At 39.5% G+C, this 262,022-nt stretch overlaps 6 protein-coding genes and 1 long non-coding RNA gene across 29 annotated transcripts; 5 read left to right on the plus strand and 2 right to left on the minus strand.

Moving 5' to 3' along the window:
* Nucleotides 1–1,366: 1,366 nt before the first annotated feature.
* Nucleotides 1,367–3,357, plus strand: LOC109638552 (green-sensitive opsin). Its single transcript, XM_020101577.2, has 5 exons — nt 1,367–1,883; nt 1,983–2,151; nt 2,291–2,456; nt 2,571–2,810; nt 2,905–3,357. The coding sequence occupies exons 1-5, from the start codon at nt 1,499–1,501 to the stop codon at nt 3,001–3,003; spliced, it is 1,059 nt and encodes a 352-aa protein (XP_019957136.1). The 5' UTR covers nt 1,367–1,498; the 3' UTR covers nt 3,004–3,357.
* Nucleotides 3,358–6,970: 3,613 nt separating this feature from the next.
* Nucleotides 6,971–11,075, minus strand: synprb (synaptoporin b). Its single transcript, XM_020101564.2, has 5 exons — nt 10,682–11,075; nt 9,975–10,099; nt 8,634–8,832; nt 8,350–8,541; nt 6,971–8,261 (listed from the first exon to the last, which is right to left on the minus strand). The coding sequence occupies exons 1-5, from the start codon at nt 10,703–10,705 to the stop codon at nt 7,881–7,883; spliced, it is 921 nt and encodes a 306-aa protein (XP_019957123.1). The 5' UTR covers nt 10,706–11,075; the 3' UTR covers nt 6,971–7,880.
* Nucleotides 11,076–19,445: 8,370 nt separating this feature from the next.
* On the plus strand, nt 19,446–79,953 carry cadpsb (Ca2+-dependent activator protein for secretion b). Of its 18 annotated transcripts, none has more exons than XM_069536535.1 (32): nt 19,450–20,112; nt 33,924–34,037; nt 36,030–36,362; nt 44,449–44,529; nt 44,779–45,012; nt 46,240–46,361; nt 49,657–49,768; nt 50,721–50,860; nt 51,239–51,305; nt 51,936–52,044; nt 52,138–52,350; nt 55,301–55,312; nt 58,213–58,349; nt 58,454–58,641; nt 59,543–59,701; nt 59,856–59,957; nt 60,057–60,120; nt 60,200–60,323; nt 61,663–61,731; nt 65,188–65,294; nt 66,558–66,587; nt 69,670–69,826; nt 69,949–70,090; nt 70,870–71,031; nt 72,373–72,528; nt 72,657–72,804; nt 72,933–73,007; nt 73,117–73,200; nt 73,625–73,657; nt 73,797–73,904; nt 78,488–78,592; nt 78,684–79,953. In XM_069536535.1, exons 1-32 carry the CDS (start codon nt 19,777–19,779, stop codon nt 78,858–78,860), a joined length of 4,200 nt encoding a protein of 1,399 aa, XP_069392636.1. In that variant the 5' UTR covers nt 19,450–19,776; the 3' UTR covers nt 78,861–79,953. The 18 variants fall into 18 exon arrangements, with proteins under 18 accessions (XP_069392644.1, XP_069392646.1, XP_069392636.1 ...); XM_069536538.1 differs by lacking the exon at nt 61,663–61,731 and adding an exon at nt 62,612–62,644 and having other exon boundaries at nt 19,451–20,112; XM_069536543.1 differs by lacking the exon at nt 70,870–71,031 and having other exon boundaries at nt 19,446–20,112.
* Nucleotides 79,954–80,268: 315 nt separating this feature from the next.
* On the minus strand, nt 80,269–173,563 carry ca16b (carbonic anhydrase XVI b). Of its 3 annotated transcripts, XM_069536550.1 has the most exons (31): nt 172,770–173,563; nt 153,853–153,957; nt 125,794–125,973; nt 119,055–119,203; nt 112,492–112,587; nt 109,240–109,306; nt 106,103–106,260; nt 104,881–105,073; nt 100,695–100,879; nt 98,370–98,478; nt 98,226–98,275; nt 97,411–98,131; nt 96,771–96,909; nt 95,675; nt 94,782–94,819; nt 93,692–93,783; nt 91,910–92,001; nt 90,339–90,435; nt 90,140–90,222; nt 89,627–89,761; nt 89,394–89,528; nt 88,339–88,511; nt 88,069–88,204; nt 87,206–87,352; nt 86,640–86,733; nt 86,071–86,147; nt 85,811–85,939; nt 85,515–85,661; nt 85,258–85,400; nt 83,923–84,058; nt 80,269–83,447 (listed from the first exon to the last, which is right to left on the minus strand). In XM_069536550.1, exons 1-31 carry the CDS (start codon nt 172,852–172,854, stop codon nt 83,301–83,303), a joined length of 4,239 nt encoding a protein of 1,412 aa, XP_069392651.1. In that variant the 5' UTR covers nt 172,855–173,563; the 3' UTR covers nt 80,269–83,300. The 3 variants fall into 3 exon arrangements, with proteins under 3 accessions (XP_069392651.1, XP_019957170.2, XP_069392650.1); XM_020101611.2 differs by lacking the exons at nt 94,782–94,819; nt 95,675; XM_069536549.1 differs by lacking the exons at nt 94,782–94,819; nt 95,675; nt 112,492–112,587; ... (2 more) ...; nt 153,853–153,957; nt 172,770–173,563 and adding an exon at nt 110,324–110,398.
* On the plus strand, nt 110,442–113,145 carry LOC138412938 (uncharacterized). Its single transcript, XR_011245277.1, has 3 exons — nt 110,442–110,590; nt 110,684–110,750; nt 112,460–113,145. It is a non-coding gene; the product is annotated as an uncharacterized lncRNA (long non-coding RNA).
* A 49,887-nt stretch (nt 173,564–223,450) lies between the features above and the next one.
* cfap20dc (CFAP20 domain containing) lies at nt 223,451–250,191 on the plus strand. 4 transcript variants are annotated; one of them, XM_069536553.1, is made up of 18 exons: nt 223,451–223,675; nt 223,766–223,855; nt 224,576–224,669; nt 224,766–224,838; nt 225,770–225,884; nt 226,051–226,198; nt 227,029–227,175; nt 229,275–229,447; nt 229,578–229,683; nt 230,286–230,339; nt 231,534–231,668; nt 233,011–233,333; nt 238,287–238,323; nt 238,426–238,664; nt 240,496–240,738; nt 244,893–244,954; nt 248,530–248,624; nt 249,486–250,191. In XM_069536553.1, the coding sequence occupies exons 1-18, from the start codon at nt 223,655–223,657 to the stop codon at nt 249,590–249,592; spliced, it is 2,262 nt and encodes a 753-aa protein (XP_069392654.1). In that variant the 5' UTR covers nt 223,451–223,654; the 3' UTR covers nt 249,593–250,191. The 4 variants fall into 4 exon arrangements, with proteins under 4 accessions (XP_069392654.1, XP_069392652.1, XP_069392655.1 ...); XM_069536552.1 differs by having other exon boundaries at nt 223,512–223,675; nt 233,011–233,114; nt 233,196–233,333; nt 238,287–238,664; XM_069536551.1 differs by having other exon boundaries at nt 238,287–238,664.
* A 7,166-nt stretch (nt 250,192–257,357) lies between these two features.
* Nucleotides 257,358–260,192, plus strand: LOC109638519 (protein FAM3C). The gene is made up of 9 exons (XM_020101535.2): nt 257,358–257,503; nt 257,634–257,726; nt 257,816–257,857; nt 258,411–258,534; nt 258,624–258,682; nt 259,141–259,182; nt 259,300–259,381; nt 259,467–259,593; nt 259,713–260,192. The coding sequence occupies exons 1-9, from the start codon at nt 257,491–257,493 to the stop codon at nt 259,821–259,823; spliced, it is 693 nt and encodes a 230-aa protein (XP_019957094.1). The 5' UTR covers nt 257,358–257,490; the 3' UTR covers nt 259,824–260,192.
* The last annotated feature ends 1,830 nt before the right edge of the window (nt 260,193–262,022 follow it).

The following is a 262,022-nucleotide window of genomic DNA, read 5'->3' on the forward strand; positions in this document are numbered from 1 at the left end:
TCCAGTTTGAAATGGATCATATGAGCGACTGACATGGAAATCGAAGGGCAGGCAGGCAGACAGAGATTTCTGGAAACAATGACATGATAATATTTGATGTATTAATATATCGCAAGAAACTTTATTTTAAATCAGAACCTATAATAAAAACTCCTTATTTTAGATAATATTTTGTTTTTTCAATGTCTCTAATGTGACCAAAATAATGGTGGAGTAAAAAGAAGCTAACAGTATTTTTCTCTAATGTTATAATGTAACAGGTACCACAAGTATCTCAAAACTCAGTCTACAGTCCATACGGTCTACTTGACTTGTTACTTTCCACCACTGCATTTAACACATGAATGTACCAGACCACTAAAGGACTATTTAAAATGGCTTTTATTTTGATATTTTAAAAGCATTTAGCTGTTGAGACTTACTGTGTGCTCCTGAGTGGTAGAAGTGTATTTAACGTCTTGTGATTGGCCATGATGAGCAGCAGAGACATGAGGCGAACATCACAGACTGAGACCAGAGTCTGAGAAGCTGTACAGCGCGGTTTGTTGATCTACAATCGAGTGAAGTCTTCCTCGATTCAATCATCTTGACCTGGATCTCGATATAAAACTGCTACGTTGGAAATCCTCCAACCTTCAAAATAAAGCTCATTTTAAAACAAAGTTGACCGACATGGTTGAAACTCCACAAAGTTGTCACCTCCACAGCTGCAGAAAAACACACAGGCTTCTTTCTCCATCATTTGATGTTTAGGTCTGGAGGAAGCTTTCCCTAGCAGGTGGTCCTGATCTCCAGTCTAGTCTCAACATGCATTTCAAAAAACATCAGAGATCAGAATTGTCTGCAGCAAGTGGTCACTGTTGGGGGTCAGTGAGAGGCCTCTCAGCAGGGTGCGAGTCTGTGTCAGCTGAGCAAAGCCTCTACTCTACGCACTGCACGCTAGTCAACAACATTCTATCCACATATTAGATATTATCATTCATCATAACTTTACATAACTTCAAATAATTTTCAATTTCCAATTAATTACTGTCATAACTAGTACTTTGATTATTTAAAAAGTAGTTGTAGTTTCTGACTTAAATAACTAAAATGTATTCTTCTATTAAAAATAAATGCAGGCTGCAATGAACAGATAAAGTCATCCTTTTATTAGAACTGGCAGTACTGTTAATATCCATAAATGCTGATACTTTGCTGTTTCACATGTATTTCACAACAGCGAGCGCAAACAAATGTGTTCTTTAAGTTTCCATCCCTCCCCTTACTGCATTTCTTAAAGTCAATTATAAATCAGACATGAGCTCTCCTCTTCCTCACAATCCTCCTCTAATCTAATTTTGCCGATTTGAGGATAACATCAGGAAGGTATAAAACAACACCCAGGGATGCATAAGCTGCCTGTGAGGGGTTGGCTTAAACCACTGGTGACTGCTGCACGACCTCGCACACCGTCGGCACTCTCCATCCATCGAAGCTCCAGCGAAGGTGAACGGACATGACTTGGGACGGAGGAATCGAGCCAAATGGCACAGAGGGCAAGAACTTCTACATCCCCATGTCCAACAGGAGTGGAGTCGTCAGAAGTCCCTTTGAATACCCTCAGTATTATTTGGCGGATCACATCATGTACAAGATTCTTGCCGTCTACATGTTCTTCCTGATCTGCACTGGAACCCCCATCAACGGTCTGACGCTGCTGGTCACGGCTCAGAACAAGAAACTCAGGCAACCTCTCAACTACATCCTGGTCAACCTGGCCGTGGCCGGACTCATCATGTGCTGCTTCGGATTCACCATCACCTTCACCTCTGCTTTTAACGGCTACTTTGTCCTCGGAACCACTGCCTGTGCCTTGGAGGGATTCCTGGCCACAGTTGGTGGTAAGAATGAAGAAGCAGAGGACATTTTCAGGGATTATAGAATAAATTATGCTCCTTATTAACTTCTCCTTAACGTCTCTTACCCTCTTGTCTCTACAGGTCAAGTGTCTCTCTGGTCTCTGGTCGTCCTGGCTGTTGAGAGATACATCGTAGTCTGCAAACCCATGGGAAGCTTCAAGTTCACTGGTACTCACGCAGCAGCTGGAGTCATCTTTACCTGGATCATGGCTTCTGCATGTGCTACTCCTCCTCTTTTTGGCTGGTCCAGGTAAAATTTACTTTTAAAAAAATCTTCATTGCACTTTTGAAAGCCAGTAAATTGACGTTCACACACACAGCATAGACACAGAGGACCACAGGCTGTTTTAACTGAATGTCCTCATGATCTTCTTCCCTTGTGTACACAGGTACATCCCTGAGGGCATGCAGTGCTCCTGCGGACCCGACTACTACACTCTGGCCCCCGGCTTCAACAATGAATCATACGTCATTTACCTGTTTGTCGTCCATTTCTTGGTTCCTGTCTTCATCATTTTCTTTACTTATGGAAGCCTTGTCCTGACAGTCAAGGCCGTGAGTAAACTTTTGAATCTTCTGACGTTATTGAGATGTAACATGTACATCGTAGAATTTATTTCATGAACTTCCCGAATGTTGGGTATCCTTGTAATTGATCAAACTCTTTAGGCTGCAGCCCAGCAGCAGGACTCGGCCTCTACTCAGAAAGCTGAGAGGGAAGTGACACGCATGTGTGTCCTGATGGTCATTGGCTTCCTGGTAGCTTGGGTACCATATGCCACTTTCGCCGCCTGGATCTTCATGAACAAGGGAGCTGCCTTCACCGCTCTGACTGCAGCCATCCCTGCCTTCTTCGCTAAGAGCTCGGCCTTGTACAACCCTGTTATCTACGTGCTGATGAACAAACAGGTTGGCCTAGTACATCTCCTCTTTCCCCATTAGTCAATACTACATTCTGCATAAGCTTCGTTTCTGAATATTCTCTCTTTATGCTCCTCTTCAGTTCCGTAACTGCATGCTGAGCAGTATTGGAATGGGCGGCAAGGTGGAGGATGAGGCCTCGGTGTCTGCCAGCAAGACAGAGGTGTCCTCTGTGTCTTAATCATGATGACACCCTCTCATCTGTGGACGTTGTCCTTACTGATTGGCATCCAGATTTGAAAAGATCCTACTTTTGCCAAATGGACTTCTGGATTTGGTGAACAGAAACACGGGAATGCCACCTCATCTGTTAATATGTAAAAGTAAACATCTGTGAAGGGCTATCTTGTACAGCATTTCCTTGAGTATGTGTGTGTGAGAGTGGGGGAACTTTGTTTCATTGTGGTGACACTCAACACAACTAAACTCTCAAATTGAACTGTGAACAAGCTGAGATGTGACAACACTTTCTTTTGTGATGAATTTGTAATCGCTAGTGGTTTATTTTCATTGTGGGGGGGGGGCATATGTTTAAAATTATTTTTATGTATTTCATGAAATCGAAAAAAATCTGTAAGTAGAGTAGATAATAAATGCATGCATAAAAAGAAATGTGCTTTTGTGTTTGTTTACGTCTGAACTATTCAAGCTTGTTTGTCATCATGAAGTGTTTAAAACCAAAGTGGGAAATCATATATTTAAGATTGAGAGCATTTCAATACATTTTGACACAATATTATAATTTGATTACAAACCATTGATGTTCAATGTAAAGGTCCAGTGTGTAAGATTTAGGTGAAAGGGATCAATTGGCAGAAATAGAATGTAAAATAATTCCTGTTTTGAGTCGGGTTCTCCTTCATGTTTGGAGGGGGAGGGTGAGGTGAGGGGTATTCAGCCTGCAGCTGAATACCCCTCACCTGCAATTTCACCACTAGATATCACTAAATTCTACAAACTGAACCTTTCCCTTGTAGGTTGAGTAAAAAACTGACTGTCTTATGAACAAGTCTAAGACACTGATGGTTCTCCTCTTTAAGACATGCTCATTATGTCCATCCTAAGTGTCAGAGAAAGGCCCTTGTCTTGATACTCAAAGCGTTACAGAGAGAGATGTCAATGATCCGCTCAAGAGCAGAAGTGGAGATGTTAACTTATCATAATCCCTGGTTGGAAGTCTGTGTGAATCCTCTGAGAGAAGAAGGCTTTCTAAGAACTGTGATTCCTGTTAAACTCACTGCACCTGTTCTACAGTAAAGGTATAATTTTTCTTATTTCTGGTGACATGGACGATAAAAGTTTAAAATGGTATTTGACAAACCTAAAGTTGAATGGTATGATATAGCTACTGTTTGCATCTGAGCACTTTATTTGATACACATTTTTGTCTCAATTTCTTTTTGCCAATAAAACAAATAAATGAAAAGTAAATAAAAAATCTATTGTAAATATATCGACAAGTAATGAACTAAGTAAATTTAATCATGGACACTGGATTATCTGTGTGGTTGAATTCACTGTAACTTAATTAATCTCTGGGTTAATGTATGATCAATATTTTCAGGTTCAGTTTCCTCGGAGTAAGCACCTACAGTAAAAAGAAAATATATTTAGGTGAACTTGAAACTGAAATCAATGGAGTTTTAAATAGCAGCCTAACTGCAGTAATAGTTAGTTTAACGATGGGCGTAAGACCATTATTTTCTAGCTGCAAATGCAAAGCAGCACCTTTTTAATCCTTTAAAGCTAAAAAAATGTTGACTTGACATTATTTGAAGTTGTCCACATTATAGATTAGCACAACAATCAGCTATTTCATATGACCTGGTAAAAAAAACCACACACCTCCAAAGATGGCATAATTCCCAGAGTTAAGTGCATTATTAAATTGTGAAATAAAAAACATCCATTGGTTAAATTATTGTTCAAAAATGCACTTTGTGGTTTTTAAAGTTTTTTCTCATCTCACAATTTAAGAGAAGTAGTAAAGAACTGATGCTCATGTGTAGTTCCTGTAGATAGACACTGTAAAGTACATGTCACATATGCTTTAGGACTCATGAGCACAGACAACTCATGCAACCCAAAGCTTTACTCGGTGTATTATACCGCCCCCTTCAGGCCATAGTCAATATAGATCCTGTCATTATCACGTCTGCAGTGCAACATGGTCACAGATAATGTACAAATGTAGGCAAAATATTTGAAAGTGGAAAGTCACACATGATTCCTGATCAGGCTGTGTAAACTGTGACATGTGTGAAACAAGTAAAAGCCCTAAAACCAAATGAAATGAGAGGTTTCACACGTTTACAGCAGCAGGATCCCCTGCTGTGAAGCTGTCAGTGAAGAAGACAGGTGGATGATGCCCCCTGCAGTTGTTTAGAAGAAGTGAAAGATATTTGCAGTATGTTCCATTTGAAAGTAGCAGCCTTTCACTGCTCTGCAGATAATCCCGATGTTACCAAAGATAAACGTTGCACACCAGCCTAACATGTTGCAACTCAGAGGGGATTAATTACATTTAAATACAGGCTTCGTCCTCACCCAATAGGCCATCTCTCTCGTGATGTAGCCCTTTATTTCATGCTGATTGACCCTAATTGTTATATTCTGGGCACACACACTGTAATTTTCTTCAAAGAGCCAGCTCTGGACACCTGCCTGCACTTAGTGTTTCTGTCAGGGGGCCGGCAGGGAAGAGGGTCGTCTCCATTTGTTTTAATTGCTTGGTTCAGATTGGAGGAGTTGCACACAAAGGTCGTAATAACAAACTTGGTATGCACTGAATACATTTGCAGTTCAGTGTGAGGGAGCTGCAGTAAGTGCTAATAAGCTGCTTTGATAAGATTTACTAAGATACTGTTGATAGTTTCAGTGTGATTGTCAGTATTGTTGTGGTATGACAAGAGTGTTGCCAGATGCCACAATAAAAATAGATTTTTATTTTCCTTATCTGACTGATTAAAATATCTCATGTCAACCTCACACAGAATGAAAACATCTTGCATAACAAGTGGTGCACCATTGAGTCTTGAAAATAAATAGGTAGTAAACATCATGATTTGTAATCTGAGCGCCATGAGTAAAATTTGTGGAATATTCCTTTATATGTGAAAAGTTAGTTATCTGTACTAAGGATCATTAAGAGATATTTTGTCCTGTGGTAGCTGAAACTACTACTAACTTTTTAACAGTAATATGTTTCCAAAGTTAATTAACGTTTAGTTAAAGTTGCATTTCCAATTAATTCAAAGTCTAAATTATCAACATCTTTAATTGACATATTATAAATTATTGATTTAATGTCAATCACATATAGTGAAGCCTGATTAATCCATGTAACCAACTCATTGTCATGAATAGATTTCAGACTCTTCAGGTTAATTAGAGCGCTAAGAGGTTTGAGGTATTAGTGTTGTGTTAAATGTCTTAGACAGGATGAAACTGACACCCGGACAGATTATCCCTTTGCCCTTTGCAGTGGAGATAATCCTGATACACAGTGTGAAACATGCTTTAATGTCGGCGCTGGTATCTATACAAAAGTCAATATTCATTAGTGATTCCCTGTTCAGAGTCCCCACATGTTTTTCTCCAGTATTTTCTCACATTCAGTCTCCTCTGCTCTGTTCCTCCTCCCATGAATGAAGAGACTCTCACAGCTCTCACCATGGTAACAGCGGCTCCACAGTGAATATGCTCGCTTTGATATCTGTTGCTGAAAGACCAGAGAATCACTGAAAAAGTTGAAGGAGAAACACTTGAAACAATGAACTTATTCATCAGCATCCTCATCAACTGGTCGCACACGCCCTCAAGTTACAGCACTCATTCTGAAATGCATTTTCATGAATTGTGCAGAAGCTATTTTTCCTTTGTGAAATTACAGCTTTAATCAATACAGTGTGAAAAACCGTGACAGTGACGGTGTCAGAGTGAGATTATGCATCAGCAACAAGAGCATTTCAACAGTTTCCACATCCAAATGATGCATCTTAGCTCGTATAAGTGTAATAAAGTGTGATGTTGCACCTGAACACCATCCATTACCACCACCATCTTAAAAGGGAAAGGCATGCAGAGACACTGAAGAGCTGCATCAGTTCTAACAGGAAATCCATCAATAATGACAAAGCAATAAAAGATACAATCAAACATTAAATATTTATAGAGAAAGCTCCAGCACATTCATTGGGTAGATTCCTGTTCTTACACTGCACATTGTTTACCATCAATCACAGAGTATAGACCAAGATATGTTCTAATTCTTCATAAAAAACCTTTTGACACAGGGAAAAAAAGAATTGGATGAAAGACTAAAGTTAAAGTTAAAGTGAAATTAGATCAATATCTCCAGGCCTGAGACCTAAAATCATGTTACAGCAAATAGGTCACTGGTTTTGAGTCTTTCTAGTTTAATGATATCCTGGGGTTAAATAAAGAAAAATATTAATCAATAAATAAAAGCCATCCAAGCACAACCTGCAAGTACTACCACAGCACTGTGACATCACTGACTCTGTATTGTACATTATAATATACTTTAACATATTTTTATGTTCTTAAAATATCTAGAACATGTAATGCAATAATATACTTTCACAGCTTCAGTTAGTAATTGAATATAAATATGATAAATATTCTGCTGCTTACGTCAAAGTAAATCTTCTCATATTAGTATAAACTGACCTGTAATGATTTTCATCCTTGGAATCAATGTCCTTATTGGCTGACTCATCCTGCCTGCTGATTGCAAACCCATGGTGGAATAACACCGAGCACGCAGGGTGCTAACTAACTAATATAATATCAACTTATCAGACAGACTTGTACAGTTATTACTGTTTTTCTGAATCCATAAAATTGTCTCACAGCCTCAAGTAATGATCATCTCACACTGTCACACAACTGGAGCTAAACTCCATCCATTTATCCAGATGGAGTCACTATGTATGTCATAAGAAGGACTCTCTGTGGTTTCATTCTTCATTCCGTTGATCATCTGATTGAGAATAATACTTTTTACAGCATGCAGCACTATCAAACAGAGTAGAATCATATCTCATTGACATATATCATGGGCCCTTGAGAAGCCACTTTATTCTCCCTGTCATAAATCACAGGTTTACCAAGATACGTCTGTGGTAAGCTGAGTGTAACTTGTGACTGGTTGAAGCTGACTTGTCTTTGGACCTGCGGACCGAAATCTCCCTTTGACTGATTCACACTGTCTTGTCTGGAGAACTGGGACTGACCAAAACTCTCCTCCGGTTGGTCGAAGCTGCTCTCGCTGTAAAGTCGCTGTCGCATTTCGCTGGAGCGTTTCCCAGAAGCACTCCTGGTCGGGTATCTCTGACCGGTCTTATACCAGCCTGTCTCTTTGAAGACAAACCAAATATTTCCCACCCAGAGGACCACGTTAACGAAACCAAATACCTGGAGGCAGAAATAGGACAGAGGTGTGAATGGCTTGTTTTTATTCAGTTTTCTGTTTCATTGCTTCATTTGTTGAATGGATACCAACCGCAGATGTGTTCAGACGTGACCAAAGAGGCTCCTGGGTAACTGTGCATTTGTTTTCCTGAGCTCTGCAGGCTGAGATGAGCAGAAGCACCTGCGTTGGGTTTGTGGCCGTTTTGATATCAGACAGAGCTTTGGCCCAACAACAGCTGCTGACCAGCCACATGAGGGAGAAGATGACTGTGACAACAAAATCCTAAAGTATTAGAGATAAAGGAAGAAAGTCACAAGGTCAGTCTTTATTCTACCTAATTCAAACTAGGATATCAGAGGAGGAGGACCACTGACCACAAGTGGGCCTCTGTTGTTCCTCAGGTACTTGTTCTGGTAGAACACGTAGACGATGGTCGCCAGCAGTGAGTAGAGGAACGCAAAGACGCCCACCGTCACGAAAAACTGAGCAGCTGAAGAAAAGTCGCCATCCAGGAACACAACCTCGTTTCTTCTCGCCTCGCACAGAGAAGCTTTGAAATGCACTTGTTGTAATCTACGTGACGGAAAGGATGAGATTTACAGTGAATCTCAGAAGAAAACAACAAACTGTATTGAAAATGACACAAGATTCAGTTGGAGTAAATATATAACTTTCCCATGAGACGTTGCGACAAGACAAGAGGATCAAGGTCAAATCTACTATGGTGAACATTAGCCCTTTTCATCAGACCTTTCTTGGACAGACATTGAGAATTTATCAAAATAAAGAATTTCAGATTTTTCATCACGCTTTATTATGAGCTGTTAGAATTTGAATGTTTTGTTCCGGTGTTAAATTATATCTTTATTGACCAGTTTATTATTTTAGCAGCAGTAGATGAAGGAAAGCACAGGAAATGCTACAAAGTAAAGCTACCAGATATCCAGTTAAAATGTTCCAGATAACAGTCATTCCCTCATTTTGTCATTTGTCTGTGGATCTAAGCCGACGTATAATTAATAACATGGTGAATTTACAATGTCAGTGACATTTGCACCTGTATAGAGTGGTTTCCTTCAAACTAAGAAGCATGTAAAACCAGTTGAACGGTTGATTAAACACTTGGCCATCACTCTGAGGTTGGGAGCATGAGGAGGTGGTTGATCTCCCCACAACACCAGCTGGTTAACATCCGTGTGCTTTAGTGCAGTCCTTTAATCCACTGAAGCCATTATAATCAAATATGTGAATTTTTAAATGATTCTGGAACAATAACAGTAAAATTACTTTGTTCTTCATGCTTTTCTGTATTTTACTGATAGAACTCATGGACATGTTTCTTTTTCCCAAGCTTCCTTTGTGTGTTTGTCGTGAAAAGTCCAACTTGATTATCATTTGATCCATACACGACAGCATTCTGTGTTTCTACCCAAAATTCAAAAATTTGGTTTTAAAGGTTTCAAACTGAAATTGAGCCAGTTTCATTTACTCAGCTTTCTGAGCCTGACAACAGGATGGAGATGAAGTGTGCAGCTTCACTTCACTTTACTGAAATTTGTACACATAACTAACAGGAACATCGAAACACGTATACAAGCTGCTCACTAGTATTTATATTTATTTGATTCATTAATCACCTGATGGGATGAAAGCTCAAAATTCATTTTGTAGTTTTGAGCATTTGAAACAAGAGATAAACACTTTGTTTACTTTACCGGAAAGGATAACCAAAATCAATGTTGATGCTGTGGTTGCTCTGCCGCCTGTCTGCACAGTCCACTTTAACCTGGAGATGACCATGGTTTCCTCCACATGTTGCAAAAGCACAGATGGCAAAAATCTGTGAAAACAAAGAAATAAGCAGGAGAAAGATCAACAACAGCTGCTAATTTATTCATTTTTGTTAAATCCCCATGTCAGTTTTGTGAGTGACCTGATGCATAATTTAAACACACTGGGAAATTACAGGGCATTATATTAAAATTTATAATTGGTTTGAAAACAAAAACTGAATAATTTAAAGGTCGGAAGACAACTGACAGAGCAGCTCACTGTGCACTGGAGGGAGGCCACAGCAGCCCAGCGAGGTTCAATACACAACTCGGAAGTCACCAAATCTTTTTGTCTTACATACTTAACGAACATTTACTCTCTGTTGATCACTGCGAATAGTTTGTCTTTACTTTTAAACATGTGCCACATGTTGCATTTTAAAAACTGAACCGAAGGATAGATCACACATTTCAAGTATTTTTCAAATTAGCAAATAAAAACAAAATGAAAAATATATTAAAGACACCGTTGAGATCACACTTGATATTATTATTCATGCAATGAAATATTCATTACAAGGGGAATCAAACAAGATCCATTAAAGCCAAAACAACAATATAATGAAATAAATTATAAAAAACAAACTTACCGGAGCAAATATAACCATACACATTTAAAAAGCGCAGAGCTCAAATCCAACGCCACTGTGTCGAAGGCTTTTGTCACCAGGCTGAGATGCCGCTGATGACAGGAAAAAGAAGAGAGCGACTCTTTGAACGGAGGGGTGGGATGACAGGAGGAGTCTGAGATCTTCTCTAGCTCTGCAATTATCTGTTAACATTACAAAAAAACTGTTCAAATCTAACTCAAGTTAAATGTTCAGCACTATATACAGTGTATTTGTATAACACTGAATATATGATTCTTTTACTCTGTGTCCAAACACTTTTTGTTCATTCGAGACAACATTTCTCTGAAGGCTAAAAGTAGTTTTCTAAAAACGGCTACGTGACGAACAAGTCATTTTATTTTGGGCTAAATTATGCACAGAAGTGACCCAAATACCACAGAGAGTTGAAGTTGAGTTGCATGTGTCATATTTAACTATTTTAGCATTTAGATTGTTTGCATTTATATACAGTTTTTTAAAGGTACTTGTTATCACAGTCATTGAAGTAAAGTAAACTAATCATGGTAGTTTTTTTTACCTTTGATTTGTTTTGCAGTGGGATTAAAATACAGAAAAGTCAGTGGTTATTTGGCCCAAATAAATAATTTAAATGAATGAGCCTCCTTCTCTCTCCCTCTTTCTGAATATATAATGGTTTTGTGGGTGTGTAATAAAACAAGGTAATTAATAGAGCGTATTTAATAATACATCTATGTGAGTCCTCGTCAAAACCTGTGTTGCCATGGTGATTAAAATGTATTCCAAAATGTTCTTATGTTTCAGTATAAAAAGGTCTTTCTTGGACAGTAATCTTGCTGAGTCCCTTTAAGTTAATACACGTGAGTTCTTATCGTTACAATGTTGTAGATGAGATGAGTTCTCTATCTATCTATCTATCTATCTATCTATCTATCTATCTATCTATCTATCTATCTATCTATCTATCTATCTATCTATCTATCTATCTATCTATCTATCTATCTATCTATCTATCTATCTATCTAATCACTGACAGATACGTAAACATTTTATTTCCTAACATCCATCCATGATTAGGCCATTTGAACTGTTAAAAGTATTCTACTGACCTCTTTTGGTAACAAATCAGTATTACAGATTTTTCCTCAAACATGGATGAACTTAGGGTCGTATTAAAATAAATTATTTTGTGCGCTTCAACTTGACTTTTATTTTTAGCTATAAAATACAGCAAATAATCCAGAGACTGAAAGGAACGTGACAGTGATGTAAAAACAGTGGTTGTGGCAGAGAGGAGATGAGGACGTGACCCTCCCTCTCCAGTTTGGTCAAAGACAAGAAGACTGTTATTCCCAGCTGAACAAAACACACAGTACCAATAATAAAACCTAAAGTGAAATATTACTCCAGTTTCTGTCTTTGAATGAGGCTGAGGAATGAAAAACAACTGATTTAAATAGAACACTTCTCAACATCCAGCTCTGTCTCTGGTGTGTCTCACAACTATTTGATATTCTGTCTACTGTAGTTTTGAGAAGCGTATAACTGAATACCCACAGTGTAACAGTGAACTGAGGTTTTATGTTTACACTGAGTGAACAAGAGTGTGGAGAAATAAGGTTTTACCCTACAGCTGATTCCTCTGAGCTACAGAGAATATTCTGTTGATTTACCTCAGTGTTGTATCAGAGCTTATTCAACTTGTTGGTTTTCGTTTTGTTCCAATATGAAAACAATGCTCACATAATGATAATCACAAATGTTTTAAATGAAAAATATTTAAGAAATTTGAATATGAACCATAGCTGTAGTTGTATTCCTCTATTTATTGTTGTGGTGCAGGAATATAAACTTGTATAAAATTGCTATGTGCCGACTTAAACATATGACTAGATGCAAATCTCAAAACTTGAACCCATAGTTACTATCTACGACTGCTCCTCACTGCAAACACACATATACAGTGGTGGAAAATCAATATCATGAAGTAAATAGGGAAGTAGTTTTAAACACAGCCCTATATGAATTCTCCAATCACACAATGCAACATGCTGAGTTTCATAGATATGAAAATTAGTGATAATGTCTGGAATCTCATGTTATTGCTCATGTTTTGTGAGAAACATTGTTACTATTACATAGGAAAGAGTGAGTCACATCCACAGTAGTGCAAGGTTGGATTTAGAGAGGCCGTCGATCAAAATCCAGGAAGGAAGCTGGTTCCTCTGGACTTAAATAAAGATTAAAAAGATTTATACCAATTTCCTGTCACATTACATCAACCAATACTGATAAATGTATGTACACATCCATGTATGGAGTGCGTCGATCCAGGATCAGTAGGGTTTAGCCATCAGTTCCCATTATGATGCGTTTGTGCTCATTATTGTACTGTGTTGTAAGTTAATAAATGACAGTTTTTAGTGTGTGATTATATTTTGCATTCTTTTCTTTCTTATAGAATAATAATTATGGTTGTGTTTACTCTTAAAGACAAGTGTTTGCTGTGTAGTTTTTTGATCTGCCTCCAGTTGAAACTTTAATCTTGTTTGTGATGAATCAAAACATCCATTTATTTTGCCCTGGTTATTTTAACCCGTCCGAGGAATAAACCTACTTTCACTGCATTTTAAATGCTTCAGTCAACAGAGGGCAGTACTCAGCCATGCTGATTAAGAAGAAAATCTGTGACGCTGCAGTGATGAGCTCTTTGTTACTTTCTCACAGCTTTTGATCTCTCTTCGCTCAGCAGATGATTGTGTCTGCTACGTGTACAATGAGCTAAACACGCAGCAACTTATCGACTGCGCCCACTGAACGGATAAATCGCACACTCCAGCTGAAGAGAGGACTGTGCTGGTCTAACAGCTGTAGGGTTTTTCATCATGTTAAAGTGGTGAGGCTCCATCCTCCCGCTGCATTATTGATGACTCTTTTTCTGGCATCATCTCCCCTCTACACTGAAAACTGTGGGAGGAAGAGATGAGCATAAATCTGGTGGTTTTCATGGGGCCTCCACCTGTCATGTAAGAAAAAACAACACATGCTAAACCCACTGTCCACCAATGGTCGACATAGGTTTCTCAATCATGATGACTACAGCTTTGTAATATGAACCATGCAGAGAGATGATGCTCTGTCTGTTCAAGAAGAAAAAGAAAATTAACTTGTGCAAATAATCTATAAAGCCAAACAGCTTTTATAATGATAAGTAATATTCAGTAAGAAACAATGCATTTCTATGTGTTGACATATCAAGGGGAATTTGACTTTGATGAATGTGATCCTACAAACCTGCGTGGACGCAACCTCAATAAGATTAATGTCAAAGATGTTTCATGGAAAATACTCTAATCATGTTTTTACCAGCATGGAGAAAAAGAAAATGAAGAGAGATGTCTTATGTAAACAGATTTGTAGAGATCGGTGATTAAAAACTGAATTCTCCTTAATACTAAAAACCAATTACAACCACCTTCATTTTCATGGAACACATCCAGTTGATTTAATACGAAAAACAATTGTTGCGGCACATGACTTGAAAAGCCAGTCACCTGGGATGTAAACAGAATCCTGGTGAAATGTTGAGTGTCATCATAGAGTATTTACTTGGTGCAAAGCTCTCCCTGAAACGACTGTGGAAACAGCAGCGCTGATACTGACCCTATTCCATCAATCCCACATTAAAAACGCTCCAAGCATTTAAATATTTCAAAGAGCTCCTCAGCTAACTCCAGAGAAGCTCGGAGTCTCTCTCAGCGTGCACGTGAGTGTGTGTCTGCAGTGTGTGTGTGCGTGCATCACTTCTCCTCTTCCTCTTTAAACTGTTTTTTAAAATGCAGTTGAATTTAAAGCTAATGGCCGGTGACTAAACCCCAGGCTAATGTCTAAAAAGAGGAACACGGATCTGAATCAACTGAGAGTGGACAAGTTAAATCTGTCTCCAGCATCTTACTCACACTCAGTCAATACGTCAAGAACATACACTGAATGAAATAAACATGCTCCATATATATATATATATATATATATATATATTTATACAGAGGGAGAGAAGATTTATAAAATGAAAAGAGGTGAGGGAGGGTAGTCATGAATATGTAATCATGCAGTTATTCTGTGATGTTTCACTGTGTGCTTTACGTCTGCTGCTTGTGTCGGCTCTCCGAGGGCAGCACCATTATTTATAGTTTTTAATTGCACTGTGATGTGAGTGTCTTAAACATTTCAATCTAAAAACCACTTTGACTGAATGAATGAAAAACCTGAGCGTTAGGAAGAAGACTTTCAGAGTGCCATGAGGTGTGATGATAAAGTCGGGCCCGTCCCCACAGAGCATGGCTGCTATTAATAATGAATACAGGGTACAGGTCGGCGGAAGTTCAAATGATTCATCTCATCTCTGATGATGATGAAAGTCGAATATCAGCAACCAGATTAATTCATACTTGAACAGTTTTTTCCCATTAATTTGACAGGTATGTAAGTGGCTTAAGTGCTCATGTGACTAGACATCACATGGTATCTTATTAAAGGGACATGGCCTCATTACATGAACACTGAGGCTCAACGTTCATTCATGACCTTGGAGACGGCAGTTGAGTAAATACCATCACCATGAATCCACTCTGGTGCTTCATCATGTAGTCTTCATCAGCTGATGGAGTTCATTAAGATAAATATCTAAATAGCACTGTATTATTATATAATCAACATCTTTGTACTAACAATTGATCACATGGTTACTTGTATGTAAACATGGTCAATCATATTGATATTCAGATATGGGTTCTATCATCTTGTGCTTTTGACGTAATTTGGAGCCAGTGCCTATGCAGTGGATAATCAAGGTCCGCTAATGCATGCACCCGACCAATTGTGAGTCAGATTCAGCTGTCAATCATCACGCTTCACCTCGTTTGTATAGCTTCAGATTAAAACCAGAAAATGTAACACTTAAACACACATAAGATAAGAACTACTTTAAATGACTGAAAAACATCTTTAATAAAAGTTTGTTTAGCGTGCACTTTGTTTTTTTGTGTTTGGTCAATGTCCCACCTGCAAACAAGGAGGGGGCAGGGTCAACTTTATGCACAGTCTATAATATATATATATATAATATAAAAATAATACAACCCTTTTGTTAACTCAAATTCTACTGTTTTACTGTTTTACTCCCAGCAGCATTATTCCAAGCTGCAGCAGGTCACCAGTGTTTTGTAAGCTTGACCTATAACACATGGCAATAATTAAGAATAATTTAATCTCAAACCACAATTTTACTTCACCCAAATTGCTTATTTCAAAACAAGACCTTCCCCACAAACAATCCATTCATTTCATTGTTTAATTTAGCAGAGACACAATTAGTGACTAGCTGGTGAAAATAGTTGAACATTTAGCAGCTAAAGAGGCAAATATTTCCCTCATGAGAAGCACAGAAGTAAGAGAACAATTAGTATTCGTCTTATATTTGTCTGGGGAACACCAACCAGACTCTGTATTAATGCTGATAGTGCTTTATATTCAATGTAGGTAAATACAATGTTGTTAACTAACAAGTTTTCAAAATCCTCTTGATAGGTGAGAGCATGTCAGTAATAAGCCAACTTTTTATGTATATATATATATATATATATATATATATATATATATATTTCATTAGTAGGTAGGTAGTCTGTTTCAAAGTTCAAGAATAGAGTGTGTAACATGATTAAAAAATTCTGGAACAGCTAAATCAACATTGTACTTGGACATTGAAGTTTGGATTCCTAAACTTCTTGAATAATATTCTAAAAATAAGAATTCTAAATTTCCAAAAGCACAAACAAACAAAATTCCAACTGGTTCATACAGTGCATGGTCTTTGTGTTGTAGTGCCCTGAAGAACATCAACATTTAATGTGTCCACCCTCTAGTTGAAGTAGAGGAGCGCTGCACAGAACCAGTCAATTATTAATGTTTAAAAGGTTCTGTTGCTGAGGTTAGTGCAAGACTTTTCTAAGGGATATCAGGAGTGTGCAGTCACAGAGAACCAAAGGGGAACTGAGAGCGTCACCAGCTGAGGACACAAGGAAGTCTCATAGCCTTAAAACCAAAAGACTATCAAACACCAGGTCAGGGCAACAGGGGAGCCCCAGAGCAAAATCAGAGCCGAGGAGTCCTTGAAAGCATGGCGACCTGCAGGGAATTTACTGGTCAGGAGCACAAGCAGCATCTGGAGTAGCAGTTAGTCAGTCCAGCTGTCAGATTGAATTTAATCTCAGAGGTGAAATGTGCAGGCGCTGAGCTCACACTGTAAAGACTGTGGTGGTAGTTGATACAGTAAGACGTGTGAGGGTGGGGGAGGTGAGCCAAGTGCAGGGTCAGAATAAGTCGTAACAAGAAAAAGACTTTAACTTAAAGTAAAAGTGTGGCGAAGGTTTCCTTCAGAATAGGTCACATTTTAAATCAGAGCATTTCATGCCCAAAAAACAATAACAGGCAGTCAGACTCTAAACACACGTTCGCCAATAATTTACTTCCTGAAATGGAGGTAACTAAATGGAATTCGACCGTCATTAACTGTAATATTTTATCCTGTGATATATCAAAATGTCCTCTGTGAAAAAAAGGCTTGTATGGCCGAGCAAACACAGGCTGTGGATTATATAAAAATTTTGAGATGGACTAGAGCCAAACATTGATTAATTGATCTCACCCCTATCTATGATTACAGACAGGTCACTAGGTTAAGTGGCAACAGTGAAAGGTTCCAAATCTAAGGGTGCACTCACACACACACACTCTCTCTCTCTCTCTCTCTCACACACACACACACACAAAGGAGAGTAAAAAATAAGAAAAGAAATAGAAGGGTTACTGTATAATTATCAACAAATCTGTGCCTATCTTGTCTTAATATTCTTTGGAATTAGGTTTTATAGGTAACTAGAATAGCATTTAGAAGAGCTGGCACCTCAGCCAAGGCCCAACAGTCCCCTTACATTCAATCAAGCTGCACCAAAGAAAGAAATCGGTCCCCTCTATTATTATATTATAATATATTATCTAATATTAAGATCTATGAATTATTCCTGAGGAAATTGGTGAAAACATAAAAAATATATTGCAATGCTGAAGTATAAGTGAAAAAGTCAATATCAGTTAAAAATAATGTTGTGTCAAATTGGTGTATATCCGAGTTCATTCTGAAGCATCAGTAATGTGATTTTAAACTTATTTTAGAGTTGAAATATTTCACATGGCTTCATGGCTTGCCTAAATCCAAAATGCATTGCTCCACCATCCATGTCAATAGCTGTTTTAATGTGTGGCAGATTGGCACGTTTTTCTCAGCCGTGTTCCTGAATCAGTGAAAGTATTTGGCAGTGTATCCCTATCGTCTTAATTCTTTCAGGCCAATAGTGATTTGCCTGTGAGTTTAATACAGGAAAAGCAATCAGGCAACTCTGGTGAGGGGTCAGAGGGTGAGATACTGTATATGTGACAGGTCTACTGCTATTATTTTCAAGCTGCTGTATCAACACATAAGAATAGGTGCAGTTTTTTTTATTTCTCATGTGGTCATATTTGTATTTTAAAGTTGTTTCTGCACTTTAAGAACAAACAAATATCCAAAGACTGAGATTTATTTTAGATCTTGTTACGGCTAAAAAATGTAGCACCCTTAGAGCTTATCTTAATGCTGCAAAACATCTGAGAGGATTGTATCATTTGGTAAAATGACAATGCTCCTTTGTTTGCACAGATACACAAAATGTATTTAAAAATGAGATTATTAAAGCAAACCATGAGTCCTGTGAACACTGGTCTGTTCTTATGTGTTCTTCTGTCATTAGATTATGAGGAACCCATTTTTTTTAGCAGGCTGTATTGGAATGGTGGAAAGGTCACATGACCACTTTAGTAAATAGCAAATCACAGCATGCAATGCACCATACATACTGCAAAAACCCACTGGCCATTGTTCTAGACATCCATACTGGTACACACGGTGCAATAACTATATACATGTGCAATAACAATTCACATTCCATACTGTTAAAGTTAAAACAAATCACCTTTGAATGTATATAGTTTGTAATGTATTTGACTTTTTTATAGTAAGCTCTTTTAACCTTGGTTTTATTTTTGAATTTAACTATTGCACTGCTGAGCTGACCGGTTTCTTCTAGTCCAACACTGTATTTGAACGCAAGCTGAAAATGTAAGATTTCCATATGTAGCATGAATAATACATCTCCATTGAGTAAATATGGAGTTTCTTTGACTGCTGTGTGAGTCAATATTCTGGCTGGAGATGCCAACACATGCTGCAACAACCAGCGGCTCCAGCGCCACAGCGAGCAGCTGAGTGTTAGTATGGCCGTGCACCCCACCCTTCAGCACACAGCACGGGGCGGCTGCATGCAGGAGCTATTGGGGAAATCTTTTTACACCTCCTAATCTGCATCCGCGTGCTCTGCCCACAGACTGAATAATGTTCCCCATTTCAGTGACAATATCACAGGGAACCCGTGGCAGCCATCTTAGGTGTACCACTGCAGGACGGGACGATTCAGTGAAGCGACGATCTCAAGGACGAGCCGCCGCGCATCCGTCACTGCCCCGGTTCATGCGCTCAGCACCGCGGACAGCTCCCCGGCAGAAGGAGGAGGAGGAGGAGGAGGAGGAGGAGGAGGAGGCCATCACCCGCTCCCACCAGAAAAAAATAATCTCTCTCCTTCTCCTCATCCGTACACTACTCCCTCCCCCCCATCCTCCTATCCCCCTCTCACCTCCCCCCTCTCACATCCGCAGCAGTGACTGGCCAATAAAACACAGAAGATACGTAAGCAGCGACGAGTGCTCGGCGCAGGCGGAGAAAGCTCAGTGTGAAGCGGACTCAACCTCCTCCAGCTCCACTCGTACTGCTGACATCCCTCAGCACAACCAGGGCCTCCCCCTGCCTTCACTCCGGGTATATTCCACCATCTACAAGCAAAAGGATTAAAGACAGCGGCACCGACCACCACCGGGGCACTGACAACCCCTTCCTCCACATTGAGAAGGTTAGGCTTTCTGTAGGGACGTGTCACCTCTAGTGCAAGATGTTAGACCCGTCGTCCAGCGAGGAGGAATCTGATGGGATAGTGGAGGAGGAATGCAAGGAGGCGATGGCACCCCAGGCCGGGTCCCGCATCTCCCCGAGTCGGACCAGCGAGAGCTCAGGCGGACTCGCTCCCAGCAGCAGCAGCCGCAGCAGCGCCCGTCCGACGAGCCCGAGCCCGTCCGCCGTCAGCGAGGAGAAGGAGGACCTGGAGAAGCTGCAGAGGGAGGAAGAGGAGCGCAAGAAGAAGCTGCAGCTGTATGTGTTTGTGATGCGATGCGTTGCTTATCCCTTCAACGCCAAACAGCCCACAGACATGGCAAGGCGACAGCAGAAGGTAAGGGCCCTCGGTGCAAAGGCAGAATTAATAACCACATGCTGACGAATTGCCTGCTTTCATATCTCGGATGCTGTCACTGATGACCTACATAAGCTCGAGCACACAGGGGTCTATGGGCCTGTAACACAGCGCGTGGATTCAGCATCGTCCCAGTGAAACCACCTTTTGTTTGTTTGGTTTTGACGCAAAATGTTGAAATCCTCGGAGCATGACAGGAGCACATAAAGGCGCTTCGAGCTCCTGATAGTGAAAGGACACATGGCAGCAGGCTGTGTGCTGCAGAGCTGCAGCCTGAGTGCAGTCTCCACTACACACAGGCTTACTAGTGAGATCAGTCCCAGAGTGCCTGCGAGCCCATTAACTGAAAGGGCGTGCAGGAGATGGTGGATGGCGTTTTGAAACGGGACGGTGTCATTGTCCTTGTTGGCCCACATGTCACCAAAGACCTGCTGTCCAGTTGTTCTGCAGCTGTTCTGTGGCTCCACGTCCAGCCCTCCTGGCGGATACCCAATTCCAACCCGCTTGCGCCATCACTTATCCCGTCAAATTGGCCTCCCAAGGTGACTTCTGGGCACAGACCTCTTGAGGAGGGTTGCTTAATAGCCTTCCTTCTCTGCAGATGAGCCAGGGTCCTCTCGATGGGTTACAGTCAATTAACTGCATTAACGTTGACTGACATTTTAATTTTAATTCAATTTTAGAGAACACTTAAATACAGGAGGTCCATCTTTAGAGATTTGTGAGTTCTTGTAAGAGACAAGGCCCACCTCCTGGTTTCACTGCTGCTGTGTGGCTCCACTGGTGTTGGAGCCAGTTTTGGGTCATGATGTCCTTACTGTCAAAGTCACAAACACCCAACTACGGGGACCTTGATCAGGCCAATGGTCCCAGTTTCTTGTCTTTGGTTTGTGTATTTGAAAGCACATCCAGTGTTTGTTCTCCCAGACTGCCACAACAGTTAATTATAAATGAATGGGATTATGCAACGATGAGCATGTTCCATGGAGGGCTACCTTCAAACACTGATCTCTCAGAGAAACAGTCGCACAGGTTTCCTGTGGCTCTCCTCACAATGCACGAGTTGTGTTCAGTGTGGCCTCTGTGGACCTGCAGAAGATTCATTTAGCTCAGTTAATCTCAGGCTGATCGTGTGTCACTCACTGTGAGGGAACACTGTTAACAATACTCTGGAAATCACTTTTGGGACTGTTGTTTTCGTGTAACCACACAGACAGTTTGTCTTCCCGTAGTTTAAAGCCATATGGTCAGAATTTTTCTGCTGACTCATGCACAAGAGCATGTGGGAGGCATAAGTAACATTTCCATCTATTTGTTTATTTGTAGTCCCGCTCAGCGTAGGTTAGTGATAGTCTAATGCATGCTTAGTAATGCACTTTCATATCTGGTTGTGCAGACAGCCTCTGCTGTGGGTGAGTGAATATCTGGATAAACAATCCAGTGCTTGATGTCAGACCAATCAAAGCGCGTCTGCCTCCAGTCTGCCTCTACACTGTGATTCTGTGTCTAATCTCTTCAGGACAAAAAACATATTGGGCTGCATTAAGTCACAACAAATAAGTAAGATGATTAATTACACAGAAACATTAAACAACAGTGATCTTGAATATACGTTTATTACTTTCTGGCAGTTCTGTGCTTTTATAATGTCATGACATTTTACAGTAGTCGTCATTTAACTACATTTTAGCCCTGTGTGGTAATGAGGAAATAATTTATCACATAATAATAAAAGAATATAATAAAGAATATTCAACATTGCCCCAATAGATTCCTCTATTAACCTTCAGTGAATGCTCCTCAGACGTCCATAAACAATAATCTATTAAGGAAAATCCTCAAAGCATTGGCTACACAATCTAATATGTTGCCTGTTACAGTTTTTGCTATTATAGATTAGTCACAGAAATATGACGAAGCAATTTCTGTAATTAAAAGAATTAAAAGCCTTGGAAAAAAACAAAACATGTGGAGCAGCTCCATGATAATCCGTTATTAGAAGCTCTGGCACACAAACAGCAGTGATGGGCTATCACAGAGAAACAGACCAGGCTGCAGAGGATGCGAGCTCCACTGATGCTTCTTGAAATGTATTGCTGTAACCTTGTGAAAGGGTAACACAATAGGACAGAAGCAGGCCCACGCTTCCTTTTGAGGGGCGAGGAAAACATTTTCTCACTCGGGCTGAAAGAAGGCCACTGCTGTTGAACGTGTTGGTTGAGTGTATATGTGCATATTTTACTGGTGGCACATGATTATTTTTAATCTCTCTCCCTCCTTTAGAATATGTAAATTATTCAGGTTGTTGACAGATACAGACTTTGTTCCTTCATTTGATGTCAATGAGCTGGACGTGTATGTACACAGGTATAACACAAAGTATGACTCAGAATGGGAAGAACATGGTGGAAATAATTGTCTATGGATGGCAATATCAGTGTTAATATTTGAGTCTGTTGGTAGGCCTACTTGTGCCCAGACAAAATATCTCAACGACTGTCAAGTGCAATTTTGTACAGACATTCATGGTTCCCAGTTGGTGTATCCTAATGACTTGGTCCCCCTGACTGTTCCTCTAGCACCACAAGCTTCTCATTTGTGGCTCTGTGTCAAACATGGCAGCTCCTGCATGGAGTGTTATCAAAATTGGTTCTCATATCTGACTTCCATCCAGGAACCTTGAACACTGTAAAAATGCACCAGCCTCTTTAAATTAAATAAAGCTGCACCAATTTGCACACACTCATAGATATCAGTTCCCTAAGTATCACCCTGATTCTCTTTTATCAAGGTCCACGTGACATTCCCTGGAAAATCAGCGATTCTAAGAAATGCAATGTTAAGAAAGTGCAAAAAAAGTTTGACCCCTTTGTCCTGATATGCACCAAAAGGTAATGGGTTCTTTCTTGTACTGCGTCTCATCCTGACACCAGGTTTTGTGGAAATCCTGCTGACAAACACAAACCAACCCACCACAAAAAAAGAACCCCCCCCCCCCCGATCGACACCAAAATTTCAAGCGTTCCTCTCTGACCCATTCCTGTCCCTCCACCAAGTTTCATGGATGTGCTGTAGTTTTTGTAAAATGCTGCTAAATAACAGCCAAACAAACAAATGCATGTCCTTGGCAGAGGTAATTAGAAGGGCACCCAGGGAGTGCATACCTCTGCCAAAGCTAATGGCCAAGGTCACCCAAAAGAATTCCTGGGTCCGCCTGTTTATCCTGTCTGCTATAAAATTGTATAGGTTCTTCCATGGGTCATGTCCCACCCCTCCACAAAATTTCATTGAAATCGGTACATTTTTCTTTTATTTTTAGTAACTAACAGACAAACAAACAGATGAAGAATAACCTCCTTGGCAGGATAAAAATATAAAACATATCTAATATTCTCAGTTATGTCATTAAGTCGAGAAGAATAAAATATTATTGGTCAAACTGCTGAAAACAACATCTGATGAATCCAAATCTTCTTTGAGATCACAGTGTGGGTATTTTTCAGAAGTGATTACTCTCTCAGTTTGAGGATTTTTCTTCGAGAGGGACATGTGATGCCCCAAAGATAATCAGACCCAATCAACTCATCTGCCAGCGTGTTTGTTTAATAGAGTGCTTCTTGGCTCAGCTTTTTAACACCATACATTATGCCACCGACACTCCGAGGGAGAGGAGCTGTGAACTGTGCAGCCGGACGTGAATGTTACTGAAATGGATGAATTTGACATCTTTGGTCTTGAGATGTGGGCCTTAGTGCTGAGACGGACTCCGGGGGTCTATATGGACTCAGATTGATTTCACTTTATTTTGATGTAAACCAGAACAATAGAATTAAATGCGAAAACTCTTGATGACACAGTGTATTTGGAACAGATCTGTAAATAAGGATCATGATTGTGGTGGCATGGGTGTTATCTCCCCCAATTTGCCATATGTGTTGGTAAATTAGAGAAATTGTTGGTTAAACAATATTCATTAAACTTTGATTAAAAGTTAATGGTGACGTTATCAGTAGATTAATCATCATCTAATACACCAGAATAAAACATTAAATCCTATGGAAGAGCTGGGCAAGTTGTCATACAGACGAAGTCATGCATAGACATGATTATCAAATCTTTGCTGCTGATGAATGTCAATGCATTTGTTCAGTGGATGTAGATAATAGGATGATGCCTATGAGCAAGGAAATGAAGAGAGAGGGAACTGACATCACTGGAAGAGGCATCAATAAATAAGTAACATTAAAAATAATAGGAATTCACTCCAGTGTGTGCAGCGAGGGTTCTCAGAAACATGTTGTAGACTGCATGATTTAAAAAATCATAATGTGTTTTGACAATATCTTTTTGGCACCGAACTGTGTATTGTGTCCTCTTTCACGTCTATTCATCGAAAGACATTGAGGTCATTTTCCAGGACTACTGTCAATCTGACTGATGAACATGTAGATACAGACGACTGAGACTGAACAGCCGGAGCTCATTAAGTTCATGAAGAGAGGGGCAGTGGAGAGCTCAAGTATGACACTCAATCATTTACATTATTATTTAAAACCTTTCACCAACCTAAAAAAGCCATTCAGTGAAAGAAGCTTCGCCTTTTGAGTGAAAGTCGAGTTTTGATTTCAGCGTTTTAAAGTTGGTTTTGAAACTGTTTGTCTCTGTTGTCACAGATGTGTCGCGCGGTTTAGCGCCACTTACATAAAGAATAAAGGTGTTAGTCGACAGTATGGATATAGAAGTTGATTCCAAAGGGATGACAGCTGAAAAGCAGCAGGCGAAATACCCCCTCACCCACGGTCTGTGCAGCAGAGTGTAACGTATCACAGACTCACGATTGAAACGTCTCCTCTGCTTATAAACCAACAGGGAAAGCTAAGATTAATTTTATTATTTGTTCTAATGTGACTAATTTGACTAGTTCGAGACTGACAATCACAGTCAGGATAAAATTGAGTGATGATGTTTACGTGTTTAAATAATTCAGTGGTGTGACCTGATATGTGGTTCACATAAACAGCGACAGAGATGCAAATCTTACAGTGCAGAGTCTCTGTCTGTCGTCATTCAGGAGTGAATGTTTGAAGGAAGTGTTGTTTATTCCTCGTAAGGTGCAGAGATGTATCTGATCTAGTTTGGAAGAAAACCTTGTACCCAGAGTTGTTTCTCTCCAGCACAGTATGTACTTGTTAATTGCAGTCGAACCTACATCGTCTATGTAATCTTGTCTGTCGCACAAAGCGGCAACATAATTTGAGTATAGACAAATGTGAAATGTCCACAGTTCTTTATCCTGGTGGCACAACACAAAACCATCCCTGTTTTCTCTGAGGGACATATTCCTTGGGCATGAAGCAGAATTGTCTGGTTAAGGACAGTTAGTGTGTCCTCAGAATGTATGCATAGATTGAGACGGATTAATCTGCAGAGCTCTTGTCATTTTCTTTTCATTGCTGTATAGGATATAATCCCTGCCCCCAATGCTGGTATTTGGTTAAACTCTGAAAAAAAGGGTGAAAATGGACATAACGCATCTGCAGCTCTGGTTGGCAAAGTGGAAAGTACAAATACGTCATCACTTTTATCGTGATGATTCGGATTAACCTTTACAAAAAAATCAGACGGATACAAATTAAAACTGGATGTAGAGAATTTAAATGTGGTTTCAGAGGGGGACAGTTTGGACATTTTATTGAAAACAAACAAAGCTTGCAAAAAATCATCTTCAAACTGCTTTGTTTTGTCTGATGCACTGTATGAATCAAAAATATTGAATGTACCTCTATACAGGGTTAGTAAAACCAAGCATTAACATTTTTGGAAAAGTCAGTATGGTAAAGTGTGTGGTTGCTGAAACTGGTGGACGGCGGGAGCAACCTCACATTGACCAGCGACTGCTCGTACCTGTGCTGACAAATGAATCAAGCAAACTTCTGTAAGTATCTTCTCACAATGTGAGGCAGCACATCGTCTGTGTCTTGTGAGAAGGTGGGCGGTTGGTGTTGGTGAACGTCAAGGACACATGAATGTGTTTGTGCCGCTGCATTGAACCATATGAGAGGTTGCTTCAAAGGGAAAATCACTCCAGTCTGAATGGGAAAAGAGATTAGCAGCACTGGCTTTCCATATTAAAGAAAGAGACAGAGGTAAGAGCTGTAGCCGGATCATTACCGCTCGCCTCTGTTCAACCTCTTTCCCTCTTTGGCTGATGACTCTCACTGAGTGATAAAGAACACAAACAGCAGCCTGGTGCAGCCATGAGGAGCTTTGCCTCACAGACACTCAAAGTTTCCTTCTTTATTATGACTGTTACCTGTTTCTGAGCCACTCCCCTCCTGTGAAACACAGAAAACAAATCTGTTTAATTGATTTAATTTCTTTAATCACAGTCACAGATGAAAAATCACAGAAGCATTATCCACATTGTCAATATAAATGATCTTACTAGGGCATCATGAAGCAGGAGGATCAGAGATAAAGAAATACATAAATTCACTTTTATTCTAACTATTTCCTGTTTAGCTTTCACATTTAATAGACTTCTTCTATTATTACTTTCACAAAAACATGTTTTTCTTAAGACACGTTTGGGCCTTTATTAATGGGACAGATTTTAAGTATGGAAGGGGGGAAGCAGGTGACAACTCTCATCTTGAAGGAACAGTGTAAGTTAGTGGGGATCTACTGGCAGAAATGAAGTATAGAATTCATAATTATGTTAAATTTCATGTAAAATCATCTGAAACTAAAAATGGTTGTGTTTACACAGGGAGTCTCTTGCATGGAGTCTGCCATATTTCTACTATAACCTACCATAGACAAACCAAACAGCAGCTCTAGAGGTGCCAGGGGCCTTTTGTGTTTCTACTTTACCTGAAGGCCATTGGAGGTTCATCTACTTGCTTGGTAAGGGAGTTTTGAGGGGAGGAGTATTTCATTAGACCTGCAACCCCACAACTAGACGCCACAAAATACTACACACTGGTACTTCAAAACGTCTCTCCTCTCCTTCTCCTCTTTTATTTTCAAGTCTTACTAAACAATGTCATAAAACCAAGTCTGATGAATGTAATATGTTTGATCGACAGTCACTACATCTTTATCCAAGATACAAACCTTACTGAGTGTCCACCAAGACGAACAGACCAGCACACAGGAAAAGATAGAGTGAGTGAAAAATATTGACTGGAGAGGCAAAGAAGTGATTTGGGATGGAAGGTTAGCAGGACGGGATTTATGTCTTAAGAGTCTTGATGAGGGTAATGCACCAGTAAAGGACAGATACAAACCCACAGTCCGCTTCTATCCTCCACAGTTGCAGCAGTGCGGTATGGGGTACTTTTTATTCTGAGCCTGAGCTGACTAACACTATTTTCTAATACATTTTGAGACATTTTTCTTTTTCATACATACTTTCAAGCTTTGCCTTTTTTAAGTTGTTATTTTAAATGTTGGAGCTTCAACATTCACACAGCAACATTTAACTCAGAACACTCAGTGATCTGTTGGGCTTTCATGTGAATGGACTGTGCTGTAATGATTTTTGCCACACCCAGCTCTGAGGAAGTACAGGGCATTAAAGTTTCCTTTTAAATTTAAGAGAAATGCTATTTAATGGCTACACATAAAAGCTGTGACCAACAATTATTTTCATGATTAAAAAAGCTGTTGAGCTTTTCTTTTCAATGGCTTAATCATTAAATATGACTCAAGCTAAAACGCCTTGTCTGTCCAAGAGTTCAACAACAATTCTCATCAAGTCTTACATCAAATAAAGAGAAGCTTAGAAATCTCATATTTAAAGAGCTGCAAACAGTGACATTTGGAAAGTTTTGTTAATTTAAACAATGCATGAATGATTTATTTGGTTATCTTTATTTTAAGTACTTAGCATGAACCTAAAGAATTTGCAATGCACGTCGCTGGATGGGATTTCCAACAAAAACACAATGATCAAGTATAAAATACTAATAAATCGGCACAAAACAAACACAATGACACGAGAAAAAGACCACAAAGGTAACACATGCACACTACGTCAAATATTTATTAAAATGTAGGAATCTTAATCAGAAACAGATTAAGGAATCTCAATTTGTCAGTGTCAAACATGCAAAGCATTGTAATGGACAGGATTGATTTTATTATTTTGGACCAAATTAATGCAAATTGTCTCATTGATTTCATCCTCTCAGTGTCGGTACCGTTTACGTAACGTAGGCATTTCTCCCCAGTAACTGAATGAGCATAGCTAGGAACCAGTTGAGCTGTGTGGCAGCTGCCAGTGAGTTGGTGGTGTGATAATGGATGACTGTAACAAGAAGGGGCTTAGCTGGTTGTGAACACTGTGTTCTCCTGTATGTATCAGCAGTGCCACAGCTCCTGAATATGACAACAGTGTGGAGACTGGTTATACAGAGTGAGAGCTCCCGGTTTGTGAGTCAGGCTAAATCTGCACACCTGGCTGTTTACTACCCCGGTCGAGTGGTGTTTACTGACACAATGCCGTGTGTGTGTGTGTGTGTGTGTGTGTGTGTGTCTTCGGGACAAAGCTGTGTGAGCGTGTATGGTTGGGGGATAATAGCTTGTGCATCTGTCTTTGTATAATTGTATTTTTATGACCACAGTCACCGCATGATGCTGGCGTTTGGTGTTTGATGACCCTTGTTGCCGGTGGATTTTGTGCAGCTGTCGTGCAGCGCTCTCTGCCGCGCTCGTGTTTGCTGTTTGTTCAGATGTGGGCCGGTGGTGTCATCTGCAACATGATAAAGTGTGCTTTGTCTAGAGGGGGGGGGGGGGTCCAACCATTCTGTGTTTGCTGAAAACCAACATCAGCATTGGAAACAACTCTTTCCTGAGCAAACAGATTTAAACACAATAAAAGCGTTCAGTTTATCTCTTTCACTGCATGAAAGTTTACCCTCCGCATAAATCTTAACAGGACATTACACTCGTCCTCCCTTTTATATAGAACTGCACGTTTTGGCAGCATTGAGATGTTGCCTCAGTGCTTTTTTTGATGAAGTGCATTTACCACTGCCCACCACTGAAAACTGCACATTTAATTTGGGGCCATTTAATTTTGGAAAACACCTTAATTCAACTTGCCTTTTTGACGTTATGTAACTTCCAGGGAAAGCTTAACAGTGAGTCAGCAGAGCAGCGGCCTCACTGCGCTGAATTGCATAGTAGCCTCAGTATATACTGCATTCAATTAACTAATTACTGCATTCATCTTAGCTCTGCAGCCAACACGTTGAATACTCACAAGCCCTGCTGATGAAACATTTCCGAGATATAAGAGTGAAAATAAGATGAAGAGAATCATTATATATATTTATGTTTATTTTATTTGACCTTGTACTGGTTTATTTTTCCTTACTATTCACACACCCACACACACACACAAATGTCTTCAACTTGAGATGTTATTCAAATGTACATTATGGGCTTTTTGTCCCCATAATGTGACTGTATAAACAGATAAAGGTCTCCACAAAATGACCACAATTTATTTGTGGACTCTGTATTATTAAAATAAAAAGCTTTAACCCTGAATATTCTTTACAATACCTCAAATGTAACCATCCCCCATTGCATTATAGGTAGTGACACAAGTAATTTCCTCACATTTGATGGAGCATATGTCACGTTGTAGATGACAGACTGGATTATCATTTTTGTACTGAATACAAGGACGTCTTTCTGTACTCCAGACAAAAAATAGTGGCAAATTAGGCAATATGAAGAAATCTTCCATGGGTTCACTGAAGAATCACTAAAGGCAGCTCACGTTTTACAAGATATGTGCCTGAGGGGGCTTAATACCATGGACCCGGGTTAAAGGCTCAGTGGGTTTTAAGATGCAGCACAGATACTTTGAAATTATATTTGAAGCTGAAGGACTTTTACTACATGTCTGTTTATCTACAATATGTTATGTTTATCAAAGGGTATTACATAGAAAATTACAATTTTATGTGATTATTGGAAAAATAAGGGACCTTGAATCTACCTCTGTGTATGGAACGTGCTTTGTATTAAAATTGCCTTGCCTGGCCCAAACAACAAAAATGCTTCTAATTTATTACAAGGCCAGTTTTTAGATGAAAGATTCTTGATCATAAATATTTCACAGTGACTCCAGTATTGTTTCAGCCACATGGTCGAACTATAAACTCTAATCCATAATCATTTTGAGCTGTAATGAAGTTACTGTACATCAAGCCAATGCAGTGAGCACATCTCTTCTATTGATATGTGAAGGGTGATTAATGTCACTGCCTACTTCATTGCAAGCCAATGAATCACAGTGTAACAGTGCAATCTTGATAAGAGCCACAGAGAGATAATCAATAGCAGCAAAGCAGGAAAGTACATCTTGGGAGTTTGGTAATACTGATGAAAATGGAGGCATTTCCTGTCATCCATCAACTTGGTTACCAATCAGCACAGTTCTCTAATCAGCAAAGAAATAAAAATGCATGCAGCGTTGAAGTCTTAAATACTTAATGTGGTTGTGGTTTGGTTAAGAAGTGGACATGTTTCACCTGGTTAACTGCTTCAGCGTCAGCTCACACACTCAATGATTAATCAATAGGTTTAAAAGAAAAAAAAAGTAGAGTAAAATGACCACTGTCTCCCAGATCACAAAAGGATGCCGTCTTGTTTTATTCAACAAACACGTGAAGCTATAGGTTAACATTATAAATGGTACTGTTTGAAAATGTATATTAAAAATGAATAGTTCATTAAAATAATTTTCTGTCAATTAATTCATTAAGCTTTAGTCTGGTTTACACAGCATACATCAGTTCATTGATTCCACTTAATTAATTTAACAGCTGCCATGAGCTTAATGAGAAACTACTTTTAAAGTTATTTTTTAAGCCAAAATACCAAACACGACTGAATTCAGCTCTTCAGTTCTTCTGCTATGGTAAACCAGAAATATTTGTTTTTGTTTTTCTGATGCATTCAATCAATTTAAAGACTAAATCTGTCAGTAAAATGAAAACAAAGTCAAGCTTATCAAGGTCCATTAATCCAGGTTTATGATGTCAGAGCTCTATAGTGAGAGCTCTATGTGTTTCACCTTAATGTAAAAACAAATAATGATGAGTAAATGACTCAACATATAAATGAATACATTAATAAATCTGCTCTATTGCATATTTACTGAACAAAAACAATGAAAATAACATAACCTTACCTGTGAACAAGTAAAACTAGTAAATAAAGGAAGTAAATAAACGTAGGCACACACACACACGCTTGCACATGATTAATCTGTAAAAGCAAACAATACGCTGTAGACGCACTCATAAAACAACACAACACACCACACACAGTTTGATGAACATCACATGAAGACATTCATTCATTTTTAAATCTTTGAATAAAGATCTGAACCTGTCATGAGGGGGTTAATGAAACGAATCTTGTAATGTAATATTTTACAAGGACGTGTCAGGACTCAATACAAAGATTCACTGAAAATGATTGCATTGTTTAACCTTTGGTGTCATGCATCACATTTCTATAATGGCTTGTTGTATTTAGTTGTTTTCAGGAAACTCTACAGTAGCACAGGCTTCATATTCTACCTTTATACATTAAATATTGTTCAAAGGTTCTGGTTCTTCTGTCCTACTTTTCGAAATTATTTGTTCATGAAATGAATTCACACTTTGTTGTTTTTTTATTATGATGTTTTTGCAACACAAGAGTACTTAGAATTATTGTTACTTCAGAATTTAATAATGTATTCTCCAGGGAAAAATGAAGCACGGTCTCATTAATTAACACAAGTCTCTTACAAATGTATCACAGCGAACCATTGCATCATGTGCATTGCGACAGAAGATAATGCAAAGCAAGTTTATTGGGTAAAATAAAACTCAACATTTCAAACTTAATGAAGATACGATTTATTGCAGGACTACAATAAATCATATCTTGATTTTTCCTCGCTCTATCAGAAATTGAGAGGCAAATGGACAGGAACGAGTAGGTTGACTTCAGCCTCCGAGTGTTTCAGTAGACTAGACTGATTTGCTGTTGTGAATATTAACATTTCTTGCCTCAGGGTGGTCCTAGAACACCATGGTCGATTAAAACATAGCAGAGACGTTTCTCGCTTTCCATTTAATCTTACATCTTGCTGTTGCCAAGGTGAATAGATTAAAAGCCTTGAAGGAGAAGCACAAGTATTGATGTCGATGTTCTGATATGTGTTGTATATGGATCTTTCATGTTTGGACACTGAGTGGTTTATCATGCAGAAATCTGCTGTACAAGAAGAATCATCAATCGGCTGAAAAAGCAGTGAAATCACTTGTGATGCTTTAAATTTGTATCCGTCTTGCTTTTATTGACAACAATGGGGAGCTCATCTGATTGTCAACCTCCAAAGAGTCTATCGGTATCTAATATGTGTGTTTTGTATACACCTTCACAAAGCTTTCAAAAGACCGAAGTCAGGCACTTTTGCTTTGGAACTGCCATTTTATGTTAGATGAACCTCATTTTCTGAACATTACTGGTAAAGGGTTGGGGTAATATGATGGACACGCAGATGGTGTTGAGATTGCCTCACAGGCACATGATATGTGGTACTTTTCCATCACACTCCTACACTAAAGGCTGTCACTTGCAAAGCAAGGCTGGATGCTCGCAGACACACGCAGGTCCTTCAGCATGATGGATATCCACAACAGCCTGAACTGTACAATTTAAAGGTAGTTGTCAAAGGGAGATCATCTATTGACTGTTGGGTAACTGGCACAAGAACCATAAATGTAAGGAGCTATAGGCCAGAGTAAGGATTGAAACAAAGGGAGAAAAAATATCCGACATGTGCAACACTATATATCTATATATAGATATATAGTTGTTGAGATACTTGAACCCAAGCCATTTATTATGTCCAGATCATTTTTCTCTGTACACTCAAGTTCAGTTGCAGCATTCTGAAAAAAACACCTCTCCTGTGATATTCATGAACAGGATATCAAAGCACAGCTGAGGCCTGGAAAATGTCCTTTTGGGTGATATTACGGTGGCATCGCTTCTGTTTGCAGATGATGTTGTTCTTTTGGCTCCATTGGACCGTGACCTACAAAGTCCACCGAGCCATTTGTAGTTGAGAAGGTTGTGGTCAGGATGGTGGATTGCTCAGATCATATTAGGTTAGGGAGGGGTGTCCTCTGAACAGAAGAATCCAGCTACCTTGGGGTTTTATGATGGTAAACAGGATAGTAAGATTGACCAGCCGTTTGGGGCACTGGTTGCCATCATGCAGGCTTTGTATCGACAGTACAGACAGAGCTGAGCTACAAAGCAGAGCTCTCAGTCAATCTTAGCACTGCTCTCACCTGCAGTCAGAATCTCTGACTCAAACAGATGCAGTCAGCAGAGATGTTTGACCTGTTTCCACATGAAAGCATGAAGAGCTTGGAGATTAAGGGAGGACCTTGTTATTGAGATGCCGCTCCTTCACATGGAGAACAGCCAGTTTGTGTGATTTGGATCACTTGGTGAGGATGACCTGTGGCCTACCTTCAGAGGTGTTGTGAGCAGAGATAGACATTGGGAACCCTGGAGGGATTACATCCCCCAGCTGGTCTCAGAGTACTTAGTGTTTCCCCTGAGGAGCAGGTCGAAGTTTCTGTGGGAAACTGATTTTTGGGCTGCTCTGATAATTTACGGATGGATGTTATATTTCTATATTTAAACTAACATGTGTATCTTTTGACACTCTCCTGTCCTGTTTGCTCTTGCTCCCGCAGATAACCAAGCAGCAGCTTCAGCAGACCAAGGATCGTTTCCAGGCCTTCCTCAACGGCGATACACAAATTGTGGCTGATGAAGCATTCATTAACGCCGTGCAGAGCTATTATGAGGTACCAACTCGTCCTAACAATAACAGCACAATCACAGTCAACCATTTTGTTGTCTGGGGACGTGACGCTTTCAAATTAGTCACCAATGCCTCGTGCTTTTGCGTCATTCATACGTGTGCATGCCTGTCTTTTCCTCTACAAAAATGCTGCTAGATATTCATCAGCAATTCACACCTATAGAAAATGTATGAAATATGTTATAAACAGCATTATTATGCATCATATCCTCTGCATAACATTTTAAAAACAGGAAATGGACAGCTTTCAGTCTGAAAAGAACTAGAGTCTCTTGCTATTCCATGACTATTCAGACGACAGAGTGGTAAAATGGTGGCTGAAGCTTTTCACTGCACAAATTATGAGTCAGACCGTGTGGCTGACACAGCCATCTTTTCCAACCTCACTATTCAATCTGCAGATGAAAAAGTCATTATTACGATGCATACAGGACAAAAGGCACGACAGATAGTGGGGTACGTTAAAGGCCAAATCCCTGATGGAAAAACAAGCGAAGCCATTATGAAAAACTGAAGTCTGAGATTGGAACCATCAGGAAACACATAGAGACTGCAGTGCAAGTTAATTACAGCATGACCTCTGTGTAGTTTATAATATTTATGTTAATCTGAAATATACTAGCATTTAAATATGGGAGTGTAATGAGAATATGATAAGAACCAAAAGTATGGGTTTTAAATATTAACCTGACGAAGGCTTTAACATATCCAAACTTATATGATGCTCACATGGTGCAAAAGAGGCTCATCGACCATAATGATTCACCAAATTCTACATAAACCCTGTCTTATAAAGTGGATAGCAGCGTGAAGATGCATATATATGAAACATGGAATATGACGTAACCACTATTCACATTCTAGCTAGCCAGTTTCCTGTTTTTACTATAACGTTATAAATGCCAGTGGAAATGTGTCACTGTTAAAAGCTCTCCCTTTGAGATGAGCTGTATAATTTAATTTTTTTAATTAAATTTCTTTTTTAATGTCATCTAAGACTTGTGACTGTGGCTGTTGAAACAATTATGTTTTGAAGTACTTTCCATTAAATGCACAGCTATAATGATATTTATTATTGCACTTGTGTGACAGAGGCTGTGTAAAACATCCTGGAAAATGTGGTGAAGCTATCATTACTGTCAACACTAGAAATCAATGTGGCCCACTTCTTGCTTGAAGAAGTGTCTTTGCTCGACTTTAATACCACACTGACGATTGTGGAATAACAAATACAACCTTTTCTTTTGCCACATTATCACTTTGACAAACTGCAATTAAGTAATAGGAATGTTTACTTTTTCTTCTCTTAAGTAAATTAGCCCCTAGTCCACAGTGTGGAGATCTCAATTTCATTTATTTCAAAATATAATTAATATCATTTTTTTATTTAAATATACTAATTTTCTCATCCACTTAAAGTGGCCTCTTTATTGAAACAGTGACAGCCACAATAATTGGTGACATTATGTATGAACCAAAACTTTCCTGAACGTCTGACACCAAATGACTAACTTGAGATGATTTTGTTTTCCACTGAGACATACACCGAATGACAAGGATAATGTACCATTGAACCGTAATGTTTCAGTACAGTAGATGTTTAATTTTAGCCATAATGGATGCTGAGAACAAAATGTGACTGTCAGAGTGGCAAAACCGTCAGCTCTGATGGTTACTTCACTTGATGCTGTGACAATATGGCCTCGTCCATCTCTGTCAGTCTGTCATTAGCAGGGGACAGAAAGCAGCCTCGGCCATGTTGAGTCACAGCCTTGCCTACTGTATATGCCTCTAATGTTTTTATTCAACTCAAAGAAAGACAGTTTAACCGTTTCCTTTTGCTGACGAAGACATTTACTGTGCAAATGAGTCTAACCAGAAGTCTCATTCTCATCATTGCTCATTTAAAAGAAGTGTTTCTTTTCTATGCATGTTGCTAAACTACAGCTATTGACGTTGGTCTCTCACAATATAGGTGTTCCTGAAGAGCGACCGTGTGGCTAAAATGGTCCAGAGTGGTGGCTTCTCGGCCAACGATTTCAGGGAAGTGTTCAAGAGGCACATTGAGAAGCGCGTACGCAGCCTTCCAGAGATCGACGGTCTGAGCAAGGAGACGGTCCTCAGCTCCTGGATGGCCAAGTTTGACACCATCTACCGCGGAGACGAAGATCCACGCAAGGCACAGCAGCGCATGACTGCGAGTGCGGCTTCCGAGCTAATCCTCAGCAAGGACCAGCTGTACGAGATGTTCCAAAATATCCTCGGCATCAAAAAGTTTGAGCATCAGCTGCTTTACCAGGCCTGCCAGGTGAGTTCCTCAAGTCTACAGGGCATTTTCTGTATATATACCATGTACTCTTAAGTGAATATTTCCAACAGAAACCACAACGTCCAGCTTCCAGCCTGCGTTTTGCCTGAAGTTGACCCATGACTAGCCATTAAGCTTGACCCTTAGATGCACTGATCTTTTGTATCGGATCAGTATCAGCACTCAGACTGGACTTATTGAGTGAATGGGGTATCGCCATGACATAATCAATTAATCAGCTGATTTGACCCTGAATGAAAAAACATTCCTAATAGTCTCTCGCAGTAAGAGATAAAAGGATACATTTGGGAAAAGGGAGAATCTAGAGATCTAGAGTTAAGATAAGGTATTGGAGTCAGTTTCATTTGGATCATTGCATCCTCACCTTTCTCTCACCATCTCCACACTTAACCAACAACCAAATTCTTGAAAAAACTGTCCAGTTGAGTTAATTGCCATCAAACTTACATTCATCAGGTACATAATCTAAAAATGTGAAAATAAACAGTTAAATGTGTTGTTAGCTATAATTCTATAAACTTATAACACTAAGTCTGTGCAATTAGTATTAAACTCATAATTGTTATCTATGGTATCTGTCTGAGTTAAAAGATATATCTTCTGATAACATGCCAGCAATACTTCATTGTATATATATTAGTGGACACTGGGGTGCTTCTGTCAGACATAACTCTCCTTCCCTTTCTGTCTTCACTGCCTTACTGCTCTCTACGGGAATGCTGAAAGCAGCACTAATCTATTCTTCCTTCAGGAGCTTGATTAAAAGTCTTATCATGGAAGGATTTGGAGGAAGCCTCCACATTTGCATCTGCTCATCATTTAATGTATAAACCTCTTCATTACCTTTAAATCTAGTGAACACCCCTTTTGGAACTCAGTGACTTTAAAATGCTGAGTTTCTTTGGAACCAATGTCATCCCTCTTTCACCAGTTGCTAATGTGTGCATATGGCACAAGGTGCTGTTCAACAAATTAGATTGTTCAGTATTGTTCAAATGTCTCTGTTGGCAAAGATCGATACAGGATCTGTTCTTTGCAGTGTTCATTACTCTGATGCTTCTAATGCTGCGGTGCAATACATCGCCACAGCCTCCAAATCCAGTAGGCATTACCAAGTCTTTGAAGATACTTAACCTAGTTTTTTATCTATGTGCTGGCAGCAGAGCTCTTTGTGTAGGGTCAGAAATCTGCATGCAGGAGGTTATACCACGTCCCTGAACAGAAACCACACTGAGCAATACAGAGCTGCTGAAAGACATTGAACAATACAGCATCATAACAACACTGATGTTGCAGATGTGTGTGTGAGTGTCTAAAGATTAATACTGTGAAATAATATTGATTTGACAAAACAGGTAATGCTGGCATCCAGTGGCACCTTTTGGGACAGAGAATTAAAATTTACATTTTCATCCAGTTGCTTTCTCGGCTGTTCATGGAGTCGTCCCTCTCTTTTCAGTTGCTGTTATCAGAGTACTAGTGGTGACTTTGAGCATCTCCCCGTAAGTGATCAAATCCACACTTAAAGGGAGGCACAGGGCTGCTGGGAATTGATGAAAGGCTTTAATTGGCTGGCCGAAATTCAGAGGCCACGTTTTTTCTATTTTCATTTTGCTTTTACTGTTGGCGATTTCCATTTTTTGTAGTTACATCTAAACAGTAAAAAGCGAGCGCTGGTCTGCTTCCGCCTGATGCTGAAGTAACAGCAGCTCCTGGAAATGACTAAGACTGATTGGTGCGGCCAGCAGCTGTGCCAGCCAGACTCTGAACACACTCGGCTCCCTAATGGCCGCAGAGTGTTCGGGCTGTGGAGACACCAAGCATGACAAAACAACCGTAAGAAAACGTTAGTTGTCTACTTTGCAAAACCATCATGTGTTGCAGGCAGTAACAAAAGAAATAAAAAGGTTTGTGATTGCGAATCTGACCATGGTATGGTTCACAGTTTGTTTATTTAGTTACAGGAACGTGCCATGATTCAGTCATATAACTGCAGACTGTCAAGGGAAAAAGGAGACAAATGAGATATTCTGCTTCTTCAATATCCTTTAATAAAAAAGCTTGCGCACATTATTTATTCTAGCAGAACTTTGTAAATCATTTATGATGCTTACAGTGACACTCGTTTCTAAACTGGTTTGTATTCTGTGAGCAACTAAAGATAAATCTCAAACAGGAACTTTAATATTTCAGTTCTCACAAAATGATCTTGTTGACACTTTATAGGGAAAAAAGCAACATATCAATAAGATATGTAATGTGTATTGACCTGTATTAGCATATTTTATACAGTTTGTGCTTTAGGTTGTATTGTATGTGATAAGGAGACACTATAAAGCCCCTATATTTCCTTCAATTTAATTTCCCACAGTTTCACATCTTAAGTATATTAAGTTTCATTAGTTGAATTTTATCACAGTGAGCTTTACAAAAACACAACCATTTACAAACATGTTTTTATGTGTACACTTGTAGAGTGCTTCCATTAGCACTGCATTAACACAGGTTTGGCCACTAGGGGGCCAAAAAAGTCGGAAACAAGCTGAGAGATGTCGTAACCGCCATGTTACCTGTTAGTTAGGCCTGTCATTAGCAAACTGCAATCAATAGTGTTGGGACAGTTAAGAACACATTATTATCATCATTCTCAAAATGCAAACAAACCCACAAAGCGTAAGTAATATATCGCTCACCCATAACAAGTTATGATATATTTAGTTTTTTGGTACATACATTTAATTTATACTACCCAGGTTGTTGGAGTAAATTAATGCTTCTGTGGCCATTCTTGAGGATCTAGCAACCTAATGTTATCAGGCTGTAGGGGCAGTCCTTTAGTCCACGAACTACCAGCAAAATGTGTCTATATAATACTAGAGCACTTGTCTGGAGCAGATCAAACTAATCACATGACATGTTGACATGTACCAAAAAATAAATTATTGTCAAATCAATTTGCTGTCAGACAAATGTAGAAACATTTAATCAATCATCAGAATCAAAATGATCTATTTTCTGTCCATCAACGTATCACTTAATTGACAAATCTTTTCAGCTCCATTAATGTTAACCCTTGCTACAGTTTATAATGCTGAGGGTTTAAATCACTGATATTTAGCCACTAAAATGATTCCTTAATCTCAAGTGGTAAGTAAATTACCCAACACCTGATTCGTCAAACTAAGGCAGAGGCTCATTGGAATGAGACTTTACCCCCACAGTCATAAATCATGGCCTGTGGGTCTCCCAGACTGACAGACCATATTCAAATCCGCTTTCCCTCCTTCAGGCTTTGAAGCAACTCCCTCTTTTTCCTCTTTAATTTGTCTTGTCAGCCAACATTAGTGTGGAAATGAGGCCTGAGCTCTTCCTGGTTTAGCCTGTATCTGATATAATTTTGTAATGGAGCCTCTTCACTGCACACAGGATTGGGAGAGGATGAAAGCATTTGCTATGCCCAGCTACCTCTAGGCTGAAAAAGCAGTGGTGCTGAAATGCAGGGTGAAGCTTGATGGAACCAGCTTGGTTTTAAATTTAGACGTGTTTATGATGAGGAGAAAAAGACTCAGTGTCCATGAGATCTCTTCACCAATAGCAGAGGATTTGGACCTGTGACATTACAAATCAAATAGTTGCAACAATTTTTTCAATATGTGCAAGGTAAACTTGAATGTGTTAGTTTTTCCTTTTCTCCAGCTCAGTGGGTCTCTCCCTACCTGCCCACTTCCTGCTGAAACATTCAATCACATTTCACTGTTCCTAAAGTTTAAAAGAGATCTGTAGCAGATAATTTTTAGACCAAAATGAGGATACAGGAAGAGGTTGGCGGGAAGGGAGACCCAATGAGAGATGCAAACTCTGAAGATGAGAGGACACGTACGACAGAGAGAGACCAACTGAGCCAGTGAAGAAGAAAAATGTCTACTTTCAACCATATTGGCTAATTCACTGTGGGTTTTGTAAAAGGAGAATTCCATTCAGTGTGTGTATGTGTATTGTAGGCAATGTGGTTTGACCATTGCACTCAACTCTAAACTTTAAAGTTGTAGAACGTCAGAAACACAAAACCTGCAGAGACTGATGCTGCATCTATAACACTGAGTGCCTCCCCACTTTTGTTCAGCCGTTGGATGAGAGTAATCGTTCAGTGGAGAAAAATGAAATGGTGATTAAGTTTAACACTCACTGTAACATAGTGAAAGAGGAATTTTCTACACCGTACACACAAGCACGTTTTATAATTAGCATGAAGAGAAGCAATTTCTCTTTTCTAACACACACGCACACACACACACACACAGCAGATCTAAATATAGATCAGCTGCTTCGACTCCTCCAGGTCCCATGCAGCTCCAATCTAGTTCTGTCCGCCCAGTCTTTGTTCTCGACAAGAATCCACCCCTGTCCTGTGTGTTGTCTGTTGCTTAGGTCCCAGCATCCACCTGGGAATCTGTCATCAGCTGGGTGGTTAACTACCCACCTGCTTCTCCTCTGTCACCTTTAACCTGCTGTCAGCTTGGCCAGCTCTGTGGCACTGTCACTTTTATTAAGCTGCGGTGCTGCTGTCAGCTCCAGTAACATAGGGGGGGAACTTACCTTTTAGCCAGTCTTATTTCATATGGGATTGCCTGTCCACCTATATCAGCCTGTGGGCTGCTGACAGCAGTGACCTTTCAGCAGCAGTGGTGGGCCTGTGAAGATTGGGGTGCTGTGGGGCTCAGTAGGAGGTGGCTATTAGTTCACATGTTCACTGACCTCCAGCTCTACTTCCTCCCACACACAGAACTGTCTTTGCATTTCTCTCCTGTCAAGGCAGAGTCAGAAGTAATAGCAGATACCGGCCCCATCCCCCTTCAGATTACATGCGTCAGAGTCACTCTTCACACGTTAGACATTTTGTAGATGAGCTGTCTCAGTATTAAATTTAAGTTCTGACTTATCGCTGAGGATTTTGCAGTTTTGAAAATGTACCTGGACGTATGGATTTACATCTGTTGTGTTTGTTGAGATGGGGTGGGGGGGCACATGGATGAGAGTAGAAGTGCAGCGTCAGTCACTGACAGTTAAGCGGCTGGATTTCCAGGCATGGAACTGACAGTTGTTTTGGGATTGCTGGCACTGCAGTCCAATGGTGCCCAGAGCTCGGAGTGTTTTGACAGGCAGCACAGATCGCCAGCAGCAGGGGGAAAGGAGCTGCTCAAGCACAGCTCAGTCAGAAATGCAATCAGTATCTGTCACAGTTATGGTTGTGGTTAGATATATTTTTCCACTACTGGACACGACAAGGAAAAAAACCTCCTGCTTGTGAGACTTCCCACCACTGGATGATCAGCACTGTTTCAGCGTCACTGCGTGGCAGCACAGCACTGAGTACGACTGTGCTGCATTTCTTCTGCAGCTGGTGGCAAAGTCTGATTATGTGCTCTACTAAACAGGAACTCTGGGTTATGTAGCAGGGTGGCTGCTCAGTGGCCAGCAATGGTAATACACTAAACTTGACGGGAAGAGGCCATCTGGTTGACATCACTTCATAATGTCCAGGATGATGGACAGATCCATTTCCAGAAATTGGTAAAGCGGGAAGAATTAATACCAGAAAAACATCTGGATTCAAGACAATGATTTTCACAAAAATGATCTGTATGAGCAAGATCACTATTTCTAAAAGACTGCTGTTTTTATGTCAATCAATAAACAGATCACCTGACACGTGTTATTGTTTTGCTCCTCCATGTCCTGTATGGTACTTGATCTCAGCCTTAGATTGTGCTCTTAACGGCTGCACCGCTACTTCAGCTTCTCTCTTTAAAAGGATTGTCGGAAAGGCAGAGAATCAATGTAGCTAAACCTAAAAGACAAGGCCTTTTAATGTAATAGGATCGTGAAATACCATAAGGCACAGAGAGGTCAGCTCTGGCATGAGGCCCAACAGCAGGAGACCGGCACTGTGAATCATCAGTTAGAAAGATTTTCAGAGTTAAAGAAAGTACGTGTTTGTCCACGCATTTTATTCTTCCACACTTTTGTCTTAATTCAGGCTAACTAGACTTGCAAAAACGTAGAAATGTACACATTCTCTGTACCTTTATTAGATTATTTTTATTCTATAGTCTTTCTTTATGCTCTTGTCTACCTCATTCTGACTATCTGCTGTTTTATCTTATCTTATCTTAAATTGTTGTATCTTTCCCAAACGAGCCAGGAAAAAAAAAATATTAAATCATAATTGCCTTTCAGGGCATCAAGCATTTAAAAGCAACATCAAAACAAAACGTACAATATTACAAATGACATTTGCTGCTGCTTTGCATAAAAACCCACTAAGACCCACTAATGTGAAAATCTGTAAAAGTATGTTTGTGTTCCTTCATATTAAGGTTTTAAACTTTGTCTACTCTCTCAAAGAAATAAAATCGAAACAAAAAACTTGTATCTTGTAACTGACGACCTTCTATATCATTATTTTCTTCACATTTTCTTCCCCCAAAACTTTATGCAACCCCAACAAACTGCTTTTAAATTATTTGTAAATCTCAAGGATTTTGAAATGTATCTACACCGGGGGTGACTGTATTTGTCAGTAAAGACTCCACAGGTTTGCGACTCCCCAGGTACGACTGCACGCAGATATGTCTCAATGAGTCTGCTGTCATCACAGAGGATGTGGTGTTGACTGGTGAGTCACAGCATCGAGCCCGACAAGAAATGGGCATTTATCTGAGAGAATAACTTAGGGAGTGAAGCACCGCAGACACAGAGAGCCAGAGAGAGACATCAGCCCTCTCTTCTATTTCCTTGTGTCAGCTAATATAAAACTCATTCATTATTGATGTGAGAGAACACTGAATTTCTCTGCTTTTCATTACTCCAGGGCAAAAACCAGGCTAACAGATGTCAGGCATCCTTGCCCAGAGCTGAAATTGTCCAGTGCTATCAGTTTTAAATCATTTAAAAGAAATTCAATTTTCACAGTTTTCCCCCCTAAATTATGCAAAAACTTTAAATGTGTTTCACTGTCTTAATTTACAGATAATGTCTTTATATTTCTTCTCTCTCTTCCATTCACGGTCACTATGGTGATGGCAGCGTGGTTCTTATGAGGCAGGGATGAAGTTTCTTTTGATTTTAATTTTGATCTGTTAATGTGCCACACCATGCTGATTTGATTGTAGCCTGTTAGAACAAACTGGAGCTCTGATTAGCCTTTTTATGCTCTGCTGTTCCATTCACATCAGTACCAGTCGGAACACCTTTTTGATTTGCATTGTCACGTTTTCTTCTCCCTGCAGCTGCTGCTTATTCATTTCTGTGAAGACAAATTCAATTTCCCTTTGCGGAAATTTTATTCAACATAAAAACTCTGAGTTGTTATTCTCCCATCCATTAACATGGAGAAGGCAGGGTTTATGACTTATACTGCAGCCAACCTCCAAATGGCCATCGAGATGCTTTGGCTTCGTTTTCAGGGAGATGTCGTGTCGTCCATCTTTATAAACAGTTTAGGTGTGAAACCAATGTCAGGGTGTACATTACACCACCTGGGACCCAATCTTAAATCTTAAAAACATTGCCAAGAAGTTGACAGGGTGCCTGTGAATTACCTTCAATGTACGAAATTGTTGCCCATGCTTCCATTACTCACCTTGTTAACATTTTGCCATTGTAGCAGAGATCTGGGATTCTCTTCTGTCCCTTCAATGCAACAACAACTGCTTCATAGCAACAGTGTATTCAATACATTTCTTATAACTGAAGTAAATAAACTGGATTTCATAGATTATTTAGTAGTATAACTAGTAAGGATAAAAATATAAACATCCTTATTTTATACAAGCTCATTCTGTGAAGGTCACAAGGGACTAGACTCTATCTCTGGGTGCACATGTATCATAATATTAATTATATGTTACCAACAATACATACAGGCTAATTAAGATTCTTGTATTGTAGGCATAAGGTGGAGAGATAAATGACATGGAGAGATGAAGGTGACCTTAGACCCTGGCCCCTGGCTGTATTCAAGCATTGCGACCTCATTGACCCCCTCCTCTGTGTTTATCAATAGCTGGACAACCTGGATGAGCAGGCTGCACAGATCAGGAGGGAGTTGGATGGTCGTCTTCAGATGGCGGACCAGATTGCCAGGGTGAGTCAGAGTCTGCAGGGGACTCAGGATTGTTTCTAATATGCTTTGTTGTATACTTAATATGTCACTAATATGGTGTAGCATCCTAGTGTGAGCTGCCACCCACAGAGGACTGTTTTGCGTAGAATGCATATTTGCCAACATTTATTTTATGCTAAATTAGGTATCCGTAATCTATTAATAACTTGGATTTTAGAAGCTGAATCATTTACTTCTAGGCTTTGGTTCATTACTGAATCTTTTCAACAGGGTGGTAAATTCCCCAAATTCGTGTCTAAAGAGATGGAAGCCATGTACATCGAGGAGCTCAAGTCCTCAGTGAATCAGCTGATGGCCAATCTGGAGAGCATGCCCGTGTCCAAGGGTGGCGAGTTCAAACTCCAGAAGCTGAAACGGGGACACAACACCTCCATCATTGACATGGGCCAGGAGGACGAGAACACACTGTCCAAGTCTGATGTGGTTCTGTCCTTCACTCTGGAGGTACCCTGCATGAGGAGTCAGGATATAGAGTAGTCACGTGAATGTAGAAACCTAATTGCAGTACAAGGTTTTAACCATTCTGACAAATTTATCAGGATATTTATCTTTAGCCACATGGAGCGAACATTATCCCATTAGAAAATCTAAACTCAAGTAACTCATAAATCAGAGCTGTCGTCAACTCCTCGTCTGCTCCAGACTAAGTATAGAAACAGATCACAGACCTGTTCCAGGGGCCTGAACAGATGTGCGAAGAACAGACTGACAGACTCACACACACACGCACAGACACACAAACACCTATTCACCTGCTCTTTAATGGGGAACGTGAGTCATCTTGTTATCAGCATGTCTGCGATGAGCTATCACCACCGAACAGGGAGTCATTACACCTCATTCCTTATGATGCAGTGCTATTTCAGATTCAGGAGGTACACAGTGTGCACGGAATATGACTGTTTTTTCTGTTCCTTAACACAGATGTGGGCAAACAACATGGATATTAAATGCTGCGATCATTTGCACAATAGTGGCAATTAGGTATTTGTGTGAGGTGGTAAGTCCGTGGTGTTCTGGTGAAGCCTAATTTTCAAGTCTGTTTACTTTCCAACTGATTGGCTGCAGCAGCTGCCAGAAATCCCTCAGGGACAGACCTGGGAAACCTTCAGAGAGTCGAGCTGGAATCAGCTGCAAGTTAGAACAGAAATCCTTTAGCGTTTTGGATCCCGGTTTATGACTGTGTATAGAAATACTGTTGTCATGATGATGCTCAGAGAAAATCACGTGGGACTATCGTGGTTGTTTAAATCATTTTCAGCAATATTTTAAATTAGAAGCTGTAAATGAATTCTAGCAGTTGTAGATGTTTCAAAACTCATCTAACACATTTTTACAATAATTCTTCACATACAGTAAAAGTTCACATTTATCTGTCTTAATGTTTTTGTTTACTGATGCTAATTAATCATGCATCTGCAAGATGACAGGACTGATAAACCATATGCAAACTACGACAGTCAAACTATAAATTGGCACCATGAAGACATCAGTGGATCCTACTGAGAATTTACAGTTTCAACATAACCACTGCCCCTGGTGATTAAAGATTATGTATTAGATTTGATGTGGTAGAATAAACCCCATAAGCAGCTTTCCTCTATAACCTGTTTCTCAAGAGATGAATCACTCCTCATCTACAACCTTCACTGAGGCATCTGTGCTTCCCAGGTGGTGATCATGGAAGTGCAGGGGCTGAAGTCTCTGGCTCCGAACAGGATCGTCTACTGCACCATGGAGGTGGAGGGAGGCGAGAAACTCCAAACCGACCAGGCAGAAGCATCCAAGCCAACGTAAGGACCTAAGCATAATATCAGAATTAATGAGATGCCTGTTTACCTGTTATTTAGACTTGATGTCATTGATCAGACCTTTAAGACATGAATGAGCCAGTATTAACACAGTCATCACCATCACCCACATCCCACTCATTATCAAACATCAATGTTTAATTATATCAACTATGGCAGGTCCCAGTAATTTGCATGTAAAATACATTGTTCCCTCACTTCTTCATACCAGAATGAAAGCAAAGTCCTGGTGAAAGAAAACACACATCTTCCACTAAACACATCTACCTTCAGTCAGTACTGGACGGCACAAGATGGAAGAGAAAACGTCCATGAAACATTCATGCAAATAGGAGCTATTTTAAGGTCCAGATACCTTCCTCTGATCTCCCTAATTCAAGAGCCATTTTATGAAGAGAGTATGAGAGAGATGGAAGAACATGAATGAGAGAAGGGATTAGAGGAGAACATGTCGAGGGTTGCATGTGTGTGTGTGTGTGTGTACAGTAAAAACACAAACATGTTTGAGATAAAGGTATTAATGTGCATACTACTGCAGGTAATTTGCATACGATAATTGCTTGGATTTGGTGAATGTGCTTAGACTGACATTCTTCCTATTGTATATTTACACTTTCCCCTTAGTGAATTATTGATTAAAGGGTTCATAGTGTTCTAATGTTTCCATTAGAATGATTTTTTTTTGTAATTGTGTAGTAATTCTTCAGTTCTCTTTTTGTTTTTTGCCACACAGGCTTTCATATGCTTTGCAGAAAGAACCATAGGAGCGCAGCACTGACACGTCCATTTATAGACCTTAGATTGATCCACAAGGTCACCTTCATGGCAGCACAATGCCTCCATCTGAAATCAACACAGCTCAACACCAGCTCCACACCATCACTCTCCACATGTTGGAACGGTCTTTGTGTACATTAAATCACAATTAATAATGAATGTTAGAGGTGGTTACAAGAAAAACAGCTTTCCATGGTTTGAAATTGACACTTTGTCCAAAATACCTCACAGCAGAGAGGGAGGGAGGGAGGGAGTGAGACAGTGAGAGAGAGAGAGAGACAGAGAGAGGGAGAGAAAGAGAGAGACAGGGAGAGAGAGGGGGGATTCAGCTTGCATTTATATTGTATCTCTGAGGCGGCACATGGCAGCGTGACATGTTGGCAGACGTCTTTAGTAGCAAGAGGTAACGAAAGCCCATATACTGTATGTTGTGTAACGTGATTAGAGGAAAACGTGTTCCTGCAGTGTTTTTGTCTCTTATTCCTTTGGGCTTATGAAGATGAAGCTGGTTTATGAGGTTTGGTCATTATTAGTGATTGACTCACAGTTTTTCCCGTTCACATCCCCAACATTTACATTGAAAACAGTGTTGGTCACTTCTATCTCTCCTCATGTCCAACAAAGCGTATTTGTGTTCTTATCCAGGAGTTTAATGATCAGTAACACTTTCAATTCCATTAGATGAATATGTAGCTGGAGCCTGGAGCTGATTAACTAAGATTAGAATATAGAGATGGAAACAAGAGGAAACTCTGTCAAAAGTCAGGGAATACAAGTATGTAATTCTCTGAATATCACACAAAGCTGTTGTGTTTAATCTGTACAAATACTTAAGTATACAACTGACGGTTACCTGTTTTACGAAGACTTGGCTCTTGGCAAGAGGAAGTTAATATACAGTCAAAATTAAAATCATATTTCAGTAAAAGTAAGGTAAAAAGTCAAGTAGGTATTTTATTCATCGTTTTGGTTCCAAATTTCCTCTTCGTGTTTCTGGCCCTCCGACATGGAACAGCAAGCAAACACTGTGTTAACACCAAGAGACGTGTGAACCAGAAATTCATACTCAGGCTCGTGTTAGTGTCTGTTGGACTGAGCATGTTAGTTTTATCCATTGGCCAAATTTGAGCCTAGTCTTTTCTTTTTTTAGTCTGTGTTGCACCATGTTTTTGTGGGTTTACTCCAAGTATAACTTCATTAAGGTCAGCAGCACTACAGATGCTTAACTGCCTCCTGGTGTGAGCTTCAACATGCTCCATGTAGTGAGGTGTACGATGTATATGATGTGGTGTGATACATGAAATAATAATCTGCTTTGCATGTGAAAATCCTTTGGAACAAAAGTCAAACCTTTATTTATTCGTTCATTAGCTCTTCAATTGTTATGTTCTATTACTTGAGCTTTAATGGAATAGATAGAGCATCTTTCCCCTCTTGTTTTCTTTATTGCGATTTTAAAGCATTTTTATCATTATGCCATTTACACAGCATTTAGAATCACCTTTTGCATTTGAAAGCTGCCTTGCAAATTAATAACCTTGCATTTGCGACATGCCTGTGATAAGGGTTAAATTAGTACAATACTCTTGACAGCAGAAGATAATTTTAGCCATTCTGTGGCATCGCTCTCTGTGTTGCAGACCCACAGAATAATTTTGGCTGATTGGCTGCCGGGTGTTTTTGTTGAATAATAATCTTGCCACGTGCAGGCTTAAAGTTCCCGGGTATATAGATAGCAGGAATGCATTTAGAACAAGCGACAGTGAGGCAGAGGAATAAAGTCTGTGTGGTTTTGTCCTACTTTGACATGTTGTAGATCTGTCTGACTCTGCAGTATTTCCTCTTTTATAAATGACTTTAAGCCTGTCCCCCATCGTATTTCCTCTGGGATAAAAATATATACTGCTGTGCCTGTGTGTGTGAGTGGGAGTCCATAAACAATTAATTCTCTCCCCTCCCCTCCGCTGCAATCCAGTTGCAATCCAAAAACAGTCAGTTGTCAAGTCAAGACTATATGTTCAAATACAGTATCTAAAAACAGGGATTTGGTCTCTTAGATTACTGTTTTACGTGTTAATTTGAAGTTAAAGTTTATTTATATAGTACATGAATATATATAAAGAAAAGAATAAATAGAAAATACAAAAAGCAATCAATGTTAACATGATATTTGAGAGTAAATATATTGCACAGTTGCAGATGAAAGGTCTCAAACTTGAATTGTAAGCCAATGAGGAGAGGTGGGTATTTTCTCGGGTCTGAGCAGTTTTGATATGAAAAGGTAAACTGTTCCAGAGATAAGAGCTGAGATTTGGTTTACTGATATTTTCTATGTGATTTAAGTTGGAAACTGTTAAGATGAAGGTGCAATCACTCCTGAAAGCTTAAGATTTAACTTAAAAGAAATGTTTTTGGTGTTGTTGTGATGAATTCACGGTGTGGGAACACGCATGCTGTCATGGAAGCTAACCTCTGGAGTGTTTGGTTGTGTGTCTTTCAGCTGGGGCACCCAGGGGGACTTCACCACCACACACCCTCTGCCTGCTGTCAAGGTGAAGCTGTTTACAGAGAGCACAGGGGTGCTGGCACTGGAGGACAAAGAGCTGGGCAGGGTAAACCTACTGTTGAAATATTTACTGTTATCACCAACACAGAAATACGCTGATCAGAACACAAGGAAATCATTTTCTTTAGATGATAAATAAACATAGAAATACATACATGCAGGTGTGTAAGCAGCGTGTAGTGGGTCTATGTGTCTATCCTTTAGGTTCAGTTGAATATGTTGTCAAAGGCTCTGGTGTATTATTCCCAGAATGTGAATCAAAAATAACCTTGTTTCCTAACATGAAGTGATTTGCTAAAAATCTGCTCTCATCCCACTGAATTTAGATTTTTTCATCTGAGCGTTTTTGTGTAGCTCCCAGCATGCACTTCACATTCACACGGACACAAATCAAATATGCTGTTATTCTCTAGTAAGACAGAAGTAGGATGATGAAGAAAAGCTTCTTTTCCAATATCTATGCACTCATTTTTTTCCAAATTTTTAAGCACTATGTCAATCTTAGGTGTCACTGACTCAAATGTGAAGAGCAGAGACTTCTCTCGGTTTTCAAACCTGCACTGTCCTGGGGTGTAAATGTGTAAGGATGCTGTGATGGATGGTTAAAGGAAGGTGGTGTTTCTGGTTTGCGTTGGGGCGCTGCACCTCAGACGTCCCTGTCATGGCAGTGACCTTGGCTGTGACAAGGCTCTTTGATCTCCCACTGCAGCAGCAGCGTTGGCAGGAAGGCAAGCTTCTTTAAAGCTCTTTAACTCCGCAAAGAGAGATTAGGCCTCCTCTTCGGGGAGGCAGAGTAAAGCGCTGCTCTGTTTCTCGACACTGACTCACGTTATTCTTTCACTTTGCAACACAAACACACATAATCACCAGTCCTGGCAAACACATGCATCGCTGTTGCTGAATGTCACACAGGAAGAGATTAAAGATTTACCCCCTGGATATCCGTATTAATAATCATGAATTCTGACTTTGCTGTCTTTTTTTTCATTTGAGTGCAGGTTGTCCTCCACCCAACTCCGAACAGTCCCAAGCAGTCAGAGCTCCACAAGATGACTGTGACCAAGGCTTGTCCCGACCAAGATCTCAGGATCAAACTGGCCATACGTATGGACAAGCCACAGAACATGAAACACTGCGGGTGAGGCCCATGCTGCCGCGTTAACTGTGTTGTGACGTTCCCATGTGCTTTTCATTTTCCATGTCTTTCTTATAGAACTCCAGCCCTCTCGACTCCTTGGCCTCATTTCTAGTCACGTAGCACGGAAAAATACTGTGAAGAGCTCTACTCCCCCTAGTGGGCACCAGTGTGTCATTCAGATTTTTTGCCTTTTGAAGTTGGGGAAAAAAGCTCTAAATATTGAGGGCAGCATTTGTCAAATTCCACTTATGTAACCTCTGTGCTGTTTGTATAATGACTTGGAGCAAATTACCTTATTTCTGAAGCAAACGCATTTTAATGAACTGTTATGCGACCTTCGCTCTGGGTTTTATCTGTGTGTGAACCATGTTTTGACAGGTATCTGTGGGCCTTTGGGAAGAATGTGTGGAAGCGCTGGAAGAAGCGATTCTTTGTTCTAGTGCAGGTGAGTTATCTTTGAAATAAAAAATGTTTTTAGCCGAAGTGAAGTAGCGGTGACCTTTTAAGTTTAGATCATTATCTTTTCTTAGGCTGTGACATATTTAAAGATTCAATGAAACTGACTGAGTCATAATATTAAGTGCATTTTGTGAATAAAAGGGAAATTTGCCTAATCTGAATATGTACTTTTTTTGTAAATTTTTTTCTGGATTAACAGATTTCCATGAAATTTCTTAGAGGGGCGAGGAAAAAAAAACATTCACTTTGGATGCAGATTTGTATCAGGGGGCGGATCCACAACTTCTTTTTTTCACTTTCTTGAACATAGTGTGACAGGGCATTTTTGACTTTTTTCACCAATCTCCCAATAAGAAATTGAAGAATCTAGATGAAAGAAATCTGGTATATTTAGAGAACAGATTTCTGTGAGTATACAATTTGGTGCAGCTTGATTGAATTTAAGGGGACTGTCGGGCCTTGGTGAAGGTATGCACTCTTCTGAGAGCTATTATTTCTCCGATATGTGAAGAAATACGTAGATTGCTCTTATTGGGTTTAAAATGACTTTCAGGAAGAATGACTTCAGCTTTTGTCTTCAGCCGGTTGAATCCATGGTTCATATTGTGTTTTACAGGTGAGCCAGTATACATTCGCCATGTGCAGCTACAGAGAGAAAAAGTCAGAGCCACAGGAACTTCTCCAGCTGGACGGGTATACAGTGGACTACAGTGACCCCCAGCCAGGTGGGACATCACACCTACACATCATACAACTTCAGGTGCATGTACATTATTAAAAAAGTAATCTCATTGTACTTGGTTATGTCTCTGTCTCAGGCTTGGATGGTGGCCGGGCTTTCTTCAATGCAGTAAAGGAGGGTGATACTGTGATGTTTGCCAGCGATGATGAGCAGGACCGCATCCTGTGGGTCCAGGCCATGTATCGCGCCACTGGCCAATCCCACAAGCCCGTCCCACCCACTCAGGTCCAGAAACTCAACTCCAAAGGGGGCGCCTCAGCCCAAATGGATGCTCCCATTTCTCAGTTCTGTAAGTAGCCTGGAACACAACATGGCCACCTAAGCAGAAAGCAGTTTCCATCCACCAAGCAGTGAAAGCTCTAACCCATAAATGTCTCACGCCATGCGCTCCACACTGCAGTCACAAAATGTGCTGGTAGAACTAACACACAAGCACGCACACACATGCCTTGATCTCTCACAGATCCCTCCAGCATCTGATGGACTCCCACTCATTGTCACCACTCCCACAGTGTTTAAAGGTGCAACTCCATGCTCTTCCATCAGTGTGCTCACAAGGAGCAACCTACCCGAAGTAGAGCTTATTGTACAGCAGCAGCATATGGCGTGAAAACTTTGCATAAAATCTAAATAGGTCACCAAACCTAAGATTTGAACATTCAAGCCTGCTGGGGTTGAATTCAGACCGACAGTGCCAGGGTGTGCTGCCCTCGTCCCGACCGTAGGCCTGTTCCTAATTTAACTCGTGGCGTCAGAGGGCAGCTCTGAAGGCAGCCGTGTTTCTGAGACACTTCTCTCAGATTGTTCCGTGTTAACTGAATGACGGCTATAAGCCAGACGTGTTAACCAATCTGTCACTGTACTTGCACCTCTAAGCAGCCAACAGATCAATTAGCAAAGTGAAGGTAAGACTGTCTTCAGTAGTGTGGCATCTGTACCAACTTCTCTTGTAACTGTCTCCTGTGTCCCCCCTCATTAAGGAAGGGAATACAATATGTTTTTTTTTGTTAGAATAGCTACAAATTCTGCCAGCAATGCTTTCCTTTCATAGTCCGTTTATATTCTAGTTGGTTTATGGCGTATTCTGTCAATCATTCCCTTCTTACTTTATAACGAAAGTTCAAAACGAACGCGTTTGTGTTCATAACAACACTAACATAGATGTTCTGACCGACTGAAGTTAAGGTCACATACCTCCTAACAATCCACAATAATAGATCCTGCTATTCAGAACAAAACATATTTTTTGTGTGCATTTTTTGGACTCAGATTCAGAATGATTTCTTTAGCAACAATTTTTACTTTTTTCTTAGGGTGGTAGAAAAAAATAATTGGCATTCAATAGAAATACTAAATAACTAACATCCTAGGTTTAATAATAATCATAGTTATAATGATAAGTTAATTCTAAAAAGCCCCAAGTTTATGTCACTCTTTGTTAATCATGTCATTGTAGTTGAACTATATGAATTGGACCAGTTATTCAGAATCCTATTACATAAATTCTATGTTGTTTCTCCATTGGTTTCTTTGTCCAGTATGTGATCGTTCTTGTGGTTAGTTGACGCCTCTGATGCCAGCTGTTGCCATTCAAAGCCTCCTCACAGTGGCACAGACCTCCTACCCCCTCCCTGAAACATTGTGGCACACCACGCGTACATGTTTCACCCCCTGGTGGTCTTGAATGGCACTGGGACCATAACATACACAGCCCTCCTGACTCTGCTGCAGTGAACCGATCGAAAACAAGAGATCTATGAAGGTTCTGGGCTCATTTCAAGTATTTTTTTTGTTGTGTAAATCACATGCTGTAAGGGTTCCATTAAATGTGGACAAACCCCAGGAAATACAACATATTATAACAGTGAGGATAACGTACTGATCAATGTCTCTAAAAATGACTTTAAGGGGTACTCCAGTGATTTTCATAAATGTGGAAGTCAGTCTCTCTCAAACACTCAAAATCCTAAACACGTAACTTTTGCTCAGTACAAAACAGACACCAGACATTCAGATTGTTACAACAGACTCTGTTATAAGTTTTGGATTTTCAATTCCAACCAGTTAGCTGTGATGACATCACTATGGTTATATTTTAAGGCTTGACAAAGCCCCTTCAGACACAGAAGATATTATACAGTGGATTTCTCAAGGTGCATTTCATCAGTTCATAAAAAACCCATCTGAAAAAACTTTTTGTTATCTGCCCAAAGTGAAAAATGTTCTTTTAACGATAAAATCAAAATGCAACAAAGTGCAATGGAAAAAGACTTAGCTAATAAACATTAACATACAAACATATGAAGCATTTGATTTCATCATCCACTGAAGAAACAAAAAACAGTGACAGATGAAAAGATCAAATCTGTTGGAAGAGGAGACAACTGTTAAATACAGACACGGAACAAACATCTATGTTTTCCACCATTTAAAGTTTGACTCAGGCTTTTTTAATTTGCCCTCTTCTTCTGCAATATTTTATCAGCACCCTTCTGGTAAGATTACCAACTTCACATATAAATAGTGGATCAAAACGCAGTTTAATTCTTTAATTCTTTAATTTAAACTTTTACGCTACATGTGGATAAAAAACCCACTGACAAGTGGAATGATCTTTGTATAAAATAAGTGGAGTGCTCCTTTAAAGTCAGATTTATTGCTACTGATTTATTTATTTGAACTCGACCAGGACCTTCATATTCTCTCTCCTTTTAAAAAAGACAGGCATCTTTTACACATGAAAGCGACTGTTGGGGTTTGACTTCATCATGTAGGTGTATGTGTTTGCCAATGTCCCTTTTAAAAGTAAGACTTGTGTTTGATCTGCAGTCAGAAAGAGGGACAGTACTTAACGTGTAGCTCTCAGACTCCTTAAGTACTTGTCCAGAATCCAGAATAAAAAAACTGCAGTGGAGTGATGAGGATCGTAAATTCTCTATTCCTCCCTCTGTCTGTCTCTCTATCTCTGTCTCTGTCTCTCTCTCTCTCTTTCTAATATGCCTCAACATTTGTTGTCAAGTTCACATATCCTCACATGTGCTCACACACCACCGCCCACAAACTCTCATGTTGGTATAGGTTGTTGTTTTTCAGTTGTGTTTTCTTCTTCATGCTTTGCCTGTACCCTTCTTGAGTAATGCAGCTGCTAGGTCAGGGTCTTTCGTGATTGCTCTCCTCCAGCCTTGTTGCTAGTCTTTATGTTATTCTGGTTTGTCCCTTCTTACCCTGCTGTCTTCTAGCTGGACTCAAGGGTAAGTGCTTCCCTGTAGCCGGCACAGCTCAGATAATCCCCGCTGATTATCTGACAAATGCAACGTTCTCTCTCTCTCTCTCTCTCTTCTCTCACTCTTATCCTTTTTCACGTCTCACTTCATGTCTTAGATATTAGTTGATAACTTTTTTTTGTTTTTGACGACCTCTACTTGATGATCAAAGTATAAGCATCCATTCGTGCCAGCATAGGATGCATGTATTTTTTTCTAAGAACTTATTATTTGACTCAGCAATGGTTAAAGTTGAAAATTAGAGCTGTTACTGCATAATTGCCTTCTCTCTTTTTTTCACATTGGTGATGGGATCCCTCAGAGTAAAGCAACGTGATGATAAAGTGTGACCCCATTAGAAACACAAGTAAACATATCTTATGATTATTAATAATTGAAATTTCATGAGCTGAAAACAAACTGGTGACTCTTATATTGCAGATGAGATCTAGAAAGAAAATCAGATTAGAACGATAGAAATGAGGATAACGTGTGAATGATGATGGTTGTGATGTTAGAATATCTATTGGATGCACGATTGAAATTTGTCCGGAGGGTTGATCGTGCTTTACTGCAGAGGGCTCAATTGCTTTTAGTTCTTTTTCTTTGAACGTTTTCGATGAGAGTTGGCAAATATGTATGCGGAGTATTCTGAATGCCAAAAGACAAGGAGTAGCACATGCCGCCCCTTCTTACAATAAAATACTCCAGCCCCCCTCTCCCCCTCTCCTCCTCCTCCTCCTCTTACAGTAGATGGGCTTGTAGATAGAGGCTAGACCGGTGTTACACCTCCAGAAAAGGAGAGATCTCATTTTGATTTCTTTTGACTGCCCTTTGTTTGCCTGAATAGGAGAACACCTGTGTCATGTGTCCATATACTTTTGTACAAATTACAGGAGTTTTCATTCATCCCCCCCCCCATCTCCCAGAGAATGATACAGTTTTGCCTCTGTCAGCTTCATGCTATTTACCCATGTACTTGCACCAAATTGTATTGCTACCCTATTAGAGTTCTCCAGTAGTGATATGCCTGTTAGTGTGCTCTGTAGAGATCATGAATACACTGCAACATATTCAAGTATTGTCAACTTGCAAATGCGTAGAGAAAAAAAAAAAGGAATGCCAAAAAAAAAAAAAAAGGAAAAGAAAATGCACATTTGAAAATGGGTCTGCAGATGTGCATGACGTTTAAAAGCTCAATGAAAAGTCACAATGTTCTCCAGCATGTGATCATTTATAAATGTATGCAAAACTACTCGTCTATTCACGTTGGTAATCTGGTCATTTTACTCATGGTTGAAGTAAAAGTTATTGTAAGTTATGATAATGTTACTGTAGCCCTGAGATTCTCTGGACTTCAACTCCATTTCCTCATTTAATCCAGGAGATAGAACCCACTCACTGTGTGTCATAGCCCAACACCAGGCACCTTCTGTTCACTCTTTGGATGTTTTCTCACTATCTTTACACTCCTCCACAATTTCACTTCCTTTCAAACTTGCCCCTGAGCGTCTTCCTCTTGTGGTCATCACTCTCCAACACTTGTCGGACCACTTGTCTTTGTCCCATGAAGGGGTCGTCTTACCCACTGAATCTTCTTTCATCCTGTCTCACATCCAGCACTGGCCCCACCTCTACTGCCCTTCTTCATCTGTTAGCTGTCCTACTCTTTTCACATTATGACTTTTACTGTACCTGTCTTGTCCTACTCCTTTGAACAATCTCTACTTCCATCGTCCACATTTGACATGTTGTCTCACAGGTTTTCCATCTCAGATTGGAGTTAAAAAACATAAGCTAATTTCCTGAAGTGTGTAGGTTCAAATCAATGTGAATGTTTAGTGTCAGTATTAACACCCTTTCCCTATATTCCCTCGAACCTGGAGGTTGACAGATGTCAGTTGTGCTCTATTTGGTACTCCGGCCCCGCCCCAGACAAGATCAGGCCTCTACCCCCCCCTCCCCCCAATCGTCATCATCACTCATGTCAGTGTCTCGTGGACATGACACCTGTCACTCACACACAGGACATGACAGCATCTCTTATCTATTTTGAATCATCCTTGTTGCCATCATGTTTGTCTCTGAAAGCTTTATTGTTTACAGAGCAAGAAATCAAGGTCAGTTTAGATGTCTTCCATTTTTGTTCAGAGAAACAAAAAAAAACAGGATTATTCCACCAATGTTTTCATCAACCATATTTAAAGTTTCTTTTTTACACAATTTGATGCTTCCCATGTTCTTTCTTAACTGAGTTTCACAGAAAATCTCTTCTTGATACAGAGAAAGTCAGAAACCAGTGAGATTTGGATTAACAAGCATCTGTAACTGGAGAGAATGTCTGATTCTCCAGTCGATAACTTTTTTACAACCTAGTTTTTTTAGACTGTAGCTATACAGTGTGTTCAAATGAATTACTCTTTTACCATATTTGTGTCTTTTTTACTAGCACACCTCTCTTAAATTTACCAGGACCTGAGTGACATTCAACAATAGCGAATGGCAGAATCTATTGAACACATTAAGTAGAATGCATTTAATTTCATCCAGCAGCACTTCTTCAAACACGTTTGGCACATGTAAAAATGAACCCTGTAAAACATCAGTGAATGGGACATATTAGGATTTATGCGTGAACATACAGAAGCAACTGAGATTAGCTTCAGATCGATAGACTATCATCCACCAATACATCAAATCTCTTTACGCTGTCTGACACAATGCAAGTTGACAATGTAAGCTGTAAGTGTTTATAATTTGCCCTTAGAAGTAGCCGACAAACAACCCTGGTGTTTCTGTGTTGTGAGAAAGATTTGCTGTTTTCCCGGGTCTCACTGATGTCCTCTCCTCTGAATCATGTGCTTTTCCCTGTGCTGTTGGCTGGATAGACGCTGACAGAGCTCAGAAACATGGCATGGATGAGTTTATCTCCGCTAACCCCTGTAGCTTTGACCACGCCTCGCTTTTTGAGATGGTGCAGCGGCTCACATTGGACCACAGGCTCAACGACACCTTCTGCTGCCTGGTGAGTGTCTCTCTGCCCGTTATAACACACAATAGATTTAGAGCTGTGGGCTGCTTTTGCTTGGTGCATCAACGTAATCCCCCATCTGTGTTTGTGTGGCGCAGGGATGGTTCAGCCCAGGCCAGGTGTTTGTCTTGGATGAGTACTGTGCCAGGAATGGAGTTCGAGGTTGTCACAGACATCTGTGTTACCTGCGTGATCTGCTGGAAAGAGCAGAAAGTGGGGCGATCATTGACCCCACTCTTCTTCACTACAGCTTCGCTTTTTGTGCCTCCCATGTCCATGGGAACAGGTGTGTCCTAATCCCTTCTTTTGAAGTGTCTGTGCTTTGTCAGTGACGTCTCTGAACAGGATCTCAAAACACATCAAAGGAGACATATCAGAAAGCACTCATATTCTCTATTGCAGCTGCATTTCTTTTAGCCTCTTTCAGAAAGATGTTGCTCCTGTCTCTGTCAGCTTTGTTAGGGGGCCTGCACTATGCCAATGTTCAGCATAGTCATGTCACGCTACATCTTATCTCTATAAACAGACTGTGTGTGTCAATGTTATTTATCTGCATTCAAATGCAGGGAAGCTGTTAATAGAGATCCGAAAGTTTCATCTGCACTGAAAACACCTACCAAAAGTATCCCTGTTTGTGTTTTCACAATATCAAGTGACATCACGATGATGCAGAAGTATCGGCCAAACTACTGACATGGAGTTTCAGGAGCATCAGGAGCTTTAGGAGCGGCGTTTTCTTTCTTATAGACACGGAAGAGGAAAAAGAAAAATATATCTCCATTAAGATCACACAACCTGAAATACCAGCACATTCCATGATATTAAGAGGACTGATATCTTTTATACATTATATTGTACTGAGGAGGGCGATGCACTTAATCTCTATAAACAATGGGCGAGAACAGAACAGAGTCGGACTCATCAGAAGCATCCTACACCTTTTTTTACGTCCTTCATCTTTGTAATTTTGCCATATTTATGTTATGATTTATGTTCTGTTGCCTTTATGTTGTTGTTTATTATTGCTTTGTTTTGTGTTTCCCATGTTACTTTGTTAATCACTTGTGTATCTCTACATATTTTCTTGTTTTCTACCATTTTTCTTTGTTTTTTTCCTCTCTGTCCCTTGTTGCCATAGTCTCTTACTGTCCATATTATTCATCCTCCCATGCGTCCGTTAAAGTCAGAGAGGGCAGCAATTACTGGGGGCCGCTGGGCTATGAGACCCTCGTTTCCCCAAAGAGCTCCCAAAGCCCAGATCCTCGCACGGCCTCTAAACGAGTACGCATATTCAAGTTTAGAAAAACAAAGGATTCCAAAATACCACTCGTTCAAGGTCGAAACAGGTGAGAAGCTGTCATTTATTTGTACATGTAACACAAATGGAACTCAAAAGACAAATCTCAGTTCCCGGTGGAGCTAATAATCCGTTTCTTCTTTTGATAAGTTGAACGTCTGTCAGGTTTCAGTGCTTAAAGTTTGTGGTTGTGATCCTGGCAGGCCAGACGGGCTGAGCACAGTGAAAGTGGATGAGAAGGAACGTTTTGAAGACATCAAGGAGCGGTTGCGTGTGATTTTGGAAAACCAGATTGTACATTTCAGGTAACTAACAAACTGGACATTACCTCAAGTCACGAAACATGATGCCTACTGGTGTTTTCTCACTGTTCTTTCATTGTCTCTCTGCATTTTCTCGTTTAGATATTTTTTCCCCTTCGGTCGTCCAGAGGGGGCACTGAAGGCCACTTTATCTTTGCTGGAGAGGGTTTGTAAATTAAAACAAAGAAACATTTTATGCACAGTGAAAGAATGAGAGTGATGTAATAAACATATTCCCTATTTAGGTCCTGATGAAGGACATCGTGACCCCAGTCCCACCAGAGGAAGTTAAAGGAGTTATCCGCAAATGTTTGGAGCAGGCCGCTCAGCTCAACTACGAGCGGATTAAAGAATATGCTAAAATTGAAGGTAAACAAAATATACAACCAAACATCACATAATCAGTGAAGGAATGAGTGTCCTAATGATGTAATGATTAAAACAGTGGTCATTAAAGTATGCTCTCATTCTGTTTGGTTTCAGATTGAAGTGTTCAGTCACTGGTTGTGTGTGGAATAAAACAGGAGAAGACACGTTTTAATAATTTAAACACATGTCCCTTTTCCTACTGCAGTATTATATAACGATTGTTCTTTTCACTTTGACTTTTTTATATATATCTTGACACATGGTGAATTAGGTATAATGGTATAGTTGTGTCCATTTCCCAGATGATTTGTGACATCCCGAATTATTTGTTACCGTGTCAGACACTTTTTGTCTCAGTCCAATAACTCTCTCCTTTGTTTCAGGCCTGCTTTAGCTCTGTGCTGTTCTGTAGGTCAAGTTGGCTTTTGTGTAGAGGTGTGTGAGTAAAAATGCATTCAAATCCAAAGCCCTGAATCTGTTGATGTGCTGATCTCTCATTGTGCCTATTCAAACTGTGTGGTATCCTGGCCCTCAGTCGCCTGATGATTGGACTGTGAGTTCAGCTTAACTGAGCGTCCTGACATCCAGATTCCAGTCGATGCACATGCCCCCTCCCCCATTATCTTACTGTAGCTGTTACCTCTCTGATTCCTCCAGCTGCCCGTGCCCCTTAACACCCCCTCCCCACTGCCTCGAAATACCTGCAGCTCTCCTGTCACCTCTGTCTTCTGTTCTTGGTGAAGACCACTACCTTCCGCTCCCTGTCCCTCCCTGTCTGCTCTGCTTTTCTCTCCTCGCTCGCAGTCGTTGGCTTTGCCACAGTTATCACCTTATTTGAATACGTGATAAGTGGCTTTGAACCAAAGGAATGCTGGGATTGAACACCGACAAACCAGCATCAGACATCTGCATGTGCTTTGAGACATAACAACATGGCCTTTCTTTATTGGCATGGATTTCATATCTAAAATTACATACGTGACAAGACATTATATAATGTCTTATTCTCACCTGCTGTTTTCTTCCTATATATTCATTAACTGCATCAACATGCATATAGAAAACTCTGATGTTGTTTATGCCTTGAAAGAAATCCCCCAGGGTGCTAAAGATACTAAGGAATTAAACCTTACTATCTTGCCATGCCATGTGAATTTACTTCCCACTGTCCTCGTGAGACACCTGGTTCTAAACAAACCGAACATGTGACTTCACCGCAGGGCCTCTTGTCCGGCACAATATCGGTTTCACCTGGACAGCCCTCTTCCCATCAGCCTCTGACCTCTCTCCTACCCACCTCTGACCCCAGCCTCTTGCATGCCCCAATCCTTTTTTATAGGGAAAAAGAGGGAAATGTATGAGCACCCTGTCTTCTGCTTGGCGTCTCAAGTGATGGATTTAACCATCCGTGAGTACCTTCATCATCCTCTCCCCAGCCTCTCTCCTCCTCCTCTTTCTTGTAAGTGCTCTTTCACCTCATCCCCCCCCAACCCTCTGCCTATCCTCTCTCCTCAGAGATGTTGCTCCTGCCATGCTTTTTTTATCTGTGCCTTTTGTCTGTGAGAGTGAGTGGGGAGCGCACCAGTCGAGAGATCTGAGCAGTACCACACTGAATCAGTCGGGGTCCTTCTTTTAGCACCATCTGTTTTTGTGATGGACATGAATGAGCAGTCTGGTCTGTTAGCTTCTTTCTTTTGGTTGGATGCCCGTTCCTTTGACTTGAATGCATTTTTACATTGCTTACATTGTTATCTCCTCCAGTCATTTGGTCTGATCATGTCTCAGTGGTGTGCTGTGCTGAACAGGTAGGCTTTTTTTCACACTGTGACACGGGAGATAGTGAAGGAGATATTGTATGAGGAGGCCAGGCTAGCATATCTGAATTCAACAGCTCCTGTTTGTGTCTTTCTCCTTGATTCAAATCAACTCCAGTCACCCAGTGTGTCCTGTCTATGCTCCTGACAGTCGTTGTGCGTCCTATCTGTTTACAATAGTCTGAGCTTCTGTCTGTTTGTTAACAAACATCTTATCACAATTTTAATTTCCAATTTTCCACAGGGTGACGTCTCAGTGTTTCTGTTTTTTATTATGTGTTTGTGACGTTGTGTCTGTTGCCTAGAAACCTCAGTCCCTGGAGCTGAAAACGTCCCAGCAGATTCTTTGTGAGGGTCACATGGCGATGAATAACAACTCTGAGCTTTCCCCCTGTAACATGACAACAATCCCAGAACCCTGCTAATTCTAAACATCTCCTTTCTATCTTTTCTCTCCCTTTTCTCTGGCTGAAGTTGAGAAAGGGCAAAAGGATCAAAAGGATCCAGGTGAACTCATGTTTAGCTTGTGGTTTAGCCACAGTGCACACATACATGCAAATACACACAGACCCTAACCCCTCACCCCCTCACACACACACACACACACCAGTAGATTTACAACATATGCACAGACTTGAGCTGTAGCATATTCTTCCATACAGTATGTTATACACACTGGTTATACACTTATTAATATAAGTACTCAAATGTCTTGCTCTGTTTTAAATACCTAAATACAGTGGAGATTGTATTACTATATATTGGTTGAGTTTTTTCTGGAAGTTACTGTCCATCGACAGTGGTTCAGATTTAATCCAGTAATCACTTTACAGAATAATAATGTGGTAAAGTTTCTAAAAAATACATCAAACTGCATTTTTGCATGAAAAATTATAGAGTTATACAATCTCTTACAAAAATAGATGTTATGATTCCTTAAATGTTAAATCAAATAAGAAAACGACATAAGCAACCTCCAATATAAACCTCATGTACAGTTAAGGATTGTACTTTCATATACGTACATGCATTTTCGATATTTAAAGGGTCAGTTCCACCATAATCCACCATAAACAAACAAAAAAATCATTCTCTTGTGGTACAGTCATGTAGATAGTTTTGGTTTGACTGTGACTTTCACCTCATCTAAAATTTTATTTAATTGACCCTGAGGTGCAATTGGTCTTACAGGTAGTTGAAACACGTAACATACATAATCAAATGCAAAAAAAACCCTAATAAAAATGTATAATTAGATAAGCTTAAACAAATAAACAAGCCTGAATATTTTAGATCAGGTGAATTTAAACATGAAAAGCATATCCAGATTAACACAGATAAACTGAAACTATTCACGTGGCTCACGTTTCCACCGGGGAAAAGTGAAACAGTTTGTTTAGTTTGTGTTGTGTTTCTTGTAATTTTGGTGAACTGGCCCTTTAATATTCCAAAGTAGACACATTAGATATTGTTTTATTCTTTTTATGTTTGAATAGTTTTAAACGTCTTAATGGATTGACTACAAACTGTTTCTAATAATTATTTCTTCTTTGCGCTGATGAAGCTGAGCTGTGTTGCCCCTTCTAGACCAAACCCTGATCCATGTGTTTTCAGATCTGCTCTCAGAGCCGTCCCTTACAGGACATTATGACCACAGGATACATAGTTACTGTAACACAAATCCATGTGATCCATTAGTGTCGATTTAATGTCCCCAAAGACAATGGCTGAAGTATAAGCTTTAGATATCTCATATTTCAATCCCAATGATAAACCCTGCATGAGAACTAAAGGTGTAACCTGAAGTGGCACATCAGGGTTTTTTTTTATCAGTTACACCCAAAAATAGAATTAAATATTGATTTGGCCTGAGTATAAATATCCAAGGAAACTTTTCTAATAATAGTAGGAACAATAAAAGACCCCCAGCCGGACCTGCAGTCTTAAGTGAGAGCACTAATGTTTTATGTTAAGTTATGTATTTATGTCCTTTTGATTTCAGATTTGTGTAGCCATTCGGTCGTGCACTTTGAATATTTCCATTTCATCGACATGTAACTGTCTTATCTGATCATTCTGTCAGCAGAGGTACAACCAAGTGATCTGGAGCTTTTGCAAGTTATAGAGAAAAAATCAGCAAGGAAGGAAAATAGGACAAAATCTTAGTCGATGACAGATACAACACCACCACACTGTAAAAAGTATTCATTAACACACAAGTAGGTCATTTAATCAATTGGTTGGTAACAGATTTATAAACTTCAGGATATGTTGAATAGATATTTTTTGGGAAGAACAATTGTAAGCATCTAGTGAACCAACCACCGCAGGCAGTTTGCTGAAATGAGTAAGACTTGTTTTGATGACTCAAGAAAACATGTCGGTGTTGTGTTTATATAACAAGATGAAATTAATCATAATTAGGAAATGGGAATGTTTACAAAATTTCTGTAAAAGTATTACAATTTCTTGGAAAATGGCTGTAAATGTCATTTTGTATTTTCATACAAATATCTGCACACATTTAATCAGTTTTACTCTATAGCAGCACAAGTATTTGATACATGTAGACAGTATGAGACTTATATTTGGATAAAGTTAAACAGAAGTGATGAATTATTTTTACAGTGTGTGTTCAGTGAGAGGTTTTGGACCACAGCATGCGGCAGCTCCTTATACAGATGGCTTATTCAGTACCGCTTCACTATTATGCATGCTTTCTGATGCTACATTGCCCTTCCATCCCAGTGCCACTGTTCCTGTGCCCGATACTCCTCCGACATAAACCTGATTATCCTACAAACACATCAGTTCTGTTGCTTTATGTCACGCAGCCAAAAAATGCATGTAAATGACAACACGCTTGACTTATTGAGGGGGTTCGGTTTGTGAACATCACAGTGTAAGTGCTGTGTTTGTACTTTTAATAAACGGTCAAATACATAGACAGGAAAACTCTTCAGAATAGTCGTAAAAAATAAAAATCCCCCTGGAATCCTTCTCTGTGCTTGACTAACCACTCATCCCTCACCCTCATCCTTTTGTCTCAGAGAACGTAGGCCGCTTAGTCACGCCTGCCAAAAAGCTGGAGGAAACAATTCGCCTGGCGGAGTTAGTCATAGAGGTCCTCCAGCAGAACCAGGAACACCATGCGGAGGTGAGTGAGAACCCTCTCCTCCTCTCCTCCTCAAAACACTCTCCCTCTTTACTCTCACTCTTATCTCACTCCGCCCCACAGCAGCGAGTTAGTCTTATCATCAGTGTTCTATAAATAAAGCTGCTTTCATCTATGGGTAACAAAAAAAAAAACCCTTTCAAAGATTAATTTAATTTAAGGAAGCTCTAATTGGTGTTCAACAGACCATGGCTACATGGAATCAGAGCGCTATGTTTGAGCAGAGTTTGTAAATTAGACAGGAAATTATATAATGTTTGCAGTTCTTTCCTCTGATCACGGTTCAGAGTTTAATAAGGCGGCAAATGGTAAAATTTTATTTAAGGTAGTCCAGTAAAAACAGTAAGAAACAGTAAAACAGGCCAGTGCATGTTACTCAAGGCTTCTGTTTGCTCTTAATGATGTATTAAGTTTCCCTTTGGCCACAATTAGTAAATATTAATATGAATATACACGACTAAAATGGCTCTCAGTAGAGCGCATACCTCCGCCAAGGCCCAACAGTCCCCTAAAATTCAATCAAGCTGCACCCAATTTCACAGTCTTATTGAAATCAGTTCCCTCAACATGAACTGTTACTTTAAATCATTTTCATTGAAAAACACTTTGATCCAGATTCGCATCAAAAGTTCTTCTCTGACCCGTCCTTCCACCAGGTTTCATGGAAATCCGTTCAGATGTTTAATCTTGCTTACGAACAAACGTAACCTCCTTGGCGGAGGTAGTTACAAGTCAAAGTCCTGCATTCAAAATCCCACTTAAGAAGAAGTACACAACTACTATCATCTAAATACACTTGAAAGTATCAAAAGAGAATTAGTGCTTGTGAGTGATACAGTGATGTTTTGATATAGTTCTGCAAAGACTTTAACAACATTATTTAAAACATGCTTCATTGAGATGGGAAAGAATGAGTTTAGTCTGTTTGGATGTATGTCCTAAATGTATACATCTTTACGTAAATCTGAAAAGTAACCTAGTAGTAATAGTTCCCTACTGAACTAGTAGAGTAGTAGCAGTGTAAATACAAAAACAAAGTACAGATACCTCAAAGTTGTAATGAAGTATTCCACTTGAGTAAATGTAATTAGTTCCTTTCCACCTCCTTTTTTGCATCCTATCTGCTGCTATAAACACTGAGCTGATGATGAACATGTAGTTGTGTAGATCTGAAGGTGATCCAGTGTGATCGTAGAACATGCAGATAAAGCAGATTTATTGTATCTCTCTGAATATGCTTGACAGGCGGCAGTCACAAGTTCTGGAGATCAATCGGTACAGTATTTTTATTTCTTTTTTCCTCTTCAGTCCCCCATCACGACCCCCCCTGTTTGGCATGTGCGCCACTATGGCACGACGCACCTTTTCTAGGCTCAGGATGAACTCATAGATAATGTTGCAGTGGGTGGGGCTTTCTAGGCGTAGAGGTGAGAAGACTTTTACAGAAAGAAAAAAATGAAAAGGCACCGTAGCTTGCAAAACATAACTGTGATCATGAAGCATGTTCATCGGGCCATAAAGAGGTTTCCTTTCTCTCCAAGCATGCTGAACCAGTAAATTCCCCAAAGTATGCTCCATGTGAACCTTTGAAGTCTGATCCACCATAAACATTTGTCCCCCCCCCCCCCCCCCCCCCCCCCCCCCCCTCCATCCAACAGTTAATTTCACAGTCCGCACTTGTTCAAGCATTACTTCCCCGGCTTCTCCTCTTCCATCCCTCTCTGCTGTCTATTGTTAGTTTACCAACCCTATGACGAAATGCCTCAAAAAAACATTACTGTTCTGTACATCTCCCTGTGTTCTCACTGTCATATGATTGGTGACTGTCCCAGCAGGGAAAAGAGGTATGTAGTCAAGTTGAATGAGAAACTTCCCACAATGCACCGTGCATGTCCAGTAGATGATGCCACGTCTACTTACTCCCCTCCACCCTCAGCATCAGTACACCCCCTCTAGGGATTGGTCCCCTGACACAGTTGCATTGTTACAGCACTATAGTCTGGCTGGCTGAACAGTGGCTCTGCCGCACAGCTCTCAGGGTCCTGAATGTGTTTCGTTACCACTGTCAAAGGTTGGAGGCTGCTCCACTTGGCGACCTTTGAGCGCCCCCCTCCCCCACCTGTCAGAAACGATGACGTTCCTCCTCTTTGGTCACTCCTGTCCATATTAAGAGTGTCTCTGCTCTCCTTGAATGTGATGGAGAAGATCTCTGTTTGCTGCCTGTTTGTCTAAAACTAGAACTTACAAGCTGTTTTGGTTTTTATAATATTTGGGAGTGGGCAGGTAAGTAGACAGGTGAGTAAGGGTTTGGCTGCCATTGTGGTGGTAAAGCCAGATGAGAAAATACATGAAAAAAAACTGTAAAAGAAAAGAAAGCATGCAGCTGAAATGATTAAAGGGATAGTTCACCGGAAAATAAAAATTCACTCATTATCTACTCACCACTATGCTGATGTTGGGGAGGGTCAAGTGTTTGAGTCCATAAAACACTTCTGGAGTCTCAGAGGCTGCAGCCAAAGCAACCTCTTCTTCAGACGTAATTAAACAACATTAAAAAACCACAACATGCATCTATACTGCTCGTGTGACGTCATCCAAGTGACTGCAAGCCCCAACATTCCGATTTTAAGTGTGTGCATTGTACCAGTGTGCCCGATTGTACGTGAACACACCTCCAAGGAGGACATTAGAGGACATTAGAGGACATTTGGCTAAAACCACGGTGTAAATGATTCTGTTTCCAGACAAATATGAATGTCGGGGCTTGCAGACACTTGGATGACAACATACGAGCAGTGTGGAGGCATGTTATGTTTTTTTGTTGTTTTCTGAAGAAGAGGTCACAACTGACTTCAATTTGATCAGATTTGAATGCTGTGAATCCAGAAGTGTTTTGTGGACTCAAACACTCCACCCACCCCTCCATCCATCGGCACAGTGGTGAGTAGATAATGAGTGAATTTTCATTTTTCGGTGAACTATCCCTTTAAGCTTCATTTGTTGAACTTGGCAACGTGTTAGTCTGAATGATAAGCAAATAAGCCAAGACTGCCAGCAAAGCAACTACTGTACTTCTGCTGTCAAAGGGCGAGGAAGTCCTGACGGTGCTGGAAAACGTGCAGCCGAACCTCAGAGACTCACTTAACTAATTGGAATAGACGCTCTTCCAACACAAGAGATGCTGTGTGCTGCAGTCTTCGGTGCGCCTATAGGCGAAGACGTGCATGAGTCACATTCACATCTAGTGGGCCGTGGGTTTGTCAGCGATGTGAATGGTGGACGCCCCCTCATCTCTTACCCTGAGAGACGAGCATGCAGGGAGCTCCGCATCTGCATGAGAAAAGCACCTTCTCCCTTTAAACTGATAGATTCTGTCATGGATATAACAAGGCACGGACATGCAACCCTGCTGTGTGATTCTCCTGATACACGTATTAACATGGATTTACGACTAATACCCACTTTAAGTCCTAATCAATATAAGCTGTGGATTCAGTGTCAGAGTATGTGATGGGAAACACAGATACGCACACACACACTCAAACACCCACGACTCACGCAAACAGGTATGATGGTGTTTCCTTTCCTCTCTGTGAAACTATGTTTGAAAGGAAATACCCAACAAAAGACCCACGTGCAGCATGAAACCATCACTATTCAACAATCCAAATTAATATTTCCTAAAGCTACACAACAGATTTGGAATGATGAATATTTAAAGGAACAGTTTAACATTTGTAGGTAATAGGCTTATTGTCTTTTCTCTCTTTCTTGCAGAGAGTTAGATGAGGATCATGTCTATTTTAAGACTTAGTAGTGTTTCCCCTAAGTAAAATTAAAGGTCCAGTGGTATTCACTTGAAAAAAATAACACAATAAAATGAAAACCACTACAGGCATTCAGAAATGCAAAACCAGTGAGTAAAAAAATGTCACTCTCGTTAAATATGATCACAGAAATTATTTTAAATGATAATATGCAGTCTTATCTCCATTTTGAAAAATGGCACATCATGATCACATGATCATGATTTCCAGTGCTAAGCTTCAAGCACCTGGCTCTCAGTTTGAGCTTCATTTTAACAGATTGACATTAGAATCATTTAAATCCTCCAGTCGATCTAGTTTTGAGACCTAACTCTCTGTGAGGAAGCGAATGAGCCCATTTCCCATTATTTTGAACTCTTCCACAAACGTACGCAAAGCCGACATGAATCCAGTGGTATTTCCTTTTAAGACCAATAAGCTCCAGTTGTGTCTGTTAGTTCCTCCTTCCTTCCTTCCTTCCTCCTTGTGTCTCCTTATCTCCAAGCATCTCCTCGTTCACCTGCTTCCTCTCCCTCCTGCTGTGTCTCTAGGCGTTTGCGTGGTGGACAGACCTCATGGTGGAGCATGCAGAAAACTTCCTGGCCCTCTACGCCATCGACATGGACGCCGCTCTTGAGATTCAATCACCCGAGAGCTGGGACAGCTTCCCTCTCTTCCAGCTGCTCAACGACTTCCTCCGGGCAGACTGTAAGCTCCTGCACCTGCCTCGCATATATGTTATTACTCCCCTCAGGTGTTTATGTGCTTAAACGTAAGCTCTCACATATATTTTTATCACTTCTTCTTTTCCTTTTTTTTCTTTTGCACAGATCATCTGTGCAATGGAAAGTTCCACAAGCACCTTCAGGATCTGTATGCTCCTCTGGTGGTTAGATATGTGGATCTGATGGAGTCCTCCATCGCACAATCAATTCACAAGGGCTTTGAGCGAGAGTCCTGGGAGCCTGTAAAGTAAGGAGCCTCCGCCTTCATAGCCGGGCTGTAGGATGCTTGGAGATGCAGGTCTTTTATATTTAGATGACAGACTGACGACGTGGAGGCTGAGAAATCTGTGCGAGAAGCTGTAATGATCGCCCGGGCTTCCTGTAGGTTCACTGCTAAAGAATGAGCCAAGAGTGGGCTGAATAACCTATTTTTTCTGCCAGAGAAATGGGTTATTTATTCTCTAAATAGTCTTTGACTAATGTGTGTGTCTCACCAATCGCTCTCCGACACATTGGGGTCAGGGCAACATCTAATATTTCTGTTGTTCGTTTTGTGAACTAACCTTCATAATGTGTGCTTTGACTTGTTGCCAGAAACTAAAGGCCTCCAGTCTGTTCTGTTGCTGTTATTTATTTCTTGTGGCTTCCACACTTTTGCTTTTATAGCATTTTTAAGTAAATATATAAAAAAATATACAATTTATGAATGTAAACAATAATGACATTTGTTTTGATTTGTGTTTATTCTCATCAGTATTACATCGCTTCTTCCTTTCACTGCAGTTAATACAGTATATGTGTGCATCCTGAGTCCAGCCCTCTTTACTCTGCAGGTCTTTTCTTATAACATGTGTCTTTGATAAGTACTGTTTGGTCTCGTTTTTTACATGTGCTACTGTTCGTTACTGTCTTCACCTGATTTTCAAGTTTTACGTTACTTTTATGATGAGTGTTACATGGCTTCTCTGCAGCTCCCACTCCACTGTTATGGAAACTTTTTTTTCTTTTTGTCTGTCTCTTCTGCAGGAGTTTAACAAGTAATCTGCCCAATGTGAATCTACCAAATGTGAACCTCCAAATTCCCAAAGTACCAAATCTGCCCGTGCCAGTAGCAGGACTATCAGTTAACCTTCCACAAATGCCTAGCTTTTCTACCCCGTCATGGATGGCTGCTATATATGACTCTGAGTGTGTATTCAACTAGTTCACTTTAGAAATGATTAAGTAAGCAGAGACAGCCTTGGTATGAAGATGCCTGCAGAAAGAATTTCATAAAGATTTGAAGAACATGCAGCACGTTTTATTCCGTGTGGCTACGTCTGAAAAAGAAAATATTACAAACAACAAAAAAGCAAAACAATGAATAATATTTAACACAATTTGTCTCATGAGAGAATTCTGTTCATGTTCATGCCGAGGGCGCTCTGAGAGGTGTTAGAGTAGATGGGGTTCTGCTTTCTGAAATGAGAGGCTGAAACACTCTCATTTGTTTTAGCGTGCATGCTGTTGAGCTGAGGTGTGGAGATACAGGCCAAAACGCAAATCTGAATATTTTACTCCGAGGCTATTTCGGGATTTACTGCACAGAGAGAGAAAAACCGACCAAACGAACTAAAAAAAATAAAAAACCAGACAGTGTGTCCTCATTTGAAAATTTGCAAATCAAGATCCCCGTTCTCAAATGTGTGTATCTCCTCTGAGTTGTTGTCCACATTTGCTTTAGTGATTTTTAACGTATTGTAGATTGCACATGGCTGTAGGCTCATTCCTGACCTTGACCACCTGCTTGTAGTGTGATTGGGGGGGGGGCAGAGCGTGAGCTGGACTGAAGGCGATACCACGAAGAGGCTCGGCCGGCAGCATTCAGACCCTGCGCCTCTCCGTTTTATCGCCCTCCCTCCCCAGTTCCATGTCTCTCCTGCGGCACTTTCCCAATCACATCTACGCAGGATGCCCCAAAAGAAAGGTCTGCATGATTTGTTTGGTAAATCTTCCAGGAGCCCCACCAGCCTGGGGACATGGACGTTGAGAGAGGGCCTGTGATGAGGGAACAGAAATTTGGAGATTTGTTTAATTTTGTGGATCCAGACATGGACCATTAAAAGATCTTTTTTTTTTACACACGCCCTCCCTCACGTCTCCATTCCCTTCTCCTTTGTCTTGACACAGTGTGATTAGCTGCTATTTCTGCAGTGACTTTACCTGCATGTGGCCACTTCACATCCCAGTCAATAATCATACTATGCAGCATGGTTATTGATTTGTTACAGTAAACCCTGTCCGCTCCCTTTCACCCATACACTGTCCAGAAACGCCCGAACAGACGTTTGAACGGACCTGGCAGCGTATGGTCGGAGCGGACCTGAACTGTGTTTAGGTGCAGAGGAATAGCATCCTCCTTTGCACCTGCCACAACATACCTCCACCCTCTTTCCCACCTTCTGACCCCCCCCCTCTCTCCACAGCAGCGTGACCTTTTTCATGTGACCTGTGTGTGTGTGTGTGTGTTTGCCTGTGTGTGTCTGGCAGTAATGGCTCTGGGACGTCGGAGGATCTCTTCTGGAAGCTGGACGCCCTCCAGACTTTCATCAGGGACCTGCACTGGCCCGAGGAGGAGTTTGCGAAGCACCTCGAGAGTCGCATCCAGCTCATGTCAAGCAACATGATCGAGAACTGCGTCAAGCGGTGCGTTGTTGTGTGCATGAGCGGAGAAATGACTGACACAAGCAGAAATACTTTGAGGCAGCAAATGTGGAGAATGGACACTTAACTGCATTTTTTATATTACTATAAATATTTCACTTGCATTGCAGCACCCGGATGGCTTTTGAGTCCAAGCTGGCAAAGAGCAGCAAGTCCACAGATTTCCGCATCTCTCCGACATTATGCACCATGTTCAACGTGATGGTGGACGCCAAGGACCAATCAGCTAAATTGTGCGCTATGGAGATGGGCCAAGAGGTAAAAGCTTCCCCTGGGACAGTGAACACATGTTAAATAACTATATTTTATTTGTTTCATATCCACTAACACAAATTATCTTATTGAATAGTGCTTTTTATTTCTTTTTTTTAATACATTTTCTTCAGAAACAGTTCCACTCCCAAATAGATGATCTGATTGAGGAAAGTGTGAAGGACATGATCCAGTTCCTGGTGGCAAAGGTACATGAGCTGTGGACAAAGTTTTTTACTTTCTCAGAGGATCAGAAGAAATTTAGAAATGAAGATTTTGTAACTGTGTATGATTCCACTTCTTTGCCTTGTTTCTCAGTTTGTTGCCATTCTGGAGGGTGTGCTGGCTAAGATTTCCAGATACGATGAAGGCACTCTCTTCTCCTCATTCCTCTCTTTCACGGTGAGATGGAGCTTCTGTTCCTTCAATCCCTCAGTACCTAAATGTATTTGAACCATTTGCTTATTGAGAATACTTCAGGAAATACATAACTTGATTACTTATTGGATACTTGTTGGATCTTGATCAAAATGTTTGCTAAAAAATCTCTGGCTGCTGTTAGATTATTCCCCTGATTCATATTGCTGTGCTTAATTAGAGTGTCTCTGTTTTAATTTTGTCAATTTTAGATTGTATGTTATTTAGAACATGTTTTTGTATTTTAGGAGATTATCTTTATTCTTTATTCTTGATTAAATGGAAAACGTTTTGGCATTTGTTAGAAGTTCTATATCAAACCTTGTGGGCATCATATCAGCATTAGTATAACCATATTCAAAAAGACCCAAATCATATGAAATAAAAATATATTTTCTTGTGATTTCAGGTGAAAGCTGCCTCTAAATATGTGGATGTACCCGTAAGTCTCACAACATCCTCTCTCTTCTGTTTGATTATGAGCGTGTGTGTGTGTGTGTGTGTGTGTATTTAATACTTGTAATAACAGAAGTCTGTGAACTTAAATGAACCTTTCTGTGTCTCTCGTCTTTGTTGTACAGAAACCTGGCATGGACGTGGCCGACGGCTATGTGACCTTTGTGCGCCACTCTCAGGATATGCTCCGTGATAAGGTCAATGAGGAGGTGTATATAGAAAGGTTATTTGATGTAAGTAAGATGCCGTCTCCTCCTCACAAGAAGGGAGGGGCCTTACAAAATGTGTCAAAACAACAGGGCAGATGGGGGATAAGTTCCATTATGAGACCAGGAAATGTGTTTCAGCTTTTTCTGACCCCTCTACTCCTCTCGACTTCTCTCTTTCTCGCTGTCTCTCTTTTCTCTGTACCTCAGCGGCTGCCCTCTGCATTCTGGTGTGCATTGCCACAGTGCTTTTGGGCCTTTGTGTATTAAACAAAAGGAAACTTTTATTTACAAAGAGTCCATAAAAGCATCCTCAAAAAAGGATTATCTGAAGCAGTGCTCTCTGGAAATAACGTGTCAGCACACTGACTTGTATCTGTAGCTAACCACTGTGCTGTATGCTGTCAGATACTTTCCACATGAAGCATGTCAGCCTCCTGAAGACTTGACACTCAGCGCTCCTGGTCCAGTCCACAGCACCCATGCAGTTTTTTTTTACGTGAAGTGAAAGCGGGTGTAGGACACACTGCTGGATGGACCGGAGGGACATCATGATGTCAAACTCAGAGGCTGACATGTCTGTTAGAGCTGTGGTTCCCAACCTGGAGGTCAAGACCCCACTGGAATAAATCTGAGAGGCTTTCCTGAGCCAGTTTGAGTTCAGCTAAATCTAACACGTTGTAGTTTCATCTTAAACTTTGTGTCGCTGCAAGATCTGAACTTACGCGACAACTTAACAAGAGCGAAATGTTCACAACAGACAGAGAGAAGAAAGTAAACGAGCTCACGTACAATGCATCAGTTTTGTCCATACGTCATTAATCAACTTGTTTTTCCACCAGCAGTTATTTTCATTATTGATTAATAAGACAGTTATATTCTCCAATGTTAATCATTGTTCTATTTAACGTTGCAAAACTAAATTCATTATGTTTTGTTCCACCAATAGTTGTCCAGGGGGACCTTTGGGGACAGATGTTGTGTTTACTCTAATATCAGACAAAGCCGACAAAGACTGGCAATTATTTTCTTTTATTCTTAAAAACTACTCATTAGAGTTATTATGGACTAATAGGCTCATCACTGTCATTATGGTGTCTTCTATTCTCTAACATAAACATGCCCCTAAATAATCACTGCACCAATAAACCCTCTAACATCGTAGTTTTTGACTTTTTTTCTAGTAAACATTTACAAAAAGAAATTGGTGGAACTTTCCTCCTCTCAGGTGAAAGCAACATAAAACTTTAACAGTCAGAGTAACAAACAATACCGATGATAAAATGTACCTACGACCAATGTACATTTTAACTGCAATCTCAACTTAACACTGTAATTTAACTACCATGTAAATCCTAATAACTATGATCATACTTATCTTCATATGCACATAAACATAGCTGGTGCAAAACAGTTGTCAGATGAACAACCTGCGTAGACGGATCACGTCGACAGAAGGTCAGAAACCAAAAAGGTTGGGAACCAGCGTGTCGGAGGGCGGAGAGAGCACTGACTTACAAAAACATAATCCTCCAGGGATACATTGACAGTGATGTGTCCTCCATGTGTGATTTGAACGACACATATGCTGTGATGTGTGTGCTTCATGTCATTTAGAGACTATTTGTACGGACCTGTGTCTGTGCGGGTGTGTTGCGGCTTTGTGTGTTGGACAGATTCTCGGTTCTGTGCGACAGTGGCGTTAACTCTTTGTGTCTGAGACGCTCACACGTCTCCCTTTGGTTCTTTCTGTTCGTGTCGCTGTAGAAGAGTCTTCTGCCGGATAAATGTGATTTTTGTTGTTGTTGTTTGGGAGTGAGGAGTGATGCTGTTGTGAAGTGGGTCTGCTTCTGTCTTTGAGGTCCACACCGGCTCCCCCGTGTCGTCACTTTTTCTATAGTGTGGAGTTGTTCCCCTCCCGTGTCCTCTGTGTGGCCCCAAAGTTCACAGAAACCCTGCTCAGCAAATGTTAAATTGAACAAATCCTGCAGCTGTGAATGTTTCGGTTTTGGCATTTTAAATGATCCTTTAGTTCGACGATGTCAATGTTTTTCTCTTCCATTTGCATGCTCATCCATCCATCCGGCCATTTGCTCGCATGTGGAAAAGTTCCTCGATGTTGCACAGGCTCTACTTTATCTCTCTTTCTTTCACTAATTGATTTCAATCCTTTTTGATCTCCTCTTTTCTGATTAACACCATTCCTGCTGCCTCCTCTCTTCAAAACAAAAAGTGGCACTTATCTCTAGTGTTGCGTTGCGTTGTTTTATCACATTATGTTGGTTGGCATGATTTGAGAGTCAAATAATCTTCCTGTGTACATCTTCTAGCATGACCCTCCTCCTCAGAGCTCTGCCTCATTTGCACATAGCGCAGTCTTCCTCTAGCACGTACTCTGACACCCACCCACCCACCTGCGAGGTCTGCATGCACTGCACGCTCAACTCGACTGTGAAGTGGACAGGCATCTGCATATCCAGGCCTCACGTTCAAACCTCTCAACCATTCACCCGATCAGTCGTGGTCCAAATAAAGTGAAAAAACAAACCACAACGATGACAAAACTAATGAAACCCTCACACTTCCAATCCGGGCCTCATTAACCTTCCTGCATTCCTGCCTACTCACATGTTTAAAGTTGAATTCTTCTCTTGGTACTGGAGGTATGACGACAGTTTTCTATCAGACCTGGGTGCTCTTCTCTTGTAACTTTAAAACTCACCAAGTCTGAAACCGCCCAAAGCAAAGAAGAGAAAAGGTACAAGATAATAGCACCTCCGCTCCCCGCCTGCTGACCATTTACTCACTTTCATTCTATTTTTCTTTTTTCCAATGAACTTGTCTCTGAACTATGATTTCAATGCCTCCATAATAGTTTTTTAATCTCCAGTGTAGTTTTTCTTTTCAAATGCAAATCGGAATGTCGACTAAAAAAGTAGAAATAAAGGCTAAATAATTGGCTCCAGTAACTGATGGGCTGTGCAGCTTTTACAAAGTATTAAAAACATTTTTTAAAGTGATTCAAGGGGTGATTACAGTTCAAGACAGATCAATGCGTTACAGCTTTTATTTATTTTAATCATTCATCGGTGCTCCGAGTGAAATTCTCAACTCTTTAGAGATCTGTGTGTGTGTGTGTGTGTGTTACTGGCATAAACCACAAGATCCAAATTGAACATTTATGACCTATTTTATAATTTAGAAGATATTTTACATGTAATTGAATTGAAGTTGAATTCACAAACTTCTCAGTGAGTCGATTATTAGTACATAAGCCAAACAACTTGATCAAAAGTAATAATATACATTATTCAAAAGGTCCCTGTGTAGCCTATTTTATATAACTGTATTTGTGTGGTTATTGTATGAACATATAATGATGTTCAACTGCTGGGTAGTTTAAACATTCATCATATATGTTATATAGTTATATAACATATATTTTAAGATGATCACATGTATGAAAGAAGTTTCTGTCTGAAATAATGTTGGGTAAAAAGCACAAAGTAATACATTCAAACAATTAAATTAAATACAAGTACATCAAAATTCTAAATCAAAGTTCTTATTCGTGTTCTCTACTTGATTCGAGTCACTCAGTCAGAAATGTATTTAGTTAGTTAGTTAGTTAGTTAGTTAGTTAGTTAGACAGCATCAGGTGAACCAGACTGAGCTAACCAGCTGTTTACTCAAGCTTTAATTAACCATGAAGACGAGAGTTTTCCGAAAGATAAACTTTTACACACAAAAGTAAATAAAACAATTTATTTTAAAAAATGTAAATGTGACTTAGTATCTCATATAGTTTATAAAGCAACACTGAAAATAGCAGCTAATGATAATGTTTCCTCTTTCAACCCCACCCCTCACCCTGAACATTTAAATCAGGTGCAGTACGTTCAAGAGTAATGCTCAACTGTACATCAGTAAAACAAAAGTCATTAAAACCAACGTTTCTCTCCGACATTCAGCAACAGAGTTTGGTGTATGCTCTTTTGGTTCAAGAAGCCGGTGATTATGGGTAATATCCGCTCCTCTGTTGTGTTTCAGTCCAGTGAGTGGGACGACAGTCATAGCACAACACACGTGAAACCATTTCACTGAGTCGAACAGAATGAATCATCTGGTGAGGCTGCAGGGGGCGCTGTTGCTCAGTAAAAGTTACACAGCGTTGCTTTAAAGTTTAAGACGTTTTCAGGGGATTTACAATGATTTCGTTTATTAAGGTGATGAAAATGTTTTGATAGAAGCAAACTTTTCTTCAACTTACAATTGTTTTGTAGCTGATAAGATTTATTTTGAATATGACTCCATCCTCACTTCACTACAGGCTGTTTACCTGGAGCTGATTGTGACTCATGAAGTGTGATCGAGACATTAATCCTCATTGACTGTGCACATGGGTGAAAGGAATGTAAAACCCTTTACAGAGGTTTTTATTGAGGTGATGTTTGAATACACACACGGGTGCTCAAATATTATTGTCACATCCTGTGTGTGTTCAGTCTCAGTTCTCGGTGTGTGTCTTTCAGGGTAGTTTGATGTCAACAGGTCTTGAGTATGTGTGCGAGTGTGTGTTTTGCTGGAGAGCGTATGCTTTTGTGTTTCAGCAATGGTACACTGCCACCATGAACCTGCTGGGGACCTGGCTCACTGAACGGATGGATCAGCAGCTCCACGTCTACCAGCTCAAGATCCTCATCAGGATCACAAAGGTGACGCAGGGAACCCCCGGCAGGTCGACAAAAATTACCCACAAGTCACTGTGTCCACGCTGTCCTGACCTGTCTCTCTGTCACACTGTAGAAAAAGTACAGGGACTTCCGCCTGCAGGGCGTCCTCGACTCCACCCTGAACAGTAAGATGTATGACACCGTGCGCAACCGGCTGACCCTGGAGGAGGCCACTGCCTCAGTGAGGGAAGGAGGCATGCAGGGCATCTCCATGAAGGACAGCGACGAGGAGGATGAAGAGGACGACTAGAGCCTGTGCACTGACACCCCCCCCCCTCCCTTTAACACTTTTGACTTTAGCCTGGTTACCGATGCATGTACCAACTCAGATAGCCACTCTAGGACCTCTTTGTCAGCTCGAAATGCCTATGAAGGAACTATTAACTATAAAAATAGTACTTATACTGAGGAAAATCAAAATAAAAATGTTAAAAAATAACCATGATTGGCAGTTTAGCTGTGTCATGATAAAGATAGCACCTATCTTTGTTTCATTCATTTCTAAATTCATTTCTATGTGTTACTAAGCAATATGGAGAACCATTTGTTTGAACAATGTTGAGTGAGATTAATAGGTGTGTCCCTGTCCAATGCAAACCTATATGGCGCTTCTTTGTCGTATTCTACATTCATTAATGGTACATTGTCGTGATGATGAGTGTGTGGACCCTTTTCTTTGTCTTGTCTGTTTTTAAGTGAATGCCAACTGCTTCAAATGGAAAATAAACCTCTGTATTTGTTTACGGCTGTTAACAGATGAACTGTCGTCTACTCACTGTTATTAACATCAGCAGAAAGTCGAGACCTGCGTTTTTACCATGTGTCAGTGCTATGTGATCTCATCTCAGTAACCAATTAGACACGGTTCAACAGGAATCTTGAACTTCAACAAGTGGGTATTCTAGAGATGCAATATTCTCATAGCTCCATTTTGATAACTTGGGAGATTCTATTTTTATTTCAACATTAAAAGGCCTTGAAACAGGTTCTATTTTAATTGAGTTGCACTTTTACAGAGAAAAGAGCAAAAATAATTTTTTTTATTGAAAAAAAAAAAGGTTGGTCTGTCTTTGTTCTGTAATTGTGTAGAATGAGATGTCTGGCATTTGTTTGGGTCTCAATGTTGTTTTGTATATATTATATAAATATATATATAAATATAAAAATGCTGTACATTGCATTCTGAGCCATCGCTGCATGCCTGTGGGTTCCCACCCTCCCCAAACGCTTTCTGTTTTCTGTGTGAATTAGCTGGTGGATTCATTCTTGCTTTTGCCTTATGAAAGCCAACAGTTGTAATATGCAAGAGCTGTGGCCTCGAAATAAAAATTACTGTACATGTGCATCCTCTGTCATGTTTACACTGAAATCTACATACAAGTGATATATACAGTCTGTGTGGCAGAGGGAGAAGATCACCAATTATTTAAGCATTGTACTTCAACTAGATCCTCTCAGTCAAATTTGCAAACAGACATGATTCTATTAGACCCAGTGGATTTATAAACACCTAATTATCCTCTTTAAAAATCTGAGAGTGAAATGCTCCAGGACTTGCCTGGGAATCACAAAGTTTTTAAGTTTGCACCAGCACCAAAATGATCCAGTGATATTTGTCGCTTTATACATGGACACGTTGCCAATATGAATGCATAAGAGATAATTCGGCATAGGTTTTAATGGTGTCAGCTTTCTGAAAATATAAACATATACAGGCTCAAGTTGTGTCCCACAGCTACACAGTACATTTGAATCGTTACGTTCACGTTAATGCATCAATATCAATAATGAGCCATTCTGCATAAAAAAGCAAAAAAGTACTTTCATACTTGAAACACATTTTGTTGCCGATACTTATATACAGGACTTTGAAGTATTTTTTCATGTGATACTGCTAATTTCACTGAAGGAGGTGAATATTTGTTTGGTGACAGACTGACAGCAGGGAGTGACCAGCATGAACCGTTTGTTTCGAGAAACCCATCCGTCAGTGGTTACATGTGATATTAGGATGCTGTGCACCCAAACCCAGACTTTATTTCATGTATAGCAATACAGTTGAGCTATTAAATAACATTATGACACCATAACATGATATATAACAGTATCATAGGGATATACGGCCATGATACTGTTATATAAACAAGATAATAGGACAAAAACCAGTTGATCATTTATTTAAGACAAGTCAGACTTCACCACCCTGGTTGAAACCCACTGAGGAAATATCATGAAACTGTGGCCTCAGCACCAACATGGACGTCTCAGAGGAGCAGGTTTGTTCTAATGGAGATTTAGTTAAAGTACAATCTGTCACAGGGGCCACGACTCAAATCAAATCTTTGTATGAAAATACATGTCTGTCTATGATCACAAAAGTTAGATATAAGTCAGTCATTTGCTCTCAAAGCAATAAAGCGCTTGTGTTTTCAACGTGTAAAAATATCAGAAAGGACGCTGGCGTTCGTACAAGAAAAAGTTGCTGAAAAGAAGTCGTGTTGCAGAGCTGAGCGATCAGAAATCTGGACTTTTCTCCAAATGTTGGAGAGTCTTCCCTGGACTTACTAATCTCCCCTTTTACAGAGAAGTGTATGTTATCAGCAAGAAACAGGAAAAAAATAAATATTTTAATTGTAAATCAGGGTTAAAACAGGGCTTAAAATTAAAAACCACAATGTAGTTTTAAAACAGAAAATCAGGCCAAAATAAACCACATTCTTTAATCTGGATTTTAAATCTTCTAGTCTGATGTGAGGAGTGAGGAAAGCATCGTGTTCTCTGAAGAAGTGAGTCCCAGAGGCTCAAACAGAAACATGTTTAAATTCACATCGCTGATACTTCTGGATTTTAAATTCTACCGATGAATTAAATCTCAGGACAAAACCACTTGCATGTTGCAAACTGGAACCACGTCTTTGGTTACAAATAAAGCATCAAGCCACCAAAACAGAAGCTACACTACCTCAAAAAAGCAAAGTCCAGAACATTTGGACTTCTTTCATGTTTTCTTTATTTGCAAGTCACAGTGGATGTAATTAGGTGTTTTTTGTGTTTTTTTTTTGGGGTGGGGGGGGGTGGGGATCAAAAAGAAAAAAATAGATTTGAAGCCCAGAAGCCATTCAGTCAATTTCCTGGCAAAAATGACAATGTGTTAAATATTACTATAATAAAAATTCAACACAACAAGTTACTAAAGAGCATCAATAAACTGAAATGATTTCCAAGGCACAGACATTCCCTATATCCATCGAAGAGAGTGTAGCACAGCTCGAAATGTGCAGAGTGGGACATCCTCAAAATCCAAAGGTTTCTGAAGGTAGAGAGTGAAACAGAAATCCTGCTGTAATGTCTGAGCAGCAGGTTGGAAAAACTACACAGGAGTGTTTTAAAAACAAGAGTTTTAACGTCCTGAGGTCCATCCATCATCTACACCCCTTGTCCTTTAAGGGTCACAGGAGCCAACCCCAGCTGACATTGGCCGAGAAGCGGGGTACACCCTGGACAGGTCGGCGAATCACAGGGTCAACACCCATAACACTCACATTTACAGCTATGGTCAATTTAGTATTTTCAATCTAATTCCAACCTAATGTCTTTAGACAGTGGAAGGACGCCAGAGTATCTGGAGAAAACCCACACAGATACAGGGAGAACACATTACTACAAAGGGGTTGAACACTCAACTTCACACTTGTAGTTCATTTTGATGCATTTGTGGACTTTTGTCTTCACTTTGAGTGACATTTCCTTTGCTGTTAAAAAAAGTCCCAGTCACATCCACTATGATTTAATGTCAGAAAACAAAACATGAAAAACTGTGTGGGGTGTATACTTTCCACAGGCGTTGCATTGTGTTACACAGAAAACTATTCCACGTGTTATAACTGTTGAGCTTTGACGGTCGAGGTTAGAGAAGCTTAAAAATGCTGGAAAATCAAAAATAGGTGGAGTTGTGTAGGTCGTTCATGATCAGCTACAGAATCTCCAAAAAATAGGAATCTACACAAACGATCAGTGGACAAATAGTGAAAGAAAAACATTGGCTGGCTATTAAGGATATAATATATATGTATATATATTACAAAACAATATGACAATATAAATCCCTCTAAAAAGCAATAAATGTTCACATTACATGTTGTAACACACTGGAACAAAATAAGCCATAGTACATTACACAAAACAGCAGTGAGATATTTGGACAATTTGTGAACATTAGGCAGGTCAGAGTCTCTTCACGCGTGTGGAGTCTCAAAACAGTTTGATCGAGGTGACAAAGTGACAATGCATTCTGGGCTACGTCGTTATGCCATGTTTCGTTTTGAGACATTATCGGAAGTGGATCGCCTTTAACTCATCCCGGTCTCTACGCTTCAGGTTCGTCTGTGGCGGTCCGAAGATCCCAGTTTAGTCGTGTAGCCAGAATTGAAGTCGCTGGATTTAGGCAGTAACACTGATAGTTTAGTGCAAACCGGACAGAGCTGCTTATTCCTCACGTCAACTTAAAACAGGTGCAAACGCTCAGCAGGATAACATTTAAAGACAAGAAATAAAGGACAAAAACATAAATATCAAAAAACCTTTATCAGTATAAAAAGTAATAAGGTTATTCATTTAATCAATAGTCTGGCAAAAAAGGCCTCAGAAAAGTTCGCAGATTTTTACAAATTAAGTGCCCATGAGAAAGTCCTCAGACGAGCGACTCCATGCTCTCCGCGGGGTCCGACTCGTCCGCAATCACCACCAATCCATTAGTGTCCATGTGCAGGGGGCTCAGGTCACACTCTCTGTTCCCTATCAGGCTGAGCATGGCTTTGTAAAGGTACTGGTACTGCTCCTGTGCACACAAACACACAACAGACATCAACACATCACCTCCAGTGTCAAACTGGGAAACTGTCCATTCCTGCATTAATCAATGTTTTTTAAAATCACTGAATCTGATGTATAAAGAGACATTTGTGATACAAAACCCAAAAGTGGAAAAAACAAGCTTTTGCTTGTTGTATTGGTCTTTTGGTGACACACACAATTATATAACTAGAACATTAAGTGAATGCTGTTTATTTAAATCACTAAAATTGTTCATGTTAGCTTGTTTTCATTAGAGCTGCTTTCTAGTGGCTAATAGTTCAGTAATGCCACTGTATTTCTTTTCAGATTGAATTCATTTTTTGGCCACTGGGGGCAGCAGAACAAGCTTCAAACATGGTAAACACACAGATTAGAGTGGAACTGTAGATTCTTTATTATCTGCGAGCAACACCTTTAACAGTATTCAATGTTTGTGTTTTCCCTAAACTCAGACTTACTATATCAGTGAAGACTCCCGGCCTCATGAGATTGATCATCTTCGCCACCTGATAGATATCGACCACGCCCTCGTTCTCCAGCTGCTGGGACAGCGTGGTGAGGGCGCAGAGCATCCCTGCCGACACTGCTCCACACCTGAACGGAAATATTCTTAAAATAAGTTCTTGAGGATGAATATGTTGTAAAGTGTGTTCCTGTTAATGTGTATAACACCTCCTAAATCCTGAGTTTAACGCCATCACTTCAGATAAGTAGAGCTATTTCCATGTGTGCAGTTTCCATCATCACCTAAACTAAATACAGACTGAAGATATTAACACATACACAGTCTTTTACCAGCAAGTAAAATAAAATACACTGCAATAAATGAAAAGATAAAACGTGTGATGTGATGTTAGCATCTGGTGTAAACTGGTGAGGAGACACCAGACGCCTGTTAGCTATTCTGTTACAACTTTATATGGAGTCCTTACAGTCTGAGAGAGAAGTACGTTCAAATGTTGGGACCTTCAGTGAAGTCAGTATTCAACTCAGTGATGTTTTCACTAAGAGCAGCTGAGGTCTGAGGGAGAGACGTCAGCTGGGAACGTTGTTATGGTTGCCTGGTTACTGAGACTTTAACGTGGTGGCTTTGTTTATCCTGGTAGCTTGTCTGCAGGTTCTAAGAACTGGCATGGAGCACTCTCAGCCTTTAGTTGCTTATTTAACATCCTACATCCTTCAAATGGGACAAATTAATTATAATAAAACAATGTGACTCTTTCACCATGTCTGAACCCTTAACATCCAGATCCTGGAGGAGCACTTGGACTTTGAGCAGCACATAACACAAAGAGAAGTTTTCTCAGAGAGTGCAGACCTCTGCCAGCTAAAGCTCTATTATCACCATATGAAAGAAAGTGAAAAAAACTATCCTGGATTTGTCCATTTATCAGCTCCAGAATTGAATGGGTTCTTCCTTGGGTCATTCTCCACCACTCCACAAGACTTCATACTAATTGATTCAGTAGTTTTTGCACAATCCTGCTAACTAACAAATACAGATGAAAAGATAGCAGCACTGTGTGACCTGGACTAGATAAGTTCTCAATGATGTTTTTCATTGGTTTGAGTTTGGCCTTACAAGTTGACTTTTGTGAATGTGTATATTGGCTGTGTGAGAGCAACATGGAGTAAAAGTAAGTAAGTACTTTTATTTATATAGCACCTTTCGAGAGCAGAGACGTCACACAGTGCTACAGGGTAAAATAAGCATATACATTCATACAAATAAGAAATACACAATACAAACAAATAGACAATTACACAAAGGCTAATCTAAAACCCAAACATACTCATCGTGCACGATGGTGGGACCGTCTCGAGTCATGGCCTCTTCCTTGATGACACCGATCAGCTCGAAGGTGCTGCTGAGAGGGGCATCAGGGTTCGGCCATTTAGGGCACTGGAAATGTCTCACTTCTAGAACGTAGTCGTCCTGTCACACAGAGCAGAGGAGCATACACACGTCATACGTAATGTAATGGCTGACCACACTACAGTGATCAAACGCTACGTATGGAGCATGTGACGAGGCAGAGGAGCAGGTTACCTGTGTGGCCTCTAAGATGAAGTCGTGAATGATGATCTGCTCCTCGTTGGAGAGGCACAGTCTGTCCTTACTGATGAGTGTGACAGTGAAGGCGATGCAGTTCATTGCCTCTTCCCGACTTGGCCAGTAAACAAATTCATCCTCAGCCTGTAGAGAAACAGGGGAACCTCATTTATCAAACTGTTTCACTAATGTCAATGTTCATTGTTTCCACGTGATGGTTGTCAGGCACTGCAGAACCACATTAGAAATAAAACAACTCAAAGAATAGATTATTATGTTTCTTCGTTACATACCAGGCCTTGGTTGTCAGGCAACATGACAATAATTTGAGCATTATGGTCCCAAATCATCCTCCAGAAGTCTGTGGTGGTGTGGGGCAAAGGATGCTGGGTAACGATGAACTCATTACTCCTGTAGTAACCCTGAGGTGACAGAGGTGAGCTGTAAGTCTTTGTGAAGCTTACATTTTTAGTTCTCTCAAAAAAAATGATCATAGAGAACTGTCAGAAAAAAGAAGTGAGGAAGGATAAAGCCTCAAACAACGAGACTGTACCATTATGTAGGACGCATTAATGTAATCTGTTCCTTTCATTCCAGGCAGAGTGGTGAGTCCGACCCTTGCTCGCTCCGCTGTAAAGAGGCAGAGAGATGGAAAAAAACACACTTTAAATCACAAACCGGGGCTCTATAATATGGCACTGGCTGATAATGCACACATTCATCACCAGTGCTCACTGTTGCTATAGCAACAAGCACCTCTGTTTCCTCTGTCAGGGAGCTAGGAAGGCATAGAAAGATTAACTTATAGGATTATGGAAATAGATTCTAATTTTAGAATACGAACTGTCGTTAATAATTTACTGACTGAAAAATAGGGACACGCAGAAAACTACATTTTAAATGTCCTGTTTCTAATTCAGATTGAATTGAATTTAAAAATAGGGAAAAATAATCGACACAGGAAAGATTTTATTTGTTAGAAATGCTTTTGAGGGAGTTCTTTTGAAATTTAAAAAAATCTTGCTGTGTAAATGGCAGCTTTACATGTTCAGCATGACCTTGCATCTCCAAAACCACAGCTCAGTTACGAGCACGCTGTGTTGAAACAGATAAGATACTCACAGGGAACCACTGAGGAATTGCGGTTCTTCTCCTTGTTGCAGTCTTTGTGGGCACTGAAGCACTCCACAAAGCGTGTGTTGCACTGAGTTAGCAGCTGGTGAGAGAGAAGGCAAATGGCAGAAGATCAGAAAGTCTGGTTTTGTGTCTGAGGGTCGTCTGGGAATTAAAATCCCACATGAAGATCCAGATATAATATTGTTTAGCAGCAGAGAATGATAGTAAGTCTTCCACTGTTAATAAAGAGCAAGTGAAGCTCGGGAGGAAATGACATTATGTGGAACAAATTAGTTTGTCTCTCCTGGTGTTGAAAGAGCAGGAGCTTGATGAGACGCTCATCAAGCTGCGGCACGAGGCTGCGGCTCTGACAGACACGACTTAATTATGGGCAACATCACAGTAGCTCTCAGTCCCTGTTCCTGTCCGGAAGAGGGAAACCACAGCGTTTGCTGTTAACAGGCTACAGATCCAACATTCACCTTCAGCCGACGCTGTCAATGCAGATGGTGACAGCTCGTCTAACCAGACACGTCAGAGCCTTAGAGGGTTTTTTTTTTTTTATGACTCACCCTGAACTGCTTCTCCAGCCGTGTATGGCCTGTTGAGTTGGGTGTGAGGATGCTGTTGACATAACCGTGGAGCTGCCAGGCAGGCACCTCAGTCTCTTTGCACAGGATGCCCTCCATCAGAGCATCGTGGATGAAAACATACTGCTCCTGTTGAAAGAAAAAGGGTTTAAAGACCCAGAGTGTCAGAATTTAAACATCATAAGTAGAGCTGGTTTAAATTCATCACATATATCAATATTTACTGTGAGGAACAAGGTTAATACTGCACTCAATGATACGTTTACACATGTAAACATAACTTAAATCTTTCCCTGTATAGTTAACGCTTCACCCTGTTGTTGTGACTGGTAAGGACGGGGCTCTATGTAACTATTTCACATACTTTAGTGTGATCTATAATTTATTATAATTTATTATTCATTAAATTTTGCATGACTAATTTAAATCTGGGATGTGACGAGAAATGAAAACTTTAAGATAAATGCAGTGAAGTCAAATGTACAATATTTGCTTCCAAAATATAGTGGGAAAGTGAAAGTAGAAAGTGAAATACTATTTTATACTTTTACTGTTCATATATGAACATAGACTGAGGACAAACCTGATAGTGAGAGTCGAAGATATTTATCTAGATATACACATATCACTACTGTGGGTGATATACATTCATCTATATTGTGGTGAGTATGTAACAGTTTGTACTGTGCTGCAGTAAATTTGTATAAGCGTTGACCTTTACTCGAGCCAAGAGTATCGAACTGAACAGCCTCTATGACTCCCTATTCATCTTTAATCCTGACCTTTCTTAATGTGGGGGAAGTTTTCCCGTTTCCCAGCACAAGTGATGATTTAGGGTTTCTTACCTCCGTCTGCACTAGGTAGTTGCGTTGTGTGCGGATGTGTTTGAGAAAATCCAGGACACTGACTGTGCTTTTGTCCTTGATCTGTTGCAGCATGCTGTCAATGACAATGTATGTTCCTGTGCGACCAACCCCTGCACTAAAAAAGCACAGAACAAAAAGCAGCACGAGCGTAAGAGTGGGCCCATAGATGGAGCTGTTAACCAAGTACGCAAATATGTGAGTCACTCAGAAGTAACACTTATTTAGCAGCTCAGGAATAATGAAACATACCTGCAGTGCACCAGGACTGGGCCCATGTCTGCAGAGTGAGCCGCTGATGAGCGGTTGATGAATGTGAGCACAGGGAGGGTGTACTCTGGTACACCCATGTCAGGCCACTGAGTGTAGTGATACTGGACCACGATGCGTTCATTCAGCTTCCCTTTCGGATTCCCCTTCTGACTCTGAAACATAAGAGAAGACGAGGCTCTGGTGAGAATAACATCAGAGACATGACACTGATCAGAACGAAACAGTTCTTACACTGAAAAAAGAAAATGGCTGGAGAAACTGAAAATGATTAGTTGAATTGCTAACACACAAAAAAATTAAGATTGATCATCTTACAATCAACAAGTTCTATTAACACAGTTGACAGCTTTAATTTCAAAGTATTTCGTTTTCTTTTTTAGTGTGTGTAGAGATGAGTTTTTCAGCTGCCAGCAGTAAGTGTCAGACATGTCAATATATCACATTAAGTTCAAGAGTCTAAGAGAAAACTAAATATACAGTATTATCAAATATACCTCAAGTTTAAAAAAAGACAAACTTTTACAAAGTTAGTCTGAGCAGAGACTTCTTCTTTTTTATTCCACTCATTCTTCTTACTTGCCAAATCCTAGCACTGACATTACCCACAATGCAACATAGCTTAGTGGGAGAGTTGGGTGTGGTGAGCTTGTAGCAGCTAATGTAGCCTTAAATCTGCACAGCCTAGATGTTTTTCATGTCAAACTTTGAGACTCAACCTGCACTGACTCAAGTGAAATCACCTTAATAGACTTCACACTATGGCAACTACTTCTGGAATCACAAAATATGTCAAACAATTTTTTTTTCACATATACATTAGTAAAGCTTTGCTATTTATATCGGTGAAGTCATCCTTTGAGTTTTACTGGTGAAAAAAGATTGAGTAAATCACTCATCTGAAACAGTCTGAAAGTAGCTAGTGAATACTTTGCACTACAGAAAGAGTTTACGTTTGAATTAAGAGCTGGTGCCACCAGATCGATCAAAATCTCATTCAAAGAAAAGCTTTGAGGTTTTTTCTGCCTTTTATTTACCTTTTTAACTTTCGTGTTCCTTATGTGGAAACGCCTCAGTGTGTAGCAGGCGTGCACTTTGGTGCATTTCAGCGTCACCACAATGTTCCCATACTGCTCGCTGTTCTCTGTCGGCCAGTACTGGTCACATTTCCTCTGAAATGACAGCGCACACATTTTAACACATTGAAACTCAGTCATAGAGTCACGTGTGTTTTCAATTTGCAGTCTGTGAGCAATGGAAGTGAACTTACTCTTCCTTTCTCGACCAGGTTTGTGATCATGACAATGATTCCAGTGTTCTGCTCCCACACCATCCTCCAGAAGTCCTCAAACGTAGACTTGAGAGGACCCTGAGCAGCTATATAAGCTCTGGGACGGTTGTAGCCCTGGACAGGAGAATCGTGGAGTGTTGTAATCAATAATATGCAATCAATGTTTGTATCATTTACCCACAACCCGATAGAGCTGACATGACTGGTTTACTCATACAAGACATTAGCAGGGCATGAAATCCACTTCTTCATCTGGCAAAATTGTTAACATTTATACATTAATCAATATTTTTTTAAAGAGGAATCAACATTTGATTGCACATTGTTATTTTTAAGGATTTTGAAATGTCGATTCATATTCAAAATAAAGCAGTCAGCACAACATTTAGCCCCATGAGTTATTCTTACACAAACCATTTCCCACTAAAAAAAGAAATAAAACGGGATAAGATAAATATATAGAAATAAAAACTGTGTTCAAACAAAACTCACATCCACATAGTTGGCGTTGATGTAATCTGAATGTTTGGCATCTTTCCCTGCCAGAGCTCGTAATTTCACCCTGCTGTGGTCATCTGGGAAGAGCATTACCACATTTGTGTGAATTATTAAAAGGATGAAAACATGTTGTTAAAACATTATTGGATTGCGCAGCAGTCAACATCATAATCAGATTTTACAGCTGACTCACAGGCCACGATGTTGATGTATCTGTTTTTGTGCTTGTTGTCAGGATGATTGGAATGTTCTGATGTGATTTTCAGGTCCGCCGTCGAGCGTTGAACCTCCTGCAGAAAGAAAAAGAGAGATTTTATTCCATGAGAGCAGGAGATTTACTTGAGTTAACATCTGTAAAGTTATTTTCACTATGTTGTTAACACATTTTGAAGTGCTCATTACATTACTGCCACCTAGGAGGTTATGTTTTCGTCCATGTTTGTTTGTTGGTTTGCAGGATTACGCAAAAATTACAAATTACCATGAAACTTGTTGAGGTTGTGCATCAGAGAAGAACCCATCAGATTTTGGTGCTGGATCAGAGGGAAGATCCAGGAATTTTCTTTCACTTTCTTTAACATTGCAAATAGGGCTTTTCAACATTTCTGTTGATTTGAGAATTATTCATGGTTCTTGATTTAAAAAATGATATTTATGAGCGTGTGCAGTTTGGTGTAGATCCAAATAATAATCTGGATGTGGTAAATTTAGTTAACTGTTGGGCCTTGGAGGAGGTATGTGCTGCTCTTTCAGTTGTTTTGTGATACATATGGTCTTTAAAGGAAGTTTAAAGAATTTTCCTTTTAATTCAAGGACTGGTCCCCTGCATAAGGAGCTCAGTGCTCAGGATGAACTCTAAAGTTGCACCTCTGGCAGGGGTTCAGAGCCTCGGTCAAGGGCACATCAGCAGAGCAGATGCTTACTGCCACTGGGGTTTTAACTCAAGCCTCCAGGAGGATGGCTGCCTTCTCTTCTCATTCACCACACCACAGTGCACCCAGCCACTCCTAAAGTAAAACAATCTTTTCTAACACATTTTCACCGTAGTGCTTTTGAGAATGATGCACACAAGCATCACATCAGATGACCCCAATTAAAAGAAATCCTCTCAGGGTGGAAGCTTTTGCGTCGTTCCTTAACCTGGCTACACGGAGAGTGTGTGTTCCCAGCCAGTCAACCAGCAGAAAGACCATCTCTAATTACCACCGTCTACCTCCATCATTCTCTCAACCATCTGTTCAAAATCACTCACCCTGCACACAAACACATGCAGAAAATAATCTCTACCCAATGTTCAGATGCAAACAACATTTAAACTAGAGAAGGACATGAAATGTGCAGGGAGGTCTGTCATAACTAACTAACATTTAGAAAAGAAACTGTCATGCCAGCAGCTCTGTGAGGCAGAATTTAGTCAGAGCTGTGCTTAAAATACCATGTTAACATACGGATGCTATGCAGATAAAACGTTTATCATGTTCACCATCTTAGTGTGGAGTGTTAGAGTGCTGAGGCTGATAGGAACGTCAGCAGTTAGTTAAAGTTAAATTTGTCCTGAAAAGTCAGGAGTTATTACAATTCATCCTCAGGCAGATGTGAGTGTGAACCACATTTTACAGCAGTGTCTTCAAACATTCGACTAAACACCACAAACGTCACGACTAAAGAAGACACATGTTTTTATTTGTTTTGCTGTTTAATATTGTAGCAAAGGTTGAAAATGCTCCAGAGCTGATCACCCCTGAAGTGGTGTTTGAATCATACCTCAAACTCCTCAGCGAAACCTTGCAGGTTGTTTTTATAGAGCTCCATGATGTGTTTCACAAAGTGCTTCACAGGGATGGCATCCATGTCATCTGCACAGAACAGTGAGAGAAGTCCTGGTTACATGTGTGGAGGTGAAATCCTGCATTATCAGTTTTTAGATACTGCATAGAATGTGTGTGTTTGTGAGCTTATACTGCACTGTGCATATGCACAGAGTAGGTTGGCAATACACACAAGAAAAGCAATGTCATTTATACAAATTCATTTTAATAATTTTGATTACACCAGGGACATGTGTGAGTTACCGAGAGTCTCTTTGGTAGTGACAACAAAGTACAAATAGAGGAGAGGAGAAAAGAAAAGACAGAAAAAGCTTCATATTGCACACAATCCTCAAACGTTTGTATTTTGAACATTTACAGGAGGGAGCATCTGTCTCATCTGAGCCAAATCAGCCTCAAATCACACACGGGGGATGTGTGATGAGACTGGTCACCATCACACAGGGACAATAGAGCAGGGGACCCAGCTGTCATCAGTGATGACGCCGGCCACTGCTTTAACCGATACAGAGCTGCAGCTGGGGCCTTCAGCTCACTTACTTGCCTCAGCAGTTACAGCATTAAAGGTGAATTGTGGTTTGTTAATCTACTCATTTATCTACATTTCTCTCCTCCGCTGCGTTTGAGTCCAGAGACGTATCAGTCTAATCACCTCAGAAGTCTTCTGGGTGGAATGTGCCTTTAGGTGCGAGAGTTTGAAATGAACTGAGGCTGATTAGGCACATTTGTGTCTTGGCAGGAAATAAAACTGCAGGTATGTGTGTTCACACATGAGGTGGACTAAATGCCCCACAGCACTAAATGTAATTTCAATTCATTTAATAGCGTTATTGTTTTCTCCATTTCCATTTAAAAAGCAAATGGTGACAATATCATTGAAGACAAGTCCTTAAAGTCACAGCTCTATAATTGAATTTATTGCACATTTCAATCCAAATTAATAACATGGTCAGTCATTCAGATTATAGTGTGTGTGCTGAGAAAAGTGCCTTCTCTTTGTCAAATTTAGGACAAAGAGAAGGCACAGAATAAATAAACAGAGAAAAGCAAGCAATACTGGCAGAATAACTGCAGAGTTAATACTGGCATCAGCTGTTTATCACCTATTATATCACAGGATATAAATGTCCCTGAGCTTTAAGCAACTGTGAAAGGAAAGTCAGATATCAACGACAGCCGAGAACATTGGAGCCTGAGAAAAGCCAGTCACACAACTCTCTCAGAGCTGCTCCCACAGTCGTTCCTTATGTTAATGAACTGAAACTGTGCAAATGTAGACATCAAGCTCATGACAGAGAAAACCATCTGAGTTAGTGGTGACTTATGGGTGTGTGCTGTATCATAAATCACTTTCTATGTCGATTCCTTTGTTTCCCATTTTTCTCAGTTTCAGTCCTAAAGACACACTTTATGAGGATAAATGAATTTTAATCTCAGATTTAATAAAAGCAGTGGTTCTTGTAGATTTTTGCCACAGTACTGTGAGAGGAGGACCAGAATTTATTCATTACTTTCAGGTATTTCACCATAAATTACTCACTTTCATCTGATTACAGTGATATTACAGTTTTTACGTATACTGCTGTATTTACTGTGAGCACGCGCACACACACACACACACACAGTGAATTTAACTTTTTACTTCAGATACAATAGTATAGATATGTACATGCAACATGTATGAATTTTCTAATATAACGATTTAAACATGGCTCACCTGGTATAGGGATGACTGGGATACTTTCATTGGCCACCACTCGTGGCGAGCTGCTCTCCTCCACATAGAAGTGAGCTGTCTGGAAGAATCTCCTACAGGAACACAGAGAGCAGCACTGTGAAACCACACACTATCAGCACAGATAAAGCCACAGTAAAGAGCATTAGGGAGTCGTTATCCCATTGTCCTCAGATCCGGTCTGTCAACATCAGCATCTAAATGTTGAATAGAATGACACAAGAAGGCAGAAAACTGCTAATGAAAACCCCAGAGTGGTCAGGACACAGCTGATCGCACACAGATAGAGCGAGCAGCTCCTGGAAACAGTCTGAGACGACTTCAGGGAACAGGTAAACAACTTTCAGCGACACGGCACAGCACCGGATTTAGCTCTTTACTCGAACTGAAGACAACTAATACAAACTCATACCATCCCCCTAAGATTCCCTCTCTGGGGGGAACACACACACAACACTATCATGGATTCACATTTTGAGGACAATGAAAACATCTTAAAGGTGCATTTTTCTGGAGAAAAAGACAGTTACCTGCAGCTGCTGCAAAAGTAAAAGTTTGATCTATTTGTATTTGATGAAAGTTTTGAAATCCAACATTGATTCATAGATAAATCCTGTTGTTTTAAAAGCAAACACACATCCTGTTTGGATAATTCCTCCTAAATTGTAAACAGTTGCAAAACTAACAGAGGGAAAAATCTGGTCAAATGACAGCTGAGGTCCGGCCTGAAGCCAGCAAAGGTTTTTTTATCAGTGTTTAACAGATTTGTAAAAAGATATACAAATATATATATGTATATATATATATATATATAGGATGTATGACGTTTTTTTAAGTTGTATTCTAGTTTTAAGGCATCATTTCCTGCTTATAAAAACAATTTTAACATGGTAAATAATTAATTAATTAACCCAAAAAATTCAGATCCTTAATTTTAGCAGGCCAGTAAAAAACAGAAGTCATTGCTTATCCTCTCCAGCTCCACCACCTCCTCCTCACAAACACACAATGTAGACTAATGAATACAAACAAAAATACCCATTTTTCATCCCACAACAAGGTTTAATCCTACCTGTACTTGAAGCAGAGGAGGGAGCAGGTGCTAGTCATCTTTAAGACAGATGGAACAAAATAAAAAAGGCTGCACTGCATTTAAAAAGAGAAAGAGAGATTGAGAGAGAGAGAGAGAGAGAGAGAGAGAGAGAGAGAGAAAGAGGGAGAGGGAAGAGTGAAAAAGAAACGGGGGAGGAGATATCCCCCTGGCTCGCATCACTGACTCCCCGTCTAATGGCTCCCTGTGGGCGTGGATGTGGTGTAGGTAACAAACCAACATCTCCCTGACTCTGTCCCTGGGCCTCAGAAGAATAGTTTGCGTTGAGGGAATGTAAACTGGGGAGAAATGAGCTCATCTCTGAATGAATGTCAAGTGTAAAGGAAGTATTGACAGCATCCCATTTAACACAAACACCACCGAGTGAATAACACAGGACAGGATTTTTTCTCAGCTCAACATATGTGGGTTTTCAACAAACACATCGAGCCTCAGAGGTTTCCAGATGTGCTGCAATTAATTCCACTGTAGAAAGACTCATGAACCCAGATTCACCACACAAGCAAAAATGCACAAAGTAAATACAAGCAAACTTCAGTAGATGGTCCATTGATTACATATTGTTGAATAAACATTCATACAGCAAATGGATTATATTAATTAAGTTGCCTATGAAGAAAACATCTGTGAGCAGAGACACTCACTTGGTTTAATAGCAGCGCTGTCACTGAGCAACGCTATGCAGAGCATGAAGAGTAAAGACTGTGTGAATGGGTTGATTTCATCTTTTATCACGGTCTTTCCCCGGGTGAAGCAGACGTTGTCTGTGAACTGTCTGAGTTGTCACAACAACATCTGTGATGGCCATTTCCAATCGGAGAGCTGCCCCTGCTCTGCTCCCACAATACCACAACTCTCCGTCATTCATCCAGCCACTGAATCCACTGCAGTCATCTCTGTTTTTAAAACCTATATGCAGCTGATAGTAAAGCATAGTATTCCACAGTGAGATTATATTGGTCCATGAACATTACCTGCAAAATCTCATATTCAAGAAAAAACACATTTCAAGTATTGACCAAAAACAAACAAGAATTTCAGAATATAAACAAACCAAGGATTACACGACAAGGAGCTGAACCTTTACAGGCAGTAAACAGGCCTGCAGCTAACTGAGGAAATGGTCCGCAGTGCTATTTGTAACTCATTAGCCATCCCACATGTGCCAGTGGCTTGGTTTATGTAATTACTGGAGTTCCAATAGCGTAGCTGGAAATCAGCCCGGCAGATAAAGACCCAGCTGGGACCCCTGCTGGCTCTGCACGGCCCTCAGGTCACCAGCCCCCCACTCGAGTAAGTGATGGGTCTGATGTCAACGTGCAGGCACAAGAGCAGTCTAACTGCCAGACGGGTTGGGACTAATTCGCACAAACTGATACACATGCTCAAAACAGACACATCCAAAACTAGAATGGCACTCAGTAGAGTGTAGAGCTCCCTCAAGGCCAAACAGTCCCCTTCAATTCAAACGAGCTTCACCAAATTTCACACACTCACAGATGTCTGTCCCCTACATGTGCTGGATTTTTTTCCATCAAGACCCATGAAGTTTTCCTTGGAAAATAGTGAAAATGTTGTTAAATCCTTGATCTGCATCAAAGTTGAATAGGTTCTTCCCTGTCCCACATCACATCCTTCCAACAAGTTCATGGTAATCTGTTTAGTTTTATTGTGCAAAATTGCAAACAAACACTCATACAAACTCACCAACAATCAGAAAGACACGGGTGAATAGAAATCCTCTTTGGTGGAAGAAACCAGACAGACGGTAATATCCAGACACAGAGTGTGAAAAAATGTATGCATGAGGTCAGTGTGGGTGAGGGGCAGCTTGGTTATATATCATGAATGATGCCTTATCAAGATGAGCCCCCTCTGTATGTAATACCACTTGGTATAATGACATTCCTCTCTGAAATGAAGATTCATTTCATTGAACTTTCTCCTCACCTCCAGTAGACCATCACAATGAGCAGCATTATGAGGCAGAGCAGAGTTAGAGCAGACACCACCACTAAGGGGACGATCCACACCATCCTGCCCATCCCTGGATTAGGGCTTCTGGTAACATTGGACAACGTGGTTTTGTCTGGAACATAACACATGCACATATTACATGGATAAATATTCCACTGAGTAAACACCTTGTTTGCAAAGCTTACTGTACATTGGTGTAGGATGTTTATGAAAGTCATTTTTTAAAAGTATTCTGACAGATCTATTTGCTGATTTTCATCATTTAAGATTTTAAATAATCTGAAAAAACGCTCCACTCTATGAAGCTAGTTCTGCCCCGAGGATTTCCTTGGGGCAGAACCCTCCGGCAGACAGCTCACTTGTGCCTTCAGGGCTCAGTGTAGTACTGACACAAAAGCCTGGAGCTTTGTCATTGAATGAGATGATAACCAGTGTAAAATACCAACTTTAAAATCAAGTTATTTGTTATGGTAAACTGGGCTCCATATCTGTTGGTACTGTTCGCAGAGGTCTAGTCTTGGATGATAGCTGGCAACAAGAGAGCATGGCTTATGGAGAGGTTTTTTCTGTTTGGAAGGGATGTGAATGAACTGAAAGAAAGATGTCTTCTCACCAGTGTGGACAGAGAACGGCCAGAGATTCTTGCCGTCACTGCTGATCTTTGGAGACAGTGTGGAGCTCTGAGGAATCTGCATCTCTGCGCTGTCATTACGAGGCTCCTGAGTGGAGACCACTTTTACATCTGTGGGATTCTCCTCCATGTTAACCTGCTCCTCGTCAACAGTACTCGCAGGTATCGTCCTGTCTCCTTTCTCTTTGGCTGTGGATGCAGGGGTGGGGATTAAAGGCTCTTTGGCCACGCTGCTGTTCGCTTGCTTTTCCTCATTATCAGGTACAGTCTTGTTCTTTTTCTTCTTCTCATCCTCTCCCTCCTTCTGCTCTTCCTCTCTCTCCCCCTCGCCCTCGCCCTCCCCGTCCCCTGCACCCTGATTCTCCTCAGACAGGGTGTCCGTCTCTGAGCCTTGGGGAGCCACCTGGTCAGTGCTGGACTTCGCAGGGGGGGTGGATGGACGGTTGGTGTTCTGGGTGGCTTGTGGCGCATGTGTGGGCCAGACAGAACTGGGCAGAGAGGAGATGACCCCTCCACCAACGCCGAGGCCTGCCAGCAAAGAGCTTGTCACCACCGATGCAACCGTGGCCTGGCTGCCACTGGAAGAGGGGCCCATCCCTGTTGCCATAGAGACAATGGAAAAGTGAATGCCAGACGACGTCCAAGTGGATGAACCAGAACTTATTGGAGCCATGTCTGCCGAGGATGCTGGAGAAATAGTGGGCTGAGAGAGACAGGCAGAGGATAAGTAGTTGGCCAACAGTGCCACATGAACACAAACATGAAAAAAATACACTACCAACTTTAAGTCAACTCACCATCCCAGTCTTCACAATACGAGACCCTTCAAATATTCTTGTTGTATTTGCTAGAAAACAAAACAGAAAGCAATCATTTCAAAAACCTATTTCCTGTCTTTGATTTGTAGAAATTACCTCAAAATAAAAATGACGAGCAGCTACCTCTGAGGAGCAGTGTTTGGCTGAAATCACTGCGCAGATCATGCTGACACACCGCCTGCACTCTGAACAGGTACAGGACGTCTGGGGACACATTTGTGATGACTGCCTTCTGCAAGAGAAACAAAAACCCCATATACATTTATGAAAACACTGTTTAAATTTGTGGTGACAATACATGTGGATGCTGTTGCTTAAAATGAAACTACACCACACTAAGCTGCTCCTCTGTTAACTCTCTTAACAGAGGAGCAAGTTCAATGCAGTTTAAAAAGTTAATTTCCAGCCTAATTTAGTTGTGTTATTCAGTTTGCAGAAGACTCCACTTATATTAAAAATAACTGATGGGTGATTGCCTCTGGTGTTGCAGAGCTCGTATTTCTCTCAAATAATTCAGATAATGGTGTCCACAGATCCAAATTGAAAATTGAAATGAAGTGGACAAAAAAAAAAAGAGTGACTGACAGCAGAGAGATGAGCAGAGAGAAAACTGTCAGTAAACAGAATGATCGACTGTATTGATGAAGGGAAACTACAAAGTATCTCAAGGACACTTTAATCATTCTTTCAGTCGACAGATGATAAAAGTACACACGCAGTATAAATGTAAAAAGTCCTTAAAGGACACAGAGATACTACTGATAAAAACAAAAAAATATTCAAATCAATCATTCAATGTTCAAATTTAAAATGTAGAAATGAGTCTGAAGACAGGGCTGCAGATATACGACGGCTCTGTCAGAGGACCTCAGGGTGCAGTGAGGCCGATGGGCAGTAAAAACTTCGGTAAACGTAATGGAAGGATGCTAGTAACATAAAGTTACTAGCACACAGGGACTTAAGTAGTTTCAATATTTAACATCAGACATAACTTCTGTGGCAGTTGTCTAGACAAACAGCTGGTGGATGTGGGGGTGAGAGGAGTTAAATGAACAAAAATAAGTTAAAGGAGAAGAAATAAATGCTGATTTGAACAGCGTTATTTTAAATTACGAGACATTTCTTAAAGGACCACTGTGTAGGATTTAGCGGCACCTGGTGGTGGAGGTGCAGATTTCATAAGAGTGGAGTCAGATCAAATAAAAATCTAACATTTCTAAAGCCAAGGTTTAGTCATTCTAAACTCCAGAAAAACAATGATTCTCAGTTCCAAGTGATTAAACACCAATGGAAACACAACATTAATATTACAGTCAATTTCTGTAGTAGATCCCCTAAATGCCACACTGGTACTTTAACTGTAAGAAAAATCATTGAGTATAATTTAAACCTGTTTGCCTAGACATTAACTGCAATCAAGGAACAAATGGAGTCCCACAGCTTCAGTAACTTGTTTTTAATGTCAATATTAGTTAATGCATTTGCTTGTTTCTAACTATTGGACGGAAGGAAGGATCCTATCTGGCTGTTGTTACATATGATACGCATGGGTGAAGCCTGGGTAGTGTTTGCAGGAGACCAGAGAAAAGTCATCTGCCTGGCATGAATTCCTCAGACAGTGACCTGCTCACACATTTTTTTTACGAGGGGCTTGAATTTTGATCCAGGAGATTTGGACATTTGTGTTCACACATGCAGCTCCTCTGGGTTACGTCTAAAAAATGTCAGGTTCTCAACACGTGTGAAAGCAGCTGCAGACTGCCAAGACAATGGGGGGGGGGGGGGGGGGGGGGGGGGGTCGGTGGGCTTTATAAGAGATGCACAGCTGGATGTTGGATTACCACGGATTATGTACTGTGAAAAAAAGAAGCCTTTTAAGTGTAAACTCCTGCAGCAGGTGGATGTATTACAGAGACGGTGAAGGGATACAGTAAAAACCTTAGACAGATGAGCGGAGTTATATTCTTTCATAGTTGCGTGCATTTATTTTTAAAAGAAGGCAGTTTGTGTTCAAACAGCTGCCTCTACTGTTTGAAACCAGACCAGAATGTATTAATTGATTAACGGTTTTCATATTGCTAAATTAAAAGGGTTTACATTAATGTGTTTATACAGCTTTTATTTTAATTAGCTTTCATTAAACCTTTAATACACAACTTCAGAGATTGATAAGAATTCCCATAAATGCTAGAAAATAAAATGTAAATAAATGGCTGACAAAAACTGACAAAAGGCTGCAGGTGTGTTTCTCATCAGACTGCACATATGTCAGAGGTGTGTGTGTGTGTGTGTGTTTGACAGGCCTGTGAGTCTATTCTTAGACAGGTAAGTCACATGGAAAGTTCATCACAACTTGTCATCTCCTATACACACAATCACTGGTCCACCAGCCGCCCTGTGATCCTGCCAGATACATCTGTGGCTCTACGAACCAATAATGATACTCACCATGCTCTGGTCCCCGGTCTTGGTGAAGGTATTTTCATCTGCAACATCACGCTTCACCCAGCTGTAGGAGACGGTGTAGCTGGTGATGGGTGGGTGGTAGACAGTCAGGGGGCGTTCCCAGCTCACCATCAGTGCCGTCTGGTTCAGCGGCTTGATCTTCATGCTCACTGGGGCACTGCTGCACACTGAAAGAACAGAGAGAAAAGGAGAGCATGAAGAAGAATCAGAATAAAAAAGAAATGTCTGATTTAAAAAATAAAATAAAAAAACATATTCACTGTCTGAATGCAGCTGGGTCAAGCTGTGGTTGGGAGGACAGTGATTCATGTGTGTGGGCAGTATGCAGGCTTTCATCAAGCTGGTATTACTGTCTGCTGCTGATGTGACTCGGAGACATTTTCACATGAGAAACCACTAAAAGGTCAAGACAAGACAGTGACTCAACAGTGAAAACACGAACTGGTGTCTGGACTGGGGTCAGGCACAACCTCAGGTGTCAGGATAGATCATGAGTCTGGACCTGGTCTGGACACTTGTCTTTGTTATGTCACAACGCTGAGAGGGATTCCCGGTAGAATATTAACCACCAGAGGGTAGCGACACACACGTGGTACAGATAACACTGCAACTTCCTGTCCGCACCCAATTTGCAAGATCCTGTCTGTGCAACATTAAACAGGATGCAGGAAGAGGGGGATGAAAGAAAACCTTTGAGTCGCCCTCAAGGTGGCAGTGTAGGCTGCAGCATGGATATTTACAGAGGGATATGTCAGTATGAGTAAGGGACAAACTGGACAGGCTTCTTAGCACATTGGGGCAGCAGCAATCAGGATCCTGTGTCAACTGACTATTTGCTCACAGGTTTTCTGCCAAATTGAAATTGTCACCACAGTTTTCTCCATTTGCACAGTGAAGCTATGGTGCAAATTATGGACCACGATATGTGGTAGGGAGACAGGGCGGAAGGAAATCAGTCAGAGGGTCACGGGGGAAAAACACAATGGTGAGAATCCTGGGGTGTTGATGAGGTGTGACAGGTGTGAAACGCATTATAACCCATCGGATGTTTGTTGTCAAATCCACTGACTCAACAGTCATTTAATAACAGCTGAAGATGCCGTGGTGGTTTCACTGTCTGCATCATTACAGTTATCATCCCTGTCACCATCTGCAGCGGTGAACTGGCAACACTAAAATCAACAGCTGCTGAAGACCTCTTGGTACAATTTGTAATTCTGCCAAAAACATAAACATTTGTTCAGAATAACCGGGACAACTATTCTCACATCCGATCTACTGAGGAGCGAACACAATGCCTCTATGTTAATTGGAAATGCCATTGATCTGAGGCAATTGTTGGGTTCAGAAAACATTTTAAATACAATGACAGTTTGGCAGCAAAACTAATTAGCTCTCAACTCAAACTGTTCAAAATGTGAATGCAAATGGATTTTGTCACATCATCTCAGGTTCAACTGAAAACATGAACTTCAGTATGAATAAAACAGTGAATAGTACATAATCATCATCAGTGGCATCGGTGTACAACACGGTAGTGGCACTTGAGATACTTCTATTATTCATCTGTGAATACATCAAGTGTAACCTAAGAGAAGCCTAATTATACTTTAACCTCAGCCTGATGCAACTCATATATGAGCTTGATTATTTCTTCCCGGCAGCTTCTAACATGAAGGGTATAAATTGACTGTCAGCAATTAGCAGATATGGTGCTTCTCACCTCTCAAGGATATAAAACTTGTTTTAAAGAAGCTGTGTGCACACTCTAATAATGATGGGAAAACAAGAATTTCACTGAGAACACAAGTGAAGAAATTAAGCAGATTTTAACATGAATGTCTGGTATTTTGTGAGCTTTGCAGGGAAGTCAAGTTCAATATGTGAGGGCTAAATATCAACACAGCAACTACAACAGTTATTTCTACAGCACTTATTTTGTTCGTGTAATTGTTGCTAGAACTACAAGCACAGATTTAACACTAATGAACAGAATTACAATGTTAGACTGTGTTAATAATGCTGCGTTAATTATTGGCTAAGTGAAAGAAAATGAACTGACAAGTGCTTAGATAATTGTTCAAGCTTGTTCAATCATATATTCCAAACTTTTCTTGGCACCAGAGAGAAATGGCTGCTTTTATCTCTTTTATATCACTGTAATTCAGTATATTTTAGCTTTCTACAATAGGTTGAACAAAAGATTTTTTCTGTCATTTCATAGAAAAAGAATATTGATGATGCGATTAACTATTATCTACCTGTAACTGAGAAAAAACCCAGAGTAAATGATGAGGAAAAAAAAAGTACACCATGAACCAATTTCTAAACATACCTCGTCAGAAAAAGGCTTGAATTGTTGTTTGAAGGATTGCAGAGCTTGTTTCTGCACATGCAGAACAATGTACAGCCTCAGAGAACACACAAACGCAAGTATAATATTGACCTATGTATCTTGGAATTATCGCTAAACAAAAAGAATGCCCCATGCAAACAAAACCTGCAACCTATACTCTGCCTCAGAAAGGTTAGCTATGCATCTGTAATGTCCAAACAACCCACATGGCAATAAAAGCCACAGTGATGGAACATTCAGTCAAGGTGGGGCCCTGGCTCTCAAAGTATTTACAACCAAAAGCCATCATTTACTGCACGCAGATAAATCTCACCCCCCCCACCCCCCACCCTGAAGATGAGATTGACACTGTTTACTACCAGCGTCCCCCATCTACGATGAATTCTTACATTTTGAGAGACAAATAGAAATGTGTGAGGCACAAAGAGAAAATGAGCTGGAACAAGGAGGTGTGGGGGGAAGGGAAAAAGAGGAGAGATACTGGTCCACATTCATTCTGCCCACTGACATAATGCCACAAAAGCAATTTCACAACTTAATTTGCATGGGTCTATTTTAGCTGTGCCACATATTAATGATGATTGCTGATCGGCCCCGGTTAGGGTGCTCCAACTTCATCACAGGCATTACCAATCAATTCTCTGCACTAGACACCAACAACACCACTTTAAGGAGCAGCAGCCTACCTCATTAGTCTCCATAGTTTCTGCACTGCTCTGTTCAAGCAAGTGCTGCAAGATGCACGCATAGAAAAGCGAGACGAACAAAAATGCTCTAATAATAAAGCCCTGTGTGAGATCTGTGCTTGGTGAACTTTGATATATGACTGAGTTGAAACAAAGAGAGAATGATAGGCACCCTTCTGACTGGACTGGCTTTACACAGAAATAGCTAGAAATTTTAATGATTTTAATCACACCATAATGTACATATGATGCTTTTTACACTACCAGCAAGGAAAAAAGGAATTAACTTATTCAGTCCAATTATGTTAATTGCCCACTGATTTCAGCATAAATAAACAAATGGTTCTCCATTGAGCAGCAAGATGAGAATATATTGCTAAAAAGACAAATATGTTTTCTGAAAAACAAAATGGTGCGAAAGATAATATGGGGTCAAATCTTACCTTATAAAGCTTTAATAAATCTAACCAATTAGAGAGAGACAATAGCCATTAGCAACTAGGGTTTATTAAGACATTCAAGAAAAACTATGAAATAATAATCATGGATCATGGTTAGGATGCAGATGTGGAGCTGTTAGCATGTAGCTTTAACCTCAGACATTTAGAGTAATATTATTATGTAGCCATCAAATATCCTTCCATCTTGTTTTAGACCCCTTGAATTAGCTAGTTCACAATAACTACTATTTGAAATCAAGGACTCTAGGTTACTTAGATGTCATCTGACAAATATGTCAGTTATCATGGTAAACTGTATACGTGCTGGGTGAGAATAGAAAACTTGAAAGTCATGGGAACAGTAACTAAGGGGTAGGTGCTTAGAAAACAGGAGGTTTAGACAAATCTTGAAAACATAGTTGGGCTTGGCAATGACTTTGGGAAGCTTTGGGATTTGCTGATGTCTGACGTAACCTTGGCCTACAGACAGTGTACATTACGTAATACTTATCCATAATACTTGCGACCTCACTTTACTGCAAACTGTCACTACTCTAAGGCTGAATTCCAAAAGAACTGATAAAATAGTAGGCAGCTCCTTGGATTAAATACCCTATATTCCCTGTGCAATAGTGCAAACCACAGGGAGAATCTCAAACATTGTATATGTATAAAATGTAAGTTACCTCTTGAAGCCTCAGTGCTGTGAGGGCTCCTCAGGGTATCAGTCAAGTCTTTCAGCCATGCATCTTTCACTGCTGACTTAAAGACTTTCCTGTTGTCCAGTTCCTGCAGAGGCCGGAAGTTGTTCCTTAGATACTCAACAGACTTAACATGGTCCTGTTGCTCTGTTGTAAAGATGGAGTAAAAGGCCTCCAGCTGGATGGAAAAAAAAGAAACAGAGAAAAGCTATTTGAAGCAAATTTAAGCACTTTTATTACAATATGTGTGTGTGCAGAATATAATATATCATCCAGAACTGCATTTGTAACCACTTGCACACTACAGGCACTAGCAGGCATGGACCTCAATCATCATCCTGGCTACCTACCGGCCTGTAACTTCTCAATGGTGCAAAATTTGTGGCCATTGATTGCCATGAATGATCTCCTGCCGCGTGCTGTAATGACTACACATTACAGCCACTGTGGAATCAATGTGTCCTATGCGTGCTTGGAGAAATGAATTACGGGTTCATAAAGACTATCTGCGAGCGTCACAAACATTGTAGCGGTGGTCAATATTCTTGCAGCACGAGTCATTTCGGAACAAAAGATTTGTCCTCCTGCAAGCTGATAGAATTCCACTGAGCCCTGCAAATTTCTACGACAGGGGAGGATATGCAGCTGGCGAAACCCGAGAATTGTATGTATAAAAGATGCAGCAAAGGACTGTATATGGGATCAGCAAAAAGCGTGGGGCATGATTTGGCATACATTATCTCTCAAAATCACAATGGCTAAACCAGTCGGCGGTAAGCTTTTGTACAGCACATAGGTGGCTGCAGTAAGAACGCAGCATTTTTATTAAACATATGTTAAACTGGAATATTTAACTCAATGTGCAGCAGTATTCTATCGAAGAGTGACGGTCTCAGTCCCACAGCATGATATATGTATGTGCCGTCTCACTCTTACTATCATTCAAATACAACTAATTGGCTCCCCCTCCCCATTTGATCATCCCCTATATTGGCAGTTATGGTATCATATGCAGAGTAGTTGGAGAGGAACAAGGGTAATGAGAAGAAAGAGGAGAGGTAGATGAAGGGAAAAATTGCTTGTGCACCAGCACTGTAGGACAGCACATGATCCACTGACTATGTGCAAATGGGATCTGACTGTGCGTGGATAATGTACCTGTCTGGGCATGTGTGTGTGAGAGTGTGTGTGTTGGAACTGAACGCACCTGTGAGTGGGACAGATACACAGGCCTGGAAAAGATGATCCACTCCACTACCTTGCTGCAGGGAGGCATGGTCAGAGATCCGGTGTATCGGTAATAGCTGTCTACTGATGATGGCAGCAGATCCCTCAGGACGAAAGATCTAAGGTTGGTCTCCTTTTCTGGGGAGAGCACGACACCAAAAAACATGTCAATACACAGGGATGAAAATCACAGACTTCTTTCTGTACAGACACAAAAATAGCACATCATTCACCCTTTAATGCTCTGCTAAAAACCCTGCATATCTTGAGTTACATTTACACCAACATTTACAAGGTCGTTTCATTTCACTCTCCCCGTGGCAATTTTACTGCTTTCCTGAAGCCTCCACTAGTGGAACGACGGTGGAAGCAGTTAAAAGCCTCAGCACTTGTTATCACTCTGGCCAGATCTCTGTACTCAGATGGGCTGAGAGAGGAGCAAACAGAGGGTAGGCTGATAAAATGGCCCTGCCCTGACAGCTGATCTGTGGCTTGGTGTTAGCGTGCTCTTCTCTGTGTTAACAATCACAGCGTGGGCCACAGGGATTAAGACAGATCTGAATGATTACCGGATCTGTTCTATCCGTTGTGATCAGAACCAGGCGAGGTCATGTAAAACATAATAACAACAAGCAGCAGTTTGTGATGCAGACGAATATCCCCTTATCTCCTGCAAATAAGCCATGTGGCCCGTGCAAGTGAGCTTGTTTTTTTTACTTCAAATATGATGTGAAAAACCCACATAAAGCTGAATTTACGTCAAGTCCAATCTCTCACAGCTCATGATCTTATCTAAAGAGAAACAGAGGTCTGGGGTGTGGTTTGCATTTGATAGCATTACTGAGGCACTGGAGGGCTCGCCCCAGTGCCTCATCTGTACTCAGAGTCAAATTCAGTATTCACAGCCTTTCTTCTCTCCGTCTTCAGGCGGTGTACGTGCCCTATCGCTTGTGGGCCGCTGAGATGCTGATGGATGGATGACTGTGGGATAACGAGCTAGTGGAAAACCAACCACCCAAACGGGGGAGGAGACGAGGAGCATTTAGCAGCCAGCAGGAAGAGAGTTCAAAAAACCACCACCACACCCACACTGAGCTCACTCTCAGCTGGGAGATGAGAGATACTGTGGAGTTAGCACAAACATCTGTGCATCTGCACAGCACAGAGTTCAGCCACTTTCAGAGACTGATGGAGATTCATGAAATAAACTAGCATAACCCACGTTTTGGCAAGATGCCTTTGTAAAGGTTTTATATAAGAAGAAAAGTGGAGCTTAAATAGCTCTGTGAGATGAAAACCACAGGTGAAAAGCCCCTCCAGCTGAAACCAGGCCAATCAGAAAACAGGCTATTTTCTTTATTGCAATTACTTCAGTGAGATTTGGATTATAAACATTTCAGTGCTCCAGAGGCAGTGACACATCACTTCATGTCACTTCATGGGGAAGCAGATGTAAACAAAATGGAGAGTAGAGTGGGGCGACAACTTGCTACACCACAATAAATACAATCAGACGGCTAAACGATTGCAGATAAACACGGTTATCTAATCTTCTGATGTGATTTTAAATTTCAGTTATAGCAAGATAGGGCGTCAGCCTCAGAATCTTCATCGTTGCTTAGCAGCACCCTCAGATGCTCCAGTCTCTGGCTATAACCCTAAATATGTTTGATAATAACCAGGGCGGCCTCAATGATTCTGCGGGCAGTTCGGGAGGTTTCGGAATGCCTAAAACCACAAGATAATCTGGGCCGAACATCGGCACTGACCAAGGTTCCTGACCAGATTTGTCAAATCAGGGTTAAATCAACCTGAAAGTCCAGCTTTAGTGAGGTTTCACACTTTGATTCACTCAGTCCAGTTGTTGTGCACATGTCACTTCAGACCCGGCCACTCCCACCTGCCGGCCCTACCATCACCTGACCTGCTCCTCCTCCACACTCACCTGCTCACATGTTCCCCAATCCCTCATTAGTTCCCTTCTATATGTACTGGTCCGTGTCCACTTGCTCTCTGCCAGATTGTCTTTGTGCCATGCGCCTCCGCTCTTCAGCGCTCTCTCTTCTTCGCCTGCCTCTTTTGATCCTGAACATGTTTATGGATTTTGCCTCAGCTCAACCCTTTATACTTTTTTTTGCCTGTAAGGATTTTTTTTTAATCTTTCTTTTTTCACAAGAAAAGACTAAACTTTTACGTTTGCCTCCTGAGACATTGCCTCTTTTCCGAGGAACTGTGACACTATGCTTCTCCATATCCTCATTCACATTTCCTCGTCAGCAAATGATTATGTTCACATAAAGGCCGTCAGCGGCGGGTTGTAAAACAAGCCATATGTGTCCGTGTAAACAGAGCTGCTGCGTCCCAAGCAGCGGTAAAGGATTACACATGTTAAAACATCTGCTTATGTTGTGCATAAGTCATGCATGCAGCGGAGCCAGCAAAGCAGCAGTAATTTAAAACAATATACCACGAAGAACAGTGACATGACATGCAGCACAAGACATTAATAGTTTAAATGTGAATATGAGCCTCTACAGGAGCCACGGTCCATCACAGTGAACATGTACATCTGAGTGTTGTCTAATAGAGGCTCTGATGTAATTAATAGTACTGTCTCTGTGATTGAAGCTGTGGTCTCCCACTGTGGAGCTACACTAGAGAGCGAGAGGCAGAATCCTGCTAATTTTATCTCATTTTTCAGTTAAACTCTGCTCGTATCTTGTGTTTACACTAATTTGATATTTAAAAAACACAGTGTGCTTGAATAAAAGAAAGCATCAGTGTTTGGACCACAGAGGCAGGAAGGACTGTCATGAGGAATTTACCTAGAGGATCAACCAAAGCATGAAAAACAGCAATATCGGAGTGATTTTGTACCGGAGGATTATTTCTTTTTTGAGTATTCCACATGAATTTAATCCCCAGAGCAATGTTTCATGCAGAGGAGATTTTAGTTTCGATTAAAAAAATACATCTGTGGAAAATATATAAAGAAATACAAAACACTTCAGATAAACAGAGCAGAACAAAAACATACATTTATGGAGATTATATGTAAATGCACAGGCCAAATAAATAAATAGAATTTGTAAGGATCTTACTTTTCCCATTACTTACCATGATGCACGACTCCTTTCAGCCCCTGGATGATAGGGTCCACAGCTGGATTGTCCTTTTGTCCCAGCTGCAGGAAATGTCCAGAGACAACAGATTACAAAAGGGATTACAAGACTGGAATAATAAAGACATAATAACTAAAGACAATCAATACGAACAAAATACAGGGGTTGGATGAAGCAAGGGCAAAGTCTCTACAATTTAATATAATCTAGTAGCATAGACCATCTGTTCTTTTGAAGTTCTTTATGTTATATTATTAGGTAGGTATTTTGTATAAAAAAGTCACAAATGTGTATTACATGATCTATATGTTAAAAATAAGATTTACAAATGCACACAATGATTTGTGCATAACTTTGCTCACAAATGCATATTTTGCTTTTAAAGAGCTTCCTGTGTGTACAAATGTCATAAAATAATTTGTATTTATTCACAGATTGTTGTTATTCACAGAACAAGTGTGCACAGATCGCCTGATATGCACTGATCAGCTTACACATGCGTGTGGACTTGTGAGAGTCTTTTTATGCTCTCTGCTCCACACAGATTCACAAATGCATGCTAGGTTAAGTGCAGATGGAAACTGGGATTTCGGTGAATTTGTACCTAATTTCAATGTGGGAAAGACCTTTTTGTAAATGGAGAGAAAAGCTTGCCATTGAATTAGAACACATTCAATATAAATAAATGTAACCATAAATGTATGATAAATAAATGATATCCCCTAAATGACTGCATACGGCTTAAATAAGATAGTGCTGGCTTGTGCAATTCTGCTGGGAAAAGGCAGATGCCGGTGGCTCATCCTCTGAAGACAAACGTGTACACTTTGCAATATGATTATAGTTTACATTAAAAGCTCGATATTTCAGCTAACAGGTAATTTTGAGTCCTTATTTCAAAGCATGTTAGTAATGTTGTACTACAGGGCTAAAATGTAAACTGTGTATGTGTCCCAACAAATTATACAAGACAAAAAAAAGTCCATGACACCTACTGAGCAGTATTTAACACGTTAAAATAAATCATTATCATGAGTCTGTAGTTATCATCTTGACTGCAGCATGTTTCACGAAATTACCTTGACTACAGTATCCTTGTGTGAACACAGCAGCATTAATAAAGCGATTCATTTGATCACTGCTCTGCTTTCAGCCCTTTCACTCTAATTGTGCTTTTGATGCTTTGATTTATACGAGACATTGACTCTGACGACTTCAAAGGCTTCATGTACTTCTGTAGCTCTTAGCTCTTGCTAACCAGTGTGACCTCCGCAACTCGCCAAGGCCTTCTGGCTGCCAGCTACACTGTCTGCAGGGGACTAACAGTGCTGATTCACTCCTTATCGGTGCGGCCCACTCTTAATTATTTGCAATGACTGAACACTAACAAATATTGCCCAGTCTGACATGTTTGCAATATTCCCAATGTCCTATTTAAGAGACCAGGCTGGACAAAACAGTGGTGGGACGCGGGGACCAATCTTCCCTTGCTCAACATTAATTCAGGTCAGTCAGAGGAGAATAATCGTGTGGAAGTGAATGCTGAATGTGGATAATATGCACACCTTAGAGCCCATTAATAGGCCTTTGGGGAGCATAGGAAGAACTCTTCTCATTGATTAGAAATGGTAAATCTGAGCCAATGTGTGTGTGTCCGCTTAAAAACTCCTCACACTGTAAACTGCTATTCAGCGGATTGTGTATGGTGGTACTAATTGCAGTAAGCAATAGGGTTGTCAGGACCCAGCGGAGGCATTTAGGTCCTCGTACGCACACGGTACATCACTGTCTGAGAGTAGACCTACATTGCAAACACCTGTGTCCCCATTCCAGCCTCCCCTCAGCGAGATCCGACCCTTGTCTATATACCATTAGGCTGAATGTTAGCGAGCATTGATCACCTGACATCAATCGCAAAGATAGCACTAATAGAAATAAAGAGAGTAACATGGAGAGGGACCCTGAAAATGTCATTGCTGCTTTTTTTAACGTTTCATAAATCTCTGAGGTGTTATTACAGTTAACAGAAATTAGGACCATTCTTGTCCATTAAGTGCTTATGTGCACAGACCTTCAGGGGGCCATTTGTAGTATCTCGGAAAGCAATCTGCAATGTGCCACAGAACAAAAAAACTAATCAGCAACCAGGTGAAAAGAACATTTCCTATCACAATACAGGTGTGAGGGATCATTGCTAATAAATATTTATCATTTACTGACCTAAAAAGCGTATTAATATTGTATCTTTTTCATAATTGGACAAATACATTTCCAACTATTCCCATCAAGTCATAATTGCCTCGCTGTTTTACAAATCACCCTGTGTGATTTATAGTTTATTTTCATGGTACACTTTACTTTTTCCTCAGTTTCTTTCAATCCACTATTGATTTACTAATTTCCCTGACATTCTAGCATTTGGAGGGTGGTTCATGTTTAGAAAAAAATAATTTATAAGCCTATTAAAAAGGATACTTCCCTTTTGGGTAATACTACAAACAACTAAATGAAAAACAATTACACAGAGCTTTTCCTCAGATCAGTGCATCTCATCTGAGAAAACGAATCACTTAAGGATTTTTTTTCTGATGATAGATTCTGTATGTAAAGTCAGGAGCTCACATAAGTGATAAGAATTCAGTTTGAGGTGAACACACAGCATCTCATGGCATTCCATACAACAGTTGGGGATATTTTAACACACAGATGTTGCAATCACCTGAGCCATGCTGTCCATCTATGCCTTAGAGTGTATCAAAAGATGAACGACATGACCGCCCCCCAAAAGTGAAGCCAGATCATCTTTATCGCCCCCTGGGGGCTGGCTGCAGTATAGGCCAATAATCCTGCCTCCACCATATTAGTTGATGGGACATGGACTGAACTAAGTAAGCTTAAAATTAAATGTCAAAGAAGGTTTCTGTCATTTCACTTAGTTCATCTCAAACTGATGTTTGTTCAAGTGTTAATTTTTTCTGGTAATTTGGTTTTAATTAGTTATTATAAAAAAAAACATAATGATTGACAGGTAAGGCTGACTCAGTTTTGTTGAGCATGTGTATTGGCTGGACCTTGATACTGTGCTGACTCAAACTGTTTCTTTAGTTTAATTTTGTACGACGGGGGAAAGTGGATATGCGTCTTCCATCTTTATATACAGTCTGTGGTCTATGTTCTGTGGGTGTTTTTATGTAATCATGATTTTCTTTTTATAGTTGTCTTGACCTCCATTCTTGATGGTACTTACCTCGAAGAAGACGGCCATGGCAGCAATGATGCGTCTTTCCTTGATGGCAGCGCTAAGACTGTCAAAGTCATCTGAATTGTAAAGGTAGATCTGCATCTGTGATGGGAAACAGAGCATAAACAGCTTGAGAAGTGGACAAGGAGAATGAACGGTCCTGTCATCAATCACTTGGACACACCGCTGAGGAGCTCATGAAAAGCTGTTTTGAGGGGCATAAAAGAGGGAGTATTTATCACTCTCATCAATCTCCCATAATCTGTGTCATTCCTTTTTGTGTGCTGCCACTCCTGGAGGATGCTGAAGAAATACAGGAGCCCATTCCTCAGGGCGACTGTCCTCACTGAGGTAGTCATGAGCTGAGGGGTGGAGAGATGTGCTCTTGTTCTGTGGTGAGATCTAAGAGAATGGTGTTCTTTTAATCACTGCACCCAATTACCTTAAATCATCCACAACATTGCTTCAGGTTTCTCAACAAAGCTCAGGTTGTTTGGGTATAATCCACAAACCATTAGAATGCACCATTTACCTGCAATTGCTCTTGTTTTATATATATATATATATATATATATATATATATATATATATGGTTTTCGTTTGTTCTTTCATTTCATAGCAGACAGTGCTGATCAAAATCAGTAAATGATTCTAAAAGTAGCAATTGGATTTGTCCTTCATCACACTGTCTCGCGCCTCTTTAAATTGAAAAAACCTTTTATGTCACTGAAACAGGTTAATTGGCAATAAGAAAAAAGGTCCTAGATGTTGATTTAATTAAAAGCCTATGCTTCCCCTTTTTTCCGTTTCAAAGGCAAATTACGAGACCCCCCCCCCCGTCAGAGCCGGCTGTGCTGACAACACATGCAAATAGTCAAAGTAAATAAACACATAAATAAGGATGGATCCATTAACGTGTACCACAGGCTTGAACCAGGTACAGAGTGACTCAATCCAGATCATTTGAGTTAATCAGTTTCCTTCAGAGTTCCTTTAACTGCAGACTTTAATGAAGCTAATTTGTTGTCTGAGAACTCAGCAAGAAAGAGCACTGGCCATTCATCACCCTTCAGATGTTATTAACTACGCTACCCAATTAAGCTGCCCCCCCAAGGCTTCATTTACTCACTGGAATTAGGTCATGTGACCCACTCTTGTTAACACCACACCACAAACGTGATTATCAAACAAATGATCAATTATTACTTAACACACTCAAAGCAGCCAATAAAAAATAAATGTTGCCAAAAGCGATTTGAATCACTGGGTTGCAAGCTTCATTTCACAGGATGTTATTGAGATGTGATGCAGAACCACTCGTTTTGAGTAAACTTCATCCACATATGAGGCTGGAAGCTGTCGATTTTAATCAGGTTTTTGAGTTGATTTTTAAAACAATTCACAGTTCTGTTCTACAGAAAATTTATAAAGATAAATACTCATAATCAACGGCAGCTTGCCAAAGACCAGAGTGAGAAGGTGGAAGCTAAAAGACAACAAAACATTATTTGAGCTTTATAATTTACCTCTAGTTTTCTCCACAGAGCATAAAGCCCATGAAATCCACATCTAGCGAGCCATTGTTTTGTCTAAATTCAGTTCATAGCACTCTTTTTCTCAGTTTCAGGCACAGAGCGACTGCAAACACGAGTGCAGGAAACTGCTCTGCATTCCCAAGTTCCATTTAAGCACAAACAGGTGAAAAAACAAAGTCATGTTTGGCATGATTTCCCCAGACAGCAAGATACTGAAGCGAGACAAGAAGACTACACGAAATAAGTTTGTGTGTGGAGAGGTCTTAGATTTGTATCCCAGCAGCACAAATTTACACCTATTTCCTTTCTTTATTCTTTACCACTGCTTCCACAGTGCCTGGTGTTTAACAGCTAGACCCTTCTACAGCATATTATGATTATCTCACTCACATCACCATCCACCTTATTTCTTTCACTTGAACACTCTACAAAAATTAATTTCAAGAAGAATTGAGTGTCACAAAATTACTACAGTGGGTGTCACATGACACTTGGTGTTTCACATGACATATTACTGGAATATGTTTTCATCAGTGTTTGCTTGTCTGTTAGTTAGCGGCATTACACGAACACTACTGAACAGATTTCCATGAATCTTGGTGGAAGGATGCAGGAGGGGTGATGGAAGAAGTTTAGTGCGGATCCAGATCAAGGGGCATTTGCAGGTTGTTTTTTTCCCACTTTCTTTAACATCGTGAGAGGAGTTTTTCCAACATTGTAGCTGATTTTGTTGAATAATTTGATGGAAGAAAAAATCTGGCATATTTACAGGACTGATATTTCTGAGTGTTTGCAATTTGGTGCAGATCAAAATAAAAATCTGGATCCAGTGAATTTAAATAAGGGGACTGTTGGGCCTTGGCGGAGGAATACACTCCACTAAGTGCCACTCTAGTTTTCAGTTGCATTTGTTTATCTGTTTGATTATACAGAAAATGATTTCCAAGAAATTCTGTGGAGGGGTGGAGCATCATCCAAGGAAGAGCTCATTAAATCCAAAATACAGGAACTTGTTAGTCTTGGCAGCGGTATTCAAACTCTAAGTGCCCTTCAAGTTGACCATGTATTTACAATGACAGCAACGCAGCCCAATGTCTGGATCTGAATTTGCTCAACATTTCCTTTTCATATTGACCTAATTCTAGTAACATCTCTGACATTATAATCATCAACAGCTAAGTGGAACTAAACAAATAGCCGGTAAATATACATGTTGCTATGACGGCTGTTGTGAGTTACACATAATAAACACACATCATTCTTCAGATATTATTGCATATAGCCTTTCCCATCCCTGACTTCAGTAATTCCATGCTCCACCGACCACGACTCACTCAGTCAGCGGTGTTCATTAATTTCCATGTTTTTTTTTCTGTTTTCAGATGTGTTCGTCTATACCCTCAGTGTATTTGGGTGGTATTTTCAGGATTGGGTTGTATTTACTATGTGTGACTGTATGTCTCGTATCACCAGCAAATTTTTTTATGCTGGTGATACGATGTGTTATGTGTTGCACAGCTGACCTGCTGTGTATTTCAGTTTACAGTGCATGTGTTGTTAAACTAATTCATATGTTTTCCTTATTTTCTGGTCGTTTGTGTGTCTGCAAGGTTTTTTTTTTGTTTTTTTTGACAGTTCAGTGTAATGGGCTTTCAGCACCGCATCATCTCCATGTCTTGACCCTCGCTGTAAACTTAACTCTCAAATGCAAATATACTTTCAGTGCTTCTGGAGCTTTTCTGAAATGTACTGCACTCTCAGTACACTCACTCCATCACTTCATACATCCGCAGTACTGTGTGCAAAGGCGTACCCTTCCAAGGTATGATTTGTAATTCATGTATAATTAATCTAACCTTGGTGACACCCTAATATATTATTAGAAAGATCTCCCTATGGTGCCCCGAGGCAGGAAAAATTCACAGCTTCATTTTTCATTGTGCTGTTTGAGCAAACAGGTGGTCCATCTATTGATTTCCCCTCTTTACTCCCATGAAAAAGACTGTTGTTAGATTAATGTCATGTCAGGAGCTACAGGCCGAGCATGCCACTGGTATTTTTTTTTTCCTTTTACATTACCATGTTACACATTCAGAGCGGTTCCATAGTACAGCAAAGTGAATTTGTCTTTCCACCACCTGTACCCATGTGTGAACTATAGTGTACATGTATTTGTTTGTTTTCTCTTTCAGCGCAGGTGGGATCAACGCTTTGAAGCTAATTGCTTTATGCAGTGTGGTGTATGCGACTCAGGGCTGACTGTGACTCATTTGCAGAGGAGACCATTAGACAACAGATTGGGAAAAAAACTGTCTCTGTTTAAGAGACAAATAAGCCCTGGAGCTCGACATTCAAGGTCACGCTGGTTAACTCTCTAAGAACAAAATATATACACAACAAAACAAAAGCTGTAAAAGATCAGCGGGTGCGTGGTGGACAAATATTTAGAATCATGCAGAGGTTTGCTGCACGCCGTTGTCGGATGTAATATAATCTCGAATACATCAAATCCTGTCAAGGCATAAATATGAAAAATTAAAATGCCACATCTTACAGCACGGAGCAGTTAAATGGCCGAAGGCTGGAGCCAACATAACCATGTTCCCCTTAACATCATTCATCATTTCATTTCACAGTTTCACCTTCTAGTCTACAGTGTGAAATAATGCACCATGTTTGATACATGCAGGCTCGTTTATTGATAAAAGAGGATTATTAAAAAAAAAAGGCAGACCTCCCACTCTTTTCTGTTGATTTTGTGCAGAAAGTGCAGCCAGGTTTTTGTGAGTTAAGGTGTTTTTAACATTTTTGTTGATTTCTCAGAGAATAATTTATGGATCATGATAAAAAAAATATGACATGTTTAAGGGTTTGTTTAGTTTGGGTTTCATGTACACACAGGCAGGAATGTTTTGTATCACGGTGTTCTTTTTTATGTATTAAAAAAGAGTGATCCTTTGATATTTCAAGCACATTACCTTCAAATCATAGAAAGGTCAAAGCAAAAACCTGATTCTATACACAAAGACATGCTGCTGCAAATCTACGTATACATCTCATCTATAAATGATGCTTCTGGAGGGCACACTTTACTTGTTCTTGCTCAGCTTTTTTCTAACAGCTGCTCAAATTGGTCATTAAAGTAAATTCCATCGTCTTATTTAGAAGCGCACCATCAATGGAGCCATATGCACAACAGCTTTATAATGGCTGTATATAATCCGGTGCCCTTTAACACTACGCTGAACACAAAATGATGTGGCAAAAAATAAATCTAATTACTCAGCCATTCAGCATCAAAAGCCGTGCCTGCAGTGAGGGCTCCAAAGAACAGGGCCAAGAAACAAACAACGAGGACTCGAGCTGTGTGCTTGGAGATAGGACAGAGACACACATTAACAACCATTTCCTGTTTTCATACACTGTGTTTAAGCTAATTACATGACAATAGAGAGGGTGAAAACGTTTTTGTAGAAAGCCTCAAAAGTATGTAATAATATAACACGTTCACATATTCATTTTAGATAGTTCGTGGAAATTGTAATGTAAATGATAAAAAAATTGAAAGGCACTAATAACTTCCTCTGCACCACATACAAAGAGTGGGATTTCTGCTTTAATCCACAAGACAGAATGAATAATACCAAAAGGTTTCAGTCAGACTTAATACCCTATCTTTGCCCCAAGAGTCAGTGACGTCCGACATTTTTACCAGCTTTTCTTTCATAACTTGCAGTCTGTTCTCCTTTTGTTTTTTCTGCCTGGTCTTTGTCTTTTGTCAATAATGACATTGGTGAATCCGATGTGATTTTAAGCCCCAAAAAATTATTATTCAAGGGCGAGACAAGTAAAAACTTCAGCTTCACTGTTCAATTCATTTAAATTCTATAACAAAACTTTATTTCCCCCCCAGCTTTTCAGTCCACTTTCATTGATATGATATCCTCGCTATAGAATCCAAATAAATGAAATATGTATATTCATTTTCTATTTCATATTTAGGTTCTTGAAAACTCTCCAGTCAGTAGGTTTTAATGGGGCATGCTGGGAATATAGTATAAAACTTTCATAAAGGCACTCACAGGATTGTGTTAAAACACTGGTGCCTACACTTCCCACTCTTTTTGTTCTGCATTATCTGTAGTCTCTAAGCATCATCATTCAGTATCCTTTGAAAACTGGAGTTTACCTAAAAATAGCTAATGACCAAAGTAAATTTTGTTTTCTCTGACAATCCTCAGCTCTCAGCTTCCCTGAGAGGAGCTGGAACTGGATTTCAGAAGCATTAATGGGCTGCCTCAGTTCTGCATCAACTCTCTGACATTACGAAACCTGTGAAGACTAAAATACCCACAGTATATTTTAAGCACTATTGAGTCTGTGCCATAATTCAGACAATTCTACAAAAGGACAGAATCAAACTAAGGATAAATGTATGTCTACGAGGGGTCTCTCTATCAAAACATCTTGGGATCGTGGGAGTTGTTGTCTTCACCACCATTGCTGATTAAAATCTACCTGATGCGCCTCAGGGGCAAATTAGACAGATGAGGTAATTTAGTAATGTTTGATTCCTGAAAATCCTAATGAATGATCGTGACCAACACAAACAGTGGAAGCAAAAACAAAAGGCAGACTAGCCAACTGACTAGCAGTGTGTTTTTCCCTTGCCATCGTTTGCCCCTGAAGTTGGAGCAGAGATGGGCAAATGAAGTGTCCCTTTACCTGGAATACATTTCTCTGGCTTTTAACATTGTTGGAAACATTTTGGAAACTGTAAGTACACAGGTAACAGGTTTTTAGACATTTAAATGAAGAATTGTTGCATATTGCATCTTCAAAAGCCTCACTCAAATGTACATTTTTATTTACATATCTATTCACCTCATATTTCCCAGAGATATCAATTTGTCTATAAAAACTCATCTGTCTACTCACCACAGGGACTTGACAATTCGTCTTTATTCAGCATTGACCCTCAAGAACCCACAATGCACATTTGTCAAAATGTAGTGTAGCAACAGGATGTTTTACCTCTACAGGGAACCTTCTGCCACTGAGGCTGTGTTCAGAGCCTGCTGATCCATTACTCTGACCCCAGTGAAACTCCATCTTCTCAGCCTTAAAGCGGCCTGGCAGTCCAGCACCTCTTACGAAGTAGTCATCCTTCAGGAGAATAGCAACTGGAGACAAAGTAGGAATTTAAAAAAAGAGAAAGATGTACTCAGAAAAAGATGGAATTAAGTATATTCATGCAACTGCAGCAAAATGGAGATGAGTTGTCAGAGAACTGACTCTACAGAAACTCAGAGCAGTGATGGCTCATTGTTTTCTTCTACGCCCATTATCTCGAGATCAGAACTTAATTCTCATTATCTAAATTCTCATCTAATTTTGCAATGACAGCTCAATTATCTCAAAAAAACACATTTGAATTTTGTGACGTTCCCATTTATCCAGATCCTGAGAATTGTTTGTTATCTTAAACATCATCTAAATAAGGTCTACAATAAAATGTCATTACAATTTCTACCTTCTTCATACATGGTTTAATCTGTTTATTAGTTGCTGTTGCTCCCTGTGAAATTTGTCACTCTGAGCTTATTAGAAACATCAATGAGGGAATCCAAACTTGACATAAAAGACACAGTAGCTCTGGTCTTTTTAAATACATGATGTATGTGTGAACCGTGTAAACTCCACATTTCCTTTTCTGTTGTTGACAAAATTGGATTTTAATTAAGCTGCCTTACGGACTGATCAATGTGCTTTTATCCTTCCATTGGAGGCGATTTTAAAAAGGAGCCAAGAAGCTGTAAAATCTCAAATGATCAGGACTTTGGGAGGGAGTGAACATTGCAGACGGGTGTTTTGCTACCTGGCGACCCACAGTCTGACACGGTTTGCTTCTTTAACATCCTCTATGCGGGGGAATCGTTTGATCGCTGGATACAAAGTCAGTGGTGGGCACAATCACAATGATGCAACTGATGTCCCCTTCAGAGACAGCACCTGCCAGCCTCCTCCTGTGGCCTTCACGTTCCATCAGTTGACTGTGGGAAGCTGTAGTGAACAGCTTTAGACAAAGCCATTCTCTCTTTAACTTGTTGCACGGTTCACTAGGAAGATATAATGGCATTCACCTACTTTGTCATCTTCTTCCACCTGCTAGCTTTTTGCGGGGCTGTAATGACATCGCTTCTGGCTGCATAATAGAAGGCATTTTAAAATGTTCTCTTATGCAGGAGTATAACCAGTTTCCACCCTGCTGAAAATTTATAAATGACATTCTGGGGCAGAAAAAGATGATATTTGGTTGCATTTTTACATCTTGTCACTACCATTTATTAATATATGATGAAAGTATTGTAATATTAACTTGAACTGAGTTGTATTAATATGTACAGATAGACTTTATAGATACATTTAAAAACATGTGCAAATATAATTCATGTTTTTATGCAAGTAATAATATTGTATCGCATTATCAGGCCCTTCTTCAGTGCTGACATAAATATAACAGACTTCCAAATGATATGTCACCTCGAAATCACTTGTTGCTTATATAGCCTCAGGTCTCCATCATTAAACATTTGCTGTGGAAATATTTTATTTTTGTGAGAACCTTCTCTGAATAGCGAAGCCCACAGTTCTGCTTTCAAAAGTAAACCTGAATATTAAGAATTGCAAAATGATTTCACCCATGCCACTTTACTTGATATTTCTGTCAGGTTCTTCACGTACAGTTGATAGTTAGTATTCAATCTGTGTTTTTTTTCTAATATTCCTTGCCTATAAGAAGCCAGAGATTTAGAACATTAAGTTTTATAAACGCGTCCCCACCGTGTGAGAAAATGTAAGAAATGTGCATCTGCAAAACTGAACTCTGACAAAAAATGTTAGAAGCACAAACACTAAATACTGTAAGCTTATTTGTCTTTGTGAGGATACGTCAACTTTGTACTTAACACTTGAGGCTCGTGATCATTTCAGAATCAGCTATTTAGTCTGAACATTAGGTTGATTTATTTTACATGCTGCAAATACTAGCTTTTATTATTCATAGTCTATTAAGGCTACTCAGTGCACTGTGGCCCAATCAGTTCATCAAGAGATGATCTGCAGATTTTTTGTTTTGTTGCTTTGGTTGAGCTATACTAATTTTTTGCCATGCACTAATGACATTATGCAACGGCCTCTGAGAGTAATTAAAAGACTCTGACTTTTAATATGTCATAGCAGATCATGTGACTTTTCTGTTTTTCGTGTGCCAACAGCAATTGGATTAACTTTAAAACTTCGGATTGTCTTTTAGAAATGAAGTTCTCACAATGTCATGTTAGTTTTCCATGACATCTAAAAAAAATCATTATAATATCATCATCCTTCTGATACCCTGGCTGAGGTTAGATGTTAATGTGTCTGTAGCCCTCTTCCATGTGTACGTTGACATGACATCATTAGCCAGATTAGACCCGGTGCTTTGTCGGCTGATCCCGCCCGTTATAGGGAGATTTAGTCGGCGTCTCTGGAGAAGGACAGCCTACTTTTAATCATATCACAAAGCGAGAGGATGAGACTGTACAAGCAAACACAGACTGTCAGTAAACACGGGCGACATGATGAACAAGCAGAGAAAATGGATGAAATCAAGGCAAGGGAAACCAGAGCCCCTCTTGATGGATAGCAGAGAACAGTGCAGCAAAAAAAAAACAAGTGTGAGATCCAGGGAAAACCGAGGGAAGAGTTGAGGAGATCTGAAGAGAGGAGAACCTCGTGTGATGAGGGATGAGCTGAGCCCCTGTCGTGAGGCAAGAAAGAATCTGCCAGCAGTATTAACGTGCTAGTGCTGCTTAAGCTGATGTCCCACAGCATGAAGGAAAAGGTCTTAGATGCAGGAGATTTCCAAGACTGAGAGCATCAGGTCAAAGTGAAAATCAGTCAACATAGGAAAGACCTAGTCCTCACATGAGGCTAATTGTGGAACTCGTTTGCAAACATGCAAAAACATTTACTGAGATGGTAATGAGCCTCAAACATTGCTGTTATTGATGTAGTGTAATCCTGTGTTAAGCACAAGGAAAGTCAAGGATAGAGGATGCTGGCTGGCCCTGAGAGTCTCATTAGAAATGCAGCCCTGGGTGTGTTTGAACCCTCCAACAGCAGAGCAGGAATTAGAAGCTTAGCCAAAAAGACCTTGAATCACAGCCTGTGAAAGAAGGGGAGTATGTGTGAAAGTAAATCCTTGATCAATGCAAATGTCTCTTGGGGTCCTCTGATTCCTCATGAATTTGAGTTGTTTGAAATTTTATGAGAAATGTTTTACCAAGGAATGCAGCCTGAATGGCGGCCAATCAGCTCGATCTCAAAGCGGGTTAAGTCGCACGGGACCATTGAAAAATCAATCACAATGAACTTTTAAGATCTGTTCACTCAGTTCTTAATTACAACATTGACTTTCAAATAGTGTGACGTTAAAGCTCGTCTGAGCAGGGTTTGAGTGCCTTGACTCCAGCACCCCCTAGTGGCAGCCTCAATAAAGATACTGTGGGACACATCAAGCACGGTTAACTTCAGTAAATTAAATTTGCAATTTTCTTGCATTCTTTCAACAGACTAGATTGTATTCTTGTAAATTGGATTTTATTTGTGGAAACATCCCATTCAGAACATGAAACACAACCTATTTTCTCCTAAAAATCCAAGTTGCGAATCCAAATTCCCACAATGAGGTCCAAGTACAGTCAAATTCCAATGATTGAAGTGAGCGCCTATTCATTCAAAAATAATTCAATTCATTCAGCATAATAATTGACGGTTAGAAGAATGAGGTCAGAATTTCGTTGTATCATCTTGTACAATGAGAATAAAGGCTTTCATATCATTTTGAGATCTTCCAGACAGAAAAGGTATAGGAGCAAGAGCCCCCTATCTTCCAAGGCGGTACTGCAAGGTGTGGGACAAAAGATACTAACTTTGATGATTTTTAACTGTAAGCACAAGCAACGCTACCGACGGGCAGGAGAGATGTAGTTGGGCAACTACATTTGAACAAACCCAATCCGTGGGACTTTCACATACAAGGTGAAAAAGATATGATTTTTAAAAATGAAAATTTAGGTTCCAAAACAACAACAAAATATTCCAACTTTGATATCTTCTACAACTACCTCTAATAAGGTTTTGGTGAGAACTAGAGTAATAGTGATCAATCTCCCTCACATTTAGCCTAAAGGTCCAGATCACCTACAGGGTGGATGCCACATGCTGAACAGCTTCCACGATCGAAGTTTTATCTTCAAGACTCACATTGTAATCCCTTTGCTCTTCATTTGTGATTTTAAAAAATCCACTCTTCCACACAGCCAGAGCAGTAAAAAGTGTTTCCTGTTCATAGTTAAGTAATAAAATCATAGCGCACCACAGGGCGTCTCTCCTGCATGGCCACTGCTCTCAGACATAATAGAGGAGGTTGTACCAGTGTCTGGCTGAGATGTAGTTTAGACGATTTTGCTTACAGTCAGCAGCAAAGCTGAGAGCACTGAAGCAGTGAATAAAATAGACCTTCACTCCATTTCCATCACTGTTTTTTTTTACTAGTTTGGTAATTTCCAGCCAAGGTTTGTGAAAGTTCACAGTGTAGCATGTTGTTGTCTTGCATTGAATTGTGTACAATGATGAAGTGTAAAAAGTGAAATGTTTCAACTGACATAATGGGACTCCTCTTGAGGATCAGGCATCCAGCTTATAGGTTGAAAACCCATTTAAAAAGCCCATTAAATCCTGGAGATGGGCAAATAAGAATATAATGTGTGAAGTTTTTCAGCCAAAATATGAAGAGGTATTTCATGGTTGAGTTTCTTTATGCTAAATAAAAAAAAAACCCTGATAGTTGGCAGCAGTCAGGTGTTAAATGAATCAAGTGTCACTCAGCTCCTAAGGGCCGCAGTGCATTGACGACCGCACAATAACAACAAAAGGCTCGCATAAAATTAGTCATGTTTGACGTCATGTATGCAGACGTAACAACAATTCAAAAACAAAAGGCTGCCAACGAGGGGGCATGAAAGGGGGAGTGTGACCTTGCTGAAACACAAAAAATATCAAGGATGTAACAAATCGTGATCTGGAAAACAGAAGACGATTTCAAAGACTCATTTGTAGAAGAGCGGCTTGCATTCAAAACTTTGAAATTCTTTTTCCAAGAACATGAAGGACGAATTCCTGTTAGAATCAATAACTAACACTGTCTTAAGAGAAGCATCCACAGACAGGTTTGCCCACATTTTTAAGAGTGAAGTGAATCAAATGCAACATTAGAAATAAAGGTTAAGTAAAAGTTTGTTCACTGCTTTTGACCTTGTTCTCAACTTTGGTTGCTGCTCTACCATATAAAGAGCATCAGCATCAATCAATCAATCAAATTTAAAGCGGATTGATCGATCGATCGATTGATGGATCAATCAATCAAACCATCCATCTGCTTTAAATTTGATTACATGTGAGGAACACACATTATATTCATATAGTGTATCTCTGTAATGTAGTATTACTCAATCTTCAATGAAAACTATACATTTCAATGAAAAAAATATTCCACTGGTCATCTCATTTAAATTCCAAAAGGAAACAGGAGAAGTAATAAACTGTTACTTCTTCTACAATAAAAATGTTCCTCGCTTTTGACAAACTGATATTGAATGAATTTCTCAAAATCATGAAGTAATTTTAGCAAAATATTTTTCTTGGCCTCTTCTAAAGAACCTTTGCATGATAATATTTTTGTAGCAATGTGGTTCCACTTTCCTGATTTTCACAGTGTTAACAATCTGAAATTTCCTCTGTACTGCATGTGCCCAAAATGACAGCCAGCCGTGTTGCTTCCATCTTTGTAAATAAGCAGACTGAAGCGTTGCACAGTTGTCCCAGTGGCCTTGGTTGTCATGGAGGCTAACAACTCTCATTATGATTATATGCAAAAGATGACACTACTCTGAGGGAAACTGCACCAAAAGCAGGGGAGATCAACTGAGGTCAGGCTTTCATACCAATAGTCCATGGATTTGCTGATTGAAAAACAATGTGGAAAAATAGTTGGAAGTATCAGTTAATCAAGTAAGCTTCACAGGCATACAGGCTGTGTACAAAGAGCCAGAGAGACAGAGAGCAGGGCAAAATGAAGGCAAATAATAGAGGAAGTAATAAAACCACTAGTTTGATTTAAACTAGGGGGGGTTGAATAACCCTTTTTGATTTATCATTAAGTGAGGATATATTGCAGAGTGGTAAACGTTCTGGATATTTAAATTTGTTAATGGATTCGATGACTACATGTTTTATAAAAAATATGTGAGTTTAATACCTGAAAAACAAAAGGGACTTCAACGCAGTGATACACAAATCCAGTAAAATCCTTTTTTTTGCAAAACTGACTGTAATGGTGACAAACAACCTGAGGTAATATGTGTTAAAGGGATCGACCTTGAGCTTAACAGTCATGTTGCCTCCTTCACATCCCGGTGTCATTCGGAAAAAACAACAAATCATTACCCGACAAAGAAATTAGAAGTTGAGATTTTGGTGACCTGTGATTAATTGCTGTCAATTAAATTGAATCTAGAGACCCATATATTTCCTCTTTAAATTTCTACAGTCACATTGTATAATCATCTTATTTTGCAGCTGTAAAGTACTTTAAACTGCACTACCCTGTGTGAAAGATGCTAAACAATACTACTACTACTACTAATAATAATAATAATATGATGCACACCTGTCTTTCCAGTGTTTTTCATGGTGGTCTGGTTGGAGGAGTCAGCACTGAATTTGTCAAGCACCAGCTCCTGGTACTCCTCTGAAACCAGAGCTTGTTCATCTGCAATGTCCACAGGTGATTGTTTTTTCGCAGCACATTCTGGATATGAGGCTACCCAGCCTTGAGGTCCATGGCTTCCTGCAGAAACAGAAGACACAAGAGCCTTTAAAAAATGTAGACCAAGAACCTACAATTACCTATAGTGGCTGTTACACACAGTGAACTGGAAACACTGACAACATGAGTGCTACGGCAGCAGGGAGGTTTCTATATGCCTATAATTGTAATGAGAAAATGAGTACAATGACTCTTTCATATTCATTCGGCCGCAGTGCCCTCTAAGCACCAAAGCACCTGGAAAGCATGTAGACAAAATGAAAATCCATCATTCAGTGTTAATGGTCCATATATATGATTTAAATATCCAAATGAGGTATATTCCTGCAATGCAATACATTAAGAATGGGTACAGAATTAATACATCAGTGTTTAAATGAAAAAAAAATACACAGACTACACAGTTCAATAGAAAATACTCCACTTTAAACAATTCATGTGCAGTGTGTGCTGCAAACCAACTTCCTGTAGAATCCCCATCCACTGTCTGCTCTTTTAATCCTCTATCCCCTACAGTAGCGCTTCTACAAAGGAATAATTCACAACCGACAGGGGTCCCCTTGATCTCTTCTCGGGTACAATGGGCCAATGCAACAACAAAAGCTGAGGGATCAGGGGAACAAGGAAGCATGCATGGAATTTAACTTTTCTGGGTTAACACAATATTTATGATCCAATTCCCTGCAGATATAGGGCAACTTTGCTACTGGCTCATGAAAAAGATATGTGAACTCCTCTTCACGACAACACCCAGGGATCAACGGTGGCTTTATGTCTCGCTATGTATAAACACCTTGCAGCCAAAGACACTGTGCGCCCTCGTGCCTTGAAAAAGACAGCGTGATTCAGGATTATTTTGAAATGTTTTTCTGCGTCAACCAGAGCACAATCATAAACATGGCTGTGGGGTACGCAGACATATAAAGAGTATTTGTTTCATCCATCTCTCCACTGAATATGCCACTAAAACAGGAAATTGCACTAGGAAATTTCTCCATTTTGTAAAGGGACTTAAATTAACATCAATTGTCTTCTAAACACCACCTGAAAGATTATGGATTAATCAGGTCTGGACGGAAGGCAAATGTTGGAATGGCTATGAACTGCATTTCTGACTAATGACTGCAAGCAGGATTAAATTAGTCAGTCACGGCTTTAGACTTACCAATATGTCTGTACCAGAACAACTCCAATATTTCAAACCCTGGAACAGAATGACTGCAATACTAATACTATAAGGCAAGAGAAAGCTGCTTGCACATAAGGGATTTCTATAAAGTGCAGCGTGTGTTTACCATACTCAAATAGAAAGAGCTTTGTGTACAAAATTATCAGTTAAGCCTTTATGTAAAAGGAAAAATCTATTCACTGCTCTTCCATTTGATTTGTGGTTATTGGAATTGACAATACTTTTATTAAAAGGTTAGAGCTAAAATTATATTTTTGATTCCAACACTGCAGCCAATGCACTCCCTGTCTTATAAACACCCTGTTTCCAAGGTGAACCCTGCAGAGAACTAACACCTCAATCAATTTGTGAAAACCAAATATTTAAGTTGAATACATAGCAACCCTAAGAGATAACTACAGTAGCTTTGAGATTTGATAGACATCGGCTACATTGACAAAAGCCCAAAGCAGGGGTTCAGGGAAAGGACGGCAGTTTTGCATAGTTCAGTTGAATGTATGTTTAGCTAAAGTCACAAGCTTGTGAAATCTTTATATTATTAATATTTTCAATATTTGAAATGTGTATGAACCAACCTCATGATGTGAACTAATATCACCTCGAAGGCTGTATTAGTTCACATGTAATCCCTAGAGTTGTATAAACTTTCAGTGAATTGCTCTCAATGTTTCACATTGAAGCTCAAACTGAAAGTAAAACTCAGGTTCGATGTACATTTAGACACTTCTGGGAAATATTGTTGAAATATATAGTACAAACTTGAAGCAACTGTACACTTTACTGTACTCATGCCTTACTCCCATTCCATTGGGCAGACAGAAAATATATATTCTTAGGTAGAGCTGTCTGAAGTAAAATGTCTGCAGTTGCTTCAAACATTTGACAGTTCCCTAACCAATAAAGTAAGTGTGCTATGTGAGCTTCTCCAGTGGGTACTTACTTGATGTACTTGTAGTCCATAAAAAAAGAAACAATCAAAAAATGTAAATTAAATGAGCAAGTTACGATTCTTAACTCTTATTCACCCTATATTAGCCCCTCCCTGTACACACTGAGTGGAGCAGAGGTCGGGCAAATGAGCATCTTATTACGTTAAGTGCAATAAAAGCTTTTCAATAAATACTTCCAAAACCAGAGATAAACAGACATCGACCCCAAACAATCTGAAAATCAGGACTAAATATCAACAACTTCTTTAAGCGCAAGCAATCTGGCGACAGCGACAAGGATCCCAGTCTCTGCTGCTGATGGCGGGGAAGCCAGGGCACTAGCAGCTCTCCTGCTGTTTTCTGCTCTATCCCACCGACAAGCACAGGAGCAGAGACTTTGACTCATCCAGTGTAAGGGAAGAAATACTCCTTGCAATACAACACTGATATGGGTAAGGTTATGAAAAGCAAATAAAAGGCTGTGCACTCAGGCTGGGATCAAACAGGCCAATTTTCATCTTCACACAACAGCAAAATGAAAAGAGAGAAGCCTCCAAAACCTGAGTGACATATCTCAGAACAACAGCAAACTCAGTATTTCAGCCATGTGCAGAAAGATCAGATGTTCAACCCGAGCATGAAAGGAAGTTACAAAATAAACGGCTCCAGATAACTGGCTGGACTATGCAAACTGAGAGTGAATGTCATTCTGTCACTTCAGAAACACATGACATAATGAGCTGAAGCCACGCACGAGCTACACAGGTCACTTCTATTCAGGGTAACTACGGAAGAGGGTTATCTTTTGGCTAATTTTCCATTCAAACACACATTACATCTCATTTACTGCTGGAGAGATAATTCTGCCTTTTAAGAAGAGAAAGGGAGGAGCAGCAGCAGTAAAATCAGATAAGTGAGGGTTTCACAGCAGCCGATTAATCTGTCCCATTGCCATCCATCAGAATCACTATAATCCTTGTGGTTATGCCTTTCCCACTGCAGCCCTGCCGCGCTATAAGGACGAGGTGAACAAATTTAAAAGAAGTCTGGGTTTTTTACAACATTACATGCCACATTTACAGCTACATTCTGCATATGGCTGTGAAAGAACGGCTCACACACTGGGCAGCATGTCACATTTATTCTAGTGAAACTCTTTAAAGGAGCAATGAGGCCATTCATGCAGGACAATGATGGTTTTACAAACTTGTGATGGATAAAGATGAAGGAAGTACAGGGATGACACAGCTCATCCTTACAGTAGGGATGCCACTGTGTGGAGGGGTTCCCTCCGGGTCATACATTTGTGATACCACTGGTGCTATACTGATTACACCAGACATTTTACAGGAAAAGACTTGTTTAGGCTCAATATCTGTGATTACTATGATTTTTTACTTTCAGTTTATTTTTGTAGCATTCGACTAAAGTGACACTAGTATTTTACAAACTGGAGGTTGTTTTTTTTATTTTTTATTTGATGAACATGGGCACTACTGCTAAAACACAAAAATGTTTTATCTGTGAACTAGAATCGCACTCCGAAGAGCTCTGCCAAGGCCCAGCAGACACATTCAATTCAATCAAGCTGCATCAAATTGCACACACTAATAAATATAACCACAACTATCAGTTAAATGTAGTAATGTAGCGTAGTAGAAGTAGCCTAAAGTGACATAAATCGTTGGTTTTTTCCATCAAGATCCAAAAATTATTATCTGAGAAATCAACAAAAACATACAAAAACACTCAATCTCACAGTGTTAAAAACTGCTAAAAACAAAATCCTGGATCAACCCCCTGACCCAGATCTATATTAAAATCTAAGAGGTTCCTCACTGACCCATGCCTCATCTTCCGCCAAGTTTTGTGGTAATCCGTCCTGTATTTATTTTGGAATGCTGCTATACGCAGATAAAACCTCCTTGGCAGGATTCAAAATTTAAAGACAGTGAAGGCCAATAAGCGAGTTATATAATCAGTGTGCACCTGAAGAATGTGAAATACCGGTAACACCAAGTACTGCGGAACCCTGCCTTTCAGGAATATATATATATACATTTTTGGGAGCATTTATTAGAATTTATCTACAAACATTGTTGCAGAGGAAATTAATTTCCAAAGCAGTTAAAGGACTGAATAATGTACAGAAGCTTCCTGTAGTGGTCACTAATATGCTTATTTGAATTTTGGGACCAATTGTGGGTAAGAAAAATAAACTCTAACTAAGACACCGAGCTGTCCTAAAATATTCTATATTTGTTTAGACTGTGAAAGAGAAGTATGATTACTTTCTTTTACTGGTCATGTTTTCAGTGGGCTGCATCATAAACTGTTGCTGTGACTTATTGTTTGTTATTTTGTTGTGACCCTGTACAGCTACAATTATTCTGGAATTTTTTTTACCTCCCTCATGATAGGACACAGATGGAAAAATCATAGGACTTTGATGGAAGAAAGTTATACACTGATTCATCCGGTCAACGGTAAGAGGGGACGAATTCAAATTGAGGGAGTTGAGTGAAAAGTGACTCATTTGTGTAGTGTGGTGTCCTTGAACGTTTCACACAATGTTACATTTGCATGTGCATAAACAATGTGTTTACACATTAATATTAATACTGTAGGCGTCAGGTCAACTCTGAGCGATTCAGCAGCAAAACAAGCACACAGCCACACATCAGAACAAAATATACAGAGATAGATTCAAGCAGGTTTGATGCTGCAATGTCCATACGCCACTCATCCCCTGACTTGAGTTCTCAGACTGTGTTTTTCAGTTTTAGAAACATTTATATTTTTGAATTGCTAGACAATAAGTTTATCAGAAAATAAACTACCACAACTGGCATTTTCAACATCCTCAAACCCTTTATGGTGTTTTTATCACAGGCAGCAGAGTCTGATGAGGCATTATGGCAGACGATAGGCAGACATCATATCTACTTTGCAAAAATTAAATCATTCCTTCAGTGACCGATTTATCTTCTGTGCCAGAGTGACTGATGTCTGTGACGTCCTTTAGGTCTGTTAATCCGACCCGCTCTGGGCCGACTTCTGTGTGACATGACACCACTCTCTTTTATCTACTTGTTTTAAGTAAAACAGGCACATGTTTCTCTCAATATGGTACTTTGAGTTCCAGGTGTCATCCCATTAACCTTGGGAAAAACAGCCGTGTCTCTGCTACCATAGCAACACTGAGAGAATGGTGATTGCCTTGTCATTTCTGTTTTGTCCCTCTGAGAGAAAGCATCCACGCTACATGCCGCCGGGTAGGCCTCCCACAATTGGCTCCATGTGTATCAGCACTGACAAGGTTAAAATGTCATTGTTGTGATTTTATAATTTTTTCTTTCAATTATTTGTTGATACAAGGTTATCACTTTTATCAAGATGAGAACCAACTTTATCAGCAATAGTTGCTTAAGGTTTGCTGAAGCAGAATATTTTGAAATGCATAATAACTTTATTTCTGTTTTGACAAATTGACACTGACAAACTCCCCTGTTAAAAAACTTGCAGTAAAGAGACAATGACTCAACATGCTAGGAGAGAGAGTGGTGCAGAACCAGTGTATTGACCCTCTTCAACAATGGATTTAAATTAACCTTATATGAAACAATCCTGCATGATTGAATTTTTTGAAACCAAAAGTTGACAAAAAGGAGGAGGAGTGTTCACACATGGAAGTGGTAATACAATTGTCAGGTTGCTAACATGCTCACAGTGGCAAAGCTGGCATGATGGTGTCTGGCAGGTATAACAATGTTTTCATTACATGTATTTTGCAGGTGTTAAATTAAATCAAATTACATAACTTTCCACTGCACTTTTATTTGAACAAGTGGAAACACCCAGCCAAGTTGAGAAGGAGAAAGAGGTAGAACAGAGAATGAAAGAGTGGGGACGCAAAGGTAGATGTCACTATGTAACATTGATTTAACATTCAAACCAGCTTTTTTGGTTTTTGCTCCTCAGATAAGCAAGATATTGATAAGCATTGTAGCGCTATAGTCAACAAAAGAAAATCAACTGAAATCACACCTACTTTTGTGGCTGTGGGGTAAAAATGCCTGTTATCTCTAGATTGTAATAATACAGCCACAGTGCAGTGCACCTGTCTTGTTAGCCTAAGTCAGTCATAAATATAAGTAAAAGGTTTGTATTTGTAGCATAAAGATTATTCTAACATAATAATGAGACCAAGCACACATCGATTCTGATATGTAACACTCAAAGCCAAATAAATCATGTATTAAGGCTACTGGTGTAGCACGTTTCTCCTTATGAATGTAACAGTAGCGACCAAAGAGAACAAAATTACTGCCATTTCTGTATTGCAAATAAAAGTTTTAATGTTTTAATACCGAAAAGGTCTTTCTGAGACAAACTTTCAGGTAAACTGAATGTTTTTGAAAGTGAATTATCAGTTGCAACAGGTGATCGTCCATCTCTTTTCTCTGTTGCTCTGTGTACTTTGAGGAGTTTCTTGTCAGATTCCTTTACTGACACATCTGCATAAGACAACTCAGTTATCAGTGAACCATGAAGGTCAAAACCATAATGGCCTCAGTGGTCGTCAGTTGGTTTTAAAGAACAGTCAGAAAATATATGCAATGTTAGACAGTGCGTCATTGCAACCCAGGATTTATAAATCTAGGAAATTCAGTGCTTTTAATAGCTTTTTCTCAACATTGTCTTACATCCACTTCTCAGCAGAGATCTAAAGGAACAGGTACTCAATATATATTAATGCAGTTTACAAGAATGGAGAGAGGCACCAGGGGTCACTGCGGGGGACACAGAGGGTGATGCATGAGTGAGTCTTCAGTTACACTTCACTAAATTAAAGGTGCATTTATTTGACCTTGTCAGTTCTGTGGTTTTCAAAGACGCAAGCAGCACGGAAAAGAACTGGTGTTTGTATTTCATCACACTGTTATAGAGACAGTGGCACAACAATAAGAAGTATAAGCCTAAGAACATTATGCATGGTATGAAACAGGATTTGTTAAGCTGAGAACAGAAGTAGAAAATTCAACCCCAGCAAAGTGTTATCTAAAATAAATTAATGTCATTAGCGATTTCTTTTACTTTCTGTCTTCCTATTTCCCATGAATCCTAGAAAAGGTCAGCTGTGGGTCAGAACATGTTGTTAATGTAGCTGCTCCAACATCTGTAATGCAATGTTATTGATCAAGGAGTAGCATTTAAATGAATCTTAGTTCATTATTACAATTCTGCCAGTTATTAAGACGTGACCCAAGATGTTCGTATGGAAAATTGTTTTTTTTATCTATTAAACAAACTCTTTGTTTATACAGCTATTGTGGATTTATCACCTTTGATAGAATAAAAACCATTACACATAATCCAAAACTACAGTATCAGCTTCCTTGGAGTTGCTGCAGACAGCAAATGTGACAGGTGATTAAAGGTCTTGCTGCTCAGGGAGATAGCTGACAGGGGGGGGTTGGATAAGATAACTGCTTTCACCCCGAGTGATATGCCAAAGCCCAGGTGACATAAAAAGCACACACATTCCAATGAATCATCAGAGCCAATGGATCATCAATAATCCTCTTCTATCTCAACCCGCAAAATGAAACTCTGCTGGAGTCTTTCTTAAGTTGCTCTCCCTTTTGCTGATTCTGTGGGTCACTAACTGCTCCCTTTTACATAAGTTCAAATAGGGTTTTATATAACATGGAGCCAGTGAGTTAAGTTTTTGGAGATGACTGCTTTGATAAGACACAAGTTTGTTAACTTATTCTGTCCTTTAAATCTAAATTACGAGCCAGCTCTCCAGGCCTGCTTCTTGGGGTGGTCAGATGTGGTACTTCACTTCAGATATTAATCTGCTTTATTAGTCTGGAAGATCTGTACTCATCGATCATCTCCTACAGCTATAGCCCGAGTCACCACAGTGTCACTAGCACACTACAAAAAGCTGTACTGTGCTTCTGTCTGCTCGCCATGGAGACTTTAGGCCAAATTAATATATCATAAAGTAACAATCTTCAATCATTAACAAGCTTTCTGCCACTTGACTCAACTTTTCTTCTCTCTTTGCTCAATTGAAAACTGTCTTTCCAGATAATGGTACAAATTCCCATGACTTGACCAAAAAGAGCCAGACAGGGTGATCCTCTCAGAGGCAATAACAAACCAATATCAAGAAAAAGGTTTTTTCTTCTTCTGGCAGTCTCTGTCAAGCATTTCATGACAATCTAATGACCAATTATCAAACTGATGCCTAGTGTCCAGAGACAAGTGGAGGTTAAATGTTTTATTTCCTGAGAAGTTAATAATCACAACCTATAATGGGATGAGGCCATAACATTGAGTAATTATGGGAAGACATTCCGATAAAACCAATTCTCCTTGGACTGGAAAGAAGCTGAAAGGTTACGTGGTGTGCCAATTTGCATACTTGTGATGTCATCAAATAACTAATCAGGTTGGAAAGGAAAGTCCATACTACTCATATTACTCATGTAACAGGTTGTTCAGTGATTGGTCGTCAGGTGAGCACATTCCCAGGTTATTCACATTTGCTGTTTCGCGGTAAAATGCATGTGGTGCTCCTCTACTGAACAGAGTTAATCTGAACAGAAATGTCCATAGGAGCACACATATATTAAATATTAGAACAATAAACAAAATTGTTACAATCCTTCCAAAAACATGGGAATATAAAGGCTAATGCATACTTTTGTGCTGGATGTATACAATAGGTGCATACCCTAAACCTGAGCCAACAACTACATGTTGTGCCGATATAAAATGCAAGAACTGCAATCAGTCAGCTTGGTAGCATCTCTATGTCTCTCTGTGAGCAGACAAGCAAACATCCTCCTTTGGTCTCTATCACTTCAATGTTCTTACACATCATCTCTTCCTCTGTCTTCTATTGTTTCTGCATTGCAGTAATTTCTTCAAGATTTATCAGCTCCAACTCCAACATGATCCTCTCAATTTTAATCACCATTGTTTGAAGTACAAACAGTTCCATAAAAACTTGCAGAGTCACACAGACACATGAGTTCACAAGTATAAATGCTCACTATGGCATAAGTCACACAGGCTACAGTGTCAATCCTACACAGAGATATAAACCATGTTTAAACCTGACATACTGTACACTGTACAATGTTTACTCCAGAACGTTGCAACAAACTTGACATGCCATAGATATCACCATGACTACAAGAGGAAAAATGATGACACAAGTAAAACCTAGATACAACCCAGCAGGATGAGTACTTTGTATTCTGCTCCCTTATAGGAAACCAGTATCTCTCTGTGATATATTCGACAAACTGACATTACCTGGCATCTGCAAGCACACAATGATGTCCTAACACTGGAATTGTTTTACCTTGAAGAGAGCAGCATTTACAGTGCCAGTTTGTGAACATGCAGTGTGGTGTGTGACTCTAGTTAAACAATCTAATCGGGAGTCTGTCTTTCAAGAGAAAACCACTATTAATGTTGATTTTTGAAATTACTGTGGTTTCCCTGAAAAGAAATACAATAAAATTGGAGCACGTCTGGAAATTGTCACTACTTGAATTAAGTCAATGAACCAGCATCTTTTGTGGCAATAAAACAGTTCCAGTATATTACAGTCCAAATATTGTCAAGATAAAATCTGTCAGTATTTGCAATCATGTCATGATGAATGTCACATTATTATTTCTGTTAAGTTTAAAGATCGATTTTTGCTTCCGTGGTTTTAAACTCATCTTTATGAGCAGATAATGACAAACACTTTGTTTTACAGCAAAACACTAAATCTGAGTTGAGTCAATTATGTGCTACACCTCATCACTGTACTTCCACAATGCATAAACAATATGTTGATATATATTGAATATTTGATTTATTGCTTTTGATGAAAATTATATTGCAAAAAGTTATTGATCTTGCATTATTGCCAAGCCCTTTTTCTCCTGTAATTAATGTCTCCTGGAAATCTGTGAACAGTAGACAATCAGCCGGCGTTTGATATCCTCCCTGGCGACGCTTTGCCATGCAGCTGAGTAAAAGCCATTTTTCGCTTCTTACTGGTTTCAGTGGCTGTCTGCGTTCAGTCTGGTCATCAACAACTGCCTGCTCATTTGATGATTCAGCCAGTCAAACACACTCAACTCTTTGCCTCTCTTTCCTTAATTGGATGTATTATTCACACTCAGAGCTACCAAGTCCTAAACTTTTCACCCAACACATCCCCAAACTTCCTGAAAGAAGAAAGAGCAACACTTAAAGCTGATAGCAACTGTAAAAGATCAACTCAGTGTACTTTAACATGAAGCCAAAAACAATGGTGACTCATCATGACTGTCTGAATGAACTGCACGTCCTAATCAAATTTAGGTTGCTTCTGATTTTTAGGTTACATAACAGTTCCTTTGAGGCGTTATCTTAAACGAAACACGTTTCATTATGCAATTAACAGTGAGACCTCATAGCCCGCTCTCCACCATTCAAGATCTGGGCTTCACTTCCAGCCTATGTCTGCAGGACAGGGTGGAGGAAAAGACAAACAATCCATCCAGTCTCTGTGCGTGTACAGTACAATGTGTCTCAGGAAATCTACTAGCAACATATAGCAACGGAATAGCAATATGCATCCAACACAGTAAAGAGATTAAATATTGTGTTACTTATAGTTATACATATGTAGCCTATGACAAAATGAGATCAAAAACAAAATCCAGCCAAATTAAATCATACCTGTTCCTCAACCAGACGATTGGTTATAGTTTTTTGTCAAACTAACTAGACTTTGACCGTTCCAATGAGCCCGAGTAAGCTGCATTCAAATTTTGAAATATTTAAAATAAATTCTAAACAAACTGTCTCTGATTGGGTCCGAGTTGCAGACTATACAGCCATTGATTTCAGGTGGTCTTGCTGAGTTCTGAGAAGTAGGCATCTGATAAGAATGGCGCCATGGACGTCTCAGAGCCTAAGCTCAATCTTTAATCAGTGGTCATTGTGTTCCACACAGCAGCCCCAAACACATAAAAGCAGGTAGAGGAAGTGGTAAATCATACAGGCATTGGGGTCTAATTGGCCACCAGAATGAGCTCCAGCCAAAATATTGTTTTCCCTTGGCGCTATCTGCTTCCATCTCGTGGACTTTCATAGAAACTGTGGCTTCCTGTTCTTGGGTGTTGGCTTCTGCATAAGTACAACATCCCCTAGTCTGTAAAAATAATCTCCAGGACCTTGTGTAAAGAAAAAGAGGGACAGAAATACATTCTGTCCCATGAGGAAGAGCTTCCTCTACAATTCAAAAACTTTTAACAGCTTCCTCTTGATCATGGCAGGAGGCCAAACATGGTAACAAACACTTCAGAACCTTCACTTTACTAAAACTCTACATGTATTCTCATTAACTTGCATTACCCAAATACTTAGTGTCTTACTTTAGGTTTATGCTAAAACTTCTTCACCGACTTCAATCATTGCCACATATATTTGATGCCCAATCCGGACTGGGTGCTGCAGTATTTATAAGTAGATGAAGAAGAAGAAAGCCAGAATAAGTCAATACCCTACACTACCCTCAGGCCCCTTTAGAATCATTCTGAGTTGCACAACTTCTATTCTTAAATACAATTGCTGTTACACAACCGACTTCTGTAGCATGCTGGAGAAAGACAAGATGGGTGCAGTTTGTGCGCCATCACTCTCTACGTGTCCCTTTCCATCTGATCTGCCTCAGAGCACAGCTGTTGTTCCACGACGGGCGATGCAGGTGATTGGAGAAGCAGCAGCAGGTGGACAGCTCTCTCTGTCAGATCAAACAGCTGTAGACTGTAGTGTGTGTCTGCACTTATGTCCACAAAATAATTAGCTCAACTCTGATATGAACTTTTCAAAGCAGAGAAACAGGTGTGACCCGAGTGTGATCCGACTCCGCTGCACAAGTCTGAGCGCGAGACAGCCCAGTGTAAACATCTTTATTTTTGTTAACTATACTTTTGACATTATGATTTGTGGGGATAAGATACAAAGTGGCATCTCTGCTGAAAATTATAACTCACTAATTTAACACTAGCTGAAAGCTAAGAAAGTGAAAGGCATAAATAAATCAATAAAAGGAGGAGAAGCATTCTCCCTTGGCAAGCAGATTTTGCATGCCTGCCTACATGATGCTAAGAAAAGCAAAAACCATAGCAATACTAAATGAGTTAGTTTTTCTGACAGAGAAATTAAATTTTGTTCCTGAGGGAGGTTGGTGGATTTAAACTCTTCTTTATGGTCATAGAATGAAAAACACGAGATGCGCTGCAAATATATAAAGATTGCATGGATATATATTAAATCTTTATGAAAAATTGTATTGTGATAATAATTGATATTGTTTTACTGCACAGCCCTAGTCTATACGCAATCTATAATGTGAATTTGGTCGCATTGTGTAAAAAAATTTTTTGAAAATGGCCTTTGTTAAACATTAACTAAAAATTGCGAGGCCACACTAACTGATCATTCAGTCTTTGCTGGCACTCTAGTTACTTGAGCTGAGCTCAGTGTGTCAGGACCCTTAGTTAAGGATTCAATCTGATTTAACTTGAAACCACTCCACAATTTGAGTGATTGTGGTGTTTAAGTCACCAAATTTGTTCATTATTTTTGTGCATTCACCGTGTCAAGAGATAAGCCCCTCGCAAACATGCTCTACATCTCTGTAAGCATACAAAGCATAAAACAAAGAGTCATTTACCTAATCAAATTATCAAACTGTAGTAGTAAATAACTGACCAGTAATTGCATTTTGGACAAAAATAAACTGACTAAATGGTGCACGCCTTGTGGACAGCTACACTAAAATGATATATTTAAAAATCTAGTAAGGCAATCGAAGCATGCAGGGTGGAGTTGTTATCATCGTGTAATGACATGGAGTTCAATAATGTGAATATGCAATTGATGTATGCAAGTGATCGCTTAGTAGCCGCTCGTGTAAAATAATTAATCAAATCTTAGGGCGTTAGGTCAGCATAAACCATATATTAATTGGAAATTACTATAAGGTTATGGCTATAACTTAAACGTTGACCAATTTATTGGTTGGCCAATAAAATCAGCCTAACACAGAAATGTCAATATTGGTGTTTGTTAATATGCGTCAATAGGAAAATTCTTTACAGAATTAAGAAAGCAAAACATATGTTCAGGATACGTTCCCAGTAACATTAGTGTGAATATCTCTGAGGCAAACTATAGTTTTATAGTTTCTCCTCCACAGGGATATGTTTATTTAAATCCAGCTCCAATCAGTTGATTCCCTGAAACACAAAATGACTACATCTGACATAAAATATGTCTTATAAGACACTTCCAGCTGATTTACATCATTTAGTTCAGGATTGCAAACCTTATGTTGGTCTGAAGAGAGGAAGTCAATAAAAGTCCTTTCTGAAAATAAGTTCATTCAGAGTTCATTGCTTTTCCACACAATAAAAGAGAAGTTTTTCCATGCAGCAGGAAAGAATGTGTTCTCTCTGGGTTTTGCCCACTGTGTATCTGTAAACGCTGACAACAATCCAACACTGCATCAGTGAAAGAAAACCTCTTGCTAATTGAAAGGAAGAGAAGAGGTGAGCACTCACACATCTCCTCTATAGAGCTGCGGTGAAGCACTGATTAGTGACGCTACATTACTCCGCTTTGTCCAAGGGCAACTGTTTCATATCAGCTAACTGTCGGAAACACAGAGGCTAACCTCAGCACTCATGAATGTCATGCAGCTGCCTGTGATGGACGCTTTATTATCACAAAATAATGATTGTGCACAAATCAGTCAATTATATGAAATGATTACTGGGTATTTCTGTTATTATTTAAGGTAGAGGACCTTTAACATGTAACCACAATATGAAAGGACTTTGAACCATGGTCAAGTGTACTTGAGACTGTAAAATAAAACTATAAACTACTAAATAACAAATATGATAGAATCCATCCATATCTATCGTTGCTTCGTTTCGTTTCAGAGAATATATTATCTTCATCTCTTAATGTTAAGTTCCCACACTTTACAGTTATGCAGCTTCATCCATCAGTTTAAAAACCTCTTTTTTGGTTTGAGGAAGCTTCAGTGAGTTATATGACTTCAGCACCTGACCTTTTGAGAGTATGATCACAGTCCCGACCCACTGTAGTGAGAATGAAGAACTTAAATGACTTGAATATCACACGTCAGTTTCAATTATACATGTGATCACGATAGATCAGACAAAAACAGAGGTAAATATTTGAGAATGTGAACAGTGTTCATTTTGTTTTGTTTTTATTTATCCTCTAATTGTGAAAATCTGTTTTGTTCATATTTGTTTGTGAACAGTGACAGTATGTGTGACTATTCCTACTTTCTTCACCTTTCTTAATGGTTAAAGGTGCAAGAGAACTGCTGCTTTTTGGAAAAGGCCTCAGAGTCTGCAAGGATGGTAGCAGCTCGCTGAAACTGCACTTAAGCACAATAGTGCTTTGAGCAAAAGATTGATGTCAGCATGCCAAAATGCTCAAAGGCGATACACTACCAAGCTGTCTAGCTAGTACAATGTTTAACATGCTCACCACCTAATTTTAGAACGCTAGCATGCTAACATTTGCTAAATAGTGTTAATATAGAGCAGAGCTGAAGCTGATGGGAATGCAATTAGTCTTGCAGGCATTTAGTCACAAACCAAGTAGGTGGCACGCTTTCATGGGTTAATGAGAGGGAGGGCTGGTTCCTGTCTGCCTCTCAAGGATGGTAAAAACTCAATAGGTGTTTTGACGGTCAACCGGGCCACCAACATGGCAGGATTTCTGCTGGTGCTGTCAATGGCCAGTCCCATTGATGGGTAAAAATAGAGATATTTTATGTTACTATGAGGAGAGCAAAAAAAAATTCTAATCATTATGAAACTATGGCGAGACAAATTAGCAAATGGCAAGCAGCCACAGTCTCGGTAGGTAATGGGAAACACTGCACCACAAAAGGGATCGAAAGCAAGCATTAATGGTCAGATAAGAGCTCTACAGATATTGAGCAGACGCACATCTTTTCTTGGAAAATGTCAAGTGTAATAGCTAACTCGTGTATTTTCATAAGTTTACTACCCACTGGGAAAATGTCCACACCATGGCAACCCTAAAACCAAAGTATTGGAGAATACTAAAATTTACATAATAATGGTTCTAGATGAAACATAAAAAAACACAAATTTATTACAATTCATCCAAAGGGAACATGAATGTGGTGACTACAGACTAAAAAGACTCACCTGTACAACATTTCATGGCAATCCATCCAAAAGTCAGACTGCACCACAGTGGTGGACCGATAGTCAGCCTGACAATGCCTAGAGCAATGCAACTAATAGCTAAAACTGCAAAACCCATCGTAATGATAACACAACCAATCGTTCCATCATTCTCACCTTAAGCAACTGGCCATCAGAAATGGACGGCAGAAGGAGCAGCAGTAGATGCCTGCCAGAAGGCCCTTGTCACGGAGACTGAGGGGCACGACGGCAGGGGGACGAGTTGACTGTGGGTCACTGCAGAGTGATAAACCAGGGCAGGCATAAGGAGACAGGCAGGCAGCTGTCTCCCAGGGGACAGAGGTTGTAAGACACATAGAAGCCTCTCGTTTACCATCCTGTCGTAGCATCAGGATAACCCCACAGCACGAGGTCACCACTAAGCACACCATTAGCCACAGTCAGCAGGTGGAGGTGAAAGATCTCCAGCCACACAGTGAACCCTCATAAAAGTTCTTTAACAAGAGCTGTAAGTGTTCGTCCTACAGTGCCATATTTATACTGCAAAAACCAGACAAATGTCTGGATAATTCTTGCTAAATTGCCCAAAATACAAAAGCTAATCTCTCCCAACAGCGTAACAAGGCAGTTTAAATTGACTGTGTGTGGAGGGCACAACTTGTTCTACAGTTTGTCAGTTTTCAATATCAGATAAAGGCTGTGGATGAAATTGTGGACATTGTGCACAATCTGATTTTCATCCTTACTCACAAAGCGGTGATTAGCTCTGCAAATAAGATGTACACAAGCTGTCTGGAGCTGATACAGAGATTCATGCACTGACCCTGACCTTGTAATTATCTGCTAAAGGCTTACAACAGAAATAAACAAATGTGCAGAAAAACACTGACACAAAGAAAGATAAAATAACAATTAAATGACACAGAGCCAACAGTGACATGACAACAAGTCACTATGACTTTTCCTAGAGATACTACTACACTAATGGTTGCACTAATAGCAATTAGTTATAGTAGTAGTAAGGGGTAGTGTCACGTAGTTAAGAATGCTCTTTATTAATTATTACATCCAATTTGTATTTGTGTATTTTGTCTCAATGAGTTATGCAGACGACATTTCCAGGGTGTACCTTGCCTCTCGCCCAATGTCAGCTGGGAATGGAGCCAGCTCCCCCAGCGAGCCTCAAAGGATAAGCTGTATGATAGATGGACAGTAGTACTGAGGCAGAGCAAAAACATAAAACCATTTAACTGTGTGAAAACTTAATTATCTAGTCCTGATTACATATATGGTTGGTTTTAATGTACTGTTACTTATAAATAAAAACCATTTACTTAATTTCATGGAGTTCAAAAACAGAAAAAAATGAATCAATCAATAATCAATCAATAACCATGGCATGTGAAGAAGTTTGGGCACCTGACTAAGTCAGTGCAATATAACAAGCTCTTTAAAAAGATATCACAGCTTTTAGAAGTTTGTTATCAGCTAATTTTCTATTCTTGATTTAATATTTTTTTCAATGGTATTGAAGTCAGGGGACAGTGAGATTCATTCCGAAGCTTCAGCTTGTTACTTGAAGTGTTGTGTGGTCAAAGCATGCAGCACCAAAGCATTTCCTCCTCTTTGCCCAAATGTTTGCAACATGCCACAACTTCTTTTTAATTCTTTTCTATCTTTTAAGTGATGAAATAAACAGCAACAGCTAGAGAAATAGGTTTATTTTTAATAGCTGTTTACTGCAGCGGTTGTACTTACCCCTGCCCACATTTAATAAGTGCCTTCCTCTTTGTTGCATGAACTCTGAGGAGATCACAGCTGCACACAACAAAGTCTAATCATTAGTGTGAGATGTCGGTAACAGACCAACACAGAAGACTACAGGTCATCTTAACACAGCCTTCTCCGTGAAGGTAAGCATCGGCCCGAGCCAAATAACCTACCCGATTTGCTCCTGTGCACTTTGACCTGAACTAACAGACGTGTATGTATGTACTCAAGCAGAGGAAGATAAACAGGCTGTACAGAGAACCTTTCAACCAAACCCTTTTATCTGTGAATTGCTCATATGCTTTAAAAGTCATCCTTTGGTTATATCTTTACAGCTTATGATTTCAGAGAGAGGGTGCTTGTGTGAGAATGTGTCAGTCAATAGGCAGGGAGAGAGACGGGAGTGGAGTAAGTCAAAACCAAGAGAGAGGAAAGGCGCAGGTTCTTTAGCCCTGTGTCGGCCAAATCCCGCTAATTAGGCCAAAAATCACACGAAAGCACATGACCACATCCCCAGATGAACGTTGAGCTAAGCAAGACGAGCAGCCATTTTAAATCCAGCCTTAATCCAGTGTGTATCTCACCCTCCTTGCTGCAGCATCCACATGCAAACCCCTGCTCAGAATTGAGATGTGGTCAGCGTTAGGAAAGATGGATGAGGATGAAAATCAAAGAATAGAGGGGAAGGAGGGGGCTCACACAGAGGAAAAGTAAATCTGTTCCAGAGGAGCAGTGAATGCTGATGAAGAGAGGTCATTTCATAATGAGTTACTCTCGGTAGGTCTTAAACGGGTGCAAACAAAAAAACACCAATTAAAAGTAAATGTGACAAATCCAAATTCTCAACTTCATTTCTTTGACTCTGTCCGTCCCCAAATTACACACAGGGCGTGTTCACCTGAAAGTCTGGACCATGGTCCAAACCAAGATTCATGACATTGTTCATATTTGATCCAGTTAGTTTTAGTTTCACATTATAATTAAGGTTGTGAAGTAATAACTTGTGACGTAATGACATTTACTTTTCTCAAGTATAGTCTAAAGCCAAAAACTACAAATAATTCTGTGAGCTACTTTCACATCTTTTTCTTCTACTATGGTGTAAAGCTGTCTCAACGTCCTGCAATCGGTCCAAAAATCCATTGTGTCCAAAAAAAATATATGTATTCACAAGGCAAACTTTCAACCAGGCACATTTCATACCTGTTATTTCAGTTTGGAATTAACTGAAAAATCAGAAGGTCCGGACTGGATTGTGTGAAAGCCCCTTAAAATAAACACTAAGATCAAAAATACAGAGTCTGAGATATTATCAAAGCAGCTAATGCCTCAAAATATGAAAACAGTTATGGGCCAGAAGTTGAAAGACAAATTGTACCCCCTGGCCGCAAACCTTCCTTCTGCTGCTTATTGCAAAAAAAGAAAAAAAGATGAAAAAAAAAAGGCATTGCTCCATTTATATTTCAGAAAACTAGACACATTAGCACAATAAATATTTTCCAGCAGGAGGATTATTTCTGAAAAATAAAAATGTTAGGCTTTAGCAATAAAAAAAATTAAATAATATCCAGATATCAGTAAGGGCTTTTGCATGTTACACTGAAGGTTTAGAATATCACACTTCTCAGAATGCACAAAACAGCTTCTACCACAATAATTTCACTTACATTATTTATTACCTCTTGCTGGTATGAGTTCACACTTAAATGAGTCATGAGACGCTACACGACAAACGATGACAGGCCTGAGTGATCCTCCTTCTACCTGCTGCAGTATGAATATGTGGCTGAATCCCCCAAAACAACAGTTTACAGAAAGATAATGTCGTTTTGACTAGACTTAAAAAAATATGTATTCTAAAACTAATTGTGCCTGACAAACCCAATTTTTTTTTTATCCAAATCAAATAATTCACTCCACAGGCACCATTAGCCCATAACACTGCATAAAAAGGCCTGAACCACTTGAAGATATTGCCCCCTCTAAGCTCAGCTCTCCCCCTCAGCAGCCATTATTCTTCTCTGCTGCAGTTGTTCTGCAAGCGGAGCCGGGACAATAGGCACATGTTTACGCAGCAAGTGTCCTTATAATTTGGAAAACAGACAGAAATCAATACTTATAGCAGTGCAATTTGGTGAACTACAAATAGGAGCACAGGATAAACAATCTAACAACCCTGCGAATGGCAGTGATGTAGAAGCGATGCAGAACTAAATACCAGCAGTTGCTTCCATACAGTTACAACTTAGTGGCTTAAAAGTGTATGCTAACAAACAGTGGGGTCCATTTATGTGATAGGAAAGTGATCTCAGTCTTTTGGACCCAACTTTACCTTCCATCATTTCAACACATCATCATCAATCAAACATTGTTTTAAAATTCAAGTGAAGCATCACACAACCCCCACCATTGGGCCATTATGCCAGTATTACTGTGCCCCCTACAGTTACCTCCTCACCTCAAGGGGTGCATGTACTCATTACAAAGTCAGTCATCATGATTATGAGTTTAAAAATTTGCTGAGCTGCTAGCTAGCTCATTCCAGCTCATCAGCATAACCACATTAGGGAGGAAACCTGTGGGCTGGCAATCTCATACTTCCTCAATATAGCAGTCCCAGCAGGCCGAGCATGACCACATCTATTACATTGGACAAGAGCCACCAACTAGGCCTAATATGCTGCCACAAGGCACACCGACACCATGTGACACCTGAAATTTAATTAATTATGTTTACACAGCAAACCTGTCGGTCCAGCACATCAATCTGCCCTAAACAGGAAAACCAGAATATTTGGCTGTTTCATAGTGTTAGTGCTGAGCATTGGGGGCCTGGCTTTATGTGTCCTGGTGGCGCAGGCCCAGGATACTGTGCCAATGTGAAAATACAAAACAATCAACTCCAACGAAAACTCACTGATACAGTATTAGCTCAGGGTACGGGAATCCCTAATTTATTTCCATCTTTAATATATTTACCTCATCTAGAGAGCGGAAACAGATTGTGGGAGGCAGTGGGAAGTAAGATGATTTGGAGCTCAATTCTGCTAAATTGGTTGCTGCCAGCATGATACATCATGGAGAATTAAGATGCCTCTCCCCCAGCACAGAACTTCGGCAGCCATATTGGCACATCTGTCAAGGGCCCACCCCTGACAGAGACAAATGGACCAATTCTGGCACACGATGGCTGATCCAAACTGTTAGCAATAACCAAGATGAATAATGAGACGGCTCGGGCCCCAGGAAAATTCATTTTTTAATAATTAGTGCTCCTGCACCTCTCATTTTCTCTGGGAAATTAGTGCAGGTCCAACTATAGGTTGATATAACACATTAGTAAGACTGGAGGAATATAGATGATGTTGTGCTGCTAGACTTCCATCATCACAGAGAATGGCTGGGACTACAAACACATGGTGTAAGACAGATGAATCTCCCTCTGTTCTCCTAGGAACAGGAAATTAATCAAGTCCAGAGAGCACCATGGATACAGGAGGCAGTAGTGGAATGTTACAGGAGGAACATAAGTTCAGAAGGTCTTTAACACAAGTCACATGACTGTAGTTGACACAGTCAAAATAAAAAAAACACAAATGAACCACACACTGGTTGTGTCATGTAGTACAGCGTCACCAGATGCCAGTGGAACCAATGCCCTGTGTGTCAATTTGAGGACAGAAAATGATAAAACTGCAGATTTTCTGAACAGCTGACACATGTCAGCTGGCAATGGCATTTGTCATGATGCCGCCGTTGTGAAGGCTTACACAGAAATCAATGGATGCATGTGTTTGGATGGGTGTCATACTCATACTGGCAGAGGGGGGTTGCCCCCAAGCCCTGGGAAGAGACACTCTAGTTGGTTGATAGAGTGAACATCATTTGTAAAATAGTAATTCACAATGTTACTATTGTGTTAAAGGTATAGTGTGTAGAATTTTGTGATATGTAGTGTTGAAATTACATGTTGCTGCTGAACACCCCTCACCTCACCCTCTCCTTCCAAACATGAAAAAGAACCTGTGGTAGCCTTTAATTGTCATAAAAACTCAAAAGGTTTTAGTTTGTTCAGTCTGGATAATGTAAAAAACATGGCGGCCTCCGTAGTGAGGACCCCCTTGATGTAAATATAAAGTTGTTAAATATAAAGAGTCTTTTCTGGGGTAAAGAAAACTATAATTCATACAATTCAGATGAAACCAACTAGTGAAAACATCATGAGGATATTCTACATTAAATTTCTGCCAATAGTTCCCTTTCACCTAAATCTTACACACTTATGCTTTAAGGAGGAAATCCTAAAACACAATATTTAATGGGCAATTAAAATTCAACAGTGATTCTGAAATCTGATTTGACAGTTTTGCTGCTGAGATAATTGGGAAATGAATGTGTGTATAATAATTCATAAAACAAAATACATTCCAAAGTGGCTATAATATGCATTATATGATTTCCAGAACAATCAGGTTGAAATAACAAAATAAATAATTGCATAACTGGCAGCATGGTGAGATCTCTGGAGCACTTGTAAAAATTACCTCTCTTCCACTCTATCCATTTTTTTTGTTTTGTTTTTTAATCGACTCTGAGCACTATGTCCCTGATTCCCTGTGTGTAATGGCCCATGCGTTACCCTCTGTACAGTTGTATAGTGCAAGAGCTTTGCTTTAAAGTCAAGAGCTTCTCGTACACGGAGGTCCACCGGGAGCAATCTTCCTCTCGATTCATTACCTCCAGGAGACAGAGCTCCTTCTATTGGGCACCATGACAACTTGGCTTTGCTCTTTTCCCACCAGCCTTTGTAAGGGTGTGTCAGGCCACAGGAAACAAAGCACACTGCCTTCACAGGCACCCAGCTAATTTAAGGATATATAAATCATAGGGTTTAACATGTCGAAGCAAACTAACTGATCTTAGAAGCATTTTCAAATTGACCTGAAAACTCTGCTCTCAATTTCTCTGTATTTGCTCATATAACTGTCCTTAAAAAGATTTGTATAAATGAGATCATTAGTGGCCCTGCAGAATAATTAATTATTGACCAGTTTGTCTTGCACTTCTTAATCTCTGTCTTTTTAGCTCCATATTTTTTACCAAAATTTGGAGAAGAATGGGACAGATGTGGAATATTCAAGGAACATTCAGAAGTTAAAAAAGCAGCATGCGGCAGAAGAAGTGTGGGGTAATTCAAAGCCAAATACAAACAGCCCTGGCATTCAAGCACAGTGAGTTACCTAATCTTGTTTTGTATCCTCTGAAGTACTAATTAAGTTGGCTCAACACAGCCATTGATTGAAAATAACTTCATTCACTTCATTATGTAAGACATGGCTGTAAAGATTGCTAATGATCATGGACAACATCACTGAAGTGGAATCAAACAGAGGAGAAATATAACTCACTCGTATCAGGCAATCTCAGACTGTTTCAGTGCAGCTACAACCTCTCGTCTAGCTTCCATCTAAACACCAATGACTGCTGGGTGAGAAACTGACAGTAGTAGTTCTGAAAATGTGGCGCACTAAGCTTAGTTATAAATGTAGTTAAATACAGTACTTTGATGGTTTTAATACTCATGGTGTTTTCACACTTCAAAGTCTGGACCATGGTCTAAACAAAGGCTCATGTCTTTGTAACATTGCAATTTATGGAGCGGACTTAAGGAATTTGAGTGACACATGTAAGCCCTGATTAGGCTGCATGGGCAGCTTCTACCTTTGGTTGACATAGATTGGTTTGTAGATGGACGTGCATTCACGGGTTGTCAATTTGGCTGTTGAATTATCTTCGCTCTTTTGTAGTCTTTCCATTTGAAATGAGAAAATGAATAAACCAGTTCTATTCATTAAATTTGTTAATAGCAGCAAAATGAATGTCCTGGTCGTTCAAACATTATCTCGAGGAGAAGACTCTGACCATTTTTAATTATTTTGATTGGTGCTGTCTCAACTCCCTGCAATTGGTATGGAAGTCTGAAATACACCAAAACGTTTTTCCAAACTACAAACAAATTAAACAATAGTTCAATATGATCCGGACCTAGACCACCTCTATTGTTCAGACAAAAATTGGTAGGGATGAAAACCTAGATATATTACAATACCATCTGAAGGAGTTGGGCTGTAGTAGCATGTGCTCCTCACTGGGTTTTTTAATTTTCTTAAATGCACACATATTTATTTTTTAATACAAAAGCATGTGTTCTCAGTGAGCACAGCAAGTACATGCATCTTTTTGTGAAAATCCCATAATGCAGCAAAAACAAAAATTGTCAATTACCTTTGGGACATTGATATATATATTTTCCTGCATTTAATGCTGTTAGTTCTTTGCTTTCCTTCTTTTTTTCACACTGTAACAGGGGATGAAGCATAATGCTTTTGCAAATGCATATTAAGGTACTCCAACTGTTGTGCTGTAATTAAACTAGACCAATAAATGGAGTGTAATCAAAAGCAAACTATTGCTTATATTGGCCTAAACCATAAAACAACTGATAAAGGAAGCTGGAGGAAGTAACAGACAATGTGAAAACCTGCAGAGATATAAAAAGGGGAAAAATGATGCATAGCCCTGTTCCTGCGGGAGTCTTATTGTGAGTATGATATCATCCCTCTTATGAAAAATGCCTCCATGTGGGCATGTGCACGCACGCACGCACGCACGCACGCACACAGAATATCTTTTAATCACATTTCTGGGCGTGGATTTCGAGACTACTAACATAAAGGTTCACAACCAACACACACAGGAAGGTGACGTGTCATGGGATGATAAGAGCTTTCATTGAAATGTGCGCCTCAAACCATTATGCCATATATAATCAGGAGGCTAACGCAAACTATAGACTCAATAATTATGTAGAAATTGTTATTTTGCAACCGTTCTTGCATTTAACCATTTCACATGAAGGAAGAAAAAAAAAAGATATGAGCAAAATCTTGGATCGTTGGTACCCTTTTTTTCTTCTTTGGCAGCTCTCCCCCAGAGACGTCTTTTAGGCTGATACATGGTGAAAGGTGTGGAAAGTCTGTTTGAAACAATGGCAGATAAGCTCCTCTGTACAGTATGTCATGTACTCTATGAGTGTGAAGAACATAGAGCTAGCTAACCCTACTGTGTGCATTTCTTTTACACTCACTTGCACAGAGCAAATGCCCTTAATAACCATTTAGCTGCTAAGGCACGCTTGTCAGTCCCCCATTCACAGCCTTAGCCTCTAATTACCTTTCAGAAGCAATGGACAATTCTGTGTTCCCTCAATGCTTCCCTTTTTCTCCGTACAATCAGCCAGCTGCCTTCACTGGTAGGAATTAGTGCTCTGCACGGGCCTGAAATGAATGTCCAAAATCAACCCATGTCAGCCAGTTCCCTCACTGAATGGTACATTTTTTGTCTTGCCTGTCTATATAAAAATGTAGAAGAAGATAAACATTGAGATTCTATCTTTCCCCAATTACTAGCCAGACTCTTTCCAGGCCTGCATTCAGCTCTGCGCCCAAACAGAACCTCCTACTAAAAAATACAGAAATCTCTGTCTCTCAGTCCTTCGATTTTCTCCACAACCTCTCGTCCTATCAACTTCAAATTTGACGAGGACCTTTGGAAGAACGGTGTTGACTAAGACGTATTTTAGATGAGCTATTGTTGAGAACACAACCCTGACCATTAGTTTACTTCAAAGTGCCATAGCTGTGCAGTCACATGACATTATCGTTATTTTGCTTTGTGGGTTTGTAAATAGAACCCATCACCCCCATCAGACCAATGCCAAGCATCAACAAGCACGTTTTGAACAAAACATAGTTACTAGTTTACACAGAGCCGAATCATCTCCCAGGAAGGTTCCACATTGAAGGTATTGAGAGAGCCTGCAGCTCAGGCTGTGTACAAAGACACATGTAACAGTCTGTCCAGAAGGAAACATACAGCCCTAAAATTTAACACACCAAAGAAATGTGCCAAATCTGACTTGGGCCTGGCTGAATTAGAAAGTGACACAAACAATAACCAGAATATTCAGACGAGGTTGGAGTCTATAGACCGGACTGGTGCATTTACTAAGAATGTGATAGTCATTTGACTTAGAAATCACACTAGAGTCAAAGATCTGTTCAGTTAAAATGCAGAGAAGAAACTGCCTGGTGAAGACAAATTGAATTATAATGCTGCTATGGCTTCCTGCTCCTTTTTAAAGGCAGAGGTTTAACACCTCAACCGCATTAAAGACCACCCCCACTAACATCATAAATAAGTAAGCAGCAAATCCCATATATTAAAGTGTGATCATTGGAGCCGTCAGTTAGAGCCTAAATTGATTGCAAGAGAAGGTGCATCTATTTCTTAGTGGTTTACAACCTTGAGCAATCCCTATTATGCGTGTTTCATGCATAATATTATATACACAAGGAATATTTACATGCACTGTATATATACACATGAGGAGTATTTCATATTTAATTTATTCATATATTTTTTCCTAAAGCTAACTTGGCCTACTGCTATTTTACTAATCAATGGACAAAATTTAAGCTATAAGACCTGAAAAAGTTAAATCTGATCATTTAAAGAAAGTTACACTATAGTCCAATGACAAATTAACTGGTTTCTGTTTTCTGTTCATGGTGGTTTCCTGAAAACAGTACCATGTTTGAAGTGATAAGGATTCCCATAATGGGTTCCACACACCTTGTAGATGGTGAAAAAGCAATCATGCTTGGATAGTCCAAGCAGACACTCTTTCACTGCCTCTGCTTGACAACTGAGGGAGACGAAAACTACTATGAGACATGAATACCAAGCAAAGCTCCAGTCCAAAGTAAGCAGAGTTATTTGCAACATTTTTTGCCTTAAAGCACAAGATGCTCAGCTCACACCAGCAGTGCTGAACACAAAACACTCAATTGGTAAAAAAAAAAAAATTCTGAGGTGTGCTGCGCTCCAACAGCTGAGGGATCAAGTTAGTTCCTTGCCGGGTGGTGTTTTTGGACCTTGGAAACTGTAAATATAATTGTGCTTCTGCTCCTCCCTTCCTGAGCTCTTGCAGTGAGGTGCCCCTCGATCAAAGCACATGACCCTCATTTCCCACCGGAGCTGCTCAATGGCCAACGGAGGGCTGTGTTTGCACAAGGGTGTGAGTGTGTAAAGCTGACCGTGAATGTTTGCTCTGAAAGAACATATGTGCTTATCAGACCAGCACCTCACCAAATGAAACTCATCTCCTTGTCTGAACACAGCTATATACTGTATAGATATAAATGTATTACTTGTGAAGAGCATTTACCCATTGATTTTTATTTTTATTAGCAACCTTTGAGTGGGTGGATGCCGAACTAGTTTACTGTGATTTATAATGTTAAAACCAAGTAAATATTAACATCTTATCCAACCTCGGCATGCTCCAACAAACACACTGTTCACAGGACAAGTCTGCTGCAAAGTGTCTGTCTTTCTCCCTCGATAACGAGAAGAGGGGGTGGGCAACTGTGGAGGCGGGCTGTTGGCTGCCCGTCCAATCAGAATTTAGAAAGGGTAATGGAATTTTCTATGATTTTTCTTCATTTGTTGATCACGGAGAATTTCCTGACTTTGATTGCAGGTGGGCAAAATGTACATTTGGGAAAAATGACCAGCCACCATCGGCGTGGATGTGTGTTTGATACCCAACCCAACGCCGGCTCGGTTTCGGACATAATAATTCGTTTTGGGTCACGTTCGGTCACGTTGGTTGGGCTATTTACTTGATTTTTTACACTGCACTCGTCTGCAATCAGGTTTCAGGCTCAGTGAGTTTCAGTTCGTTTTCTCAACGACAGGTTCGGACAGAAAATTCTAATGTGTATTAATAACAAAATATGACATGAAAATAACATAAAATCAATTAGCTTCTGATAGAGGGTAGTGGCTAAATAGATAAAATGCTAATTCCTGTATATACTGTACACAAAAAATATAAGCCATTTCACATAACAAAATCTATATATATATCTATTTTGCTAAATATGTTTGCTGTAAACTTGAAAAAAAACCTTCCAAAGCTTATAAATCATCAATTGCCACTTTCACTTGAAAAACACCCTCCAACTTCAGCACTGCATGCAAACAGTGTTCTGAGGATACTTTATAAGCCTAAAAGCACATAATTAATCATCCATGATTAGAGCATACAGCTGACTATGGACTGCTATATTAGCCCATGTTTCCATTTTGTTATAAGGTAAATGATAAAATAGAGGAGGAGGTGATCTTAAATTTCTAGAATCCCTTGTGCATTAAAAGCCTATTACCAATAATGGAGGGAGGGATTCAAAAATGACAAATACAGTTGAACCCACAGATACAAACTGTTGGTGCAAATAAGAGTAGGTCTACTAGAGACACCTGCCTCCTGTACAAACTGCACAAACCAAATGTCACATGCTTGAAGTCATTGTCTTCTTTCACTCAGTCCCCTTTGAAAGAAATACGCTTTTGTTCAATTCCACACACATATTTATCTGTATGCATAGTACAATTTGTACATCTGACGAACACATAAAAAAACAAATGCTATAAGTCAATGCTTCTCTCTCTTTCTGATGCATTAGTGTTGTTGCAATATATGTTTAATTAAACCTTTCAGCAGTGAGTGAAAAGAGATTAGTGGTAAAATGGTAAACAAAAATAACTTGCCACCCTCTGAGGACTTTGGTCGGAAACACAAATGAGAGCTCACCTGAATAGGACCAGTAGGGTGCACCAGCTGCCCTACGCTCCCTCATTATGCCCGTGCTCCCATGATGCCCGTCGTCGGCACAGTTAGGATGGTCATCCGACGCAACTGTGGGAGGCAAAGAGAAAGAAAATGAATACAACAGTTATTCTGTGATCTAATACAACTGAATGGATGTATGCGGATCATGTCGATGCATAAGTAAAACGTGATACTAAGTCTAGTCTCTCAAGGAATTCAGTTCATTTTTTACAGGACATATTAGATTTACTTCTAATGACATTCTTTAGTGCCAGAGCAGAGGGAAGTGCGCCCTTAATGCAGCTTAGCGGAATGCACTGTTATCGATGGCGGGGTGATAGATGGGTGAGTAATGTGTTCAACTTTGACATTGCAGACTGGGATTCATGCCCTTTTGCCCAAGGCTGGACGAATATATATCAAATTACTAAATCAATACTTTCTGAGAAAATAAATTACAGAAATGAGTTTTGTTTGATGTAATGCACAACAGTAAAGCAGAGATTAGTGCAATGGACATCAGTTTTTCTGTTTGAAATGCAATTTAAAAAGTGAATTTGCCTTCTGAGAATACAAATTCTGGAGAAACTTTCCTACTATTATTGTGATAGAGACTTTAACTCTGTAACATCATTCTATCGTCTCTTACATTTCTAAGATATAGCGGGAAAGGTCTCAGCTAAGCTCATTACCTTGCTGCTACTATCTTCTATCTACTAATTCCAGAAATGTCTGCCTGTGACTCGTATATCTCAGAAACGCTCATCTCATCAGCTTCAAACTTGGCCTGAGCATTGTTAAGGGCCCAGGGATGTGCAGTGTCAAACATGATACGATTTGGACATGTGATACTTCCAATATTAATAAACAGGCTACCAGTGCTCTGTAATAGCGGTAGCTGGGACCGATCAACGTAAGTGACAAGAACGGAAACGATAATTGCTCCTTCAGTTCAGGGTTCTTTGTACTTAGTCGAGCTTCACTGAACTTCACTGAATAAACAGGTGAAAGGCTCTTTGTGCGGCAGCTTCAAGATTCTGTGAACTGAGTCCAGCAGCAGGTCTTTCCTTGCTACGGCTAAATTACTGATGCTCACTTTTACAGTTTCAGAAAGAAAGCTGCATCCAGAATCTCCGTAAAGCCAAACAACAGCCAGGTTTACAATGGGCATTTCACTAGTTTAAAAAAGAAAGAGAAAATGGCACTGAATTTAAAATGGACCCTGACATTTTTAAGTCGTCATTATGGCGCGAATTCCATTTTTTCTGCCGCAGATCAATGCTCTGTTTTGCTAATGGCTTATAAATACAGCCCCTTTGGAATACAGCTTAAGTACCTCTATACTTTAGTTTAATGGTAACATTCAGACAAAGTGCCTCAAATCTTCTGCCAAATTGCAGCTGTTGCAGCTACTCTCAGCCAGGACTATAACGCCCAGAGGTGACAGAGACTGAAACATACTTTAACGAGGATAACTTTTACCCAGGATCTTCATGTCCCTCTACCCTCCTCGCTACTCTGGAAAATGACACATTCCTACGCCTCAAAATCAGAAGAAACATGAGGAGCAGAAACCGTGTACCAAATAAAGACCTGGTGTCATCGCTTGGCACAAAACCTTAATGAAAAATAATAATGAGGTCTGCAGAAAAAAGGAGAAGCTTCTGCTCCAGCCACGGCGACGCTTCCTTTTCTCGTACAGCTCAAATCAATCAAATTCTTTGCAGTAGCAGCTTTTCTGGGAAAGAAGCTGTAAATGGACTGGATAATCAATATGTGTGTAATATATGTATGGATGAAATAATACCATAACAGCTTCTCTGCAAAGCTCCCACATGGAAACTTGATTTAGTAAAATGCAGACAGTATGTTACCAAGAGTGTAGACAATTGTTCGCAAGTCTTGTGAAAATGTCTCTTTAACTTCTTTAAAAAAAATCAAATAGAGAATACTAGCAGCACAAATTGTCCAAGCAGACGCGACTAAAGACAGAGGGAATGCAGGAGCAGACTTACAACAATCAAAATCATTACAGAGGATATGTTCCACAATGGATGCACCCTGTGCCAGCGGAGGAGGAACCGTCTAAACTGAGGCCATTGTCAATCAGGTGAACAAGCAAAACAAGGGAGGTTTGTGTCTCTGCAAGCAGTCACAAAAAAATCCACTGTGGTTTTCACAACCTAGAGATGCACTGGTTAATATTGGTTCCCTGTTGCTAGAGGGATGCAAACAATTGGGCAGGCAGATTGTCTTTGTAAAATGGGAAAGAGAGGAAAAACTAAAACAAAACCAGACATGACAATCTGCCAGAGCCAAAATTGGAAGCAGTCACTTGATGTAAAATCTGTTGTTGAATCCATTTAAAAAATCCATGTTGTATCACAGTTTGTGTAGTTCTTTTCTTTTGGGGGGGAAGTTAACACATGGCACTCAGTACTATGTCCACCAATGTTAAACTCTCAAAACAAGCAAATTGGCACAATAGTTGAACCAGCATAACTCAATCAAATAGTTGACGATCAACACAAACCAGAGCGGTCTATTAAAATGCAACATTTTATTATTCAGAGCACAGTGATCTAAATGAAAAGACTGCAGTAGATTATTATGATATCATTCTATGCAGGAATATCTGCAAACAACAAATTACACAGATTCACATTATATGTGTTTATGGATTTATTGTATCTATAGTAGTATGTGACAAGATTTCCATTATTGTATGAGTGCATGCAGCATGATAAGTGTAACCATGACAACAACAGTGTAATGCTTGTTATTTGCCTCATGAGGTTAAGGGGAACTTCGCACAACTCTCTGAACTCCTGAAGCGACACCAGCGTTACAATTTGCAGTCGGCTTGGTGAGCGCTGCAGCAACTCAAAGACACATACATGCACGCACACACATCTCCAACCACTCAAGTCAAGCTCAGCTCTTACTAACGGTTGCATCATTACCAGGGATTAATTAAACTAAGCATTACATCAAGTAAACTTTTTTCTTTGCACTTAAAATCGGCATCAGTAAAAAAAAAAAAAGTCTCCGCCATGGTAGAGAAAGTTAAAAAACGTTTTTTTATTAAATCAAATTCACTGCTTGGAGGGAGGTCAGAGGCTGCATGGGTATAGATATGGCTGCTGTGTTATCGTCAGATCAATCAATCCACTGCGAGGGAGCATGGGTTAACATAAAGTGTAAAACAGAGAAGGAGGGAATCTCTGTGGCAGCGACTTGGAGCATATTTGAAGGCAGGTTGTGAAACAGGAGGGCTGCATCGTCTTTGATCAGAGAGCATAGGAGACAGCACCATGTCAACAGTTTACTCTCATCCATGTCAGCCATCCCCTGTGGGCAAAAGGATTAAAGCCACAGCATCTCTGATAGAGCCGAGCAGACAACACAGTCGTTGCCGGGCTTGGTGGAGACTGTAGCCAAGCTATATACACATACAGTATACATGTGAATGTTAAATGCAGACAGACAAACAAAAGATAAATAGCAATTATGTGGGTTAATCAGTAGTTTAACTTAGACGCTAGTATACAAATATTTTGGATTAAAAGGTATTTTCACATTTAGGCTTTTTCATATCTGAGTATTTTTAGGCAGCAAAAGGCTTCCAAACACCTACAGCACAACACCTTGTACAAAATGGTTTTCCCTTTTTCATTGCCCCGAGGGCAGGTAAATCATCTACACTACCATTAAGCCCTGCTATTTGTTCCATAATATCACACTCGACAACAAGCAAAGAACCCCTGAGAGCCCTTGAAAAACAGCCGCCTAACAACAACCACAGGAGCGTTTAACTTGCATTAGTCGTTGGAGGACGTAGTTAAAATATCAATCTCTTCACCACTGTGAGGTATCAGGTATGTGAAGGACAGCCAGAGTGGCAATTCCATTTCAGCAGGACAGGTTATTATGGGGTGGATTAAAGTATCAGAATTATCCTGAGTTGCAATGTCCACGTAATAACAAATAGTGGTGGTGTTTTTCAAGAGGTAAGCGCTATTATCAACCAGCACATCTTAAATCATAACTAATGTGCGGTTGTAAGGAAAGCAAAAAAATCTTTGAGTAAGACAAAACCAAACAATATGTTATTCTCCCAATATTGAGACTAGAGACTGACCGATACATTGTTGTCTGTGTTTATTTTTTTCTAGATATAAAAACTTCAAAACAATCAAATGTGTGCATTTATGTGACATAAAAAAATATATATTTGGTTGTATTTATGTTTTCTTTTCATTTATAGGTATTTATTTATAATATTTATTCTCAATTACTATTGTCATTAGAGTTTGATAATGTCATCTTAGGGATCATTCTATAACTACATTGGTTGATAAATAAAATCAACGTTTACTCCACAATATCGGTATTAGCATCTAACTTTCCCTACAGAAGACAGACACATTTTAAAAGCAATCATTAATATACAGTATAGTTAAGACTGTTATGTGTTAGTTCCTCTAAATAAACAAAAGTGCCCACGTCCATGGTATTGAAGGAAGGTGTAATAAAGGAACAACAGTGAGGCTCATTGAAGCATTTTTAGTTTTTGGACCAACACTAGGCTTTATGGCACAGATGGCACAATAATTATAAGTTACATTAATTCTTTTATAGTGTTGACCATAAGAAAACAAGTGCAGTAGCCTAATCTTATTTTTCTGAGGGCCAAAAAAACATTTATAAACTTTTTAAGCTTAAACTGACATCTGGCAGTGGATCAGATGAAATCCCTTGTAGCCACAGTGCTGGAGTTATTTTGTGTTGATATTACCAGGGAGCAAATTCTGTTATAGCGATATTAGCTCTCTCAGCAAAAGTGCGTCCTGACAATTATTCACAAGTCAGGTGTTCTAAAAAAAGCTGAATGTGAGAAATCACTCTGCAACACAAACTTCTCTTTATTTAACATGTTTCTCCAAATCAGAGCCACATTCCAGATCGTTTGGTTGAAGGACGTTTTTCAGTCTCCTGCTTCACATTCAGACAGTTTGTACACACTGACACTGGTTGTTGAGGGAGAAGGAAGCATTTACTCAGCAAGTCCTTTAATTAAGAGTAGAATGAACGCATATCATTACATTTACTAATTAGACAAACTACAGTCTATACAACTTCAACAGTATTCTGTCTGAATCCGTACGAAAAAGAAGTGAGCTGCATTTTCCACCAGCACCGTCATGAGTGAATAAAGGGCAAGCTCTTGAAGCAAAATTGCTATGTACTGTATATGAGGAACAAATGTGCATACTGAGGGAGAGAGCTGCTGCCTGTGCAATCTCATCTGCAATGCATAGAGCAAACTGTCAAATGCAAGGACATCTGCTTAGCTTTCTGTTTTGAGGAATCACAAACAGATATGTTTACGACAAACGCGTGTTCAAATATGCTCATTTTATTCTAAAGGCCGAATAGCTCAGTTCTCACCACAGTCTGTCAGGCGCTTCACGGTTACCAGCACATGTCACAGCGGTATAACAAGGTTGGGGGGGTTTCTTTCTCTGTGGAAGAAGAGAGGACAGAAAAGGAGCATATGGAGCTCGATCTTGTGAGTGCATGTGTTTCTCATTTCTCAGGAAGTGGGCGATGTGGCTAGATTTTCCCGGAAGTGCTCGGAAGTGTGAAGGACCTCAGGAACACGAGAAGTGCCAAGATCAGCCAGAGATACGGCTCAGAGGGAGCCAAGCCTTAGGGCTAAACCATCCAGCTCAGAAAATAATAAAACAATAATTCAAATCCCAATGCAGATATTTAGGCCGACACAGCTGAAAGCAAACAAGCGGCTTCAGCAAAGAGGATATCAGCACCCTTGGGCCAGAGAAATGTAGCAATATTACAGTAAAATTAAGCCCATTAGTCTGGGGTTAAATTTGTTCTTTGACTGACTAAATGAAAAATAAAAAATAAAATAAAAATTTCCAAGAACTAATTTAAAAATGTTCCCTTGAAACCTGGTGCTAATAAGGTTTTTTCTACTGTCCATGTGAGAATGCATCTCAAGTCCTGGCTGGATTTTTGTTTATCGTGTTACTTGACAGGAAGGGCTACCGCACATTCAGAGTGGAGAGTGTTTAGTGAGATGATCTTGTCAATGCCATGCAGTGTGCTGAAAGCCTAAAATACAACTTCATAGTGAGATATAGAGGCAAGTGACAGAAACAAGTCCCCACACACACACACACACACACACACACACACACACACACACACACACACACACACACACACACACACACACACACACACACACACACACACACACACACACACACACACACACACACACACACACACACACACACACACACACACACACAGAGAGAGAGAGAGAGAGAGAGAGAGAGAGAGAGAGAGAGAGAGACATTGTGTGTATTATAGCCTTGGACCTCCCGAATAGAAAACATTTTTGTTTATGTTTCATTAGGGAACTTGAACAACAAACACAAAATAGCAGGAAGGGCAAAAGAGGCACACTCGAGTTTCTCATTATGCCGCACTTGCTCTGCAGTCTATTCTCTAAACTTATCTGGAGAAGTGGATAAGACCATTTCATTTTAATCAAATCCAAACGGGCCACAAACTCTCAGTGCACTCTCAGTTCAGACGCAATACATTCGGTTCACGGTACATGCTGTTTTTGTTCCACTTTCTAAAAAGGTATACTATGAAGATCCATATCATCTGTACTACAACGTTACAGAGGAGGTTCTGAGGCCTGACCAGCTTAACATGCAGAATGTCCACCAGCCTTTAAGAGAGAAACAGTAAATCAAAAATCAGACGTCAGAGGGAAAAAACCCAACACATACATCCTGGCATTTATTCTCTATTCTTAAGAAGCCGGTGTGAACTATTGTTCTATTGTCTGACTAAACTCTTTCATGAATTAACACTGCAAGACTTCCGGTGGAGAAGTCAGTGTTTAAGAACCGCCCTTCACATACAGGCTGAATCTGCGCTCGACAGCTACTGGTCAAAACTGATGAATTGATACGGAAAATCTGAATTGCGCTGTTGAATGCAGTGCTGAGGCGATGCTGGTACAGTGAACTAAGTGCATTAAGAAGCTGGAGAGCACACTGATTGAGTGCATCGAGGGGCTCTGCTGAAAACCATTAACAAGATTAAACAAATTCAGGGCTGGTGACCTCTTTACTAGACCAGCTATAGCTTTTCCCCCGCAAAGGCTACAATAAACAACCCTCGACCGTCAAACACATCTCCACACACACAGTGACATGGCTGAACATTACAGCTGTGACAGTGTTAGGAAAATTTACAGTGGAAAGGGACGTTTTCAATTTTCAATGTGGCAATTGGATCTCTTAAGTGCCAAGAACTTATGAGGTCATACCTCAGGATACGGTGCGCAGCCCCATGTGAATTGTCTAGTTATTGATTCAGAAATAAATTCAGCTGCCTCTGGTGCATACGTTACACTCCCTGCACATTACCGGTGCTCATGAATGGTGATGGCTGATTACTGGTAATGTAAATGGGTCCATCACACTCAGCAGGTAGAGCGTGACACTGTTACGGCCAGGCTAAGAATCTGATCACAGTTTGGGACCACCAGGCTGAGTGAAAATGTATGTTGTTGTGAGGGTGATTCAGAGCAAATGGTAGAGTGTCAACTTGTAAAATACAACTGTAATACAAGTGCAAATTCAAAAAAGGAAATATGTGAAATCAAAGTGCTGCAGTAGAAAACATTTCACTGATAATGTGGGAAAATAACTAACCTGCAGCTTGCTGGCCAAAAAGACTTAATGTTGGCCATAAATAATACCACTGCACCGAGAGTTTTCATGCTTCAATACCAAACAGGCTCTTCTTGCCTGCCCAGAGCCATACAAGCAATGAGACGTCCTCTCTTCCTTTGTAACTGCACTTTGATGTCGGATTCTAATCAATACTTAAAGGCTGAATTTAGAAACTATAAATAAAACCAAGAAGAGCAATGCACTCAATATCTCTGCAGCCTCTTTAGTAGTGTGATGGGATGTAATGTTTACTGTACGCAGTTCGTTATTTCTATGCCAATAACTTTGTACAAATCAACCACACAGGCCTAACGTATATTTTATACTGAGACATGGGTGAGAAAATCCATCATCATCTGAGCTTTAAGTTCTTTGATGAAACACATCAATGAAAAACTGCATAGATGGATATTGGCAGTGCACTTTCTGTATTTCAAGTCGTCTCCAATGTCTCCAATTACAGATTGTTATTTTTCACCTTTTAAATTGAATTTAAAGATAATTTTTTGCACATGAAGTTGATGTTTACCTGTAAGAGGTCATGCACATTGACGGCGTATGTATTTCTGATATTTGTGACATACTCATTTCCTGCAATGTGTGGCATGTGTGTCACCTAAAATCAGGGGTATGTTCAGAGTTTCAAACAACAGTCAAATTTAGAGTCAGTCGAGTGGCATGTCATGAAAAGATGGCCGCTAATTAGCCAAAAGGGATTGCAAGACTATTTCAGTACCCATCATCAATGCCAACATATAACTCATGACAAATGAGGACATCTGCTCTGGTGATGGCTCCTCCACATTCACACTCTTGTTTGGCCTTGCTTTAATACGAGGCAGTCTGGTGGTCGTCTGTCGAGATACGAAAGTGTATCCCATTCTTGTCAACACTAGAACATCAGAAGACAACGATATAATTTCATGTCAAACTCCATAAAGCCACATTGGCACAGATTTCAGCACATACACGTAGTCAAACTTACATCAGAACAAGGCTAATAAACATGAGCTCTCATTTACACTAGAGCTACAGCAAAGAAAGGCTGAAAAACAATGTTCAACTGAGCAGCACTTGGCTGTGACTCAAAGTAATGGCGCCGATCGAGCAGCAGCATCACAGCTCAGTGGTAAAGCCAACATGCAAATGTAATTCTCACAACCTGGTGCATACTGCTCCAATTAAACACAAGCCTCAATATTAAGATTATTTTCAGTTTATAATCACATCTGAAAACTAAAAATGTGCTACTTATAGAGAGCATTTATAGATGTAGCAATGTAGATATCTTCTGAAGTTAGCGCCTCTAAATTCCGATTTGTATCTAAGGGGGCGATTGTGAGTTACTGTAGCATCCAGTAGTGGTGCCCAGAGGAAAAGAAACAACATTCACTGGCAAAAGAAAAGAAGTCATAGAAAAGGAAGCAAAACATGAATTAAAATAAGCGCCACTTTCCATAAATGCTGACAGCTGGTGGTGAGTAAAGGAGTGAGGTTTGATACTGAGCGTGCACTTGAGCCTTTGTGCAATCATCTGCATATTGTCCACTTTGTTGTGTCGGCATAGTATAGAACCATATAACCAGTATAAGGACTATATATCCTCACACCCCTCTCCCTGCTCTGTTGTTCTCCGACCAGCCCCACGACTACATACTTGTCATGATCGACGTCTTGGTTAATGCAGGAATAAGGCGCTTGCTAACCTGTGTCAGCCATGGCAGGTTTTTTTTCCAGCAGTGAAAATCTTGAAACCACTGCACAAGAGGATTAGTAGACCGGAAGTGCACTGGTGTGATTGAGTAAGCTCCCACCACTGACTTTGGCCTCCTAAGATTCATTAGAAGGGTGATGCTTTAGAGGGGAATATCTCTGCACTGCCACTGTTGAGTGAGACTAAGTCACAGAAGCCTTTGACAACACCTCACCACATTTGAGCTTGAACTAGAACATATTCCATAAGCATATTCAAACAATCAGGCTCTTTGATTGTATGCTTTGATTGTTTTGAAATTGGACTGTCAAGCTTTCATCTGAAAGGAGCTCCATCCAAATGACGAAAATATTGACACAAAGAGTGATTTGCTGCACAATGAAGAGCATAATATGAACGCGCTTCTTTTGTAACAAGATACGTACTGCAATATCTCACAGATTTACTTTCTATTCATTGACAGGATGATCGTGTATAATGTTCAAAGGCTTGAATGCAAACCGATGCAGATTATAGACTTGAATACAAAATTAACCTCTCAATATCTCAAAGCAACAATTTCCAGCTCAACCAGGGAAGACTCAGGTGCCACGAAGCCTATTCAAAGCATCAACATTACAGCAACATGCAGCTTCAAAAACTGTGAAGCTGTTGAGGCAGAGCGGTTGCTAGCTCCCACCTGCCTCAAACAGGCTGTTAAGGGTGGGGACAGACGATCTCTGGAATCCCTCAGTGATTAGTGATTACCTGGGGATTGGTCTCCTCTCTGCAGCAGTAAACACTTGTGTTGTGAGGTTTCTGTGACAATAACATACAGCAGCTGTCAAGCCTTCAGCACACACCAGACACTCACAACAGCGCAGTGAAAAAATGTTTTTTCCAGTTTTTTTGTTTTTTTTAAACGTTGAACATATTCCTCTGTTGACCATGTTGTTGTAAAAATCCTTTTCACTGTCTAATAAAAACTTAAGTTGTCTTGGTTGAGGAAGTGTGAAATAATATATTTCTGATGTATGAAAATGTCAAAAGGAAAAGGCCATGGTATTCAAATCCCTAGTTAATTAGGGTTCCAGTACCAGGAGGGTTTGAATGTTTGTGTTGAGGAACAGAAACATTTGCATTCCCCAAAGGGGAGCATGTCAACAGGATCGATAGGGTAGACTCTAAACTCCTGTTCTGCCTCCAAAAACTATCTAACTCAGCACATATCCTCCCACTGAAATCTCTTAAATTAACTAACAAAGTTTCACACTAGCTGCCTTTGTCGTTTTCACAATCTCAGAAAATATCCAAAAGAGCAGCATAAATTAGCACCTGGAAAAGGTCCGACACCACCACACCCTGAAAAACGGAGCTCTCTTTTTGTTAACACGGTTTAATACCAATGACCCTCATTCCGTTGTTGTTTGAGAGTTTCTCTAGGAATAAAGAGAGCTCCCAGAGAGACAGTCCAAGTGTATGTGAGAAACAAACAGAACATCAATCTCACTCTAAACCCAAAGGAAAGAGCCTGGGGACGGATCTCTCACGGTGTTAACTTGGGGAGAGGTGAAAAAAAAAATGCATTCAACAAGGAATTAATGAAATGGGTTTAGCACTGGAGTGGAAAAGTGGGTATTGACTTGGTGTTGAAGTCAGCCTGCCAAACTGCATCTGATTACAACTGCTCTTCTGTATTTACTACACGTGATATACGTTCATGATGAATAACCCTTAGTAAGTTGTTATTCCATTATGAAGTCTGATATGTGGTGTGCTATTGTACTTTTATGTGTACTCTTCATTTAAAGGTACAGTGTGTAGAATTTTGTGATATCTAGTGTTAAAATTTCATGTTGCAGCTGAACACCCCTCACCCTCCCCTTCTACACATGAAAAAGAACCTGTGGCAGTCTTCACTTGTCATAAAAACTCAAAAGGTGTTTAATTAGTCCAGTCTGGACTTATGTAAAAAAACATGGCGGCCTCCGTAGAGAGCACCCCCTCAATGTAAATATACAGTATTTAACTGTAAAGTATTTAAGTATAAAGAGTCTTTTCTGTGGTAAAGAAAACTACAATTCATACAATTTAGATGAAACAAACTAGTGAAAACATCATGAGGATTATTCTACATTAAATTTCTGCCAATAGATCCCGTTCACCTAAATCTTACACACTGGACCTTTAATGTAGTTCCTAAGATCAACAATATAGCTGACTTTGTAAACTGATGCAATATGCCCAAATTTTCTTTAGTCGTATTTTATTTCAGACTTCAACTAACTAACTCATAAGTAAGTCTAGGTCAGATGTTGCCATCGGTGGGAGAAGATGAATCTTCCCTGGAGCCTTTATGCTGTTGGGTAGCGACAGTAGATTTCTATCTTTGCACAGGACCTTTTCAAATCTTCTATAATAAATGCTCTCAAAAGACGCTGGTTACACAACAATGAGGTGCAATATTTGGTCCACTGCCCCCTCTGACAACTTACAGTAATTGGAACAGCTAAATGTAGCCAGTTGTAGCAGCTTTCTTATTTTCTTAAGCTAATCTTTCAAATCAGACTCTTCTTCACAAACACTTCATCTCATGTGAATTCAAGAGTTGGCTCTCCTGACATCCATCGTTATACAGCTCGGTAAAAATATCCACCTTTTATTCTACCATTGTATGTTAATTCGCTAGATTTCTGAATATATTAATTTTAATGCCACTTTATATGTAAAGAGCAGAGCTGATAAATCACCCAGCTGATACAGCTTACCAGTGATATCCAATATCACACCTGGCGCATGTGTCGACGAATGAAGTAAAAATAAAAACTACAATGTGTCTGTTGTTACTTTGTGAGCAGTTTCAAATTAAATATAAATGTACATAAACTGTATATATGTACATACAGTGTCTCAGTCAAAAAATTTACCAAATGAGATTGCAATTAAAATGTATATTTGTGTTTAAATAACAACTATGGGCCTCCTACATTGTTATTAGCATTTTTATCCCTCAATATTAATATCAACCTCAACAATAAAATAACTGTCAGATAAAATAACTACGGAAAAGACATATTAAAAAATATATATCAGTATGTTTAAAAGCAGCCGACACTTTTTGACACAACAAACAGCATCCAGTTGCATAAAACCAATACCCCGGGGATGCTCCTTTACAAAATGTGCTAAACAACAGCCAGTGCCAAAGATCTAAGGGCTGTCAAGTTTACATGGCATCGTTTCACTTTTATTAAAGAATTGTGTTACTGTTCCATTTCAACAAAACACATGTCTGTTCAGACAGCGACAGCTACTCTGCACAGTTACTAACACTGTGGAGTTTCACTGCATTTTAACAGGTAGTGTAGTGGCTGCATTTTAAAGTAAAAGTGACCTACATTCATGGTAAGGTAAGTTTTTCTTCTACATAAGGAAACACACTTGTATATTTCCCACTCATTACAGCTGCTCAAGATTTATGTAAAGGTTAAAAATCAATTCATCAAACACTACTTGACTCTCATGCAGCAAGCTTATTTGGCATTCCACAGAGCACCTTGAGCTTGATAAAACATGCACAGCATAATCCTATATCTTCAGTGATTGTCGCCATAATTCACAACAGGGGAAATGAGCCTAGCGGACAGGGTAGCCTACTTTTTGAATTATACTTCCTTGATTCAGAAAAAGACAATTTTGAATGTAGCCCAGTGAGAGGTGAAAAAAAAGAAAAAGAACAAGGAAAAACAATGAGCACAAAGCAAACACATGCTCTGTTGACCCACAATAACACAATGCAGGAAAAAGGAGCCTGAAGGTTCCATTGTCTCGGCTCTCCACAGGGCAGCGTTGACTGACAGTTCAGCTGTAAGTAAAGCTGACACAGTATCACATCGCGGCAACATTGTTTAAGGGCAAAGAGGACGTGGCGACTGAAGGACACAGGACATTTATTGATATGGCCAAGTCCTTGAGTGCAGCAGTGTATGTCCTTCAGTGACAGTGCCTTATTGCCTGGACATTAATCACTATTGTCATGAAGCACAGGAAATAAGTACACTAGTCCCCCCAACAGCATGTTTCCTCCCTTGTTTCAAACCAGCCTGGTCAAACCCAGTTTGCGTGTGTGTGCATGTGTGTGTGTGTGTTCTGGGTTGTATGTTGCTCGGATAGATGAAATGATTTGGAGTGAAGTGGCTGTGAGTAATTCTAAATGATTAAAACACTACTGTGACCAGCTCGGAGAATCTCCACTGAGAGAACTCAACCATACACACACAATAATGAAGTGATGAACAATTGCCTTGATTAGCATAAGTTAAACAAATACACTCTTTAATCAGTATTAATGTCATATAACTGTAATTATCATATAAAATAATGCACTGTTCTCAAAAATGCTGATCAGCGATTTAATGATATATAACACTGCGATGTAAATTTTTGCCAGAGCAGCTCACATCTCTGAAGCGTGAAATTCACTTGTGAATATGCATAAGAATTGTATTTAAAATTAATATGATTTATAGTGTTTATCCTTCAATAACTGAAGAAGGGCAAGACCTGCTCTGGTTTTTCATCTGCTAGACTATCCAGGATATGAAGACAAAAAAAATAAAGATAGGATGGCATGTTGTACTAAAGGAGAAGGAGTAGAGAACAGACACAGAGTCTGTTACCACACTGGTCACAGCTGCACACATGTATTCAGTAAGCTTGTGAAACAAACGTGACAGCAAAGCAAGTCTAAACAATACTCCAAGTGTTGGATCTGCTTGAAGATGTTCTGCTTCTGACATGCTATTCACATAACGACAGAAATGTGACAGAGCTGTGGTACAATAGAAAAATCGATGCAGCTGTATCCAGTGGACATGAGGTTAGCCCACACTGTTGTGCTCGTGATTACTGATGTAAGGTGATGCACAGGTGGTGGAACATATTCATACTTCTCTTTTATGCTTTTTTTGCTCTGCTGCTGATCATGCTTTGTCCCCTCCACACTCCTAGCTGACATTAAAGGAACCCTGTGGACGTAGCCTGATCCTCTATTGTGCATACACACAAGCGACAAAGTGGGTGTGACAGTCAGTACACATCTTTCTTCTGGTTTTGCCCAATTTAGCAATGTGCCAAGAAAAACAGGAGCTATGGTGGGGACCGTGTTCCAGGACAAGGACACACAGGACATAAAATAACTTAATTATTATGCAAAAGATTACAATGTGAGTGGTTCTAAATGCGTTGGACTTATTTTGTTTTTTCTCTCCACAGTCGCCTAGTGCTAGCTCATTGTGGGAAACTTGCGGTCTCTCGAAGACATCGCAAGGTCTCAGCCTTACAATGTAAAGTGCTTTGATGTATTGTATATTGTGAAAAAGAGAAAGAAAAGGGGTAGAGGGTTAACTCCTAATGATGTTGTGAATCATCAATACTATGCTCATTCAATATGTTGTGCTTTTTTATCATTTGAAAACTATCAATGCCAAGGAGAAAGGTAAAACGAGCATGGTGTTAACCCTCATGTCTGATATGGCAATCCAATTAATTACATTTTCACCATATACCCTAAAATTATGGATTTCTCTGGGTCTCCAGGACAGTACACAGCTCAACGTTTCAAATATTCCGATATTTCAAAAGAGAAAAATAGCTTTAACTGATTTTTCAAATGTTCTTTTCCAGACTTCCTTCAACTGTGAAATAAGACTCATTTTCACAAACTGTTTTCCGCCAAGTGAAGCACTTTTTCCACAGCAGAGATCAGTTTGAAGAAAATATTGCTTTTCCCCAACCACAACAGTGTTAATCATGATAACACAAAATGACCATTCTCTAAAGCTAAACTACACTCACTTTAAACTATTATAGTCCCAACAAAGTTATCAATAAAAACTACATTTCATTGTAGCTCTAAAGTTTATCCATCCTCGTCAAGCAGATAGATTAGCTAGTCATTTAATTTGGGAACAATAGGCAAAGGATGAGCATCACAAGCAAAACTGTGAATTACTTGCATGACTGAAAAGTGATTACAGTGGCAGCATTTCCCCATTGGACCATTTATTGGGTGGCACAGGCATCTGGTGGAATGACAACAGATAACACTTTGCTAAGGCCATCCATGATGGAGATTAGGCATATGTTACTGATGCTATTTTAAATCCAGGGGAAAGTTAGTTTAAACATCATATGTCAGCACTGAACATACTGAACCAATTATCCAGGGAAGATGGAGAGGACCTTGATGATAACGATGCTGTTGCCAACATCAGTGACGTCCAGACAGCTGGCATCCTGCTAGCACAGGAGTAGATCAGGACCTCATTAATATCATTAGTGACACGTTTTCTCACTAGTATTCTATACGTTTGGAGTGAGTGGAGATAGTGTTATTTTAAAAAAGGTATTCTTTCAATATAGGGCATACAAGCATTTGTCAAAAAGTAGTTTATTTATCATTTAAATTCCAACAAATCTGTTCATCTTCTGTTGTCGGTGCTAATAGCTATTCTACAGCTTTGTATCATGAGGCATTCAGGCCTTTTCCCGAGTGCTGAATTCCCATAAACTTGCAATTATTTCCTCATTACTTGTGTGATGAAATCAGAAGCATTTCTATAATTATTGCCAAGCTATGTTTCTGATGATGACTGCAGAGCTCCAAAAATGGCAGTGGATTGCGATTTCAGGAATAGCACAGCTCATAATGATCGGCCAACAGATTTTTTTTAAGACAACCATAATATTGTAGCGAAGGTGTGAGTGAGTGTAAGGGGAAAACATTCTAGGATATTTGTAAGAGAAAACATGCAAGACTGTTTTTCTAAATAGGGCTGATGATTTTGAATTACTCTAGATTACATTTAAATATACACTAGAGGCAACATTCTTTGTGATATTATGAAATTAGGGCAATTCCATCAACATCATCACCTTTAAATGCTTTATGCATTAATTCAAGAAAGAAAATGAGCACCCTTCTTTTTTAACACTAGTTCATTATCTCCATGAAGCAAACTCTAAATTTATCAAGATTTAGGTCAACCAGCCTAAACAGTAGACAGACGCAGTTATGTGAGCTGTGTAGAAGTGGTTACATCGGACATAACCTCCACCAGCTAGTCGATGGTGTGCCAGGTTGTCTGTGTTGCCTTCCTGCCATGTGTCAGAGGTCTGGTGTGACATGCCATATGAGAAAACTCGTGTACGGCTACTAGTCAATAAAGCTGCAAACTGAGGACGTGGAAGCATGGAACAGGGGGATTTTGGGGCAGAGGGGGGTGACTCACAGAAACCATTCTCCTGTTACATCACTGCTACTTCAGTATGGGGGGTGACTGGTGCCACATGACAAGTGATGAATTTAAACATATTTGAGACGCACGCTAGCTAAAAGAATTAGAAGGCACAAATTTAACAATGGATAATAACATTTTCAATGAATTCATTAAGAAGGATAACAAAATATTTGGCACACATTGTGATGTCGCTGCCTTTTAGCCACTGATTTAAGTGCTTCTAATTCCCATAAAGGAGTCTGACAGATAAACCAGTGATCTTAAGACTGATATTAGCATCAATTAGTATATTGGTCTTATGGCTGTCCCCCTTTAGACAGATTTTGTACATTCATTTGTATGTGGGTTGGGAGTTCCTAGTTGATCTTAATGACCTGTTCGAATTTTAAATATACACCAATAGGTCAAGCTGATAGCAAGCGCCCAGCATGCTATCAGCTTGACCTATTGCATGCCCTCTTGACCTGTTAGTAAAGTAGCCCAGTAATGTTTTGTTGTTTTCCTACAAAAATGGAGGAAACTAGCAAGCAATTGATTATCAACTATTATTTTCGGAGACTTCCAAAGAATTCATCACATTACCAGTGTTGCAGCATATTCTGTCACCTGACAATTGTATCTGCTATAACTTCATGCTATCATGTTTGTCTTGGTCACTCCATGTATTTTATTTTTGGTTTCTAAAGTAGCGACGGTGACAGGTATGACAAAATGATCCCTTTACATGACAGAGATAGGGTCTAAAATTCTGACAGCTTTGGAAAGCTGGTGTCCAATTTTTGAACTACAACAAATAGTAAATCAATTTGCCAGTTGACGTAAAATTTGTTGGCAGAAATGTTGGTAATCGAGTCATATTATAAAAAAATACAAGAAACGATTGCGTGATTAAATGTGAAGAAAAACATACATGGAAGACGACCAATTTCTTGTGTTCTGTTTTGCAGCAACCATAACTATAGTTGTAGTCATAGCTGAGAGGGTGTATACATTATTTTTATCTTGAGCTGGAGGTGAGTTGGTTTTGTATTGTTGTTTTTTGGTTGGTGATGCTTCCAGCTAAGATTGCTCTCTCGCAGGTTTCTGTCAGAGCTAATTATTGTAGTATAGAGATATTTATGATTCGAGATCGGAGCAGCTCTGAGTCAATTGGATGCATTACGAGTATTTTGTAAACCCTCCACACTCCAGGATTGTTTGGGCAGATAATCGGCACAGAGTGACCTCCAGTCGGAAATGCCCCCGCGATTGTAGAAAGGGGCAAATCAGATATAAGTCGGTTCGTGTGCAGCAGCCTTAAGGATATGACCAGATACATAGGATGATGATGCAGAGTGGGTAGTAAGAGTCTTTTATTTCCACTAATTAATCTCTAGGCACTGAATCTGAGTTGCCACAGATGTCTGTGCATCAACAGTAAACCCACAGTTGCACGACTACACTCTGCGGGACTGCGCTTGTGCACGAGTGGCATTAATCGCCCCTCATACAGGCATCGGAGAGGCAGCGGCGCAAACTGTCGCCTTCATCATCCTCCAGACCTCCGCACATGACAGCGAGCAGACACAGGCTGGACCCCCGCACAGCTGGAGCTCCTCTGCGGGGAGCCTGCCGCTAAACTTAGGAGAAACACAGAGGCAAACACCGCAGGCTGGAGAGAGGGTGGAGGGACAATAAATAAAACAGTATAAGTCGTGTCTTAGACTATCACAGATGAGTGCTGAGGTGCATTTGCTGAGTTGTGAGTGTGCACCATGTTGAATAAGTGTGTGAGGAGGAGAAGCAGCACGTTAACGGAAGGAAGGACACACACACACACACACACACACACACACACACACACACACACACACACACACACACACACACACACACACACAGCTGCTTAATCAATAGCATGCGCACAAATCACGGAGGCTCGTCGGTCATCGTTGGACCTAAACTCGGCTCGGAAACAGTTACCGGAACCCGGGACAAAGTCAACAACAAAAAAAAACACCATCCAAACCCACAGACAAAAGTCGCCTTTTACCCCCCCCCCCCCCTCCATTACACCACAGCAGACTCCTCTTCGGGGAAACCACGAGCGGCTAACCCGTGTTGTGTGTCGGTACTCACCGGGCTGACAGGCTTTGTGCTCGGGCAAGGTTAAAAACATTAACGGTAGTATCCACCAGCAACTCGGTTCCCGTATCCTCCGCATGTTAGCCCACTCATGGAGAGCAACAAGAAGGCAGCGGGTCACAAAGTTTGTTCTCCTTTCTCCACAGTCTCCTTTTCTCCTTTTCAAGGAAAAATAAAAAACAGTAACGAGAGGAAATCACGAGCGAAGCTGGAGCTGAAGTTGGCTCAGCAGCGGCAGCAGCAGCCGCGGAGACAGGGCATCAAAGTCCGGGTTAGCGGCTGGGCTACACACGCTCACTGCTTTCTTGAAATAATAATGATAATGGAGGACAGAGAGCTTTAGATGATTCTCATTCAGTCCGAGCTGAGGCTGGGGTTCGCCTCGAGGAACAAAACGCTGCACGCACTTCTTCTTCACCGTCTGAAGTCGGACTCCAACGTGCCTGTAGCAGCGGGCTTCCACATAGCGACATTCCCGGAGTGAGCCAGCCGGCGGTGGTGGAGGAGGAGGAGGAGGTGGAGGTGGCTGGTCGATCAATCGATGTCTTCTTCACTAACTACAGCGGGCGGCGGTGGAAGGAAGGAGAGAGACAAAAAAGTGGTCGCACGGTATCGATCGATCATCGTTTAAGTGATTATCCGCGGCGTCAGCGTGACCGAGGGCGACGCACGACGCGAGGAGGAAAAGTGGAGCTGGAAACGTCCCATTCTTCCCATCCAGGAAGTCGACTAGCGGTCAGGCATGCACGGATATCTGGCTACTGGTCCCATCCTACCGGACAGGCTGAGAGGGAGGGAGGGAGAGAGGGAGGGAGAGAGGGAGGGAGAGAGGGAGAGAGTCTGGACGGGGCGGGGCGGGGGCCGAGCAGGGAAGGAGGGGGAGAGGGGGGGGAGGGACTTTGAGTAGTTGAATGCAAAATGACCCAAAGGTTGCATGTGCTGTGGAAATGGATCTGAGCCACTCAGTGAATGCAGACACCAACACTGAAGGGTTAAAGTAGAATATATTGTAGGCTACACTCTGTTTGGAGACAATCTAACCAGGGTTAAGTCAGTCAAGCCTTTCGTAGAACAGAGCTTTCAGACAATGCACCAAACTCTGTATTTTCTCCGGAAGAGTTGCATGTTATGAGAGTGAGAGCCTACGTGTTATTTGCAGACTTTCTCTGCCTAGCCCCCCCCTAATGTAAAGTCCGCAGAAAGTCGGGAGAATCCAAACTCTAGCTGGGGATCCAAATGTGTGGGGGGGTTGTTGAACATGCGACAGACACAAAAATGAAAAATAACGAAAGAACAAAACAAACATCTCTCACTCACGTCCTGCCACTGCCTGCAGCACCTCTTGCTTGAATCCATAGTCCATCGATCGCTTACCGGTATTTCGGACAGGTTGGCCCCCGACTGTCCCCAACACCAGAGAAATACACAAATACATGTGGTAAAATGATCGCTAATACCTCAAAGAACTTTCATTTCTACACATGCTTACTAGCTGTCTGTTCAAGGAGCTTATATGAGGAAGAGGCCATAAATCCAGTTGTCAGGTTGTCAGGTCCAGACAAAGCCTCCTCTAAATTTGGCATCACACATGTTGCATCACACATGATGAAATCCTGTTAGAGTATTATCTAGCTCCATCTGGATTGCAGCCTTGTTCTAAATCCATTGATTTTACCCCCCATCCTGTCATCTCCACTGCTTTCTTGCTTCCTCCCAGGCCCCCATTATTGAAATGACCCTCCTGTGGCCACACTGTGATGTCCCTTTGCCTCCTGCTGGCAGAACTGTAAATGGAATACTTCAGCAGCAATCATCACCTGGAATATCATTGCGTACGAGTGTGCACTGATTGGAGAATTATGCATCCGCTGGTGACACTCCCCTAGGTAGAAGTGTAGTCAATGGTGTTCTTGCAGAACTATCCAGCTGGACATTTAATTTGAGGAATCTGATTAAATTTCTCATTTAATTACCCAGTTCTCTGCAGGGCCATTGAGGACAGTCACAAGGGCCCTTTGCTTTTAATGTGAGCCATCTGCTTCCTCTCCAAAATGCCTACCTTTTCAAAGCCCCCACAGCCTCGTGAGCATCCTCGCACGATCCTCCGGGCTGCACTACATCCGTACACTCTGAACAACATTGCCATGCTTGACATTATTTCCAGACTTGACTGTATTCTGACTGATCACATGCTTTTAATCTCAAAAAAAGTTTCTGAATCATTTTTATTTTTGCTTTCTATCTTGTTCTGCCAGGTGGCATACCAGGTTTCACACTTTGATTCATCATGCAGACTGCAAATTTGTTGCAATGATCTCAACTCTTTTAGTATAGGTAAATGTCTTCAGACCAATAAAACATCACAAAAGGGTCAAGAAACAAATTAGCTTGCTAGCCAACTATTATTAGCTTTAATGTACATTTCTATTTTTGCCATACTAATCTTTAAAGCTTCATTTATAAAGTATTTTGTTACTTATCAATGAGTGGATTTCACCTCGTTTGCCATATAGCACTTAAACAATGAATCAAGTAGTCACAAACTCAATTGGCAAGCATTCTGAAAATCAATCAATTAACTGGAACATTTTTAATTGGGTCAGTGGTCAGGAGCGTCCAGCCTCTGGGCGATATACTGCTCACAGGACAGTTTGATCCAGCCCACGAGCTGTGTGATTAATTCAAAAAGAGCAACTTGGAAATTGCAATTTTCATGTCTGCAATTATTTTTCCTGTGATAAAAAACATAAAATAGTAGAGTAGCGTGTCTTGGGTGGTCTTTCCTGGCTGTATGCCTGTCAGGTCACAGTCAAAACAAATACGTAGCAAACATGCAGAATGTTGCTCTTTTCAAGAGAAAAGGACAAGTTATTATTTTGAGTTGAGGTAAACATTTGTGGGAACATGCTCATCGTGATGTAAAAGGCAAATCACAAGCATCATTACTGCTTGGTTGTTATAGCTCTTAGATAAACACTCTTGGTGGCGTGTTTGCCCAACTATCTCAAGACCACATTCTTATGCAAACCGTGTTGTGCAGGCCTGTGTGATGATGAGCGAGCTAATAGCTAAGATGCTAATTCCTCATTCAGAAGAAGATTTTGTGGAGGAACCTCGTTCCTGTCCCTGAGCTGCTGCACCATACAAAGTAAAACCTTTCAAAGTGTTAGTCTGTGTCATAATCATCACAGAGTGGCCTATTGATTACTAGTATGGCAAAAGCTACTGAAAAAAAATACAAGGGGGAAATATGGTGGACAAATAGTAAAGGTGAGAATTTGATTCAACAAGTGGTTTTGGCCAAACCCACCTATGAGTAATGTCTTCATCATTACCATCTGACATCAGACGCATCACCAAAGCAAACCTGTCCTAGCTGTTGCATTATGAAGTTAATGTGATATTTGTATGACCCACAAAGGATGCTGTCAAATTTTAATGTTTATATGGAAAAGGTTATACCCACCTGCAATCTAAGTAAAAATACTTCTATACAGATGCACTTATTCAACTGTGAAGATTTGCTGCTGTGGTGTAAACTCAATATAAAGGTTGTTCAGACAAAATTGCAATTTGAAGGCTTTACCTTAAGTTCTGGGAGGACATTTTCATTACTTCTGGCATTTAAAAGACCAAAAAATCAATTGATATATCAAGAAAATAATCAACAGATTGATGGATAATGAAGATATAAATAAGATGTATTCCTGCAGTGTCCACTCTTGCTACGAATTCAGAAGAATCTAGAAGAATGTGGAACCTCTAAGTTGGGAAAAATAATGCCTCACCACTTGCAATCAGTGCAAACTTAATTAACAGTCTGAAATTAAAAAGCCAAGGGAAAATTTGTGGTCATAATTCAATCAATAAGCCGCAAGGCTTCACGAAGCCAAAGCTGTGATCTATTTGTTTTCTTTTGCAAAAACATTGCCTTGAAGCTGTTCTGAAATCAACCGTAACATGATCCAGGCTTATAGCTTTAATAAAAGGATGAGTTCCACGGGTTTTTTTATTTTCATGTTCAATAAATAGCATGCAAATAACAATGAAACAGAACAGATGGGTGACATGTTCCTCATGATAAATTTTAACCCACGAATATTAAAAACAAGTTCTCGTCAGATGAGTGTTTGTACTTGGAAATGGATTTGCGGCTGCACCTCAGAGGCTGTTGAAACACTTAATTTCCCCCCAAACAGAATCGTCCCTGCATGCACTGCACAGTGATTTTATAAAAACAGGAACCAGCAGTGGATTATAACTAATAATACAGTTTAATTCATAGAATTCAACCTGGAATTCTGACAGATGCACTGAGGTGACACTGCAGTAATTTGGTGCAGAGCCACTTCCTTTTTCTCTACGAGCTGCAAACACACATCAGTGGTCATAGCCAACATAACCTTAACCTCTACTCTTTGCAGGTACTACGAGTTTCATGAGACATTTGTAATGTGCAGTTTGACATTCTAATCTTTTTCACCCTTTGGGAGCTGAGATCCTTAAGGCATCCTAACACTTTCTCTGACAGTTAAATTGTGTTTCAGATTTAAAGAAAAAAAGAGAAAAGGTGAGAAATGTATGATTCATGCGAGCCCAGCCATGACACCCGCATTCACCCAGAGGAATCTTCTTCCTCTTTGCCCTTAAGTGGTTTGCGAATCACACTTGTATTATTTTTTCAACCACATTTCACATGTTGACAGTCGGTACATTATGTACGACTGTGTGCATCAATTATGTACTGCAATTCAGGCTATGACCATATATAATTTATCTTATTCTCAATCTCCTCTATTATTTAATCAAAAGCTATTTTTGCCATTATTACTCTCCCCAAATAGTTTGATCTTTTGTGGGTCTCTCCTCTAGTTCTTCAGATCATTGTGTCATGTTTCTGCACTGAATCTACTCTGCATTAATGCTTCAGGAGGGTGTCACCAGCTTCTGTCTGCCACAGCAGGACGACCTTAAGAAGGGTGACATGCTACAACTGCAAAGAGGGGTTTAAAAGTAGGCCTCTACCAAGCCAATAAATAACAGTTTTTTTCTTCTCAAAGAAAGAAAAGGACGAAAATGCTCTCAGACTGAAATGTCAGAGGAGCGGGATGTACTCCAGGATTGCTATTTATGCTACAAACTGGACTGTCCAGTTGATCAATGGTTAACAATTGAAAATGTAAGTTGTGTTATATTTGCATTAGGTCTTGATAAAACCTTTCCTTTTTAGACTGAGTTGTTTTTTGAGGACAGTTTTCTGAGCTGATAATGGGCTTACAATCAGAAAAAGCAGTGGGGCCAAGACAAAATCTAAATTATGGCAAGTACAGACATTTCACTGAAACATTCAAAGGACTAAACCTGCCTGTCCGTACCTTGTCTTACCTATTTACTGCAAACACTTTTCTTTGACTGCCAATCATTTGGTGTTTTCTTGGCACTCACTGGTAACATTTCACTCCTCAATTTCAAAGAACACTGGTCTGATTTTATTTTTGTAAAAAAGTCAAATTATCTTGTGTTTGAATGCTTGTGTATGTGCAAAAGAAAATGTGAATTTTGTTTAGAGCGAGTCTTGTCCTGAGGAATCCTCTTGAAGATTATGGTCGAAATTTTACTTTTAAAAATGTGCATCAAAGCAAAGTAGCCCCTGGTAACATGGGGAAGTCGATAGCATTAATACTCAAAGCAGCATAATTCCTTGAGAGCACATGAGAAACTCTGATTTCTTGTGGAAATAACAAGATACAAGCCCTGATGTGCTACGACTCTTCCTCATATTGATTATAGATAATATTTCATTTATCATCTGTCTCTTGTTGGGCCAATCAATTTAAATCATGATACAATCATACAGTTGTTTCATATGTGTAAATTACTTCATTCATCAAAGTAACCAAGCCCTCTCAAATGTGGAGAGGCTGTGATGTAATCTGTTGGTGCAGCTGACCTCATTTTGGAGAATGATTTACTGTAACGCAGAGATACTGAAAGAAACATGGAAAGTTTCAGCTGTGGGTGGTCAGTATTGGACAAAGGAAATGTGAGCAGGAAAAAAAGAAGACACTAAAGAGAGAGAGTTGTGACTTGAATAATTTGAGGCCGTAGTAGTTACTATTTGAAGCCAGTAGAGGGTGTCTGCAAAATTCATGTTGCCATTAATCACTGCAGTTGCTCAAACCACCTAGGACCATCAGTGAAGCTCCCCAAGAATATAATAGATTCATTTGTCACCGAAGGCCAATGAATCCCAGCGAAGAAGTCCGAAGGATGCTTTAGTGTCCAAGAAATCAGCTGTAAAGTCAGTGCCACTGTGTATAATAAAGTATATTGAAGGCCACAATAATTGACTTGAGGTCAGTGTATCAAAACCCATACACAGAGTTTGTGCTGCTTTCCAAAGAAAACTCCCAACTGTGTGTACAGTGTAAACACAGGCCCAACATGATAATAAATACATGATATAACGTTTTCATTGTGGCTTATTTATAATATTGAGCTGTGAGACACCAATTTAGACCCTTCTTTGTGGGTGTTCTCGACACATAGCAACCACTTTCCTGCACTTGGCAACAGCTCTGTCTTCTTCCAACATGGAAGAAAAATCAGCATCCCAGAATATTCAGTGACAGCATCGGCAAAGCTCTGAGATCAATTTTCATTTCACTCCCAACAACTTGTGTTAATTTGCAAGTCACTGAGGATTGTTGAGAGTTATCACCATTTATCAAATGACTGTAACTGCTGGAGAAAAAAATGAGAGTTTGTCTGGAATTGCTCAAGGATACGTACATGTGGATCGTTTCTCAATAACTTGAAGTCAAATAAATAACAGTGGCCTAGAAACACAAAGAATAACCTGTAGAATCAGAATCAAGAACTGGAAAATATGATGTGAAAGGATGGGTATATACAATAAAGGGTATATAAAGAGAAGTTACATGAATTACTTAATCAGTTTAATTTATTTTATGCTGGTGAGGATGGATACAAATATCCTGGCATGCAGAGGAAAATTGTTTTGGTTTAAATCATCAAATCTTTTGTTGTAACAGTAATATCTTGGTCAACAGTGCAGGTTTGTTTTTTATCCTCTGAGCTGCTTTTATTTGTTGTGGAAGTCGTCCCACCGTTAAATGAGAGGATGCTTTTCTGTCCTTGCTTTGACTGAAAAGAGCCCTGACAACCCTCAAATCCCCCCCGCATGCCTCAAGTCATTAAAATTAAGTTACCCCTGACTTTTGTCAATAATTTACAAGTTGCTGCATTTACCTTCTTCCTGGCACAAGCCGGCGTCTTTTTAGGCACCGAGCGACTGCTCCAGCTGGCAGATGTTTGGACACATGGCCACACAAGGCTGAACAAAATAAGCTGTCAGAGTAATGCATCCTGATAAAGGAAAGCCGCTTGTCAGCACCGCAGCAGAGAGGTGCCTCCTCTGTACTGTGCACCACATCCATAACGTGATTTCAGCACGATATCCCACCAAGGACACGGCTTTGGTTTTATCTTTGGTAGCCACATATATTTTACTTTTCTCAGTGTGCACACACAAACCAGACATAAGGGGCCTGACTGTGCAGACAGTGTTTGTTGAACTTGCCGGAAACTTGACTTATATCATTATGTTTCTCTGATTTTAACATTTTTACATTGCTAAAAATGTTACAGAAATCTGAATAACCTCAACGTCAACCTTACCCTGAGAAAATAAACCCTTAAAGCCCAGTAGGTTGTGTGCTACTCTCCCTGAACCAGCTTTCTGCTTTGAGCCATTATCACATTCCCCACCTGAGATTCTGTCCTTCTTTTATTTTGTTGATTTGGGCGACACAACTCAAGAGCTTCATGTTAGAGCCACAGCGATGCTCTGACAGATTTTTAAATTAGGTCAGAAAACTCATTCTTTTATAAGTTTTCATTCTGCGAGACAAAAATAAACAAGCATCTTTCTTTTTACAGCTTCAGCTTCTTTTACCCATTAAAGTCTGTGACCTCTCACTGTCTGGCCACCAACATCCAGATGGGATGAGCTCAGTGATGATAAAAACATTGACGTGTTCATCTAAGTCGTTTTCATTTATTATTGTTTGTTAACAGAAATGAATGTTTTTGAAAGGCAGCAAGTGATTTGTTTTCCTCTCAATTCAACCTTTCAGCAAATACCCAGAAATGTTCATACATGCAGGACATAGCATTTAGCCTGTGACGTCACTGCTCCCCCTCCTCACGTCTGAAACCTAACCTTCACAAGCTTGAAGCAATATGCACCTGGAAGCAGCAGGAACAACAATGGCTGATTATTGCTAACACCTTATTGTTAACATCTTGCAGCCCAAATTACACCAAATTATCAGCGAAGTCACTCTTAAATAGATCGTCACAAGTCCTCAAAGGTCACCAGTGTGCAGAGGCGAGTATTTTAAGCCAACGGTTTATGTAGTTAAAACTGGAACAGCTTCATGCTTTGCCACTGCCTCGTTTCCTGTGGATTTCTTTGGATTTTATGACTGAAGACAAAAGCTGCATATAGCCTTATTTCCACATAGATGCTTTCTCCAAGTGTAGATCAGCATCTCAAGTACATTTTAAAAAGTACCAGGACCCTAGGTGGCCTTTCCCAGGATTAATCTGGAGGTCGGAGCACCTCTCAGAGACTTCGATCCCTCCAAGCTGCCCAGCTCCACGTAGTTGCTTAGTGTTCCTGGAGGAGGGGAAACAAGGACAGCAACACCAAACCAGGCACCATCTTGCTCTACTCTACTTATGGAAAGGAGAAGGCATTAAATGGATTTTTTTCACCCCCACTAATTTTAATGAGGACACGTGTTGAGCATGCCACATATCCATTTTGCATTAAAAAGGAAACCTGCCAAGTCATACTTCCTGCATAAATCTTAGTAAAAGAGATCATTTGTGATGGGTAAATATATGTGAAGCAATATTTCTGTATTGACGCTCAGACAGTTCCTGTCCGTACCCAAATCCACGGCCATGTATCCCACAGTAGTGTTTGGGCTCGTACATGGCCTTAAGTGTTTTGTGTTGGTTAATAAGTGTGCAAATTAAACGTAATGATCCTCAGAGCTTCCTTATTTAACCAAACATTCAGTTCATCCACAGCCTCCCATCAACATCGGATGATCTTCTTAAAACAACTCCTCATTTAAATGAGTCTCACCGGCACCCACATAATTACCAACCACCGTATTCAAACATGACGTCGGATCCCATCAGTGAACTTACAGACAATTTATTCTAAGACCAATTAAACTATTTGAAAAACATGGCTGTAAATACGCACAACACGACCAAATACACAAGCGACTTCGCATAAAAAAATGAACCTGGCTTTAATTTGTCAGATAATGTCGTCGTTAGGATCAGGGTTTTACTGCAGTTGTTGGGAAATGGCTTGAAAGTGTCTGCTTGTTTACGTGTTGTCTCAATGGGCCACTTGTTGGTCACCATTTTATACTATCCGTTGTCTGACAACAGGAAAATATGTGAAGAAGAAAAATGTAATTAGTATTTAACAGCATGTTCATGTGAGCCAAGAGAGTAGAAAACAGATAAAGGGCTGGAAACATGTGTCAGGTCATGTTTTCAGATCTCTTTAGTGCTGTGGAGTTAATTTAAGCCCACAGTCAAAGCACCTGCCTTATTGGTGAAGGGTTCTTCTCTATGGTTGCTGTTTTTACACCAACTCACTCAAGAGACAATATACCGTGCACTGACAGTCACAGAGGAACAGTCTGTACATTCATATATGTAAAAGCAAATAACTACGCTCAGACGATAATTAGATGTAATTGCAGAGTGTTAAGAATCACTATAGCAGAATGTGAGTGCAGCACGAGAGCACAGAGCGACAGCAGCCAAAAAGTGCTGCTGGTCAGGTGCCTGGAATTCCATTTGAGCAAAGCCATTATGAAAATTGAAGTTATGCAGATGTACAAAAGCGTTGCTATCAGGAAATATGTCATTGTCGTCTCTACTTGTCATGCACAGTTACATAAAGGAAATATAAAAATATGCATTTATGTAGAAACTCTGTGTATGTGTGGAGGTGACTGTGTCGCGCATGACACTTTTTTTTCGTCAAACCAATTGAGTTAAAAGAAAATAAAAATATATTCCAGACAGTAGCCGTGCTTGTGCTGAGTGCTGAGCGGTATACCTGCTCAGACAGAGGCAAGGTTAAACTACTTACAGCCCTGTATTGGTATGAATTAGCTTCTTTACTCTCATAATGTTTTTAATTAAAGTGAACTGTTAAATGTCTGAATGCTAAATAGCCTTTATACTGTCTGTACCTGAACATTAACCCCACAGGTAGCACACACACACACACACACACACACACACACTTCTGTTGCAGATATTATTACAAATATTTAACATTGAGATTAAAGAACACTTACTTAATTGAGGCATGGTGAGGACAACATTCACGCATTCATTGCTGCTGTTGTTGTTGTCATGTTTATGCTTGCCCTGTTTCAGTGATATATGGTATTTGCACTGATGGGCCAGTGGTGATTTGTTAGACTGTTATATGCAAACTGCAAATACACACAGCTGTACAGTGTGAAAATGAGATTTATCACTCTGTGGCTATATGCCTCCTTGAACAATTTCAGTCTACATACTTCCTCTTTATTCCAGACTCATATGAGGTCACCGTGACCATTGACTACTGAAATCTGATCAGTTAATCTTCGACTCCAAGTCACAACTGGTAAAACTATTTCCCAAAAGGCAGACTTGAGATATCGGGTTCAAGAGGCCTCCTTGACCTTAACGTTTGACCTTTGACCAACCAAATCTTAACAGTTCATCCAAGAGTCTAAGTGAATATTTGTGGCAACTTTCTCTCAAGGGGTTTTTCAGAAGTCACAAAAAAGTATTTGTGAGATCAAAGTGACCTTGACCTTGGGTGTTTGGTTTTCCCTGATATATCACATTCACAAGCAGATGAGGTCATTTTGACCTTTGAGCACCAAAATCTAATCAGTTCGTCAGATTCAACATTTGTACCAAATTTGAAGAAATTCCCTCATGGTGTTTGTTGAGACAAGAATAGGAATGGACGCACCAACAGACCATTGTGTGAACTACATATATGTTTGTACAACCCAAAGACACAATGCCTCTGGCTACTGGCTGTAGCGAGGAAAGTCAAATATAACCCTAATGGCAGAAAATGAGAGACAAACAAATAACTTTTTTTATAGACTGACACTTGTGTCTTAAATGGGGTTATTTTAATTAAAATGTGACATATCTATTCACTGTTTTCTCTGCGATCTCCTGTGAAGTCGTCCGTCCGTTCTCTCCGCACAATATATCAACTGGATAAAAGGCATCCTGCTGGTATTTTCCTCTGCATATAGGTGAAGGATGACACAGTATAATCACACAGTCAAGTGTGAGATTATTAGCTTTCTGTATTGTTAAGAGATATCATATCACTACCATCAGCGCAGCCACCAATCTTTTCTTCATTGTATTTAAACGTGATGAACAGCTTGTTTTTTCAGTGGTCTGGTTGTGTTGGTGAAAAGGAATTAAATTCTATATGTGCAACGTTTTATACAAAACGATCTATGCAATGCTTACTGGACTCTATGCAACAGTGCTCTCCTGACATTCATCATATTTAAAATATGTAGCACATGCATATATATTTTTTAATCATGACCTGTTTTTTCTCCTATGTTACGCCTACAGTGTCTATCCAGACACCTCAATTTGTCAGTTTTGCAATGCGAGCTTTGCAGACGAGCGCCATTCAGTCTTCCCACCTGAATCACTGCTGGATTCATGCACGCTGAAGATCATTTTCTGAGCTACTCTTCTGTGGAGTGGCTCACATCCAGCACACGCTTTGTTTTAGGTCCCAGAGAAAAAGATGGATGCAAATCCAAGAGTAGACAAATAGAAGCTTTCTCTAGCTGCATGCCAGCATTCTACCGAGAATCAGGTTAAACTACATTATTGAATGCACGGGGTACAGACTGAAACCAAATCAAGCTTTATTGTGTGGAGGAGCTGGATACACATCCTGTGGGAGAACTGCCATCTCAAAACATGCACAAGAATTTTAAATCAAAAGAAGCACGCTAAAGTGCTGCTGGTTTCAATAGCAAGAAAAGGAGGCAGGCTTCTCTAAATAATATTGTCCAGATGTGTTGCACTAGTAAACTTCGCTCTCAGAAAAAACTTTGAAGTGGAAAAGTATATATGTGATAAGCAAGTCAGACAAACATATTTCATCTAAGCCCCCTTCAGAGGAAAAAATCATGCACATGCTGCTGCAACAATAATAGTGCCTTGCTCTGCAGGCTTGTATACAGAACACAGATTCAGTATAACTGTGTGATGGCAGACCTGACAGTCGAAAAAACAATACACTCCTGATGCTCCCCGAGCCTTTGTTTTATCGACCGGCCTCCCCCTGCAGTCACAGTGGAGTCAATAATAAAAAAGCATCAGATCTTCTCCCTGTCCTCAGCAGAACGTCACTCAGGGGCCGGGATGTAGACCTTTATGAGAGCTAATGACCCACGACTTTTAGAGTTCTACAACCATCAGCATAATTAGGCTCAATGTCTGCGTTCAACCTTTCATTTACGGTCCCTTGAAAGCAAAGATGGCAAGTGATATTGACAAATAGACAAAGGGACCTGATACAGGTGGCACAGATTGTGTATTTCAGGCCATGGTGCAAAAAACAGTCACTGTATACACCCCCCTGAGTAGGAACTGTTTATGGAATTTACACTGAATCGTTGATTTTAACAGACTATAATCTATCAGCAGCTTGCAATTAATACCTTTCCATAATAACATTTCATAACATGGCTGGAATTGTATTCAATAACATATAATTACACTCAAAACAAACTCCTGCAGTATGTCACAAACAATATTAACTGTTTGAATACAAAATTTAATGTTTAATGTATAAAACTAACTTAAAGGTCCAGTGTGTAAGATTTAGGTGAAAGGGATCTATTGGCAGAAATGTAATGCAGAATAATCCTCATGATGTTTTCACTAGTTCATTTCATCGAAATTGTATGAATTGTAGTTTTCTTCCCAGAAAAGACCCTTTATATTTAAATACTTTATATTTACATGGAGGGGACCCTCTCTACGGGGGCCGCCATGTTTTTTACATTAGTCCAGACTGGACAAACTAAACACCTTTTGAGTTTTATGACAACTGAAGCTACCACAGGTTCTTTTTCATGTTTGGAAGGAGAGGGTGAGGTGAGGGGTGTTCAGCTGACACATGCAATTTCAACACCTTTAACTGCAACACTTTTATTATTCCATTTCTTGTTTTATGAAATCTTTAACACATTTTTATTTTAAATATATAGTGATAATTTCCTAGTTCCTATTTTTATTGTGCATTGAATTAATTGTAAATTAGTATTTATTCATGAATTAATAACATTTTTATTGTTAACTTAGTCAATAAATAATGAAATGCACTTTTGCTATTGATACAATTTTAAACAATAACAACTTTTAATTTTGATTCTTGAATTGCTGAAAATACTACTTTTTACTCCTCCCAATGCTGAAGGGTCTCTTTTATTTCTAATCTGGATAATTCTGTGTTTTTCTAATTTAATCATTACATTTATTCATTGATTTAACAAATCAACAATCTGTTATGATTATTGGGTCATTTGTTTGTCTTATTTTCCCTTTTTCATTTGCTGTTTGGCTGAAATAGTGTAATTAAAATGTTACAAGTGGCTCCAAAAGGTTTAAAGCAAAGAAGTTAGGTTAAACATAAAATATGATTTCACTGGTTGTTCTGTCTAGTGCTAAGATTTAAAATTTCAGTTTTATTCAGGAAATGGGGGAAAAAAAGGCCGTCCAGCTTTGTCTGAATAACACGACCCTGCTTTAAAATGCATTGAAAATGATTTGACCTTCTCTTTGAAAACACGGTAGGAGAAGCTTTAATTTGCAAAAAAGGATAAATCTACTTTTTCAACATGGTGTGGAGACAAAGCACAATGGAATGAGATACAGAAAAAAAATGTTTGTACCCATGTGAGAATAGCAATAAGAACTTTTAATGTAAAAAAACATCATTTCGAAAGGAAATCTTCACTGACATACTGTAATTTGACTGAATGTCTAATTCCCTATCTTGAAGGGAAATCCATAAAAACTGTATCCGTATGGCAGATATGCAATGAAAGGCCGGCCGATAGTATTTACAGTCATTTCTGTTCCATTTCCAAAGCTCTTTTCATTACACGTGAATTTCGAGCATAACTGTTTTCAGCACAGTTCCACTCATGTTCTGTCATTTTACCACTGTTAAATGAACTTCATATGTCGGGTGGTGACAGTGGAGACCAACAGTTCGCAGAGAGTTCAAAGCCGGATGCAGACGCTGACAGAGAGTCATAGTAATGCAACCAGAGCTGAAAGGAAGTCACTGCTCAAACAGTAATGAGGATACGGCTTAGATGTTTATTTTGTTTAAAAGAGAACAACAATAAAATCAAATACTGTGAATAAGTTCTTGGGCAGACTTGAAACAATGATTTTACTGTACACTCAATAAATAAACTTCCTCTCAGTATTCTACTGAGAATCCCCATGGCAGTCACACTTACATTCAGAGATGATGATATGCATTGTGAAGTAACACTGACACAGCTTTTAGAGATTATTCTGCTTGACATAAATAGTGTTGAAAACAGTCACTGCATTACAGAGCAGAACTATATGGTTCCGCTTCTCTTACAGGACAACTTCTGCGTTTATTGTTGATCAACCTCAGACTGTTTACGGAGATGGAGAGCACACTGGGCTTTATCAGGAGGGGGGCCTTAGAGAGACAGGAACTAAAACCAAGTGTTTCAGACAGAGACTGAAAAGAGGAGCTGCAGCACAGTATACGGGGAAAGTGATGCTTTATTTAGAACATTACCAGGTGAGCAAATCTTGGATAATGCCCGATCAATGTTTTAATAAAGCCACCCGATATTAGAGTCAAGGTTATGCATTCACTCAAGTATAAAATGGGGATTACCTGTGTGAAGAAGAAATTAGAAATGAAAAAAAGAAAAGAAAGCTAAGGCTGAATTTTAGACGTAAGACGTAAGAAGCCCATGACCAACCTAAACTATGTTCGTTCTTCTATAAATGTGTAGGCTTTCTCTCGTTCAAGCAGTGGCACAACCATGTTGACCGTTCGATACATCAACTCACAAGGACTTACATAAATACACCTGGGTCTGTGAGTGAATTTGTAAGCCACTGCCAGCGAGCCACAAAGAAAAAATAACACCACACGAGTAGTTTCAATAGAGGTGGACTGTCAGCTTCTGTCAGTATCTAGAAAGTACAGGTCCAGATCTGCAGCCCTACAGCCTCCTGTTGTTCCTCCTGATGTTCCTCACTCTTTCCAACAGATGTTTCTAGAACACAAGTACTGGGGGAATCTTTTCTCCCCTCATCAACCAACACTTTTCCCCAGACATCTCATTCCCAGGATGTCTCTCTGTAGCTGAAAGCAAGAATGATGCAATGGTTATTGGACTTTCATCTTGCGTGACGTGACATGACTGCACTGAGCCGTTGCGCTGAAGGAGTAAGAAGGTCAAGCGGCACCTTCATATATTAAGATCCGTCATAATGTGTAAGCAGCTCTTTACCCATTCTCCTCCGTCCCGCACAACTTGTTGTAAGAAGGTGGGAGTTTGGAAAACGAAGGCTGTATTTTGAAGCTTTACAGAAGTGACAAGTGATGCTGCCTGTGTCTTTGTAATCACAATCCCTCCCCCAAAGTTGTCATCCAACCCTTCACTTTCTTTCTTTTCCAGCACATAGAAAGTGACATAATCTGGTCTTGTGTGCCATGTGTCTCCAATTTGTACGGTAGAAAAACAAGAAGTCATACTGTGTGTTACCTAAACCTCTTTTTAACCAGTATTAGCAGTTATATGCAGGTTTTTTTAATGGGTAGAGCTGCTAAAAAAAGGGATTCAATGATTTTGCCTTTTTGTTTATGTCCCCCTGTGAGTCAGCATCATGAATGCATCAGAAACCAATGCATCAGGAACCTCGCTGTCTTGGTAATGCTGCACCTTGCACTACACACATTAAATCCAAAGGAACATTAAAAACGATGTATAAAAAACAACAAATGTTTATGGCTATTTCTCATCATACATCACACCGGAAAAGGTGCAGCATCAGTGTCTAGACTGCCAAAGTAATGCGGCAGAAGACGAAATGAGCAGATTCCTCCTCTTGTCCTGTTTCCATCATTGCCAGAGGCGATTAAAACCTATGTTCTCTGTAGGGTCATTTCAGAGTAAATGCAGATTGTATCAATAAAAAAAAAAAGCCAGATGTTAGTGGGTTTTTCGACCAGTGGAAAAAGGGCTTTATGTGGATGCCAGGAGTTCTTATCCCTATTCTAAAGTCTAACAGAAAAATCTTCTCCACATCGTGATGTATTATGTGAAAGAAAAGATAGTGTGTGGTGCAGAATCACAGTGAGGCTCAGATCTCCTTAATGAGCAGAGTTGTTGTTTGTCACCCTGTCTGTGATCACTAATGTGAGGCTATTACTGTATCCAATGGAGCTGTAGGTTCGAGTTTTTGTTGGAGTCTACCACTCTACTGCAGGCTGCCATTCCTTTCTATAGAAACATTTTTAAATGATATTCATTGCACAGTACATGCAATGATACTTGTTATGTGGAATCTGGAGAACTCCTTCCGCGTGTGTGCTGAAGTGTCTAAAAGCAATTCCACTGTTGACAATCCCAATATGAGAGATGGCAATAGCACTGAAATGCAGGAAAATATACAGTAGAATCCCTTTAGATTGATGGTCCCCTCTCTTCGGTGCATGTTTTATTTCCCTGTTGTTTGCCACTAACAGCAAGGCTACATCTCGATGTAATTTTCCCCTGTATGGCTGAAGTTTTACAAGTCTAATTTCTGCCCTTGAATTAAATTACAAAGAGCAGCCACAGCCACACAGTGTGTTTGTGTCTGGATCATTTCATATTTTACCGTCAACGGTCGTTAATCTTGTCCCTGTTTCATATACAAATTGTGCATCGATAATGTAGAGGAACATGGGGATATAAATCACAGGGGTAATACTTTCGATTAATCAAACATCCATTCTTTTAATCAACGAGAGAAGTATGAAGATTAACAAAGGCTCATACCTTCTGCTCATGCTCCCATTCGAGATGAATTATGCAGTGAAATTCTGTCGCAGGTTGGTTCAAACAGGACAGACTCAAACACTTAAACTTGTTATTCTCAGCTCCATATAATCACACTGTGCAGAGATGAAAGTACCGTTACAGCAACCTTACATTGAGACCCTTTAGCCAGTTCATTTAGCGCCGCGCAACACCCACGGCTTAATTAGCTTTGTCAGTATCATCTGCAATTCTGAATGTTTTCACTGCATCTTTTTGATGCTTGGTTGAAAGGCACATTTTCTCTGTAATTTAGTTGGCTACTAATCTAATCATTACTATATCTTGGGAGTGTTTTCTCACTTTACGACCAGTTAGCTGTGATCTGACAGCCTACATTAAAGCCTCTGCTGTGACAGCAGTGTGTGACGTGTGTGTGAGCAACTAATTGTGCCGATGATTAATGAGCAAGGGTGCGTGAGTTCTTCCGTTTGGTGTGATCCTGTGGAAATGATTTTTAGAAGCAAAGGGCTTCAAGTTTTTCCTTGTTATGATAATCAACATATTGATCTCTGTGTATCCATAGAGCTCAAATAAAGAGTCATCAGAGAAGGAAGACTGATTCCTTTTCAGTGGATGCTTCCTATGCAATTATTCAAAGCTTAGATTTTTTTGTACTTTTCTTCCTAATTTTTAATTATAACATTGAGCCTTGAACCTTATTTAATTGCTCAGATCTGTAAAGGTATTAAAAGCTCTTAAAAGAGGTCTAACAGTGAATGGGCTCTGATTATTAAACAGGGTATAAACCAATTTGATTGGAAAAGTAAATGAAAGTCAGTGGTGAAAATTAATTAATTAACCAGTCGGTCTGTTGTACATGTCTGTGATACATGAGGCTGATTTCTTGGTTCAGCTTAGATCCTCTTTACTTTTCATATTACTCTTTAAGACATAACTTGTAACTAGAATTGCACTGAGCGCATACCTCAGCCAAGGCCCAACAGTCCCCTTAAATTCAATCAAGCTGCACCAAATCTCACTCATTGATATATTATTTTCATCAGTATCCATTCATTCTAAACCTTGGTAATGCTCAAAACCTCCCAATCGCAAAGGTCAGGTCGTGTTTGCATAATCTTGCTTGCAAACAAACAAACCTACAAACAACCAAGTGAAAACATAACGTCAAAATGATTTGTTTTACAACATGTATTGTATATTTAAAAAAAGTCAAGAGAAGTGTAATGCAGCCAGAGTTCCTACATCCTGGGACAGCGGACACCAGGAAGTTTGGAGCCTCAGAGCAGAAGAGGTTAATGGTAACCAAGGGGGCTATACACAGAGTTGTGAAAGTATAAGTCAGTTGTTTTTTATCCTCTTACACGTTGACTCATTTGTTTCCCATTTCTTATGAATTTCTCAAACCAAACTGTGTAAAAAAAAAGGAGCTGTAAGACAATTATAAACAAATACCTGCTAAAGTTATTCCTTCTGTGTGAGCTTAGTCTTATTTTTCTTTTTAAGAAGACGATGATAAATATTGATGAGAAACCTGTGAGTGTCTTTAGTTCACATGTGCCCAGGTAAATCCTCTGTAATCTTTCCAGTTCTGTCACAGTCTACCTGCTCCTTTGTTCTTGCAGCAGTGGATTTGTTTCAGCATTTATTTGTATATGCTAATAATGTATTGTATTTTCCTCTGCATTTGATTATGCACACTGGAAACATTCCCAGGCTCATTAGAGATAAATCTTCCCGGCCATGTTTTGGTATTAATGTGATTCTCAATTGCTTTATCTCACATCAAAGCAGAGGAATTGGCCTGATGATAAAAGGTTTCTGCGAAGAAACTTATTCTATTGACTTTTAAAAGGATAAGCGCCTCTCTGGAAAATTAAACATGATTATTAAAAATTAATGAGTGGCTTGTTCGAGGCAACAACAGAGATGAGGTTAAGGTTTGGTGGTTTGTGTCCATGGACTTAATATAGCAGGAATCTGAATCTGCACAAAAAATGTTGGAAAGTAAAAGAAAGTGCTCATTATCAAACTTCTGTATTATGTTGTGGCAAAAACAAATGAAAGCTGAACTGCTTCAAACAACATACACCATGGACCTGGACCAACCTCAAAATGTGTTTAGATATTTTATGCATTTAACTTTTCTTTACATGATGGAAAAAGTTGTTTACTTGTTTACAGGGAAACAACTTCCAAACAGATGCTGCACAGTTATTGTCAAACATCAACGCCAACATTTTTTACTTTATTTATTATTAGAATAATATTTTTCTAAATCAAAGCTGACCTGAGTTTAGGCTGCTGCTGGTAATCATGCCAATCACTGAGGAACACAGGCAGATGAAAAGTTTAATCACTTTGGTATTAAAAACTGAAAACAACAACAGGAACAAAACAATTGATATAAGATATAATCTCTGTTTTCTAACTGTTAATTTGCATTTTTCTAAAGCGTTTTCATTCATAACAGAGAATCTGGAGCTCACTGAAAGTTTTAGTACTAAGCTGTAATTCCTGAAAGTAGTTTACATAAAGGTTGCCTGGGCTACATTTAAAATGTTCTAGTCATTCACTTGCTGTTACTGCAAAGCGTGCTCTGTATTCAGCCCTGTTTGTTTGTTTGTTTGTTTGATTGTTTGTCTCTTTGCTCATTTGACACCAAAAATACAGAACTATAAGACTTGTAGGAGGATAGACGAGACAAGGGCCAAGAAAGACTGCATTTAATTTTGGCACAGATCCGGACAAAGGGCAGGTCCAGGGATTTATTGGGCACACCTACTTTATTTCATCTGGACCCTCTGACTTAAAAGGTGTGAAAGAAGCCTCGGACCAGTCAGACGAAAGAGATGGTCTCTGTCCGGATCAAACTGTACAATGGCTCAGTTCGTCTGCAGCATGAAAACACATTTTTGGATAGTTTTGACTTTTGAACCAAATGCAGGAAGTTGAAACAATATAAATTAATAGAAGAAGAAAATGACACTGACAGAAACTTGCATGATTGCTTGTAGTCTTTGCCTGCAAAGAATAAATGTTTGAACGACTAGGAAGTTCCTTTAGTGCTTTTGAACTATAGTGTTGAGTGCTGTGCCTGGATTTAGTGAAGCTGGTAGTAATACCATAATGATATCATAAACACAAAGACTATTACCCATCATGCCCGTCGACAAATAAATCAAAATAAAGTAAATCTTGATGCAGCCTATGTGTGTGATGATGACAGGACGTACAATCAGCTTCCCATATTGCAATGTGAAACCTGTGAAACTAACTGGAACAAATGTTTGGGGGACGAAGAAAAGGTTTATTTTATCTGTTAACAATATAACAAAGACATGAAACTCAATTTAGACCTTGGTCCAGACTTCCAGGTGTAAAAAAGCCTGAAGGTACTGCTGGCCTTGGCCTGTGTGCAATACTGAATTCTAGTTGTATTGTTTTGTATTGATATTTTGGGGAATACGCTCATTCGTACTTTCACTTTAGTTGACAAAATATTGTAACTGATGAGCTTTAGAGCTCTATCTTGTTCTTGTTATCTTTGGGCAGATCACCATACTCCAACTGATAATCTGCCCCCCTTCAAAAGGTGCTTGAAACATTTAAATATTTGAATTGGAGCTAAATGATATTTTCTTGTGAAACACACTTTGAGGCAAAACATGTCACCCTCATTTCCTCCCTTGTCCAGAACAAATTAACAGAACTTCAGATGTGACAGCACCTTCAGTGAGATTTGATATAAAGTCAATTAATGAGGTTTATTTGTATCAGCAGTCGGCAATGATGTGACGCAGCAGCAGAAAAACACAGCTGCAGCACGGTGGCTGTTTTTCACAGAGAGATAAAGCTGATGGATGTGCAGATAACATTTTTTGATGAGATAATGTGGTGCCATTTGAGGTAAAAGTGATTTAAGGGCTTAAATAGCCTTCACACATGGTAATAATGTCAAAATGTCCTCATAAATTCTCACTGACTTGACTGACTGAGCTAATGGTAAAAGCACACACTTCTTTTTGTGTCTATGGGAACACGACCGGAGGAAATGTGAGAAAAGTTTGTAGCTGTGAAAAACAAAAGTTATTCCCTGTAAAGGTCACAATTACTCAGAATCACAGTAGCATGAAGAAGTAGAACAGCTTTCCTTGGTAAAGTTGATGTAGCCCATTATATTTAGTGGAGGAAGTAGGAAGTAATGTATAATATTGTGAAAACTGCCAAGAGGAGCCTAAGTCTGTCTACCAGTAACAGGTGTTTGAGTTAGATGTGTTGAGCTGAAAACAGCTTGTATCCCTTTGCTGCCGCAGCAGATGGAGATTGTTTTTCTCCGAGTGTGCCGTGTCATATGCAAGCACGATTATGCAGACAACAGCGAGGAAGCGGAGACTTGCAGGAACCTGTTTTCAGCCCATTTCATATAAACATGTCAGGTTTTATCAGCTGGTTTGAACATTAAAACCTGCTCACTAGTACAATGAGTCATAGAAGAGGAGCTGTAAATGCAGCTGGCCAGATTTTGATCATTACTTTAAGTTATGGCTTGATGCTGCAGTGGTAATTGCACTCTAATGGACCATCAGTGTGAATGTAGAAGTTGATAATTGTTGCAGTGTGGTAGAAAACACATAAGTAAGAAAGTTTATTATACATTAGCAGTAATAAACATATACTTTTTTCTTGTTTGTGAAAGACATTCTTTAGTTTAATGCATTTTCATTCCAATCAATTATCCATATTTATCCTAACAAGGTGAGGCGTCGAGGTTTGATGAATTCAATAAGCTCTGAGAAGGTGCTGCATTTGATTGAATGTTTGGGACTCATTACGACGGGTCACTGTTTTTAGCTCCGTCTAAAAATGGCAGCCAATGCGTGTCTCAATTAAAGAGGCAAACACTCCATTTATATGAGCGTCAACGCAACCAGTATGAGAAATAATTTAACACTGCAACCAATGTTCTGCTTGAGTGAAAGGGCACCGCGGGCCTCCCATCACCACCTGATTGATATGCATAAAATAAGGGCCTGCCAGTTTTCTCTTCTTCACCTTAGCATTAATTGTTTGCTACAGTAATGACTTCGACCTTCACTGGTGAGTTAAGTGTATTTTGTGTTCCTCCCCTGCACCTTCACTGCAGCAGGTACTACTTGTCACTGGCACAATGAAGAATTTAAACACATTTCCTGCATTGAGCTTCCTAATTGTTTATTTTTTAAAGGTGCAAAGGGCAAAGCAAACTTTGTCACCTGAGAGGACTGGTAATACTGACAAAAACATTGATTACATTCGGTGACAATATATATATTTTTTTACATCCACACAACGTTTTTCAAATTCCCAGTTTCTGCTTTATCTGCAAATAGAAACTATGTTATTATTATGTGGTTAAAGACATATGTGAACAATTCAATTCTAAAAGGGACTAGACCTCTGTAAGATATTATGTTAACTGACATTATCCAAAATGTTCAAATACAGAGAATTCCTCAATTTAACTTTTTTGTTTACCTTTTAATTGTGACATATCTGCCTTACCCGTGGTTTTGAGTTCCAGGGCAAATATAACAAAGAAACAACACATTGCTAGCAATTGGTCACTTAGCAACTAAGCCAGTTAGCCTGACTCTGTTTTCCTTCCACTGTTTGGTAATGTATCACGTTTATGAATTGTGTTTGCTGGCAAACAGACTATGATTAGGGTTAAGGGTTTGCCAATTTTGAAAATTTAAACTTTGTTTACTGTTAATACAGACAAGCTCATCCAGTACCCTGATAGGAGCTTCTTTTTCATTACATAAAGGCCACACTCTGCCTCCTTCCTTGGCTCGAGCTTTGGCATTTGATGTAAATCGTGAGTTTCAAAATAATACAAAATTCTACAACCCAGTGTTTGATTATAGGTGTCGAGAGTGATGGCAGCAAGCTTTAGCAGTAGGTACAGCTCTGGTTTTAATCCGGGAAACATGAGCTAGACTCGGTGTCCGAGATGTGCAATCAAAGCTTACGTTTCTATTAACTGAGACCACATTCTTTTCTAAAGTTTGTCAGAAAGACAAACTTAAACCCTAACTGTTTGTTTATGATCTTTTCCCCACTTTTAACATGTACCAGTAGAACCTGTGCGTAGGTGTAGGTTGCAGTGCAGTCAAGCTGTGGTATCGCTCTAGTATTTGTTCTAAAAATCAGGTAGTGTATCCAGGGATTCACAGTAAGCTGTTACGTATATTAAAAGAAGAGGAATATAACTAGAGAGGTGGTTAGAGTGTGATTCCTCCGCCAAGGCTAACGACCTATCCTGCCATGTTAGAAAAAGGTTTTTAAAAGTCCTAGATCAGTATGTTCATGCATGTTAATACAAAAATTAATGGAAATCTGTTTACTAGTTTTTGAATAACTCCTGCTGACAACAACAGAAGGTAATGATAGGAATCAGTTGCTGTACTGCGACCCCTTGCTCCATAAAGACAAGGTTGATCGGACATCTACTGATCATTGAGTGTTTCTGGCTCAGCTCCTCTAGATTGTGTTGAAGTGTCCTTGAGCAAGATCTCTTACTGCACCGTGTGTGTGTGAAAAGGAAAAACGAGTTGTAAAGCCCTTCCACAGACTTCTGTATAAAAGCAGTCCTCTCACCCTTGAACCAGGTTTTTAAACCCTGACACTGTTGGGTAAATAATGAGCCAAATGACAAATCGTTCTGAAACATACACACGATACGCAGCTTACATATTCTCCTCTGTTTAGAAAATGCTAATTAGCAAACATTTACTCAGTATGCATGTGTACTTCAGTATGAGAGAGAAAGGAAGAGGCTGTGCATAACATCAGGAAGTTGTTCAGTCTGTTGCATAGGTGTCTGGTTTAGAATAAGAATGTAACCCTCATTTGCAAACATAATTCTATGTGAGATGCAGGGAGGATTTATAGAAGTTATATAACTCTTTAGTGAATAAGCCAGCCTGGATCAGCAGGATTTTCTATGACAAATCGCTTATTCACCATCATCGTATAAACAGCTTTGCTTGTTACCGAATATGACCATTCAATGAGAAAATGCCAACTTGCTACCAATGTTTTTTTTTTTTACCCTTGGCTGCATTATCAATCCTCTTAGCAGGATGTGAGACTGGGCTTTCTGTCACAGTGCATTTACAGGTGCAGCAGCTCGGTGACGGGGGTAGTGCGTCACCGCTGGGAGCAGATAACGATCATGAGCTAGCGCAGCTCATTCAGGCCCTGCACCAATGTCAGAATCAGCCTTCTCAAGATGTTAGCGATTAGCATAGGTTGGCCCCCTCACTAATGACATTTTAGAGCGTAGTCCAATGACAATGCTCTCACGCTGCTCTCATTAGCATTCCAGCCACGCCGGGCCAGGTCAGAGGTGGCAGGCAGGCAGGCAGGCAGGCAGGCAGGCAGGATGTCTGACAGCATGCCAAAAGCAGCACAGCTGTCCACTTTCCTGAAGACCACGAATGCCCCCTCAGTCATCCTACAATCCTGGCTCAGGACTCTGATATGCAGGTTGTTGCTGACTCACCCACTGCGTACAGTGGCCACAAACAGACTGTGATGAATGACGAGCCAGTCAGCTGACAGGTCTCTTCTTCTATCTGAGTTATTTCCTCTGCAGACACAGAAACATAATATGTGAGGGATGGAAGGGAGAGACATGAGTGGAGGGTAAGAAAAGCAGTGTGAGGTACTTTTTTTAGCTGCTTTTGGAGAAACAAGACGTGATTGCAACATGAGAGAGAGGCTCGTCTCAGAGTCCAGTTTAGTCCAAGGAAAATGAGACATTTTATCTGATGTGGAGACACAGTGAGATTAAAGAGAGAAATACATTCGGGGAGTGACACATTTAGAGAAAGCGAGCCGGCTTGTTTCTCTTGATCTCCCTGTCATATCATGTCATAAAATACTTCCTTTAAAATGCCACTTCTCTTTAGTCTGATGGAAATAATGCCATAATAACAATAATTGCTGAACAGGCACGGTACCACATGCTGACAGGTAAGTTGACAGATGGTTTTTTTAAAGTCCACCGAGCTCAGGAAAAAAAAGATAAAAAAAGAAAACTCCTCTTAATGTCAGAGATTATATTTTTTCAGACTGTTTCCAGCACAGTCACTGTAAGCAGAACTCTTTGCAGCAATTTTCAGCAACACTGAGATTTTGGAAATCCATCCTGGCTTCATGCCCATTACCATGGTTTTTAACCCCAAACAGGTGCCAGCGCTGCTGCGATTTGATGCTGAGCACTGAGTCAGAAAGATGATCTTCATGGTAAAATGATAAAAACCCAGATTCTGTAAAAGCTCTTTTCCTCCTCTGTTTTAAAAATTAAAACTGCATACCTGTCCTTTAAAACTGACCTTCAATTTGCATCTCTCTCTCTCTCTCTCCCTCTCTATAACTATCTCTGTCACTCTGTGTGTGTGTGTGTGTGTGTGTGTCTGTGTGTGTGTGTGTGTGTGTGTGTGTGTGCGCGCGTGCGTGTGTGTCCGTGTGGGTTGGGATGTGGGTGGATAGTTAAGGGAGGGCTGATACTCAAAATGGTAATCACATATCTCATTGCATGTATAATGAATCACTGGCAGTGAAATGGGCAAATCTAAACAGCACTCACATTTTAATTTTTACAGCTTATGTGGAAAAATCTAAAATAAATGTTCTATCATTTGTGAGAAAAAACCCCTCATATCTTCACATTTGACAACTATCATGTTTGAAAAACGACTGAAAAGATGAATTAATTATCATTAGTCACTGATTAATCTTATGTCGATTAATCTTTTCTTTCTAATCGGAATCTCAACCTCTAATGCAAAAAAATGGATCCACCCAAGCAGATCTAACAATTAGCTGTTCTACATTCAACCTTAGTATTGCACATAAGCATCTTAGAACGGGAAAAAAAACAAACAAACATATGCATAGTTCAGATGCAGTCTAATAGAACATTACTAATCATAGCAAGTTCAATGTTTTGCAGTTAGAAATATAAAAATATTCTTTTTTGCCAAAGGCATCCCTGAGGGCAGAAATCAAATGAGACATACAGAGGGTGAGAACGGTCCTTTCAAATGCTGCGAGCTCTGTTTTCAGCTCTGATAGCGAACAAATCCCCAACAGATTCTGTGGTTTCCCAGTGATTTTACGGACTGTAGTTAAAAAGCTTTTTGTGTTTACAAGACACAGATATTATTATATGTCTTCCTATTGTGGTTTTTCTCTTGAAGCTGTCAGTTGGTAAAGCGTAGTTTTTTTTTGCAGCTGTTGTCTAGTGATCATGGATGTTTTCATCAGATAGTGTATTTGTTATTTCTCCTTTCTGGTCAGTGTCACCAACAGTGTCACCGACACAAAAACACCAGTGTAGAGATGCACCCATGGCTTCAGGAAGCCTGATTTGCTTATATTTATTTTTTCAGCCCAACAAATCTTCCTAATCAACATGGTTACTTTACTAAAGTTTACTTTATTTCTGCATGTCACAAACCACTGAAAATGCCATAATATGTATAATATATAATAAAATGTCACATTTAAGATCTTCAATTTATTTGTGCAAAACCAAGTGTATTATTGAAATGCTGAGGCACAAACTGAATAGTTCACTGCTGCGGAGCCTGACAGCTCTACAAGTGTAATATCTCCATGGGAGAGTGGAAGTTAAACCGCTCACACACAGATAATTATCTTCATCCACATAATATCACTGCCTTACCAACCACTGTTGACACCACAACGGATAATTGGGTACCATTTGGCCTTTTGGACTCTGTCAGGGGTGTCCTCCAGGACACAAGCTCCACAACAAACTGAGCAATAGAAAACCTTAAGAAGATGATGAACTCCGACTTCTTCCCACAGAACAAAGACATGCAGCTTAGGTTAATTGGAGACTCTCGATTGTAGGTGAGAATGTGAATGGCTGTTTTAAGACAGCCCTGTAATAGGTTGCAGACCTGTCCAGGGTGTACCTCACTTCTAGCTTAATGTCAGCTGGTATAGATGATGGATGGATGGAAGAAGAGGATGGGCATTGAGAAATCATAGTCTGATAAATATATATAAATAAAGATCAAATTACTATTTTAAGTTGCATTAGGACATAACATTACAAAAATTAGAGCTGTTATAGTTGTCAGCTGTTGATGGTCCTTGGGATAAGCTTATAAATTCATTTTAGCTGTATCAAGAAAAAAAAATCCACCACTGCTTAAAACGTTGTTCTGGCCTTTGAGTTTCCACGCAGAGAATAGTTCTACATTACATGTCATTGTAGATATTATGTGAAGGGTTTTCAGAACAAATTCATGAAATTTAATTAAATCAGGATAATCAAAATATGTTTAATTATGGTTCAATTGTTCTTCTATGTGTCCCATTGTTTTCTTTTTAACCTTGTTTTCACGTTGTAATGTGTTTTACTTATATATTCCTTTTCTATATCTATGATGAAAGGATAGGAGTAAACATGGCTTAACTCAATGGTCTATACACACTCTTTTATGTAACAAAGACTTTTGATATAATTCCCTGTAAGGGCCGTAGCATCTATGTTTTCTGTTTGACATTAACAATATCCTTGACACTCTGAGTTTTTTAAATTGAACTGTCCAATCTCGTGGGGAGAGGAGTATTTTATATGTATCTTTAGCTTGTGTAGAAAAGTCTAAATTCTCATTGGGAAAAGTCCTACAGCCACTTGAGCCTATATGCAGTAAAAGACAGTTGATTAATTTTTATTTTAAACTGAATGATGATTAATATATACACTATTAATTGAGGGTGTAACACGGCCTTTAAATGTGTGTGTTTTTCCTTACTGCTGATTTTGATCTTTAAGCGTCAAATACTTTTAATTCATTCCTTAAGGGGCATTATCTTCCCATTTGATATGCATGCTTTCTTTAAAAAAAAAAAAAAAAGAAGCTCATTAAAACCTTGCCTCAGGTTATATACACAGGTACTGTACACGGTTTACAGATGTGGCTCATGACATGCTGTGTGCATCAAGATACTTCGCACCTCTGAACAGACACAGCGTGCGACAAAATATAAAAAGTATTTTGATTCACTGAACCCCAAGCGAGGTCTTTGATGTAAGACTCTACAATTATGGTAATATCTCAAGGATGATCATAGCTGATGATGTGCCAAATGAGGTCCAATATAATGCACAAACAGAAATATTAAAGCTGAAAAACCGCAAAGATAATGAGCAGGTAATGTTTTTACGTTGGCAATCACAACCCTTTGATGAGGTCACCGATGACGGGCACCACAGTAGTCAAAGAAATAAAATAGAGGGAAATTATATGCAGCAATACGAAAGTGCGTTTCAGTTTATTATGTCTTTCATGAGTTTCCAGAGCTCTTCTCAAAAAGTCATGGAGCAAAAACCTCATCAGTGTTTTTAACCTTGTATTTGATATACGATCTCGCAAATTGTTCAACCGGTGGTTTCGAAGTTCTTATCAAGGCGATTAATGAAAATGATCTAAATGACCAAATGGCTTCAGTATTTCAGTCTGTAGATGCCACAGGAGTCTAGAGTATCTTGGAACATTCCATCAGGTATCTGTTGACACAAGCAGCGTCCTGCTCTTCTCATGTAAAGGATGTGATTATAGATCAGTGCTTTGTAAATGTCAGTCTATGCAATTAATTAATAACAAGCTGTTGAGCAAGGATGTAGCAAAACATAACAAGTTCATCACACCGACATCTAGTGCTACTCAACAAGTGATTACTGACATAAACACCTTTACTGACATCTTACAGGCAAATAATATTGTTGTGAGTCAGAGAAAACTGTGGAAACTTTACTAAACTGTAAATGAGGGAATAAAAACCAGTGCATTTGAAAATGGTTCAAAATGTGACAACAGTCAAATCCGTACTCACAGCATTTTGAGGCTGTGTTTATCTAGAGCAGATGACTTGTGGATGTTTTGCAGGCATCATTTTTCCCTTGTTCACCACCTTTGTGCACCAATGACACCAAGGCAATTTCCTGTATGTGCAAACATACTTGGCAAATAAAAGAATTCTGATTCTGATTCTGATTCTGATTTGATTGGCACATTTGCATGCTGACATTTTCTAATCAACACAAAACACAAGAATGGCTGAAGCTCATGTAGAATTTGCAGGTGGTTTTGATGGTGATGTACGACTTCAATGGATCAATAAAGTCAATGAATTAAATGTGTAGGGAATAAATGTCTGTACACAAAAGCCCCACAGTGTCAAACAAACACAATCACTTCATAGCGGTTGATAAAAAAGACTCTGTTGTCAGTTGATCAGATACACTTAGCTAAAATGAGTTACTCTAATACGACAACCCTGAAATAAATAACATTTTTGAGAAGTGATGTCTCTTGACAGCCTTTGAAGTGTGTTTGCTGTACTGAGAGGTGTTTTAAATTTTTATTTGAATGTCTCATCATTATAAAATATATTAATATTCAATAAAAAATGTTGTATAGTGCCAAATCACAACATACATTATCTCAAGGCTCCCCACATCGTAAAGTCAACTCATAGATTATCAGAAATTATTGTAACTACATATCAATCAACAGTTTTAATTGAAATGGAAAAATTGTGGTTTACTGTTCCTCCCATGAATAAAAATGATTAACTTGCAGTCAACGGTAACAACAGTATTTGAATTTGAGATTTCTGAGTTTGCAGAAGTGTGAGGCAGCTTGAGGGGAGACGCTTCATTTCTTCAATGCTAATGTGATGGAAAAAAAGATGAGGTCAGCAAGACATGGGAGTCACAAATGTAAGATTGATTCCAGATCAAATCTCCCTTTTATGAGAAACACGGGTGTAAATGTATTGATTGTGAGTGCTCAATGCCTCTGGCTAGATTAACACTGCTGGAGTCAAGGAGCAGTGTCCTCCTCCTGTCACACCCTTCTTCGACAAAATCGTGGTAATCAGAGATCTGGCTCTTCCCACTATTAACGACTGGTCAACACAACTTTACTGAAAATCACACTTGCTGAAGGTGTTTAATTAATTGCTAAGATTTCCATTTTTCAGGAGTATTCCCCTGCTATTAAATTCACAAAAAAGTTAGCCGATAACCACAGTTACCAAATTTATTATCTCTCAACAATAACTTAAATCCTTACAAACTCACACTGCAATATTCTCTCTTCGAATATCTCTCATTTTTCGAATCCTTTCACTTTCTTTTTATTTAATTTAGAAGGAACTTAAAGCAACAACAGTGAAAGAGCTTCAGTACAAACGTGATCATTCACAAGGTGACACTTGTGGACCTCAGAGGCAGCCCTCCTTCAAAAGACTCAATGATAATCTGCACTTACTTACATCATTGATTATGTCTATGGAAGAGAAAGTCCACCGGGCATTAAATCCTGCTATTGCACAGAGACAGAGGAACACGAAACAAACAAGATTAATAATAGCCTGCGGTTCTCATCCCTGGGGCCAAGCAGCTAACAACTCTTGACAAAACAGGGTTTAGGACGGCAGATGGATTGTCTGTAGAAATGAAGGGAATGTGCACTGGGAGTTTAATGAAGAGAGAGAGCTGGGCGCCGACTTTTCCCAGAGTCCCTTTGAACGAGCCTATGGAAATTAAATCAGCCTGTGACAGTCACCATCGACAGATTCCACCCAGGGACGGTGGCCACAGATATGAATATACACTAATCAGCCTTTGTTACAGCAGAGTAAACGAATGCATTTAATAATCACTAACAGTACTCCTGTGGTCCAATAAACAGACAAGCAGTCCTTGGGAGAGTTACTCCAGGGCCAACTGAGAAACCCACACAGGCATCAAACTCTCTGCCGGCTGTGATGACAAACGTGAGACGCATCTGTTTACGAGAAGGGAAAAGTCAGTGGAGCATGTTCATCTGCAGAAATTGCAATTTTCTGATCATCTTCAACATTACAGCTTTCAAACACCTTCATGGCAAATCAAACTGTGAACAACTCTGTACAAAACTGATTCTGTGCACGAGTTAGGATCAAACTGGAGACGGTGAAGACGAAAGTCTCTGGCGCTGTCCACACTTGGACATGAACATGTGTTGATCTGATCAGAAGTGGACACCTCTGAGTACAGATGTGAGTGCACACCTCTGAGTACAGATGTGAGTGCAACTCAGATGGAAGGACACATTGAGATCTGATCATGAAGGCCACACTGAGAGGTGGTCTGGGCTGCATATGGTCACATTCTTTGAGCAGTGAGAACAAACATGCATCCTGGGTTGCAGTGAAAGACGACTGATCGTGGCATGACTCCCGTCCTTGATGGCAGTAAGTGTCTAAGGAAAGTGAATGAAGCCATAAATAAGCTACATATTGGCTCCCTTTTATTATCAACTACGTGGTGAGTGCCCACGTACTAACCCTAGTTGTGCAATTGAAGTTCTCCAGAAAGAAAATCTGTGCTATTGTTTTGATTCCTTCTTCTTTTAATTTCCAGTGGATTTGAGGCACTGGTAAGCGAAAATGTGAAATCCCACTCTGGGTCTTAAATTAGATTACCCGTCTACACTGTGAAAAACACACCTGGAGCTGCAGATGAAACACGGTTTTTAATCTTAATGTTTGACTGCTAATGTTGCACTCATGTGTGTAAAAACAGTTATTAGAGATCAAGTCCAGAGGCTGTCAGGAAACCATACCCATCGGAGGCCCTCAGGCAGCCGGCATTGAAGCAGTGACGTGAAGGCAAAGTACGACCTGACACTTTTAATCAAGAGCGAGGGTCTTCATTCAGACTGGCAGGGTCCACAGGGAATGTGCAGTGGGTCCTTACAGCAAAACGAAGAGAAAGGAAGGAAGAGACCATCTAATCTGATTGATTCTTTAAATCTCTGATTCATCCTCTTAAAATGTAGACGTGATGAGGGAGAGGGATTTAGTAGAAGCACTTTAAAAGAAACAAGAGCATTGTTAAATATAAAAATAATATTCATTTTCTCAAGTGATTTAGGGGCTTGTCAGGAAACAACAACATAAAAGGATGAATTGAATAAAGAGACCAAGCCATCAACGTTTTTTATTTAATATTGGAATTCCTGTAGACATTAAAAACTATCCTGATTAGATATGCTGAAGATAAGTAATGTGTTAATAGTCTTTGTCAAGAGGAGGAGTATATGTAACATCATTATTATCTATCTACTATCTATCTATCTATCTATCTATCTATCTATTTTATCTATCTATCTATCTATCTATCTATCTATCTATCTATCTATCTATCTATCTATCTATCTATCTATCTATCTATCTATCTATCTATCTATCTATCTATCTATCTATCTATCTATCTATCTATCTATGCAGCAGTCAGAGTCTGACTACCAGCTTCACTATGTTGTGCATTTAACTGATATTGCTTTCAACATAGGGAATGTCTTAGGTCAAAAATAATTTCTAAATCATAGACCTTGAGGGTCAAACCAAATTAAATAAAAGCAGAATATCACATTTAGGTCTGCAGTGATGCAAGTCCTTGAAATATGCTACTGCTAATTCATTAAAACCAACTTGAAGCTGGAAACAGCAGAGCTTTTACAAAAAAATGGGTGTTGACTTGCAATCTAGATGTGCTTGTGTTCAATGACAATAGGTTTAATATTTTCTGGGGAAGCTGCTGAAATTGGAAAAACTGTCCTCTCCTCTCTGCTCCGCGGGGCGGTGGGGGGGCTTGGTCACTGCCTCAATGACTCCCCATCATTTATTTGGGTTATGTTGTTAAAGGTACAGTGTGTAGAATTTTGTGATATGTAGTGTTGAAATTGCATGTTGCAGCTGAACACCCCTCACCTCACCCTCTCCTTCCAAACATGAAAAAGGTGTTTAGTTTGTCCAGTCTGGACTAATGTAAAAAACATGGCGGCCTCCGTAGAGAGGACCCCCTCAATGTAAATATAGTATATATGAGTATTTGAATATAAAGGGTCATTTCTGGGGTAAAGAAAACTACAATTCATACAATTTAGATGAAATGAACTAGTGAAAACATCATGAGGATTATTCTACATTCAATTTCTGCCAATAGATCCCTTTCACCTAAATCTTACACACTGGACCTTTAAGGGGTTTTGTTTAAGGCGTCGTTTGATTGGAGCTATCAGTGACTCAAATGAGCTGTTTGTGCACATGCTGTATTTACAGCTGAGTAAACAGTGCTTACACATAGCTTCCATAATACTCTGTTTCTTACAGTGATTATGGCTCCACACACACAAATGTACTCAGCAGAGAACATAGAGTGACATGTTTGGATTTAAGATCCTGGTGTTGTTTTTAAGTTGATTCACTGAGTTGATGCTTTCACTTTCATGAATATAAAGACTCATTGTTTAATTTTATCTTTGGGCTTAATTTGGGTTTTCAAACTTAATAGAGAATCAGCTATTATTCAAATTAATATATTTCATTACCACAACAAGGTCTCTATATATAATGCCCCTGTTGTTGTAGCCTATAATATATTTATTTTTTGTAAATCATATGAGAAATATTATAGTGCCTAACCTCAAGGGTAAAGATTAATAAATGAAAGTTAACACAGCGCCTTATCAGGTCATGTTCATTATTCAAACCAACAGACGTTGGCACAGTTTTCTCATAAGTTCTATGGTTTCCCTGATATGTCTTATAGAGGTTGCATCCCAAAAAAACCATAAAATAGAGCACATTTTATCATTCATAAAGAAGAGAGAGTGTGTGAAGTTTAAGTAAATGCAAACACTAAGACAGAAGAAGTTTATGTAATAAGTTTATGTTTAAATAAAGGTTTTATGGTCCGACTGAAGTCTCAGTTCAGGTTTTAGATCCAGAGACCACAGAGAGGACACTGGTTTCAACGATATCGATAATTATCATGGTTAATGTCACATTATTATTTCTTTCACGTTTAAAGTATTTATGGGTTGAGAATGACTACATCAAATCTGTGTTATACACCAGTTTTGCACAATGTTTAAGCATTATATCGATATATATATTGAATTTATTGCAATTGATGAAAAATTATATTGCAATATCATTTTATTGCACAGCCCTAGCTTCACCTGAGATACATGAATGGTCGGCTGGGTCTTGATAGACCCAGATATCAGCAGTAAGACTTAGAAGTGCTGTATGTTTTACTGTTTCTTGTCTATTTTCACCCAGATGACAGATTGGAAAATAACAGTCATATAAAGTAATGGGCACAAAATGTAATTTTCATGTAATGTCTCAACCTCTATGACACATTTGTTTCATGGAAAAGTTCATTTCACAGGATCACCCACACTGTGAGCGCTGCCTTTGTCTTTGTTGTAATGAGGCATTGAGAACATTCATTAGAGACAGGGTCTTTCAGAAGTGACTCCGTGATGCTTGAATGCCTTTAGCTGAACATATGGAGGGTGCTATCAAGGTCTCTTCAGTGGTTTTTAGCAGAAACACTTCTCATCATACATTCCAGCCCAAACGCCAGTGGCTTGTGAAAAGAATCAGAGCCAGGGAATTTGTGTGATAATGTTCTTCCCTTTAAACTTGACTCACAGATACATCACTGACAACACTAGATTGCTAGTTGGAGAGAATAGTTTCAGCTGTGAAGCAAATAATGGTTCAATACATTTAGGATAAGTACTTTTTCAAAAACCCTATTAACTCCATGCCTTTATGTTGTGAGAAGATGTTTGAAAATATAATTTTTCATCACACAGGACGTGTACAGTAACTCACTTGTTCACATCACTGGTTTTAATTTGTTTCTTTAAGTTTTTTTGTTCTGTTTCATCTGTTCACAGAATCACAAACAGAACAACACATTGATTGCAGCTTTTATTTTGACCTCAGCCAAGGAGGTGGTTTGTTTTGGTTCATCTGTTTGCAATAACTGTAGAGACATGCAAAGAGACTATTTTAAATGGTTTTGTTACTTTTCGTGCAAGCGTGCCACTTGAAAAAACATTGACATCTTCCCTTTCTGATTCCAGATACAGATTATAAAGGCTGAAAGTCTCCATCTCCATTTATTACAGTTATTATCTGCAGGATTATGACTCTTGTCTGTCGGCTGCAAATAAGGCAGAAATAGTGTGACTTTGCTGTAGAGCCACACAGACCACAGATGGAGGGGGTGGGGGTGGATGGAAGGGTCAACAAAACGTGTAACCTCAGCATGATAATCTGTTGTCCGCTTCACCACGCTGCAGCATGCCTGCACATTTCTACTAGCATGTATGTTAGTGCTGGGAAGTGCAACTGAGATTCATCCCAACTGTGTTCAATATTCAGTGGAACATTGTTCTGGTTTCAATGTTACCAAATCAATAATAAAGTTATATGCAGCATGATATAATTAAAATAAAAATGGGAGATATGTTGACTTTAAATTATCCACCTATGCTCCTGCTTATCTGGTTAGCGTAGCATAACATAAAGACTGGGAGTGTGTACACTGGTGCTCTGCATGTTCCCCGGCCAAAGAAAACACAACTCACGCAACCCTCCTGTAAAACCAAAGCATGGCGATTTTTAAACTGCTGTTTCTATATTAAACAAATGAGATATAATATGTTATTAAAGGGTTTAGAGCTTATCTTACCGATTACATGAGTCTCACCTTAGAGAGGCATTTTGTGTTTTCAGATGAAACGATTCTCTACGGCCAGAGACAGAACACTTATAGCTGTATAATATCCTTGTTCTTATGCAGTTTTTTTTTCCTGATGATACCTTTTATTCATTCGTGGGAACATGAGATGATGAACCAATCATTAAACTTCATTGTCCTGTGTACATTAAGGATGAATCTCCTACTAAAGCACCACTTCTTATTTGTTAGTCTTTTATTATTACATTCTCATAAGTATAAAATGAACCCAAGAATAAGTGACCCCCCCCACACCCCTCCCACTAAGTGATATTTTCTACAAGTAATCCCCAGATATTATAGGTTCTACTTCAGATTGTCTTTACCAGCACTAACAACACCTGACTGCACTGTGTGTACGTGGTAAACTGTCGAGTGGCCCATGGGATCACTTAAAATGGTGCATGAGCACGAGGTGGATTGTGCGCCTACAGCAGACAAAGCGATGACCTTACCTTGCTTCAAAGAAAACATCCTCGGTGTAAAATAACTGTGATGCTCTGGGGCTCAGGAGAAATCTTCATCCTCAGAAGAGACTCTGGCACAGGCAGACCTGCTTTTGGATGAGGCGCGCTGAAGGGCCCACGGGCTGATGAGTCACTTTGAGGCGGATCAGAGGATACGGTTATGGCTGCAGAGGCGGGAGAGAATTGTCAACCATGTGGTCTTAAACCTGAAGAGCTGCAGGAAGGAGTCTCCCCCTTGCTTCCTCACTAATGCAAAATGACAGCAAGTTAATAATTTGTATTATTCTGCACATTTATGCAGGACACAAGATATTGAATTATTGCAGTTATGCTTTAACACCTGGCGTGATGCAGAGCTCCTTGATGGACTCCAGACAAAATTCAGGAAATATTAGTCTCCATCCCCACAGATAGTGGAATAAAGATTCTGTCTTAGGTTCAACAGCAGAAAAGGAAAGAGTTTCTGTAAGGTCTTATCTTTTTGGGTATTAGAAATTACTTTTTTTCTCTATCTTAAGCAGACTGTAGAAACCGATGAACTAAATGTGGTTCATAAGGTCTCCTTTAAGCAGAGCCAAAGATTACCTTACTCCATTATACAGTAATTTGAAAGTGAGGTAAAGGTTAATGATGAAAGGGGGGTTGCTGTCTGTGGTCAAAGGTGTCACATATGCAGACAGAGGATTAACCACAAATGTTTCACAAAAATGACTCAGCACTTAGGAAGCTGTTTCAATGATGAGCTAATTAGATTCGCCTTTATTTTCCATTTTTTCTTTATAGAAATGAGAGGCATGTTGTAAATTCCCAATTTTCACCCATTTAAGGTGAATATTTGCATTATTCCACTCGTTTTTTTTTATACTTGATCCTCTGTATAGTCAGCCAAAATGAAAAGTACTACAATTGAGAATTTAAACAATACCATGGTTCCAAACAGGGACAATATTTTCCCTATATTGCATTGAGGAGAGAAACACAAAATATTTTTGAAGACTTAAATATAACTATTATTACATTCAGTAAGGTCATAGAACAAGTGGAAACTAGACATGTCTAGACATTTTATTGAATGTATTCATTCATACACTGTCTTAATTCTGTACTGTATTAAATAATTCATTGCAAATACACAGTGGATCAACTCAACGTCAAACACAGTGAAATTACAGCAAAAAGGTGTCTCTTTGCAAATGAGTTCTTCTTGCCTGGTTTATGTTTAAAATCAGGGACGTGTTTAAAGCTGTTTGATGCCAACTCCTCTGAGATGCTTCGTATTTTCATCCAGTTAAAGAAATAATCCCTGTGCATAAATGTCCTGCTGTTTTTCCATGTGTTAATAGAATCAACATTTTCAAAAATCTATGAGTAGGAATACATGTTCATATGTATGTGCATGTTACGTATGTACATATTAAAGATGAGTGAGATACAAACCAAACTGAAAGAACAAAAGCGACACTCAACTGGAGAGGCACATTACACAATGAGAAGAATCTTTGAGCTCTGCCAGAGAAATACATCGGAGAAGTGAGATGTGCAGAACGTTCTCTTGATCAATGAATAAATGGTAAAAAGCTCTTTAGTGCACTGTGTGCGTGTTTGAGACAGAGAGCAGGGCTTGTGAATTTAATGATGCCAACATGCCCTTTAATGTTAAACAGACACCAAGTGCCGAGCTACAAAATGCCAACAATGGAGCCACTGTGTCCAACACTCAATCTACACCTGGTTTGTTTTGTATTGAAACCAGACTACATCTGACACTGCATTTCTCTTTAAGCTTACAATGTGTTGCTTGTATTTTTAAATTTAAAAAATCCAACCAGGTCTCTCCTGTGATAATTCTTGCATGTCTACACAGAGTTCTGCACTGCATTGTTCTCTCACTCACAAAAAATGGGACGCCCAGTTCAGAATTTTGCATTTGGAGAATATGTACATCAGCCAGTTTTGACAGCTGTTAAACCAGGAAATAAAGACAATTGATTAAATATTAATTATTGAAATTGTGACACAACAAAGAATTGAGACATAGGCATTTAAAAAAATCCATACTTCGATCACAACAGATTAACATCTTCATGACAACTGAGCACACTTTCACAAATGAAGACCTCTAGACGAGGATGGAAGTGCACTTGAAAGTGAGGAAAGTGATTCTTTGTTTCCCAAGGTCAGTTTACAAAACACTGCACAGGAAGCACTGGGGAAGCATCGCAATATCTTGCCGTGAACCTTGTCCCCCTTGGATATGAAAAATGTTTTGAAGTAACTTTAATTACTATTCTTATTTATGTGCTTTTAAAAAGCCTGTAGCTAGTGCATGTAACCATGCAGAAACATTGCCAACTTCTTCAACAATAAGATGTTCTTGTTCTTGTGAATGAACCCTTAAACACACACCTCACTCAGTTGTGCGTCACAGATTATTCTCAATTTACACAACTTTATACCACTTAGGAATAACTATATTACATTAGACAATCTTAGCTTGTGGCAATGCAAGCACATTAGGTGAATAAATTTCCCCAGTGGACTGGACATTATTATGTGTAGGCATGTGCAACATAGAGCTTGCTTCAGCAAATGTCTCACGCTCAGTAGCAAATTAAATTACAATGACCAACAGGGATTACAGAATAGTATGAGCCAAGTTAAAATAAATTTGATGCACTAATGAGAAAAGGGCATGTATCAGATTTTGATTAACATTTGATTTGCATTCAGTGACACCGATCATGAAAACATGACAGCACTTATGCTTTAATGAAGGGGTTAAAGGAGCAATTTAAATAGAAATAAATAAACTAATGGAAATGTTTAAAGAAATGAAACAAAGGCAACTATAATAAACAATAAAATAAGAAATGAAAAAACATCAGTAAAGGTGTAAGTCGAATTAGATGAAGCAGGCTAAATGTCAGGCTTAAGTTATTTGTGAAAAGATCTAAACTATCTCCTCTGCGGTGAGTGGCCATAGTGGAATGTCAGACAGGTAGTCTGGAACTGGCATTTAGCGATTTGTAAAGCAATTCAAGAAAATCGATTCTAAAAATTTTTTTTTGCACTATTCTAGAATCAGTGGCTAGTCCTTTTCAGGTAAAAACATTCCAGACCAGATGTGGGGATCAAAACAAAAATTGGAATCTACGATGACAGTAGGTTTTAGTATGGAGCCTTGTACTGATGCCTGTGACTTAATTAAAAGGGTCAGATTCTCTCTCTGTTTGTCTGTTCCAATGATAATATAGAAAAAAATATAAAATATTGAAATACACTTGTGGGGCTGAGACAGCAATATAAGGGTATGAATATCCTCATTGTAACTCTGAAAAATGTTCGATGTCTCTTGATGCCATGGCCAAGTGGCAGCATATCGAAACTGAAAAGAATGGGACCTAATAATGAGCCTTGTGGTACACCACATATGATTTGCCAGATCTGTCTTTAGCCTCAGCATACCTCAGGTTCGGCTTTTAACGTTACTGCTAACCACACGGACTGAGCTCAAATGTCATGGTTACACAACCGTTCCTGGTCCCTTAAAAATGAGCTGAATTGAATACCTTTTATTTTAGGTTATTCATCTTTGAATAAGCAGTTTGTAACATTGTTTAGATAAGTGCTGTGAAAATAAATTAAATGTGTTTGAAATGTTTTTTAGGAGTCTTCATTGAGAGTTATGTAGCCTGTCTATTATAATATTATAATATTCGAATATTGAGGTCGAATTTCTCAAATTGCACTCAGGTCATAAAGAACGAGGATTGAAAGGTTTTTTTTTTTTTAAGTTACCAAGGCTGTTGCTGTGCAAAAATCTTTTTGTGGCCTATTTTATTATCTTATGTGATGCTAATGCAGGCAAAGTGTGATAAATATATATCTTATCTTGTAAATTGTTTGCAGCTAAGTGCTATTGTTTTAAGGGTTAGACTCTTAAATTAAAAATACTATCTAAATCAGTTTGTGACATGTTCATCACATGAGTGAACACAGAGAAGTGGGTTATGCTGCAAAGAAATGCTGGAGACCCGACCGTTGTTTAGATTTTTCATTCGATGATGAGAATTTATTCCAATTGGAGTGAAATAATGAATTCAAATGCACTGAAGCTGCTGCACAGTTTGATGGACTATTGCTTAAAACACACATCTCATTGCTCCCATGCAGTGAAAATTGGTACTAACCATGGTGACTATGACGGTTAGTATGTGTAACAACAGATCAATTGTATACAGGATTTGCCTTTAAAAAGGGCTCTAATGCTTTAAATTGAGTAAAGCAGAGTGATGATTCAACGGTAATGCTTCCCTTATGTTCAAAAATTAAATAATCCATTTTTTTTTTGGGTGATTATATGTTTTCGACAAAGTAATTTGGCACCATGTCATTTGGGGTAATTAAAAACAACAAAGGAGCAAATTGCTTGCAATGAAGAAGTATGCTTTTCTTGTTTTGCTCTTCATGTGAGCTATCTCTACCTGCAGGGAGCTACTAACAACAATAACATTACCACAGTGCCAAGCCCACGTCCACATGTATAAAGACACAAACCGGCATCTGTGAGGGATCGAGTTCATGAGACCGGCTCCAAATAAAAACGAGAAGATTTACAGATGAAACCTGAAACTATATATAGACCAAATAAAATAAATGACGAAGGTAAAACTGTGATCAGATGAAAATTACAAAATTACAGCGCAGTCTTTACTGGCAGGTAGCGTAGGTGTGTGCTGGGTAGGCAGTAATGTGCAGCTGTCGGCACCGCTGAGCCATATCGGGGTTAAACAAAACCACCACTGAGCTCTCAATGAAGCTATGCCAACTACCCCAGAAAATAGCCAATTCTGTCTCTCTGTCTCTTTCTGTTCCCAACTCTCTCTCACACACACACACACACACACACACACACACACAATCTGAAAACACACACGTTCAGCTACAAAGCTGTAATTTTTGAAAAAGGAGGGTCATATGAACCAATCTATTCACAGCTGTCCAACACCATGAAAAGACCTGCGCTGGTTAGAGAAATTGGTCTTCCCTCTGCTGCTTCTCAGTTGTTTTGAAAAGCAGTACACATCTCATTAGATGAACACAAAGCTGCCTCGTTACTATTTGACGTGGACTGTCTGACTTATACAATTAATAAAATATCAATTTGCGTAAATAAAAATAAATGGCTTTTCATTTCCTCTTTCAAAGCTGCCTGATGTGTGCATGGGCCACGGTGCTGTTTTTGAAATGACACTGTGTTCTGTGCGTGTGACACTGAACTTACAGGCACATTGTCACAGCTCATAAATGCCTTTTTCAAATCATTTCACAAAATCAAAATATGAATATCCCTTCTTTGACTCCATAGAAAAAGATACCTATATATCTGCCTCGTTAAAATGTGAATAGAACCTGGAGGAAGTGAGTGGTATAATACAGGTTTGGTCATTTGCCAGCTTTTTGTCATGTGGTTTTTCAACTTGTGTGATACAAAATCTACTTTGTTATATAATTCTAAATAATATGAGACCGGATACATCGTTTTCAGTCCAGTGAAGCAGAGTTTGGGTGTTCCCCACTTTGACTGGTTTGTGGGTAACATGTTTTTCAGTGAGCAGTGCCAACAGCTGTAACAAGTGTAAAAAACACTGACCATCATTGACTTTTATCACATTCAAAACAAAAATACTGCAACCATCCATTTTAATTTATGTGTTATCATATCTTTAATCATATTACATGGGATCCAACCATCTACTAACTAAGCTGGAGTCTATCCCACTTGATATTGACCCTGAACAGGTCCCCACTCCAACAAACTGATAATATGGAGTGAATTCAGCTTTTAACTTTTTCTTTTGACATGGTGATGTGTGTTTAAGGAGCAGAGGGAGAGGGTGAGAATAAACCGTGATATTGTGTGGTTCGCTACCGTGAAAAATATTCATGTTTTTCAATGTCAGATCCAGTAACGTCAAAAGAAATAAAGAACCTCTCTCGTTTTTTTTTTTGTCAGGGTCAAGTCAGACTGACAAGTAATGATAGTTCTGCTCTGCTCTTCCCTCGTGTGTTAAGAGGAGATTTTACTTATGATTGGGTCTAATATTCAAGACATATTTACCTCGGCCAAGGAAATGTGATGTGATGTCACCCCTGTCCATTTGTTTGGTGGTTTGTTAGTTTACTTGTTGAGCGTGACCGTGCAAAAACTACAGAACAGAAGAAAGTTGGTGGCAGGATGTTGTATAGGTTATGGAGAGGATCTCCGATTTTTTTCAGGGCAACATTTCCGTTGATTTCTCAGAAAATAATTCATGGATCTTGGTGAGATGATGATATTCATGGGAGTGTGCAATTTGGTGCAGCGCCAAATAAAAATCTGGATCTAGTGAATCTAGATGTGGTTTAATCAGGGCTTGCAGGGGGTATGCACACCACTGAGTGTCAGTCGAGGGATTTTAATTTGTGGTTGTAATCAAAGAGTTAAAAATTGTCCTTCAGAAAGATCATATTACAACAGCCTGTAGGCCTGGTCTTATTGGGAGGTGGGGGTCCTGTGCATGCACGGTAACTCTGTGAGTTATTCTGTATGTCATCCTCCTGGGCAGCAAATAATATTAGAAATGGGGGGTTGGGTGGTTGAACATTGATCTATAGTCCATTTTTCATCATTTCTCTTTAGTAGCTAAGCTGCTGTAACCTGCTGCAGAGCTCTCCTCACAAAGACCAGAGAGACGATACATTTTCATCATGCAGTAGCGCTCAATTCAAAGATCAGTAGCTTTGTGTCTGCATTTCACAGACACACTCATCAATCCCTGCCACTCGTCTCTGGACACAGTTATGTTTGAAGATGAAACACACAGAACAACTGCTATTTTTCAGAGACACCACTGTGTGTTTTCTGCTCATCTATCTGCTTCCCTGCAGCCTGAGAAACAAACCTCCAACATGACAGACTGAATTATCCAAATTCAGTACCTTAAGTCCCTAAATACGGAAGGCAGCCTGTGTGCCTACAAGCATGCATGTGAATTATCACCTGTCATAGAAGTGACCCACACTTCTACAGCAGCAATGGAAAGTAATTTGGAAACAGCACACTTTGACAAATTAATCAACACACTCCCTCATGACAGAGACTTTGCCGACTTTGGTTTATACGCCTCGGGCTAATACTAAATGACAGTCCCTGCTCATTATCTGTTTCCAGCTCACTTTCGACTGCAGGTTTTTCTTTCCAGGATGATTCTTGCCCGAATGGGAGAAGGTTGTAATCCAAAATGGCTTTAAAATGAAAGAAGATAAAACATTTTTTATAAAAGCTGCAATGTATTTTAGCTAAAAGTGAATAATTGTGTCACAAGTTGAAGCTGGTATATATATATATGAGATGTCATTTCATAGTTTGTGTTTCATAAGGAATTAAGACGTTTCATTTTAATCAAATCACCGTAGAGTTTCCAGAACAAAGGTTCCAGGATATTTGGCATCAGCAGTAGAATAATCAATGGATTCAGTGCAGTTTGGAGGTTGGAAACTCTTTGATATAAACATTAGTATGGATGGAATTTATATTAATATAGTTTGAAATTGTAAATTGTTTAATCTGACAGCAAGATATTGAATCATGGTATTATAAACTGAACATACATTCATACATCATGGGCACAGGTTTTTGTAATTTTTCCTATTGTATAAAACTTTGTTATATAATTTTAACTCTAGAGACAAAATCTGGAGTTTACATAAGGATATCAGACACTGAACTTGTTGTTTTATTTTAATATTCAAATTAGCAGATTTGTTTTTTTTAATTCTTTAACCTGTAACAAGGCATCTCAATTTTATTGCACCAGGGTGAAAATCATATGTCCAAAATAAACATTGATATTCTGGTTGTGGGGAGAATTCATTAATCTTACCAACCATTCCTTTGGATGGTAAATTTTAACTTTCAATAGTAGGTTGTCTTTCTAACAAAAGTCAAAATGAGCATCAGATGTACCTTGAATGTTTTTATTGACTCACTTTATATGTTTTATATATTATTTCAAAAAGGGATTGTAAGACCTGCATCAGTACCTTTAAAGTCACAAGTCTGTACTCTGTACTGTGTCAACAGCTGTTGCAGTGATGTAGGATCCTGAAAGTAATTTGCACAGAGGGATTGAGATGTAGAATTATCTAGTGATGTATAATTTGCTAGAACTGTGGGACGTTATATATTTCAAAAGGTTAACACACATTTTTACCAATAACAACTAATAAGCTCAGGTATTTAAACCTCAACTCTTTATTTAATTGTCAGCTTCACAGCAGACATTTTCACATGTCATGGTGGGGAAAACACAAGCAACACTGACATTAAATAAATTGATATTAATAATAAAACTACATTCCTCCTTATTAGAACACAGATCTATAAAGCTTTGCAGAAGCTCTGCAGAAACCCGGGTCATTTAATTTTCACTTTTATCCACAAGGAAATCGTCACAAGGGATCGCACAGGAAGCAGTGACTTTGAGCTTGCACAGCTTGCACAAAACGCTGCACCCCCTTCAGTTACAGGACAGACTTTGTAACCATGTGGTCACCCTGACACGGCACCCACACTCAGGCCACGCATTTCATTCTGTGTGTGCACTGTGGGTGTATTGTCTCAATGTCATTCTCAAAACAGAGCTGTAAAATGTCCCAAATAATGAAATAGAGGTAGATGCTGCCCTGTACAATCACTACGTTAATAGATATAGTGACAACACACTCCTGGTACTCATAACAGACCTGAATACAACCTTATAAAAGCATATAACCAAGAACAGAGTGACCTGGATATGTCTTCAGATATAAACACAACAGGCCTTTTATGGTGATACAGTTTATTGGGCCAGAGGCTGAGCCCCCTTCACTTGAGCAACTATGAACTCAGACACAGTTCGAAGTTTGTTTTTGTTGTGCAGTTAATGCTACAAAAACCTTTCTCGTCTACATTAATCAAGACGGGTAATCCTAGCAATAAGAATATTAAGATGACACGTTGCTTATATGAGTCAGACACTTGGAGCAGTTTCAGATTTCAGGTTGAAATATGAGCAGACACGATTTATTTCTTGATACAAGAAAGAGGTCATAGTGACTGAGAATGTGTCCCACTTGCTACCAGCGGGAACTGGAAGTGTGGAGGTGGAAGCAGGAAGACGACCCTGATTATGGACTCACTTACATTCGATTGTCTTATAATGGCAAATCTCTATAAATAGATTTCAACTGTTGTGTGTCAAGATACTGTTCAGGTGACTTGACCTATTCCTGCTTTTATTTTATTGTAAAAGAGAAACAGATATGCTTCTTACAGTTTTCATGGCAAATTAAAAATCACTTTTTGACGGCATGAACGTGTGTATATTGGAACATTTAACACAAAATGTTGTGCCTGCCATCAAACTGAGTTGTTTAGTGAAATCAAGGCTTGTGTAGGGAACATGAACATTGTGTCATTATTCTATAGCCATTACATCGCGTCATCAGCATTTACATCATAATAAAAAGTCAAGGTAAAAAAGCTCATAAGTCTATTGCCACTTTAACCGTCTCTATTCAGCCTGAAATGCAATATAAATCCTATTCACTTCAGTAAATGTTCCATCATAATTGGATATAAAAGTAATAAAAAGAGATAACTGTTATTTTCTACCATTTAATTTAAAGTAAGAGTTCTGGGTCTTGTTATTTGAGCAAAATGTCTGTTCTTCTGTATTTGTTCAGTTTATCAATTTAGTTGAAGTTTTACCATTTGATTGAAGTCGTTGTACTTATTTTTTTATAGTTTTACATTCATATATTATCTGTTTTCTGCACTCTCTTGCAGTGAATTATTGCATTTTTACTTTGAAAGAGGCTCATGCTTCATGGAATGATGATTATGAATGCGGGGAAGAAAAACACAAACTGAATCGATATAAATACGTTTACAGCTGCTGTATGGATGATGCACTTTAGGCAGGCAGCTCATCTGGAAGGGTCACTGCCAGCGTATACCCAAGCCTCATTCATCCAAAAAAAACCAACTCTGTTCAGACAATAGAAGTGAAATATACTGTATATGTAATGCAGATTTTATTTGATGTAAACAACGAATTCAGTCGCACAATAGAACCAATATTTTGGAAAGATCAGCTTTATGACTGTAATTACGGCAAAAAACACCATTTTGTTTTACCTCCACTCTGCTGTGTATTAAACATTGTCCACTTTACTTGATGTGTTTTGACTGGTGTAAATGAAAAGATACTTTTCATAATAATGACTGAATAATTAGTCATAATTAAGTATGCTAACAAGTGCTGATTTATTAACTGATTTCTCTACACTAGCTTCATCAGTGTTCACTGCATGACAAGCTTTACTTTAACGATGTGTCCATCACAATCAGTATCAAACCATTCCTGTAATGAAAAAAAAAGTCAATTATAAACCTTTCACTGTTCCATGCTCTGTTGACGCCACTTGTTTGACTTACACTATTCTGCGTTGAGTATCATTATAAAGCAGTAATAGAAGGGAGGTCCTTAACAGTGACTGTAGCTCCAGGAGTGGGACTTCTAGTTGTACTTTGCTTTAGTGATCTTCATAAAAATCAATCACATGTGAAAGGGATATTTTCAATCAGTAGAAAACACACTTACAAAACATCTTATATACTACTGTCAAACTTGGAGCAAATTACATACACTATAAAAATAATGGTAACACTTTATATTAGGGAACACACAAAGTGAACATATCCAGGCACTTGATTGTAATTCATGTACAACAACCTCCTTACTTACCATCAATAAGCAGTAATTAGGAGGTTATTAAGGGAAAACTGTTAATCAATGGATTGATTGGATAGTTGCAGAATTAATAAGTGCTTTATAATGACTACTAAAGAGCCAATATGCCTCTAATATCCATGCTAATAAGCAACTAGTTAATGGTTGATATGTGTTCCCTAATATAAAGTGTTACCAAAATAATTATAACTTTTACAAACTATATTAAAAAATCAGCAATATTTAATACATGCACATTTTGGTTCTTGTACCACTCAAATAAGCAACGGCTGGCAAAAATGATCCTGACCAGTGGGGCTATAAAGTTCAAGTTCATTCTCTTTATTTTCATTTCATCTATAAAGCAGAAGAGAACCAGTAGAGTGTATACCTCCTCCAACCACCTGATCTTCCAATTTAAAGAAACCCGCCCCTTTGCTTTGCTCCTCACCAAAATTAACAGGTTTTGTTTTGTGGCCCAATCTGACCAGTTGTTTTGTGTAACCCTACAGACAAACAAAAAAAACAAACCTATCAACCAACAAACAAACCATCCACTGGACAGAGGTGGCTCCTCTGCAGAGCTAAAACTACAACTGAGCTCTAGAAGAACACACAAAGAGATTTACAATTAAAGGTCCAGTCTTTGGGATGTTTGGGATTCATTGACAGAAAAAGAGATTCATAAATATAATATCATTCTTGTATGATCACATGAAACAAAGAAAAGCTGGGTTTTTGGTACCCTGGAATGAACCCTTTATGGAAGCAGGTTCTCTTCCATGAATTCCAACATGTTGCACTGCCATGTTTCTACAGTGGACAATAACTGACAGATGAAACAATATTTTTGTATTTTTAAGTTGACCCAAGGCCATTGTAGGTTTTTCTACATGTTTGGAAGGGGAGGGTGCAGCAGGATGCTGCTGCTGCTTATGATGCTTATGATGCTGTTGCTGCTAATGATGCTTCTGCTGCTGCTGCTGCTTATGATGCTTATGATGCTGCTGCTGCTAATGATGCTGCTGCTGCTGTTGCTGCTTATGATGCTGCTGCTGCTGATGATGCTGATGATGTCACTGTCATTCCCACTCCTCACCCCAAACACCTTTTCTAGCTCTATGTACTCTGGGGAGCAGGTGTGATCTCCTGTAAGAGGTGTGTAACTGTCACAGATTGAGAGGCTTTGTTTTTCCTCTTTGTGAACATCGCTCAATCACCTGGACAACAACAGATTTAATTAGGACATTCAATTCAATTCAATTCAATTTTATTTATATCGTGCCAATTCATAATTTACATTATCTCAAGGCACTTTACATTTAAAGGTCAAGACCTTAAAACAATATTAATATAGAGTGTGGCTGCAGGGGGCACTGTTGCTCAGTAAAGGTTACATAGTGTTGCTTTAACTAAGTACCTTCATTATCCAGAGGTACAATGCCACATGTGACAAGGAGAGGCACATGAACATTTCATCACGTTGATAAACATTTCATCAACATGATTAAATGTTGATAGGTCTGATGAAGCCAGATGGCATATTGTTGTATAACGCAAATGTGAGAAAACAAACCCTTGCAGTCACAATGCGGAGCATGTGTACTGGTTCAAGGAGAGGCATGTGAAAGAAACGAGCATCATCCAGGGTACAATATGAACTACAAGATAAATTCCACTTAGTTCACTTGACACCATCTCAGGGCAGTGATATCATATAGGAAATCCATTTCCTGTAAGCTCTGAGCAGCATGGTATATGGATGCCCGGATTAATCTGTTTGTGGGCCCAAGGGCAAAAAATTTGATTCCGAGCCCCCAATGCAATGTGAATGTCTTCAGCTCGGTGCATATTTAAGTACAGTGGACAGCAGGCGGAATGACAACTTCATTATACGCATCTGCAAGAGGTAGCAGACTACTTTTTTATGTCTGTACATATTTATCACCAAATCTTGTTTTTCTTCTGTAAATATATTCCTTTATAGCAACCTCCACATCTTTATGTAGGAGTGTGCACCATTTAAGCATATGCATTATATAAAAAGGTTTTAAAAGGTTTTTCTACAAAACAGGACCAAACTCCTTCATTTTCAAACAACACAACAAAACACATAGGAACAGCTAATGCACTGGAACCCTGGGGCTGATTGGCCCAAGAGCACCAGAGTAGGTGCCCACTTCACCTGGATAGTAACCCAGGCTAGTTTATACACTATTTATTTCCATGTGTGTGCTGAAGGATGGTAAGCTCCTGAAAGTATCTCACTACATAAAAACATGGCATCATAACTACTGTGTGTGACATTCCTATTTTTACACTGTGTTCTCAACCTTCATTGTGAAAATGTTTTAAGGACAGAAATGTTTGCTGCTGCATCAGAGGATGTTTTTTAGTGTCACCACAGTGAGACTGAGACCTAAGATGCACGAGAATATAAACGAGGACAGTGATATTTAACTCTGTAGTGGCCTTTGCTCCAAAACAATAGAACACAGTCATAGGTGTAAGTGGGCACATATCTTTTGTGTTGTGGTGCCTTTTTGTTCTATATCCGTACATAACTGAGACCACCTTGTGTTTGAAGTCAGACACATGCAAACACTTGAATCAGTGGTAAGCCATACAGTTGTACTTCCGGATGTAGTCTCCCACAGAAGCTAATTAAAAAGACATCTTTTTGATCTCATAATAGCCATGCTGCCAGGGTAAACAAAGCAAGTGACAATGACACAATAATGGATTTTTGCATTTCAAGAGAGGATAAAACTTTAATACTGGCCTATTTTTAGCTGTTCTGTTTAGCAACATAGCAGTGTATGATGTTTATTTAAAATCTTACCGTAGGCTAATGACAAAGGCGTAATTTGCCAAACTCCACAGGATCTATTCCTGTTTATTGTTGTTTTTAGTCACTCGTCACTGGTCTCAGATATTGAGAAATAAATGTTTAGGACAGTTTAGAATGACTCTCCGTCTGCTCTCAGACCAATGCAACAGATCATCATGCTTTGACTGAAAACAAAACTGTCCATATGCAGTTAAAATACCAACATTTGGATTGTGAAATAAAACCAGACATTGGAAAATACGAAATTAGAAACTGCTGGAATTCATTAAAATGGCCTGAGATGAACTCAGCTCCTGTAAAAAGAAGCAGGATGAAAGGAAAAAAAAAACATCTCACATCTGAGGCAAAATTCATTCTAATACATATATAGGCCAATTGTAAATGTAATTATTAACATGATTAACTGTCATCATATTTATATTCAACTCTTATTATGTTTGACATTGGCACTTATAATTTTTATTTAATTTATTTATACCTATGTATCACCTTTACGTCATATGTCATCTGTTGTCATGGGAGACGTTTCTTTTTTCTTCTTTTGTTTGTTTGTAAAAAATTCGATGTTGAAAAAAACTTGTGGACGTTGGTTGATTGGCTGGGTGACGTCCGTAACCATGGAGACACATCCTGCGTTAGCTCTTAGCTCGTCAGTGTCACACAGCTCCTCCGCTAACTCGCGTTTTGAACATGATTACAAGACGCTTAGCTTTTCCTCAGTGACTTGTTGAAACGCGTCGTGATAATTTAACACGCAGGATTTCACATGTGGATAAATACACGCGTCGTTTTACTTCTTTTAGCGTCCACGTGACGTCAGGTAAAATGTTCAGGAGCAACTACCAGGTAAGTTTAATACTTCAGCGCTCGTCCTCCGTTCTTCAAGACAGTAGCTGCATGCTAACGACAACAACAACACCTGTGTGCTGCCTGCAGGGTGGAGCTGTGGTGGAGGTGTTCAGCGGACAGGGCAAAGATCCCGTAGCTAGGTGGAAACTAAGCGGGGGATCGTCGGCCATACAGAAGGTGAGTCTGCAGAGTTGCATTCCAACATGGCGATTAAACCCAATCTTTACCGTCATATGTGTAAACTAAGCTGAGCAGCACAGAGCCCAGAGATGTTATCTGACACAGTCCATTGAGCTAATCATCACACACTGAATAGACACTGAAGAGCTGTGTTCTCATTCCTGCATGCAACTGTAGGAAATTGAAGATAAAAGATATGCTAAAGAGAAGCAAGTCTGTTGTTTTACATTTGCCTTGCAGCTTTACAGGTGACCACTACAGATCCCTGGACAGATCCAGTACATCCCCGTACAGCCCTACTTGTACATGATGTGTTTACATTGATGTCCATAATGACATTTTTGCATGCTATTGTCAGACCTTACTGGTGTCATTGTAAACTACAACATTATATTTTCACTGAAGAAAAACATAATTCACCCAGAACATACGTATACCGTTCCAAACCCTTGCAGACATCTATCTATCTATCTATCTATTTATCTGTCTGTCTGTCTGATATTGCTTACAACATAGGAAATGTCTATCCATCCATCCATCCATCCATCCATCCATCTATCTATCTATCTATCTATCAATGTGCGTGTGTGCATGGATGTGTGTCATTTTTGTTTGACAAAAGCAAGCATTTGCAGTCAGTGACAGCAATCACACTGCAGGTAGATAACACTCTGGACTTAGACATAGCAAGGCCTCCTCTGTTATTTCCTCCTGCAGGAGTATAATAAAGAAGTCAAAGGATTTGTTTACTGTCTGGAGGGAAGCAGCCAGACCGTCAAGATGCAAATGCCAGAGAATGGGAAAACATCTCGTAAGTCACCAACATGCTTGCACTCATTTATAAAGTTTGTTTTGCTTATTCCCACTTAATAATAATTCACTGCTTTGCCCATTTTTTTTTTCTCAGTTGGGCTCCTCCAAAGATTCTTGGTCCTTCAAGTGAATATTCCTCATGGCAAAGATTTTTCAATCGAGCTAGTGTAAGTACTTTATTAAAAAAAAGCTTATACATGACTGCTCACCTTGAACAACGTTTGCGGGAGAATGTACATATGTGGATTTTCAATAGGTCATTAACTTTGTGGCTGATAAATGGACATAGATAATAATATAAGGTTTTAAGTGTTTGATCACAATAATTATTCACAGGTAATTCCCATCAGTCCACTGAATAAAAAAAGTGAAAGAGTTTAAAAAATAAAAGCTCATAGGGGGAAACCCCTTGAGCCACCTGAAATATTGAGTGCATCTTTTGTGCAATGACTGTTATGTAATGGCTTGAATAACCATTTATCATCAAGAGCTTGTTAAATCATTTGCTGCAAAGAAGGCTTTTATCTTGCTAACCAGGGTAAATTCTACAAGGTTACATACAGATGTATGAGCCAAATTTGTAAAGTGAAGTGTAATGTGCACACATTTTGCCAGTGGTGATTGTATAATCTACTTTCGTTCTTGCATTTAGTCAGTGGAAGAAGAAAGCCACTTTGTGAGATATGAATGTTTTTAAAATCAATGAAACAGTTCATGCAATCAAGGCTATTCAGGAATCTTATCTTTAAACTCTTCATTTAGAGTTGTGCTTAAACGCCTTGTAAATTCACCTTGTCGTCAAATTATAATTATTAAAGGCTCTGACTGGTATTCATCAACATACTCATGGAAACCATATAGAACATCAACTTAGGAGGACATACTTTCAAATGTTGAAATCATTTAATAGCAGAAAGTTGCTTACCATTTTCGTTTTTGGAAGCAATGTACTTTTGAGTTTTTATGACAGCAGATTTCATAGCTCCAGATAAATGGGAGAAAACTTTAGATTGGGTCTTTCTCATGGTCACGACGTCTTTGTGACACCACTGATGCTGGTGATAATTTATGTTCTGATCTGTTGTCTGATATCCACAGAATAACTGATTCAGAGCATATGAAAAGAAGACTTTACTTTTCTACCGTGCATAAAGAGTTGACTGCCACTCTTTTACATGCAAGGATACCTTTTGTTGGATTGAAGCGGGATATTGTGAGTACCTAACTCATCCATCCTGTATTCATTTAATGTTTTTAGATTTACTTTTATCCATTAACTATTTAATTGCTGAAATGTGTTTGTATTCAATTTTAAGTCTTGAGCTGTATCTCTAAAGGACTATTTTAACTCGAAAATCTCATTCTTTCTGATGTTTCAGTGGTCTACTTTGTGCATGGACCTTGTGTCATTCACTGCTGGACTCTTCAAGGGATTTTTGAAACTGGATGGCATCACTTTGTTTGCTACGTGTAAAGTCCGCCGAATCTTCACCATGAAATCTGAGCCTGCAGGAATGTCAGATGACGGTAATGAATGATTCAGCTGAACATAAAGTCCCCACGAGAGTAGTTACTTAAGAGTTGCCATTGAAGACTTTACTTTGAATAGCTTTGTAGTGAGTTTGTATGAAGTTGTGTGTGGGAAGACAGACACAGGGAGAAGCTCAGTGGTGTTATGTGTTTAACTCTGATGTAGCCCAGCACTGCTAACAAACAGCTGCACTCAGCTCTGTTTACTCGCTGAACATCTAGTCTACCTGCCATTTTAGACAGCTTGTCATTTTTCACTTTAGTCACAGTGGCAATTTTTATGCCTCTGTGCTGGGGACAGCCAGTGGCCGGAGGCATTATGTTTACAGGGTTGTCTGTCCTTTTGTCCCATTCTTGTGAACATTGTTATCTCAAAAACAGATTTTCTTCAGATTTGGTATAGATTTGGATGAACTGAAATTGGTGGTCGAACATACAAAACATATTTTTGCCTTGTGAACGCGTTATCTAATCTTTTCAAATTTGGCACAGATCTTCAGGTAGACTCACAGATGGACCAATGAGATTTGGGTGATCAAACGTCGAAAGTTAAGCTCACAGTGGTCTCACAAACATGCTTTTGCCAACATGATATCTTACGTCTGCCTTCGACCAGTTATTACTTGGACTCAAAGATTCATTGAGATCTCAATGGTCACAGGTCACAATGAACTAATATGGAAAACAAAGTATGTTTACTGAAACAGCACTGGTTGACGGAGGCTTACTACTACAGGGCTGTAACTCTTTTTATTTGATGTCATAATAATTTCTTTTAGCTTTATTGTATGATAATGATTAATCTAATGATTGTTTTCCTTTCCTAGTTATGTTTCTTAGTGGAGCTGGTCTCATGGACTTGATTCCACGTAGCTGCCAGTTCCCATCAGATGTAAACCACGTAACCCAGATACTGAACATGAAGAATATGCAGAAGTCAGATATGAGGACTGTTCGTGAAAACTCTGAATGTGGTAGGTCAAATAAAAAGGCAAATATTTTGAATTGGTCAGTAGATGAATAGAATAAAGCAAATAACTTGGACTTTAAAGGAAATTGGACCCTTACTTATGCATTCTTTACAGAGTGTTTATCATGTTTTAGTCAAGGGAAATCTTATTTCTGCAGAATATATACAAATGTTTAGTGTGCTTTGGTGCTGTGGTAACTGTATGGAGAAAGCCCTTACCTGTTTTTAAAATGACAAAGCCCTCTTTCACAAAGTAAGCTCTGTAAAGAAATGGCTTTTTCTACGTTCAGTGTAGAAAACCTTCACCGGCCTGCACTGAGCTCTGACCTCAACAACACATTTAGAATGAATTGGAATTCAGCCAGGCGATTAATCCTACATCAGTGCTCAGCTCACCAATGCTCCTGTGGCAGTCCGTTTCCAGAATTTCATGGGAAGCTTTGGCAAAAGTGTAAAGTGTAATGTTCAGATATCCACATAGTTTGTTCATGTGTCTGCATACTTTTGGCTGTTTAGTGTCTCCTTATTAATGCATCACAGCAGGTTCAGCCACAATCACCCCATGTCACAGTATTTGAGAAGCATTGTAGTGCAGAGATGGCTTCACGTAGAATAATTGTTTTTCTCCAAATAGACCATGAGGATAATCGATTTGTTTTCCCCTGTATGACATGCTCGTGGTCTTCATTTTTCTGTTCATTTGTACCTCACCTGTTCTCAGAGAGCTGCAATTATCTCCTCAAAAGGCATGCACCAGTAGTCTAGCCCCCCCGCCTCTATGGCCTTTTTTGTCAGCGCATATTTATTTGTTCTGACAGCTGTCTAAGTCAAGTTGAGTCAATGCTCATGGAGAGCAATAACCACAAGCCAAAAAAAAAGCTTTTCATAATTAGCATCTACATTATTAGCATAACATTTCTAATCATAATTAATACGATTGCTATTAAAGTTGGCATCCAATTAACTGCGACAAAAGTTGCTCGGTGAATTGTCTCTTCAGTACTCAGTCTGAAATAAACAGTTAAAAGTAAAATGCAGAAAAAAAGAGCAAAAAAAAAAACAAACACCAATACATTGAATATGTTCTGTTATACTCAAGGTCAGTCCATTTACACAAATTCAAAACTTCTCTCTCTTTCTCTTATTTTTTACCATTATCATCACTGTTACCACAGTCTTTTATAGGCTTTTAAAGCCAACTGAAATATACTTGCTCCTAAACTGGGGTCATTTAAGTGTTCGGTTCCATTGTTGAATCTGCTGCATCAAGAGTTCAACTTTTCCTTTGTCTTCACTCTTAACAAATCCAGCACATTCAGCTTTGCCTGCATCGTGTTTTGGGATTTTAGTGTGTTTTGTGGACCGGATGTGTGTGATGGCTCTGCTCTGATAAAGATCAGACAGAAAGTGTGTTTTTGCCGGGTGTCACCTGCGGACTTGTCCTAATGAGCCCTGGCAAAGAATTAGCAGGTTCAGGTCATGGCCACTGTCATGGCTCCCACTACAGCCCATTATTTTTACATGATGATACGAAACAGATTGATAGATTAAAAAGAAAAACATCAACGCAATCAGCTAAGCAGCAGCTGTGTAGTTTATATTTAACCATTTATTTTCTTTGTGTGTAAACTACATGTTTGGATGAATAGGCTCTAACTCAAAGTCGTACTGCTGCAGCCTGCAGAGTTATGTTAAACATTATAACACTGATCTGAGATAAGCAAGAGATCTTAGTAGTTTTGTGTGGTTATGTTTGCTGTATATTGTCAGTATATCTCTCATATTACTTCAGTGGATATATGTGTAAAGCCATGCTGTTCATATTAATAAAAAATAGACTTTGAAAGGGCATTGGTTAGTGTGAGGGCGGCTTCTCACTGAACATAAAAACACTGCTCTGAACTGACCCGCAGCTTTAATTTTTCATACATGTGAACTATGTCACTTCTTTGAATCTTTAGCATAACTTTTGGCAGTTGCTGTGGTTACATGAACATTGTTCTGACTGACAATGACATAGCCATAAGCAAAGCAAATCTTATCTTATTTTATTAATACTAGAGAGCAATTATGGTAAAATAATAATTTGAAATTTATATGCAGGTTCTGATCAGACAGTCACTGCCAGATCAACCAGTCATCAGCCAACCAGGCCCCAGGGTGTTTTACACACAGCGTCGGGCTCCAGGCCTTCAGTACGGCTGCCTCAAACTGGAAAGAAAAGCAGCACAGCCCCAGGTGGAATGAATAGAAGTGAACTCTTTATCTCCAATACGGTAATTGCAAGAATCCCATAATAACGTACATGCCGCTAAATGATTTGGGCCATTATGTCATATATTACTGAAAGCCGAGAGAAGAATATGTTGTGTTAAAAATATGTTTTTCTTTTACTGTCCCCTATAGGGATCCCCATTCAGTAGAATAAACCGAAAGGTTTTTACAGAAAGTCAGAGCATTGCCAACCTGAGTGACAACTCACATGGAGAACCTAACCCCGCTCTGCACAAGGGTAAGTTTGATCACTTTTGATCACTTTTCATTCTGCCGCGTTGTTTGGCTGTACATAAGTTTGCCATGCCCATCATCTGTTGGTTATCTGGCAAAATACGGAACGCCTCAAGAAAACTCAGGATTGAAAAGTACCGAATCATACGCTGGGTTAATCTAACACAGCAAGATGGGTTGCTCATGTAGCACTTGGCAATATGTGTTGAATATTCTATCCAAATGTGGGTTCGTATTACCTTGAATGTTGGGTTATTTCTACCTCATAAATAGTTAATTAGAATTTTTATATCTCATTACAATAAAATATTTACAGCATATGTCACATGCATCACTCACACATGGCACAGCTTTGAAGGGAAATTTGGGGTTCAGTGTCTTGCCCAAGGACATTGGCATGCGGACTGAATGGCTTGACTTACCTTATCGAATGACAATCGAAGATAATTGTTGACTCAGAACATTCAGAGAGCAAGAGACACAGCGCTGAGGCATATTGACAATACCAGAGCTTCTCTCTTTGAGTCCATGCCATCTCATGACTTAACAATAGGCTCAACCTCTTGTTTGGGTAGACAAAATAACCCAGTATTTTTCTTTGTGCAGATGCTCTTCCTGGACCCAGTGAAAAGCAGCTGACTTGGAAGCAAGCAATAGAAGGTAAACAAAAAGCAGTTTACGTAAAAGAGTTTACTTTGTCTCTGTTCAAAATCAGAATAAACAATAGGTGAGCAATCAGGAGCTGGCAGAGAAGAATATATTATATGAGGCTCATGAGACAATTTGTCAAAGACAGTGAGTTTGAGGTGAAGAATAAACACTAAGTGACTGAAAGAAGAAAAAAAAGTACTGAAAAGAAGCTGAACTCAGGGAAAGTATATGGCTGACACATTCTTGGAAACTTTCCAGAGAAGCTACACTTGAGTTCCGAGAATAGAAAGCATTACATACAACACATTATCATTTTTTATATGGAAAAGACCAAATACCAAACTTTCTTACTCTCCAACAAAGAAAACCAAGAGTGCAATATATGGTGTCTGGTTTCACATTGGTCTTGTTGGTGAACAGTGACACTTTCATTAATTGATCAGATGATATGAAAGGAAATATGTATACTGAACTGAAATTGTATGATTGAAAATTTGCTGTTTGATGATAACAACTAAAATTTAAATCAAGAAAGTTTGCTGGTGTGTCTATTAACTTTAACTGTACAGCTTTAAATATCCTGAATGATTTAGAATCATTACAGATTAAAATCACCTGTCTTCTTTTATTTCTGATGTGAATATAACATACAGCAAGGCCAGTTATTATGTTACTAAAAGTGCACTGCCTACTGTAATTTCTATTAATACAGCATTTTGGACAAACAATTCTTCTTCTTGTACTGTGAATCTGTAAAAGAAACAACAAACAAACCAAATTGTATATTTATACAGTGTATAGATACAGAGTATGTCCTTCCAACCAATTAATAACAGCATTTACAGTTTGTAAAACACTATTATTTGTGCATGACTGAATGCTAAATTATAGGATTAAAACTCCTTAATTCATATGAGCATAATGTAGCTGGATGTGTTCTCTCAGCAACAAATGACTGTGAGAAGCTCAGTTACTGAAAGGCTAGATTAATAGGTATTCTCAAAGTGCATTATTAGATCAAGGATATGCTTCCAGCAAGGATTAATAACACTGTTGTATGACTGTTTTGTCTCACAAAGCATTGCTAATGTTAAAATCCCTGTATGTCAGGTCACAGCCTCATCTGCCAACAGACAAGCAGGGATCAAAGAAGGTCTGGGTCCTTTATTACTGTATGTTAATGTGTTTCTTTCTTATTAACAGCACATTCAGATGTTCTGCCTGGTTGCAACAGAAATAAGAGTAAAAGTAGGGAGAAGCACACTCCTTCATCCACTGGGCAAGAGAGCAGACAGCGACCTCTGACCGGAACAGATAAAACAGAGCACGGAACGGCAGGTGAGCTTCACATCTGCTCTGAATGTAGAGGGTTCAAGAGGGCAGGAGGCAGCAGCAGGAGGGCATGTACACTTTCACACTGAGTGATGGTTGGAAAAGTGTGAAAAAGACAGTGAGTGACGGGAGCGCAAGACAATGGAAACCAATACGCACGTTGAGTGACATTAATGTTGTGATTTTGTTAGCTAGCTCCTCCATAACTCAAAACCCCCACATATTTCTGTTCTTAATTTATAAATTAGATCGCTTTAAAATATTTCACCAATTTGAATGAGCTCTCCCCCCCCCCCCCTACACACACACACACACACACACACACACACACCTACATTGGCATTGTGCTCACAAAATGACTGCATATGCTCTCTGAAAGCTCATTCATGGATGTTTCTCCGCAGCAGTAAGCTCCTTCGCTGCTGCCCTGCCTACAGAGGGAAAGCAGTTAGTTCGTTAATGGTAATGTGGCACATTAAATAAAAGTCAGAGGGACATCTCCTGGGCCCAGGGTTTGCCACACAGTGGGCAATTAGAGAAAGTGATTATACTGTCAAGAGGTTCAAATGTGCTCACTCATTCAGATAGAGGTGGCTCTTTCATGGAGTTAGAGAATTCAATGCTTCTTGCCTACACACCTGAATGGATGCATCTTTCATTTAAGGTTAGAACACCTTTTAAACTTTTGGATATATTTTCAGGTACGTACTTGTATCAGATATTGTAACGCTGCAGTAAGACTGTCTTTTTCTTACTTTAACAAAAACAGAAAAGCGAAATGAGAGCAATATTGAGGTGTCTAAGCCTGTTATGTTTTGAAGCATGTTTGGGCAGGGCTGTCATTGCATGAGTGATAATTCAGCAGTAAACTGCTGTTCTTAGTCATAATGATGTTGCTTATATTGTTATATTCTCATTAAGGTATTTGCATAGCAGGGCTATTAACTGAACCTACAAAAATGTCACTGCAAGAGAAATTAATGTTCGCTTTTGGCAAGCAATGGAATTCATTACAGTCTTGCATATTGGTATTATGAAATTTTTTGCGTGCATATAATCAAACGAACTTATAATGATATCAGCCGCATTATGAAAACATATAAAAGGATTTAACACTCACTGTAATTAAATTCCTATAATTATTCTATACTCAGTCTTTGTGGCCAAGTCCTCCATTTGTATTCTGAAAGACTCATTGGAGTATTATAGAATTTGTGCACTCAAAACCTAAACTCTATTCATTTATGACACTGATGTGCAGCCACATCTGTTTCAAAGAGAGAATTTACTCCTGCACAGGTTAAAACTCTTCTGCCTTTTGTCTTCTCCTGTAATTTTTCTATTTCAGACAAGTTTTACTTCAGTTCTGCAAAGGAAAGTTTCAGATCTGCTCCCACAACGGCAGAGTCCCTCTCCGACTGGACCCGGCCAGATTTATCTTCTGACCCGCAGGTGAGGAGCAGCTGGGACAGTAATGAAGGGTCTGAGCCCCAGCTCACTCTGCAAGAGGAGGTGTTCATTTTCTCATCACAGCCTCACTCACCCAAACGAGGGCAAGGCCAGGGTGACCAGGAGAAGGTGGAGATGGGAGATGACCAGAGACAGAGCAAGAGTGGGAGGCGGCATGAGGCCCAACCTGAAGATGACTTCATTGGCAGTGAAAGTGATGAGGTATGTTTCCACTGGGGCAGAGACAGACATAAGTAAACTACTACTTTAAATGCACACGTTTTTGAAGCGCATCTCATGTTGATCTGACTCTAATGACTGTCTCGCTTCAATAGCAGTTAAGCAGGATCACACCACATACACTCGTTTTAACAAATACCTCATTTAAAATCTAGGATTTGTCCATTTTAGTATTAGATTTTTTTTTCTTTCACAACAGTCCAATGTGATCAAACTTCATGAGCAAACATTCAGTGAATCTTTATACCCTCTGTTGGATTCTAGTCTGTTCAATGTGATTACATTCAAACTAAAATCTTAATTCAAAGTTTCACTCTCAAAATGCAATGTAGAATTTATACTTTATGCAGCATTTCATAATACACATTTCACAGTGTATTTTAACTTAAAGGTCAGTGGGGTTATTTATCATCAGATCATTTATTAATGGTTCTGAGACTTATTATAAAGAATGGTATTTATCTTTGTGCTGAGTAGGGAAATTAAACAGTTGAAGTATGAATACAAAGATCTTCAAAGAAATGCTAATTGCTTTTACTTATTTAAAACTTTATAAGTCTGATCATTCGGATTTAAGAACCTCATGTTTTTGCACTGCTGATTAGTTTAACTTTAATGCAATTTTTTGGCATTCAAGCATAATGTTCATGTTCAGTGCACATTGTTAAAGACTAAATCCACCCAAAAACACAAACACCTAAAGAAATGTAGGAACTGGTAATGTACGTCGTGTTTATGTTTTGAATTAGCTTTTGAATGGTGTATTGTTGAACTCACTGATCACTGATTACTGTGTGATGCTTAACATGAATATTCTGTGAGTCTAGAGTCTTCTCTAAAACCTTAAAGATGTTCCATTGACATTGTGTGCATGTGCAGATAGAAGTCAAACTGTGAAATAAGTTTGAATAACCAGAATAAACAGGTTTGTTTGGAAAAATTGGATACTTTTTAGAATTAGCTTTGTAAAATGAAGGTAAAGCTCCATCCATAGTTTTCTGGAGATTCTGCATTTCTTGTTGGTTTAGAGAATAGTTTCCTACCTTTTTTCTTCTCTGTTAAATGCGCACAATTTTCTAAGTTTCTGTGGTTGTCATTTTGCCTGATTTACTTACCCAAAGTGCATATAATTAGCTTATTATCAGCACCGGACTAATCCCCAAACAACAACAAAAAAGACCAATACTGTTGCTGTTGGCAAGGAGGAGAGAAATCCCATGATGCTTTGCTTTCACAGGCTGTTGATCATGCATAAATACTAATTTCACTCACTACTCATTTATAAGTAGTATAAAACATGCAACCTCAATAGCAAAGCGTTGTGTAAGTTTTGATAATATTACATGCTCAACATAATATTATGTTGAGCATGTAATATTATCAAAACTTACACAACGCATGTCAAGTTTACTTTGACTGTGTGTGTGAAAGTTGTGTAACAACCATTAGCATCTCTTTTACTGGCTTCAACTGGAAACTTGCTCTGTTGCTATTAATATTGCTATGTCTGTAGTCAGGTTGAGGATTTAGATGATATGGCCAAACATTAAATCAACATTTTAATATCATCGATATCGACAATTAAAAGGATCAATGTCACATTGTCTTTTTAGTTTAAAGAATGTTTTTGACCTCGATTAAACGTTGAGGTTTTAAACTCTTATTTATGGACAAAGAATAACAAACACTTGATAAACAGCAAAACATTTTTGCAAATCTAAGTTAGATTAATTATGTGTTATACCTCCTCACTGTGGTTGCATAAGCATTTAATCCATGTATATTGGACATTGGTTATATAGCTATTGATGAAAATTCCCCTTCACATGTAAAAACCACTTATGCAACCATAAAGAGAATATCCACTGGCACTATGATAACTGATGCCAACTATATTAAACAGCTGAGGTGCGAGAAATGCACACACAGAAAATTAAATTACGGCACATCACAATGAAATAACACTGAAAGTGTTTCTGAGGGGGTGTTTAAAGGAGCACCTCTTCAAATTACACCTGGAAACCGGCTGCCATCACTCTGTGTGAACGAGGCTTAGAGAGAGAGTCATACAGAGTCATTTCATTCTGAAAGAGCAGGAGTAAGTAATTTGCTTCAGTTCAATGCACATTGCTCTGACACGACCAGCAGAAAGAAAGACATTTTTATGTTTTCTGGCTCACCATCAGCTTTTCTGTGAAATGGTCAATGGCTATTCTTCACGGGGGAAAATAAGACAGTCACACTTGTTTATGATTTCCCATGAAGACACAGACACAATGCTTTTCCTCCCTCGGGTATCCAAATAGATCACATATTCAACAACCACAACTCTTTCAACTATACAGCACACTCAAGGTTGGACTATGGTCAAATATTTTCTGGAGCACAAAACTGCAAACTGCATAATGCCACATACATTGAAAACATGTTGTGTTGGTGTCCTGTTGGAGTATTGGAGTATCTCTTCAGGGTGAAATTTGAAGTTGTCATCTGAGAATGTGAATGTGAATTAGTTTCTCAAACTGCTCTCCACCATTTCTCTCATTTAGTGGCAGCTAATGACTTGTTCACATTCCCAATATAGGAAAATGCTGTGTCATTGGCCACAACTTTATTTTAAACTTAAAATGGGTTATGTTGTAGTGACATAAATATTTCAGTTTTTTTCCTAATACACTGATATTACAGAGCAGCTCCGGTATGTCAGATAACCCTGATAATCTCCTGCTGAAGAGGAGATCGGCAATTTTAAAAGATTCAGGTCAAATGAATATTATGTGTTACTCTATCTAATAAATTAACAACCATGATCACCATGCATAATATAATCGACTTTCAAATTCATCAAGTTCAGAAACACTCTCTATCTTTGCATGTCGACCACTCACATTTTCAATTCGAAGCAACAGATATTCAAAATTGACAAAATAGATGTACATGTATTGTTCCTTGAGCACAGATGTGCCTGGTGTTTTCATTTTGGATTTTTAAAACTACCAATTGTTGCAGATTCAAAATGACCGTATACATTATTTAAATTTTGGGTTTGACTGAAAATAATTTCGGTTGTCAAGTTTTGTCTATAGCAGAAACGTTTGTGTATATGTCTTAAAAAAAGGCCTTCACCTGATCACGCATTGCAGCAACATTTGAAGTCTGTGTCCAAAGTGGTTTAAATAGACCAACTGACCAACTTCATAGATACCCACAATGGGAATAATAATAATAGAAAGATGCAATCTACTATATTTCTAAGGCAATAGATGCCAAATTTACTGAAAATACAGGTTGTGAATCATTTGACCTAATCTTTTCAGACCCACATGCCTTAGCTTGCTAAGGCGATGAAATTGGCCTGATTTAGATTTTTATTCATTCATGTCAGGTTGCTCAATCCTCAACTTGAAGCAATGTCATCTTTCAAGGTGTTGCATCAGGTTTATGCAATTCTTGTGAGCTGACGTTTGTTCTTAAACATAGAGAAATATTAAAAAGCAAAACAAAGCGAGGAACCTTCTGTGTATTGACAATTTTGACATCTATGAGATCCAATGGACTAAGGTAAAATGAGTGATATTATCAGGTTAAGGTTATTTTAATACAATATGCTGTTGTGAAGAAAATTGCATCCATACCGCTCATGCTCAAACACCATTTAGACATGCTCTCAACATAGAGGCTAGCACTTATGAAAATGATAAAGCATTAAATCAGAATGTTGAACAAAACTCAAAGGGATTGTGATAACTCTTCACCCCAAAACAAAGCTCAGAGATTGAGACAGAACTGAAAAGATAGAGTGAGGAGAATTAAGTAGTAAGGAAAACTTCAATCTGTCTACATTTTTAAATATGATATATTAATAATTATATTGATATCTGTAGATGGATGATGAGTGTGTGAGTATTCCACATTTGTGCATCTAATTTATTATATTCTGGAAACTTAGAATATGTGGCTTATTACAGTATCTTATGTTTTAAAGTTGAACTTCCAAAAGAGAACATGAATTATCAAATTCACAACGTGCACACATCATATCTGATATATATCTTACAAGACATTTGGTCTTTGCTATTTCAGTTTTTAACATTGTTTAGACAGTGCACTGAAAGGATTGCATTGACTCGAGTCATAGCGGTGATGAGTTTGTAGGTTGCATCTTGGACGTTCACAGCTTCGAATCACAAACAGTCCCAGTAGATTCCAGCTGTGACCCAGTTCCATCACCTGTTCAGCATAATCACTTCTGCTCTGTCCATGCATGCTGTAATATGCATAGTACGTTCCAATGGCTAAATACACAGGTTAGCCAGTTTCTCATTAGTTGTTTTTATCCACACTTATTACACTTGGGGTCTATACATGGTCAATTGGTTTCCATGTGTCGCTTTGCGGAAGTATTTTTTGCTGCAAGAGTTTTTTTCAACAAAGTTTCCATCTGTGTTTTTTCTTTTCTTTGTAGTGAAACTGGGTCACAATGGAATCCATTATTGCTCTGTTGCGAATCCAGCTGCCGTCCTCAGTAGAAGAGCAAACTTTTTAAAAATCAATATCTTTCAAGCCTGCAGGGGCGACTGTTTAATATTCAAAACTTTTCAGCAGTGTTTTGCCATATTGTTGAAAAGAACAATGTAACACGTGTTGCATAACCTTATTGGTAGGAAACAAATTTTGAATTACATTAGTGAGTGGCAAAGATGAGCAGATTTACCCCTTTTAATGGCCAGGTTAATTTAGAAATAAGACAGCAAAACCTGTCAGTCCCGATGACTGTTTGCCATCTCATCATACTGTGTAAAACAGCAGAACATAACATTAAAGTTGTTAAGGTATCACCAGAAACATGATCATGATTACTTATCCCTTTAACAGTATATCAATGACAATCATTTTTGATTATCATTTTTTGATTGGTTTTTCTATTTCTTTCAGGATAAGAGCAACACCACAATGCAGCAACAACAAACTAGTGAGTCCATTCCTGCTACTCCCAGAACTCCAGATCCAACCTTGAATATGCGACATAAAGCCCGTCCCAAATTGCCTAACATGGACCACACATTTCTGAAAGTGCTTTGTCCAGCTACCAGCAATATCCATATTCAGTCTCTGTCTATTGGGGGAGCTGAACCAGCTGCAATGGCCCCCACACACTGCCTCTCACCCAGTGTGACAACCAGCCGACAGGAACACAAGTGTGGCCCACGTGCATCAGAGGGAGCGAACCAGGTGCAGAATGGGAACAACAGAGTAACAATTTCCAGGAGTCTCCTACAAGAAGTCAAAATGGATGACTCCCCACTGGACAAGGTACAGCTTTCAAACATCAGCTCACAGCCGTGGTGAAATGTCTCCTTATATTTTCGGTGAGACAAAGAAATTACTACTTTGAATTTCCACTTTAATTTAACTGAAGAGCTCTCATCATCATCACCTATTTGTCTTCATGTGTGCTTCCCCTGTTTGATGCTACATTATAAAGCAATAAAAGTGTCAACACTCATAAAGCAGACATGCTCTTTAAAGGTTCAGTGTGTAAAATTAATTTTATCTGGTGGTGAAGTTGCATGTTGCAACTGAATTTCCCTCACCTCACCCTCCCGTTTCAAACATGAAAGACAACGTGTGGAAACCTTCAGTTGTCATAAGAACTCAAACAGTGTTTAGTGTGTCCTTTCTGGGCTACTGTAAAAAACATGGCGGCCTCCCGCTGCTGATTTAAATATAAAGTATTTAAATATAAAGGGCCCATTCTAGAGTAAAGAAAACAACAATTAAAATAATTTGGATAAAACACACTGTGAAAACATCACTGGGATTATTTTATATTTAATTTCAGCCAATAGATCCCTTTAAAATAAATCTTACACACTGGACCTTTAACACAGATGTCAGTTATAAGTTAAAACAATTTGACTTCAGAACATACCAGAGATGTTGTGATACCCTTTTTCCCTTCACTATACCATTTCCGATACCTGGACTTTGGGTATTAGCCAATACTAAGAGTCTCGCAAAATGATATAATTATTCTATAAACATAAACAACAATAACATTTAAATAGCCTTACTATAAAAGCAAAGGGGTGGTTTTCAGTTGTAAAATCACGAATTACCTTTGCAGCTCTACAGAGATTTACCTTATCTAACTATCTTGGTTTTATGGCCTTTACATTTACTACTGAACCTCTTGGAACAATCCTCAGAAAAAGCTTTTGGATCAGACCCAACAGAAGACACAAAACACAACAAAATAAAAATATATATTTTTATATTCTAGCTCAAACATCGATTAATGCAGATTGGTTAAATACATTTTAGCTCGATTAAATTCCGTTTGACCATGGACCCATTGTCATTGCATTTGAAATGGTTGAGTAGATAGATTACTGTTAAAATTATACTCATCTTGAGAGCAGATGTGCTAAGGCCTCGTGTCATATTGTAGCTTATCAACAGCTCTGGTGGTTCTCTGTCTAGTTGTCTCTCATTGTCTATGGTAATATGTGAAAACTGCTGATTTGGGCACTGGTGGAAAAGTTTGTACTGCCTCGCTAAAGAGGATCAGACTACTGTCTGTTACAAATTGAGGTAGGCCCCTGCTCCAGTTGAAAGATCCAGGATCAGAGGATAGTCGACTGCAGCGATCGGAAGGCCTGAAGGGAGATCTGTCACTTGGCTGTTGCTTTCTGCATTTACACAACTCACTGCTGAGACATATCCCAGCATCCTTCATCAGTGCAGCTCCTGACTGCTGATTTGTGCCAACTCTAGCAGGCAGCATGCAGTGAAGCCTTTGACTGAAGGGTTGTCAGTGAAATATGACATGGAGTTTGTTTCCCCTCCCTACATCCCTGGTTTACTGACTGCCATTGATACAACACCATGGCAACACCAGGCTTCATCGCCCTTTGTCACGCAAATCAAGTTAGCGTGGTCCCTCAACCAATAGATGCACCGTTTAAAGACAAAAGTTCAAAGCTGCTTTGAGCTCTGCCAAGGGCTACTGTCTGTTGTTTTACAATTTACACTACCTTGTTTGTCAATTTTAAGTGTATTATTACCTTGACCAATTGCTAGTATTGTATTTTGGATTGCTTCTCAACAAGTTATTTTTGTTTCATGGGTGATTATTTCAAAGGAAGAAGACGAGCCGATACACAAGCCTGTTGATTCCAGTCATTACGACTTACAGCACCTTGGCAGTCTGAGGATGCATGGGGATGACGATGATGAGGAGCTCCGAATGTTGGCGAGCCTAAAAAGGGAGCAGGAGGAAGATGAGTGTAGCGCCTCGGGCCTCAGTGCATCTCAGATCCACCAGTGTAATGTCAGCATCAGTATGAGCAGTGACGACGCTTCCACTTGGACCCACATAACCATGGTCTGTGTCATCATACTCTTGATCTCTAACTGTCGGTGATTCATTAACAAACAACAGACACACAGCTTATCTACAAATTACAATCATTAGTAGGGTGTTACTCTTTCTATCCCCCGTCTGGAATAATTTCTGTGACCCTGATCCCTACCTGCTAATTTCCATTTCGAGCCTCATAACTTATGCCACTACAAAGTGCTAATGCACCTCTTTTTCCAGTGTGTTTTCTGCATTACAAAAGATTATGTCGATAGAAACACATTAATTGGCCTCTTAGAGCTTTTAAAGTACACTGGCATAATATCTACAGTCCCCTGCCCCCGAGACTAAAAATTATTTAGGTCATTTGAAATTATCCCCAGAAGTCTTTTTAGAATTCAGAGATGGTATAGTTCGCTCTTGGCTATTGAAGGTCATTTAGATCTATGGCCCATTAGCATAAGCACATTGCACTCATGACGAGCGAACACTGCCCTGCCTGGCCCTTTTGGGGCCGCTGTGGCATCCCCAGTGAATACAATCATTACAAATGCTTGAATTATAGGCCTGCTACCATTTCTGTCCATGCAGATATCCGTTCTCATACTGTGATTCAAGTAGAAGACAATGCATGCTGGTATTACCGGAGGGATTATCATTTCATGGGTCCTTTTCGAGGACACACTGACGTGGTCACCAATAACAACGTGTATCTTTAGACTTTAGATAATATATAACAGAAGCCACAGTTCTCCACAGGGACAGGAGAAGACTTAAATTTGACTGCCATCAAACACAGAGGGGATGTTTTTTGAATAAGATATAGTGCTTTACAATTCTAAATACACATGGCAATAGCACCACCAACAGCATAACAGGAAAACCTTTGCCAATAAAGCGAGAGAAAAAAGAATCTGAGTATAAAACACATTTTTACAAATATAAATACAGCTATGGTGACATAGTAACAAATAAAACTTCAAAAACAGCCTCATAAATGTCTTTCAAAGATTAAAAACAAGGCGTTTATGGGACAATGGAAGAGAATAGTTCCTCTCTGGTGCTGGGACTGAAACTGACAAGCCATTTCTTGCCTCTGGGTGTTGTGATTTAAGTGGTCCCTGCTGTTGCCGCCCATGCTGCTGCAGCTTACTGTACCAGCTTAGATGTAACTTTACCCCCCGAGGCAACTGCATGCTAAAATCCAGTTTCACATGTCTACAAGTTGATTCTTTTATCTTCAGCCTAGTAACTAACACTTTGGTATGTGGTCCTACATTTGCTGCATATTCTCTCTCTCTCTTCTCATATCACTTTGTCAGAGAAAGAGTTATTTCTCTTGGACCTATATGTGATCACAGCCATTAACAGCAATGGAAGAGATAAAGAACAGGAAACACTCATGATCATTACAGGTTGGAAGAATTAAACAAGTTAGTTTACAACTCAGTCGAATGACATGTTCAAGACATCTCATGTGGACCAAATCCAATCTTTTTTGAGAGAAAATCTAAATTCTAGAAGTAATAGCATCCACAAATATTACATCTCAATCAATCAATCAAATTGTCAATCACAATTTGTCTTGTAGGGCTTTAGGTGTGACATCCTCTGCCCTTAACCTTCAACAAGAGTAAGGAAAAACTAATAAAAAAAAACTTAACATGTGAGGGATCCTTCTCCTAGGACGGACAAAAGTTCAATAGATACAATGTGAAATGGAAAATAAAAGTATTTACAGTATTGATTAGAATAAACAGTTTGTAATATAATGGAAGGCATTTATATTAAGTTCTTCATATAAAGCTGATGACACGGTTCCTCTGCTGTCTAAAGTTCTGCCAGTCAGTGTTTGTGCCAGAAGCGCTCACATGAGACTGTAATATCTTTCTGTTACAAATAGCTGGAGCAGGTTCACGGGAGAAAACCATGGATTTGATCTATTTGTCGTTGTCAACATTTGATACTCACGTGGAAAAAACAAACAGAACTAAGGTTTTTTTACTGTGAGCTTGACCATTCATTCCCATAAGGGTGGTTAATACTAATAGGAATAATGCATTTCCCCTGGCATAAGCAATCAGACCAACATACTCAATGTTCTTAGGTATTAAGTATCTGTGCAGTGAAATAACCTCCCTTACCTTTCTTGTCACATCTAAATGACTTATATCCAGCGAAAGTTATGTCTTCATTGGAACACTGGCCCTGAGCTCAGCAAGAAAAATGTTAGAATAAAAAGGTGTGCTAGAGCCTCATTTAATAACACATGTACAAGTACATTACATATATATATATATATATATATATATTTCTATATATACATATATTTAGTGGTGCGAAATATCTTAAATTCAAGGGAGAATTTATAATATTAGATGTGTTAGGAGAGGAAATTATATGAGGAGGAAGTGTTCTAAGATTCACTAATGTAATACTGCTCTGCCTGTATATCTACCAGCATAGTTGTATAGTTGAGGTAAACAATAGGAACCTTAGACACAGAAAGAAAACAGGAACCAGAGTGGAGCTGGTCGACCGACTGTCACCTGGTTCCCACCTGATGATAAATAGGGCAGTAAGATGGATGTTTAAAATAAAACACCAGCAGTGTTTGGTTGAGCTTTACCAGATGCTATTCAGTGCAAGTTTATAACAAAAAGGTGTGTTATGTTTCGATAACAGGGCAGGTAAAGAGCCAGAAAAATGATATTTATATGAAGATGGACGATGCATCTCAAACCTGCCTCCACTATCCACAAATGAAGCTAAAATATCCTTGATACAAACGCTGCCATTGTGTGCTGAAGACGTCATTTACAGAAATAAGGGGAATGGAGCCGTGGGATTGTATTCCTTTTTTTTCAGTCATATCATCCATCTTCATATACAGTTAATGACCAGAAATAATAGACTCAAAAGCATCGCGATCAGAAACAAGAGTTTATTGAAAATATTTTCTGTTGGACTGTCATTTCCCGCAAGGTTACAAACAGGCTTAGTCACACCTGTTGTGTTTTTCTGTGAAACCGTAGAGCAGATAGTGTTTAAGATGAGTCATCACACTACCTCTGCAGCTACAGACACTCAGCACCGCTGCGTTCACACCCCTGACCACACCGGATCAAGAAGTGATGTCAAAAGGTTCAAAATAAGCGATGTACCAGTTTAAGCAGCAGATGTGTACTTGTAATTCTTTTAGAAAAAAACAATCTTTTTAAAAAATCCCTTTGAAATTGTGCTTCATGCAAGTTCAAAAGAGCGGTTTAATGTGAGGAGGTGGCTTTAATATTACAGACAGAGCCCAGAAATGGTTCGGCTCTTATCTCCTCAACAGAATTTTCTCCATCACCCTACAGGCAACTCATCATCATCAGTGCATATTACCTGCAGAATTCCACAGGGGACAACTTTAGGTCTCGACTTATTTTTAGAGGAGGATTACATAAAGAAGTTACTGGAGCACACAGATAGGTAAAATTTACTTAAGCAATGCAGGCGCTGCAGCTTCAACATGACTGCTTCTTCATCACTGTCATGTAACATAATAGTGTTTAAACAGGCCCTAGGCTTAAATAGTCTCCTGAGGCTATAATGTGGTTTTAAGCTTTGACAAGATGGAGATGGTGCACTTGTGTTTTGTACCGCTGAATATTACTACAGTGAAACCATTCTTATCTTTTACCTCTAAATTATTCCTCCGCTAAAAGTCTCTCACTCGCAGCTCTCAAAACTGTAGCTGCTTTACAAAAGCACATTGACAAATAAAACTTGATTCTTTGCTTTGCTGCGACTTGCTGTTCTGTCCATTTTCCCTCTTATTTGTTTTTCTCTGTCTGCTTGCCAGAGAAACAGTGATTTTTATTACACATTGTTTGCCCTAAGCATATACATAGATCCCAGTCACACAATGAGGATTGGAGGTGTAGACTTAATTCATTTATATGATACATTTTTGTCATGATATGAAAGTTTTATTTAAAGGAAACAAGAAGACATTTATGGAGTGCCACTGCAGTGAAATAACAGTCTGCTAGTGGACTAAATTGAATGAAACAGGGAGCTGGGGTCTTTTTATTGTCCAGCCAGTAAACATTATATATAAATACTTGCAGTTTCATAATTTGGAAACATTTTAACTGATCCTTTTACTTTCTCTCCCTCAATTACCATTCCAGCCAGCTAATCAAGGACCCCACTATCAGAATGAAATGAACCCCCTCCTACACTCAGACCCCAGGTAAGCAAGTGTGTGTCACTTAACTAATGTCCAGTAAATCTTTTAAGTTATAAAAAAATGTACATTTCACGAAAGACAAGAAAAAGCCGTATTCCAATCGTAGAAAATCTTGTTTTATGTTTTACACTTTCTTATGATTTGTAGTTAAAATTGCCACTCTGATGTATTTCATGTAAAGCCTGACATTAGTGGCCTAATGTAACCTGTTTTTGTATTTGAATCCTTGTCCATAAAACATCCTGTGAGATTCATAATCAGATGGTAACCATTGACTACAGTACAAAGCCTAAATGTCAACTGTCAGACAGATATGCAGATGGGGGCTTATCTCTCTCACAGATGAGTACAAATAAACTGAGAGTGTTCCAGGCGCTTTAGTCTCCTTCTCCCTCGGCTGCTGTTGGCAGTTTCACAAGTGCTAATTATTTTTTACTTATTATTGTGCTTGTCAGATTCTATACTGGCAACTTTTTAATGGCACGTTGTTACCTTGGCTTTTGATACAGTAATTAATATTAGATATCAAGGTCCTGGTTCAGGTCATTAAAAAAAACATCAAAACGCACGGTTTAGACATTTGGTTTAACATTGACTTTCAGCTGCAATACAGGCAGAAATCCATCATTGATGAGGCAAAGGCCCGTTTCTGCCCAGCGGGAGCTTCAGCATTTGTAAAACAAAACAGCCACAGGACAGGTTCCACCTTGTTTTACCTGCCTACAGGTTCCAACCAGAGAGCAAGTTCTAACATTAAAAAAGAACTGACATTACTGCAGGAGGCTGAAGAATTTGGAGCTGCTATTTTATTTATTTTTCCCCAAAAACTGGTGAGGTGCATCCAAAATAAAATAAATGTAAAATGCTTAGAAGAACACATACAAAATGATGCCTCAATAAATGAAGTGGTGGTTGACAAAGTGAAATAGAAGATAGTGGACACAACTCAAAGGTAGGTTACAGCACTTAATCAGAAAATACCTTCGACGAGTGCTTAACATTTTTATGCCGCGATGAAAGACGTGTCAGAGAGAGGAATGTTTTCTGTAAAGAAAGTGAAATTGGCTTCATAGTTGACATTACTTGATAAAATGAAATAGTTTAACCCTCAATAATGTTGCCTGAAGAGAAAATATCTCAGAGTTCAGGCTCATGTCAAATAGCTCTCAGAAGCAGATTTAACATGTTCAATCTGCTGAGAACGTGAGGTAAGAAACTCAGCTGAAATACCTGTAATACTGACATTAATAATACAATAACACGGGTATAATATCAGCAGCATTGCAAAGTGTGTATTGCAACCTCACTGACTGAATTCTGGACAGCTTCTAAAGCTTGTTCACTACTGTATCAACACCCGACCATGGCAGTTCTCCTCTGGGGGCTCTGGAGACCCTGTACGCAGACTCCACCTCCTCAAATCTCCATCTCTTTGTGGGTACACACAACCATACGGCAGGTTACAACAGAAGACAAAGGGATTGCATCATTGTTCTGCTTCTCAAATTATGTAAGCGCCGCTTCTCCAACACTTCTGATTTATTGATGAAAAGCAAGTTGGCCTGGTGTGAACACGTGTTGACTTGCATGTATTAACATATTTCAAATAAATGTATTCTGTGTTTTTTTAAAAGTGTTGAATATAATACAACTGATCAACATCGGGGAAGAGCAGGAGCTTGCTCTGCTTCTTCTTTTTTGACTTGTTTCAGTGCGAACATGTCTTTGGGCTTTTTACATTTTCAGTGAGGTTATTCTGTGTGATTTAATGTCCACTGAAATGAATATTGCTATTGACAGACACCTCTAACACACTCTGTGGCTTTTGTCACGCAGCATCCACAGCTGTACTTCTGAAATTAGACTTCCAAAGCATTTACATATTGAAGAGCAGCTGCACAGGAACTGTCCTTGTTTTCTTTCTTTTCTTTTAGGCGTTGCATTCTGAGACACCCTTACAGTGAATTTTATCATGGTGGGTTGGCAGCATCCTGGCACCGCTGCACAGCTTCCTCACCGTTAAGCAGCTCAAATTGTGTTGCTGAGCTTAATGCTGCCAGGGCTTCTCCAGCCGCTTTTAACATGTTTTATGTGATTCTTGTGTCTGTCTTCCAAAAGTGAAACCATGAATCAGGCCAGAGAGACCTTGCGTTACAATTCAAATTGTTTTACAATGGCCTATTGTGAACTTCAGCTGCCAGCTTGTCAGACAAACAGAATTGTCTATGTGCTGTTTCACTGGGAGATATTTGCAAACCTTTATTTCAGCATATTCGACAGATGAGCAGAAACAGTGGGCTCAAATTAAATCAAACTCATTTATTCCCTTTATCGCACATTCCTCCATATCTGGATTATAATGACTTCAAAAATCTAAGAATTTAATCACTCACACCAAGTCCCACTTCACAAGCTGAAGTCCAATTTGCAGCTCTGCAGCAGAGGCCCTTGTCCTTGAAAATTGCTTCTATTAACTTTTGTACGATGTTCCTGCCTATCACGCAGTCAAAGGGGTGTTAGAGTATGGTAAATGATTTTGTTAGAAATAAAAATCAGAGCCTTGAGAGAGATAATGCACTAGATCACTGTGAAAGTGTACGGTTAGACGAAGAATTCATTTCTAATTCACGTCAGAATGGATGGAAAAATCTGATAAAATGCGTCACTACGCATTTCAACAAACGTCATACAGAAAATAAAGAAATTAGATAGAAAGAGAAATAAGACCGAAAGAGAAAAAAACTGTAAAATTTAAAATAACGATACATTGGCAGCCATTAAAACTCGTTTCCTATTCTATAATAAGTAACTCAGTGGAGATAAATGTAAATCTTTTGATTGCATCCTGCTGAATGTGCTAAGCGACATTATCAGTCATTGCAGTTCTGGATGTTGCCTCCCACAAGCAGATGTAAATATTTGAGTTCCCTGCTCTCAGCTGAATATTGTACATTTCACTTCCTCATTAAATATGTCATGATGTGCTCTTATGAGATGTTAAGTCCAGAGGCAAAAGATGTTAATGGATAATTGTACAACTGATGTATAGTCTAAAATGATTATGCATTCTGTTTAACGAAGGAATCTCGCAGCGCTCCCAAGCAATAATTCATCTTGTGGCATTTTTCCCCCCCTCTGGCTCTAATCCCTTACTCCATACTTAAACAGCAGTGTCTTCATTTACTGGAGAGTGATTGATGTATAGTCGGAGCCTGCATGCCTCTCAGACAGGGAGGATAAACTCATTTAGGGAGGAAAGGAAGTCCTGCTCTCGCTGACACAGACAAGGTTAAGACACCTACGCAGGGCCAGAATGTGGACACTTGGAAGTCACAGCTTGAATCAAGATCTAATAAATGATCCTTCAGGTAAAACCATGAGGCGGAGAGTCTAAGTGTACAGGAGAAGTGGCTCAAGGACAATGGAGGCTTAGATGTGCTTGTGAAAGCACACGATGATGGGACTTCATTGTTAAAATGTCATATAGAGGCAATTTGATGTGCAGGTTACAGTGGTAGCACGGTGGGTGTAATGTTTTGTGTTGTCATAACTGTGTGCCTTTATGGTGGTTTCCCCAGGGAGTGGATGGACGTGCTCAGCCCTCCCATTATGCCCCCCAGCCAGCCGAGAAGGTCAGGGAACACATGGAACAATTGGGAGAATCTCGTTGGAGGTACAGTGGCCTTCATTTTTATTCCTTTTGCCTCCAGACACCCGTATGCGTCCTGTGAAGTCTGGGAGATGGCAAACACCACTTTAACATTAACCACAGTAATTCCACACAAATACATACACGCAATGGAAACATTCGTGAGGGTCAGAGCTTAATGTTCAAGTTTTCCGCCAAAGACTTATTTTGTGCAGAGTGTGAGACTGTACCTAATTAAGAGTAAAAAAAAAAAAAAAAACCCCATGAGAGTGGAGCTCTCTGTCCTCCACATAACTCCATAGGTCAAAAGAGACAGGCTCATTACAGGTCCGTACCCCCTAGACACACCGACAAGGTTAATTGATGAAACCTTTCCAGTTTACAGCATCATTTTAAAACCTCTTACACAATGTGTCTTATAATTAGTTTTCATTATCATCGCCTAAGTTCTGATAAGATAAAAATGTTCCTCTTGGAGCATTCCATAACCTTTTTAGCATTTAACTGCCTGTCAGCTTAGCAGCTAAATTCTCATGCTTTAAAGAAGCGGGGATTACAGGGAATCTCTTTACAGCTTCATAATGTGGTGCCGGCTCTGGGTGTCTCAGGTCTTGATTGATGAACGAAAAAAATGGCAGCGACAGAAAACTTTTAAATCCACCTGAGTCTGAAGGTCACCTCACTCGCCGTGCTTCTCATTTTATTTCAGTGAACAGTTGAGTATGTGCCCCCCTTTTTTATATCTGGCACTGTTTTGCTACTGTACATTAAAAAAAAATACAATACACAGATTACATTTATAGATTTTTGTCTGTGCGCAATTCATTTACGTGGAATACTGTTGCACTGCTTTCTATGCTGAGTGATTTTCTGGCATTATTTCAGGTGGCGATGAAGAGGAGCTGGAGGACGAGTATTTGAATCTGCACTATGATTCTTGCCTGAACTGCTACTTCGATCCAAACACGGGGAAGTACTACGAGCTCGCTTAGATAAAAGCTCGAGAGAATTATAATGAATCATTCACGTGACATTGACTGTGGATAATTGAGTGAATGAATTCAGGGTTTTTTTTAAGGCTAACTAAGTAGACATTAACAACCCATTCACTAAAACCCTTTCACGTTGCTTTTTTTAAATGCTCTTTTATTTTGGAAACTAACAAGAACTGTGTGTCACTTTAAATAGAGTGATGTTAGTGAGTAAGAGAGTGGGACTCAATAAACCACATGCAAGCTTTTTGTAGGAAGTGGAAATGTCGTTCTCTCACCAGCACATGTGATGATAAAAAGAAGCTTTGGCGATCAAATGAATACGCCAGCCTTCTGAAAGAACTTCCTCTTTTCATTACATCTAAATTTAGTTCTGGGTAACTTTCAAAAGCAGGGGGTTTTGTTCTTCATCATCATTTCATAATTGGAAATTGAAAATAAATTAATGTGTGTTTATATCATTTTAATTAATTTAAATTGAAACGTGATGCTTGTGATTTCTTGTGTTTACCTCGATTTTAATTAACTGTTGGACAGAGCTGCACTCGCCTCTATTAAGTGACTCAAAAGGCAAAAAGAATAAAAGAAGATGAAAGTGATTTTTATGCATTTGAAATGTTGAATACTTCTTTACGACTACTGTGTTGTAATAATTGTTTTCACAGATGGACCTGTATCTGTGTGTGCTTTTTTATTTTTTAATGGCCTGTAAATTTAACCAGCAATAACAACAGACGGAGAGCTCGTGGGACTGGCAGGTCTTTTCATCAGTCTTGCCAAAACACTGATCACACCTGATGAGCCGCTGAGACGAGACCGATTCATCATTAACAGCCTGAGATGAAATGAAAGAAAACAAAGGGAAAACAAAAGAAGTGAAATAACAACATTAATTTATCTCATTGTGATTCACGGTTGTTTTAATAAACTATATATAAAAACTATACCTCAACCAGATCTGTTAGGCCCAGCTAATATAATGGGCTCAGGTCAGAGAGGGCAATTTTGTCAAAATATAAAAAAAAGAAAAGTGGCAGCATGTGTACGATTTTATTTTTCCCATGTCAGAGTCGTCTTTACTTTTTGAGCAAACTAGGTTGATGAGACTCTGAATATGGTTTTCTACAAATTCAATATTTACTCCCACCAGGCATGTATTCCAATTACAGTGAAAATCAAGCCTTACCTGAACAAGACCTCGGGTGTCGAAATAAAAAGAAATTGGATTGAAAACATTTTAATATATTTATATGCTCACACAGCAGAGTATGAGGGCATCTTGAAGGGAAAATTAAATCTGAGATTTTGAAAATTAAGTCATAATCATAAAAGAATGTATTCCTAATATTAAGAACATAAAGTATGTTTAAACTTCATGTGGCTCATCAGCGTCACATCATCAGGACTTTGAAAAGATTGCTCCAGAAACTGTATTTATTCTGAAGAAAGAACCTCACAGACAAAGTATCTCTTTAGTGGAGGAGGAAATATTTGTTAGTGGTTTCAAGGAGTTTTAATGTTTCTCAACAATCACATTGGTTCAAGCTTTTAGATCCAGCAGTATTTGAACCCTGACGAGCACAGGTTCTCCTGACTGCTCAGTTTTCTTTTTCTTTAATTTCTCTTTTTCTTTAATTTCTCTTTTTATTAAATTCCGACTTCTCACAATCTCCCTCTTTTGGCCTCCACCACAGCCCTAACACACCATCTCACCACACATGACTGTAGACATGCAGGTTGTGGGCGACAGAAGGACTCATCCTCTGAAAAAGAATCAATATGATCATCATTTGCAAGTGTTTCCACACTTCATGTGGACTCAAGCTGTGAAGATGGTGAAGAAATGAGGCTGAAGGCTGTTCTGAAGACCACGTGACACTGCATTACACACACCGCGTGACGGCTCCTGCAAGTGGGCGTGGAAATGCTGTGTCGCAACAGGTGAGAGCAAAGCAGGAAGTAAACACTTGAGACTTTTGACAGTATTATTTTGATCGGTGGTTCTGAATGCACCTCGACATATTAGGGCTGAGTTGAGTTCTCCTGCAGAAGACACGTGGACTCTCTGGCTCTGAGGAGGATGTCAGCTCAGCAGGTAAAATACACACGTGAAGCAACATGGTCGTTAGATGCACGAAGCTCCTGCTGTGAGTTTCACTGGTTTGCAGAAACCAGCAGTGAAAACGCAGGGCTGCGTTGTGTTGAAGCTGTTTGAACTGGTGGACATATTTGCAGTGAAGGAGCCTCCATGTGGAAAACGCTTGGAATCCCCCCTAAACAGACAGATGTCATTCAGTGGGATAACACAGGCTCGTGCACTCTGCAGTAAAACCCCATCAGAGAGAGAATAGAACACTGTTGTTCCAGATGCACGTTGCAAGGCTCCATCACCTCCTCGTTGCACATTGCTCCCTGTTTGGCAGACGTGTCTGTAATCCTCCAAGTTACCACACTCCCTTCTCTTTCAGGGTCGCAACGCTCAGAAGTGAGTGAAATAAAATATCACTTCACAAAGAAGCCTGTCATAATAACACTGTCGGTGCAGCTGGCAGCGAGTTCACATGTCTTGGGTTCAGCTGTGAAGTCTCTGCACAGTGAATCTGAAGGAAACCAAACACCTTGACGCAGTCTGCAGCACAAAGCCACCTCTGACCTGCAGAAGTGATGTGGGCATGTTAGATGTGAAGCTAGAAACATGGTGAGGATGACTTGTGGACTGATTGCATCTGCCATGGAGGTTGTGTTTGAGTCTGTGTTTCTTAAATTAGTAGGATTACCCCAAAACTACTCGGGGGGGGGGGGGCATTGGACTTTGAAGTGGCTCCATATCAGGGGGTGGACTTTTTGTTCCACTGCCTTTAACATTGTGAGATAGAGTGTGTGTTTTTTGCTGATTTCTCAGAACAATACATAGAGCTAGATGATCCACATACGATCCAAATACAAATCTGGTGGTGGTGGGGGGGGGGGGGCTGTTGGACCTTGGCGGGGATATGTGCTCTACTGAGTGCCACTGTAGTTGGTTTGTTTGTATGTTTTTTATCTAGCTTTGCTAAAAATGTCCAAACTGATCTGGAGGGATGGGGCCTGAAAAGATCCCACTGAATTTTGGTGCAGAAGAAGATTTACGGGCAGATTCCAGGACTGTTCTTCCTCCATTATCTTTCATGTCAAATGAATCCTGTGAATCGCACCACTTCCTTTTCTCTTTTATATTCTCACTGTAAGAACTAGACAATCATGTATAAGAATGTTCGACCTTGTCGCTTTGCACCTCATGCCACTCTAGCTTAGTTTAGATTAGTCAAAGTAAAGAAACTGGCCGTGTTATGTCGGAATGTCTCAGAGTTTATACAAGTTGATAAATCTGAGACAAAGTAATGTCTGTTCCCCGTGTGGTGATAAAACCAGCATCACTACAGTCTCGGCTCATCACTGTCTCGTTGTTCTTCATGTGTGACACCTCTTCTCTCCTGTTGTTGAGATGGATCCTTCTGACTGGACTCCTCCACGTGAATCCTAATTATCACTTCAGAGACGTATGTGTTCTCACGCTCCGCTCCTAATGTTATACATAGCTCTAATGTTAAAGATATATGGTGGTGATCAGGGTTTCTCCTGTGAGTGATCGTCACTGTCAGTAATGCTCCTGCTTGGCTCGGAGATTCATTCCCCTGCTGTTGAGATTTTTCGGTCTCGCACCGCTCCGATCCATAACACCCTGCTGTTCAGCTGTCATATCTGCTGCTCGTATTTCCTTTTTATCTAAGCCACACATCATGAACTGAGCTGTTAGGTTTATGGGCTCTTTAACTACCCCACTGTTGGCTCATATTGGATTCATTTGTCTTTTTAGGCCGGGTTAAGGCTTCACCCTGGGATTATTGCGTCGGTGATCTTCGTGTCGGCGGCGATGATAGCTGCTGCTGTATTGATCATCCGAAAATACTGCTTCCCAGTCAAGTAAGCAAACTTTGACTAATGGGCCTTTGTGGGGTTTATTAGAAAATTCTCACTGCGGTGAAAACACATCACCTCGTCATTGTCACGTTCATTTCAGCGAGGCGACGTACAGATACTCGCTGCTGAGGCGGATGGAGGATCAGAGTTCAGCCGTGACAGACGACGACAGGGGGCCTCGCACAGCGGGAGAGGAGTCAGACGAGGTCAGTGCATCGCGGCTCTGCTGTTTGTAGCTCTCCCTGTCATCTGTCGCGCACACTGACACAGCTGTAACCTTCCTCATCACATCACATGTCATTTGTTAACTTACTCTTTCCTTGTGACAGGATCTTCTGGAGTAATCCTCAGATCGACAGGAAGAAGAATTTATTGTGGATGAAATGTTTGGATCAGGGCTGCGAGAAATAATACATTTTTTGATCAATCATTTGGTCCCTTCAACATCAACAAATTATGTTTGATTTAAAAAAAATAATAGCAACAGAAATCTCACACTTGAGAAGATGGAATCATAAAATGTTTGGATTTCTGCTTGAACAAAAATCGAAATCAAATATCAAACCAATCAATCAACTAGTCGATCAATTCATTACTTGCAGCCTTAGTGTGGTTTATGTTTCTGGATTTGCCTTCATCTTGCCAGTGTTCTTTTGTTATGTTTGATAAGAAATAACGAGCTTAATCTGTTTCATCACGTTAAAAGAAAAACTTACCAGTTTCACATCAAGTGTTTTAATGAGTTAGCCCTGATGTAGCCCTGTTAGAGAGTGGCATTCTGGGAAATGTACGATCTAGCATTTTCTGAAGCCATAAACCAATAAGAAAAGAAATGCCCCCCCCCCAGCTTTATTTTAAATGCAATACTAAATCACCAGGGAACCACTTAACAAAGAGTGCATTTTATTTATATATTTATCTTTATTTAAATAGTCTCAACATATGGCGTACAAGACTTCTAAAGCTGCATCAAGCTACATATTTATTATTAACACCTCCTCAGATGACTTGTAGTTTTGTGAGAAGGAGGCTGTTGATCCCGCCGAGAATCAACAACTGCTGTTCCAATTCTGTTTCAACGTTTTCACTTGTCACATACAAGGATCTACTTTAAATATGTAAATAAGGCTCATAGAACACATGAAATCAAAGAATTAATATGTTAAAACAAATAAAATCTGCTGCAAGACACAAATTTGCTTAAATATAGCTGAGATTAATTTATGTAAAGTGTTTAATTTTAAAGTTCTGTCACCGTCTGTGTGATAATGTCATTAATTGTCAGTTGTTGCCTTTTAAACAATGCATCCAGTCCTCGTTCAGAACACGTGAGTATATAACGTGATTCCACAGTTATTAAATGAGCAGTTCAGAGTTGACATTTCTGATAAAGCGAGTGACTTGCACTCGCACTAAGACTCGACGATCTACTGGTCGGCCCCTTCCCTTTGAAATCTAATTCCATTTTTCATGCTCACATTAACCCACTTCAAATACATTTGCTTTAGAGTTCAGAGTCCACTGCCTCTTAAATGGACTCCTACACTGACTGATGTCACATGATAGTTTTTTTGACAGCAACATTTACCACAAAGATTCAAAAAAGAAAGAAAGACAGAAATCAGCAGCTCGGGAGTCGTCATAATGTGTCGCAGGAAGCCGGTGATTAATCATTCATCGTCAAAAATCATTTCACTACAGTTTCTCTTTTGAATCGATATTTTCTATTTGCTATCAGTCTCCTCTTGTGAAGTTCAAGTGTTACTGGAGATTTTGGGAAAAACTGTATCCAATGAGAGTGTTTGCTCCAAAGTTACTGATGATGGTGTGAAAGATCCTGACGTCTGCTGTGCATCATCTCACTGAGATTAAATGTGTGATGTTATTAAATGTGTTTAAACTGTGAGCTGGCTGATTGTCCTTGTTCCGTTCACCTCGTGACCTTGATGGTTTATTCTCTTTTTTTCTCACCAAAATAAAACCTCAGGGAGTAAATCTGTCATTGTTATAATAATGCTGCCGACCAATATTGACCATTTAAAACAAGGTTTATGTTGTTTTTCATGTTAAAGTGCATTTGTGTTAGACACCACTTAACAAAAAAATGGTGGCTATATAACTACGATGTTACCTCTTAGTTTCACTGGATGTATTTTCTGTATGATCAGTATATGGTACATGGACACTCTCTGCTGGTTGTATATAATATTACACCATGTCAGGAATGGGAAGCTGCAAACTGTCAAGATGAACGGCCCCTGACTTTTAAAATCATTATGTGCACTAATGTTGCTCTTGAAGGTTTTTTTTTAGTAAAAGCAGTCTTTCAAATGAACATAATAACAATAATGTCACTAACTAAAGAAACTCAAATCCTGCAGAATGATAGATAAAATAAAATAGATTACTTCACCACTGTTCATCTTTAGTTTCTTAATGCATTTTATCTTTATTTTAGAATTTATCGTATCTCTAAGAAACATCAACTGTCAGTACAACAGCTTCCTCTCAACGTTAAATATGCTTAAGCTTGTGTTTAAACTTGCTCAACTTTCTCAAAGTCAAGCCTGGACTTTCAGTAGTTACAACAGGCAGCAGCACCAGAGTCTTTGATTTAATTCATGTATTGTTAGTTTGTGGAAATTAGATTATTTAATATATGTTGAAATGCAAATTTAAATCCTGACACTCGTCACCTTGTCTTACAGTGGTGACAAAATCAGCTTTTGATTAATTTAAAGTGAAGCAGCTTTGTCCACTGATCTCTGGTTTGGTGGTTCAACCCCTGGATCCACATGTCTGCATGTGTAAGTGTCTTTGGGAGACACTCTGGACAACACACTGCTTTTGAGAAACACCGTCTTAAAATAATTAACTGTATTTATATAGCACCTTTCAGAACACAGTTACAATGTGTTTGACAAGTTAAAAATGAAAAATTAAAGACAAACGAACAAAACAATTAAAAGCAGTTGGAAGATCACACAACTTTAGAGTAGAAATACAAGGATGAAAATATCTTTGGTCTCGGTCCCTTCTGCCTCGGAGCCGGGGTCATCACTTTTGTGTGTCCTCCAGGAAACACCTCTGTTGTCGTCCATGCTATTTGGATATGTAGTGTTGCATTTATTCGTAGTGATGAAGATGTTTTTTACCTGCTAGTTTTTCTATATTTTTCTTAAGCTGCAATGTTTCTCACAGTGGCCACCGAACTATATTTATCATAACAACCCGCCTGACCAGTTTTGCAGCTCTTCAGGCATGTGGAAAGTTCAGCTGCTGATCAGGATCAGTGGGTTGGATGCTGGCTAATGCCGGATTTATCTTTTTTGTGCTTGGTTTTCACAGCCTAAAATAAGGGTTTTTTTTTTTATAATTCGATTTCTCATTTAATTCAGTGCTTTGTTTCTTATCAGATTGTGTCTCTATGAATATTATTTTGGTTTTAATGTCATTTTTATCAACTATAGTCTTGTAGATTTACAAAAGAAATATATGCACATGGAAAACTTTGATAACTGAAACAGATTCTTTAAAGCTTTTTATTTAATTTACTCACTTAGATTGAAATGTGAGTTTTGTTTCTGCTCCTTGTGACCCTTCTCCCCCAGGTCACATTTGCATTTGCACTTCAGAAACAATGGTGCTTCTGAATCTCATTTTCTGTTGCTGGGATCCTGTTTTAACAGCATCTTAAGAGAAAAAGTGAGAAACTTGATCATCTTTTTCACCTTGTGTTTTCGTAGGCTACCGCCTCCTTTTTTTTATTGCAGGAGAAAGAGGGCTGCAACTTTTTTTGCATATCCAAACACTTGAACAGGTTCAGGATCAGGGAGTGTCTTAACACATGAGATGTCTCACAAAGGCTCTGCCGCATTTCGGGTGTGCTTCATACCTTTTCCTCTCATGTGGAAAGAAGTATCTGATTTGTTGCAGATATGAAGTACCAAGGTAAGAGTTTTACTGTATTTAAAAACAGGTCATTTTACAAGTTATGTTTTGACCCTTGTCTGTTTATTTGTTTGTTTGTGTGTGGGAGGTACATTCTAATTGGTTGATCATTAATCTTTATGGTTGACAGTTGTTTTGTATCCTGTGGCTGGAATTGTTTTCCTCCTACTTATATGGGGAATTGCTTCATTTGATGTCCAGGATAAATCAACAAAATATTTTGGTGAGATCTTTTTTTTCATGTTTAAACTACAATTTATTACTTATTTTCTTAATTCAGATTTAACTATAGTACTGTCTCCATTCTTTCAGGACTTTATGAAAAAGATCGAGTGAAACTAAAGACGGTGGAAGGTAAGTCAAATGTTTGAATGTTTTGCGTGAGACGGTTACTTAAACTGTAGGTTCAGACTCTATGGGAGAAAGTCAGAACCACAACACACAGGGAAATAATGTGATTAAGTATTTAAATCACATTATTTAAATGTGATTTAAAAACTACTTGTTGGGGGGGGGGGGCAGCGTGGCAGAGTGAAACTGGCTGAACATGATAAACTGAACAGGTGAGTAAGGACGATACAAAGGAAGCGATCGAATAAAAAAAACAAATTGGCATAGTTCCATGACAAGTTAGGTCGGTCTAGAGCAGAAGTCCCTGAATTGAGGTGAAACTAGGCTGAGGGGTATTTTGAACAGACTGATTCCAACAGATCAATGAGATAGATAAGACAAGATAAGGCCCGATTGTGTGGACAAGAGGCCAGGAGTCACAGCCTGCAGCAGCCAGCAGCACACGCTAACAACCTCCCTGACAGCATTATGTGGAACATACTCCTAGATTCCTCTCAGCAACCAACTTCCTACAAGAACAGAAATGTCTTTCCTTCTCTCTCATCTGCCTTTTTAGAGCTTGCTACTGCCAGGTCAAAGTGTGGCGTCTCCAAACTCTGTGGGCCAGGTCACTATGCCTTCCATATCCGGAGTGGAGCAGCTAATACAGTCGGGCCAAAGATCTGTTTTGAGGGTAAAATGTACGTGTTACTGTATTAGTACCTGAATGAACCAAAGATCGAGATTATCAGCTCTGAAGGGAAACTAAACCTTATCATTATATCCACAGGATCATGAGTGAGGTGCACAATAACGTGGGGATTGGTCTGAACGTTGTGGTGGTAAATGGTGAGTAAAATTCTCTCTGATACCTCATCAATACACTGAAGAACAGATCTATACAGAACTGGAGTTAATGTTTCACCCCAGTGTTTGTTGGTTGGTCGGTTTGGATATTACCCAAGAAAGAACCCAGGATCCAGGATTTATTTGAAAAAATGTTAGATCTTGATGAAACCTGGACATGTTTAGGGGACTGATAATGAAAGTGTGTGTGCAATTAATTCAGATCCAAATAAAAATCCAGTGAATTTAAATGTAGTTTCTCATAAAGGCAGAGTTAGGCAGAGTGTCCTTCTAGTCAAAAGTGTTTATTCGATGGTGAATGTGCAAAACATCAAAAAATAAAATGTAACATAAGTTGGTCAAACTCCATCTACTCCTGAAGATCATGTGATGTGAGCAAAAGCTCCTGAACAGCCATATTTAAGGACCTTGACATTCTTAACCTGGCTTTTCCTCCTCAGGTAAAACTGGAGATGTGGAGAACATTCGCCTTCTTAATGGAAGTAAGAGTTTTATTTCATTCAATCTCACTTCTGTTTTCCATTCTAACGTTTCTTGGTGATTTTCACAGTCATGAATTTTATTATTATTATTGTTAATATGAATTACTCTAATGAAAGGCCCACAAGAGGTCCTGGCATTCCTGAACGACATTAAACCTGGGATGATTTTATTGGCTGCCACTTATGATAATGCAAATGGGTGAGTCAGAAACTCAGTGATTCAAACTGTTAAATCTGTTTATGTCATATCACACTATCCCACCAATTCTGTTCTTCTGTGGCAGAATGTCAAAAGAGATCAGGGAGTTTTTCACTGCACTCGGGAGCTCTAAGGTCAAGTCTTTAAATACTCGAGACAACTGGGTGTTTGCAGCGAGAACGGGGACGCCAAAAACAGTGCATTTTGAGCAGGTCAGTAATCCTGTTCCCTGCAGTTTGATTTGTTCTGTTTGTGTTTTAAAATATGCCAAAATGGGAAGAAAAAGACACAATGTAAAAAATGAAATGTCGTCTTCTCCGTTTCCTGTCAGCTAAACGTTAATGAGGAGACAAAAAACCTTTATGAGGGATGGCCAGAAACAGCGGAGACAGAAGGCTGCTTCTCAAGTTCCGTTGGACAACAAAACTTGCCTGAAGTCTGATTCGATGAACGGCAGGAGAAGACGTCTGCATTCTTGTTTTTTATCATTTGACCCTTAAGACCATTGAGAGTAGTCGCTGGTAGTTAAATCCCCAGTCTTTCCTGTCAAAATGAAATGTACTGATGAATAAACATTATTTGATTCAATTAATGTTGTTTTTGATCTCTGCTACTTTTAGCAGAGATCAGCTTTAGCTTTTATCTGACATGTCTGTTTTTCTTGTCGTGGTATGCTTCTCCATTTCACCTTGAAGATCCAGGAGGACTCAGAATCTCTTTATTAATTCACTCATTTAAAAAGTAAGAGTACTGAAGTATCATCAGCAAAAAGTAAAGTTACAAAAATAAAAGTACACATTGTGCAATAAAATGTCCCTGGTGTCATTATTATTACAATAACATGTCCATTAGATGTTTAGCAATGTCTCAAAAGTCTGAATCTGACAACAAATCTTTATGTAAAAATGATTTCTTCTCAACCATGTGAGAAGTTTCCATTGCATTAAATCAATTGAATCTGTTCTCCAGGGTTCTCCACAATAAAACATGTTTTTTTAAATGAACTGTCATAAACATATCATAAACAGTATATACTGTATAACATCATACTGAGGCATACATTTTTGTATTCCTGCCTCTGTTTTCTCTTTGTGTTTCCTCCTAAAGGCAGAGAATTCTTGAATCAAATGCAAACAAAGTCTTTAAAAAATTGCCTTGCCAACTGTGGAGAGTCTTGTGCCTCTGAGACTGTTTATCCCATCACGTCCTATTAATTCTTCTCCGCACAGTCTCCGAAGTGTGAGATTTAGCCAAACAGCAGGACTCTCTGCTCATCAACCAAACAGCAGCAGACTTAGACTTGTCATCTCTAATGCCTCATGTTGTTTTACAAGCGTTTGCTGTTTTAAACTCAGCTGAATAGAGATGAAACTTTTATACAATTATCACGTTATTGCAGATTTTTTTGCAACTAATGCAAATGCAACATTGAACGTTATCATCCTGTGATCATGCTGAGAGCACATATAGAAGTTTAACACCGTTTTTGATCATGACTAAGGTGTTAACGTGTCAAACAGGATGTGGGATTGGCTCGGGTAGCAGGTGTCATTAGTGTTCCCACTCCCTGCCCACTACCAGGATCCTGCTCCTGTGTGGGTGTGTGGGTGTGATATAAATGCTACAATGATATGGGTCTCTGTCAGGTTGTCCTGCAGTCAGTCAGTCAGCAGAGGGCAGTGCAGACATCGTTTCTGACACTGAAATTCAAGTTTAACCTTCTGCACCAAATACTTTTATACATGTGTGAGTTTCATTAGTATTAACACAACTTAAAGTCATCATAGGGATAACTTCAAAGTTTTTGGTTCGACCATTGGCAGTTTTTTACCAATCGATTGTCCCCTGAGGCTTTTTATCTGTAGGTAAACATGCCAGTCAGAGATATATACTCTCATCATATGTTTCGCAATTAAAATATCAAGTTGTCAAGGATCCTGAAACCAAAGCAGTCAAATAAATCCATACATTATTTCTCCCAGCTGACAGTGGGAGACAGGCGGGGCCTACATACAGAGACAAACACCCACTTATACTCTCACCCACAGTCAACTTGCACACTCATTTTTAGAACAGGTCTGCAGGCTACTCATGTGGTCCTTGGGGGCTACCTGGTGCCCGCGGGCAAAGTGTTGGTGACCCCTGATCTAACCTATAGGAGGAAGCCAGAGAACCTGGAGAGTACATGCAGGATCCACACTGAACAGAGATTTGAACCTTCTTGCTGTGCAGACCATTACCTCACTGTGCCACTCTCCCTTTGAACTGTGGTAGATCATAAACAGAAAGTGGCACAAAAATACTCAAGTGAAGAATGGGTGTCTGAAAATTACAGTACAGTGTAATACATGCATTTGATGATATTCCACCCCTGTTTTTATTGACTCTTATTCTGTGAGAAAAATGTGTCACATCTCAATAATCTTTCTCCACAGCTGGAGAGAGAGAGGAGAGAGAGCAAAGAGGACAGCAGCATGATGCAGGAGAGGAAAAGTAAAGTGACGGTTATTATTCATGACTTCATGTTTTCTGTTGACTGTCAGCACCGTGGACTAGTGGCAGTAAGTGATGAGGTGGCGAGAGACAGGAATTCTCTTCACTGTCAGAGCTTCAGTATCCTTTGTTAAAAACCTGGTCAACA

The sequence above is a fragment of the Paralichthys olivaceus genome, chromosome 2 (genome assembly GCF_024713975.1).
Source record: "Paralichthys olivaceus isolate ysfri-2021 chromosome 2, ASM2471397v2, whole genome shotgun sequence".
Classification (NCBI taxonomy): Eukaryota; Metazoa; Chordata; class Actinopteri; order Pleuronectiformes; family Paralichthyidae; genus Paralichthys; species Paralichthys olivaceus.

Bases quoted from the DNA above. Each gene is read 5' to 3' on its own strand.
- LOC109638552 (XM_020101577.2), top strand. From the start codon at position 1,499: ATGACTTGGGACGGAGGAATCGAGCCAAATGGCACAGAGGGCAAGAAC. The intron at 2,152-2,290 runs GTAAAATTTACT...TTGTGTACACAG, and splicing joins CCTCTTTTTGGCTGGTCCAG to GTACATCCCTGAGGGCATGC. The intron at 2,457-2,570 runs GTGAGTAAACTT...CAAACTCTTTAG, and splicing joins TTGTCCTGACAGTCAAGGCC to GCTGCAGCCCAGCAGCAGGA.
- synprb (XM_020101564.2), bottom strand. From the start codon at position 10,705: ATGTGTATGGTTATATTTGCTCCG. The intron at 8,833-9,974 runs GTAAAGTAAACA...TCCGTCACGTAG, and splicing joins GATTTTGGTTATCCTTTCCG to ATTACAACAAGTGCATTTCA. The intron at 8,262-8,349 runs GTTGGTATCCAT...TTCTGCCTCCAG, and splicing joins CACGTCTGAACACATCTGCG to GTATTTGGTTTCGTTAACGT.
- cadpsb (XM_069536535.1), top strand. From the start codon at position 19,777: ATGTTAGACCCGTCGTCCAGCGAGGAGGAATCTGATGGGATAGTGGAG. The intron at 50,861-51,238 runs GTGAGGCCCATG...ATGTTTTGACAG, and splicing joins CAGAACATGAAACACTGCGG to GTATCTGTGGGCCTTTGGGA. The intron at 78,593-78,683 runs GTGACGCAGGGA...GTCACACTGTAG, and splicing joins TCCTCATCAGGATCACAAAG to AAAAAGTACAGGGACTTCCG.
- ca16b (XM_069536550.1), bottom strand. From the start codon at position 172,854: ATGCGGAGGATACGGGAACCGAGTTGCTGGTGGATACTACCGTTAATG. The intron at 109,307-112,491 runs GTAAGTACCATC...CATTTCCTGCAG, and splicing joins CCATGGCCGTCTTCTTCGAG to CTGGGACAAAAGGACAATCC. The intron at 83,448-83,922 runs GTAAGTCTGAGT...TTGTGTGCACAG, and splicing joins CGGGAGTCTTCACTGATATA to GAGCAGTACCAGTACCTTTA.
- cfap20dc (XM_069536551.1), top strand. From the start codon at position 223,655: ATGTTCAGGAGCAACTACCAG. The intron at 224,839-225,769 runs GTAAGTACTTTA...TGATATCCACAG, and splicing joins GATTTTTCAATCGAGCTAGT to AATAACTGATTCAGAGCATA. The intron at 233,334-238,286 runs GTATGTTTCCAC...TATTTCTTTCAG, and splicing joins TTGGCAGTGAAAGTGATGAG to GATAAGAGCAACACCACAAT.
- LOC109638519 (XM_020101535.2), top strand. The intron at 258,683-259,140 runs GTGAGTAAAATT...TTTCCTCCTCAG, and splicing joins GAACGTTGTGGTGGTAAATG to GTAAAACTGGAGATGTGGAG. The intron at 259,594-259,712 runs GTCAGTAATCCT...GTTTCCTGTCAG, and splicing joins AAACAGTGCATTTTGAGCAG to CTAAACGTTAATGAGGAGAC.